Source organism: Ornithodoros turicata, unplaced genomic scaffold (assembly GCF_037126465.1).
Source record: "Ornithodoros turicata isolate Travis unplaced genomic scaffold, ASM3712646v1 ctg00001099.1, whole genome shotgun sequence".
Classification (NCBI taxonomy): domain Eukaryota; kingdom Metazoa; phylum Arthropoda; class Arachnida; order Ixodida; family Argasidae; genus Ornithodoros; species Ornithodoros turicata.
This window is the reverse complement of record NW_026999465.1, coordinates 1-233,999: the sequence shown is the minus strand read 5'-3', so window position 1 is coordinate 233,999 and position 233,999 is coordinate 1. Positions and strand designations below refer to the sequence as shown.

The 233,999-nt window shown below is 46.0% G+C and overlaps 10 protein-coding genes, 3 long non-coding RNA genes and 1 other non-coding gene across 34 annotated transcripts; 7 read left to right on the top strand and 7 right to left on the bottom strand.

Moving 5' to 3' along the window:
* Nucleotides 1–17,384: 17,384 nt before the first annotated feature.
* LOC135376444 (ankyrin repeat domain-containing protein 17-like) lies at nucleotides 17,385–80,719 on the bottom strand. Of its 9 annotated transcripts, none has more exons than XM_064608943.1 (30): nucleotides 80,392–80,719; nucleotides 73,891–74,050; nucleotides 71,898–72,096; nucleotides 71,695–71,839; nucleotides 69,137–69,281; nucleotides 65,990–66,223; nucleotides 63,480–63,622; nucleotides 62,360–62,549; nucleotides 59,524–59,825; nucleotides 58,647–58,973; nucleotides 58,457–58,574; nucleotides 57,543–57,889; nucleotides 56,523–56,771; nucleotides 53,799–54,090; nucleotides 50,296–50,468; nucleotides 48,768–49,043; nucleotides 46,365–46,507; nucleotides 44,586–44,799; nucleotides 43,112–43,287; nucleotides 41,823–41,884; nucleotides 39,133–39,533; nucleotides 36,909–37,122; nucleotides 34,284–34,836; nucleotides 31,843–32,217; nucleotides 31,590–31,767; nucleotides 30,220–31,498; nucleotides 27,902–28,120; nucleotides 23,868–24,019; nucleotides 20,999–21,226; nucleotides 17,385–17,787 (listed from the first exon to the last, which is right to left on the bottom strand). In XM_064608943.1, exons 1-30 carry the CDS (start codon nucleotides 80,578–80,580, stop codon nucleotides 17,755–17,757), a joined length of 7,716 nt encoding a protein of 2,571 aa, XP_064465013.1. In that variant the 5' UTR covers nucleotides 80,581–80,719; the 3' UTR covers nucleotides 17,385–17,754. The 9 variants fall into 9 exon arrangements, with proteins under 9 accessions (XP_064465013.1, XP_064465014.1, XP_064465015.1 ...); XM_064608944.1 differs by having other exon boundaries at nucleotides 20,999–21,223; XM_064608945.1 differs by having other exon boundaries at nucleotides 36,921–37,122.
* Trnav-gac (transfer RNA valine (anticodon GAC)) lies at nucleotides 77,364–77,436 on the bottom strand. The gene has a single exon. It is a non-coding gene; the product is annotated as a tRNA-Val (tRNA).
* A 238-nt stretch (nucleotides 80,720–80,957) lies between the features above and the next one.
* Nucleotides 80,958–81,386, top strand: LOC135376447 (uncharacterized). Its single transcript, XR_010417693.1, has 2 exons — nucleotides 80,958–81,131; nucleotides 81,220–81,386. It is a non-coding gene; the product is annotated as an uncharacterized LOC135376447 (long non-coding RNA).
* A 24,826-nt stretch (nucleotides 81,387–106,212) lies between these two features.
* Nucleotides 106,213–108,121, top strand: LOC135376459 (uncharacterized). The gene is made up of 3 exons (XR_010417695.1): nucleotides 106,213–106,376; nucleotides 106,934–106,994; nucleotides 107,403–108,121. It is a non-coding gene; the product is annotated as an uncharacterized LOC135376459 (long non-coding RNA).
* Nucleotides 108,122–110,153: 2,032 nt separating this feature from the next.
* LOC135376457 (eukaryotic translation initiation factor 4E-binding protein 1-like) lies at nucleotides 110,154–114,652 on the top strand. The gene is made up of 4 exons (XM_064608971.1): nucleotides 110,154–110,263; nucleotides 110,335–110,492; nucleotides 113,344–113,547; nucleotides 114,048–114,652. The coding sequence occupies exons 2-4, from the start codon at nucleotides 110,351–110,353 to the stop codon at nucleotides 114,086–114,088; spliced, it is 387 nt and encodes a 128-aa protein (XP_064465041.1). The 5' UTR covers nucleotides 110,154–110,263; nucleotides 110,335–110,350; the 3' UTR covers nucleotides 114,089–114,652.
* A 3,046-nt stretch (nucleotides 114,653–117,698) lies between these two features.
* On the bottom strand, nucleotides 117,699–140,723 carry LOC135376458 (uncharacterized). Of its 3 annotated transcripts, none has more exons than XM_064608974.1 (9): nucleotides 140,662–140,723; nucleotides 139,109–139,198; nucleotides 133,114–133,329; nucleotides 131,035–131,197; nucleotides 127,348–127,479; nucleotides 127,163–127,282; nucleotides 124,765–124,815; nucleotides 123,866–124,046; nucleotides 117,699–121,038 (listed from the first exon to the last, which is right to left on the bottom strand). In XM_064608974.1, exons 2-9 carry the CDS (start codon nucleotides 139,141–139,143, stop codon nucleotides 120,869–120,871), a joined length of 1,068 nt encoding a protein of 355 aa, XP_064465044.1. In that variant the 5' UTR covers nucleotides 139,144–139,198; nucleotides 140,662–140,723; the 3' UTR covers nucleotides 117,699–120,868. The 3 variants fall into 3 exon arrangements, with proteins under 3 accessions (XP_064465044.1, XP_064465042.1, XP_064465043.1); XM_064608972.1 differs by having other exon boundaries at nucleotides 140,425–140,715; XM_064608973.1 differs by having other exon boundaries at nucleotides 140,528–140,715.
* A 100-nt stretch (nucleotides 140,724–140,823) lies between these two features.
* Nucleotides 140,824–162,140, top strand: LOC135376446 (zinc finger protein 845-like). The gene is made up of 11 exons (XM_064608953.1): nucleotides 140,824–141,382; nucleotides 141,478–141,603; nucleotides 142,306–142,410; nucleotides 143,886–144,002; nucleotides 147,260–147,364; nucleotides 147,442–147,558; nucleotides 148,882–150,184; nucleotides 153,863–154,060; nucleotides 157,574–157,758; nucleotides 157,825–157,941; nucleotides 160,844–162,140. Exons 1-11 carry the CDS (start codon nucleotides 141,181–141,183, stop codon nucleotides 162,121–162,123), a joined length of 3,855 nt encoding a protein of 1,284 aa, XP_064465023.1. The 5' UTR covers nucleotides 140,824–141,180; the 3' UTR covers nucleotides 162,124–162,140.
* Nucleotides 153,477–155,271, bottom strand: LOC135376449 (uncharacterized). Of its 2 annotated transcripts, XM_064608955.1 has the most exons (4): nucleotides 155,103–155,271; nucleotides 154,937–155,026; nucleotides 154,689–154,811; nucleotides 153,477–154,575 (listed from the first exon to the last, which is right to left on the bottom strand). In XM_064608955.1, the coding sequence occupies exons 2-4, from the start codon at nucleotides 155,010–155,012 to the stop codon at nucleotides 153,557–153,559; spliced, it is 1,218 nt and encodes a 405-aa protein (XP_064465025.1). In that variant the 5' UTR covers nucleotides 155,013–155,026; nucleotides 155,103–155,271; the 3' UTR covers nucleotides 153,477–153,556. The 2 variants fall into 2 exon arrangements, with proteins under 2 accessions (XP_064465025.1, XP_064465026.1); XM_064608956.1 differs by lacking the exon at nucleotides 154,937–155,026.
* Nucleotides 162,141–166,580: 4,440 nt separating the features above from the next.
* LOC135376450 (STING ER exit protein-like) lies at nucleotides 166,581–171,752 on the bottom strand. The gene is made up of 7 exons (XM_064608957.1): nucleotides 171,385–171,752; nucleotides 171,214–171,328; nucleotides 168,627–168,668; nucleotides 168,416–168,551; nucleotides 166,928–167,017; nucleotides 166,763–166,855; nucleotides 166,581–166,693 (listed from the first exon to the last, which is right to left on the bottom strand). Exons 1-7 carry the CDS (start codon nucleotides 171,503–171,505, stop codon nucleotides 166,631–166,633), a joined length of 660 nt encoding a protein of 219 aa, XP_064465027.1. The 5' UTR covers nucleotides 171,506–171,752; the 3' UTR covers nucleotides 166,581–166,630.
* Nucleotides 171,753–171,911: 159 nt separating this feature from the next.
* Nucleotides 171,912–185,678, top strand: LOC135376448 (general transcription factor IIH subunit 4-like). The gene is made up of 14 exons (XM_064608954.1): nucleotides 171,912–172,239; nucleotides 172,419–172,523; nucleotides 172,600–172,731; nucleotides 175,183–175,276; nucleotides 175,344–175,435; nucleotides 175,502–175,616; nucleotides 175,682–175,750; nucleotides 176,555–176,638; nucleotides 176,709–176,841; nucleotides 176,926–176,977; nucleotides 179,315–179,393; nucleotides 180,638–180,685; nucleotides 182,147–182,287; nucleotides 185,501–185,678. The coding sequence occupies exons 1-14, from the start codon at nucleotides 172,091–172,093 to the stop codon at nucleotides 185,609–185,611; spliced, it is 1,404 nt and encodes a 467-aa protein (XP_064465024.1). The 5' UTR covers nucleotides 171,912–172,090; the 3' UTR covers nucleotides 185,612–185,678.
* Nucleotides 185,679–188,026: 2,348 nt separating this feature from the next.
* LOC135376455 (endothelin-converting enzyme 2-like) lies at nucleotides 188,027–192,635 on the top strand. Of its 6 annotated transcripts, none has more exons than XM_064608967.1 (4): nucleotides 188,027–189,075; nucleotides 189,692–189,829; nucleotides 190,255–190,329; nucleotides 190,397–192,635. In XM_064608967.1, the coding sequence occupies exons 3-4, from the start codon at nucleotides 190,306–190,308 to the stop codon at nucleotides 192,452–192,454; spliced, it is 2,082 nt and encodes a 693-aa protein (XP_064465037.1). In that variant the 5' UTR covers nucleotides 188,027–189,075; nucleotides 189,692–189,829; nucleotides 190,255–190,305; the 3' UTR covers nucleotides 192,455–192,635. The 6 variants fall into 6 exon arrangements, with proteins under 6 accessions (XP_064465037.1, XP_064465036.1, XP_064465040.1 ...); XM_064608966.1 differs by having other exon boundaries at nucleotides 190,076–190,329; XM_064608970.1 differs by lacking the exon at nucleotides 189,692–189,829 and having other exon boundaries at nucleotides 188,027–188,640.
* Nucleotides 192,636–202,537: 9,902 nt separating this feature from the next.
* LOC135376453 (uncharacterized) lies at nucleotides 202,538–207,822 on the top strand. Of its 4 annotated transcripts, none has more exons than XM_064608961.1 (7): nucleotides 202,538–202,862; nucleotides 202,936–203,034; nucleotides 203,103–203,183; nucleotides 203,241–203,318; nucleotides 206,383–206,451; nucleotides 206,513–206,617; nucleotides 207,162–207,822. In XM_064608961.1, the coding sequence occupies exons 1-7, from the start codon at nucleotides 202,661–202,663 to the stop codon at nucleotides 207,380–207,382; spliced, it is 855 nt and encodes a 284-aa protein (XP_064465031.1). In that variant the 5' UTR covers nucleotides 202,538–202,660; the 3' UTR covers nucleotides 207,383–207,822. The 4 variants fall into 4 exon arrangements, with proteins under 4 accessions (XP_064465031.1, XP_064465033.1, XP_064465030.1 ...); XM_064608963.1 differs by having other exon boundaries at nucleotides 203,100–203,183; nucleotides 206,516–206,617; XM_064608960.1 differs by having other exon boundaries at nucleotides 203,100–203,183.
* A 3,991-nt stretch (nucleotides 207,823–211,813) lies between these two features.
* Nucleotides 211,814–224,435, bottom strand: LOC135376452 (pre-mRNA-splicing factor 38B-like). 2 transcript variants are annotated; one of them, XM_064608958.1, is made up of 8 exons: nucleotides 224,295–224,435; nucleotides 223,948–224,132; nucleotides 223,800–223,868; nucleotides 221,757–221,908; nucleotides 220,409–220,469; nucleotides 213,353–213,603; nucleotides 213,167–213,295; nucleotides 211,814–212,161 (listed from the first exon to the last, which is right to left on the bottom strand). In XM_064608958.1, exons 2-8 carry the CDS (start codon nucleotides 224,122–224,124, stop codon nucleotides 211,984–211,986), a joined length of 1,017 nt encoding a protein of 338 aa, XP_064465028.1. In that variant the 5' UTR covers nucleotides 224,125–224,132; nucleotides 224,295–224,435; the 3' UTR covers nucleotides 211,814–211,983. The 2 variants fall into 2 exon arrangements, with proteins under 2 accessions (XP_064465028.1, XP_064465029.1); XM_064608959.1 differs by having other exon boundaries at nucleotides 211,814–212,158.
* Nucleotides 224,436–227,628: 3,193 nt separating this feature from the next.
* LOC135376454 (uncharacterized) lies at nucleotides 227,629–228,935 on the bottom strand. The gene is made up of 2 exons (XR_010417694.1): nucleotides 228,848–228,935; nucleotides 227,629–227,973 (listed from the first exon to the last, which is right to left on the bottom strand). It is a non-coding gene; the product is annotated as an uncharacterized LOC135376454 (long non-coding RNA).
* Between the last annotated feature and the right edge of the window lie 5,064 nt (nucleotides 228,936–233,999).

Below are 233,999 nucleotides of genomic sequence, written 5' to 3'. Positions count from 1 at the left end.
AACAATCATAGCACAACACGTGCCCCTCCATGCAATACTGATGTAGTGATATGTCATGCAATGACACAGTCATGGCCTCCAATCTCACAACGGAGGGAATCTAAGCTTTTTGAATGTGTGTCGATCGTTATACGTACCCTAATTAACACAACATATACATACTTGCTGCTCGTCTATCACAGCATTCCTGTACGGAAACTTGACAACGAATGTCTCCATTCCGCGTCTAACATGTCTAATTCAACCTATTTGACCTATGCTTCGACAGCTGACGGTCCTGTTGCAACACGTTGGATACTGTAGAAGTGGTTTTTTTCGCGCGGAATTATTTTTCGCGTTTTTCGCGCACTCCTCCAAAATCGCGAATTTAAGTTCCCGCGAATAACTCTGGCCATATGAGGGCGAAAATCGTTCGGCGTTCGACGCTATACCGCGACTACCTGATACTTTCTACTCCATGTAGCGTAGGCAGTAGATTGTTTTATCCCATCAGGCAAGATGAAAAGAAATGAAAATTCGTCATGCTTTTGTTACTCCTATAAACCCTTTGCACTATACATGCAATATACGACTGTACCACGAAGCCAGAACATGCCTTTCCCCGCATTCTCAAAACCGGCTTGAAGTACCACATCTCAACCGAACTGGTCAGTGCCCCGAGTGATAATTAATAAGAACTGCTAAAATAAACTGGCTAACTTGCACACGGCCAGTACTATGGCCTCCTACAGGGTCCCTAAAAGCCATTTGACAGGACCTTTCCTCCTATCTCTGTGAGGAACAACAACAACAACTTTATTTTCGGCCTTGGAGAGTCGTCCACGTGAACAACGGATGTCTTATTACGTGCCGGAATATGCCCGAGTATTGACGGCGGCACGATATACAAGAGCAAAGCACTCCCGGAAACCTGTGTCGCGAATTTAAGTTCTCGCGAATCAATCCTCAAAGCAGCTCTGCTCGAAAACGCGAAAATATTTTCCACGCGAAAAAAAACCACTTCTACAGTACTCTCCCGACTCGCCGTCGAAACCCATTCTCGACCAACGCGCTTCGCGCGCGTGTGCAAGGCAACACATGCACGTGCACCTGCGCTGGGCATTGCAGTGCGTTATGCAATGCTTTCCCTGAATAACAATGCTGAATGAGCTTTTGCTGCCTGCGTCAGGTGCGCAGTGTGTGTTATTCGCAAGATGAAGAAATTCTCAGAATTAGTCAGCTAAAAAAATACGTTTAACTAGTAATCGTAACTACCATTTATGCAAGTAGCTTCTAACTACTTTTTAACTATCATGCAGTAGTTTCACTACAAGTAGTTAACTACTGCACATCCCAAGCATGGGCGTTTTTAGTGGTCAGGTACTCCCTTTAGCGAGAGAAAGGAGAAATGGACGAACACTTGCAAATGCGGTGTGTCCTCTTACTTTCTGTTCTCCAAATATCTTTTTTCACACGCACAGAGCGTGAATCGATCTGAAACGGTACTGAAGCATGTGAAAAATAAGGCTACCAGCCTTGCTCAGTCCAAGCTCACTGCAGTGTACCAGTTGATCCACAACACAAAGGCAATATGGGTCACGACACAATTGCACTACTAGTAAGCAGAACTACATTTACTTTTCAAACAACGACCAATCAAACAGGCACCGTTCTGCGTGCGCTCTTTCTCCACTTATGTTGCTGACTAGTTTACTTTTTACTGCTCACGTGTAAAAAAGAAATGTTGGGCGTTTGCTTAATCACATATTCGTCCTATAGAGCTACACAACTGGCCTGCTCCATTCCTGCTTCACAGGGTTGGCTGCCGGAAACGGAAACAAGAAACGGTAATTACCGAAATTCAACAGGAAACGAAAATGGAAACGGACACAAAATTGTTTTAGTTTCCACTACCAGAAACCGAAAGTGAAACTAAATTCAAGAGTTGTAACGTTAACGCGGTAACCAAATTCGCAGGACGTTTCCCTCAGTGTTTTCGCGTTAATATGAAAATTATACATATCCGCACTATTCTTCCAATCATCATTCATTCATTCATTCGTTTACTTTCGGGACTTTTCGTGTTGAGCCCACTGCGCAGCAAGATGGACGCGAAAGTTTTGGATGACGTGTTATTTTCGCGCACGAGCGGAGACTTTTGAAACTTAAAAGCATGTATTTCTGCAACCTATAGGCCCAGTTTCACCAACGGCGATTAACATTTGAACCGAGATCAACGATCAACTTGAATTTAACGCTTAACTCTGCTTCGCTAAAGGGAGTTATTGGCACTGGATCATTCATCACGTCACCAACCCATGTTTGTAAAAATGATTTGAGTGTTAACTTCAAGTTTTAGCAACCCCCGATCTCAGTTCAAAGTTGGTGAAACCGGGCCTTATAGAAGAATCTACTTGCGGTGTATAAGATTCGTGGCGAACTTTGCATTAAAGTCTTTAGTGCTTGTGTTTGGTTTGGCTCTCCTTTTGCATCCATTATGTAGCTAGAATATCTGACATGAAAAAGCCAAAACCAGACAGTACGAGTTCCGGACGAGAAACTGAAACCAGTACCGAAATTACTTCGGAAATGGAATTCTTAAAAGGAAACGGAAATAGAAACCGCTACCGAAAATCGTCCAGAAACGAAAACAGAGACGGAAACGAAAAGCCGACTTTTTCAGTTACCGAAAACGGAACCGGAAACAATAATATTTTCGGTAACCAACCCTGCTGCTTCATTCGTCCGCGTGGCCCTCCTCCCAGACGCCGCAGCGCGTGCGTGGGGTGCTAGCCGCGGCGCTCATAAGGACAACTGCGCTTCAACGTGTTAAAAAAGATGCTGAAATCATACTTACTATACGTCCTGCTACATCCTGCTTTGACTGCTAGGTGAAAATTTGTGAAATCCATGATATGGAGACCAAAGTGTCTTCGTTCGGGGTTTGAGAGGCACTCGAACTCTTATGCTGACTTATTTCATGTCCGAACCGTTTTGTTGCAAACCGGTTACCGCTATTATTATTTTTTCGGTTTTGCTCCGGTTCGGGTTCAACAGTGTCATGAAAATTACGGTTCGGGTTCGGGTTCGGTTCCGGCAAAAATAGCGGTTCGGTTCGGCACCCTGCTATTTTGTACAAATCACGGCAGGAATTTGCGCAGGATTTACATCTCATGGGGTGTTGGAATTCTGAAGGGGGTGGGGGTGACACCCGTATCTGCTGGCGTTTTGAAGGACAGCCGTTCCTTGATCGGATCATCAGGTGCGACGAAACGTGGGTGCACCATTTCACTCCTGAGTCTAAACGCGCATCAAAACAGTGGAAGCATCCGGGCTCGCCAGCTCCCAAGAAGTTCAGAACCACCCCGTCTGCGGGTAAGGTCATGGCCGCGGTTTTCTGGGACAAGGCCTGCGTTGTTCATGTTGATTTTCTGTCCAGTGGAACACCACCTCCTCTACAAGTGCTTATTACTGCCAGGTTCTCAGGAATGTGCGTAAGGCACTGAAGCAAAAGCGGCCGGGCCTCATCACCAAAGGAGTCCTCCTCCTACAGGACAATGCACGCCCGCATACCGCGCAGCTCACGACACGCACCTTACAGGAACTTGACTGCGGGAGTTTCTGCCACATCCCCCTTACGGTCCAGACCTCGCCCCCAGCGATTTCCATCTCTTCGGGCCACTGAAGGCGTTCCTTGGGGGCCGCCACTTCAGCTGCGACGACGAGGTCAAGAATGCGGTCCGATCATGGCTGCTACGCTGCTGGCATACAAGCCCTCGTGAAACGCTGGGACAAGCGCACAAGAAGAAAATAAAGACTATCTCTTTGACCGCGTTCAAATGTGTCACCACTGTATTATGTTTTTACAGAATAAATACTGTCCTAGTGAACATAATGCGCAAGCAGCAGACGTTTGTTCAGGGAAAGGTAACGGAATCTTTTTCGTTTCCGTTACCACCTCCGTTAATGGCCCCTATTTGTTTATGTTTCAGTTTCGGTTACCGCCATTGTTGCTTTCGTTTCCGTTACGTTTCCGTTTCGGCTTTCGGTACCGCACCGCCCTCCAGCCCTTTTTGTTTTCCTTCTTTCTTTTCTTTCCTTCATTTATTATTATTATTTTTTAAGAGCATTGAGACAGTGACAAAACTTCATCCCTCTACGTTCTGAAGTCTATTTTGAGGACGCCAGAGATACATGCATATAAGAGGCAATGTTCATTCGAAATACACATACGTATAGGTACGTGATTTCTGTGAGCAGCTAATATGAACATGGTTTCCAGGAATGTTACTCACGCTTGCAACTTCCAGGTCACCATAAGCGTATAAGACCTATATGCTCCTTCTATTTACTGTGTACTACGCTTATATATGCACCAGTTTGATAGTTCATTTTATTTGTAGTTCTTCAGTTAATTTTAGTTTGCTTCATTGAGGTTTATTTCATAAATTTATCTATATGATATGGTGAAGAACTGCGATAATTCGGGTCCTGCGGTACCCGAATTATTACCGTAAATTATTGTGGTTTCCGTTTCTGTTTCGGGTATTCTAACTGTGCGATATCCGTTTCTGATTCTGTTACCGTTACCCGCTATATTTCCGGTATAATACCGTTTCCGTTACCTTTCCCTGCGTTTGATTCCCCCGCTCGCGTGAAGCCCTCCGCCTTTCTGCGGAGGCCACGTGACAAGCCACGAGAACGCGTGTCACGATGTAACGAAGAGCCTGCATCCACTCAGAGGAGGGATCGCGGTGTGACGTCAGCCGGGATCGGTCACCAACACGGCAGGTCGGAGCGTCGTTTGCCATGTATTTTCTCTCAGTGGGCGTTTATGTTTATTCGCTCGGAGGCACTCCGACTCAATGGATGCGTTGAGTCGCGACTCTTGCGCTCCAAAGGGAATTACTCTATCTATAGGCCCACAAGGCCTCTGCTTAACGCTCCAAATCCTCGCCTGCCTGGCGAGGATCCACACTTCCGCTCTCACCTATTTCAGCTTCGGAGTTTTGACAGCCATTGCAGGCACGTGACTTTTAAAAGCGTATCATTGAATAAATTGACCTTGCGAAAGGATGAGTCGTTGCGTTCTTACGCCACCGATAACGCAGGTGGTTAGTTTCTCGACGTGCACCGACCACGCTAGTACTTGTAGCGCAGCACAAAATACACGGACGAAGACAACAATACGTGACAACTGCGTACTCTCAACTGAACAACTTTAATGGGTATTTACCAATTATCCCGCCTTTACCGTGTAGTGGATCGATCAGTCGATAGATCAATTGATTCTTGATCGATTCTTTTGAGCATCATTCGTCGTTGCAAATTCGTGCAGGTCAAACGAGGCATCCATGCACCAACACAAGTCTCCTAGCTGGCCAAACTGCGTCACTTAGCTTCCGTCCCCGTCTCTTTGGCCCCGTGGCTCCGCTTTTAAGAAAGTGTCGGAAATTTTGACTGGAGTTACGAGCAGCGGAAATGCGCTGGGCCGTTTATCGGAGAGAGCCATGACTCTCTTGACTCTGGGGCCGCCACTCAACGCACCCATAGCGAATACATGGCTCGGAGCGCCTCCGAGCGAATAAACATAAACACCCAGTTTAATCTGTCAGACGCTTCTCCCGATAAGGTCACATGGAGTTCGAACCGGTCGATCTGTCTTGCACAGCAGCTCGGGTTTTTATGCAGGTGCTCATTCTTTGTCGTTTGCATTGCTCACTCGCGTCAGGTAAATTTAGCGACAGAGCAACACATCGCTTCAGGCAGATACGGATGTCGGCGCCGACAGATTTTACGACGACGTGAAGACCCGAGACAGGGAGGAAATAACAGAGAACAATTTCTGATAAATTGTCCGTTATTTCCTCCCTGTCTCGGGTCTTCACGTCGTCAGTATGAACCATCTAGTCTGCGCCCTTTCAGTATTATCGATTTCACGACGGTCGGTGGTGACTCATAATCAATCTCAGTGAAATATGTAGACTGCATATTCGGAGTTCAGTGCCAGGTTGAGCATCCTCACGTTGAATCAAGACAACCCAAACAGTACAATGTACTGAAACTCGAGTGCAATAGGGGTGGACGGTATGTCTCTTATCAATGTTCTTCAGTTTCACGAGTCTCTTCAAGGCCTTCCACCTACCCGTCCACCCCTATTGCACTCGACTTTCGGTACATTCCCAAGCAGCACAATGTACTGAAAGTCGAGTGCAATAGGGGTGGACGGGTAGGTGGAAGACCTTGAACACATTCTTGAAACTATGGAACAGTGATAAGACACATACCGTCCACCCCTATTGCACTCGACTTTCAGTACATTATGCTGCTTGGGTTGTGCTGCTTGGGAAGTCACCTACTTCTTGCTGGCTCATTTGTCAGAACCTGATATGCGTGCGAAAACCGCGCGTCCTTTTGATTGTTTGTTTTTTCGTTTGCGCAGCCTCGAACTCCACGCTGCATCAACGTGTATAGGTCTCCTCAATGAAGCACACACTTGCGCAACACGCACGTACGGGTAGTTATACAGGCTCTATCTCGATTAAATGGAACGAAAACGGGAGGCGCATCAAACCGCAGAGAGCCATATTGAACACCGCCACATATGAAACGCCGGTGGCGACGTACGTACCGTACGTACTCCCTACTCGTAGACTCAAGCAATGGTGATAAAGGAACCATAAACCAACAACCACTTTAGCGTGCCATCGGTAACCAGATGCCATTTTCAAAACGTTTCTTCTCCGGTTTCATATCCGAGAATGAATAGCAGTGAACATGTGTAACACGTCGCTCTGTCGAGAGCAGACGAATTTTTCGCAGCGAATGAGGCACATTCCGTGTATTCACACGAGCGACATTCCCCCAGAAGCGGAAGATGCGAAAAGCGTCGTAGATTTCTGCTGTCACGTGAGCCCGAGCGCTCAATTCGTGTCTTCACGTGCACTGCTAACCGTGGGGAATATCCTGCTACACAGCCACGAGATCTTCCGTAGCAGACGACAGGAAAACACGGTGTCGTCTGCTAAACGCGCAGTATGCCGCTCCCTATATTCCGCACCGTGTGCATGCTCAACATAACATGGGAGGGAACTTCGGCTTTGTGAGCGGTGTTTCCGCTTTTTCTTCCACTAGAATACTTATTCCTTGAGGATGTCGCTCGTGTGAAAACACGGATTGCCGGTACGACGTCACAGAACTGGACGAGTGGCCAGGAGATGGAGTTCGGAAACCTCCCGCTGCGGCAGCGTTTTTTAGAATTCAATTGCGCGTCGTGGTGGTACTTTCTCGAGCCGAAATATTTTCCGTGTACGCTTTTCATGGGCCATTTCACGAAATACGAGAGCTATTTATTCGCAACTCCAGCGAAGCCGTAGCCACCTAGATGTGGAAGTGGCAACCCTCGAGTCCAGCAGAGCCGTATATTAAAAGGGAGTCTGGCCATTGGGAGGAGTCACAAAAAGAGGCTCGACCTGTCAATCACAGTTTCGCTCCTCTGATTGGTTTGCTTTTTACCAAGGGGGCCGCCAGGGCGTCAGTCGTGACGTTGCCCACATACGTGAGGCCGACAACGGCAAGCCCTTTCAACATCACCACCACCACCATGACACCATACTGCCACCCAAAATGGCGACGAAAACAAACACAGTGAAGCGGGGATTTCGTGACAAAAAATTTTCATAGGCTAACCTGATTTTACGCTGCAAATGTACATCCTAATATAAATTTCTCGGAAATCAGTTTTAACTTATGCTCATCCATCGATATCTAACTGAAAATAATACGTTTTGTCGCCGGTGTTAGGCCTAGTGAACACGGCGATCATAATGAAATCATAACAAAAACGGCAGTGTGCTGTACAACCTTATATTTAATAGCTGGATTTCATGGATATAAACATTCTTGCCTCTTATATTCCAACTATTCATGTAGATTTGTATAAAAATCATACCGACAGCAGAATGTGTCCCAGCAGGTGGTTCTGCCGGCAGCGGTACAACCAACGACGGAAGCAGACGACAATTCCCAACGTGTCTTACGCTCCCTATGTGGCGCTCATCAAATTTGCACCAACATTCCACTACTTTTGCAGATTGCGAGAGGTATCCATTTCAATTCCATCCAATCCACTTGCCACCCAAAATGGCGCTGCCCATGTTGGATAGGGGGGCAAATAGCGAGGATAGGCTGATTGATAGCGCCCCATATTTCAAGACTTCATTGGTCGGAAAGCTGAAAAAGTGGGAGGAGCTTCAGGTATAGGCATGACCCATTAATGGCCAGACTCCCTTTTAATATATATACGGCTCTGGAGTCCAGCAGAGCCGTATATTAAAAGGGAGCCTGGCCATTGGGAGGAGTCACAAAAAGAGGCTCGACCTGTCAATCACAGTTTCGGTCCTCCGATTGGTTTCCTTTTTATCAAGGGGGTCGCCATAACACCTTACTGCCACCCAAAATGGCGACGAAAACAAACGCAGTGAAGCGGGGATTTCGTGACAAAAAAATTTTCACAGACTACTCTGATTTCACGCCGCAAATGTACATCCTCATATACGTTTCTCGGAAATCAGTTTCAACTTACGCTCATCCACCGATATCTAACTGAAAATAATACGTTTTGTCGCCGGTGTTAGGCCTAGTGAACACGGCGATCATAATGAAATCATAACAAAAACGGCAGTGTGCTGTACAACCTTATATTTAATAGCTGGATTTCATGGATATAAACATTCTTGCCTCTTATATTCCAACTATTCATGTAGATTTGTATAAAAATCATACCGACAGCAGAATGTGTCCCAGCAGGTGGTTCTGCCGGCAGCGGTACAACCAACGACGGAAGCAGACGACAATTCCCAACGTGTCTTACGCTCCCTATGTGGCGCTCATCAAATTTGCACCAACATTCCACTACTTTTGCAGATTGCGAGAGGTATCCATTTCAATTCCATCCAATCCACTTGCCACCCAAAATGGCGCTGCCCATGTTGGATAGGGGGGCAAATAGCGAGGATAGGCTGATTGATAGCGCCCCATATTTCAAGACTTCATTGGTCGGAAAGCTGAAAAAGTGGGAGGAGCTTCAGGTATAGGCATGACCCATTAATGGCCAGACTCCCTTTTAATATATATACGGCTCTGGAGTCCAGCAGAGCCGTATATTAAAAGGGAGCCTGGCCATTGGGAGGAGTCACAAAAAGAGGCTCGACCTGTCAATCACAGTTTCGGTCCTCCGATTGGTTTCCTTTTTATCAAGGGGGTCGCCATAACACCTTACTGCCACCCAAAATGGCGACGAAAACAAACGCAGTGAAGCGGGGATTTCGTGACAAAAAAATTTTCACAGACTACTCTGATTTCACGCCGCAAATGTACATCCTCATATACGTTTCTCGGAAATCAGTTTCAACTTACGCTCATCCACCGATATCTAACTGAAAATAATACGTTTTGTCGCCGGTGTTAGGCCTAGTGAACACGGCGATCATAATGAAATCATAACAAAAACGGCAGTGTGCTGTACAACCTTATATTTAATAGCTGGATTTCATGGATATAAACATTCTTGCCTCTTATATTCCAACTATTCATGTAGATTTGTATAAAAATCATACCGACAGCAGAATGTGTCCCAGCAGGTGGTTCTGCCGGCAGCGGTACAACCAACGACGGAAGCAGACGACAATTCCCAACGTGTCTTACGCTCCCTATGTGGCGCTCATCAAATTTGCACCAACATTCCACTACTTTTGCAGATTGCGAGAGGTATCCATTTCAATCCCATCCAATCCACTTGCCACCCAAAATGGCGCTGCCTATGTTGGATATGGGGACAAATAGTGAGGGTATGTTGATTGATAGCGCCCCATATTTCAGAACTCTATTGGTCGCAAAGCTGAAAAAGTGGGTGGAGCTTCTGGTATAGGCATGACCCATTAATGGCCAGACTACCTTTTAATATACGGCTCTGGAGTCCAGGTTCGGCGTGCGCCACCTATAGTTCGCTGGAGTCGCGAATACAGCTTGAATACCCTTTCCCTCACGTGGGAAAAATTAATCCACAGACCCGACCACTGTGGCGTCGCTCATGATCACAGTTGTCTCGCGACGCAAAGCCCCGAATCATTATTAACATTATTTCTTCGTTGTTTCGCTCTCAACTATTGGCTCACTGGCGTCACACGAACCTTCGCATTCAAACGTATTACAAGCTCACGCGGCCCAGTGGTTAGCGAGCTGACCATGTCACGTTGAAACTGGTAGGCACCTGGGTTCGAATCCCGCTGCCGACTATGCTCTGTAGGGTTTTCCTTTTTGCCCTCAAGCTGTTCTCCCTCGCCTTGGTACCTTAGTCCTTTCGTTGTGTTCCTTTTGGATCGTGTGCCATCATCTTTCATCAACTACAGACTATGTCGGCACTGCTCCCTTAAGTCGGCCCAGGACACACATTCCTCCAGAGCGTTAGTTGTGACGTTGCCCAAGGCCAATAACGGCGAGTTGTCTCAGCAGTATACCACCACCACGAAAGGGATCACGACCCTTTCCTCGATCGTTTTCACACCAGCGTTGCAAAAACGTTCAGCCCTTCCGAACTTCACTAGGTCTCGTTTTTCAGGGCTCTTTCCAGTGCGCAAACAAAATTACCCTTAACTCACACGATTCGCTTTCGTCTTTCGCTTCTTCTCATCCGGGCAGTACGTGGCGTTAGGCAGCGACGGGTTTTCCAGTAGTTGAGGTAATCAGCTAGAGTTTTACCCTCGAAAACAGCTGTGTAGCCACAGGAGTTGGGACGTAGCTTTTGGTAGCACGTTTGAGAAGAAACGGGGTGGAATGCCACCTCATGTAGATTTCTTTTTTTTTTTTTGCCATACCACGGCGGGAAGATGTTGCAAAACCTTACGCGAACCTTCTGTGAATACCGGCTTCAGTTCTATCCGCACCGTCCTAGCGTCAGTCTACGATCATCTGCCCACTTAGGCATTCCATCATCGCCGGTCAGGGCTCGTGTAGGGGAGCACCACCTCCTGTTCATTTGGTGACCCGAACAAAGAAACCATGTTCGGCATAATTCGGCTTTTTCGTCGACCAGCGAATCTCTCCGGAAGCCATCACTGAAGGTACTGTGCGTCATTCCTCCGAGGACTCGCTACAGGCGGTGACGCTCCACGCACATTCAACGACCAGGTATTCCACGACGCCACACTCAACTCGCAACACGTCACGGTCATCACGACAGCGTCACTCCGCCCCACGCTTCGCAACGGTACTCCACGGTCATTCACCAGCGGCACCTTCCTGAGCCACACACTCCTGTACCGGTCGCGGTACGCCGCTGTCGACCGCACCACATGCATCTACTACGTTAGCGGTCCAAGAACCCAGCCCGCGCTGCCTTCCCACCTACCTGTCCCCATTTATTCTTCCCTTGGCAAAGCCAGCAGCCGACCACCTCCTTGCAGACAAGCGGCACCAGGACCAGAGTTCCACCGGGGACACGCACGGAGGCCACAGTGAGTTTTACTCCCGGTCCCTCCGAGCCTCACGACGGCCGTCCTCGGCAATTACCAGGCGACAACCCTTCGAGCTCACCCCTGAGCGGTTGCGGTACCGTCGTCCACTCGCCCACACCACTTCAGCCCTTCACTGGAACCCGCCCGGCTTACACCGCGCACGCCCACGCCATTATGCAGCTGCTGTACAGACTGCCATAAACACAAGCCGTATGCCCAGTCGTTCCTCGTTCTCCTCTTCCTGGTATCGACGCGAACCTCAACTGCATGCACCACTCTGCGTCGAAGGGAGGGAGTGATGTGGCGGCCCGTGGACGACGACGGTGTGACCCTGCTGCCGCGCGCTACCGCGTCAGTTCTGCCGGCACCGTCCTAATGTGAGGCCACGCATATCTGCCCGCTGGGACATCCCATCACCGTCGGTCAGGACACGTGTAGGGAACACCACCTCCTCTACAGAGGAAGCCAGTGGTGAAGACAGAGTGGAGCTCAAATCCACGAAAGCGCGCGGTTAGTAGCGCATTCGGAGGAGAAAAAAAGAAAGAAAACGAGGGCTAATCCTATCCCCCATTGTAAAGTTCCTACAAAACCCCTTTAGAAATGTTTTTCTGGGTACGCTACTGGAGAAAGTCATGGTTTGAGGTGCCGAACAGTGACGGCGTCTACGGGGGATGAGGCTCTCACTCCTTCGCTACGTCGGCACATAAAGTCGATTTCAGAAAATCCAAGCGCTTCTTGGGTACGCGTTGCATCCGGGGAGATTACTGGAATGAACTGCCTTCACATTTCGTTTTCGCTGAACTTGACTCTTCGCGAACAATCAGTCGAGGGAGAAGGAACCGAAACAGCTTGGTGACCTTCTGCTCCTTTGTTACCAGCAAGTTCCCATAGTTGCAAAGCGCCGCTAAGTTCTCTGGGCGTTTCTTAAATTGCCCATTCGTCTGCTACAGCACTTCGCCGTTTTGCGAATTCAAGAACTCGCAAATGATTGCAGTTAACTTCGCAAATTTGAATCTGTAGACTAAAAGTGTAACACGCTTTCCAGAAAATTCCTCTTGAGAAAAATATGGGGCCGTTTTGCGCTTTATTTTGTTTCCCATCTAGTGCGCGGGGACGTTCATAACTCACAGACATGCTCGCAGACGACAGTGGCTGCCTATGCGGTTGACGGGGGCTCGTCTCGCTACGACCACTGAAAGCACGTTCGTGATTGGCTACGCCCGCTGATAACGCGACCCTCATTGGCTGACTCTCAGTTGTTACGTCACGTCCAGTAAGCAGGCTTTCTGTCTGGGATATGTTGGTTGAGCCCGCTGGAGGGGTGTCAAAAGCTGCGTTAACATGAATGCGACAAAAGCGTATCGTATCGACTTATCGCAACAAATCCTCTCTGATAGTGCCACGTCCTCACTGCCGGTACACGTGGAAAGTGGAAAGCTACTCTGGTCGCTGTCTCTCTCTTTTCGTCACGATATGTCGTAAAATGCTCAAGACTACGACGTGTGATCACTACTTTCACTCGCTTTAAAGGGGTTGCGAAAACCATATCTAAACATTTGAAGAAATAATTAACGATATAAATATTGATTCATGTGCAGAGGATCATTCACTGTACCTGCCGAGCACACTGCTGTGATCCTGGGCTTGTATGGTCAGTATATGTATCCGGCAGACTTCGTAGAATACTTTGCACATATGCACATGAAAACGCCGTTTGTGCGTACGAAGCTATTGCACTCCGAAGGTCATGCACTGGGCTAGCTCCTAAGAATGGTACCGCGATGTTACACGTAGGTTTGCCTGCGCAGTGTGGCGACGTGTTGCACGAGCCGCAGGGTAGGACTGCGGATAATTTCGACCACCCGGGGAACTCTTGACGTGCGCCGGAAATCTCCTACACACGACGCAAGCGGTTGTAAAGAGGGAGTTTGGCCACTGAAGGACCGCTTTCGGCATGGTGACCTTCAGATACTGCGGGCAAGCGTGCACGGATAAAACGTCACTTCTCGTTTCTCTGCAGACTTCCGCCGCCGCCGGTCAGGCACTTCAAATGCGGAATGTGGGATTTCGGGATGGGAATGGGGAGCGGAGCCATACATTTTGTGGATGTATCTCAACACTGTTTCAGCGCCACTTCGGATTGAATCCCGCGTCTTCAGAACACACCAAACTTTGTGCCACTACAATCCGCGTGACTCGGACCGTATTCTTATTGCGGTAGTCTTCCCCAATTTTTCTTCATCTCCATGTGGTGCGAGATTAAATTATTTTTTAGCTTTGACAAGCATGATTCCATTGGTTGCGCGATCTTGCACGCGTCTAGCAACATTGCTCCTCGGATGTCAATTTCCGTCTCCCGGTAAGTCTTTCAATGGCCTTCCAGCGCTTCCAACGTGAGGTGGAAAGTGGAAAGCAAAGGGTGCACGTACTGTTGGCAGGAGACAAACCCCAAGATGACGTCACCCAATCTTCCAGAATCCGAAACTATGAGTTGTGCGAGTTGCTTCGAAATGTTCACCTTCGGCATTCGCATCCTTCAGAGGTTGATTTTTGTATATGAAGTAAATAATTTATTACTAAAATGACGAGCTCTTAGTTTTCGGGTTGGGTTCTATGGGAACTTTACATGGGGGAAGAGTTTCACATCCTCGTATTCGGCATCCCAAATCTACAACCAAGGGTATGGCTACAACCAAGGGTATGGTTTTAGGTGATGTTTGAAATTCTCCCCCCCCCCCCACTTTTGGCTACCCAACTAATCTTCAATAGTACTGCATTAGGTATGTCACTTTTGTCCTTCAGCAAGTCACTAATGTAACAATGAAGGGGGGGGGGAGAGTCTGAAGGCAAGGAGGAACACGATGAGTCACATCCGACACCACCTAGATACAGAAGGCCTGCGTAATGGCTCCTTTCACTCCTTCATACGTAGCAGCCAGCCACGATGACAGCCAATCGCCAGAGACGATTTTGGCTACAAGTGGCCGCCCATGCGGCTTATGGCAAATCGTTTCCATAGAGCACGATTGTGATTGGCTAACTCTTGTTACGTCACGTCGCGATCAGGCTTTGTATATAGGTGGTGTTGCCACATCTCCATCTACATCCAGGGAAGGCGGTGATAGTAATATTGTGTACATATTGGTAATGCTATTCCTGATATATGCTTAGATTTGTATGGTACTGGAGCATTTGTAGTATACAGTCAAACTCCTTTATAGCGAACACCTTTTTAACGAAAATACCACTACAGCGAATTTTTTTACAGTCCCGTTGGAGCCCTATAGGTCCAATAATGGACATCCTTTTTAACGAAAATACCTTTACTGCGAATTTTTTTCGCTGTCCCCTGAGTTTCGTTGTAAAGGAGTTTGACTGTAATACTCATTTGTTTCACATATTTGTATCAACATTATGATACACAAAATTGAAGTTTCACACGCATTACAATACTCTAGAAAATGTAACAAGTACTTACTGAGAGGTCCTAAGTCCCACCTGCAGAGTGTTACAAAAACACTTATGTGCTTTAAAACTAATTTTCCAGAAACTCGTGTTCGAGAAGTGTGTGGTCACACACGCTACACTACAGGGCTACTATGAACTGATATTCGTATAAAACAAAACCATAGCGAAAACTAACAAATGGCTCAAGAATGGCTGTCTCGAGCAGCACACCAATGGTGTGCATTTAAACTTTTTTTTTTTTTTTCATAACCTGCAGGTTGAGAAGCAATGCATTTCTAGTGCTGCTATGCCGCGATAAAAGTATTACTTATTAGTACCATAATACGGATCACTTGCAATTATGTATTTGTATCGTAATACCAAAATACAATACCTGCCCCGCTGTACAGTAAGGAGAGGTGGACAACTGCACTCACTGTTTTTGCCCTCACCTTAATTTTTTGCCACCTCACCAGAAATTCGTTTCTAAGAAATTTCCACGTCTCATTTTCTTCGTTCTGGAGAGGACCCTCCTGTGCTACACATTATTACAGAGCAGTTCATACACTGCAGCAAGAATTGAGCAGATCATACTTTACCCAGTTGTTTGAGGGAATAGGAGTGGAGGGGATGATAAAGCAACAGGTTCACACCTTAACAAAAACACAATGAACTTCTGTAATTTGGTTATTTCAATTGTAGAGATAGAGCACAATGCCTGAGAAAACAGGAACTGCTTCTTTCTTGAATATCTACGGCGTTCAAGAAAAGTTGGCGATTTAAGTAAAATCCTTCTAGAGTCTCGTTCAACTGAAGGAGGAGTAGTAGTCTGGTCTGTCAACTCTCAAATATTGCTGCGCCACAGATAAAATGGCTGGGCACAGAGATGCCACTCTCCCTCACTAGCCAGATAAGATAACCCATTATACTCACTCTGCTTTCGTATTGGCTGTTAAGACTGGCCGCACGACAGTATGCCAGCCCTCCCCCCATGGTGGCGCTGCTGTAGCTCTGCTGGCGCACTATTGAGTCTCCTTATCGCCAACGGCATATATAGATGGCGGACTAGATTTCTTTTCCTTCTTAAGTTGAACATGAGTATAGTACTGGTTAATCCAACACCAATCCCAGTATTTCTGTTTTGAGATCAGCTTATTGGCGCTTCCTGGCATCATGCCCACCTCTGCCAGCCCACTTTCTGCCCACGCATTCCTGCACTGTTGTAAAGGCCTGCTTTACCTGCTGGCCTTTATCTTAGGCTGGAGGATACAGCTAGCAATGCACTAGTCTGGGATCGACAGCTTGCAGCTTATTCACACTGGAACCTCAGGGCGTTGGAAGATTGTTTGTTTCGACTCGTAAACATATACTGGGTAGCACGATGTACGTGTCTATTAGTGGGAAGAAACATTCTCGCAACAACCGTAGACAGGATAGCCTGCAAGCTGTTGATTCCAGACAAGTATGTTGCAAGCTGTACGAGTTTCCCCAAGCATTTCCACAAGGGCATATAGGGAACCGTTTTGTGAGGTACAAGACAGAGGAGGACAGAGGTAGGGAGAACTTCATATCCTCTACTTCCATATGTCGGGGTACTGCCCGTTCCGTTCTGGAATGCATTCGATGGTATCTTTATTGTGTATTCATATGAGCAATATTCTTGAGAATACTTTTGGGGATAATTATTGAAAAATGTCACAGCATACGCTACGACAGTACGTCTCTCCGCATGAGAGAAAGAAAAGGCTGGAGAAAGCACGTGACAAAGCGTCCTTCCACTCAGAGAGCAAAAATAAGGGGGTATTTGCAGATGGGCAACATGGACTGCAGTTGTTTGGTACCTTATTTGAGAGCGATCCAATGAGACTGTTCTAGGTGCACGACGGGAAAACCTGAGGGACTGCGCAAAAGGCTCACCTACTTTCATGGCGTATTCTACTGCCATGCAAGTGCAAGTAGTACGAGTGTCTCTTGTGCACTGCTAGCCAGGAGGAACGTCCTCCCGAACAGCCACAAGATGTTCTGTAGCAGACGACAGGAAAAGATGCAGACGTCACGCATAAAGCGCGTCACTTCAAATACTCCAACATTACGCCAACGTGGCGGAACTTTGGTTAGCCTGTTAGCTTTATTTTTTGCCTTTTTTTCTACTAGAATATTCTGCACAAAATGTGACTCATCTGAATACACCATTATATTATGCCAAATAGCGATGCATTTACACCATTAGGCCTACCTGGGAATGGTGAACAAAATTCTCACTAGAAAGAAAGAGAGAACTGGCTCAATCTTTGGTCATTGTGCCAAAAGCAATCAAATGCTTATAGGACCATCAGCCATCACACGGTGGTTAACGCTTCAAAAGTCACTTGGTGACTCGTTTGAAAGCCCCACAGTAATTGTACCACAACAAGAGTAGAAGTAAGACACACTTGGAGACAACTGTGCACGTGAAGAGAAAACATTTACTGACCATGAGACTGCCTCTTTCTGTATCCCATGTTATATTACACTCTCTTTTCTGGCAACCCCGCCGTGTTTCGTGTTGTGTGTGTAGTGTGTATTTTTTTGTGTGTAAACTTTTACAATGCCTCTCTTGGTTGCTTCCACCATTTGCGCTTCGTTTTATTTATAACAGCACCCTCTCTTGAAACAGACTCCCAGCAGCAAGACATCCAGCCACTTCGCTCTATCTCTGCTATGTAATTGTTTCCTTGTATATATATATATTTATATATATTTATATATGTATAAGCTCCGAGCACGCTTTGCCCATTTACTGTGGCTGCTGGCAGGCTACTCGGAAGGAGGAAGTTCATGTCTGGTGGTGGGCCCAGCCTTGCCATGGCTGGAAAAGGAGAGGGGAGGAAAAACCTTAGCTGCTGTCCAACCCCTTTCTTTGCCAGTGTTGCCAACAAAATCACTCCTCTCAGTCTGAGCCAAGCACAAAGCCAGTAAATATAGCAGCTCTTGAAGCAAGATCACCGGGAAGCACACTTCAAGCATAGGGTGTTGTGACAGTTTAACGGACGTGTCACACTGTGGGCATACAAGGAAATTTGATGCCCCAAGTGTGGCACACAACATACAGAGACGGTCTAGACTTACACCAGGGCTAGGCTAACGGTACCACGCTTAGAGTCAGTTTGGATGTCCCTTTAAGGTTAATGGCGAGAATTCAAGTAACTCAGGGAAAAGAACAGCATTCATATAAGCACTAGCAGCACATGCAATTCTTTTCCCGATGAATTAAAGGTTCTAATTGACTGATTGTTGATACCATACAGAAAGCATGCCCGCAACCAAAGCAGTTTTGCGTACAAGTTCCAGTGTGCTGACACATGCCGTTTAATTTGGAGGACCTTTAAAGGGGTTGAGACACTTTCACAGATGTTGTTCATTACATCATGGACGGATTGTACTGCACAGCGGAATGGTGAGGAAAAAATAATTATTTTTCTACGCGTCGTACTTGGCGAGATACAAGCCCTCGAACGCACTCCCGAGCAAAGCGCAGACGTCACAGAGGCCAGAGTTGCGCCCGCTCCCATGGGCAAAGCCTAAGAACGTGACTTCTCGTGCGCTGCCTCGCTTGCGGTGGCGAGGGTTGTGATGTCAGAGCCGTACGCGTTTCAGTATTCGCCGTGTCCATTTTCTCAGCGTCTATTACTCTAATGGCTGTGAAACTTTCAATGCAGGTTCGCACCAATGCATAGAACTGTCATTTATGTCGCAACCCCTTTAAGCAGCCTGATAGCCAGGTACACATCACAAACAGCTTATGCAAGTATTAGCTTATACACTAGACCCCCCTATATAGTGAAGATATGGTTACAGTGAAGTAAATCTGTCGTCCCAACCTATTGAGAAGAATATGTGAGAACCTGAATATTTGAAGCCGAATCGAATCTAATGTAGGAAAAAATGTCGTATACCGAATGGAATGGTTGTGCAAAGTTTACGATACGTGCGTTTTTTAACGAAGGTTTGAAATTTCTAGCCCATGCCTTTAGTGTAATTTTTCTGGTATTAACTGCCACAAAAGAAACTTTTAATTCTTCTGCAAGAAGACCCTACTCTTTTGATGTTACATGCTAGTGTTTCCTGTTTTTCAGGAGAGTACATACTGGGGTAATTATCTTGATTACAAAATTTGATGTAAAGCAGTAGCATGTTACACAGATGAGGCTGCAATTGTTTCTGAACATCCATAGGGCACTTGTGAAACAAAGAAATTGGTGTCCTGCCTCAGCTTTGTCATGAATGTCTTTTAGCTTCTTTGCTGAAGTGTGTATGCCTCACGTGGGGAAGTTACATTACTTAAATTTTGAATGTAAGAGACACCCCTAAGACACCCTTTTAAGTTCCTGGGCTGTAGGCATTATTTCAGTCTTAACTTTTTAAAGAAATCCCCCACTGGCACTGCTAAACTGCACGAAACTGAGGGACACCGCCCCTTCCTCAGGTGAAGTATGCACAATAAACTTGGGCTAATGTTATCCTAGGCTACACTACAATCCGTCCGTGTTGGTTCTGCAGCACTGGCAATTTCGTGAAGCAGGCTTCACCTCAGGCAGGGAAGCATCAGGTGAAGCACACTTTCGGGAGATGTCGTTCATATCCGGCGAATAGTGGAACATTCGGAAAGCCAAATATTGGGCACTCTATTCGAGAATCGAATACGTCGAGTGATTGATATTCGATCCCAATTCCAGAACCTCAATATTCACACACCCCTAATTGAAACCGGATCCATGAACTACTGGTGTATTGAAGATACTGATACAGTGAAGTTTTTTTGTGGCCAGACCACACTTACTACAAAGAAGTTCTACTGCCGATAATTTGACGAGTTTCGTGTCATGGTTCACGCGAGGATGAATTCGCCAGCTACTGTACCATCTCACAAACTAAGCTTGGAATGTCAACTTATTGATGCAAACATACACTTTGCCATGAACTACAAGGTCACTGAACAGGGCAAATGATATATGGCACATCCAGGTGTGAGAAGACCTCTTGAGTTTTGTTCACTTTCACTTCAATTCCTCGGCACAACTATGAAACCTAGCGATGAACTCCCAGTAAAATAGGGAGAAATATCTCGACAACACACCACGTTGTTGTCATGCAGAAATGTGGTGTTCACGGCAGAGCACTTATCAACTTTCCTGCAATTCGGTACACTAGTAGCACCCATCCGTACAGTACAACGTCACAAACTGTCACAACCCCTGCAAGGCTACGTTCAGGTACAGTGAAACCTACACGTTCATACACAATGCAATGTATGAATAGGGCCTGACTTTTTAGGGTTAAACCCGTATCCGCCCGATATTTACCCCCCGAACGAAATCTGTAAAATTCGGGTTTAACCCGAATCTACCCGAAAACATCCGGGTCGCGTGGCGCACTCATAAGCATGCATTAAAATAAAGTTTGATAACATTGCTAAACATTAGTTCCATGTCAAGACAAAATTTTATTAAACAAAAAAAATCACCCGAATACACCCGAATTCCTGACGACAGAATATGCCATAACGGGATTTAACCCGAATACACCCGAATTTTCAAATGAAAAATATCACCCGATATTTACCCCCCGAATTTGGCCAAAAATAAAACCCGAAAAAGTCAGGCCCTATGTATGAAGAAACTACGCAGTTGCTTAGTACAATTTATGCCTTCCCCCCCCCCCCCCCCACCTTCCTTTCTTCTCAAAAGATATAACATGGTGAATATGTGAATAGGTTTCACTGTAGAGGAAATCCTACAAGAAAAAGAGAGAGAGAGAAACAACAGGTGGCAACACCGTCATTCACAACCATGGGCGCCGCGAGGGCAAGGTAAGATTGCCTCCTCCTAAACCGTTTCCCCCCCCCTCGTTTTCCCGGTCCTGCCGCTAATTTACGCTTATCACTCCAAATTGAGTTGCCACTCCTCGTTCAAGGTCCGTGCGGCGCCCATGTAAGCAAACACTACAACGACTGAGCTTGTGTACACTATTTATTTGGGTCAGGAAGAAGAACTTGTCCGAAATGCCAGCGTTGAGCTCACCAGTTTGCCCGCGGCGGAGTGGGGAGGCTGGTGGTGATGCATAGCATCCATCTGCAACAACTTGTGGGGCGACCATGGGGCCTCTTGGGGGTGGGGCGGGTCCCTCGAGGAGGGAAACAGCTGGGAGCCGGCGCAACCACCCAGTACCTGAGGGGCAGCCGTGGGGGCCGTCGGTGGAAAGCCGTTCAGGAACGTGGGACAGGTGCCGAGGTTGGAATTCAGCTGCTGCTGCGAACAGAGGGGTGCGGTGCTCTCAGTGGCACGAAACAATGAATGGGGCATGCCCTAAGATTACGTGGCAAATTGTACTGGTGGATCTGCAGCCCACTCGTCTACAGGATGCTCTGCATCGGCTTTATGCGGTTCATGTCGGATCACCCTGTTGCATGATGGAGCATCGTTTTCTGCTCTGTCGAGAAAGCTCGGACACAACTTGTGCTGCCTCTACAGGCTTGTCTTAGTTATTGTTAGGGCCTGACTTTTTCGGGTTTTATTTTTGGCCAAATTCGGGGGGTAAATATCGGGTGATATTTTTCATTTGAGAATTCGGGTGTATTCGGGTGATTTTTTTTTTGTTTAATAAAAATTTGTCTTAACATGGAACTAATGTTTAGCAATGTTATCAAACTTTATTTTAATGCACGCTTATGAGTGTGCCACGCAACCCGGATGTTTTCGGGTAGATTCGGGTTAAACACGAATTTTACAGATTTCGTTCGGGGGGTAAATATCGGGCGGATACGGGTTTAACCCTAAAAAGTCAGGCCCTATGTATATTTAGTAGCGCCCCTTCGCAAATTTGTACGCAGCACCGTTCTTCGTTTTCATTTTGGAACGGGGACTGTTGTGCTGATGCATGGAGCGAAGCCCGGCGTGGCTCCCGTCCCGCTTATGAAGACTGTCTTTTTACCGTACTTTGAGTTACGTATGGTTCAGACTTCTGATTAAATGTGTGCAACTAAGGAACGTCCTCACTGAGATCAGAAAACAACTGGAACTCCGACGAAACACTCCCATCAGTTCCGGATCTTGAGAGCTGGAGCAGGAGCGGCTACATATAAAGTTGCTGGCCACCCACGTAAATTAGGTCCCGTGCATATTTACTGATCCTCGTGTTTATGGATCGCGCTTTTGAGAATTGGGTAGACAAAATCAGGTTTAATTTCGGGAGCTGTATAATCGGGTAAAAAGTGGACAATTCCGGGTGGAAAAGAGATTGTCTTACAAAGAAGGAAAGATAAAAAAAAAGAACAAGAAGAAGAAGAAGAAAAAAAAAAAAACTTGTCACATTTCGCAAGGGCATGTGATGCAACATGACTCAAAGTGATGAGGATGAACATCTGGAGTTAAAATTAGCTTTACCAGGTTTTATCCCATGAGGGAGAACAACAGCGGAACTAATCTACGCTCTCATGAGGCTCGGGAGAGAGGACACATGACCATGACACTGGGTTTTGGGGAGCAGAGAGAAGGAGGAGGAGGTGTGACAGACTGCCATGTGGTGCAGCGAAGGATAGCATGTTGTACGACGAGTAGGACAATACGGTTGACAATCCGTAAAACACGGGGCTCTGAACGCGCACCATGGTAGTCGATGCTCTGGGGCAAAACAGACACTCTAAGGCTAACGTAATTCGCTCAGTAGAAACAACAGCATCAATGTGTCGATGTACAATGTCAATGTACTGCTTGCAACACACTTGTCTCAAATCTCCATCCTGTGGCCCCAACTGTCCCCCCTCGATCTGTCCCCCATGGTCGCACACAGAGGGGCTCTACCATTATCACCTCCAAGAAGATGCAGTGTAGGTAGGGCCTGACTTTTTAGGGTTAAACCCGTATCCGCCCGATATTTACCCCCCGAACGAAATCTGTAAAATTCAGGTTTAACCCGAATCTACCCGAAAACATCCCGGTCGCATGGCACACTCATAAGCGTGCATTAAAATAAAGTTTGATAACATTGCTAAACATTAGTTCCATGTTAAGACACATTTTTATTTTTTTTAAAAATCACCCGAGTACACCCGAATTCCTGATGACAGAATATGGCATAACGGGATTTAACCCGAGTACACCCGAATTTTCAAATGAAAAATATCACCCGATATTTACCCCTCGAATTTGGCCAAAAATAAAAACCGAAAAAGTCAGGTCCTAAGTGTAGGGATGCCTGTTTCACACAGCACCAACAATCAGGAGAGATCATCCGCGATACTCTGGCGTCGTCTGCTAGCTAGCACGGAGGAAACGATGCTAGCAGACGCCGCCCAAGTACCACAGGTTATCTCCCAATATTCGTAGACCCTGAAGTTTTCGGGTTTTATTTTTTTCCAAATTCGGAGGTAAAATTCAGGTCAACCCCTTGATGTCGAAAATTCATGCAAATTCGGGCAGAAATTTACCATCAGACGGAATTTGGGGATAAGTCGGGCTCTATTGTCGAACAAACGTTCGTTGTACAGCCTATCCAGAGTATCAGACGTTGAGATCAACCGTGTATTTTGTGAAAAATTAGTATGTCATTGCCGTGAGGTGCCTAGCTTAGGTGCAGTTTTGCGGGTAGAAATCGGGTTTAACCCTAAACCGGTGAACCTCGATTCGGGGTGCAAATTCGGGGAAAAATCGGGGTTAACCCTAAAACTTCAGGGTCTAAATATTTGTGGCGTTCTGCGAAACACGCACCTTACACTGCCTTCCTTGTCTCGGAGGCTATAATGGTACAGCTCCTCAGCGCTCGACGCCGTCAATAGGGGACACCTGAGCCATAGGCTGCAGATTTCAGACAGGTATGTCTCAGGCAGTACAATTGGGGGGAGATTTGTTACGGTAACGCAAACGAAATTGTTCCACGACACGGGACACTCACGTGGTAGGTGTGTTCGAGGACTGTGTCCGAGTGTCCTTCACCAAAGCGTCCGTGTAGGAGCGGTGGAGGTAGGCAGTCACCCTGCGGCCCAGCTGCATGTTGATACTGCACCCATGCCGCCATCTGACTCATCTCGGATGATCCACTGTTCCCTGTGCAACAGGAAAAAAAGAAAAAATCAATGCATATTTATAACATTAGTGTCCTATTTCCGTTGTCGGGAATTATGAGATGACAAAAAGAAGTACCAATGTACACAACGGGAATTAGCCGAGGCATGTCACAAATTTTGCATATTTTGTGCACTCCTAGTCCGGCACAAAAAATGCGAAGCATTTTATAATAAAAAATATATAAAAAATGCGAAGCATTTTTTATATATTTTTTTTCTAAACCACGTATTTTGTGCACCCGCATATTGGACGGGCTGAATTCCTAGGTCCAGGCACAGCACAGACTTCCCCTGGCGCCCAGCTTAGCCCCGGAAAAAGCAGGGTTTCAAAGGCCCGGCCCGTGCTCCAATCTGGTTACGCGTTTAAAACCCTTTGAAGGGCACTACATTTAGAATACATTTTTTTGTCACAATACTTTGTCCTGTGCCTCATGACAGCTCCCTGAAATCCGCCAGACATTTTTTTTCACGAATATTTTGTTTACCTTTCAAGATATAGGGTGGTACTACACGTATGAAACCAGCGCACATTTGGTGTCAAAACATTACCTCGTATGATGGTCTAGGAAACAGTTGCGCTCCTGCGTCATGCAAAGCCCGACATTGCACATTTGATGTCAAAACATTACCTCGTATGATAGTCTAGAAAATCCGATCAACAAAGATGTTGACCAACACACGCTTCTTTGTCTTCACTTTGATTTTCCCACACGTGCCTTGGCGCGAAACGAGCGTGTTTGCACCGACATTCCCAGGATGGCGCTCCCTGAGCCGTCAGCTGACGTGGTTTCAATGCCACACCACTGCCCGCTTGAGGTACAGAAGGCGAAACGCAGGTGGTATCAGCATGAAACCACTGCGGTGTGCAGTCATCACAATGACGACCACCAGTGCTACCAAAGTTAGTGAGGTGCTTTTGTTTGATTTGCACCCACATTCAGATGATAGATAGACTGATGCGATGGTCGATATTGTCACTCAAACCAAAAAAGCATACACGGGAAAAAAATACTGGGTAAACACGCTATGAACTTGCAGCACAACATGACAAAGTTGGCAAACATAGCGCGCTTTCGGTGGTCAGTGTGACTAGGGGTAGAGCCCTGCGCGGATGACATTTTTGGCATCCGCATCCAACCCGCATCCGCGCAACCGTTACCGCATCCGATCCGCATCCGCAGCACACACAACAGTTTACATCTGCATCCGATCCGCTGACCAAAGCGCACCATCCGCATCCGATCCGCAAAATCCGCACGTTTCGAAGACGCGTAAAGACCGCCGGAAGCATATGTTGGTATAATTTCGGATGCCTCCATGCTGTCACGGAACGACTCACGACGACCAGCAAAGGTAGACATTTCGACAAACGCGTTACGGAGAGCCTTCTGTAACGCGTGGAACGCTACCTCGTCGGTGCTAGCGCGGTTCGAGACGCCAGAATGCCTTCTCTACCGTCTTGGCCGTGCATGGTCAAATGTGAACCCGAGCATTCGCTCGTAGTCGCAGCGCAATACAAATAAATTGCTGGTGGAAAAATTACAGCACGCGGTATATCCTCATCCGATCCGCTACCGATCCGCTGCCTTCGTATCCGCATCCGACCTCGCGCCATCCGCATCCAATCCGCACACCGCAGAAAGTTCGGAATTTTCATCTGAATCCACAAGTATCTTGCGGATATCCGCGGATATCCGCTTCCATCCGCGGATGGTGCAGGGCTCTAACTAGGGGTGTTTTAGCAGCGGTGCCTCGCTCTATTTCACCGGTAGGATGAACGGCAGTGGGCCTGTTATTTTTCCTCCGGACCTTCGCCGTTTGTGCAGTAGGTGAGTACTTCTTTCGCACTGCAGCGATAACGCTAATATCGGGCTCTATCGGCAGCCTATGTGACCGGCATATTTCAGACTCCAAAAGTTCGGACTTTCCAATTTTTCGGACAAAACTCTTGGCACCGTCAAACGCCCCACAGATCCAACGTATTTGCGCTTCCAATATTTCGGACCGTGTTTCGGACAGACAGCCCGGTTCTTTGTACTCATTTCGCTCCCAGCATGCCTACTTCTTTTTAGCTTTCGTCTTTCAAGAGCCAAAACAGACGCACTACAGTGCATCTTGGGGCTCGATATTTTGGCGAACCGCTCCGACCTGGTGCATGCGTAGAAGTCGTAGAAGCGCGGCACACACATGTGAGGCGGGGCTTAGTAGAGCATGCGGTGCCTCTCCGTTTCAGAGGCGTTCCAAAACTTCAGGATAGCTGACGGAATGTCGTCATGTAAAGAGGATCAGAATTTGTTACAGAAAGAGGCACTTGCAGCATCTACATTTGATCATTCAAAGTGCTGTACCGTTCCAGTCTCCTCTCGCCTGTTATGTTATGTTATGAAAACCAAAGTAAGTACTACATGATACTGCTGGCTGCAATACATATATTTGCAAACTCGTGGGAAGCAGCGAAGGCGAAGACTACAGAAAATAGTTTCAGTCACGCTGGATTTATGAAGAAAAGCGTGGCAGAGGGGTGATGACTTTACGACTCAGGCATTGACGTACCCAATAGTGTAACATGTGTAGTGTTACTACGCTCATGGAAGTGTATACGACAAGGCTGCACTAGCAGAAATTCACCGTTGCGCATTATGCAGTGTCCGCATGGCGAAGCAGACTCGTGTCAACAGTTATTTCAACACAGTGTGACTGCTCAAATAAAGTTTTTTGGAAACATTGCAGATGTAAGCCTTCGTCTAAAAGTTCGAACTGATTTGGTGGCTCCCTCAAGTGCAGGGGCGTTGGAAGTTCCTCACTGCAAGGGAGGGGGGCAACCCAACCCGACCCGACCCGACCCGACCCAGAGGAGAGCAATACAGTGCATATTTAGAGCCTGAAGCTTTCGGGAAACATTTTTTCCTACATTCGGGGGGTAAAAATCGGGTAAATAAACATGTGCACTAAATTCATGCGAATTCGGGTGAAAGAACTTCCAGTACGCTAAAATTTTAGAGAAATCGGGCTCAGTTATTCGAACTAATTGTAGCGGTTTGGTACAAATGGTGATGTAACTGCATTTTTCTGCCAAACAATGAAGTTAGCGCATTCCTACAGACATCCGAGTGAGGGCAATTTGCCGGGTAAAAATCGGGTTTCACCCTAAAGAGGCAACCTTCAATTCGGGGTGCAAATTCGAGGAAGAATCGGGTAAAACCCTAAAACTTCAGGCTCTATAGCATATTACTGTGTCAAGGAGCGTTGCTAGTACAAAAATGGAGGCAACTGATGTGCTGATTAGAAACGACTCATAATTAGGGCCTGACTTTTTAGGGTTAAACCCGTATCCGCCCGATATTTACCCCCCGAACGAAATCTGTAAAATTCGGGTTTAACCCGAATCTACCCGAAAACATCCGGGTCGCGTGGCACACTCGTAAGCGTGCATTAAAATAAAGTTTGATAACATTGCTAAACATTAGTTCCATGTTAAGACAAATTTTCATTAAACGAAAAAAAATCACCCGAATACACCCGAATTCCTGACGACAGAATATGCCGTAACGGGATTTAACCCGAATACACCCGAATTTTCGAATGAAAAATATCACCCGATATTTACCCCCCGAATTTGGCCAAAAATAAAACCCGAAAAAGTCAGGCCCTACTCATAATTTGAAAGTCCGTATTTCGCTTCTGAGCACATACTTCGAGGGTCATCCCGACGCCGCTCAACAGGAGGTATCCCATGGAAAATCCCAAGCACCCGGGTGCTTGTTGCCTGCTTCCATGCGCACAAATGAAACGTGACTCAAGAGTCTCGCTCTCAGGCCCCGGGGCACCTATGCACCCATTGGACACAGTGTGTGTCAATTACCTGCTGCGTTAGGATAAGACCAAATCCCTGGTGCTGAAGGAGGAGGGTAGGAAGAGTGATGCATTCCCACGGGCACGTTTTTCTTCTGCGCCCGCTCCGTGCCTATCGGCCTCGGTAATTTCCGGTCGTCCAGCATTCCACTTTGGTGGGGACCAAGGCCACCTCCTGTTGTAGGTGACATGGCGCCTTGAGGGGACACTGATGACGGTGAGCTGTCATCTGCGAACAAAATGAGTTGAGTAATTCAGGAGGCCTGAGCTAAAGCTAATAGAAGCTCGTAAGTTAATTGACTGTTGGGAATTGATGAAGTACTGACGCTACCACTGTCACACACAGACATTTGCATGATCACTGAAGACAATAGACATTAATCATTTTGACTGTGAGGCAGGATAGACCGGGCAAAGAGGGTGTAGATGAAGTCAATCGTCAGTGACAGACCAGACGCCCTTTCCTATCCGCCTAACTCGATAGATTCATGAATACGACAGTTGGAAAAAACAGAAGACATTTTACTGAACACTCATGGACGATACATACAATGAAATCAATGAAAGAAACGATTACCTAACAACTTGGGCATTCAAGGAACGAATCAGCTAAAACAAGGATCCAAACTTCTAAATGCGCTGACGTTAAGACAGATGAAGAACGCAGATGAACGCATGGTGCATGCTTATATACAGTAGCAGTGCCACCGCTCGCTTATGACAATGGCAATGAGGCTGAATAAGCAGTCTGACGCTCACATGATTGCAAATTACACCTTCCCACTGCCACACGGTCCCATCCAATGTCCCTCAATAGGCTGACATATGAATGCTCAATGGTGCTACACATATTCGTCTGCTTTTGTTTTAGCAGACAAAGAGGCACCCATAGTGATGCAGAAAGCGAGGCAAAAGCAGTATTCGAAATTTGAGTGTGTTTGAATTCATTGTCACACATACGTATCTATTTTGATACCCATTTTTGCGAGACTTTGCGCGATGTCCAGAGTAGAACAACAAATTTGCGAACGCCAGCCTGATGTGATGAACCGTAACTGCGATATTGGAGTTTCAGCTCTTTTCATCCCACTTACTGCAGGTTTATTAGAGCCCGTTTAGCACTTGCTAATTCACTGATCACGAAGCTGCCAGTGGCAGTCTCTGAGTATCCTCGACAGCTTCAACGGTGTTTCAGGGGCCTGCACCGAGTCAAGGGCCACCCGAATCGATGGTAATTCAAAGCGTCTGATCACCGTTCAGCCAGCCCGTGTGACAGCAATACAAGACATGCTGCAATCCAGTGGCTTACGTGCAATTTCGTCCTTGGGGGGAGGGGGTATTCTTTACATGCTTTTGAAGAAATATTGCATAATCTCACAAATTTAAAGGTACGTAAAGCGGCACCGATCAAATGTCATTTAGTGTGGCTATTCGATAGTCCAAGCCATCAGGACAAAAACTGCGCAAGTTTCATTCCAATCGACGGTGCAATTAATTAGAAAATTACAATTGAAGATTACGGGCAACACTGTACTAGGTATTCGAAATGAATCCGTACTCCTGACACATACGGCGGCGGCCACATTGCATGCGTATAACACTGGGCCCGACATAACAATCCACCATAAAATCCGCCCCTGCAATCCACACAACGATCCACATCTTAGGATAAACGGATAAGCGAACTGAAATGAAATGAAATGCTGAGCCGTCGAAAAAAAATGTGTCAGACGTTGAAGAAGCCAGACAGCGTCGGGACTTGTTTGTTCATAGAGGTTCACCGAGAATTTGTTCGTTCGAAAGAAGCCGCGAACAGAAGGAGCGCGCAGGCGCAGCAGAGAAGTAGGGAGAGCCTCCATCGAACAGCGGCCAGTCCTGGGTTACTTCGCAAAAACAGGGGTTAACAGGTTAAACTGTTAACAGGGGCTTCAGAATGCATAGGTAAACAGGAAAACTAATAATATTGTTACTAAAATAACGGAGTTCCGACGTAATAGTGTGTAACACCAATTTTCAGTGTTGCCCGCTGTACAGGGGGTTGTTTGACACCAGGCGTCGCACTGCTCCACTATGCCGCATCTTTCATGGCAAATTAAAAATATTTATAGCGCGTTGTCGGTCGTATGGTTCTGCATATCGTATTTAGAAGCAACAAAGTCTCTAGTCACATCACCGGCATATCATGCTTGTCTACTGCTTTACAGTAGCTTTAAGGGGGTCTCCTGCAGATTTTGAGGGCGGGTGTTAGGGGGGTGTAAGGGGGGTAGGGTCAGGATAAATCGCTGCTGCAATGAGTCAGCACGTAGCGGGGCAATAAAAACACCCTACCTTTCCCAACCTGATGCTGGGCCACCTGCGCAACCAGCCCAGAGTACTGTTGCTGCAGGTGAGACATCATCTGGAGCTGGAACATGGGCGCATGGTGTGGCTGATGCTGCTGAGCCATCTGCTGGTGTTGCACATGGTGGGGCTGCTGGGAAGGGTGATGGGGCATGTAGTCCTGCGGCGGAAACTGCACCCTGAGGTCGTGCGCTGAGGGAGGGGGACCCACAAACGGTGGCATCATCGTGGGCGCTGCTCTGCTCGAGAAGTCTGGCGCATTGGGGTTTAGCGTGCTCTGAATGGGAGACTGCGAAAGCTCCGGGCAGTAGCGGCCTCCTGGGAACACCAGCCGCGACGCGGGCGACGCGACCGCCTGCTGCGGCTGCGCCTGCTGGGGGGCGTCGTAATACTCCTGCTGCTGCGGAGGCGGAGACGGCGATGCGGAAGGCGGAGCAGGGGCGGAGATGGGCGGCGTGCAGGGCGCGCTACGAGGCCCGCTGCCGATGGGCCCAAAGTTTGGAGGGGACACGTGCAGGTTACCCCTGTAGCCCGGTGCCTTGGCAGCGTCGATGATCGGCTCTGGGCTCGGAGCAGGCAGTGGGTTCCCAGTACTACTCGTGCTACTGCTCGCACTACTGCAGCATACCCCTGAAGCAGCTACGGATGCAAAGTTTGGCTTCAGAGCCTCTCGCTGTCCCCAGACGCTAGGTTGTGTCTCCTTGCTGAACACATTGTTGAAAGGGGAGAAAGTTTGCGGAATGCTAATGGGTGGTGCTGCCATGGCTGCAGGCGGAGTGGAGGCAGCACTGTGGGAGTGCATGGGGGGCTGGGGAGGTGCAGGGGAGGGACTTCCCGTGGGCGAAGACAAGGGCAGAGCATCCGCGGACGCCGCTCGACTCGTGCTCTTTGCCGGGGAAATGACGGCCTGCGTGTAGGTCGTGGACGCCGCGGAAGCAGGCTGGGGGTTCGCGGACGACGCTGTACAGCCGGAGTTCATGGAGACCGGTGTAGCTGGCTGGGAGGCCGAGGATATTGGTGCGGGAATTCCTTTTGTACCAGGAGGAGTAGGGCTGCTCCAGCTGGAAGGAGTGAAAGGGGGATTGGTGGCAGCAGGCGTGGGCACCACATTTGAACTGCCAGTCGGGATCCCGGGACGCGGCGCTGGCCTCGTCTGGCCGAAGGGTGGAAGGGAGGGCGCCGGTGCCGCCGCTTTCACGGACATGACCTTTGTGGAACTGGGCTGTCGGATTGGCTTTGCACCGCCAGCGACTACCACCGAAGATTGCTACAAAGAGAGAGAGAGAGAGAGAGAAAAAAAAAGCGACAGTTTTCACTTCCAGATCGGTGTCGGCTACCCGGCCGCCGAGGAAACTCACCACGTGGTTGGAAGAAACTGCCGTGGTCCCCGACCCACCCCTCTTCGCTGTTGACGTGGGCTCACTGGGTTTCACGCCGACTCCGTACTGCAGCATAATCTCGGACAGGTCCCGCTCTGGCTCTTGGACGAGACCCGTAATCAGCAACTGCGCCTGTTTCGTCGCATCCGCAGAGCCCCTAAAAAGTGTCGCGGCAAAGAGCGGCAGCAGTCAGCAAAAGTACACGTTTTCACATTTTTTTTTTTAGCCGTACCTTATGAGTATGGTACGATCGCCTTGTCCCTTGTGTTTTTCTACCTCGATGTGTGCACCGGATACCTCGCGGATGGTGTTGATGTTGCAACCGCAGCGACCAATCACCCGACTGATGGCGGTCGAGGGCACAGTCACCTTTTTGGAGCGGCGTACAACCTCCTTCCAGCCCTCCTCGCCCCTGTGGTGCATCTTGTTTGACATGAGGCCGCTGTTCAGGGAGTTGTTCAGGCTGTTCACCAAGGAGTTCCCCTGTTTCTTGGGAGACGAGGAAGGGTTGGAATTGGGGGAAGGCCTGTCCAATCCTCGGTTGAGATTTGGGCTGCGAAGTCCTCCACCGGGGACTTCATTCATTTCTAAGACCAGTTCATCCAGCCTGCAAGAGATAAGGACACAGCACATTACAGCGAGAACGGACTGGATTGGATATGGATAACACGGGCACTTGAATGGACACGGGAGGCAACAATGTCGTGCATAAGCTTATGTGTGCTGCTCGGTGGCAGCTTTGGTCCCTTAGTACCTGATCCTATCCCGAGCCTGCAGCAACTACTAGTGGTGCCAGCAGGGCACACTGAAGCATTACCTGCAACTTTTTTTTAGCACTATGGAGGCGCATCAAGGTCTGCGATCAACCTGCGGTCCGTTGCTAAAGATTCGAACAAGTACTACAGGGTTCACCAAGATAAACTTCAGGGTTTCTAACGGAGATTAAAACAAATAGGAACAGGGTCGGGAAGCTAAAGTTGATGTTAGGAGATGTATTAATGCCCCAAAATCTTATGTCGATACTGCCACTTGGTCAGTTTCTCTGCGGATCAATCCTGAAAATTAGAGAACAGCCGCTGACGTGGCAGGTGGTGTTGGCTTCAGTGGCTCAGAACAGACTCTCGCCGGAGCCTCCGGATACTGGATAGCTGGGAGAATCGCATCGTTCATCGCAAGTGGGATGCATTCGTGCAGCGTTGTGTACAAACCAGGATTTTACTGTCCCCGACTGTGTCATCCTGAATACAACGTTCCATTACGCGCGACTTTTTCGAGGTCTGTCACGCAAGGGATGTTTGAAAAGCGAAAGACACGTGTGGAGGATGAACGGCTTGCGATTTTTAAAGGACCTTCGTGCTGCTACAGAATCACGACAGATAGCTGGGCTTCAGGAACTGGTGAGAGCTACGTGCCACCAACTCTTCATGTGCTGGACAACAATTGGATAGCGCCTCTGGATAATGACGCCTGTGGGCCACGAGGACGTTCTCGAGGACCTCGATGTGGACAGGCACGATGAAACTACAATATACACGCAGCCATACACACTAACACACCACAATATACGTGCAGCCATTACCGATGAAGGCGTAGTTGATATTGTTGGTTGTAAGGATGACGGTGGCGAATCAGATGACGGCAGTGAGGAACCACCAGTAGTGACACTCCCAGAGGCCCGAAACACGCTTAGAACCGCTTTGGCGTTTTTCGAGCAAAATAACAACTTTGACCAGGTTTGTGCAATAAGTAAGAGCTTAGGAGGACGTGGTACATACTGTAACCTTGTGCAAACGAGCATGGACACTTTCTTACGCATTATGCATAAGGCCTGATTTTTTTCGGGTTTTATTTTTGGCCAAATTCGGGGGGTAAATATCGGGTGATATTTTTCATTCGAAAATTCGGGTGTATTCGGGTTAAATCCCGTTACGGCATATTCTGTCGTCAGGAATTCGGGTGTATTCGGGCGATTTTTTTTTTGTTTAATAAAAATTTGTATTAACATGGAACTAATGTTTAGCAATGTTATCAAACTTTATTTTAATGCGCGCTTACGAGTGTGCCACGCGACCCGGATGTTTTCGGGTAGATTCGGGTTAAACCCAAATTTTACAGATTTCGTTCGGGGGGTAAATATCGGGCGGATACGGGTTTAACCCTAAAAAGTCAGGCCCTAATTATGCAATAAGTAAAAGTGCCGCTGACAGCTCGCAATACCGCGTTTCACTTATCCGAATGCCGCGCTATCTGGACATTTTCCCCGGGAACGGAGACGTCTGGATAAACGGGGGTTGACTGTACTTGTGTTTTGTGAAGTCAATACATTAATACATGTTCCTTTTTAGCTTCTTTCGAGAGAATGTCTTGGGCCATTCTTTTAAGGATGAGCAACACACAAGCCTTTACAAGCCTTTATCCTACGACGTGATATTCCATTCAACGTTCGGAGGGCAACCTCGCAGTTACAGTAACCAATCAATTTTCCGGATTCGAAGGTGACCAGGATAAAGTCGAATAATAACAGCAGCCTGAGAAATCCGACGATCACTAAACTAAACATCATTTCACCTCAACTGCACTAATAGAAGTCAGTAACTGTACTCTGCCGCACGTGGCACAAGCACGCGATGATATCCGTCTGGCAAATGTGGCAAAAGGTAACAAAATACTCACGCATTCAATTTTCCCAAGTCATTCCCCGCATGATACAACGATCGATGCTTCGACCCCTTTGGAACTCCGCTCGACTCTTCACCTTCCGATGACAATCCATTCATTAACACTTCACCACCCTTCTTTCCGCCTGACTGACGATGATTCGACGACACCACCGTAGATATCGTGGGGGAGGACGCCGCTGCTGGGTTGTTGCGAGGCTGCTGCTGCTGCGTCTTCTCGCCAGAGCTCTTTCCCTTGCTCGTCGGAGCCGTTGATGCCGTCAGCATGGGGTTTGTTCTCGTAGACGCCTCGTGGTTTGTTGTCCGGTCCGGTTGCTGTTTCTTTTTGTTGCGGCTAGCGGACTTCTCCACCTTGGGCGGCGAAGAGGAGGAGGAGGAGGATTCGTTGTGGTTACTGTACTGATGTAGGCTGGTGTCGTGGGAGTCGTCGTCTGCTATTTTTAACCTGGTCTTGTTGTTCGTGGCACCATTCACGTGACTGTTCTTCGGCTTCCCCATAGAGTTCGACGTTGAAACAGAGTTGGAATTGCCATTGCGATGCGCAGACGCTGTAACAGAGACAGTTGTATTTCTTTAGTAAAGTTTAATTGCGGTGGCTTTACTTCTGCTTGCAGACGAACAAGAGAATATTAAGTACGATCTGCAGGCCAAAATTATTTGTGTATGGTTCGCCTGCACTTGCACTTTAGTGGTGCCAGTGAGGGATACTGACTCGATGCCTGGGAGGTTGCCTTTAAAAGCTTAAGACTCTCGAATAATGCCTGCAGCCCAGGAACAAAAAACTGCGCCTTAAAGACGACCCTTTCATTCGAAATTCCAGCAACGCAACTTACCCAGGCGAGACACACACAATCCAGCGAAGAAGCTTAATGGTGTTCATCGTAAAGCTGAGGCAGTACACCAATCTCTTTGTTTCACAAGTGAAATGCGGATGTTCAGAAACAACTACAGTGGTATTTGTGTATCATGCCACTGCCCGACATCAAATTTTGTAATCGAGATGATTACCCCCCAAGTAAGCATAGTCACCTGAAAAGCAGGAACCAAAACTAAAAATAGGTGGTTCCCACGGAAGAATTGCGCGTCTGTCCAGTGATAAAAACACCGAAGCAACTGTTTATTAACGTACAAGCTTTCCTGCAGTAGTCTGCATTTTGTAAGGTTGGTTTCGGAAGAAAAATTATACTAAAGCCGTGGGCTACAAATTGCACAAAGCACGTACTGTAATATTTGCACGAACATTCGATATTTGATTGAGTGTACAGTGAACTCCCGTTAAGACGAACACGAGGGGACCGCGGAAATTTGTTCGTCTTATCAGAAGTTCATCTTAACAGAAGGACCCAAAAGTGTCATAGAAAATGTCAAAGACAGGGTAGCAATTGTGAAACGGCATATTGGCAACATGGCAGCATACAATAGCTTACTTCCTGCCAGTTTGGCCACCTACTGAAGCGTTATTAAGCCGCTGGTTGCCCACTGCTGCGCACGCGGATAGAATGGGCCCTAACAGCACGCGAACGGCAGTTCCCCCGGAGACTGCACGCGAATTGCGCAATCGCACGTGCGCATGTCAACGTATTCCGAATGATTGCACATCAAAAGACACCACAAAGTTTGGGTTTCATGTTATGGTGCACTTGCTTGCTAAACGCTCGTGCTCCCCGGATGACGGCCAATGCGCGTGACGGAATGAGCGCGCAAATTTTGAAAAATAGCTATAACGATCGCTATGTGCAGATCAAGATTGAGCCCCAAACGACCAGAGTGTTTCTGCGTGGCGGGGGATGGTGGAAGCTAAGCCCCAAAGGTGCCGTGTGCACTGCATCACGTGCCTTCCTCGCTTCCGTGCGTGCGGCGAAGCCCGTTTACAGGCGCCGCGGGCGCCGGAAAAGTTTGGGTTATCCGAAGTGCCCGCGGTGTCTGTTCGTGTTAAGTGGATTTTTTTTACATGGCGTCTATGGGAAAACAAACAAATGTCCATAATTTGTTCGGCATAACCGGAAATTCGGCTTAAGCGAGTTCGGCTTAACGGGAGCCCACTGTATTTCTCCCCATTCCATTAGACTTCAAATATTTTCCGGTGTGCACACAACTAAATATATATAGTTACAGCCAGGCATCAAAGGGCACAAAATAATCTATACACACTTGCTTTCTTCAGTCGCAACTAAACCAGCATTGTTTAGGATGCCGAGTTTAACCCAATCGTGAACATCTTGTACGCGGCTGTCATCCACGCCTTTTTTTGTTGGCTGTGCTGCTAAAAGGAGGGGCTGAAGCTAACCGTGTATTCACATGAGGGTAATGTGGTCTTATAGACCACTTTACTGTTTACAGACGACACCGTTGGTCCTGTTGTGTGCACCGCAATATCTTGTCACTGAGCTGCAGGATATTCCGCACGGTTAGAAGAGCACTAAACGGCGTGACACACATAGCAGACGACACCATTGGTCCTGTCGTCTGCTACGTAATATCTTTCATTAAGGTTTCCACACGATTCGATGCACTTATCTTATGAGATGCTCAAAATGTCTTGAGATGCTTGCTGGCTTCAGATTATTATCCGGTGCTGATGCTTGCAGTTTCAGTGCACTTTGTTCTACACAATGCTTACCAGGGGCCCCACCTGGATGTAGAAGACGCTCATCTTCTTCCTCCAGGTCTTCCTCCTCCTCCTCTTCATCTTCATCCTCGGACTGGGAGCTTCCCTGCTTGTCCCCACCATTCTTGGAGTCCTTATCAGAATCCTTGCTGTTCCCTTCCTTGTTATCCTTGCTGGCTGCATCACTGTCACCGCCTCCTTCTGCTGCCAACTTAGCTAGTCTTATCTGGAATGAAGTGTCAATATTTGTCGTGTGACGTCAAATGACATGCTCTGAAACAGGCTCCTCCCGGAAAGATTTGGGGAATAGCAAGGCTATGCCCCTGACCGCATTTAACCCTAAAACACAGGGCCCTATACACGACGCAGTTTTCTTTGCATAATCAACACACACAGATCTCTGGAGCTACCTTTCTGGGGTTAAAATATGTTGCACTTAAAAGAGTCACAAAGAAAAAGGCGCCAGAAGGGTAAAAAACCTCAATAGTCAAAACCTGGTATACCCAAAACCTCTGTGTCTTTGTTGTATTCCTGGGCATTAATACATTCTCCACGTAGAGTATGAAATGAACATTCGGATCAAATAACCAAATAACAGGGACATTAACTAACAACAACGCCCAAGGAAGCAGCTGCTACCACACAATTGCTGCAGTTGAGAAACTACAGTTGCATTCAACCTATGAATGGCACCTCTGGCACTGAAGAACTTTATAATTGGGGCTTGATAATTCAGGTTATATTTTTATTTTTTAGTAATAAAAGGGGGAGGGGGGGTTAAACGTGAGGACATACTTTGCTTAATAATTCGGATTTCATCTGGTTCAACTCAATCTGATTCGACCCAGTTTTGGTTGAATTGGATTGAATCAGGTGCAAATCATAACCCAGGTTAAGTAAGGTCAAACGTAAATTAGGTTTACTCGGCATAATCAATATGACAGGGTCTGAATATTTTGCAGAGCTGTGCGGATATTCGTAATTTCGAAGACAAAACGTATACCTGATGCTGTTCGAATGCTATTCGCAATCTATTTTCAGTATTCAAAATTTTCCAATATGTGCCAAATAGTACTGAAGCGAGATACTGCTATTGCCATTCAGCAAGTGGGCTTTGCCTCATTACATCCAAGAGTCGGGTGAAGCCCATTTCACGTCACCCCCCCACTGTTCTCTCGCTGTACAGCGCCACCCTGCAAGTCGGCTTCACCTTATTACACTGGAGTATTAGGTGAAGCCCACTTTACACTGTTCACAGTATTCTTAGGGCCTGACTTTTTAGGGTTAAACCCGTATCTGCCCGATATTTACCCCCCGAACGAAATCTGTAAAATTCGGGTTTAACCCGAATCTACCCGAAAACATCCGGGTCGCGTGGCACGCTCATAAGCGTGCATTAAAATAAAGTTTGATAACATTGCTAAACATTAGTTCCATGTTAAGAAAAATTTTTATTAAACAAAAAAAATCACCCGAATACACCCGAATTCCTGACGACAGAATATGCCGTAACGGGATTTAACCCGAATACACCCGAATTTTCGAATGAAAAATATCACCCGATATTTACCCCCCGAATTTGGCCAAAAATAAAACCCGAAAAAGTCAGGCCCTAAGTATTCTGTTACTAAAGTTTACATCTTCTGTGAGCTCATTGCCAACACTGTACTCTGGGCACCGCATGTTCCAGTAAATGTACTCCCAACTTTCGGAGTTATGTGCAGTAACAGATGGAAATGTGCGCAGTTTGTAAAAAGTACTGGGAAATGTGCGCAGTTTGTAAAAAGTACTGGGAAATGCACGACGTAAATATAGAAACGTATACGAAGAGGGGAGTCAAGTCCTGTAGATCACATAAACACAATACAGAAACCGACACTGAAGATTTTTGTTTAAGTTTAATTTGTACAAGCTTTCACGTGGAGGTCCACGCTTCCTCAGGTAGCCTCCGTACCTGAGGAAGCGTGGACCTCCACGCGAAAGCTTGTACAAATTGAACTTAAACAAAAATCTTCAGTGTCGGTTTCCGTATTTTGTTGACGTAAATATAGAAATGAGGAGATGCACACAAGGCAGGCTGCATGGAACACGTCGACTAACTCTCAATGCAGTTCATCCCACTAATGCAGTCTACCATACACAACACACGGGGGCCCTTCTCTTACGATACGTTACGCTGGGTGAAAAAAAAAAAAAGCTCCCAAGTTTGGAGCAGACCATCGTGAACGAAACGCACCTGTTCCTGCTTCTCCTTCTTCCTTCTCCGCTTTCTCTCGCGCCTGCGGGCGGCGGCGGCTTTACGGCTCTCCTCGCGCGATCGCTCCTGGTCCAGCTCCTCGAGCAGGATGGAAGCGCATTTGTTGGCTTCGGCAGCCTGGCGCTCCTTGGCGGCGTGGATCACCTCCGTACACTGGTGGCACTTGCGCAGCAGGTCCTTGCTGTCCCCGCTCAGGGTGGCCATGAAACGGGCCATCTCCTGATCCGAGGGAAACTGGGCCACGTGCTTCACCAACCACTTGGCTGCCTTCACGTGACCCCTCCGGAATGCCGCCATCAAGCAGGACACGCGCCGGTTGTCCATGCTGTCGATGTCCGCTTGAGCCGCCACCAGCAGCTGCACCACGTCCAAGTGTCCTCCTGTTGTAGAATTGAAGAACAAAATATGGACACAGAGGTCTCAAGGGTGGTTTAATACTCCGAGCGCAATGAGGATGAAGGTGGAGACAGAGAGGTAGAGGACAGAGAAATTTTTTTTTTTTTTTTAATTGGGTGTTAGCGCCGCGAAGCAACTGTGGCTATGAGCGACGTACAGATGTGGACAGACGGAGAGAGGATAGCAGGAAGGAGTGGGGGACAGGGGGTTAGTATGCGTCCTGGGCCGACTTCAGGGGGAACTGTGCCGACATTCGTCTGGAAAGTCTTCGGAAATCCCAGGGAAAACCTCAGACAGCACAGCCGGCGGTAGGATTCGAACCCACCACCTCCCAGTCTTCAGCACGACCTTGGTTACCACCAACGAGCGGACGCCTTAGCCCACTCGGCCATGCCGCTGGTGGAGGACAGAGAACGTACAGAGTCAATCAGCTTGCTCTTGCACAAGCACAACATTGGTTGACGCTGCACGAGTTACGCTGTTTGCCGTTGGAGTATAAACAGCCCTTCACATTCTTGGAACACAGAAAACAAAATAATAAGAATCGTTAGGCTAGAAGAAAAGCTGGGAGAGAGAGAGAGAGAGAAAGGAATGGGAGAAAGCAATGGATTTGTAAGGTGGCGATGACCACTATTTTTTGGGGTGCAAGTTATCGAGAGAGAGAAAAAAGGTCTAAATAAAAACAGTGAACAGTTTAAATAAAAACAGAAAACAGCGATTGAAGCGAGGTTCGATGTACCGCGACGGTGTAAAATTGCATCCTGTGTGCTTCGGCAGTAGACTCTGTGCGTTGAGACGGGTGCGCATATTCTCAAAGTGAAGCAACCGAAGCACAAAGTCCATGAAGCGCTTTCTACCGGAAAAAAAAGGGGGGGGGAATTCTGATGCATTCTTGTTACATGTGTCTTGTTTGGGGGCATGATACAGTCGCCGTCCGATTTTTCGGACTCGGCGGGGATCGCGCAAGAGTCCGAATAATCGAGCAGTCCGAAAAAACGAATTTCGCTTCAAAATAAACTTTACTAAGCCCTAGTAGGCGGGAAAAATTTGTCGATGCTTTCCTAACGCGCTTCCAGCTCTGCCTGATAACATCAGCTTCTATTTCCCGAAGCGACATTTCATCACTGTAAGTACACTGACAGAGGCACCGCCGTCATCAAGTCCGCAAGTCGGCTTCACCTAACACATGCGTGCTTTAGGTGAAGCTCGCTTTACAGCGCTGTCGCGCGACTCGCGGGCGGACAGGCCGTTGGCCAAAAACGAAGACGCACGACAGACCTCTTCTACTCAGAGGAATGGAAAATCAATAATCAGCACTGCGTATTTTTTTTCTTTAATATTCTAGTTGGTTGATTTCTTTTGATACGAATTTCAGATGATACCAATGTTTTCCGTCACCCCATGAGAGAAATTCGCGGGTTGGGCAAACAGCGTCCGAAATATCGAGCGACGGAGCTGCACGACGTCCGAAATTTTGGACGTTCTTATACATCATCTCTATGGGACCCGTGGCCGTTCCGCGAACGAGTCCGAATAATCGAGCATGTCCGAAAAATCGGGGTCCGAAAAATCGGTCGGCGACTGTACTCGTTTTGCCCCGGGCACTTGGGTGAAGTACGAGATTCTGACGATGAAAGAAGAAGTGTCGATCATTGCAGCCGCGAGATCTGCAACGTGGTGTAAGCTCCTGCCAGTGATGCAAGCTCCGAGGAGGGCTCCCGTCTTTCGAAGAGTACGCCAGGACAGCAAACACAGCACACACGGTTGCCGCCACTCTCACTGAGTACATAGTTCGGAACATGGCGCGAGCAAATGAACAGAGTGACGACGGCAACGATGAATCTACACACGCGCAGTAGTTTTCGGAAGTTTGTTAAGCCAACAGCGAGCTCTGCGATATGATGGACTTCATAGCCCATCTTGAAGGAATGGTGACATGCGATGTCGTTTTCGGAAAGCGGCAGACAAAGATCTGCAAGTTATTTGGCAAATAAATATATTTTCCTTTACCATGTGCCCAGGTTCGCTTAGTTCAAACGTCTGCTTGATTCAAACATTTTTTGCTGTGCAGACGACTTCGAATTAACGAGGTTCTACTGTACTTCGCATAGTTCATTTACGTTTTTTTTTTCTTTTTTTTTCAGACCTTTGACACTACAAAAGTTAGTGGGAGAAAAAAAAGGTGGATGCAAGAGCCATGCTGAAATTGTGATATCACACACAAGAGAAGAAAGAGCAAACAAAATTATCATTCTTACTAAATGCTTACTTACCATTACACGCAAGCCAAAGAGGCGAGCTGCCTTTCTTATTTTTGACATCAATTTGAGCCCCCCTGAAAAAACGAAACGTGCTACGCATTAGAAACACACTGGAATCTTCGGCACTGCAAAGACAAATGCATAGTGAAATATCACATGAACAGAAAGAGTTTTTAGAAAGAATATCCAAGTGTAGGTGCCGATCATAAACTCCCTACATCACAGAGGTGTGGGATACTGCATATGTAGTTTTACCTATCAGCTCATTTCAAAATACAGCCAGCTCCCATTAGCATACATGGGAGAGATACAAGAATATGCACTAGTGATGCAAAACTACTGCTGGTACCATCGATAGTTGTACGCGAATCGAACCATCGATAGTAATTATCGATAGCATCGTTAACAGTTGACTTTCGATACTGCTATCGACAGTCGGCTATCAGAAAACCACCGGGGAGCAGACAAAAATAGAAAAAGTAAAGGCCTAACTACTGTAAGTTTTACAATACAACTCAGAGCAGCTTTCACTTTGACACTGACCTTGGACTTCTGTACGACATTGTACAGCCACCAACAGATTTTTCGGACATGCTCGATTACTCGGAAGAGTTCGCGGAACGGCCACGGGCCCCATAGAGTTAATTTATAACAAGAGTGGGTGGAGTGGAGGTGTGCCGCTTTGGCTCAAAAGCAGGAATGCGACTGAAGTTTTCATTTTTGCAATGGGGGTCCCTTTCGAATGAGAAATGTTGTCGGCGACGCAATAGTTCCTTTCTAATGTCTTACCCGTGCCCAACCCGTTACTTGAGCTGCTATAAAACATTCAAATGGCACCCGACCCTCTACCCGCAACAATATTGCAAATCAGGAGCTACTGCCACAGAAAAGTGAGGGTGACTTGCAAGTCATGCAGGACTCTACCAACTGAATTATTAGAGTTTGAAGTTTTAGGGTGTGGCCCGATTCTTCCCCAAATTTGCACCCCAAATTGAAGGTTGCCTCTTTAAAGTGAAACCTGGTTTTTACCCGGGAAACTGCTCTCACTGAGACGTCCGTAGGAATGCACGCTAACTTGTTTGGCAGCGAATGCAGTTACATCACAGTTTGTAACAAACCAGTGTAGTTAGTTTGAGTAAGTGAGCCCAATTTCTCCCCGAATTTATCGTATTCCCCGAAAACTTCAGGTTCTATGAATTATCTCTCAAAGTCGCTCGACACCACACTTTTCAGCTTTTTAGCAACAGCTCGCTAATAACAACAACAACAACAACAACAAAGAAAGTACTGAAGGTGGTTACTTTTTGATGAGCAATTCGACGAAAGCATAGTGCCCCTTGTCTGCCGCGATAGTGAGAGCCGTGTCACGAGACGAGGGCACCGGGGGAGCATTGACGTCGGCCCCCTTGTCTAGCAGCACCCGGCCCACTTCCACATAGCCGCCCGATGCCGCTTCCATGAGGGGAGTTAGCCCCGTCTGGTAAAAAAGCAAGGATCAATATTATTGCGTCTCGTGTACTGGAACTGGCAGGGCTTAAAGTAGCACAGAAGTCATTTTTAACACCCGGTTTTCTTCCTATAAAACTGTTAAGTAGGCCAGTAAGATGCACCATGCGAAGTAATTTACACCACAGAGTCATAATTATCGCAGAAATTGAATTTAAAATACGCCGCAAAAAGCGACCGTGCGCAACGGTGGTGAAGAGCAGTACCAGCCTGTGATCTGCCTGGAACCTCGCGCTGACGCTATAAGGAGAACGCTCGCTGATTGGCCTAAAGAAATGTCTGCTACTCCGCTGTCGTCTGCTACTCGGCTGTTCGGAGTTCTGATAAAGCCTTTCTCCTTGCTCGGTAATGCTTCGGCCGCTCCTTCTGTCCCCAATTCTCCGGGAAAACTGGCAAAACAGGTTTACGGCGGCAAAGGGACAAGGCGCTGACCCCCACTGACCGGCAAACCAGAACGAGTCTCCTTATGCCGTCATTGGTGACATGCCATCATACCTCCTCATCCTCGTTATAGCTGGAGTGGCGAGTTAAGGGTGAAGGCGCGGAGCTATGTTTATGTGAGTTTTTTTCTGGGAAACAAATTGCACACATCAAAACCTTTCGCGCTATTCGGTATAATGACACACACACTTTCATCAGATGTCTTAATCTGAAATTTTTTTGGATGGCCCTTTGTACTCCTTTAAAGGTGGTGTCCGGACAAAAAAAACGCAGTTGAACTGAAGGTGGGATCGGAATAGTAGGTGCCTGAGATACACGTATACAGAATATATTTCGTTTTGAAACAGTTGGAAACATTAGAGAATGGATTTAATCGGATTTTGTAGCCGGCTGCGCGCTCCTAGCTGAATTCAGGCAACAATGTGCGGACTGACGTTACTGGAGCCTGTAATATAGGCAGGCTATCCACCACGAAAATTCGGTCTTCTGACTTGCAATCTGCTGCTGAACAGTCATTGGAAGCATCTGCGTGCATGCTCTCGGTAGTATCCCAATGCAACCAGCCTGGAGACACCGTCAGCCGAACTATTGGGAATCTCGCCGGCAATGCCCATTGGAAGAGACGAAGCAGGGAAGGGCCCTTTCAACCGGAAGCTGGCAGTTGGTTCCGAGTTCGGCGTTTTTGAGGTTTCACGAAAAAATACGAACCAATTCTGCAAAATTTTTTTGATTTTCTTGGAAGGCATCTCCAAGCGGATGTCACATTAACTTTATATAGTTCCAGATTCCTCGCTGACACCACCCTTTAAAAGTGGGGCCGTCACAAACCTTGGCACGGTGCTCGACATTGGCTTTCCGGTCCACCAGGAGAGCAACCACCTCTTGGCGGCCCTGGAAGCAGGCCAGGGTGAGGGCCGTGTTCTTGTTGGTTTCGATCTGGGCATTGATGTCGCTTCCATTGTCCAGTAAAAGCTTTACAGCCGCCGTATGACCATTCATGGCTGCCAGCATCAATGGAGAGATGCCCAACTTGCTGCCCGTCCTGGAAACAGACACGAAAGCTATCTTGACGGCTGTCACTGAACCGCACTTCAGGACATGTCAACTTCACCAATGCCACCCAGGTACAGATACGGTTCCAACCTCGCTAATGCGGCATCCCTGCTTTATGACCATTGTTCTTAAGAAACCGTTCCCTCTGAATGGCCTCCGCATGTAGCTTTATGACAAAAATCTGCGGGAACGGACGTGATTGTATTAATGAGTTTCGACTGTATCCCCTCTTTGTGTCTCCCTTTAGCCTCCTCATGCCAGACCTCATCTTGTATGCATCGAGTTCTAAAGCAAGAACTTGTAGTGAGTAAAGAGGAGTAATTAACATTAGTAAGTTAATTACAAAAGCAAACCAAAAGACTATCCAAAAAGCTGTTCTGCATTCGCCTAATGCTATTACTAGCGGGTCTTCTACACTGGCAATAGTGCAAGTGCAGTTGAACCTCTCAATAACAAACGTCAATTTAACTAAATCTTGTTTAATGAGGAATTTCCGTCCCTCGTACACGTCCCCGTAGACGCCAATGTATTTCTGCGCTCAATTTAACGTAATACATTCGTTTGGTTGAGTCTATTTAACGAAGTTTCTGGGTGACGAATCCCTTCTGCACGTGTCTTTCCCCTTCACCACAAAGGAGGAGGAGGAGAGAAGAGGAGAGAGGAGGAGAAAGCTTCCCCTCTCTGTTGCCCTCACACGAGTTTTCATTGGTTACTGCGGTTGTCACGTGCTGTAGGCACACCGTGAAAGGAGTGTGTAGACACGTGCCGCTGCCGCCGGTAATTTTCGGTAGCTAATGCCGTTATGCAACCAGTGCAAGGGCCTCTTCGTACCTCTTTGCCCAACACAAAAAAGCGTTTTGCTGGCCTCTCACGATGTCCAATTTGCGTGTGTTGATGGCGATGACAGTAGGTCGCGGTTTTGTGCAGTTTTTTTTATTGTTTCTACTCCGCCGACGGTGGTAAAAATGGGCATGACGCCGCCGCGGGCCGAATTTCCATCGGCGCAAACGTCCACGTGATTTGCACCCACTTCTAATTCTTTTTGGTATTCAACGGCGGTGAAGTCTCGTTCTTTCCGGATGTCATGAGCGCAAGTGAACCAACCAAGAAACGTCGATACGCGAGCGCTCAGGAGAACCACGAGAAAGAAGTAGAGGCTATCCAGAGTTACGCAATCTATGAACGCTTCAAGCGATATTGTGCATAAATTACGTATTACCTAGTGTTATCTGATGAATAAAGCTCGATATTTTTTGTGCCCTTCATGGCTGGATACCTGTCTTATGACAAATGGCGTTTTGTGTTACGTGAGTCATAGGTAGTGGCGGCCGCCATCTTTCTTTCACTTGCCGTGTTCCATTTAACGAATTTCTTTATTTAACAAAACAAAGAGCCAGCATTTACAAATTTGTTATTATAGAGGTTCAACTGGTATTAACAAACATGACATCCATTTTAAAGCCCGCTCGTGGTGCATACTATATTGTTCCTTCGGAAGTTTCTCTCTCTGAATCACCTTACTTGAAGAACAGACTGATTGATCACTGACGATACCTTGAGTTGATTTCAGCTCCATTTTGCAGGAGAAGCTTGATGATGTTGACATAGCCACCCGAAGCTGCCAAGCTGAGCGGTGTGTAGTCAGATACATTTCGGTGCTCCTTGTTGGCGTTCCGCTCGAGTAAAATTTCAACCACCTGGAACATTAAAGGGGCGAGGAGGTGACATTTAATGTGAGACAAAACCCCACTTCATTCATCAAGCGGTCTATCAGTAGACTTGTGAGACATAAGGCCCGCATAGGCAGCAGCCTTGGTTCTCATTGGCCATCAAAGCATTCATCCGGCCACTACCACGGAGTGATGGCCGCATCAGACCACGAGTCACACGAGTCACCTGGTTGGTCTCCCGTGGGAACATGCGGATTAGCCAGGTCTGCCCCGATTAACACACACTTGCACTGGCTAGAAACATGGGCATTTCAAGGACTTCGCCAGAACATTCCCGCAGCGTACAAGCGTGGTGACCACACCTAAATTCCTCAAGCCCAATGCCACCAACAATGCTGAAGGATGAAAGTCACTGAAAAGGTTAGCCAGCTGTAGGGATCAAACCCACATCTTCTGGATTATCGCTGGTTTGTCGTCCCTTCAGATGACGCATCCCAAAAGTCGCTGGAGAGGCGTGTTAGCTTAGCTCAATTGGTAGAGCCCTGGATCGGTAATCCAGAAGATGTGGGTTCGATCCCTACAGCTGGCTAACCTTTTCAGTGACTTTCATCCTTCATCGTTGATTTCTTAGGCATTTGAGGCTTTGTTTGTATCTGTCCCTTCTATGTTTGTTCCAGCCTCAGAACATCAGTTTCTCTCTCACCAACAATGCCTGTTACAATACCTAGAACCTCGCTATAGTGAACCCGCATGTAGTGAAGAAACGGATGTAGTGAAGGGAAATATCGGTCCCGATTGAATGCCCATAGACGCCCATGTATTTGCAATCCGTTTATAGTGAAGACTTTTCTGGGCGAGAACCGGATGTAGTGAAGAAAAGTCGGCCGAAACTTCGAGATTTCCCCGAAAAGATGACTCGTTCCGCCATCGCGGTCGAAAACGGAACTCACGTAGCGCCGCCATGTTCCGGAAGTTGGGCGGAGATCAATGACGTAGGATGAAAGGCGTGGTCATGAGTCATGACCAACCAGCCAGGCTCGCCATTTTGTTTTGTTTGGTGTTGTCAAAAGCACCGTCCATTGCGGTGCATTTTGAGCTTCATAAGCGTGGCAATGCAATGCATGTCGAAGAGAAAGGTGCTCACTGTCATCGAAAGACAGCAGCTGCTTCACGACGTGGACGCCGGAACACTAAAGCACAAGGATATTGCGAAGAAGTTTGGAGTTTCAGAAGCGGCAGGGTCCGGCATAGTCAAGAAGCGAGCAACTGTTGAAGACGCTGTTGCAGGTGGGTGCAGTGCAAAGAGACAAAGAATGAGGGCATCCCCTTACGAGGACATTGATACGGCGCTGTTCAAGTGGTTTGGTCAAGCTCGCGCAATGAACATCCCCATGTGTTACTGCACCACCTTAGTGCACCACTTGCACCAGTTCCAAATGTACTTGCTATCATATGTTTTCAAGTAAATAAAGTGTGTGTATTCCATTACAACCAATATCTGCCGCTTACAGGCATTCTGTGGGTCATACATGCCAGAAAAAAGTGAACTACTGATATAGTGAAGACCTTGATATAGTGAAGATTTTTCATGGTCCAGACGACTTCACTATAAAGGGGTTCTACTGTAATTGCAATAACTGATATCCTAAGTTTACTACGCAGATACTGATAGAATAGTTAGGAAGCAAGCGAGCTGGTGATATACAGGGTGTTCAAAATTAAGCTTTCACGAGCACTACGCAAACACAGCGATGACAGGAAACAGGATGATAACTTTACGCTACTTGTGTAAGAAACAGGTGCTGCTAATTATGTAGCACCTGTTTCTTACTCAAGGAACAGAAAAAGTAGCACCAGTTTTCTTTTCTTCGCCTATTTCTAAAGTGCTAGTGAAAGCTTAATTTTGAACACCCTGTAGATCCAATCTGAAGAAACCATTCTGAGACAATGGACACAGAATAAAGGGGACTGACGAGCACTGGAAAACTGGGGATTGAGACTTTGCTGTGTTTGTCCCCTTTTTTCTGTGTCCCTCATCTCAGGAAGTTTCTTCAATGTGGTTACTATGCAGTTTACTATATCCGAACATAAAGCCAGAGGGGACATGACAGTTCACTCCCATCAGCACCACTTGCATCTACACAACCCAGATTTTGACAAAAAGCAGAGTTACAATAAGTGGTTTCTGCTGTAGAACTTGGCTAAACTCGTCAGTGCCTCGAGCAGGTTTGTGCTTACAAGGGCCCGCATCCTTTTCTAGTCTGGAACGAAGTGAGGACCAACTCACCTCGTAACGTCCACCTGAGCAAGCAAGCGAGAGGGCAGTGTCCTTTGTGCGCTCGGATTGGGCTTCCACTTCAGCTCCGTGAGCCAGCAGGACATCAACGACGCCCGCGTGTCCAGCAGTGGCGGCCAGCATGAGGGGCGTGAAGCCCTTCTTGTCCCGATGTTCCAGGTGGGCTCCGCGTGTCAGTAGAAGGCTCACCAACTCCTCGTGGCCGCCTGCACAGGCCAGCGTCAAAGCGGTGTCGTGGTTGCTCTCTGTTTGCCAGTTGAGGTCCACCTGTTCAGAAGGGAAAATACAACAATACTTCTGTCACTGAGGTTGAGCAACCGCAAGAAAGAAAAAAAAAAGAGAGGAAATAGTAAATCCCAACAATGACCCCCCCCGTAACAGATATAAAATGCATTTCTGAATTTTTCAAATGTCAATTTTTGAACAAATTCATTTAATAATTTTTTAAATTGTAATAGAAATTGTGTTTAAAAGCTGATCACTGAAGTTGAGCAACCACAAGAAAAAACAAGATAGTAAAGCACAACAATGACCCCACGTAACAGATATAAAATGCATTCCTGAATTTTTCAAATGTCAATTTTTGAACAAATTCATTTAATAACCGAGTAATAATTTATAAGTAGTAATGAGTTATTTTTTTATATTTTAATAGGAATTGTGTTTAAAAGCCGAACTATACGTTGAAGGACACATTGAGCATCAATTTTTATATGAACATTGTCACTTGGTCCAGTTCCTGTCGAAAAATTGCGATAATTAAAAAAAATTGCCCTCTTAATATCGCTAATGGCCTACACTGTCTGTGAAGTCTTGTATTGATTCGGGTAGTTTCATAGCACAGACTTCTGTCGTTAGGTTTTAAATAAATGTGCTTTTCAGATTTTCAGAGGTTCAAAGCAGCACCGATGCCTTGAGAGCTCGAGAAGCTGGCAGAACAGAGCACTGGCAATGCATGGGGATGAGTTGCTTTAAATTTGTCAGTGTTTGCCGACACAAATTTAGAAGGTACAAAATCGGACACAATTTTTAAGCACACCATACATCTTTGATGAGAGCTTCGGTGTCCTGTTCCTGCACTTTCTCTTTTTTACGGAGCAACGGAATGGAACAAGAGGAATGGGTCAGGTCCATTACATCATTCGCAGTTTATACGCAAAAGAAATCTTAAGCTGCAATTTCTTTCTTCCTCCACCTCTCAAGAAGCATGACAATGCAGAGCGGCCTTCTACTGGTCTCCTCAAACAGCATGCACCAATCATTGCAGGAGATTGTTTAAGGAAACCAATAGGATGTGCTCCACATTGTCTGGATTCTTGAGAAGCACACAGGAAGAGGGAAGGGGGCCAAACTGAGATTTCGTTCGCGCACAAATCACAAATGACGTAACAGATGAGTTCTGTTCCTTTTGTGCCAGCTTCGAAGCGATGGAATCTTCCATTCTGCGTGCAGAAATTTTTGCGTTTCAGTACCCAGTGAAGGAGCAACGTGGGTTCATGTCATGATGTCAGAAACCCACCTGAGAGTGCACTGGGAAAGGGTGGAACGCAAGTGGTGGAGGAGGAGGCTGTTGTTGGGACAATGCTGGGTGGGTTGTGCCATGGTGGTGGTGGTGATGGTGGTGGTGGTCGGGGCACACCGACTGCTGCGCCGTGATGGAAACTTGAGCACCGGTAGAGGACGCCGAAGGCCCTGCAAGAGGCAACCAACTCTCGTGACAAGGTCTAGAAATGTTGCGAGAATGCAACCTATTTCACTGTAGGACTGCGAAGTCGTATAATGCAGGAGTGGGCGTATTTAAGCATTCTTCTGCGCCCCTATGTGGGGCCCAGTGTTTAAGGGTGAAACCCGTTTTTACCCCCGATTTGCACTGTCGTCACTTCTGGTAAACCCCCCACCCCAAAACCCCTAAAAAGTACCGTGTTTGCTTGATTCTACCACACACTTTTTTTTTTGTCAAAATATGCTCTCAAATCGTGCCCCATGCCTGTCAGCCCAGCGAAAGCTGGCTGCGCGGATTTGTACTTCATTTCTGCCATTCCCGTGCGCTTGTCTCCAGTATGGAAACACTTCTGGATGCTGCATAGTTTCCTTCGGTTTCGGTGCAGGCATATGTCCATCGAAGCAGGCCTCGTACGGTAGAACCTCGTTAATTCGAACTCGGATAATTCAAATTCCCGGTTAATACAAACAAATTTCGAAGTTTTGTTTGGCCCGCTATGTTTTCAATGCATTTGAAGCCCGCTTAATTCAAACCTCGACTCCGGTTAATTCGAATCTTTCAATCCCCCCCCCGCCGCCGCCATTTGAGATGCGCCCTTCGGTGCTCGCGCTCCGCCGCCGCTGTCACAGAGACTCCGAACGGCGAGCCGAACCCTCCCGCTCAGCGCCCCCGGTAACGAGGCTGCGTGGGCGAGTCGATTGCCCTGCGAGAGGGAGAGCTAAGAGCAGAGTGTGCCTCTCGGAAGGTGCACGTGCGAGCGTGGCCGGTAATTGCGTAGTTGCGTTTTGTCCGCTCAGAACAGCGTGTTGCGTGCGTCCTCTTCGCGAGAAGTGAAATCGACATAGCACAGCCTACACAGCCTACACATACGACATAGTGACTGTAAGCATTACAATACGACCAATGAATTCAAATTCAAATTCTTTGCGGTGAAGGGGAAAAACATGTGCAAAAGACTTTCATCGGCTGGAGACTACCGTATTTTCACGCGTATTAGCCGCACCGCAGATAAGCCGCAGAACTCGTTTTTAGATACATTTTGAAAATGTTTTTGCAGATAAGCCGCACTCGCAGATAAGCCGCGGGTAATACGACGCGACTGCTTTGTGCGCTAAACCAGTGATACACAAACAAAATCAATAGAGACGCTCAACGCTCGTCGACGCCGTACTTCGTTCCAGCTGCCCTGTTCCCGTACTGGTCCGCGACATCGACGACTTTTAGTTTGAAGCCGCTGTCGTAGCTGTGCCTCCGCGTTGGAGCCATGCCTCGCCTCTAACTGCCGTGCCCGTGTCCACGAATGCTGCTGCTCTGGTCAAATGAGAACTGACGCTTAGCTGACCACGTTTTATCCCGATGTCAGGTGTATTGAACCCTTCCTGTGGGTCTGCCGGCAAAGGAGACCGTAGGGAAGGTCATAAACCCTGTGGTTCACATTCCGGTGTCGGCGTAATGCATAACAAAGGAGGTCAGTTCTAGTGTTCTACTAAGATCGGATTGTGCCCTTGTTGCGTGTTTTTCGTGGATTGACGAGTTAGTGGTGTTCCAGGAGACATTAATCACTGTCACCCCTTTTGTTAAAGCTGCGTGGGGGAATGTATTCGGAAGGTCAGTCCACTCGAATGTGGACCCGCCCCTGTTCGGTATTGTTCGTGCACTGGCAGGGCGGTCCTGCTCCGAAAAACATGAGGCACTGTCGGCCCTTTCATTTAATCCGGGGTATCGGGAAAATACCAGGGAAAAATAGCCATCAGATAAGCCGCACCCACGGATAAGCCGCAGAGCGTCCACGAAAAAAAAAAATTCGCGCATAAGCCGCGGCTAATACGCGTGAAAATACGGTAAGTTAAATAGAGGCAATAGAGAATGTACAGTCAACCCTCGATTTATGAACCTTCGACTTATGAATTCCCTCGTTTTATGAACACGAGCACGGGGAACTAAACTTTTTCCATTCATTTTTCCCTCGTTCTATGAACCTCGATATTCGAATAATGAACGGAATTTCTGGGAACCAACTAGGAGTTGCCCAACGTTTTTGCCCTCAATTTATGAACGGATCGTTCCGAGGTCCACAGTAACCTTCAAAGGGATTATTCCGTGGACTTATGAATGACGCCTGAACGGAGAAAACGTTTTCCAGGTATTGCACCCTCGGTTCTTAACCCCTCAAAATCCGAAGAACAAACAGGTTTTCCGGGGTCGCACAAGGTGCGCCCAAGTGTTCCTGACCTCAGTTGATGAATAATGTGGTCGCTGTCACCCGGAGATTAATAAACGGAGGTTAAAAATCCCGGAGGAAATCCGAGACCAGTCCAGTGCGAATGTGGTGACATCTCTTCTTTCCAAGATTGACACAGCGGAAGGCATGGTCCAAAGCAAATTAGTATTGCATAATAAACAGAGTGTGAATGCGCTAACGTCTGTTCTTTGTGAGTTTGATACAGCAGAAGGCATGGTCAAAAGCAAAATTACACAATATATGGCATTATAAACACAATCCCAACTCGGAAATACTGTTCCATTTGCTCGATAGTACTCAGTTAACGGAATTTTCGAGTTATGAATCCCTCGATTTATGAACGATTTTTCGGGGAACCGAGGGTGTTCATAAATCGAGGGTCGACTGTATTTAGTTAAATTGAGCACATAAATACATTGCCGTCTACGGGGGCACGTACGAACGACGGAAATCCTTCGTTAAACAGATGATTTCATTAAGGGGGGATGTGGCAATTAAAGCTAACCTCCTTATTTATAGTTCAAACTTAACCAAATTTGGTGTGCTTATGTATTTCAGCACCAGTATCTCAATGCAACAATCAGTTTCTGAATATCTTTTACTTATTGAGTTACAGGAATAAGCATACTGTCTAACGAGCCTCTTGATTGATTGATTGATTAATTGTGTTGAAATTTCATGATATTTTTATGTCAAAACATTACTAAGGGCCTACCCTGTGCAATAAAGCTGTTCTAGTCTGAATTTGACTGAAGTACTTCATGACATGATAAGTGAAGAAGCGAGGAGCACAAAAATGCACACTTTGAAAAACCGACTTTTTGGACAAAATTCGACATTTTAATTGTCGCATCTCCCCTTAAATCGACGTTCGTTATTAACAGGTTCAACCGTGTCGCGAACTGTGTTGGATCATGTTTTGCTGTAACGAGGCTTGACAGTACCTCCATTCCTTATGACATTGTTCCTACTAAGATTTCCACAGGGATCAGACCTGGTCTGATCTGCACGTGCATATCGTAAAGGGAACTGGTTCCATTCCAGGAAATAAGCTCACCCGTGACGATGTCACCCAGCGTTTCGTGCAGGGTCCTAGCGGGCGCTGCCACCATCAATCCTTCATCTACGGCGGGAGGGGCAAACGTGGCTCCTGGCAACAATGAGGTTGTTGCTGTAGGAGGGTACACACTCGTGGTCCCACTCAGCCCAAGCACCGGTGGTTGCGTGTGCAAGTGGAGGGCTGTGGATGGTAGGGACGTGACTATTGACGCAGTCGCTGTCGTCACCACGGACGTGGCAGAGGTTGTCTCCTTCAGGATACTCGAGGGAGACGATTTTGTAGACTTTGCCTGCGGTGGGAAAAAAAAAGAAAAAAATGATGCGAGTGACATCATTAGCACTACATCGTTGCAATGGTTTAAGGAGTCACTATGAATAGAGCCTGAAGTTTTAGGGTTTTACCCGATTCTTCCCCGAATTTGCACCCCGAATCGAAGGTTGCCTCTTTAGGGTGAAACCCGATTTTTACCAGGCAAATTGCCCTCTCTGGGATGTCTGTAGGAATGTACCAACTTACTTGTTTGGCAGAAAAATGCAGTTTCATCACCGTTTGTACTAAACTGCTACAGTTAGTTTGAATAACTGAGCCCGATTTCTCCCCGATTGTAGCGTAATGGAAGTTTTTTCACCCGAATTCACATGAATTTAGTGCACATGTTCATTTACCCGATTTTTGCCCCCCGAATTTAGAAAAAAATATTTCCCGAAAACTTCAGGCTCTAACTATGAAGCAGTAGTCTGGTTTTGTGGTTGTTGTTGTACAGGTCCTGACAAAAGTTTACGGAACACGCGAGCTGTGTACTTTCACCTCGGCACGGCACCCTAGCGGCAAGCGGTAACTGGCGAAATCAGGCCAGTTCACTGCCTCAGAGGGGTGGACGACTGCGCTCTTAGCGACACACAGTGGTAGTTTCGGTATGATTACTCTTGGATGTACCCCCGCGAAGTGAGTTGGATTTGTGCTCGCCAACAACTCGCGACTCAACGTTAATTGTTTATCAATCAATCAATCATCAATGTCAGCGTCAATTGCTTACCAGCTGGTCACCACTGAGGTCCATAATAAAGCAACTGTTTACAAGATCTTTCTCTTGTCTACATATCACGGCTTTCCAATAAAAGCTATACACCGTGAAGTGTTGTTACCATGATTCATCGTTATCACGGTGATAGCGGCGAGCTCCCGGTCTTAACAATCTTTGAGTCACATGTTGTTGGTGAGCACAACAGTTAAATCCAACCCACTTCGCTGGCACCATACCGAAACTACCGCAGTGTGTCGCTAAGAGCGAAGTCGTCCACCCCTCTGACGCAGTGAACTGGCCTGATTTCGCCAGCTTCCGCTTGCCGCTAGGGTGCCGTACTGAGGTGTGAAAATACGCAGCTCGCGTGTTCCGTAAACTTTTGTGAGGACCTGTACTCGACTGTAAGCTCAGATGAAGAAGATAACATCACACCGATCTCAGACGCACATCTGCAGCGTAATATCAGTGTAGGCTGTGAAAATTTTTTGTCACGAAATTACCGCTTCACCGTGTTTGTTTTCGTTGCCATTATGGGTGGCAGAGTAAGGTGTGACGGCGACCCCCGTGGTAAAAAGCAAACCAATCAGAGGCCCGGAACTGTGATTGAGAGGTCAAGCCTCTTTTCTCCTCTCGATGGCCAGACTCCCGTTCCATATACGGCTCTCCATTACACCAGAGCCGTATATTAAAAGGGAGTCTGGCCATTAATGGGTCATGCCTATACCTGAAGCTCCACCCACTTTTTCAGCTTTCCGACCAATGAATTCTTGAAATATGGGGCGCTATCAATCAGCCTATCCTCACTATTTGCCCCCCTATCCAGCATGGGCAGCGCCATTTTGGGTGGCAAGTGGATTGGATGGGATTGAAATGGATACTTCTCGCAATCTGCAAAAGTAGTGGATTGTTGGTGCAAATTTGATGTGCCACCTAGGGAGCGTAAGGCACGTCGGGAATTGTCGTCTGCTTCCATTGTACCGCTGCCGACAGAACCACCTGCTAGGACACATTCTGGTAGTCAGTATGATTTTTAAACAAATCTACATGAATAGTTGGAATATAAGAGGCAAGAACGTTTCTATCCATGAAATCCAGCTGTTAAATATAAGATTGTTCAGCACAGCGCCGTTTTTGTTACGATTTCGTTGTGATCGCCGTGTTCACTAGGCCTAACACCGGCGACAAAACCTATTATTTTCAGTTAGACATCGATGGATGAGCATAACTTGAAACTGATTTCCGGGAAATTTATATTAGGATGTACATTTGCAGCGTAAAATCAGGTTAGTCTGTGAAAATTTTTTGTCACGAAATCCTCGCTTCACTGTGTTTGTTTTCGTCGCCATTTTGGGTGGCAGTATGGTGTCATGGCGACCCCCTTTGTAAAAAGCAAACCAATCAGAGGAGCGAAACTGTGATTGACAGGTCGAGCCTCTTTTTGTAACTCCTCCCAATGGCCAGACTCCCTTTTAATATACGGCTCTGCATTACACGAGACTGCGGCACCCTCTGTGAGGCGCGGGTGGAAGCGCATTACTGGGTGCTTCAGAATCCCCCCCTTTATACGCTCACTTTACAGCTATCACTGCAAAACAGACTGAAGACTCTACACGATAGGGATATTAAATGCGAAGGTTTCAGACATTCTAGCACAAACCCCTTTAGGCAGGCTACGCTCAGCGGAACAAGACACCAACCTTGTCTAGGTGCCGCTTTGCCACTGCAGGAGTGACTGGGGTGACTATTGTGGTGGTTGCAGTGGAGACAACAGCCGGACAGGTGGCAGAGTGGGGAGGAAGGGAAGCACATCCTGCATCCGCAGGAGACGCAGAAGAAGAGAGGGCAGCGTTGCGCAGGTTCAGCTCTTCCACGTCCTCGCAGGGTAGTGCAGGTGGGTGCTGGTGGTGGTGGTGGGCAGAGAGCACAATCTGTGCCTGGGCCTTTTCCTTTGAGAAGAAAATGAAAGGAGGGGGGGCAGCGTTATGAAAACAATGCGGTACGGCAGGCCGACAAGAGTCAGGCACAGGAAACCCTGCGCTTCATTGAGGTTACACAAACAAAAAGTGAAAGGGCATGCTGCAAGATTTGCTACCTATATGTAGGGCCTGACTTTTTAGGGTTAAACCCGTATCCGCCCGATATTTACCCCCCGAACGAAATCTGTAAAATTTGGGTTTAACCCGAATCTACCCGAAAACATCCGGGTCGCGTGGCACACTCATAAGCGTGCATTAAAATAAAGTTTTATAACATTGCTAAACATTAGTTCCATGTTAACACAAATTTTTATTAAACAAAAAAAATCACCCGAATACACCCGAATTACTGACGACAGAATATGCCGTAACGGGATTTAACCCGAATACACCCGAATTTTCGAATGAAAAATATCACCCGATATTTACCCCCCGAATTTGGCCAAAAATAAAACCCGAAAAAGTTAGGCCCTACCTATATGCGCCACAGAAATTTAAGAACCGCATACAATTAACTCGTTCGTTGAAGGGCCAGCTCCTTCTCAAAGCATCAATTCGTAGATATCCTCTTAATCATGTTTACACGAGTTACTTTAATAAAAAGTGGAAATTAGGTACAGTTACAAGTTACAATCTGTATAGGTGACGTATAGGTGTTACAATCCGTGACTGGTGAAAATTACCCCAGTAAATACAGTATCTACCAGATGAAATTTTTACCAATTTTGTTTGCAGACGTACCTGTAACTCTCGCTCCACCCGCTGAAGCTCCTCGAGGATTTGTTGCTTCTGCAGTATTTGTTCTTCCCTGCTCGGGTGGTTGAGTTCAGCACTCCTCATCATGCTGTTGATGCACGCCTCCAGTCGTTCACTCGGTCGTAGCGCTGCTGCCCCACCCTCCACCCCACTAGCAAGCCTCGACCCTGCCCCACTGCACACCACCATGGGGGGTCCGCCCCCATCGCTCGCCTTGCGTTTGCTGCCTCCCCCCGTGGTGGCTCCACAGGTCCACGTGGAATCGGTGTTTCCCGTGGATGAGCTCGCCCCAACCCTGGAGGTGAGTGCAACCGACGGTGCCGGAGCAGGAGCTGCATGCAATGAAGCTTGGTTAGTACGTGCGACATTTCAGGAGCTGAACCCTGGGGTATCATATTTCGACCAAGGACACAACCACAACAGACAGCATTACAGAATCGCATGTACACTTCAATTCTGTCCCCCTATCATTGCAAGCCAATAAAAGTAGTATACATAGGACATGACAATTTTGGCGGGGAGCTAAAATAGATAAATTGGGCTGTGCCAATATTCAAAGTATTTGACATCCCGAAGAAAATTAGTTCTGAGAAAGATTGGGACAGTTTTGCGCTTTATTCCCAAGTTTTCCCATTTAGTGCTTGGGGACATACAATCAACACTCGCAGACGACAGTGGTTCGTCTTCACAGTGACAACCGGTGAAAGCACGTTCGTGATTGGCTGCCGCCGTCGAAAACACGACCCCAATTGGCTGACTATTAGTTGTTACGTCACGTCGACGAGTAAGCGGGCTTTCTCTACCTAGATGGTGTTGGCCCTAGGCACACACGACAAATACAACCCGTCGCCACCGACAGCTTTTCAAGAGAGGGGGAGCAAAGTGAACACACTACTCACCGCTGGACACCTGGGGGAAATAGGGATGGCTAGCTGCGGCAGCCGCCAGGGCCGCTACCCTCTGCTCCTCCGTAAGGGGGACCACCTGGAGACCATGGGAGCCAAACTGTGACGACGCCTGTCACACCACAACGTACAATACAATGAGAGGGCCACGGCGTCTCCCACAACATGCGAAAAAGGGACTCACCTCCACCGAGGAAGCCACGGCGGATGGGCCCAGGTTGGGGTAGTCCAGCAGGAGCTGCACGACGGCCGTGTGACCGCCCTTGGCCGCCTCGATGAGCATGGTGGAGTTGTCCCGGAGGCGACGAGTGGGGTCCGCCCCGTGGGCCAGGAGCAGCTCCACTACGGCCAGGTGGCCACCCGCACAGGCCAGAGAGAGGGCCGTGTGGTCGTTGTTGGCGGTGGGCCGGTTCGGGTCTGCCCCGCGGGACAGCAGGAACTGCACCGTGCAGAGGTGACCCGCCCGTGCCGCCTTCATCAACGGTGTTCGGCCTCCTTCAGACTCGTGCTCCTATACATGATGTAATTACGGTTGAACGTCTGTATAACGAAATTCAAATTGCAATGATGTACAGTGACTGTCAAAACTAGGGGTGTGCAAATATTCCAATTCCCGAATTCGAATCGAATATCAATCACTCGAAGTATTCGCACGAGAGAGGTTCTCTGAATTTGAGTTAGTTTTTTTTTTGGTATGAAAAGGACAGGATCGCGGAGGAGGAGGAGCGACATTATTCGAGAGCGACAATGGTGAGGATTGTGATGACCCGGAATTCACCACAGTTGAAGAACTGAAGGATAGCGATGAGGTTTCGGATCCTGAATCTACACACTTCAGCAGTGTGCTGACTTCTAAGGCGCCAACATCAGGTGAATGGAAGTGGGAAAGTAAAGCTGCCGTTCATCGGATCCTCACACGTGAAAAGACTTATTCGGGCAATAGTATGCGGATTTCGTGGCGGATGTTATTAAGCTTTTCCTTCCATTATACCAACGCCGGTAGTTTGTCAGAAATCAAGCGTGAAGGCGTGACAAAATGGCAGAAGGCAAACCACACTCACCAAGTCAGCATTTGCTTGAAGGAGGAGGTCAGCCACGTCCGTGTGGCCGTTCTCACAGGCGTACGTGAGTGCTGTGTCTCCAGTGGCAGTCTTGGCATTCACGCAGGCCCCAGCATTGACTAGGTAACGCAGGAGCTCCACGTGCCCTTCTTGAGCAGCCTCCATGAGCGGAGTGCTCGCGCCCAGCTCCAGGTTGGCCCCGGCTTTGAGCAGGAAGTCCGCCACTTCTAGGAACCCGCCGCAGCACGCCAGAGTCAACGCGGTCTCCTGCGTCTCCTCCGTCTGGGCGTTGATGTCCGCTCCTGAGTGAACACACATTTTTCCCGAAGAGTCAGAACGGGCGTATTCGTAAGAAGGGCGCCACAATTTCAGCTTCAATATTTGAAAAAAATATTTATAAGCTACACGCATCACACGAGAGAATATACGGGGACTGCACAATAGTGATCCGTTCACAAACATGACTGACGACTCCCGGATGTCATAGGACAGAAAGGAAAGCGGATCAATATGATGGAGGGTGACGTTAATTTCGTACGCTGATTCCTATTGCAAAGTGTGCCTGTGGTTTCGAAATAATTGCTCCAACTCCTGATCAGCAGAATTTGCACAGGCAGCTCCATGAGAACAAGAAACTGATACAAAATTAAGGGTTTTCAAGGAATGTGAAACATTTCAGGGTATTCAAGCATTTCAAGGACCAGTTGGGAACCATGGGTACCCACGCAGCTTCCCTCGCATTTGCTGACCAATAGCAAGGAATGCTCCGCCCCCTGGATGCCTGCCAATAGGAGGACGCAAAGGGCACGCACTTCCCAAGCCTCTGCTCTCGCCTAAGATATGGCGCAGCGTAACTGTTGTTTCACGTGTCGCAAGGCTTCAGCCATGGCGCACCAATCTAACCAACGGCTGAACAAGGCTTAGACAGCAGTGTAGCTACCGTTATTTCGCCTGCCGCAAGGCCATGGCACACCAACCTAAACAACAGCTCGCCGTCTGTCAACATGGGAACGAGGCCAAGTGGGAGACGCGCATACGCCGGTTAACAGACGGCAAAGTTAGATTGCTGTGTCATGGCCAGGGATCGGAACCGGTATTTTTTTCGGTCCGGTTCGGGTTCGGGTTCAGGCATATTGGTTCGGTTCGGGTTTAGCTCCGCTGAACCGAAATTATCAGCTTGAACCGGTTCAGGTATATCGGTTCGGTTCGGGTTCGGGTCAGGGAGAACCCCCCCCCCCCGCACATACACAGACAAAAAAAAATCTGTCAGCGGTCGGGGCATTTACAGGGATTGGAACAGTTACTTTTTTCAGCCTCGGTTTAACCGGTCCACGGGCAGTAATTTTGCTACATGCAAGCAAGTTCACGCTCACCGTACACGATTGTAAGAGAAAGGTGTGAGATAACCGTATCAGGTGAGCAAAAAAAAGGTCGGTCAGCACATCTGAACCGATTCCCGAACCGGTAACCGTATCAATTTTTTCGGTTCAGTTCCGGTTCGGCTCAGGACAAGCAAAAAAATTGTTCCGGTTCGGTTCGGTTCGGGTTCGTCAGAAAATAACGGTTTTTTCCGGTTTTCGGTTCGGGTTCAGTTCCGGTTCCGATCCCTGGTCATGGCAGGAGCCTTGCGACACGGTAACGCTGCGCCACTTCTTAGGCGAGAGGTTAGGGAAGTGCCTGCCCTCCGCGTCCTCCTATTGGCCCGCATCCAGGAGGTGGAGCCTCCCTCACTCTTGGTCAGCAAATGCAAGGATAGTCCATGCGAGTCCACGCGATAGTCCAGGAGCGCGAAAAATGTCAAGCGACAAACATTTCTTACTTTTGAGTATAAAAGTTGCCTAGAAACATTATGCCATCCAGAGCTGTTCAATACTTAGGTGCATTGCAGAACAGATTGATGCACGATACTGCATTTGCATGGCACCTTCAATTGCGGGCACCTTCAATAGCACCTTCAATTCGAATGGGGAACGTCGTCAAAGACGCCAACGCCTACTTGCGGATGGTCGCGGACATGGTAGTTGCGAAACAAAATGATTGACGTTAATGAAACGTAGGTCACACATTGTCTCGACTTATCACCGGACAGGTGAAGGCAGTTGCTGGGCAAATTTCCTAGGAAACTGTTGTCCTCGGAAGCATGAAGGAAAGTTGCATGGACTGATACAGTCAAACTCCTTTACAACGAAACTCAGGGGACAGCAAAAAAAAATTCGCAGTAAAGGTATTTTCGTTAAAAAGGATGTCCATTATTGGACCTATAGGGCTCCAGCGGGACCGCAAAAAAATTTGTTGTAGTGGTATTTTCGTTAAAAAGGTGTTCGCTATAAAGGAGTTTGACTGTATTTGTCCTCATGTTTCTCTGGGAAACTCATTTCATGTTTCAAACAAGGATGATCACCTCAGATATGCCGAACTTCTCCTGGGTGATCAGGTGATTGCAACAGGAACAAATGAACACAAAGGAATGTTGGCATTTTAATGCAGTGAACCAGTTAAATAATTTCGATGCTTAAGGGTTAAAATTATACAACAACAAAAGTTTTCCACCTGTGTCGCTACTCGCTAAAATAATGCTAGACTTAAAAGACGTAAAAAGAAAAAAGACCTAAGACTTAAAAGACTTAAAAACTACTTAAAAAGACATATATTTCTTTTAATTTAGTTATCCCGGAATGATTAATTAGCCAGCATTATGCATGTGTAGTTCCCTGTTGTATATAGAGTATGTATTGCGTTTCGTGCACCACACTAAAGGCCACGGCTGTTTGAGGGCACATTAAATAAAACCAATCAATCGATCAATCAAGAGGGGTTAATAGGCAAGAGGATGCACCTTGCGAGAGAAGCAGGGCAACCATTTCCTCGTGTCCTTCTCGTGCAGCTTCCATCAGTGGAGTGTAACCCTCGTCGTTCACCTCTTCGATGTTGGCTCCTCTCTCAAGCAGCAACATGGCCAGTTCCACATGACCCCCACATGCTGCCAATGTCAATGGAGATTCAAAGCTGTCTGTGGGCATGTTTACCTAGGTAGTGATTCCCAAGAAGATTTTCGTTAGAAATTAACACTTTCGAGGTATAATATATAGAGCATAATATGTATAAGCATAATATATAGAGCCTGAAGTTTTAGGGGTTTGCCCGGTTCTTCCCCGAATTTGCACCCCAAACGAAGGTTGCCTCTTTAGGGTGAAACCCGATTTTTATCCCACAACTGCCCTCACACGGATGTCTGTAGGAACGGACTGACTTGCTTGTTTGGCAGCAAACGCAGTTACATCACCAGTTCAGTTAGTTTAAGTAACTATGCCCGATTTCTCCCTGAATTTAGCGTACTGGAACTTCTTTCCACCGGAACATGCGCGACTTTAGAGCGCATGTTTATTTATCCAAATCTTACTCCCCGAATTTGGAAGACAAAAAAAATCCCAAAAATGTCAGGCTTTAATAGTATACGTGGTTCCCACTGAAGATTAGAATAAAAATCCGAAGCCAAGGACCTTTCGTCTGGGATGTAAAATGCAGTTTATGGTCAGAGCTTCAATATTTTGCAGAAATATTTCTAAGCTACAGCCATCACACGAGAGAATACGCGGGGACTGCACAATATCAGTTCGCAGATTGACTGACAGTTACAAAATTTTACATGTCATAGTACAGAAAAAAAAAATTATTAATGGAATTGAGGGAGCCATTCATTTCTGGCTGCTGATTCCTACGGCAATAAAGAGTGGTTTCCCCCTCCTCCTCAATCCTGTGGTTTTGAAGCTACAGTCCTGACTCCGGAAGAGCGTAATTTGCACAAGCAGCTCCATGAGAACAAGAAAAGGAAAAGTAAAATCAAGAGTTTACGAGGATTGTAAAAAAAATCTTTCTTTTTTAGATTAGTGTATTCAAGGGTTTCAAGGACCAGTGGGAACCCCGAAAATAACTGGATTCCAATGAGCCAAACGTACCTGGGCGCCAGAGTCTAAAAGCAGCCGTGCCACTTCAACATGACCATCCATGGAAGCTTCCATGAGAGCCGTGTGCATCTCATCCGTCTTGTGCTCCTGGTCGGCACCCGCTTCCAGGAGGAACCGGACCATTTCTAGGTGACCTGATACAAGTCATGTCCATTACAACATAGCTCTTACAGAACACTGCTGTCGAGTTTCAGGCATCATGCCCCGCATGGCGACGGTAGTTTACGCCTTGGCATTTGGAAGAAATGAAGCGCAATCCTAATGGTCTGCAAACAAGGAAGCCACAACATCGTGGTGGCTCAACATCGCAAACCAAGTTAGTTCAGCTTTCTAGCCTGAGAGGCTTTGATGTTTGTCTGCGTACCCATCAACTTCGGAACATCCAAAATAGCGAGGTTTCAAAAGGAGGGGGAGGGAGGTACATTGTTGGCAAATGGGCTTGCTATTTTATATATGAGAATGCCGATGTTCGGAGGCTTTTATTTGCAAACGTATCAGGAACCCACTTGACACCGGCAGGCTCATAAGGCACAAGTGTTGCAGCAACAGACTATGCCCTGTCCAAGAAATTATCTGGGTGCCTGGCTGTGACAAGGCCATGACTAAGGCCCTCCGTTTTCTGCTGCAGCAAATTCAAAATTCCGCGGCACTGACTTGTAAATTGCGTGATTTTCCGCGGCGAGCAGTCAACAGCTGCATGAAATGGGAGACACTTTATTTTCTTGGATAGTGTGGGAACCAAAAAATATGTTATAAAGCACTGTTCTGACACAAAGCACTGTTCTGGCTCAGCATTACATATATGATATCTTGTGTTCTCATCTGATGCGGTCTGTCGCCTGAAATCATTCTACACTTGCTGAAAGATCTTTGAGCATCTACAGATTTTATAGGAATGAGTTTATAATACATGCCCTGGGGAAGTTACATTTTTAGTACACCCCTTTTTGTAGCCATTATTTAAAAGACCTAACTTCTTGAAGGCAACCTCCCAGATATCAAATCAAAATCCCCCACTGCTACCGCTAAACTGCATACGGGAGGGACGCCGCCCCTTCCTCAGGTGAAATATACACAATAAACTTGGGCTGTTATCCTAAGCTAAACTACAATCTGTCTGCTTTGTCTTGCATCATAAACAATCTCGTAAAGTTGAATTTTCAATTTTCGTTCAATTTTGTAGGGGCGGCTTCACCTCATGCAGGAAAGCGTCAGGTGAAGCCCACTTTCGGGAGGAGTCAAATTATCCGGAAGCCCGAATATTGGGTATTTCAATTCGCGAATCGGATATTTCGTGTGATTGATATTCGATTCGAATTTGAGAACTCTAATATCCACACACCCTTAAAAATAAAGGATTCCGTGAAACTATGTGCCAAACGAAGGATTCCACGATTAATTCTGAATTCCGCAAAATTTCGCGGAATCACGGAATCGCGGAAAACGAAGGGGACACTTTCTCCAAAGAACGTGAAGACAGGAAACTATGTCCCTGTTTCCTTCGCAATGCTGCGGGCCCTAAGAATGCGGCCAGTGCAGTGCTCTAAGACCTCCTGCCTGTTCACTCCCTTTCGTGTGTGCGGGCCCGCTGCCTGCTCTCACGACAAAACACGCACGACTCCGGAAATAAGTCGGATTTTGAGCGAAAATGCTCGTGGGGGGAGTTGCCTGGAGGTGGGCTCCCCTGCTAGACATTTATGAGTTACAGTGAAGAGCAAACTTTCCCTCTAAACGCCAGAGCATACTTCACTTTGAAATACTGTACAAGTGCTTAAATTCGCGGGCTCAATAATTCGCGAATTTGTGAGAAGCCAGGATCAGGCAATTATTCGCGGAACCTTAAATTCGCGGTACCGCGCTGCTTCCACCCTGCATCTTAAGGGCCATCCACCTTGAACTTCCTGGAAGAAGCTAATAAAAGGTATAACAAATCGGTAACTCGTTCAATTTGTCTTCCTTTTGAGCACTTCTGACTGCAAGGGATGCGATTAGGGGGTCCTACTCGGCTCGTATCTGTGCCATTGCCCAATTGCTCTGTCTCCCGTCATTCCTGTCATCGCATCGAGCAGGTGCGATTGGCACTTCGTAGTGATGCGACAACTTTTCCAAAGGTCTATACGCGTGGCAGAGTGCATACGCGCTTGCTGGATGACCCAGGTTTACAAGGAACCGGAATCACGGGAGGCATACATCCGCGCGGGATTCGTACGTGAAGGCTGGACTACAGTCTCCAGTTGCAGCGGCGAACTGAACACTTTGCGAGGCAATGCAGTGTAACAGCGTAAGAAACTCCATATACATACGTTACCTCAGCGTCCTGGGTCAAATTTCTTACATATTTCTTTCACGTATTTTTCTGTCATTGGTGTAGTGGTAGCTGTAGTGGTGGCTCGAATATTTCGCGGGACTTTAAATTCGCGAAAAAAGGGCGTTCGCGAATTTCGCGAAAAATAGGTCCTCGCGAAAATTACTACTTATACAGTAGTCCAATTATACGATACCTTTATAACAGGCAAGAGTGAGGGCAGACTCCTTGAATTCATTGGAGTGAGTGTTAATTGAGGCTCCTGCTTCAACTAGTACACGTGCCGTACTGACGTGGCCAGCAGACGCTGCCTCCATGAGGGGTGTGTGGCCATTCTCATTGTGGTCCTCCACGTTGGCTCCCGCGGCCACCAGTGCCCTGGCCACCTCTTCGTGGCCGCCCGAACACGCAAACATCAGTGGTGTGTGCCCTGCCAAAGGACGGATTGAGTTATTTATTGAAATATAGCCCAAAGGCCAGGAGGCATTACATGAGGAATACATTCAATTTTAACTCCTGCTAGAAAACACTGCCAGGTTTATTGTCCTACTCAACGTGCACAACGTGCTGTCCTACACTACGCCACGCGGCGATCCACCAACCCTCTCCTTGTTGTCCCTACTCCCCGAAACCCCATGATCTCCCTCCCGCTCTCGCAGGAGCATACATTAGTTCTGCAAGAGAAAACTGATGTTCTGAGGCTGGAACAACACACAAGGACAGATACAACAAAGGTGCCGCTTGCGTCGATAGGTGCGCCGACAGGTGCCGCTTGCGTCGATTTCCGTCGTATGAATGTGTGTATGAGTGAGCAAAAATGTAAGAGTGAAAGGAGGGTGAGTGAGAGTGAGTGGCTGGTTTGTCGTCCCTTCAGATGACGCACCCCGAAAGTCGCTGGAGAGGCGTGTTAGCTTAGCTCAATTGGTAGAGCCCTGGACCGGCAATCCAGAAGATGTGGGTTCGATCCCTACAGCTGGCTAACCTTTTCAGTGACTTTCATCTTTCACCATTAGTTCTGGTTTTCTTCTCCCTCACAACACAAGCAAATAGCAACAAAGAAACATGACACACATACGAGAGCTTAATTTGAGTTCTTTGGCAGACGATCATGCTGTGGGAAAATGAATTCAGCATTAGTAATGAGCGTTTGATTTATACACCAATTTGTACACGATTCCAAACATACGGGGAAATTTCTGGAAGAGTCCATTTCAAGATGGACCAGGTCACGTTCCCTATGTGGTTTACCAAACAGAGCGATGCTGTGTCGGCAGAAGGGAGAGAGCGCAGACTAGCAGATACATGATATGTACCTGCATACTCTAGCTTGTACTTACGACGCTGGAACAAAGAACACACACCAGACGGACATACGGGGAAACAACCATCACCATCGAGTTCCAACTTGTTTCTTGAAAAAAAAATTCGCCCTGCAGACCTACCCTGACGGCCAAATCAAATCAAATCGCTACAAACTCGAGATAAGCCATCTCTTCAGGCATTATAGCCAGAGACGGAGTTTTAATACATTTATCGGAACCAATAACGGTAATGTGGTACCCTCCAAAGGTTCCCTTTGTGTGCATTAACCCTATAACAACCCAAAATACCCGTTTTTTGCACCTGTGTGGGTGTTTTTGGCCACCAGGGTATGTCTGCAGGGGGAATTTTTTTCAAGATACCAGTTGGAGGTCGACGGTGATGGCTGTTTCCTTGTTTGTATGTCCGGTGTGTGGTGTATGTTCCAGCGTCGTAAAGTTCAGGTTAATATGCACCAACTACTCCAAGCGCTGACATTAGTCAAGCACATACTCTAGGTTTCATTGGAAAAATGGGGAGAGGGGCAACTTTCATCAAACCAGTGGGCTCTCGTTAATTCAAACTTCGGGCAGCCACAGATTTTTGTTTGCAATACCTGAATTTTTGTATTACCAGGAAGTCATCTAAATGCGTGTTCCGAGACAAAAATATACCTCATTACGTGGGCAGTGGCACATACAAAACACATTTGTTTAACCTCTCCTTTACAAAAGTCTGATTATAAGCAGACGACATACATAAAACGTTGGTAAAGGGTTTGTTACGTAATTAATTCAAGAACCTACAAATGGAGACGCATTGATGAGAGATTTATCCATAGATGGTTGCTCAGTCACTAGATGTGTTTTCAAAATGGAATTTTCAGGTAACAGGTAATGCTAATGCTTTTCTAATGCTAATGCCAATTGCTTTTCATGTAACAGGTTTCATGACAGGTAATGCTCGTGACACGCTCGTCTGAAATCAGCACCCTGTGGTTTATCCCATCTCTAATCTTTAGGTGTTGCAAGACTATTTCTTTCGGAAAATAAACATGCGCAGCATATGGTCTACTTTCAAATACAATATTGGCACAACGCTTTCATGCGCGCCATAGGTTATATGGGCTGTGGAACCACTGACAGGCGATTTCAGACAACCATGTCGCCAGCAGTACATCCAGGGGTGACCCCCCCCCCCCCCAATGTGTGCAAAAGTGGATATCTCAAAAGATGGCGCTAACGACGTGCAGATGCCATCCCCCCAGCAAGAAGTTTTTATGCAAGAACAAAAAAAACATCAATTACGCAAAAGTACTTCGAATTAAGCAACTTTCCAACACACTGAAAACAAAGTGACAAAAACAAAAAGTTAACGAGTATATGTCCATTAGGACCCTTGGGGCACTATGAAACAAATAAATAAACACAGTATCTAACATAGAGCCCACTTTTCGCTGAAATAGCTAGGATAACAGCTCCAAGATGCGCAATAAGTATCTCTGGAAGTGCATCTTTTTGAGCTCTTGGCGCAGGCATGCTCAGAGAACCTACACGGTACAGTTCAGAATGACATTTTCAGATGTTACACTATCATTAGGGCCTGACTTTTTAGGGTTAAACCCGTATCCGCCCGATATTTACCCCCCGAACGAAATCTGTAAAATTCGGGTTTAGCCCGAATCTACCCGAAAACATCCGGGTCGCGTGGCACACTCATAAGCGTGCATTCAAATAAAGTTTGATAACATTGCTAAACATTAGTTCCATGTTAAGACAAATTTTTGTTAAACAAAAAAAAATCACCCGAATGCACCCGAATTCCTGACGACAGAATATGCCATAACGGGATTTAACCCGAATACACCTGAATTTTCAAATGAAAAATATCACCCGATATTTACCCCCCGAATTTGGCCAAAAATAAAACCCGAAAAAGTCAGGCCCTAACTATCATCTGTATCTTCATTTCATGTGTTTTCTTCTTGGAAGCATATTACAATGTCCTCTTAAATTGTAAAAAGGAGCTGGGAGAGCCTGCTCACCTTGTGCAGTTTGTGCATTTACATCTGCACCGTGTTCTATTAACAAGCGAACAATAGCCACGTGGCCTGCATTTGCCGCCTCCATCAGCGGCGTCGTGTCCTTCAGACCACGATCCTCCACGTTAGCCCTCATGGCTAGCAGTAGCTGCGTAAAGAAACAGGGAGCACATGTTCAGTGAGGAAACAAGTCACTGGACTGGGAAACAACGACATAGTTGTTAACAGGACACAGGGTTCTACAGGGTGTGTGCAGAAAAACATGACCCGCATTTAGGCACATAGCTTGTTGCCTACCTAACTAACGAACTTCCGGTGGCGCACGATGGCGCATTTATGCGTGCGAAATTTGTAGAAAAATTGTGGAAGCCATACCCAGCTTAAAAAATAAACGGAACAACGAAAACGTCGGCTTCCGTGCATCAGAATAGGGCAGCATGGTGGACAACAGGGTGTATGTGAAAGGGCAACGTGGTGCACGTAGGAGAATTGTGTTCAAGTACCGCTAGGGGAGCTATCGGTGCATAAATCGAAACGATGTCCCACATGGATGCTCATCGGCAGTACCCCTAGCGGTGCCTGCACATAACTCTCATGAGACGGAAATGCACTACAATGCTCTGTCATGACCGCCCTATTCTAATGCATGGAGGCCCATATTTTCGCGCGCTGTTTATTTTTTTACACTGAGTATGGCTTCCAGGATTTTTTTGTAGCTTTCGCACGCATAAATACGCCGTCGTGCGCCACCGGAAGTTCCTCGGCTAAGTAGACAACGAGTTACATGTAAAAATGCGGGTCATGTTTTTCTGCACACACCCTGTACGTTTCACACCAGGTATGAAAACTCTGCAGAAAAAGATGTTTCCAATGGGTGTCCTGATCGGGAATGTCAATTATTCTGTTGCAACAAAGAATTTTGTTTATTTTTTGGTTTGGGGGGGGGAGGATGTGGCTCATAAAATGAGACAAAATGCCCAGAAGACTATTTTCAAATGCGCTTTTATTGGAAAGTTTGCAATCTGGACTATCGATGTACTTTGCAAAAATTTCACCCCAAAGTAATAAGAAAAACAATACTTGTACTTGGCTGGTTGCACCAAGCCACAACTTTGAGTGCAGATATCACAGTGTAATTGATTAAAGTATTTGGTATTATTACATTTGTAAATAAACCTGCTGGGGGAGACATTTTTACGATTCAGAATTTCTAGTGTGATTTTCTGCTCTTAGGAGAAGCACATAACTAGGTCACCAAATTTCTAACTTGTTTTGTGTGTACTTGTTCTTGCACTGTACTTGCCACTAAAAAACATTGTACATAAAAAAAAAAAGAAGAAATGAAACAGGTCCACTACCTGGGGTAAAGTTATGGCTACACAAAAATCATATTTTAAGAATGTTGTGATGATTATTATTATCGAAAAAGGAGCTGCAATGAGAACCGTTCCTCGTGTTTCAATATCTCGTAACTTTTTCCCCAATCAGGATACTCCAAAGATACTAAGCTTGATGCCAGATTTGACTGCAAAGTTTCAAGAGCAACATCCCCCTTTAACGAGGTACAACCATTATTTTTCAATACCACTTTGTCGGACATGCTATGGAATGGAATGGAAGCGAAAGGACTGTGCATCCCTCTAGCTTTCCCCTCACCCTTTTTGCGAAGGCAGCGTCCTCATTGGTTGGGGTACAAATAAAGTGGAAAGGGGGGAACACGTGTAAGATGGACTACATGGGTCCCAGCATAGACTCGGCACTGACAAAAATGATCGCAGAGTTGACCCTGCTACTCGGCCACTCACGTTAGACCACCGCTGTTCATCTCCTGTTACGTGCAGACACACACTGTCAGAGCATATTGTTGGGTTTTCAGGGTGAAACCCGTTTTTACCCCCCCACCCCCCAATTTGCATTATCCTCACTTAGAGCAAAAAGCAAAAAAAAAAAAAAAAAAAAGAACTTTGAATTCAGCTACCAATACAGGCACCGGAGTAGACTAAGCATTGGACATGCAGCTCAGCTGTTGAACATCCTATGTCAATCTAAAATACGAGAAGTGCTAAATTTTTTATTTTCCACCCGAAAATCTACGTACTTTTGTACCCGATATCATCCGATTTTACCCTGTTTTACGGATCCTAAAATAAAGCCAGATTTTTACTTCCCCCCCCATCCCCCAATTTCCGAAAAACATAAAACCCGAAAACACGGTGCCCAATATATTGTGACGCTGATCAACTGAAATTCTGCAGGCATGTCACGAAGGCACACTTGAGCTGAACCTTGATCGGCAAACCACACATCAAACGAGTGCAGAAAGTTGGGCTAGTCGGTGGGATAGCATACCGCAATATTTGGGGGACACGAAAGGCTGATGTCGGCACGTGCCACCTGTTACCGGCTCGCGTATTTCCGTCTCCCTTTTTTCCGCAAAACACTTCAGTTGTGAGTGACGCCTGTTCCGTGCGTACCGCATGTCCTCGTCTTCCGCGTCCCCAAATACTGCAGTAAACCGCGCATCTCTCATTTGGCAAACCTCTGACAGCAAGACCACTGACCTGCGCCAACTCCGTGTAGCCCGACGCGCACGCCAGTGACAGCAGGCTCTCCCCTTCTTCCGTCACTTCGTTTACGTCACGCCCCTCGTCAAGGAGCTGACGTACGGCCCGCACATCACCGTCACTGCACGCTTCCGCCAGTGTTCTGTAACGGTCAGTGGTTAATCCAACTGGGCAGCCACGCCGGGAGTCGTCCTGGTTACCTTGATGTCTGGTGCGTGCCCTGGGGTGGCATGGGCACCGCTGCGACAGAGGTGGTGTTGGCTGGTGGGGCGTGCTCAGCGCGCATGCGAGTGAGCGCCGCAGCTGCCTCATCCAGGGCGCAACTTACAGAAGTGGTTAGCCTCCTCAGCACCTCGGGGTCGCCCAGCTGCTTGCCCTCGAGGGATAGTTTGCTGAGCCCTGCACGAGCGAATGGACCGTGCCCGAGCATGAAATGTCGCCGCTGGCGGGCTGTGTCAAATTTTGTCACAGACAACACGATGCACACGACAGAGACATACCAATACCAGAAAATGGAGAGAAGAAAAAAATATGCCACCATACCACGTTGGCTGGAATTAAATGCTCGCAGGCACAGCAGTTTTGCAATGTACAGGGTGGGCTTATTGGTTGGTATGTCCTTTGGAAAAGCACGTGCAGCTACTGGTTGACAGATTGCCTAAAATACGTCATCTTCTTAATTACAGATATCTTGGGGGAAATGCGATACGGCAGAATAATTAGAGGCAATCACAGCCATAGCGACAGGGGGACAAGTGTGGCAGCCGCCACGGCCGCGAATGGCACGCCCCGCAGGTTGTTTGTACAGTATAAAGCGGGAATTAAGAGAATTTGAATTTACGGTATCTGCAGTGGGAATGAGCATTTTCTCTTCTTTGTTAACAGAGATTCTGATGGCAGAGAGAGAGAGAAAGAGAGAGAGAGAAAGAGAGAGGGGGGGGGGGGGGGGCACTTCACGTTTACCCTGCCCCGGGCGCAAGCTTGCCTTGCGACGGCTCTGGAGGCAATCATTATTTGAATCTACCCTTTTTTTTTTTTTAGAAATCCTGAAAGGAACACGTACCTTCAGATATATATATATATTATAGATATATTCAAACTTTGGTATGCAAAGGAGCAGAGACCAGAACTATGCACTTCTTGAGTGCAGAAACTGCATCACTTCTGCTTGTGCAGGCCGGTAAGCGGTCTATTAGATCAGCACCTACTCTAATCGGCTCCGTCGCTACAGAACATGTGGGCCACCGACACAAACGACCGTTGCTCCCGTAGAGTGCTTGCAAAGTGCGTGGCTTCGGTTTTGGGTCGATTGCATGCCATAAGTTGGAAGATTGGTATCTCAAAGTATGTGCTTATTTCAGAGTATTTAAAAAACAGGGAGGGCATAACTAGTGACTGGCTCCAATTCCGCTCCCTCCCACTTCCCCAAAAACATCTAGTCCCTTTCCGCTTTCCTACAAGATCTCCGCTTGGCTGCATAACCCAGCTCTGAAACCGGAATCCCGGCAGCTCTGTCTTATTATAAATATTCTAAAGATAAAAACGGATAATAATAATAATAATACGGGATCAAAACAATAAGAAAAAAAAAAGCACTGTAGTTTCCCTACATTTTCGCCGCACTAGTAAGGACTGCACCGATCTAAATCACAACAGAGTACAGAACGAAAAGAAATCTAGCCTGTCCACTATGTGCGCCATTGGAGATAAGGGGACGCAATGGTGCGCCAGGAGAAATGCTGCAGCGCCACCATGCGCCCTCGGTACGTCAGTGCACTTTTTGCCACAGCGTAGTGTCACATGGCCCGTCTTAACAGCAAATACAGAAGCAGAGTCAGTACGACGAATGACATTATCCGGCGGAGGAGGCGGCGTGACCTCTCTGTGTCCAGCCATCGTATCTGCGACGCAGTAATATTTTGAGAGCTGATGGACTAGATTTCTTTTGCTTCCTAAATTGAACACGACTATAGACATACATCAACAATCGTAACTCTTCCTCAACATATCGTGCAGATTATCTGCATCTGTCGATTTTAATCCGCAGTTGGAAGAGAGAAGGTATGTCACCATCGGCATGGCACTTCTGAGAGTGACCAACATGATCAGTCTATGTCCTGGGCTCACCAAGAGCGTTCCAACATGCACATGCCTTGCACTCCATACCCCTTGCAGAGAGCAACAGCAACATACCAGTGGCTTCAAGGAGTGCCTCAAGACGGGCTTGCGTGTCAGGATCAACAGCACCCACCTCAGGGGGGCTGTCTTCCCCACCAGATGATAAGAGAAACTTTGATGTGTCCAGCACGGGCTCTTCCTCAAGCTCTTCGGGGTCCAGAATGAATGACTCTGCCTGCAAGCAAAGACCCTGTCATCCCAACACGTCACAGACACAATGGAAGGACAGCGTGACATGAGAGTTTCATATTTTCGTGTCTGACACAGTCTACCACGACTGCACCAGACTGGCAAGAGCAAAAGCCCATAACAATTCTCCCGCGAATGAACACTGGTCCCTCTCTACGCTTCCCTGTGAGCACCGCGAAGCAACGTGGCTATGAGCAGTGTATAGGCATGGACAGATGGAGGGGACAGCAGGAAGCAGGAGGGGGGGTTAGTGCACATCCTGGGCCAACTTCAGGGAGAACTGTGACGACATTTGTCTGTGACGACAGCCGGAAGACCCAGGGAGAGCCTCAGACAGCTCGTCCAGTGATTAAAGCTCGCCGTCTCCCAGTCCAGGGAAACAACCTTGGCTACCACCAACGAGCAGGTGCTTTTAACCAATTGGCCATGCCGCTGGTCAAAGTGGAGATTGACAGTTAAAAGAGAAGGTATAACGTGTGTGACACCATGTCTCACAGACCTGTGCATGCTTTACTGCATGTTTTTTTAACAGACGAAACTCATTTTTTAGCCAACCCAGCCACGAGGCAGAGACATTGGATAACCCCAAGAAAGCAAGTGTGTGCCACCTATGGTATGCTATCTACTAATTTTGATTTGTTGTCTTTCTCTTTTATCTATAAATTTATCTACTAATCTTGGAGAGATAAACTGCTTTGTGCACCTGATAGATAATGTAGAGAAAGCAAATTATCCTGCTAACAGATAAGGTAATCTCTGTGAAGAGGTGCACAAAGATAAGGAGTCAGAAATTATATAAAGTACCAACTGCACAATAATTTACATACAATGTACATCTAAGTACATTGTATAATATAAAAAGGAATATAATAAGTGATGTACGATGACCAGGACCATCAAGAAATGGGCATGAGCGGACGCTGTAATGGGTCACACACCTTTAACTGATAACGTACAAGCTCACTGAGCTGTCCTAAACCATCCCCTGTGATGCTCGTGCATACAGCACAAAAGTAACGCAAAACGAGCGTGTGCCTATCACAGACCCAATAATATCAGAATTTTTAACAGTACTAGTTATAGATATCTAACAAATACTGGTAAACACTCATTGTAATATCAACCAAATAATATAAATACTTCATCGACATACATCGATATCCACAGAAGAAATACAGGTACTTTAGTGGCGTGTGTCGATGTCCGTAAGAAAATTATGATACTTTGCCGGTATATGTTTAGACAATACCGTGATCAACCTTTTACCGATATTTGTGGATGATATTCGTACCAGAGTTACGAGATGACAACCAGCATAGCATGACCTTGTGTTGCCTCACTCCAACACACGAGTCACCGTTCCACAAGAGGCTCCTCAATTTTCTTCCGCATAAACATTTAATGACGCACTAACGCGAACACAGACAGGCATCCTGACACGAGAAACTGATTGGCTTCAGTTCCCGAGTTCAACTGTTTCAAAGCGGACTGCAAACAGACACAGCAGGATGATGAAACAAAGGAATGGTGCAGCCCCGCACCTGTACGCAGACAGGACAAACACAGGTGGGAGGTATTGCCGTGCATGCTCCATTGTTTCAAACTGCACAGCACACAGTGCCACTCAGTTCACCAGGGTGCCAAACAAAGTGCATACAAATGCAGAAACATGAATGCCATAATTGAACCTCTGCATGCAATAAAGGGATAGGTAAAAAAGAAAAAAAATATCCCAAACCAGAAAGAAAGAAGTGAATATTCGGTAAAGTAACTGCAGCTGAGTTTCCTCGAATAATGCAAATGCAAAATTCGTGTTAGCACTATTTTTGGGTGTGTGACTTAGCAGAATTTGAATAAAACCCAGGAGCATGACATATCTCCTTTTTCCCATATAACACTGCACACACAGGGTTTTCATGCAGGAAAAAAACAGTTTTCACAAGCCGGACTTTGATGGTGATGCCAGGTAGTGTGAAGTTACCTTTGTTCAGTGAAGCAGTCTAGATAGGGCTTCTCGTGCTGCTAAACGAGCACAATCTTGAAAATAATGTCCATATGGCCAGCATAATTTGCCTTATTAACTTGGTGCACACGTTTTTCCCGATCACAACGCTCAGTAGCACTGCTGACATGGTCACGTGAGGTATGCAGAACACGTTTTTCGAGTGCAAGTCGAAGTTCACTTCTGCGTCGTACCAAAATTTAAGCTAAGCCATTTGTGTGCGTGTGTAGAAAAGGCGCCTAATCTGGTTGTCCATCCCACTGGCAATCATGCATTTCCCGTTTCTTACCTGCCTATAGCTGGTCAAAAAATTGCACTACGGTCCTAAACGTTCTTTGACAGGTACACGCTAGTACGGAGATGTCATTGCAACAACAACAAAAAAGTACTAAAAAGGGCTGTCTTTACCGCGTACAGAGGTTCAATTATCTGCTGATTATGCGCACCATCGTACACCAAGCACAAGCTCAACCGTAAGGGGGAAGTATCACATCCAGATGAATTATCACATAACTTGGGGTAGTTGGTACATAGGTCCAATCAACAACCAGAGCCGTTTTGTGGAATGCCAGATGATGGTGGTTTACACGATTCTCCTTAGCTGCACCAAAGTGTACATTGGCCAGAGGGAACGATGTGTTAACACTCGACTAAGGGAGCACCCAGCACCAGAATGGTATACAGACCGAAAGGGATAAGGGAAAGGATGTGATAAGTGTGTTAGCTCAGCCCTAGTTGCAATCATGTGAGATGAGACAGAGTATTTACAGTTAATGAGGGATTAGGGGCCAAGTCATTGTTGGGGGTAGGTAGGTAGGTAGGTAGTTATGTTGAAAACGAAGCAGAAACAAATTCCTTATGATTGACATCATTGTTGCGTCAGGTATATTAGCGGGCTCCTTTTGCAGGTAAACCAGGTGGAAGTTGAGCATTGCGTCGTCGTGTTTCTTTTGTACTTTGTTTTGGCACTGGTTGTTGATTGGATCTGTCATGGAAGGCTCTGTGTCCAAGCAACCTGTACCTTGCCACTGAGTTACAGGTGTTCTTCCCTGGGTTCTAACTCGCGGCTATGATTTGATACTTGCACATGCAACAAATCCCTCCGTATCACAATCGCGTTACGTGCCGGACGCTACGGTTTATCGTTTGTTTTGTGAGCAAATGACAAACTGTTACTTTTGATACTTTTTTCGTGACTATGGTCCTTTTTTGCAATCCATCTTGCAACATCAACCTTGATTAGGTAAGAAAACTGAGCCATTTTTTTTCATGAAAGAAGGAAGTCACTGAAAAGGTTAGCCAGCTGTAGGACTCGAACCCACACCATCTGGATTGTCGGTCCAGGGCTCTACCAATTGAGCTAAGCTAACACACCTCTCCAGCGACTTCCATTCTTTCTTCTGTGTCCTTTGTGTTCCAGCCTCAGAACATCAATTTCCACTATCCTTTTCATGCACTACCTGGGGGAGGCAGGATTGAGGAACCTAAAATGTGTACCCTACCACATTTATCCTGCCTTTATCCTACTTATTCACACAGTCAACACATAATGTTAATTAACTACATGAGTGCATTAACTATGTGAGGAGATTCTGCTAACCAATCGCATATTCAAACTTAGTTTGCCCATATATTACGCGTCTATGTCATTATTAAGCTAACACCGATGGTAAAGTATTTCAATTTTGCGGCCGCATTTGCGTGCCACTCTAGCTTAGGGGCTTGGTGAACAGGTGACAGGATTTTGAAGTGTTATATTTGGAACTTCGACTTATTCAATAATATGTAATAATTTCTAAGATGTGTTCTTTTCTTCCTCTTGTCAATCCGTTCCTCCCTACTGCAATGCCTCTGGTATCTCAAAGTAAATAAGCAAATGCCCTCATCTGTTGCCTGATGTTCCTAGAATGGCACAGAAAACCGCTACCTCTGGTGTTCTGTTATTGCTACATATATTATTTCCATAATATTCAATGGTCCTGCTATTATGTGTCTGTGGAGCAGCAAAGGCTCCCTCTCTCAGTGCACTCTAATTGGAGTATTTTTCAAACAAAAGAACAACGGTCTTCATGGCTATTGAATCCAGTGCTATACAAGGTGTGCGTTTACGTTTGTTTTTTTTTTGTAAAAAAGATACGAGAGCAGTATAGATTTTTTTTTCCCTTTTGCAGGTGTGTTTTAGGGACGAGCGGACATTCCGCCAAAGTGAGTGTAACTCCTCCCAAATTACCTATGTATCCTTAAATGTTGCTGTAGAATTTTTAAGGCATTCAGCAGACAGGGTTGTGTTCATACTCATTTTAAAGCAGAAGCAAATACGAAACGAACAGTCGCATATCCAAAGCAAATATGAAGCAAACAGGTATATAACCTAACCGAACACATACGCAGCATATGGAGGGATACACAGCACACGCAAGAAACCAGTGCATGCTGGCTTTCGTATGAAGTACCACTCATTTTGTTTTATATAGTCCCTCGTAACATTTCCGGGCTCACGTGTGTGCCTTGCGAACTATTTGAATGTATTCTTCTTAGAAGAGGCATCAATTTGATTGGGAATTGAAACACAGAATTCCATATTCAATTTGGGAATCGAAAATCAATCATTCGCTTCTGTGCTCAAAAGGTCCCATTATCTGCACAGTCCTAGAGTTAAGATCATCACAGGTCATCGTACTCCACTCACCCTTTCATTTGCTTTTGAATAAATATTTCCATATTAGTACTCCAGCACTCCGGAAAGAATAAAGCTATACACACGTTGAAATGAATTTAACTCAGTTTAACTCAATTACTTTTCAGAGTAACTATAATTGTAACCGCAATTCAACTGCAATTTTTTAAATTATAACTAACCAAATTATAAACTAGATTAAATGTAAGAGCATGCACTAGCTGTAATTGTAGCATGACTGCTTCTCAAACTCAACTTTTAGACATCAGACAAAGGTGGCACTGCGAAATGACCAGTAAACATCAGTCAGAAGTGTGCTCACCAGTGTACCTCAACTGCGGAAGACTGACATGCAACTTCTCCGAGCAGCGAGCGAGATGCACGAGCACCTGACCGGTGTCCTCACACCAAACGAAGTCACATTTGCAGACATGTCAGAGTAGTAAATCAAAACCTGGCACACATGCTGCCTTTTCTTCCCTTTGTGACTGCTGATTGCATGTGTATACCAAGATACCGTACTGAATTGGAACATACGCTGTGGAAGCTAAGTATAAAAACGTAGTTCGATTCAGTCTTTTCCGGGCGTTTTATGCAGTCAGCTGCTGCATGGTCATCTCCCCACCTATAGGCCCTAGCATGCTGCGGCCCAAACCGATATCTGGCGATCGGCGCTAATCGGCGCGTGTGCACGCTGTGAAAGCACACGGTGAGACAAGGCAACCACAGACGATGACTTACGCAGTGGCCGAGCAAGGCGAACGGGTTGAGCTATGCAGCGACGGCACAATACACGTAGTTGCAAATTTAGGCTTAGCCCCGCAGTGCTAAAATTCGATCGGTCAAAATCCTCTCTGGTGTGTCGTGTGCGGACCACGGCAATCCTGCAGACAACGTGCACCTCAAAATAACGCTGTCATTTCCACGCACAATGTTCCTCGTGGCTCTCGTTGTGCCAGAAATGCCCTCTTTGTGGTCGGACATCCCGCTGCATCAATTCACAAGAATGACCGAATAAACAAACAACAAAAAACAAGAAAAAAAAAAAGAAATGCTAGACACGTCGGCTGCAGAGAAGAAGGCGAATTGGAGTCTTTAACGCGCAAGAATATGCATCGAACAACGTTTCATATCGCATTGATTCGTTCCCAGAATGGGCACATTTGTCGAAATATATCGGGAGCTAGGGAGAAATGACTGAGAGTGCAACATCCTCAAACAAGAAAATGGATAGGCCTAGAAGAGTGGAAAAGATACCTTGACAGAGAGCAAAGTGTGCTGTGTTTTCCCTAATCACTTGCCCTTCATGAGGATGTTTTGTTCTTCTATGTTCGCGAACAATCCGATTTCTTTAACCAATGCGCTACAATTCGTCAGCTAGCATAAAAGTTCCTCGTGCAGATTCCCAAATACGTTGCTCACCACAAGAGGAACACTGCTCAGCACACATGGTTTCTCCGACCATCAAGCAGCACGGTGCAAGGATTGGCTAACTTGCAAAACCCGGGAGGTTTTGTGAAAATGTTCATCGACGCACACACATCAATTACGCGAGGAAATTCAATATCTAAAAAAAAAGGTCCTTTAGGCCTAACTATCTCTGCTTTCCCACGGCACACACATGGTCAAAACAAAATACAAAAATTACCTCTGATGCTTCGTCGTCGTCACTTTCAGTTAAATCTGCCATAAAATTGGAATGCAGGGAATTCAAGCTCTGTCTCTGGCCCGTTTCGAAATTATGGGCAGTTCCTGTACGTCCTCTACTAACCTCCTGTGGTTCCTCTTTCACAGCATCACACGCGTTTGCATGAACTACATTCTGCATCTTTTGCATAAATCCAAGTCACATAAGGGTATACTTTCACCGTGAACAAGGCAATAATATTATACAGATGATAAATCAGCACAATTTGAACGTAAGTTCACACCATTTACATGCCAGCAAGAGCCGCCATTAATGCTTTGGAAATTTTTTTTATCCTAAATCCCGGATGTAGACAGTTGCGCATACTAATTGCCACAAATGTATTGCGTGTACAGTGAGATGGAATGCCTTTAAATTTAAAAACGAAATTATACTTTGATCAGATAGTAACCTTTGAAGAAGAATTCGAAATATATACGACACTAGCAAATAAGATCGACGGCTAAATCCGCTTCCTGTTTTCTTTTTTCTTCTCTTTTTGTTGTTGTTTATTATGGGATGTGGGCTGCAAATTAAACCACTAAACCCGAAACAAGGAGTACGCCCGAGCACAAACCCGAGACAAGGAGTTCGCAGACAAGCACCAGCTTGTGAGCACCATTTCGCTTGTGCTGAGGTTGTGGGCGCCGGTAGCAGTGGTCCCAGCTTCGGTTATGTATGCGCACGTTGATTTGGTTCAGGTTTGGTTTTCGTGTTGTGTAGATTTACAGACGTTCTGGAAGTTGTCGAGACGTCCTCAGTTTTCCTAACAACGCATCTGTACTGTAGGGTGAAGACGGATGAAAAACAACAGCAGCCATCCGCGGCAGTCGAGATGGTTGTACACCATTCTCCTTTATTTGGACGGCAATGAGAACCAATTCGCACAACAACAGTGTTCGCTAAGATAAAGTTTGGAGTTTATAACGGAGATAAAGCAAACAAAACCAATTTTATATTAACGCCGCCACTTTTCCCAATTCTTCGTGCATAAACCGCGAAAATTAAATACTTTTCGGCCTTCCCAGTGGGCATATGTTCTGGGGAGATGGGTTCATGTCATTGAACCGTCGCAGTTTTCGATTTCCTCTGTCTTTGTCGCAAATCAGCACACTAGGTGACGGAAGATAACAAAGTATCCCGTCAGGAATCCTGCAGACACCCTTTGTGACCGTCTCAAGCTTGCCATGGGCGACCTGCTCAGGAAGCTGAATACCTAATTTTCGCTGTCTCTTCTATAGGTGGGGTGCATTTGCGTAAGCTGGATCACCAGAAAGAGTGAAAAGGAGCACGCGTTCAGGCAGGGTGCTCCAGTTCACCAGAGAGAGGGAAAAAGCACGGGTAAAGCTGTGACGTCGTATGCACGCCACCTATACACCATGGAAAGTCGCACCATTCTGAATGGTAAATTTTTTGTGGTGGTTCATGAGGTACCAGGCCACGACGTGCAGCGCCGCAAAGCTACTGTGGCTACGAACGGCGTACAGTCATGGACATATGGAGAGAGGACATCAGGAAAGAGTATGTTTCCTGGGCCAGGTCAGGGGGGAACTGTGTGAGGAACGTCTTCGGAAAACACTGGGAAAACCTCAGACGGCACAGCCGGTGTCGGAATTCGAACCCGCGTCACCTCCCAGTCTCGGCGTGGAATCCTAACCGTGAATGTAACCTATTGTAACCAACTATATGGCCACCATACCCGAACTGTAATGCCACTTGAGCTTGTAATGTGAAATATACCAAAAGAAAATATACCTGCCACTTAGGTGGAGCAGTAGGGTAGTGTAAATAAATAAATAAATAAAAAGACGTTCTTTTGCTTCGACCAGACAGACGAGCACTGGGGGATTCGATGTCTGAGAAAATATTAGGGCATTAGGGGAAAATATTTATGCGAAAAATTTTTCAAAATATGCAGCGCGACATGTCAAAATACGCACAAAATATGCAGAAATATTATGACGCCGGTGGTGTTGCTTCCGAAGCTTTTGCATACCTTGAGAGCTCTGCACGGGCCTTCCTGTTTTTATGCGACCTGACGACTCGGTGAAAACAGCCCGGCCTAGCATTTCCAGCCGTGACTTACGCGTTTCTATCGCTTATGAAACAAATTTATAAGTAGATATATACGAAGAGAAGACAGCGATGAAACATGTGTTCCATTCATTCCATGTGTTCAAACATTCGTTCCCGGGACCAGATAAAATCACCTATGCCGCACTGCGAAACCTTGACGAGCGGTCACTCCAAGCTCTCTTTCATGTTTGCAACACGTCATGCCTACAGAGATCCCTACCATCACCTGGAAGGAGGCATTAGTTGTTCCCATCCTGAAACCAGTCAAACCCCCAAATGCCCTATCCTCCTTTCGCCCTGTGAGCCTGACAAGCTGTATGGGAAAACTGATGGAGAGAATGGTTTTGCATCGCCTCGACTGGTGGCTCGAAAACCAAGGTGTGTTTCCTCAAGAAATGGCTTGCTTTCGTCGCCACCGAAGCTGCATGGATCCAGTTCTCGACCTAGTCTCTACAGTCCAACATGCTCGTGCGCTCATAGGCGGATCGTCGTATCGGTTTTCCTGGACATCAAGCGCGCATATGACACCGTCTCGCACATTTGTGTGCTGCACGCCTTGCGTTATTTTGGAGTATCTGGTCGACTCTTCAACGGGCTCCACGATTTCCTTACGGACCGAACGGTCGCTATCCGCACATCCCACGGCCAAAGCATCTTGTTCATCAAGGCGTACCCCAAGGAAGCATTCTGAGTCCTACACTCTTTAATGTGGTAATGGCAGACCTAAAATCGATAATTCCTCGCAAAGTAGCATTCTCTGTGCATGCCGATGATGTTGCCTTTTGGCAGTGGCGTATCTAGAGCTACCTGTGCCCATGGCAACATGATTAACATGATGTCCTTGGGTATTCGTTTTCGTGTGGTCCGCACTAGATTTCACACTACAACCTCCCTAATGGTGGTTGCTTTAGATCATTTATGAATGTGCCAGGTTGAGTGCCCGACCTGGCACATTCACACCCGACCACATAATGGCGCCCCTGTTCACCTGGCGCCCATGGCACCTGTCCACACCTGCCACACCCTAGATACGCCACTGCCTTTTGGACAGTGTAGGCAAGTCACGACTAGCCATTCAGCGCCGTTTGTAATAATGTCCATCTGTACCTCACGCGACTTGGGATGGACCTTTCGCCCGAAAAGTGCGTCGAGCTCCCTTTCACCTGCAAGGCTACGAGAAATTTCCCGCTTTGGGTTCGTGCAAAGAAGCTCGAGCCTGTGCGTTCCCACTTGTGCCCACTGTGCGTTTCTTGGTGTGGTCATGGAATCGGACCTGCGCTGGTCACGCCACATTAAGCACCTTGAAACCAAAGTGCAGCGATGGCTTCCAGCAATTCAACATTCTTTCTGGCTTAGGATGGGGCTGTGATCAGCGCTCCCTTCTAGCCGTTCACGAGGCTTTGGTGAGGGCGACTGTGCTTTACAGCATTCCAATCTTGCACAGGATTTCCACAACGTCGACGTTATTTAACGATCGTTAAATACCCTTCGGACCCTGTTTGCCCGAAGCCTTCGTCGCTGCCTTGGAGTTCCCAGAATGGCTAAAACACGGCAAGTCCTGGCTAAAGCTGGTGAACTCCCGGTGGAGGTTCTCCGTGAGCGTGGAAGGCTCGACACTTCCTACGTTTGCGTGCGCACACTCCCCGTCACCCACTTCTCAGGAAAATTCGATACCGTCCTGAGAGTGATTTCCATCGCGTAGCGCAGAGGACACGCCATGCTCTCACTTGCTTCATAGCTAAGGACGTCACACCGCCGGACGCCCCCTGGTCTCTGTCTATGCCACCCACCTTCGTACGTCCTCAGGAACGAAAAGGTCAGGTTCCCCCTCAAGTCCTTCGAGCACATTTTTATGCTCTGGTGGATGCGAAGTTTTCTACCTCTGCCGCAGCATACACTGATGGTGCACCTAGAAATGGTAAGTCCGCCTCGGCATTCGTCATCCCATCCGAAGGCGTAGTGGAAGGACGTCGCCTTTCGCATCAGACCTCATCCATAGCTGCGGAACTATATGCCATACTTTTCTTTCTGCAGCGCATCGTTGATTTTACCCCACGGGAATGGGTCGTGTTCACTCACTCAACATCAGCGTTGCAAGGAATTGAAAACTCTGGCATCCGAGGCTCATCCGCACCGTTGGTGATGGATGTGCTAATAGCTTACAACCTTGTCTACGAAGCAGGGCACAGGCTGGTTCTTCAATGGGTTCCAGCCCATTGCGGTGTCGAAGGGAAATGAACAGGCCGACAGCGCCGCAGAAGCAGCTCTCTCGTCTCGGAGACGGACGCGTATTTGCGCTGCTGAAAGCAGATCGTCGTTCCGTACTTCGACGCTTCGTGACTCCCCTGGCTACCCGCCAATGGACCGCTGACATTCTCCCCCCAGCCATGCTGAGCCGAGTTGATCCAGCGCTCGCTTTCCGCATGCCTCGACATGCCTCTCGTCAAGATGCCGCATTAGTTCATCGAATGCGCCTCGATGTGGCTTCTACAGCACAGTGGCATTACCGCTTCAGACAAGTTGACTCTCTCAAAAGCTCTCACTGCGGTGCTGTAGAAGATCTAGAGCACATTCTTCTCCATTGCCCACACTATCAACCTTCCCGAACCGTACTCTCTGGATCCCTGCTATACTCTCTCACCCCTCTCTCCCCCAAATTGCTTGGTCCCTGGCCACATCCAGCCCACCAACGCTCGGCCCTCAAAGCTCTCTTCACCTTTCTCGATACCGTAGGACTTCGATCTTTGCTGTGCAGGGGCTCACTATTTCATATTTCGCATCGCCACCAGGAATGGGGTAGAGTATCGCCCCTGGCGATGAAACTCTCCATTCATCATCTCGCAGTAAAGTTGTTGTTGTTGTTGTTGTTGGAATGACAAGGCCACAAACATAGAACTGGCAGTGGGTGAGACGAAATTCAAACCAGAACGCACGCGGCCAAGCGCGTTATCGCCACACTACGAGTTTTATTTCTATTTTTCCATATTTTTTTCTTTTCCTAGAAGGTGTTGTCGACAACCTCCTTCCCAAATCTCAACCCCTCTCACGAAGCTTTGCGAACGTGATTGAGGAATGTGCGAGGAGTAAGGGGCATTCAGGAAGTGCGTACCTGCAAAGTCGCGTGCGTATAACCTGCCATTTCGTTCATTCTCCCGATTGTACGGACGCGCCCTTCAATCGGGTGCTTCATCCGATTCCCCCGCCTTAGTGGAGCGACCCGCAAAGGTTGCAACAGAAGAATGGTTTGGCAGGCTAAACACTCGTTTCATCTTTTATTTTTAAATGGTGATGATAAAGCGTGTCGTGTCTATATGCCGCAAAAAAATGCTGGATTTTGTTGTGGAACTCATCAGATTCGGTGTTAGTGCCTGTTTTGATATAAATGCCCGTAACTAGCTTTATTCCTACTTTTGGGCAGCAAAAACAGATAAGGCTTGTGGAAGGCGTCGCTTTCCAATACCTGTATGACCGCCCCTTTTTGAACTCATTTATTGCTTGAACGGCCGCTTTTGACAAAACTGCTGATAAATAACGAGCTTGAGGTTTCATTGGAAATCAGTCATGGGTTCCTTCCTATCCGTATTGTCATCGGATCGAACGGGTTCGAGAATTTCTAGTTCCATGTATACAGACGTCATGTGACGAGCCATTTTGTGTAGGGTGCCTGAATATTAGCTCTCTATCTCTCTGCATACACAGAGGGAGCTAGTATTCAGGCACCCTACATTTATGTTGTTTCCGACAGCCCTGATAATAGAGAGTTTTAGCTGACCGTTACCGAGTCCCCGCTCCGCTCAGCCGGTGAGCGAGCCCGCAACTGCGCATGCGCGCGACATTTGGCCGTCAGCGGGGCTGTCTGAGCGGAGCGAGACGGTCCGAACCATGGTGTCGAACCGAAACCTTTTTCGTTTCGGTTTTCGTTCCGGTTCTATCATAAACGGTCCGGTACCGGTTCTGCTCCGGAGCAAAAAAATAACGGTTCATACCGGTTTTAACCGGTTCCGCTTCTGGTGGGCATATTCATTCCCAGAAAAAAAAATCAATGTTGCAAAATGTAAACCCGTTTATTCCGCATACATGGTATTTAATATTAATAGGCAGCTGCGAAATTGGTAGCTCCTGGTTCCTGTAGGTGACTGTCTGTTCAAATAGGCTTTCTCCTTTCTTGAAGCGTATGATACAGACGGACTTGTTTGTTTTGATGTCATACGTAAAGTACTTTCTTGCTGGATTGGTGCGATCGTGTCCCATCCAAATGTCTGTTGCTGCTTCCTAGCCAGCAAGCACCACCGCACGAGTACGACGCAAATCGAGGGACACCTTCACTCACAAACGCGCTCGACGGCTCCGTTTTCTCTTCTTCGTGTCCTGTCCACAAAAGAGGGGCCACTTCGCACGCGCCTGCCTCGCGGATACGTAAATGTATTCAACTTCGCTGCTCTCAAACAAGGGACACGTTGCGCGACATTACCGATAGAGAAGTCGTTTCGTAGCCCCCTTGGGTCGCTGTTTAGTTGAGGAGGGTTTGGGCAGATGAAATTAAAACGAGCATTACGGCACATTTGTAGAGAGTCACAACCGGTCACATGTACATCTAAGTCTATATGCGCGAACGATAAAACGTTACAAAGGGAGCCCAAGGGTCATAGTATACAGACATACATTGCACCGTAACCGTAACCCTCGTAAAGTACCCATGACATGACTTCAGAACACACGACGACAGTTTCATTCGGCTACTCACAGTTCAAACCGGCGAAGTCTTTGCTTGGACCGAAAACCGTTAAATAAATTTTTCGGTTTCCCTCCTGAGCGAAAAAAAAAAAACGTATACGGTTTCGATTCGGTTCTGGTTCGCAACAAAATAGCGGTTTTCTTCGGTTCCGGTTTTCGATTCGCTCCGACACCCTGGTCCGAACTACCGGGTGTCAAGATGGCTGCCGCCAGTAGTGAGCACACCGCTGCCTTCGTCGTCTTTTGCTGCTGCTGAGGGCGATGCGTCTCAGCAGCGGCTGCTGAAGCGTTTTATTTTCGGATCGACGAGGATCCTGTAGGGCACTCCAAAAGTTCACAAGTGAACCCGGGACAGACGACTTCAAGCGCAAATTTATTGTTTACAAAGAGCTTGCACCAAAGTCGACCCAGTCGTGGCTGTTGGAAAACCGACCGGCCTTTTCTATTATTTAGGTTTATTACGAAAGCAACATTCGTGGAATTATTTTCAAATATAATGAAAACTGTAATAGTAAACAGTACCGCCTTGCTTTCACTGGAAAAAGATTAGCTAATCACGTGCATCTGTTCTATCCCGTGTACAAAGAGGGAGAGCGCCGTTAGCGGTACGAAGCGGAAAACGGGATGACCGCCCCGCTAACACAAATTTTATCCCCCCCCCCCCCCCCCCCCCTGCTCGGCTCGGCTCGGCTCGGCTCAGCGGATCACCGTAAGCGGAGCGGAACGTCAGAACGGTCAGCTAAAACTCTGTAATAAAAGTGCGGCCGTAGTTGAACGGCTGATTTTTGTCTTTCATGCGTCATCGCGATCCACTCCTTTCTCTGCTTTCCGCGTTCGTAGAACTCGAAGCACTTCTTAGCCATCTTTTCATTGCCACGAAAAAATGGGCCTGCCTTTTATAGGCGCCTAAAGCCAAACATTTTCAATGCCAAAGCATCCAGGGCTCTATAGTCGTCATAGTGGCTGTACCCTCATATGATTGGTGGTTTTGTCAGATATTCCTAGGAAGGGTGCTCATGGAATGCTGAGTACCGCAAAAAAGGGGTCCGTATATAGCAGACCATTGATACCTTGACACTTGATTAGATGCCGACTGTTCAACCGGTAAATTGTCACAGTTGAAGACCTGCACAGCCTTCCTTTCTTTTTTGAAACGCAGCTTACACAGAAACTGTGACGGGGGAATAAACCTCTACCCGAGAAACGTCATCATGGCGTTGGTAGACACTGACTGAAACCGAAACAAATCGAAAGGGGAGGGCTGGGTTGGGTTCCACGAATGGGCACTGTGGGTACCTAGCAGATAATAAGGAACATAGGTCCGTGCTGTGCACCTGCCATGTGACAACTGGCCGGCGCGTTTATTGCGTCGTCATCATGATGGCGTCCACACAGAGCGCTACAGCACTTATTCGCTGCCTCCTGTTGAAAAACAAGTAGGACCGAAGGTCGCGTCCCATTCAGGGACCATCGTAATCCCCTCAAGACCGCGGCTTTCGGGCGCAAACCAGCTCCCGTGGCTCAGTGGTTAGCGTGCTGGCTATGCCACGCCGAGACTGGGAGGTAGCCGGGTTCGAATCCCGGTGGGGTTTTTCCTGGGTTTTCCTCAAACGCTTTCAGACATATGTCGGCACAGTTCCCTTAGAAGTAAGCCCAGGACGCACATTCCCCCGGGGCGTCAGTCGTGACGTTGCCCACCTCTGTGAGGCCGACAACGCGGCGAGCCCTTTCATCACTCGGGCGCAACTTTGTTCGCCTCTAGCTTCCAGCGTAGTTCAACTCCACCAAATTGGTGGCGCTGTCGAACACTATGACGCCATTTGTTTACAAACGGGGAGAGGTCTATTGGCACGCCGGGGAAACGGCGTGGGGGAAATGAGATGAGGGAGTTGGCCGGGGGGAGTAGTGCTACACCCCTTCAATCTTCCGGAAAATTGGGGCCTTCTTTTCTTCTTTTTTTTTCCTTTTTTTTTTTTAAGTTGCCCAAACGTATTCCTGAAGAATTAGACAGCCCGTAACTAGGTTGGAGAAATCCCAGCAAAGGGGTAAGGAGGTGAGCTGCGAACGACATATGGCTGATGTGGCACCATCGACATCGCGGCAGATCGCCTGTTTCACCGTGTCTGTGTTCAGGGGCGCCAAGGCGTCTGTTAATGCAGGTGTCAGGGGCGCCTGTCAAGGCAGGGGCAGAGGGGGCATTGGCTCCCCCCCCCCCCCCCCCCGAGTTTTCGCTGCGGGGGCCCTGCCCCCACCCCCTGAACTTTCGCTCAGGGAATCACGCCACCCCATTTTTCATCTGTAAGTGTCGACCCGAACAGACTGGCTTTCACCTCTGTTACAGGGCGGAGTAAATGCATGCGGTAGTGTACTATCCAGCCAATTACGCTATGTGATGTGCGGACCTGCTGCGCAAAGAGCAACGACAAGCCATTCAGTAGGCGACACAGGAAAACGCAGATTTCGCTCCAGCAAAGCACGTCGACTTGTTTTTGATCAACGCAGAGAAATCTTGAAGGCTGGGAATGGAAACTGGTGCCCTTGATGAGACGGTTAGCATCTGCTGCCTTTGCCTGAGCCATGGCCAGCACTCTCGGCAGAACCTTTTTAGTGCAACAATAATGACAGCCTTCGCAGACGACACATATTGCGCTTTTGACGAGAAGAAAAATACAAAAATAAAGAAACAGGACACCGCTCGCTTACATCTATTTGTCTTATCGCACTTAATGAAACAATCAAACAATATTTCAGTTTGTGCCCCAGCCCGCCTGCTCAAACGCCAATTTCCTTTCGTCCCAAGGCAAGGTCGCGGGTTCGATCCCGGCCCAGTGTGGGGGAGGTAAAGATTGCTTCCAGCACCCTGTGTCGGAGATTTCCGGCGCACGTCAAAAGAACCGCAGATGGTCCAGGTTTTCAGTCAGGGTATAGGTTTTGTGCTCGACTTCTGGTAGAAGCCTCGCCATAGCCTCTGGGACTAATTTTTCACCTCCTTCCGTCAGATGGCGACATGGTCGTATCCCTGATTCCTTAGGTGGTGCTGCTAATGAAAGAGATCGCAATTAAATTAATGCTCAGCTCGCCTTTGTCGACCTCACAGAGGTGGGCAACGTCACGGCTAACGCCCTTCGGGAACGTGCGTCCTGGGCCGACTTCTAAGGGAACTGTGCCGAGATATGTCTGAAGGCGTCTGAGGAAAACCCTAGACAGCACAGCCGGCACCGGGATTCGAACCCGTGTACCTCCCAGTCTTGACGTGACATGACCAGCACGCTAACCGCTCATGAAACAAGAAAACCACGCACAGACAAGATAGAAGCACACAAACCAAGCATCGACTTCACAACTGATTTATTGGAAGGGCGTAAAAGCAAAGCAGAAACATAGCGCATGCGCAGTCCCGTCCTTCCTCGGAAGATTCCTTCCCCCCCCCCTTCATAATCTTCTTTCTCTTGTCCCTTTATATCCCCCACACACTCAGCACAGATAGCAAACCTGAGAAACGAAGCTATGTCAATTATCAAGAAATGCGAGTTCTTTAGGCGACAACATGATGGCGCTCAAAGCTCTTCTGACATTTCTGGACACCATCGGACTTCGATCGTTATTGTGAAGGGGCTGGTTATTTTATTCCCCCCATTCCATCCAGCAATGGGGTAGAGTATCGCCTGTGGCGATGAAACTCCCCACTCTCCAAGGTCGAAAATAAAGTTGTTGTTTAACATGATGGAAGGCTGACTACTAAATCGAAGTCGGCCCAGGACGCATATTCCCCCAGGGCGTCAGTCGTGAGGTTGCCCACCTCTGTGAGGCCGACAATGGCGAGTCTCTTTGTCTTCACAACCACCACCACCAAGGCTGACTCAGTGGCGGATCCAAGGGGTGAGGGAGTGATCGCCCCCCCCCCCCCAAACGTCAGTTTATACATTGGATTTCCCTCTCCCCCCTCCCCCACTACGCGCTCCGACAGAGAAACCGCCCTCCCCCCCAAACCGAGGGTCTGGATCCGATGTTTCATTCCGTTTACCGATGTCATGATGACGTTTCTCGGGAAGAGGTCTATTGTTCAGCTAACCACTCAGCCACGCGAGCTGGTCCCCGAGTAGACCTCGTTAGACCTCGACGTGTGCTCCGCGAAGGGTGACGCACCTTCTCAGCCTGCGCTGGTACTCATTGAACGCATGCCGTCACCAGTAGAACGGATTCTTCCCTTCATTTCCTGTTTTCTCCTGATGTTGACGCGATATACCTATACCCTTTACTTCACGTACCCCCATAAGAGAAGGTCACATGAGGTCAAGTCAGGTGAACGAGCTGGCCACCCAAGTGACATACCGAGATTGGCAAGAGCTTGACAAGTGCTTCGACAACGTGCTCGTTCCTTTGTACAGATCTGCCTCCTGGCTGATGGCTTGCCAACCATCTGCCAGCCTGTGTATTGCCAATCTGATGCCAAGCATGGCCAACCATTCTCTTGCCTAAAGGCGTGTGGGCGACATTTTCGTTTTCTTTATTCATTATAATCGGAGCATGCAGAGAATCACGTGACATCACTGCGGAGCTGCAGCGACAGCCCACGACTGCCAACATTGCGACTGCAGCGTCCATGCAATGTCTTCACCTGATGAAGGGCATGTTCTGCACGAAAGCTTGCGAATGTTAAAGTTTTATTCCGAAGAGTGCTTCATTTCCTGGACTTCCTTCTACCTACCAGAGTGGACTCTATATTTTTTTCCTTCATCGCCCAATGACAACACATAACATGAAAGAACTGATGTTCTGAGGCTCAAACAAGGGACAAATACATACAAGTACATACAAGATGAGTGAGAGAGAGTGGCTGGTTTGTCCCTTCAGATGACGCACCCTGGAAGTCGCTGAGAAGGCGTGTTAGCTTAGCTGAATTGGTAGAGCCCTGGACCGGCAATCCAGAAGATGTGGGTTCGAGTCCTACAGCTGGCTAACCTTTTCAGTGACTTCCTTCTTTCATCACAACACATAAGATGTGAAGCCGGTCTCCTCAGCAGCCTGTGACATCGTGTTTAACGATGAATAAAAAGCCGTCCTTTCTGGGTTACTTTTGATGTGAAAATAAATAGAACCCCCCCCCCCCCCCCCCGACGACTACAGAGCCATTTATAGGGAGAGTTTGGCCATTCTTTGATCTTTTGCCGCCTCATGGGAGGAGCTTATTTTGACGTCAGAGTCGTCGTTGCGCCGCCCAAAAAGCCTGAATCCGAGCGGAATCCGCTTATCAGGCATCTAGTCCGCGCCATATTGATGCTGTCCGCTAGCTGGTCGACACCTTCGTGGCCGTGTTGAATGTAATCTACAGGAATAACCGGCTTATGACCCACTGGCGCAAGTGAAAGGGGGGCTTTGTTGCCGAACAGAAAGAGTTCAAGGACGAAATGCTTTCGAAGCAAGAAGTACGCACGTGTCTTCTCTCCTTGGATTGTAAACAACGATCAGCATCAATATGGCGTCTGCGACCGGTTGATGACTGGATAACAATTGAGCTCGACGAGGGAGGTCGTTCGGCCGTGACGCGCTTTAAGTTAGGCTCCTCCCAATGGCCAAACTCTCTCTATAAACGGCTCTGGACGACTATATACACTGGCGCCAAGTGCCTTTTGGTTTCTGATTCAAGTGGCCGGTAAACAAACGGGTGTACGCAATAAATTACTCGTTGGTCACCAGGCTTGTCCCAGGCATCTTGGTGCCAACTCTCGTTCTGCCTTGTACTATGCAACATTGCGTCAAAGTTGGCTGGCCGAATAGCCGTTGGTTAGCTGGCCTCTGACATTTCGCCAACCGTCGGCCATTGCTTGCTCGGGCAATCCATGTTGGGTGGGCCGCGCTGCCCATCCACCGTTCCGGAAATGTCCTGTCACTTGTCTGCTCCAGTGATGTGGTACTACTACTCAGAGGCGTGGAGGAGGGGGGGGGGGGGGCTTTAAGGGGCTCGGATCCCTTCCCCACACAAATCGTGCAAATCCGACGAGAAACAAGTATATACATTTGTATCCTTATTGAAGAAAACGTCAGACCGGGATCTCATGGGACATCAGGATTGGAACGCCGCTGTTTTTGATCGTCAATCAAGGACCCTGACCCCAACAACACCGAATATCCTCTGGATGTACGAATAATGTCCTAACGGATTCGTACGTCCGATGGATGTCACTCAGATATCCATAGGACCTGCGCATCCGTTAGGACATTATTCGTACATCCAGAGGACATTCGGTGTTGTTGGGGGACGGACGCACCAAACAATTCTGACGTATCGGGCTGGTCATTTGTATAACTACAATTCATTTGACCTTCTGAGGTTAGTGTAATACAGCAAGGACTACGGTTCGCGGCATCGAATTCAAGTAAGTAAGAACTACATCGCGGAGTATGGGAGCAAGTCGGAGCGGCGCGTCTCAAACTAAAAGTGGATACGCTACATCTTTGCTGTGGGGTAAGTGTTGTCGATATATTTTCGCAATATATTGCGAAATACTTCCACGAAAATAAATGCATAATACAAGCTAAACCAACCTCTTTCGTTACGTATCTGCGTAACGACGACATATGGCGTAATGTTCACCGACCTAATCCGTGCACTAAAATTGAAATATAGTCTCACACACCCGCTTCAATGGCGCACTTCAGTCAGCAATAAAGGATAAAATAGGAGTCTGAATACGCCTCTCCCTGTTTGTAAACAAAATGACGTCATAGTGTTAGACAGCGCCACCAATTTGGTAGAGTTGAACTACGCTCGAAGCTAGGGGCGAGCAAGGTCGCGCGGGAAAGCCACGATCTTGAGAGGATTACGATGGTCCCTGACAGAGTCACTAAATAGGGAGAGGTCTATAGACCTCTACCCGAGAAACGTCATCAGGACGTTGGTATAGACAGACTGGAACCGAAACAAATCGGAAGGAGAGGGCTGGGTTCCACGAATGGGGCTCTTGTTCGCTGCCTCGTATGAAAAGAAAAGTAGAGCCGAAGGTCGCGTCCCTAGGGGTGCAGAGTATCGCATTCCTTTTCCGCGCCGGAGCCGCCGTTCGGTGTCCTCGATTGGGCGGATCGTGTCACGTGGTTTTTTCCTTCCAAGAACGCGCCGTCCATGTTGAGTCCCCTCCATTCAAAACCGGTTTCCTCGGTCGCGAGCTGTTCTCCGGCGGAGAAGGGGGAGATTGGCGTCCCGTTGCTAGGCGACGCAGCCGCGCCGGATCCAAGATGGCGGCCTCGCTCGCCGGCGTGACTCAGTGTCGCTACTCTGCTCCCTATTTGGTGACTCTATCTGGGACCATCGTAATCCTCTCAAGATCGCGGGCGCGACCTTGTTCGCCCCTAGCTTCGAGTGTAGTTCAACTCTACCAAATTGGTGGCGCTGTCGAACACTATGACGTCATTTCTTTACAAACAGGGAGAGGTGTATTCAGACTTATTTTCGTCGTTATACAGACCCAACCCTCCCTGTTTGTAACGCCTGCATATTCGTCGCCCTGTTGGTTAACACAGTAGCCGATTAAAATTCGCTTTGGGCAACTTTCTCTCTTTTCACCTATTGATGCTCTAGACTTTCTTCCGCTTAATAATACGCAAACGACTTCCGTGTTAGTAACTGACATGCTTGTTGACAAAAATATATCCTCGGGTACTCTTCAATTTTAATAGTTTTTGGTATTATTTTCTACGATTAATGTTGGACTATATGGTATGTGATGGGACGTACGTGACTTATCACGCCTATTATAGTGATTCCTCTGACTCTGCAGATCATTGTTGGGACAAATATCTTCAAACAAAATTCTGTTGCAGCACCAATATATGTCGAAGTCCAGTTATGAGTGGTTGAGTTACGTTTGTGGATGCATTAGTACCGGAGACACGGAACAGAAACAAAAAACAACAAACAACAACAACAAAAAAAAACACGGCACGTTCTCGCCTGCACCTTGCCTCGCCTGCAGCTCGCCTGCACCCTTGCACTTCTAGCATTAGTACATTTACGACTCTGGTATATCTCGTCGCTTCTTAGCAGTGTTCTTCGAAAAGTTTATCATTTCAGATCATTTTTTTAAAATTAGGTATAACTACACCACTCATATGGTTTGGTGGTCCCATAGACCCATCAAGGTTTTGATCAAACCATCACACATTCTGGTGGAGCCGTCAAACCACTAGACGTTTTGATGATTCATCAATCCATCACACTTGATGGCCTGGTTGGTCCCAAATTACCATTACAGGCTCTAATGGACCATCAGAAAATCTCTGATGGGGTCCTTCAATAGGAATATATATATCTTGAAAAGTTGGAGTTGGGTCGGACGGCTACGTAATTATAGTTGAAATAAATGGGAGACAGAAGACGAAAGTAGGGGAAGTAACAAAAAAGGGTTTATTAAAACTTAAAAATTATAAAACTTTTATATAAATCGATTTATATAAGTAGTAGGAGGGCTTGCCGAGACTCAAACAAGGCGAAACTCAGACATGGACCCCTGGGCCCTGCCCTGAGCCCTGCGCGTATTTTTTCCTGCGCGGCGCGTGTGCGGAGGGTTGTCCGCGCGCTTATCGGGGGGGAGGGCTGCATGCGCGCTTACCCTCTCACATTTTTCAGCCTGGGCCGACTTCTTTCGACATTTTTTCACCCTGGGCCGATTTCAATCGCAAATTTTTTCCCGCTAAAGCAGGTGTGCAGTAAGCGGTTTACATGCAAAGGATAGCCATACACAAAAGTACAAGTGAAAATATATTTATTAAAGTCATTAGTGTCGGGAATTATGTTATGACTCTATGTGAAAGAGAAAAACCAAGCCCAAAAAACCTGAAGCAGAAGAAACACAATACTCGTAACAAAAGTTATACTTATTATAGGCATGATGCAATAGCATTGCAAGGGTATCACACATCATACACAATATTTTTTATGAATGGAAGTTTTCAATGGATCAGAAGGGTAACACATTTTAATTAAAGAAGATATTTTTAATCAATACGAGTACAATTAAAATTACAAGTTTTATTATAAAAAGCCTAACATTATTATACGTGAGCACCATAGTGGAGTTTTAATTACAAAGTTCTGATAGGATGTATGTAACTTCAAGAACAATAGCTGGGCCGACTTCTCTAGCGATTTTTTTTTACAGCGCGTGGTGGGTGGCGCACAGGTGAGGGGCTCTCCGTGTGCTTACCAGCGGGCCGATGAGCTTAGCGTACACTTATGGTTGTGCACCCTGGGCCGACTTCTTTGGCTATTTTTCAGCGCGACATGGAGAATTCACATTACGTTATAGAGTATATAGAAAATATCAATACATTCGATTAAATTCTCTGTCGTCGTGAAAGAGTTCTTAAAACCTTCGCGTATCAAAGTGAGCCAGCTAAAGCTGTGAAATTACACTTTCTACAACTCAGTTCGTAAATTGCGGCAGCAGTTCAAATTTTAATTAAACACTTACTGATGTGTGATAGCCACCACTGCTCCGGAATATGATCTGATAAATTTTAGCTATTAATGTACAAACAAATATCTTGTATACAATGTGTGACTATATAGACAGCTTTTTAATCTATATCTTAAAAAATTGTAAGAAAGAGTGTACAGTTTTGATTTTGGAATTTTAAACAAGAACCTTTGGTGGTGGAGTTTGTGCTTTGTTTCATTATGAGCTAAAATCTTCTAAAATTAAAGTATGTCCTTCCCATTTGTAGTGCCTCATATGCCGTGACATAATGAATAGACTCATAGTTTTTCAGTATGGCTAATGAAAAAACCTCGGGTACATTCTGTGAATTGGAGCTACGTTTATGTGTGCTGCTTTGGTTAAGTTTGCAAAAGGAATATTCACTTATTATAATTACGTATCTTCCATTGTGTTTATGCATAGTGCTCATCTTCATTGTATAGTGGTTAAACATTTCTGATGACAGTTGTGTGATTCGATTCTCCCAAAATCTTATTGGAACTGTGTGCCGTATGTTATGATGATTAAAATTGTAGACTTCGCCTGCGCATCATGCTTGTCCATCACTTGCATCGCGTCATTTGATAATAGATTCCTATCAATATAGTATTGTCAACTGTCCAATCATTTGAGAAAATATATACACTGTGCAATTTAATTCATAAAATATGCTTTCGCAAAATATTAGTGATCCTCTTTGTAAACAAAGATTGATGTAACATGCCTCCAAATTTCAATTCTTCTACAATTCTTTCCTTCGGGTGTCGGTGTTGTATAGAGTGTGGTCGTGTAAAATCTCTTTGATTGCCAGCGCTGATTCCATGCGAAGATCCTTGTGCATAGTGTGGAATAAACGTCTCCTTAGCAAACTTCAATCTAATCATAAGCAGTTTTCGTTGCGACGTGTAGAATACATTACATTGATGACGAATATTAGAACTATTATTTCAGTTATATACACTTGTTTATCTCGATAAATTACAGTTCTATTCCAAACACTGAAGTTTTCGTTTGTTGCCTTGATTGATGAATTCCGAAGACATCAAATAGTTTATTCTGAATATTGGGCGCTTGAATCCAGCGTTGATTAACGCAGGCGATATGTTGTCGCTGTGTTTGTATTGCTTCAACAACTTGCACTTTGTCGCGATGAACTTGCACAGTCTCTTATTGATGTTTCCTTTCTTTGTATAAAGATTCTTGAATGGCGTACAAGAGAGTATTAGATGAAAATCGTCCGGTGGTCCACCGCAATTGATATGTTTGTTGAGTTTCAATAAGTGATGATACATCAGACCTTGCACGACAATATTGAACTGCTGTTCATTCGACATCATTGACTGATAGAGGAAAATAAATGTGTAGAGGCTCTAGTGGAATATATCACGTGATAAGATTTTTATGTACTTTCCATTTCAGCCGTTAGGTGTAATTTCAACAAATCCGTAATGAATCGTGCGATATAGACTGCTTGTATATGATAATTTGATCTGATTGCTTTCTTGATTAATGCAATGCCCATTGCAATGGTTACAATTACGTTTGGTCTAGTGTATTTCAATTATTCGTTAGCAAACCTCAAAAACTCCACCATCAATCCCAGTGGTCCTTCCGATGTTGACGTGCAAATATTTTTATAACTATTGTAGAATTGGCATATAAGTTCTCGCGTCTTGAATTCCATAATGTACACCATATCTCCGAATACGACCTACTAGGACATACTAGGACGTACGACATACTAGGACGTATTGAAATGCAGCGATAATTGAATCGTTTCGAGGCTCCTCCTTTTCGAAGCAGCTTTTTATCACGTCCTCCCATGACCTATGGTAACGAGTACAAAATCCGTCCATATCTTCAATGTACAGCAATTGTCTGTTCTGTTTTGTAGTGTGCCTCGACACTTAATTAAATCATATCGGTGCTAATTTTATTTATTAAGAAATTATTATGTTATCGTGTTTAGAATGTTACTAATATCCACCTGTCGTGAGAATTATGAAAGTCAATTTGCAAAAACGATGTGATGAGCGAGAAAAACGCGAGCTTTAAACGCGCTAGAACCCTCAATTCCCGGCTTGAGTTGTTGGAGTCGGCTTATGACTTTCACCACGACCATTGTGGGACTGGGATCCCCCTACTCCCTGCGGGCGTAACCTTGGCGAAGGACATGGGAGCTCAGCTTCCCTCTCTCACTGTTTTTTTTTAGTGGGCTCTGAATGAAAAAGATGTGTTCCTGTGACATCGACCTCCTTGTTCAGAAAGTGTTTCCCTAATTAATTACTGCTTTGAGTGTGCTTCAGATGATCGCTCGATTGATATTAATAAAAATATTCTACTAGTTGGGAAAGTATTTTTAAGTTGTGTGCGTTGATTTTCACTGTAGCAAACTTTTACATTAATTTGCATTTCAGATGAGTTGTTTGTTTGTGGCTTTTGCGTGTAGAAATTACTATTGCAAAGTTATCATAAAACGATGTAATTAAATTTGATTTTCGTTTCCGAATGAGTATTGTTTCTACCATTGAATAAATTTGACTTTCTCTCTTTGCTTCAGATATTCACTCGATTGATATTTTGTGAGTTGAGAATAATGTATGCATAATAGTTGTGTCAGATCTGAAATACATTAAATGCAGCGTTTCTTGTTTTTGTTTGCGCCGATAATATTTCTCGTTTGCTTAGATAATGTTTCTCTAAAACCAGTTTGCACTGACATAAAAGTATATTCTTTGCTTTTTTGCGTGCTATTGTTTGTTTGTTGATAGAATTCTTATTGTATTCTTGAGAATCGAATAATTCCAATGTCTATTTGCGATCAATAAAAAATTTCGCGTCTGTACACCGGTTCAAAGAATATTTCCTTTTGGAGGAAAGAATGTGAAAAAGAGAGGGGGTTTCCCCACCCCGTAGATTGACAAAGGATTTGCGGTTTCTTTGCTTTTGGGGTGTATAGAGGGTGAGAGTGACCCCACCGGGCTCAAGGCTCAAGTAGCATAGATTGGCGTTACTGTGTAAAGCTTAGCTGTGCTCCGTGTTTGGATACCTCTGTCAAGGTAATGTCTATAGTGCCTGAGTAGGATGAAAATTCTATATTGGTAGGTCGCAAGGATGATTTTATGATAGTTCAAAGGATAGATTACTTCCATTTCAATATATTAATGATTGATAGTTTGTTTCAATAATATTTTCCTGTCTGTTGTTTACACGTTGGCAGATGCGTCATTTAGAGTGTTTCTCTGCTATTCAGTGCTAGCTCCGTGCATGTTTCTCGTTTTGGTAGATTCTTTTTCAGTTATTTTCCTGCATGTGTCTGTTGTTTACACGTTGGCAGATGCGCCGTTTAGAGTGTTTCTCTGCTATTCATCCGTGCATGTTTCTCGTTCTAGATTGTTCTTCAACTATTTATCCTTTGTGTACACTCTAAGAAAAAAAAGAGTACTTTTACTCCTTTTGGGGAGTATTTGCATTGCCACAAAAAATAGTCCCTTTCGGGAGTAAATGCACGGGAGTAAATGAATGTCACAGAGTGTAGACTGCATTTCACGCGCTGTTGTAAGGGTCCCAGGTACATAATTGGTGCGCATGCATGAAAATACTTTGAAGCAAACCGTCAACCGCGATATATCGAGTGATATAAAATATTGCGCCATACTACGGCACAATTTGCGAAGAAAGATGCGCTAACTGTTTCTTACTCTGTGTGGCTGGAAAATTGCTACGTTGTCTGAGTTATGCAGCCTTATGTCGTTCAAATTGAGCAAGTGCACATATTTACGTAGACTGTTGCATTCAGGAGACCATTCGCGAAGTTTAGTGACAATTTGCAGTCCTGGGGAGTAAATGTCGGGACTAAATGTTGGGTTAGGGGACTAAAATGGGGAGTAATTAATTGCAGACTAGGGGAGTAGAAGCTGCAATTACTCCTCGTTTTACTCCTTTTTTTCTTAGAGTGCACCTCTTGTTTTGGATTGTGCATTGTTTTGGCTCTCTATTAGCTGTTGATCTTGTTTCTCATTATTTCCTTGCATGTGTCTATTGTTTACGTGTGGATGATGCACCGTTCAAAGTGTTTGTCTGCTATTCAGCGTTAGCTCTGTGCTGTATTAAATTCCTCACGTTTCTCGTTTTGATAGATTCTTTTTCAATTATGTATCCTTTGTGTACCTCTTGTTTACGTGATGGGTTTTGGTCCTCTATTAGCTGTTGATCGTGTTTCTCATTATATCCTTGCTTGTGTGCTATTCGCGTCATAAGAAATTGATTAATTGTGTCGCGTTTGAATATTCAACTTAGCTTCCCATAGTCTTTATTATGTGTATTGCGATTCTTCTGCTTTTTTAATAGTTTTTCGCGTTCACGCAGAATCACAACATAATTCCTGCCACTATTTGGCTTTAATAAGTTTCATCTTGTACTTTTGTGTATGGTTATCCTTTGCATGTAAACCGCCCACCGCGCAGCTATTGTAGCGGAAAAAGTCGGCCCAGGGTGAAAAAATATGAATGAATTCGGCCCAGATGTTGTCAGTGTGCATGCCCCTACTCGCGTGCGAATTGCCTACCGTACCACTGTTGTAGCGAAAAAAATATGAAAGAAGTCAGCCCAGGAGGAAGAATTGCCAAAGAAGTCCACCCAGGTGTGATGGTATCATCGCCTGGCTGGGATGACAGTGTACATGTTCCCTACTTGCATGTAAACCACTCACGCGCCGCTTGAAAAAGATTGCGAACGAAGTCGGCCCAGACGAAAAAATCGCCAAAGAAGTCGGCCCAGGTGAAAAACTACTGAATGATAAGGGCACGCGCGGCTCTCCGGCTCGCTGGTAGGCACTCGGACAGCCCCTCACCCGCCTACTTGCATGTAAAGTGCCCACGCGCCACTTGAAACAAATGCGAACGAAGTCGGTCCAGGCTGAAAAATCGCCGAAGAAGTCGGCCCAGGGTGCACAACGATAAGGGCACGCCCAGCCCGTCGGCCCGCTGGTAAGCACACGGACAGCCCCTCACCAGCGCGCCACCCACCACGCGCTGAAAAATAAAAATTAAAAAAATCGCTAGAGAAGTCGGCCCAGCTAATGTTCTTGAAGTTACATACATCTATCAGAACTTTGTAATTAAAACTCCACTATGGTGCTCACGTATAATAATGTGAGATTTTTATAATCAAACTTGTAATTTTGATTATAATCATATTGATTAAAAATATATTCTTTGATTAAATGTGCTACCCTTCTGCTTAATTGAAAAATATTGTGTATGATGTATGATACCCCTTCTATTATAATTCTTAATACATTTTCAGCTTACACGCCGGTGTCTGACGATAGCGGTAAGTTTTTGCTTCGCAACGTAGTTCTTTTTTCCTCATGACTGTTGTCTCTTTCAGTATTTAGCTCAAGCCCAATATTTTTTGAAAATGGCAAGGAATCATAATGGATATGAAAAAGGTGTTTAAATTTGATTTCTTGTTTCAGCTCCAGAGTCGCCACCGTCGTTATGTATGTATTATTGGAATATAGATGTGTATAGTTGTGTGGTTGTGTATGTGTACAGTTGTTTTGTTGTGTTGTGTATAGTTGTATTGTTATGTAATATGTATGTATTATTGAAATATAGTTGTGTTGTGTATGTTGTGTGTGTGTTGTGTATTATTAATTGATAATATCTTTTTCAGCTTACACGCCTGTACCGCAGCCAACCCCTGAAGTTATAGATGGCTTGCACCGGCCCTCCAGAAAGAGGGAAAAGAAGCACGCGTATAGGCGGGGTGCGCCAGACCACCAGAAAGAGGGAAAAAGCACTGGTAAAGCTATGGTGTGACGTCACGTGCAAGCCATGTATAGGACACGATTACAATAATAAACGAGATTCTCTTGCAGATCATTGGAGTCCGCCACCGCAATGTATGTATTATTATAAAACGAGTATGGATGTTGACAATGTGACTATCTTTTGAGATGACCCAACGTTGGATCCAGTGAACTGTATGCATTATTGAAATGAATACGTTGATACTAATTTAGATTCACTTACAGATTACTGGAGTCCGCCGCCACCACATTGTATGTATTATTGAAATATAAGTGTGGTTTCATATAATAACAATAACCGCTTTTTTCAGGTCAGTGTTGTGTCCAACGTGAGTTATCGTGTGGTAAGCAATGTGACGACGTTAATTTTATGTTTTCTTTCAGGGTCTGAAATGAAAGACTTTATAAAAAGTGTTATTGTAAATACATTGAATGAAATATTAACAAATGAATAAATGTATGTTTCCTTTACATGTAGTGTCTTGTGTTTCTTCTGTTACAGGTCGTGAAGGTTTTTCGGCTGGGTTTTTCTCCTTCACCTGATTGGCATCACAATTGGCACAATTCCCAGCACAATTGGCTTTAATAAATATATCTAAACTTGATTGGCATTACAATTGGCATTAATAAATATATTTTCGCTTGTACTTTTTGTGTATGACCCTTCTTTGCATGTCTATGCATGTTATAAGCGCGCGTACAACCCTCCGCACACGCGCCGCGCGGGAAAAAATACGCGCAGGGCTCAGGGCAGGACCCATGGGTCCATGTCTGAGTTTCGCCTTGTTTGAGTCTCGGCATGCCCTCTTACTAGTTATATAAAACTAACTTTTATAATTTTTAAGTTTTAATAAACCCTTTTTGGTATACATATATATATATATATGTGTGTGTCTGTAGTATACATACAGTGTGATGATCGCGAAAGTTCTCGCAGTTCCTGTGTCCATCTAAGCAGCATTCTTGGATAGTTTTGAAACTGTGAGCTTTTCATAATACCTATACTTCCAATCTTGTGTGCTCAAATTAATCAATACATCAATACAAAATCGTCTGCTTCTCAGTTTTGTGCATTCCCTGACTCCGTCGCAGGCCTATTCTGGGAAGCTGAAACCGAAACCACTGCGACAGGGAGGCATAAAAGTGCGCAGCGCCGCCTTGTGGCCTTGTGAAGTGGGAAGTGGTATTCCCAAGGTATGTGCCCTGATTCAAAAGGGACGAGGCGAACCTGATTCTGAACCTGAACCCGGGAGCCCAGTCATCCAAGGATAGAGATGGTCTGGTCCACCCAGGGGCGGATCTGGAGGGGGGTCAGGATGTCCTAGATCGCGTATCTATATACCATGCTGACCAAGGCCAGAGCCCCCTCTCAGAAAAATCCTCCATCCGCCCCTGGGTCCACCTATTCCTTTCGGAAAGCCCGGTCGAAAACAAATTTCTTACGGAGATTGATCCATAAATCAAGTGACACACTGATCACTCCTATCTTCCGATCCATCAGTTAGTGAGGCCTACGCACAGGTCACCATGACGATGGTAGACAGACTGAAACCGAAACAAATCGGAAGGGGAGGGCTGGGTTCCACGAATGGGCACTTGTTCGCTGCCTCCTATAGACCTCTACCTGTTTGTAAACAAATGACGTCATAATGTCCGACAGCGCCACGAGTTTGGTAGAGTTGAACTACGTTCAAAGCTAGTGGCGAACAAGGTCGCGCCCGAAAGCCACGGTCTTGAGGGGATTACGATGGTCTCTGAAAAGGACACGACCTTCGGTCCTACTTTTCTTTCAATAGGAGGCAGGGAACAATTGCCCATTCGTGGAACCCAGCTCTCGATCCCCTTTCGATCTGTTTTGGTTTCGGTGTGTCTACCAACGTCATGATGACGTTTCTCGGGTAGAGGTTTATTGAAAGAAAAATAGAAGCGGAGGTCGCGTCACCTTTCAGGGACCATGGTACGTAATCCCCTCAAGACCATGGCTTTCGGGCGCGACCTTGTTCGCCACTAGCTTTGAACGCAGTTCAACATTACCAAACTCGTGGCGCTGTCGAACATTATGACGTCATTTGTTTACAAACAGGTAGAGGTCTATTAGATCGCGAATCAACAACAGGACCAAACGACACAAAGCCAAAAAACTAATTTCATAGGAATTCCATGGCAATAATAAGCCACATGGGGTTGAGAGGCAAGTTTGCGCCCAGGGCAGGGTGAATCTGAAGCGCCTCTCCCCCACTGCCGTCAGAAGCCATGTAAACAAAGAAATGAAAACGCTTATTTGCTCTGCCGATATCGTAAATTCAACTTTTCTTCGTTCCCGCTTTATCCTGTCCAACCAACCTGCCAGAGCCAGCCGTTCGGCGCCCTCTCTGGCGAGGACGCCCCGGGCGGCTGCCCCTCTCGCCCCCCGTCGCTACGGCTCTGAAGAGGACATCTATAGTATACCTCAACTATGAAAACGTACAGCACATCGCTCTTATACGAAACGATCCCTCTGATCCCAAGAAAACGATCCCTCTGAGCTATATGAGAAAGGCACGGTCACCTGCATCCTATGCGAATCTGGATGAGGTCGAATACATCGGCCATGTATTACTCTCTTGCCCAGCACTACACGAAACTCCATCATCCAAATCACTTGAATTGTGCCTCAGATTCGGACCGTCAAGTACAGAAGACATCCTCGCAACGAAAATGCTTCTATTGACCCGGGAAGCAGCCACCCAAAAGAACATCAGAAGTTACAGATAGGAAGCGGGCCAACGTCGCAACCATTCCTTGCCCAGGCACTGAAACCGAAACCGGAACAACGTGAAGCAAGCCAAGCAAGCCAAACCAAGCCTTACAGCAAGGCTGGCCAGGCTGGCAGCGCCCCACTAGCCTTTCTTGATCCTGCCCCCTGCCTCAGCTGGATAACCCGGATAACCTTACCTTGTGTTGTTGTTATTATAATCATTTTTTTGTTGTTAAATCTGAACGCGTCTGGATTTTGCTTGTGGGACCTTTGGTACCAGTCCTGTTTCAAAAGAGACAAGGCGAAGCTGAACCAACAAAGAACTGAAGATGTCTATGATGGCTTTTGTCTGTCTACGCTTTGTGCGTGTTCTATTTATATTGTTTTATTATTTTTCGCACCTGTGACCCTATTTGGGATCTGCCCTGCATCGAAAAAGATGTGGTGCACAGAACTCTACTCTATATAGAAAGCCCAGGTCTTGCCCATTGAAAAAAGAGGGCAGGTTTTTAATTTTCACGATTTATCCGGGATGAATTACGCGAAGGTTTATCTTCATTACAAACCTTGATCTTGGCTTGGCGAACCCTGCAGCTGTATAGTTTTAGAACTTCAAGACGACAACCATACATCCTTGAACACCTTGCACAAATCGGAACTTCGAACAAACTTTATTGCACATAAAGAGAACATACAGTCTATACACTGGTAGCATGTTGCAACGGTGTTGTCGTGCACTTGAGAGCTCTGCAGTCTGAAGATGATGTTCTATATATCTCATAATAAAATTTGACCCATCCGTGGCATTGAACTTTTGCCAAAAAGCAATGCAGATATATGGGGGGGGGGGGGGGGTAGTTTAGTGACGTGAAGGTGTGTAGACATATCAGGTCCTCCAAACTCACCTCGGAAAAGCGTGCAACGAAGAAGGCCGCCACTAGCACTGATCTCGATTGTAAAAGGCTGGATCGCGGATAGGGAGCGCGAGCGTGAAGAAACCGGCCGCCATCTTACGGTGCTCACAACAGTCGCCGCAGCGATCATGGCAACTTCTTGCAATTACGGTCGTACCAACCGTACTGGCAAGGTTACAGGGCCTAAATTTATACAGGTGAGTCACTCTTTATCGAGGAATAAATAGGCGTTCATTCTGTATATTTAGTTGACCATTATGAAGTGTTTTTTTGTCCAAAACGAGCACTGGATGCAGGTTGCTTGATCGCTCTTCCGACGTTCAATCGAGCACACTTGCATTTTACCCGGCGGCAAATACAGTTTGAGTGCATAATATGCTTGAAAGAACATGTTACACTACACAGGTAGTGTTGTCATCAATATGTGCGAACACTCGAGCGCTTTTTTGCATGCATTGCTAGCATGGTACGCGGTGTTCTCTGCGGAAGCAAGTGCCACATTCATTTCTTTGAATTACCTTCGCGCACAAGTTCGGTATTACGTCATAATAAGACCACGACTGTCACATTTTTTCATGTATTGTTTTGGGCCATGGTTTGATTTGTGACAAAGAATCCTACGTAACGGTGGTGTGGCGCGACTTGAATAACGCCTTTGTCTGAGCTGTATCGTCAGCTTGTTACGATAGTAATAATTTGTAGCGTGTCGTGCTATTTGTAGCAGTTTTAAGGCAAAAGTGGTCTCTCAATACAGGTTTCGTCATGAGGGCTGCCCAGTGAATAATCTGTGCAGTGTGATACGGCTGGGTGTACAGGTAAGTATCACGTTCCTCATCCACTGGTTTCTACTTTACAGTTAGGAACAACCTCAGTGCACGCACTGTGGTTAGCCTCTCTCAGTTTTGCATATTTTCTTACATGTTCACATCAGAAACACACCTTACACTTTAGGCTCCTTAACCCAGCAATATAATAATTAGAGATTATAATTCTTTTTAGAAGAGTTCCCCATATTCTTTTTAGAATAGTTTTTAATCTTTTTAATTATTAGAAGATACAGGGATTGTAAACCATGTTTTAAACCGATGTTTTAACATTTGTCCAATGCATTTATTAAACAACATATTCATTTTTAACTGGTTGCACCCAAACCAATGTTCTGATGTATTATTTCCTTTGTTGTCGATGCACCATAAAAATTGGAATAATCGTCATCAATGCAGGTTACTTCACAGCTGCCTCGACATACTCAAGAAATGGGTGCAGAACCTGCGTAATGCCCACAAACTTTGACTACCACAGCATCTCCAGAAAGTAAAGGAATATGTGTCACATGGGATTTTTAAAGGCATTCACAGTATATAATACCTTGTATGAACTGTTGTAGATCTAAGCAGCTTCTACAGTACACTCTCAGAAATTAAAACTTGTCAGGGAACTGTGATAATTGTTTCAGTTAATAGGCATGCACATATACGCTATAAGAAGACAATTATTTATTGAGAATGCACTTCTCTGGCTACTCATGTTGTTTACATCTACTGTTGATCACATTCATTTATCACATATTATATTCTTATATACTATTATTATATTATCACATATTCGATCACATTAAATTTAAAATTTAGCATATATGAGAAAATATCAGTGGGGAAGTTGCTATTCATTGCTCATTCCAACCTAAAATTGAGTGCTACAAAGACAGCGTACCTGACCATTGTCATTCCTAAAATATATATTGCCATTGTAGCAAGGTCACAAAACAATAAATGTAGCCTTTTGCGACCTCCCTGCACGTTCATTGCATTCTGAAATGCATAAGTGCAAGAAATAAATCTTGAACTTGAATAAACTTGATGTTGTATAAACTTGACATAAAATGTTGAATAATATAATGAATGATGTAAAATATTGAATAAACTTGAACTCGTATATTCTCTTTACTCATCATCAGTGATCTTCATTACAAAAGCATATCGTGTTAGACTTTTTTGTTTGCGTTTCACAGACTGGGTACACGAGGGCCAAAATGACAAAATCACAACTGTTTCAACCTCCAAATAGTCCTGTTGCAATTTGAAGACCATACGTGGAGCTGCATTGTTTGGAACATGCTCCACATAACAAGCATGACAAAGTCAGCACTGGATAGCAGGACCCCGTCCCCAAGCAGCTTTTCTCACGCTGCAGTTGTATTCAACAAAAGCATGTGAGTGCTGGAGAAGGACATTCAGTTTGGCACAACCGCGCCTGCAAATAATCAGAACAAATAAAGGAAGAAGCAAACAAACATAGAAGGGCTGTATTTAAAAAAGAGATAAGTCCTGTGTCTCAAGGAGGTGTTACCACTTTCTAAGTAACTTAATTGATTAAGCTTACATCACTACCTGATTAACTGTCCTAACGAGTGTGATCTAATTGCGTGAAGTATTTAGGGCTGCTTCGGTGTGTCCATATTTGCGAGGCAAAGCACCGCTGTCGTTTACTAAAAGACTGTTTCTGCGGCAATGCTTGATATAAATCATACTAAACCCATACACGACTAAGACAACGGCTGTGATTCTACAGTACGATCTCTTTCTGCCATGCGAGTATATATCATCCCGGACCGTTCTTTATGGAACAATTTTTGTCCAGAACGCAGCACGGGATATTACATACATGGTTGTTGTTAACCTCACATCGTTTCTTATTGAAATATTGGCTGGGAAACGTACTGTAGTACAATCCCCAGCGCTGCACTGCCGTGACGGTCTAGTTTCGGAATGCAAAACATAACGTAATTAAGAATCGAACGACAGGACACCCGTGAAACACTGTTAGGATACATCAGTATACTGGCACCTTACAAAATTGTGTGATGACAAACAACGACCAACGCCTGCAGCGCAATAAATACTCACAATCTCCGTTGCCTCCCATTGTTTTCTATGGGCGCACACTGCGTTTTAGGGCCTCCCAACATGGCGGCCCGAATGCACGCCTCTCCCCCACGAGCCCCTCTCCCATGCGCGATCCACCCTTTATACATAGAGATCAGTGGATGGATGGATGGATGGTTTGGCACCCCTGGCGGGCCTCTTTGTAACGAGGGTCCAGCTCCGGCGGAGCGGACATGCAGTAAGAAATAAAAAGTTCACAAGACTACAAAGAATACACTGTTTCTTCCACTCAGTCTGCCTCTGTTGTCACAGTCTCTTGTCCGGTAGATCGTCGTGTCTTTTGAAACCAACTTCTTAGTCTTCTTTTCGTTTCCCTGACTTCCGTTTCCGGTTCGTCGCCGTCGTCTGCGGTGAAACCCAGTGCATTTTCGAGCGAGCACAATCGTCGAGTTCCCAACCCCTCACATTCGAGAATTACATGCCTAATATTTTCCGGTGCTTTATCCTTGCAGAGCTGACATCGTTCCTCTATGTCTTCGTACTTACTCCTCAGTGGCCACTAGATACCCCACTGTTGCCGTTCCGGATCACTTCAGCGCGCTAAGTTTAGCGGCAAAATGTTTTTGTTGTTTCTGCGAATGAATCTAGCCTTTATATGTCCAAATAAAACGCGTATAACAACTTTCTGTGTCGTGTTTCACTTTTTGGTCCCGTTTTTAACCGTGTTGAGCGATCGGAAGGATCTAGTGCACGGCTGCGTGCATCACATAGCGTACCTGTCGTACCAGGCGCCGCCACTGGCGCCACAGGCGCAGTCGTCCATTTCTCCTTCGGTGACTTGGCCTGGCTTGGACTGTGCTTCAACTGGATCTTTAGCGCGCTACAATCAAACGCAAGCCAACGTCTGTTAACAATGGGGTATCTAGGGCGGCCTCCGGCATTGCACGCATCGTGATAGGAACAAATACATGGGAAAATGGCGACCTTGGGGGACCTGAGACATATCACATATCACGGACACATACACAACACAGAAGAAGATAGGTAAAAGGAAGGCACAACGGGGGAGAGCCGCGCTGTCTGGTTGGCGAGAGCGAAAACCATGCGGGAGCGGCACGTGGTCAGAGGCGTCACCGATCTTTTCGCCATCTGGGGTCAGCGCAACGAAGCAATTGCTTTGAGAGTTTGCAAGCACAAAGGTAGCGTGTGGCGCATTACTTTCCCCGCTGAAGGGTACTATTTACAATTGTCATCTATTCTTTCGCAACAGTAAGACAGAAGACAGCATGTCCGCACATTCTCCAGAGCGCAAAATGAGTGACAGCTGTGCCATCCCAACGAGGCGCGTACTAGTAAATGATGCAAGTCAGCTGCCCATCGACTACAGCTCAACGCCCGGGGGTACCATTTTCTCCACAACTCCTGGAGGTACTGTAATACTGCACGATAAAGAGTACTTTGGGCTGTATCAGCGGTACCATTTCGTCTCATCGCATCCGTAGTGCTCAGCTGTTGTGTGACCACTTCGCCAAATATAGCTCACCCATGTTTGTGTTTTTCTCAGAATCCATTCAACACATTCTCCTGGGAACAACGTTTACGAAAATGCTTAAGGAACGTTTACACGTATCTCTGAATATGAAAGTGACGGGGTGACGTTCACAAGGGCGGCGTTGTCATGTTATTTTGTAGCACGACGACCACGTGGTTGCTCGTGCAATCCCCAAACGTTGAAGGTCAACCTATAAAGGGGGTTCCACGAGGAACCGCATTGAAGTGAACATTGTTTAGTGAAGGCTTGCTGTCGTCTGCGTTGTTGTTCTAGTTGCTGAGCATTTCTGCTAATAAAAATCCGACGCGTGGCTTGAGCCTTGTAGTGTGAGTCACGATCACCTGCGATTGCTTTCCTTTTTTTTTTTTTTTTTCTTTGCAGCAACTCATTTCGTAACCGCATCATGTGGTCGGTGTTCCCAGGGAGTTTTCCGCTTGTGTGTTGATGATTACGTCACTGTACTACGTGCGCTTACTGGCGTGCTCCAGGAACTTCAGCGAAGTCGGAGCAAAGCAGGATAGACGGTCTTGTTGTTTTTTTTTTTCCCCTCTTCGTTGTTTTGGCTCGTTCCGTTTCATATATCACGTGATACAGCAAACAATATGTAGGGTGTTGAAAAGAAATAAGCGAACCTGTCCATTGCGCAACGTTGTTACTTTAAATTGGAACAGAGCTTGAACAGTGTCATGACAGATGGTGTTTGCATTTATCACTGAAATTTCACAATAGCCCAAAAGTTGCTCCTTTTTTAGTTTTGCATAATATTCTGCAATAATATGGGAAATGAAACCCTTTGTAGGCTTTAACACCTAATGAAAAAGGCAAATTCAGCCCCCACTGTGCTTGCACTGCCTTGCGATGTGCTGTACTAAGACCGTGCCATTACTGTACACGGGTATGCATCATGCACAACACCCGGTTTGCTCTATTATGTAACCATATGATTATGCAGCAAGAAAAATGTACCCGTTCATACTACATTTGAGGGTGTTAGTACACCGCAGTGCACTGAAGTCCCGGTACCACATTTGTTACGTGGTATTTTAAAAACTTTGTACAAAATTTTTTTTGTTGGAGCCCGCAAGAAAGAACCACATAGTAACCATTGGATTACAAGGAACAGAGCCTGGGTTTCTGTGCTGCTCCGTGGCTTGCCTGTGTCAGTTGATCTCTGTCAATTATGGGTAAAACAAAGATATCAGACTTGCACAATATGACTGTCAACCACATCCTTGTAGGTGTGGCACCCTTCAGCTTCTATGGGATTTCCCATAGATTTTATAAAATTGAAAACTTGAAAAAAAAAATGCATTTCCTATCTAATCCCATGAAGGCGCTAGAAAAAATATATCTAAAATTGATATGTCTAATAATGTTTAGTCTACTTTGAACCATGTACCTCCTGCACAATCTTTTGTCAGCTATAATTAGCTAAGAAGACTAGCTAATATGCAAGCTAGGTGCAAGGTGTTACGTGATGACATAACAGGTAGCTAGGGTTCTTTTTCGGGTCGAAACTGCAATGCTTTCAACCCTGTGCATATGCTCTCAAATTTGGGGAGAACCTGATTTCTACGAGGAATTCCCGAGGTTCTGAAACTTGGGATGCCGCAGTAAGTGCCCAAAGGGGTGAATTATGGTATTAGCGAGGATCGCAGGAGACCTGCGTATCCTTTCGTGATGACACTCTGTCAACTCTAAAGAAGGGCTTTCATGCAGCTGGGACGCATTAGAATTCCCCTGTTCGTTCAGTGTGCCAGTTCAAAGTGCTTCCTGTCTGATGAACTGCTTTTAAAAGTGTGTCTGCCACACGATGTCACAGGACACAGTAAGGACATATAGATATGTAGCATCTGAGTTTTCGTACATTGGGGCCAAAGTGTGTTCTAGTTACAGAACAATAAAGATTCTGCCTTCTGCACTCATCACAGTGGTGTCTTGAATCAGACTAATTGGATTTCACTCAAAAGCCCCCGATGACCTATGAAATGGGCAACAACAAAAATACAGAATTTTTGTGTGAAAATCCCCCCCCCCCCCCATTACGAAAATTGCAAAACCCGAAAACCGGGAACCCTACGCATATCCAGGTTGTAATAAAATCAATAGGAAGAGTAGGGCCAGTTGGTACAACTCCATTTTTAGTGACAAGAGAGCATCGAAACAAGGTGGACAAAAAAGATGAAGAGGGATCTCGGCTTGCAGGACACATCATTTATTGTCGGTGTCCACCCCAGTACAACCAGACAAAAGTCTTATACAGATCTAAAGACGTTCATGTGCGGCATGTGTTAGAGACAAAAACGATAATGCAACTTAAAGATAAGTGCATCAGTGCAGCGACGGCGACCGTGACAGAGAAACAACGACATCTTATCAACTCCGAATGGGTGTTCTGAAGGGCGGCATCGTCGATGATTGGCTGTTGATGCAGTGTGTGGCGCTCAGGTATGGAAGAAGAGGGGGAGGGTACGGATGAGGGGCTCGTATTTGGTTTCACGTTCGGCTCATTCCAGCAAAAGTGGTTGAAAGTTGCGACCTGTTCTTTCCTATTCAGTGTCTGACCGTGCGTCCTTATTCTTGTCGCTAAGAATGGGGTGGCGTAATAGAATCCTCCAGTCGTGCGTGATTGGAGGAACAAGAATCGAGGTGCATCCCCCACCTTCGAAGAACCAGGTTTGGGTCATGTGAACCGCCCCCGTACGGGCATCCGAACTCTATTTGCAGGTTCCAGAATTATTTACGACAGAGGCTTCCTGATGCAAATGCGCAACTCTCCAGTGGCGCGCACTCCCCCGAAGAACCTGCCAGTCATCCCGGGGGTGACTGTACCCGGTAGCAGTCCCAACGCAAAGCACACCACATCACCCGTCAAGCAAGTCGTCGAGAATGGTGTCGTGCAGACGGATGCCAAGCCTACACCAAAGCCAGGTAACTGTCCAACTTTGCAGCACGGATTGACATCTCAGGGGGGGGAAAAAACGACCCTACTCTACTTTCGCACACATTGAGTAGCCCGCACGTGGGTCGTGTCTCTGGGAGTAGGTCTCTGATGAGCTAAGATTGGGTAAGGGTTCTGCATGTTGGCTTGCACAGTTAAGCGTTTTATTAAGGAGGCGCACCGTACTTAACGTACCTGGTGGAAGGCCACGTGCCTAAGCAACTTGTACCCGACCACAAATCTGGAGGCTGGCACTCTTTGGCACTATTTCTCAGCACCTATTCTATACCAAGTATACGATACCTATTCTATTCTATACCAAGCAGACGGAATACAGAGCTTTATCTTGGCTAACCCTGTACTTTGTGAGTCCGAGGTGTCATGCACCTGTCTCAAGCCAGTCACAGATCTAGAGATTAGCTGTCCTGTAGAGGTTGACTCCTCCCGAAGCGCAGTCAATTTAGGTGTGCGTTTGACTGCCTCTTTCTAGATGGTTCCAGCGACGAGCCCATGTTTGCCATGGACATCTAGTGAAGCAAGTGCCAAGGATCCACCATATTGCTTGCCCCTCCTGCAAAGGTTTTGCCACAACCCCATGCGAGCTGGCACATTTTGCCAAAAGCAGTCAATCTTCACCACCACCACCACCACCAGCAGCGGGATGCACAGTCAGAAGTCGCTGCCAGCAAGTGCAAATGGGACTGGCAGATAGTCTTATCTTTCTTCCGCATTTATCTCTTTGTTTATGTTATGTCAGCAGCACTGGCAGACACAGTTGAAGCAGTATTTTTATCCTTCAAGAGGGAGCAGCAGTTGTTTGAGTCTTTTTTTACCTGGTGACATCCGTTATCGTCATGCTCGAATTGGTTGAGAACGGGAAGCTGTCCAGTTTTTATTTGTTGCTCAGTAAGGTGCTAGAATTTGGGGTACTGTGGCAGAGATTTTTATACGTTTTTTTAAGTCTTTCGCGATTGAATTGAATTGAATTGAGGGCCGAGAAACAGTTTGTTGCTCAGCGAGATTGTAGAAGGGTGCTGCACTTTGTGTGTGGCTTGCTTCAGTGTTGCAATAATAAAAGAACTGGATCTGTGTTGACTTCCTTGCAGGAAAGTGCTTGATAAGCAAATTACACCTTCAAGTTCACAGGTCACAACGGCGGTTTGTTCCACCCACATCTTCCAATCAATGTAGCAAAATGTGTGGAGCCTGTGATGTACAGCTAGCATCACAGTTAACTTGAATGCCATTCCGGACTCTGGCACAGAAAAAAAAAAAAAAAAAAAAACTGCTGTCTCCAAACTTTGTCGGCACGGGCGACTTCCTGTCCCTCTTGTTCTGACAGTGAAAACACCGGAGTGGCATAGCTCTTGTAGCGAGGACAGGTCCTGAGTGTCCTGGCACCACCAAAGGACACACGACAGCAAGCCCAGATTTGGAACAAACTGCCTGCTGAATGCTGCCACAACAAAACTGTTTGTCATCTTTTCTCACAAACTGTCCCTTCGACTGCACGCAGCAAATATTAGAGGTAGTGTGTAATAAAACTAATACGTAACACAATAATCGATAACAGTGGTGTCACTAAGGTGCGTGTAACCCTGCCGGTTGTAATGCAACCCTTACTCAATGAGTAACAATGTCATACTACTGGCAAAAAAAAATCACTTGCTCGCAAAGGACTCATGTTGCCACAGAGAGAGAGATGGGTATTGGTGCGTCACCCTCTCCTGTCGTGTCGCCCAGTGTGGACCGTACCCTCCTAGTGACGCCACTAATGGACAAACAAGCAGTACACAAATCTGTTACTATCCCTGTAATGGGTAATGCAAATGCCATTGCATTTTGGCTGTGTAATGGGTAATGACATTACCCATTACTTGGGTTGAAAGTGAAACCTCATGCATTGTGCCAGTAATGCATTGTGCTTCTGTAGTACAGGCAAGGAGAATCTGGAAGTCTGTTTTCCCGACATCTTTGGCCTGCTCACCAACGGGAAGGATAAAGTCAGGGTGGAGTCTATCAACACCCAAGTCCTCTTGCGTTGCAAATAATCTTATCTATGATTGCCCGTTTAGATTATGCACACTGCTTTCACCTCTCAATTAACTCATTTACACTAATCGACTTCCCATAAACTCTGATCACGATCACCTGCAAAGTGTAACAAAGTAAAATCCTAGTCAAGTGTCTGTATAACATGCGCTTGGAACACTAAGAAGGGCTGACAGAATCGTCCGAGGAAATGCAATGCAAAAAAAAGAGAAAAAGTCTACCTTGATGAACGAATGGCATTAATAATGAACAGAGCACGGATAAATATGCACTAAAACCAACAAAATATGCATGCAGCTGTGCATTTAAAATATTTGGAATATGCAGTAAGAAAAACAATGTTTCTCCTTGTTGTTGGTATGAAACATGGCACTGAGTACATATTTGACAAAATTTGAGCATTTTATAGCCGACCCTCCGTTTACAAACATACGACGTCACGAGAAGACTGGTTCGAGATTACATTTTGCTGTGGTGGGCAAGAACAGGGGAAAATGTGTCGGCTGATAAAGCTGATAATGCCCACCAGCATGCCTTGCGCGGCGGCAAAACATAATTGATGACGTAGGGGGTTTATGTCGTCTGTTAGGAATCATGCAGTAAAACAAAGCTGCCTTCATGAGGAGCACACAAGAAAGACGACTTGCACAACAGATGTAAATCAAGCAACTGAAGGCTTTGCTTTCAGCACTGTGCCACAGGTTAACATGCAAATGCTGCCAATCGTAAGAGTGAAGAAAGTTGTGAAGGCGAAGTACAGCCTACTGACCACGCACACGCGATCAATGTGGTACTCCGATGCCCGGCGTGGCTGTGAGCCTTGAGCGCCAACTTGTGATGATTATGATTGGAGTTTTAATGGCGCATCGACAACAATGGTCATAATGCGCTAACACAGTGATGACGCTGTTAATGCCGGATTTTAGTGCATCACGCACGCATCTCGGAAACAAAATATTAGATTCTGACCAGAATTTTTGCGAAAAAGGACCCAAAACCTTTCATGAAGGAAAAGCAGCAGCAAAGAAAGAACACCTGCGCATATGAAAATATGCGCCATGCATACATTTTAGTTATAAATATGCCACAATGTGCCAAACATGCATTTATATGCAGCCTTCTAATCGGACCCCCAAACCAAGTCAAAAGGCTTTTGGCATCGTTTAGACACGAAACCATATAGAGAAAAAAGCATGTGCTTGCACGAAAATCCGTGCTCTAGTCATGAATTAGTAAGCATGAAAAACTACTAAGTAATATAATGCATCGTGATCGCTTTCCAAAGCTGTAGTGGTAGTGCATCACAGACATTTCCTACCTCTAGTCAACATCATCTTATTGTCTCCTAACGATGCCTGCAACCTGCCAGTGTACAAATGAACTGGCACGCAGCTCACAGTGGTGACCGGAGTCCAACGACGCCAATACTTAAAGGTAGAACTTGCTTTCTGGATGCAGCTTGTACCCTGATCTCAGCACCTGTGTGCAGGGTGTCGAACCGAAACGTTTTTCGTTCCGGTTTTCGTTCCGGTTACATCATAAACGATCCGGTACCGGTTCTGCTCCGGAGCAAAAAAATAACGGTTCATACCGGTTTTTAACCGGTTCCGCTTCTGCTGGGAATATTCATAAAAAAAATCGATGTTACAAAATGTAAACCCGTTTATTCCGCATACATGGTATTTAATATTAATAGACAGCTGTGAAATTGGTTGCTCCTGGTTCCTGTAGGTTACTGTCTGTTCAAATGGGCTTTCTCCTTGAAGGCTTTAGGGCTCCTTGAAGGGCTTTATCCACGACATGACTTCAGAGCACACGACGTCTGTTTCATTCGCCTATCCGTAGTCCAAACCGGTGAAGTTTTTTCTTGGACCGAAAACCGTGAAATATATTTTTCAGTTTCCCTCCTGAGCGAAAAAAACGCATACGGTTTCGATTCCGTTCCGGTTCGCACCAAAATAGCGGTTTTTTTCGGTTTTCGGTTCCGGTTTTCGGTTCGCTCCGACACCCTGCCTGTGTGCCACCCACACCAGTGTAGGTTGTGCATGAATTGTCACAGATTTTGAAGAATGCACACACATACACAGTCTCCAAGATACAACGCTAATTTATTTCAAAAGAAGGCTTTGCAACAAAACAGTGAAGAGAGACTCAAGCCACTGGGACTTAACATCTTAGAACCCAGCAGCATAGCCAGAGAAACATTTTGTGATGGGTTCTACGGGGATGGGTTCACGGGGGGAGGATTTCACCCCCTTTCCCAAATGCAGTACAAAAGGTTAACATGTATAAAGGCAAGATGCGAGAGTAGACTATTATTCCCGTGGCACGCAAAGACCGAAATATTCGTGGTGGACCTGTACGCTCGGTTGAGATTGTAAAACTACTCTGCAGTTTGTCGATAAATGCCTCGCATACATCGTACAAGGAGGCCAGCGACAATCGCCTTTTCCGTAACATGACAACCGTTGTAAATGCAGGGCATAACATGGACATTACACGTGAAGCACTTGATGCGTGCATGTCCTTCTGTCTTACATATCTGATATTAGGCACGCTTACGAGCAAAGAACTTGGCCACGTTCAGTTTACTTGCATCACTGTACGTCCAAAATGCAGGGTTATCTGCAAGAATATGAGATTCTCCTCACAAATAACAAGCAGGAAATGGTGGTGGAACACCGTGCCTGAAATACTTGTGATGAAAGCACTCGAGTAGGACTAGTTCCGATCTAAGAGCGAAACACCGCAAGACGAGATTCAGCGAAACACCGTAAGATGAGATTCAGCGAAACACTAAGATTAGGGCCTGACTTTTTAGGGTTAAACCCGTATCCGCCCGATATTTACCCCCCGAACGAAATCTGTAAAATTCGGGTTTAACCCGAATCTACCCGAAAACATCCGGGTCGCGTGGCACACTCGTAAGCGTGCATTAAAATAAAGTTTGATAACACTGCTAAACATTAGTTCCATGTTAAGACAAATTTTTATTAAACAAAAAAAAATCACCCGAATACGCCCGAATTCCTGACGACAGAATATGCCGTAACGGGATTTAACCCGAATACACCCGAATTTTCAAATGAAAAATATCACCCGATATTTACCCCCCGAATTTGGCCAAAAATAAAACCCGAAAAAGTCAGGCCCTACTTATGGTCTTGTCGTAGTAAGTGTATTACAAATGTGCATGAAGGCAATTTTGTGAAATGCAACATGACAAGAACGTCAGAACGGACTAATTGAGAGCAACGAGAATACAAAAGCAATAAGTCGCGTAAATATGTCTATCCCAATTGCTGATGAGCAAAATGGGAACAGGTAATAAGATTGTCTCATCCATTTGTGTCTGTCAGCATGCATGTCTCAAACATATCTCAAACACTGAGAAAGGTTACCAACAAGTGGTCTAAAGTATTGCGCCGAAGATACACGAAGTAGACTCGCGTTAATGTAAACTCGGATATTCTATACGTTTGGTGACAGGAGCAGGTTTCAAATTTTTGTTTAGCCCACTACGTTTTGCAATGCTTTGAAAAAGCTGCTTAATTCAAAAGGCAGTTTTTTATAGTTCATACTTTTCGCTCGCACGTAAAATGTTCCTACGGCGGATAGTGGCTTCCACGTGATGGTGAGACATTCCCCTAAGACAGTGGTTCTCAAACTGGGTTCCGCGGAACACAGGGGTTCCGCGAGCTGCCTTCCCGGGTTCCGCAAGAAGGCTGCCGCCTCGGCCCCTATCCATTCACAGAACTTCAATTCCCCCACCCAAGCTCGCTCGGCAGGCCAGAAGCACGCGCACCGCGGCTGCGGAGTTCGTTCGCGGCCTCTTTCCGTTGTTCTTCTTCTTCTTCTTATGGGTTAATGGGCGCTTTGACCCGTTGACAGACCCCTTACTAGGCAAAGGAGTAGGCCTGGAACGTGCCAGCGAGAAGCTCCGTGACCTCTTCGTGGAGGCCTGATGTACGTGATATCTGATGTACTGCTCATGTTTAGGAACAGGGGTTCCCTCGTCCTTTTGGCTAGGTCCAAAGGGTTCCCCGGGCCAAAAAAGTTTGAGAACCACTGCCCTAAGACACCAGCGCTCGAACACATTGCACACCTCTGCAGAGTTCGAAGGAACTCGTTACTGTAACTAAGTTCCTTTTTTTTGGTAACTTGTAACTTAACTCGGTACTTTTGCGTCGTGGTAACTTTCAGAGGAACTCGTTCCTTTTTCAAGTAACTTTGCCAAGGTAACTGAAGTTAAGTTCCAAGTTACTTTTAACACGCTTTTCACTCGCGTCCACATGTTTTCTTTTTTTCTCTCCGGTTCCTTTATGGCATCTTTTGCCATAAAACGTGATTGATTGCCAAAAAAAACGGAGGTTCAAGTAAGGAATGTGGGACTTTGCATGCCGGCTCCACAAACTACGACATATGAAACGATGCCGTTCAATTCTATAGTGAAACAGATCAGGAACTTGAAGAATTCAGGATCTGTGCGCGTGTTTATCATTTTCGTCCTTGCCTCTCAGTTTTCCTCCATGTTAGTAAAAAAGGGAATGCTGTCATTAGGTCACACTCTGCCCACCATTATGCGTAAAAAAAGAAAGAAAGGTAGGTTGTGGTAGTGGGCCGCGATGCCTGACAAAGAAGTTCACTTTAGTGAATAAAAGAAGAAATTCCTGCTTGATGTTTTTCTTGTTTTGTTTTGTTTTTTTGCTTTTTGTGATTCTAGATGCAATCTATATTAACTCAAACTAACTTTTTAGTGTCGGTTTTGTGTAATACAAGCAGTGGAATCGAAAAGCTCCTGGCACTGCAAAAAGCCCGGAGGTGTGGGAGGCGGGGAGAGGCGTTTCTGAAGGGTCGCCGTGTAGCAATCTCATCCCTCTCATAATCAAAATACGGCCTCCCAGCTCCCATGCTAGTCGCGCATGTCTTACGGTGATCTGGCTATCCAAACCTTTTCTTATCCTGCCATTAAAAAGAGTACGACAGTTAATTATGGACAAACGTGTAACGCGTGTACAAATACGTCTTGGCTGGACCCTTGTAATGCATAACGACTTACTCAGTGACCGGAACAGTAAACAGAGATCCTGGCCCTAAATGCTGATGTCTAATCAAACTGTGTCATTTGTGCACTTCTCATTTGACTGAACATGTGATCACCATTGAGCTGTGCAGGGAAGGGAGCCACGTAATCACCCTGCAAGATGACTCGGCAAATAATGAAAATATCACCTCTCTGACTAGGGGGTAAGCTTGCACTCAAGTATGTTTTCTGCAGAACATGATCTTCAAGTAGAGCACACTCTGTGGTGAAGTGACTGCCACAAGCACAAGCAGCAGGCTGATAGTCAACACTACAAGGTAGCCAAAAAGATGGGCAAGACGCTGCGGCGACCAGAGCACTCCGTAAGTCACGATACGGTCCGGATCTGCGAGAGAAAATGTGCTACTGTAAGGTTCACTTCCATTGAAAGATGGTGTTATGTAGTCCCGAAAACGGTACACATTCTGATCACATCGCAAAAATAGAAAACAGTTTAATCCCGTCCCAGACCTTGCCCGTTTGTCTGACTCTATTGGATTTTTTCTTGCGAACATTACGATCCTGTAAAATAAGACTTCAGAGGAATGGCTATTGGTCTGCTAAGTTTGGGGCGGGATAAGCACAGACTTCTACTGTTATTATGCGATCGAAATGTGTAATGATTGCAAGACTAACCCTGTACTTCACATGGGTGAGTTGACTGCAGAAACAAATGAGGACACTGAGCAGGTATTGCCTCGTGACATTTTAGTGGCCAATCACGAGGCAGGCTCTTCATGTTCAGCTAAACAGATCTTTATTGCCCTTTTCCTTCCGACAGTATTTGTCAAAAGCAGAGTAGCTATTTTTTGGATAAACAAAGACATGCACAGAGGAGCCCCAGTGATACAGTAGAGTCAGTGTTGTTAAGTAACTCGGTAAAGGTATCTGAGTACCTGTATCTAGATATATTTTACGTGTGGTAAGGGTACAATAATATAGGAGGTACGATAATAAAATGCCAGCAATCCATGACACCTGATATCCTGCAACGTCAGGTCCGCAGTGGTACTCAAAGATGCCAAAACTGCGGACGGATGCGAGGATCATACAGCAGGGGCTCTGGACACTGGGCACAGGGGATCTGGTGATATGGGCACAAAGGTCCAACAGTACCAACACGGTGTGGAAGCGGCTCCATTATTACTAACAGACTAGGATTGAGGGTGGGATGTTATGGGCACGTAAGGCAGTGTTAGTGTTCACCACTTCCAATACAACGGCAAGGCCCAGTCCCAACAGTGGACACAGCCCTCACTGCAAAAGACGACTCGTTTCGTTCTGTCAACCGACAGACTGGTGGCCATGATTGCTGGGATCTGAAGGGTGTGCCGTGTGCTGAACATTGATTACCGTAAAGAGCAGACCATCACCTGGGACCGCTATGCAGCCCTGGTGCATTGCTCACACGGCAGCCTCAAGGCCAACTGACATGGCATGCTTCAGAGGGAGATCCTGTTGTATCAGGGCAATGCAGCCCACACTGTGCCGCTGTAGCAACTGCTACCGTCCACTTTTAACGCCAACCTCCACGGAGCAAATTCTTTGCAACGAAGTTCTGCCACGTGCGTCCTGCCGCAAGTTGTTCGCCGGCACCAGCTCCGCCAGCTCCATAGGACAAAAAAAACAGTGGACGGCTTCGGAAAGTCTTGCTCTGATGTTGCTGTTGCGAGAGCACAAGGTGAAAGCTCAGTGACATCAGTTGCTAAAAAAATTTACATAATATCACAAATTTTGCAACCAAATCTGCAACAACTGTCTAAAAAAAGTGTGTCCAGCAATGTACTGAAAGGCATATTCGATACTGCGAAAGTAAAACATGTTTCTGGCAGAGAATGCCTTGCGTTGTGGCGGTGCAATATTTGAGACAGAGAGCAGACGACATCACCCCATAGGAAGAAGACCACGACCCACGAGAGCAGACGACAACGCAGTGTAGCTGGTGCAGATTCGTGGCGGAAGAGTGCTTTGATTGGCCGGCCTCGTGTTTATCAGCAGTTGACACTTCCGGAATCATGGACACTGGGCGAAAATATCTAGCATGGGCAGATCGCCAGCGGACGCTCACATTTTTCATGCCTTGCGCAGGGCGTCCCTCGCTGCGCGAAGTTCGGAGCTTTCTCGCTGTACATTCGCTCCATGGAGGTTGGCCTTTATGGATTTTCTCTGGTGAGGCATCCACCGTACTTGCCAGATCTAATGTCACAGGACATCCATCTATTCCCCAAGATGAAAAGTATGCGACCTGATCGGGTGCCTACTTCCCCAGCGCTGACTTTTGTTTCCCATTACGTGTCAGTGCTGAGAGGCAACTGTATCTACCAGAGGCGTACGCATGTGAACGGACGGAGAGGAGACAGCAGGAAGGTTAGTGTGTGTCCTGGGCAGACTTCGGGTGGAACTGTGTTGCAAAAAAGCCAGGGAAAATTTGAGACAGCACACCGATTGGTAGGCCCTTATCCACTCGGCCATGCCACTGGCCTCTAGTGACGATGACATCATTGACGCTGTGACCTGAGTTTTGAAGGACTTAACTCTATTTTTTCACCGGTGAGGCAATAATAGGAGTACCTCTGGTTGAAGCGCGTAGATACTGGCAGGGCCTATGGTGAAAACTATACTGGCAGGGCCTATGGTGAAAACTAACACGTCACATTCGTTCATTTACCTTGGTCACCTTCTTCTGGGTCATGCCCAGAATACATGTAACGCCCTTTACATCGACAAAAAGTATGCCTTTCCACGTACGCAACAGAGGTGTGCAAACATTTAAAAAATAAATAAAAATAAAATAAATATTAGAGTAAATTAAAATTAATATTTCAAATAATGAATAATTCAAAGTGCTTTTTGCATCGTGTAGCAAGGTTCGAATACTAATTTCTTTGAATGCCTTGCGCCGAAGCCTGTCTAGGCTAAGTAGTGAAAAACTGCGGTGGAATACGTATTCTCGTAGCTCACACCATTATCGGGGCATTTTTCAAAATCGGGACACGTCCCGAAAACCGAGCTCTAGCCATGAACGTGCCACCGCAACTGTATCTGCAACATTTTGCGATCCCACAGCAAGTGGTAAGATGCCTTACTTTCTACAGGGTGATGATTTGATTGCTACTTCTTGCCTAGGTTTGCATGCATGTAGTATTGCAGTTGTGTTATACAGCGCAACGTACCAATTATGGCAGCTCCGTAGCCAACATTGTACGTGCCCATGCGGTAGGAACAGGTTGGGACCTGAATCTCGTGGACGTGCCCATCTGAGAGGTTGAGCCGGGCCGCAACCAGATCCATGGTGAAACGAAGTGCCATTTTCTCCACCATTTTATTCGCTCTTCCAGTCGCTATGTACTCGGACTGCACATGGAGAGGAACATCAGGTTTTGCAGGTCAGTTCCGTTACTGTTTGATCGTGAAATGCAGTGCCAATTGTGGTACACACTGGTAACTGTACATAAAGTGTGCACAAAACACGACAAAAACGACATTGATGTACTGTAGAGGCAGCACACCTGACTGGCAATCACAGAGGTGTTTGGTTTGATTTCCACCAACAACACTCCCTGACTCTTCACCAGCTGCCGCCCATCCCAAGTCTTATGGCAAGCTGGGTAATACAGTCAAACTTTGTTCGTTTGACGGTCATTCATGACGGGAATGTTAAAGTGTTAATGTTAAAATGTTATGTTAAAGTGTTTCTATCTTGCTCAAAAAATAATTACCTTTTCTCCAATAGCCTGGCATGCTGTACAATGTGCGCACGATTGAGAGAACCATATCTACCAAACATTGTGACCCCTTTAATTACGCAAGCGTGCTAGCTATGTGAGTAAATATGACATGAAGAAGTCTGCACGAAGAGTCTCATATAATGAAAATTTACATGCTCTCAGCTGTCTACTTCCTGTTGGAAAGTTCAACCCCTGATATGACAGCAGGTATGTATTCGGTTTGGCTCCCATCGTCCCCATGTCTGTCCAGGAAGGTTTGATCGGGTAGAGGTAGGTACGGACGTAGCAAGATATTCCCGTTTTGAGTAATACGTGCAAACGTTCTGTAGGAATTGTGGGCTTACCAAGTGGTCGTGTCCAGAAAATATAAGATCGGGCTCTATCTCTCGTACTATCTGAAAAAAAGGTTGAATAGAAATGAGATTTCTTTATAAGCCACACTTATTCTTTGACCCCTCCGCAGCCACGAAGTCGCGACAATGCAACAGCAAACAGGTTCTCCCCCCGTGGCTGACCTTGTGGGAGTCCAAGATTGGTTGACGATGCAAAACGTCATTCGGGATGGGTCTGCCCCGTTTGCTGACGCATTAGACGAAGGGGACAGTTGCATTGGTTTCGCTCTTTGATCTGCTCTTTAAATAGTTAAAGCGCTTGAGCTACACAGTCTTCCACATATTTAGGTAGAGTGAAAGCCCTGCTGTGAAGTTTTTTTAGACAAAGTACGTCCATCAGCTTAGTGCCCCTCTAATCTAACTAATAAAAATGTGCAAGTGATTTCAATTATTAAAATGCAGATAAAAAACCCAACGTCTCCAATCTGTAAAAGCAGAAACAACTGTGAGCTCGAGGAGACCAGTAAGAGAGGTGATGTGATGGTACAGACAAGATGCCGATTTCAGATTATCCCAAGTGAACATGATGTAAAGTAATTGTTCTGAGGCTCAGAATAGCCCCACGATGTTCACCAGATGCCATGGCTCGTACTTGTGTTGTATGTATGTGTGCGTGAATGAGAAGAAACGTCGGAGAGAGAGTGTGAATGTGTGCCCTGTCAGTCAAATGAGGCCCCCGGCAAGTCATCAGAAAAGCAGGCGTCAGTGTGGTCGAATTGGTGAAGACACTGGACCGGTAATCGAGAGCTGCATCATTCAAATCCTGCCCAGCTGTCTGACTTTTTTTCCACGACTGCCATATTTCGACTAATCCGCGTGACATAACTAACCCAATTATGCAAACTGGGGGTGTAGAAATGGGTTCTTGGGATTTAGCCAAAAGCACGAGGCTCCGGTTACGCTTAAAGTAGCACAGAAGTCATTTTTAACACCCTGTTTTCTTCCTATAAAACTGTTAAGTAGGCCAGTAAGAGGCACCATGAGAAGTAATTCACACCACAGAGTCATAATTATCGCAGAAATTGAATTTAAAGTACGCCGCAGAAAGCGACCGTGCGCAACGGTGGTGAAGAGCAGTACCAGCCTGTGATCTGCCTGGAACCTCGCTCTGACGCTATAAGGAGAACGCTCGCAGATTGGTCTAGAGAAATGTTGTCTGCTACTCCGCTGTTGTGTGCTACTCGGCTGTTCAGGGTTCCGAAAAAGCCTTTCTCCTGGCTCGGTAAGAATTCAGTCGCTCCTTCTAGCCCCAATTCTCCGGGAAAACTGGCAAAACAGGTTTACGGTGGCAAAAGGGACAAGGCGCTGACCCCCACTGACCGGCGAACCAGAACGCGTTCTCCTTATAACATCATCGGTGAAGTCGCATCATACGTTCTCATCCTCGTTATACCTAGAGTGGCGAGTTAAGGGCGAATGTGCGGAGCCATGTTTATGTGAGTTTTTTTCTGGGAAACAAAGGCACACATCAAAACCTTTCGCGCAATTCGGTAAAATGACACACACACTTTCATCAGACGTCTTAGTCTTAATTTTTTTTTTATGGCCCTCTGTACTCCTTTAATGGAGGTGACAGGTGCGGCTCCATTATCGAGACACTAACTTCAGCTGACGTCCACCTCAATTTCATCCTAATATGTCATTCTTAGAACCTACCGTAATTTCACTCGTGTAAGCTGCAGGATCCGTTTTTAGGAAGGTTTTGAAAATTTTTGGGCAGATAAGCCGCACTCACAGACAAGCCGCGGGCAATATGACGTGACTGATTTGTGCAACAAAGGAGACCACAGAGAAGGAAATAAACCCTGTGCTCCATACTCAGGGGTTGGCATGGTGTACAACAAAGGAGGTCAGTTCTAGTGTTCTACCAAGATCGTACTGTGCCCTTGTTGCGTGTTCTTCATGGAACGACGGGTCAGTGGCCTTCCAGAAGACGTGAATGACTGTCACCCGTTTCGTTAAAGCTGCTTGGAGGAAGGCACCTGGAAGCTCAGTCTACTCGAACGTGGACGCGCCCCTGTTACGCATTGTTCGTGCATTGGCAGGGCGGTGCTGTTCCAGAGACACTGTCGACCCTTTCGTTAAAACTGCTGTGGAAAATACCAGGGAAAAATAGTCACGAGATAAGCCGCACCGGTGGATAAGCTGTAGAGCTTCCGTGAGAAAAAAAACGTGCATAAGCCACAGCTAATACGCGTGAAATTACGGTACTTCCTTTCACGATCATATGGCTGCAACTTAATTGCATTTCTGACACAGCTTGCACACACTCGAAACAGCATCACAAAAGGCATGCATAGGTGGAGATTGCCTGAACCTCATTACGGAGCAACATAGCTTACGCGCTTACATCTTTCACGTAGCTGCCGTACGTGGGAGTCAACGGCAGATGCGACACTACCACTCTGACGTGGTCGGCCTTGTCTCTCAAGAACGCACGGTAAGCGTACGACCTTGTCACGTAGCACACCTGGGGAGACACGAGTTTAGGGTTAGTGCCACTTCCAACAGTGCATCCACCGGACACTGGCATACCTTGACAAAATCAATCTTGTCGTGAGAGACGACTGGATCGCTACGAAAGTATCTGTTGAACCTCCGGATCATGCGCTTCTTGGGAGGAGTGACCTCTCCGCCTATGTCGTTATCACCCGGGATGATGATCGCCTTTGAGGGAAATCGAAGATTGATTCAGTTCCCGTACGTGCCACATATAGGGTGTTCGAGCAACCAAGTAAAAGAATAAAAATTAATAAAAAAATTAATCCATGCCACAGAAAAAGATGGGGGATATGAGAAATATGCCCCGCTTCCCTCACAGAAAACATATAACAGTGAATGTAGGATGAGTGAGAGAGTGCTTGGTTTCTCCTTTCAGATGACGCACCCTTTTGAAGTTGTTGGGGAGGTCTGTCAGTTTAGCTCAATTGGTAATCCAGAAGACGTGGGTTCAAGTACTACAGCTGGCTAACCTTTTCAGTGACTTCCTTCTTTCATCAAGAGGGTTACGTTTGGCTGCCTCGATCATGTCCGTTCTTGATGTAGAACAAAGGGTAGCCGACAATTAGCGTGTCTCAAAATGACATTTTATTTTTCAGACCTTTTTTTTCTTTTCAGATCATACAGTTGCAGTAGGGAATGTGGTTTCTTATACTAGAGTCTGACCTCTTGCGCTGTGCGGATTTCCGTATTACGTTTCTCTGCTTGCTTTTGATTGATTTTAGATTCCGAAATGTAGCCACTAAAGGTTAGGCACTACAGCCTAGGCTCCAGTATTTGTCTAACAGATAATGGTAACAGATAAGATAATGGTATCATGAACGCCAATATGAATGGAGGGATGTAAGCGGGTGGTTAAATCCCCGAGTCCTCCCAATTATGCTGTAGGTTCTCCTGGAATTCCAATCATATGTCACACGCACTATCCAGCAGCAATCTCACTTGTGTATGCTGTAAGCATTATTTATGTGCAAGAATAAGCTAAGCAAACCACACTTGATGGTGGAGCTTGCCACTATAAATGGCGAGGTATTTATGTTCAGTAGCTGGTCGCTATGGCCAATATCTGGACAGAAATAAAAAAATAATATCCCGATAACACTTGCATGTATTAGTAGCCTTTCATCCCAGTTACAGAATTAGAAATAGCACCAAAACCTCCCCCCCCCCCCCCCCCCACAGAATCTGCCAAAGGCATTTAACCCGAAAAAGTCAGTCCCTAAATGAGATACAACGCCTCTGAGGAGGACCAAATGAAGAACACGGTGAAGGAGCAAGAACAGACCCTTTCCATTTCTTTTCCGAGGTGTCATAAAAATTTGTCCAAAATTTCCAATCCTGGGAATAAAGAACATGAAGTCGTCGCGAAATATAATTAGACCCTGAAGTTTTCGGGTTTTATTTTTTTTCCAAATTCGGGGGGTAAAATTCGGGTCAATCACTTGATGCCGAAAATTCGTGCAAATTCGGGCGGAAAAATTACCATCAAACTGAATTTGGGGATAAATCGGGCTCTATTGTCGAACAAACGTTCGTTGTACAGCCTATCCAGAGTATCAGACGTTGAGATCAACCGTGTATTTTGTGAAAAATTAGTATGTCATTGCCGTGAGGTGCCGAGCTTAGGTGCAGTTTTGCGGGTAGAAATCGGGTTTAACCCTAAACCGGTGAACCTCGATTTGGGGTGCAAATTCGGGGGAAAATCGGGTTTAACCCTAAAACTTCTGGGTCTAAATATAATGCATAAACGAAGATAAAACATTAACGCAACGCGTATGTGCTTCGCTAAGTCAGATCCAATAACTGACAACACACTTTTTATTTATGTGGTAAATGTGATATATTCTTACCAAACTTAGTCACTGCACAATTGAAACTTAGGGTCGATTCACCCAATGGGTTGCACTGTGTGAATGAGTCGCACAACCTAGTTGCAAGAGTTTATGTCTGCGGAATTTATGTCTTGGAAGTGACGCCCCAATAGGCGATTTCGGATATTGCCCTTGTGCTCCGCACGGGGGCCCTCCGTCGTCCAAGTCACGCGCATCGCGCAATGCGTCGTGGGAAATGGTTTGCATTCGTGCTTGCCTGCCTGTTGCTCGTAGGAAGGAGGGAAAACCGAAACCGTTTGTGCTCTTCTTCGTCTGTCTGACTCATGAAAACTAAATCCCAAGGTGCAGTGGGGCATTCGCAACACGGCGATCTCTGGCGGGCCATCCACGCAATTTCTGAAATCGTCTATTGCGATTGGACATCTTCAGAGGAGGAGCCATGTGACTGACAGGTTGAACCAGAAGATTGCCAGAAAAATTGCTCGTAGGGCGATTCATCCTGCAACTCTTGCAGCCAGGTTGCGAATTCGTTCAGACTGCCACATAATTGTGCAACCCAGTTGTGCACCACTAAAGTTGCGTCGTGTGAAGTGAAAAAAATCGAACACATTTTTTTCCCAGCAGTTCAAAATGTCTTTTGGCACATATCGCATTTACTCGTATAAGCGACGCACCTTTTAAACCCAGGAATGTGGCACCACAGATGGGTGCCTGAATTACGTGAGGGTATATAACGCGAGGCTAAATTCTGCTTGCAGAGAGCTGCTGCAGCCGTAGGGCGATTCATCCTGCAACTCTTGCAGCCAGGTTGCGAATTCGTTCAGATTGCCACATACTAATTGTGCAACCCAGTTGTGCACCACTAAAGTTGCGTCGTGCGAAGTGAAAAAATCGAACACATTTTTTTTTCCCAGCAGTTCAAAATGTCTCTTGGCACATATCGCATTTACTCGTATAAGTGACGCACCTTTTAAACCCGGGAATGTGGAACCGCAGATGGGTGCCTGAATTACGTGAGGAAGGCGACCCCTGGGCATATGTGGCGGGTATATAACGCGAGGCTAAATTCTGCTTGCAGAGAGCTGCTGCAGCCGTTTGCTACCACAAGTCCACGTGCGTATCCTCAGAGCCATTTATGGGGAGAGTTTGGTCATTCTCTGACCTTTTGCCAGCTCATGGGTGGAGCCTGTTTTGACGTCAGAGTCGTCGTTGAACTGCCCAGAAAGCCTGAATCCAAGCCGAATCCGCTGATCAGCCATCTGGTGCGCGCCATTTTGATGCTGTCCGCCAGCTGGACAATAGCTTTGAGGTCATGCTGAATGTAACCTACAGGAATAACCGGCTTATGTCCCACAGCTGCATGTGATTAGACGTGTTTTGTTGCCAGACTGAAAGAGTTCAAGGACGAAGGGTGCAGTACGCACGCGTCGTTCCCGCCTTGCACGATAAACAATGCTCCGCATCAAAATGGCTGCTGGTTGACGACGGGGCAATAATAGAGCATGTCGAGGGAGGTCCTCCAGCTGTGACATCACAGGACGTGCTTGAAGTTAGGCTCCTCCTAATGGCCAAGCTCTCTCTATAAACGGCTCTGCGTATCCTAGGGATTTGGCGCCGCCTCACGGAGGCCCCCCGTACTAATGCGGACATACGCGAAGGACGGGGGGCCCCGCTGACTTGACAGGCATAGAGATGTCGGGAGCATTGGTTAACCTTGTCGACCAGTGGGCTGTTTAACACGTGCAAAAATTTTAGCACGCAACACACTGCATTTAAAGGTCTCGCGGAATACGGCTTGTAAAGCAACTTGTATAATTAAATTGCCAGAGTAACGACTGCTGTGAATACTCCCGAGACTGTTGCGAACAACTGTCTGAAAATGGCGCATTACCTGTGCCATGTTGAGGTCCGAGAACACGCTGAGGAACCTCTTAAAGTATATGTCAAAGTGTGCATCTGTCGCAAACTCGGCTTCGTCGAACACGTCTCCAAGAAAGAGGACGACGTGGGGTTTGAAGAAACGATGTACCCTCCTGAATGTTTTCCTGAGGTACCTGAGAAGGGTAACAAGGAAATAAGGAAGTTCCTCCTCAGCTTTTCTTCTGAGATTTGCACAGTATAACCTGAGGATCAATTATTGCAAACAACAAGTCGTAAACACAGCTCTATAAGATCAATAACAAAGGCACGATTTTTCTAATTTTGATGAATACTATTTCCAGGGCTCTGTGTTTTTGGATTTACACGAAAAGAAAGTGTGAAAACCTACGTCGGTACAGTTTAAAAGATCTCGGATTTATCCGAAAAGCTCCACTTTTGGTGGTTTCAAGCAACCGAGAGCTCAGCAAGAAGTGTCATGCCCTCACGATTCTTTTGTGTTGAGATTGTTTCACGTCGGATTTCCCTCTGAATATGCAAAGAAACGAACTCGGGGAAACCAGGAATCCTAGTTAGTATTTCTCACTGTAGCACAGTCCTCAGTCACGGATGAGCAACTATGCCATACACTTTTTCGTGCAAACATCCACGTTCATGATACTTTCTCAAAACACAACTGAATGTAAAAGTGTGCCACTGTGACACTGCTATTAAGTGTCACCTGATGTGTTTTCATTTGTCGTTAACAGTTTGTATGGGCATTTCAGCTGTTCCTGAGTACGTGGACCTTATTCCAATACGGTAGGACAGCAGGACAGCCTTTCGCACAGCTTTTCCCTTTCCCCTCGTGCATGGTCTCATTGAATCGCTCTCAAATAATGTACCACAACAACCGCACGTGACGTTGCTTCATCTTTTTCGCTGCAGTGCTGCAGCCAAGTCTGCGAATGCCTCTTATGACTGTTTTCCGAGTGGACAGATGCTTTGTCACACGCTTTCTCCAACCTTTTCTCTCTCATACACAGAGATGTACTGTCGTATAGTTAGGGCCTGACTTTTTCGGGTTTTATTTTTGGCCAAATTCGGGGGGGTAAATATCGGGTGATATTTTTCGTTCGAAAATTCGGGTGTATTCGGGTTAAATCCCGTTACGGCATATTCTGTCGTCAGGAATTCGGGTGCATTCGGGTGATTTTTTTTTTGTTTAATAAAAATTTGTCTTAACATGGAACTAATGTTTAGCAATGTTATCAAACTTTATTTTAATGCACGCTTATGAGTGTGCCATGCGACCCGGATGTTTTCGGGTAGATTCGGGTTAAACCCGAATTTTACAGATTTTGCTCGGGGGGTAAATATTGGGCGGATACGGGTTTAACCCTAAAAAGTCAGGCCCTACGTATAGTGTATTCCCATGGATATAACTGAGTAATCAACCTAACACATATACAGTGTGTTTGCTCAAACGTGCCCAGAAATTATATATATATATTATATAATTAAAGTGAGAAATATATTTAAAGTGAGCGACAAAAGAAAAGTAAGTGATATTTTTTCTGCTACTTGAGTAAGAAACAGGTACTGCTTCACTAGTAGCACCTGTTTCTTAGTCAAGTAGCTGAAAAGTAGCGTTCATTTCTCTTTTATCGCTCGCTTTAAATAAAATTTCTGGACACGTTAGAGCAAACACCATGTGTATACCTAGGACGTGACAAACTACATTACACATTGGTAACAGTGGCATTAGTCACTGCAGTTGCATTAGCCCCATTCTTGTACAGTGCTGGACAAAAGTGTACGGAACACGCTCTGTCGCATTCCTGTGTCACTCTGAGCAAGGAATGCACCGGAGCGTGTTTTTCGTACGCTTTTGTCCAGCACTGTACAAGCCGTTCTCATTTAGATAATAGCACGGAAGAGTTGCCGTCCCAAGAAAGCAGGCATATCATTGGCTAAGAACGGTTTACACACGTGACATAGGCTGGGGGAGGGTTTCTCCTCATTCTTCATCGCCGAATAAGTCCTGGTACCACTCAGACTGCACTGGAGAACGTTCTCTTTTTGGTTCTCCATTTTGACCCTCTGATCTTACCTGTCAGCATCCCATAGCTCAACAGCACCGAAGAATCCTGGCGCAGTATTCACCAATCCAAGCAACTGTGGATCACCGACAACGAGCACACGAGTGTTTATTTCATTTTGCAGCGGTAGTGTTGGCCAACTCCACCAGGGACTGAGGAAGTACACTGCCCACTCCACTATCACGGCGTATGCAAGCAGTAGAAAGAAAGCAGCACCTAAACACCTCCTGAAATAGATTGATTGATTGATTGATTATGTGTTTAATGGCACAAAGGCAACAAAGGCCATAGAGCGCCAAAACTATGCTGAGTGTGTCGGAGACGATTATGGGAAAGATGATGTGAGAGAGAGTGTGGTAGTTAAAACCTATCTACAGGTATGAGCGATGAGCGATGATTGATTGACCAGGATAAGAGAGAGGGGGATGACGATAGCAAGCGAGCATGGCAGTTAAAAGCTATCTACAAGTGTGACAATGAGATATTTACATGAGGAGTTCGGCGATAATGGATAAAAGCGGAGCAATGGTTATCATCTACATCTGACTAAGAAACCCACACGTGGTCAAAAATTTGATTACGTTATCAAACGGCACAAGAGGGGTGTCACCCAGTAGAAGGGCTGGGTGGAGTGGGACATGGTATCTGTAGAATGCGGTGAAATACTGTTGGCGTTGGTGTTCGAAGTGAGGGCAGGATGCCAGTACGTGCAAGACAGTCAAGCTGTCACCGCAGTGCGCACAAGCTGGCGGATCCTGACCTCTGAGTAGGTGGTGATGCGTGAGCCATGTGTGTCCAATCCTCAATCTCGAGAGAGAGTTGCGACTGAAACCCACAGTATCTACTAACACGAAAAACCACTCTGTTTATACACGGATACATGAAGGGGCAACTTCATCAGCACATATGTTTCAATCATCAAACACTGATAAGAGATCGCAAACACATGAACACTTCAACCGATCTCCCAGAAGTCCTTGCAAGAATTTGCACGACAAGAAGGTGCAGCTATGAAGCGCATGCCACTGAAGCTACTGTTGGGCGTGCGCGCGTTTTATTCGTTTATTTATTTTTATTATCTGTATCCTCATCAGGGACGAGTTCATTGGCTCCTTGGACATGAAACACATGCCTTCATGGCCTGTGGCTGTCCTTCCCTCACTGCCCTGATTACAGGATGCATTCCTAGGGTTCTTCGTTTTCCGCGCTATTTCCCCCCCTCAAACATGTTTTCAAGAATTTGGGTAAAACCCTGATAGCTACCCGAAATCCTCGCGGTCCTTCAACTTGTCATTGTATGTAAACTGTGGGAAAAGTGAATCATAATGTCAGCGTAGAGATCTATTTGTGACTGCATATTTGTCCTCCTTTTATAATTCCCCTCCTGCAGGAGAGAAAAGATGAGCTTTTGTGGAGCTCGGACAAGTCTTTGAATACCGTGGTCATTCACTGCCCCAGTTCCGAGCGGAAAAATAAAAATTCTCGTGCCTCGTCCCAGAGTCGCAGCAGTGGCTCGTTTCATATGAGATAAACTGATGTTCTGAGGCTGGAACAACATAGAAGGGACAGATACAAACAAAGCCTCAAATTGCCAAAGAAATCAACGATGAAAGATGATGAATGTAACCTACCTATGAACCGTTTATATAGGATATACCGTTTATATAGGATATACCGTTTATATAGGATTCATCTTTCATCGTTGATTTCTTAGGCAATTTGAGGCTTTGTTTGTATCTGTCCCTTCTATGTTGTTCCAGCCTCAGAACATCAGTTTATCTCTTGTTCAACAGGTGCCACTTGCGTCGATTTCCGTCGTATGAATGTGTGTATGAGTGAGCAAAAATGTAAGAGTGAAAGGAGGGTGAGTGAGAGTGAGTGGCTGGTTTGTCGTCCCTTCAGATGACGCACCCCAAAAGTCGCTGGTGAGGCGTGTTAGCTTAGCTCAATTGGTAGAGCCCTGGACCGGCAATCCAGAAGATGTGGGTTCGATCCCTACAGCTGGCTAACCTTTTCAGTGACTTCCATCTTTCATCGTCGTTTCATATGTCTTTCATTTCACCCAAAAATTCCCAGATGACATACCAAACAGAGATCGTAGCGCCAGATTTCTCCCCCCCCCCCCCCCCCGAGTTCTTGTGTGTAAATAGCAACCAATCCCCCCCCCCCCCCCCCAAATTTGAAAACTCATAAAACTCGAAAACGAAGAACCCTACGCATCCCACAAGGTGGCCCAGCTTCAGCAAATATAGGTGAGTCATGCTAATGCAATTTATATAATATATATATATATATACAATTATGGGCTTTACGTCACGAGACAACCTAATGCAATGATACTTCGGTGAAATATGGTATTAAGCTTTTAAGAAGAATCCTGATTAATTTCAAAGGCCTGTGACTAGTTTAAGTAAATGGCCAGCAACTTGCAGAAAGCAAGGGCACCCAACTAGAAATGTGGAAACCTTGACACTAGACCTTGCGCTGGAGCAGCTTAAAGAATGTACCGCTTCTCAGAACGCAGAGTTTAGAAGTGTTCTTGGCTATGTATTTTGGCACAAAGATTGCACCGAGGGCTGGAAAAGGGCTACACGTCTGATGCGGAGAGAAACATTCATCTTGCTAGCAGACGATTCCCACGATTTAACATCACAACATGCCAGAAAAAGAAGAGAGAGGTCACCACTGCTGCACGCACTCTTGAAAGCTAATGTTCTAACAATACACATGCAAGGGTGCTTCACTTCAAGGGTACATACTGGGGTACTTCCCAAGGGAAATATTTTGTATGACAGTTCCTGAAGGTAGTGTGCTCTATGTTCGAGGCATGTCATGTGTTCATTTAACTGCGACTTCCGTACACACCACACAAATATTTGTCAGTAGATGGGTAGAAATCCAGCGAACCGGTAGAGATGTAGGAAAATATTTGTCCTAAATATTTGTCAGTGTTTCCCGCGGTTTGCTCCTCCAGCACCAGGACTTCAGTCACCCCTTGTTATTCGAAACACGTGCCATACACTAGAGCCCTGCACCATCCGCGGGTGGAAGCGGATATCCGCGGATATCCACAAGATACTTGCGGATTCGGATGAAGATTTAGCACTTTCTGCGGTGTGCGGATCGGATGCGGATGGCGCGAGGTCGGATGCGGATACGAAGGCAGCGGATCGGTAGCGGATCGGATGCGGATATACCGCGTGCTGTCATTTTTCCACCAGCAATTTATTTGTATTGCGCGCCGACAGCCGACAGCGAGCGCATGTTCGGGTTCACCTTTGACCATGCACGGCGGCAAGACGGGAGAGGAGGCATTCTGGCGTCTCGAACCGCGCGAGCACCGACGAGGTAGCGTTCCACGCGTTCCAGAAGTCTCTCCATATCGCGTTTGTTGAAAGGTTTACCTTTGCTTGTCGTCATGACTGAGTCTTTCCGTGACAGCATGGAGGCATCCGAAATTATACCAACATGATTCCGGTGGTCTTTACGCGTCTTTCGAAACGTGCGGATTTTGCGGATCGGATGCGGATGATGCGTTTTGCTCAGCGGATCGGATGCGGATGTAAACTGTTGTGTATGGTGCAGATGCGGATCGGATAACGTGTGCGCGGATGCGGGTCGGATGCGGATGCCAAAAATCCCATCCGCGCAGGGCTCTACCATACACAACCACCAGTTTCATGAACAGCGACAGTGGGGCTACCTGGAAGACGGTAAAATTGCGTACACGTACGCGGTAGACGACGACCTATAAAATTCAATTTTTTCCGTCATGATTCTGGACTGAGAAACAGTGTAGTACATAATTTTCTGAGCAGCCTCGCGACGTACACCTGTGACCGGACCGGTACGCCAACAGCAAAGTCTGCACCGCAAACTGGTGTACTGGTTGAATGTTCACCACAACGAGATTTCCTTCTTGGGACGTCTTGAAATGCTTCCCATAGGGATGGTCTTCCCATTTAGAACAAAAGCTTTGGAAAAGGGAATTCTTGTACATAGCGCTCTTGTTCCTTAAGCACTGCTCGATGTTCACAAACAAGTTTCTTGTAATTTGCTGGTTTGCGAGCCGTCCGTATGTGTCCCTTTGTCTGTCGTTGTGCTCAGACTCACAGTCATGTCACCCGTGTAAAATTTCTAGCAATTTCATACGCACGTACATGCATGTGTGGCCCAACAACAGGCCCACTTGCACGGGTACCGGGAAGATTCCAATTTGTGTTCCTAAGTACTGGCAGTACTCTTCTGAAAATGAGCAGTGTTGAGCACTACAGCGCGTGTCCAAATTGCTACTGAGGACACCACTGAGGAATTTCCTCAACATTTGTTCCCTCGGCATGCCCAGACCACATACTCAGTTGGCAGCATCATGCATTGACATTAAAGGAGCAGTCTAGAGGCCCACAACTTTGTTTCTGTTTTTGGTCGGTATGGAATGTTAGGCGGCCGAAAACAGTTTTCCCACAATTAGTGCAACCGTAGCGAAATTGGGACGCCTGCAATAGCACCCTGAACCCCCCCGTGCGCGAAACACCCTCCTTCGCCTTCACGATAGACACGTAATGAGCGCCGCAGTGGTAGGGACGCTCCTCATTGGACCTGGGATCACATGATCGAGGTGAGCAACACTGCGCAGGCCGGAACGTCTGCTACCGCTTCGGAGACGCCATGCGTTCTCCGGCTGCTTGATGTCCGAAACGGAGGTTTTGAAGGCTGTCCACGACACAACCGCGATTTTTTGGGACCGCAGACACTACGGGAAGAACGAGTGGTGCAGCCCGAAATTAACTGCGGCTTGTACAGCGAAACCCCAGTGTTTCCCGACAGCGTGCAGCCTCTCTGACCGTTTTCACCGCACAGCTAGTTGCACAGTTGGTTCAGTGGCTAACAGGTGGCGCCACAATACCGCCGTCATCGCTTGCTTTCTGCTACTGTGAACAGAAGCCACGGATATATTACACTTGTGATTGCAACCTTATTGTGCCAGGCTGCATATATGCTTTGTTTTTTTACTAGAAAACGTGATATAAATCATATAAAGGATAGAAGTCGACAAGAAACCGCTCGCAATGTTCGTAGCAGACGGCTCTCTACCACAAACGTCACACTTAGCGTGGGTGATTTGAGAGAGTGGGTGGGCGATTTTGCAAATTAATTGCGCCGCGGTGAAACAACTTTGGACAAAAATATTTGGGGGGAACGCTTTTCACATACTGCTTTACAAGATGACACCAGTTTTTTGCCAGGTTAGATACCACTTTAATGCTCCTCTAAGTAAGGAGATGAAGTGGGCTGGCTGGTCCAACACAGAGAATACAACACAAGTGCTGTTGAACATGAGAGAACTGATGTTCTGAGGCTGAAACAACGTAGAAAGAACAAGTACATACAAAGCCACCTTTCATCGTCAAGTGCTATGTTTGTGTTGTCTTTTCTGTGTTCTCCGGTACCGGTATTTATCTGTATGGACTATTCTTTTGTTAAGCATTCTAGGACTGTAGTAACCTCGTAACAGAACTTTCGTCATCCGATCATCATGCAAAAATGTTTCCTACAAAAATCGTGACTCAACAACTATCACAGATAGGAGGCGACACACAAGGCCAACAACACACGTACAATAGACCTCTACCTGTTTGTAAACAAATGACGTCATAATGTTCGACAGCGCCACGAGTTTGGTAGAGTTGAACTACGTTCAAAGCTAGTGGCGAACGAGGTCGCGTCCGAAAGCCTGAGGGGATTACGATGGTCTCTGAAAGGGACGCGACCTTCGGTCCTACTTTTCCTTCAGCGAACAAGTGCCCATTCGTGGAACCCAGCTCTCCCCTTCCGATCTGTTTTGGTTTCGGTCTGTCTACCAACGTCATGATGACGTTTGTCAGGTAGAGGTTTATACAACCGTTATACAAATACAACTGTTTGCACTTGCTGGACATTTATCTGAGGTTTGCGAGCAGTGCCAGAGTTTAAAAAGGCTACATCTCCCACAAAGCTTTTAGATACCTTTGGTAGAAGTCTCTGCGTGACACATAGTCCATGGCCCGTCTCGCATTGATGCATGTTAGGCAGCTGCCATAGTCAAGTCTTCTTTACCTGCATATGGTAGAAAAAAGCATGGGTACAAAAGGATTAGTATATGCACCCTGGTCAACTTCAGAGGGGAACAACAACAACAAAAAACAACTTTATTTTAAGATGATGAATGGGGATGACTGAAAAATTTGTCACGCAATATCCTCTGGGAGCTCCGTAGAGCATTATATTCGGCTATTTTTTCCAGTGGAATAGCTCCTATCAATTATCATTAATTTGAGTAAATTCAGCACGCTCTTCACATTGGTGGGGTAAAAAAAACTTGACCTTTAATTGGCAAATTTGCGAGTTCAGTTTGCCAAAAGCTTATGTAATTAAACTTACATTACATGACATTCACATCAGGAGGTGTCAAAAACCTAGTAAGAACAAATGCCGTTGGCTGCATAATTCGAGGTGGGGTACTTTTTTTATTATAATTCAGTGACACGTTTTCTGGGACACCCCGTATATTGGACATTTTTTAGAATATCATGAACTTATGGCAGTACATTCTGTACACACAAAAAAATATGAGATTATATATTGTTCAACAAAAAGACCCTGTATTCGTTTATGTTAGGTCTAGGAAACATGACATCTCTTCCTGGTGTGCCATAAGGATGATGTGACGTCCTTGTGGTACGTCAATGATCAATCATACAAGCCCTCAAGGTGTCACGCACAACTGTAGGATAACTGTGCACAATGAGTTTCAGAAATAGACAGGTTGCAAGCAGAGGTCGCAAGCATCTTCGCTCTATGTATGTTTTAGCTTTGAAATTTGTACTGGGTGCCGCATACTAATTCGGGTGTACAGAAGAAATTTCTCACTTGACTAAGACACACAACTTCTCACAATGGTGTCACCCTCGACACCTCTGGAATTCGTAGCTTTCAAAGGCACCAAAAGAGTCGCAGTAGACATCTTGCAGGGTATGTGACTCAGGGAGGCAGGTTATCGTAACTACAGCGTACCACAACGAATTGAAGCTACTTACACTATTTGAGGAATTACGAACCACGAGATGCCTGATACCATTCGCAGGTGAGTACGCAAAGAGTCATAATAAGAAATACAGGTACCGATGCCTCATGCTACAAGCGCTTCATACTACTGCATTAGTACACCGCGGACCTTCGGCAGACTTGGGTGCACACAACCAGAAACATTACGATGTGAGCGCTCACACCTGCATCACTGCAAGGAAACTAAACCATGCTATCGAGAAAATACTGACACTTACATTCGCGCAGACTGCTTATAAAATCATTAGTTGCCAATAAATGGCAAGGACATTCCCTGAATGACTGCGTTTCGACCTCCGAAGTGTCTCATAACGTCATCACCTCGTAACTAGGAGCAGCAGCAGCAGCTTTTCGCATGTCTTTCTCTGCGTTGCTCACAGTCAGAGACGCAGTGTACAGTACAGGCACAGATGTGCGTGGGAAAGTACACAAGCCTTCTTATATTGAGCTTGTACCTTGTACTTCAGCCCTTCAGCTTCCAGCCACCAAAATCAAAAACAATGGAGGCCGCCATGACACTTTGATTGGATTGGATTGGATTCGTAGCGGCGGCTCCCCTGCGTTTTCTAGACAAGTTGTCTGAATCTATGTCTGAATCACGTGGTCTGAATCTTCACTCTTCACATCATCACTCACTTGTATCGCGTATTCGCTTCTTTTCGGCCCGTTTCGGTCCTGTTGGGACGAGCCAAGCGATGAGAGATAAATTGCCATCATGTCTGAACCTGTCTCAGTCTTGGGAAATCTCGCATATCAACAATGCGATGCGGTGAACTTCGAAGTGAACTGGTGAACGAGTATTTTTGTTGGTGGTGAACGAGTCCTCAGTTAAAACAAGTGAGTCGTTCAGTTTGAACGGTGGATGAATGGAGCGTGACTCCCCCAGCCCAGCGTCAGCAAAGCCAAAGCTCACAAACAGCTGCCGCTGTAAATCACAACACTTCCCTTGATCGACTGACAATTTCTTTATAAAGATGGTAGTAGCATGTTCGTTCAGTAGTTGCAAAGCAAAGTACAGCAAGAGGGAGAAGTTTGGCTTTTTTCGATTCCCGTGCAGACGCCTGAACCCACAGCAGCGATTCTCATGGATAAGTGCATTGAAAAAGAAAGGTGCAGACGGCAGCTCTTGGCAGCCCACCAAACACGATAGGATATGCGGACGACATTTCACGACAGGTATGTTAACCTCAAAATTCCACCAAGTTTTCGATAGGAACATTAAGGAAGTGTCGTACGCCATTAAGATTTCACTTCTTTTTGGTTCGACAAAGGCAGGCCTTCGAAGTCACCCAGACATCCAGACTTCGTACCTGTGGAAAGTTTGGAAGAAGCTGCATCGGAGCCTGCCGTAGAGGTCAGATCAACAAAGGATCAAGCTCTGTACGAAACTCCGCAAGGCAAGTAGAGTGTTGGTTGTGGTCGTAAAATTGACGTTTTAAATTGGATCTAGTAGATGCGTAACACTCGTACTCCGTCATTGATTATTCCACCAATACAACAGCTGTAGCTTAATATCTGCTGTATAGATGGCATAGGGGTGACATCATATGGAACAGCACCTTCTTCTTCCGTGAACCTCTTTCGCTTTCAGAGAAGTCGAGGGTCTAGGCTAGATCGCGGTTCCTCGCTTCTCTGGTCAGATTTTCTACTCAAAGTTCTTCGAGATAGCAGCAATCGGCGCAGATTCTATGAGCACTCATGATGGATTTTCAGTGATCCGATAGAGACCGATGCCGGTACAGATGTTAGGGAAACCTCGAGCAGAACTGCCCCGAAAAACCTGACACACCATATCAATGAAACGAAAAACAACTGACGAAGAAGGTGCTAACGCCAAGATTCGAATCTGGGCCTTCTGATTTCCAGTCAGGATCGCAGCCGCTGCATCACGACAGCAGGACTTTCTCTGAGATAATGTGCTGCAAGTACAAGGGGGACAGACAACCTTCTAATTAACTCTGTGACATGTAGAACTTGTTGCACTGGGCTTATCATTGACAATCTTTTAAGCCATGCTGCCAACGTAGACTGCCTGTCCTCTGCTTTGTAGTGCCTATAACATTTGGATATAAAAGGAGGGATTTCCGGTCTCTTCATAGAAGTTACGATGGCTGATGCTGGTTCCATCTGTGTCAAGACTGAACCCTACAACGTCACCTGTCCTGCCGTACCAGGAGACAGTCACGCAACTTATGCATTCCAAGGTAACGCGTTGTTCCGATGATGAAAGATTCTGGGTCCAGTGTGACATTGGAAATTTGCGGTGCTTGTAAGGTACCACGGACAACAAAATGATCTGTGGAGGACGTCATCCGGATATATACGTTTCGGAGATGTGGGACCTCCACAGGATGTCTGGGCATACGCAGCTACGTCTCGTGACCCTTCCTTGAGACATTGTGTGGGACGCGACAGTGATACTTATTTGTTTGTTTATTTGTTCGTAAAACCCCAAATGTCCTTGTGGGCATTACGAGGAGGAATGGAGGAAAACAGGCGCAAGAAAAAAACAAAATATGTATTAGGAAGTGTACCATTTGAAATACCAAGAAAACAGACTAGTCTAATGAAACACACTACTTGAACAGGCAGATCGTAACCTATGCAATTTAGTGCACTTATCGGAATAAGATAAGTATTTAAAGAGATTGAAACATTCAGATAATTAATTTTACTGAAAAACAAGCTTTCGGATGGAGTCGGTCCCTCTTCAGGTGCTTGTTTTTTTTTTAGCAAAATAAATTATTTGAATGTTTCGATCTCTTTAAATATTTTTAAACCAGTTTGAACTTGTTCGAACTAGTTCAGGAAAGTGAATTTTGACCACATTGCATTAGGTTAATCGCAAGATCATCCTTACGATTCTCAAACAACACAAACATACTTTTGTTGTTGCCAACACAGCAGCAATTCACAGCAACACTGTGCGTTAGAGATCTACATTTCAGGTGCAACGCTACGGTACCATATGTACTCCCAATGTTAACTAATCATAAACACCCTGTTACATCCTGATGAGGGACTGGCGGTTATTTTCACAGCCCAAAATGAAAACTTGGGGTTGCTAGACGACAAAAATCGCATACAAGGAAACCTACAACTGCCAAAAGGATGACCTCGAAACTGAAACAACTGAATAGCTGCGAGGAGCAAATACCTTGTGCATTTGGGTTGTAGTTTTGTCTTGTTCAGTTTTGGTTTCGAATTTTGTTTGGCAACGAAGTTCAATCCGCTGTGTAAATCCTAGTCCCCATCTCTCACAACACACATTACGTCTGAACCGTTTCGCGAACTGGTAACCGCCTGAATTTATTTCGGTCGAGTTCCGGTCTGGTTCAACACGAGAAAAAACAACGTTTCGGTTCGGTTCAGTTTGGGTTCCGATCCCTGTTTTTGACTGTGTGTTTTTTCAACGGTATATTCTTAATGGTGGATTTCGGGTAGCCCCCCTGCAGGGGGTATTCCAGATTGAGTCCCATTGGCACTTCCATATGACATCCACACAAAGTTTCAATGATTCCAGGTTCCGTGATTTCAGGCATAACGGGATAGCAACCATATCCTGAGAACGATATACGTTGTCTGGAGCGTTCGGGCAGGCACGCTTTGGAAGATTATGTGGACTTCTGACATTATCCACATATTACAATGCAAACAATTTCTTTGTCTCTGTCCATAGAAGTGGTTACTGCGAGCCCGTCAATCCGAATTAAGGAAGAGCCTCTAGACACAAGCACCTCTTCTTTGCAAGGAGACCATGGAAACGGGGAAGACTGCATTACAGGTAATTGTTTAGGTGAGATATTCCGACATCCCCCATTCATATTTCCTTCAAGAAGTCAGGGATTTCTCTCTGCTTTCTGTGTATCTTCCCACAAGACCTTCAGCAATGCGACCCTTCCCTGGGACATTGCGTGGGACGCAACAGCGATGTTTATTTATAAAACCTCAAATGTCCTTGTGGGTATTACAAGGAGGAGTGGGGGAAAAAACAGGTAACAGAGAAAAACAGAACAACAAACTATGTGTCTAAGAAGTGCCATTTGAAATACCAAGAAGAGTGACTATAGTTTAATGACAAGCAATAAATAAGATCTACTATAATCATAAGACAATCTGGCACATTTCAGGCAGTAAGGGAATTAAGGAAATTAGATGGCATCGCACATGACCCTGATGAAGTCATGCTGGTTTATAATATCTGTTATTTGTGAGGGGAGAAAAAAAGATTTAGAATAGGCATTAGTGCGGCAATCAAAATGCGTGATACGATATCGAGCTGCTGAGATATTGCTTGCCGTGCTGTCGGGGAATTCACATAGCTTCGAAATCTGATTTGGTGTCCTGATTATAGGAAATAATAAGGTATTTTCACATGAGAGGTTAAGTTTCATCGCTGTTGAGTAAAAGGGACATGATTTAGGGTATCACCACTGCATTATTCCTGGGAACTTAAAATGATGCATTACAGTTTAATGGAACAAGGTAATTCCAGTTGGAATAAACAAAGGAAAGAAGCACACATTACACATGTAGATATGTAGCACACATGTAGGCTACAGAGGCCAGCAGTACCAACCGCAAACTGTGCTCAGATAATTCTCACCCGCGTAGGACTATACGTGGAAGCATCATCTGAACTCGTCACAATCCCGAAATCGCGTCCCGGGATCTCGCGATTGATAGCAGAAAAATCCCGAAATCCTGGGACTGCAAAAATTGCTCGGGATTGACAACCCTACTATAGATACAAAAAAAAATTATTTGAGTATACAAAGCCATAACCATAATGCATGATCACATGGCTGACAGAGATGCCTGCACCACTCAGTGTTGATGTTAGTAAAAAGAACTCCATAAAAGTTCCGTCTTTTTTTTGTTCGAAATTACAACGTGCTTGCATTTGCACCTGCTGTGACACACAGCCTGAACAGGCAGATCATAGCTTATGTAATTCAGCGCACTTATTGAGACGTGCGAAAACATTGCTGGTTCGGAACAGAATATTATAAAATCTGCAAAGCTGAAGATCGTATGCCGCCTATGCCTCCTCCGCATATGGAGCCCAGAACATATCCCAAGTCAGACGTGTCATAGAAATGTAGCCTATTTGAAGACGTTAAAAATAAATGCTCGAGAATAAACACATTCGTATCCCCCATTAAAAATAAAATGTCCAGAATATATGTTGAAAAAAATCCATGATAAAAATAAACTGTGTAATTATGCACAGTTAATAATAAATCCCAGGAACCTGCACTTAAAAATATCTTTAAAAGTGAGGCGAAGTCAGCTCTCATCTTATGCCAGCACTGCCCAAAGCATGGTGAACTGCAAGCAAGGAACTTAAACTAACCTCACAAGACCAAACTAGCCCAAAACTAATCCAAACTAAACTAACCTAACATAACCTGATCCAACCCGACGAAGTATCCAATCAATCCGCCTCCGTGCTAGATGACGGGGGATTTTGAAACTGTTTATTTTTAATGGTGGATTCTAAATAAAGCGGCCATCTTTATGCCGAGATTTTAAGCGCTTTCGTTTCGGAGACTTCAAAGGGTGAATGATAGGGCCTATTGGTACGTAGTATCGGAGAAAGGTAACCAGCGGTAAAAAACAGGACAAAGAAGTAGGAGGAGACACACAGACGATGGACTAGCAACTAGTTTAATGAAGAGATTAGAAACACAAAAGCGCCACGCCTGCGTAGTGTGGTACACACACGTGAAAGGTAATACAAGGCACGTGAAAATCGAAAACTCCTGATGACATATCTCGGGGAGCAGCACTCCGAAATCTATCGAGAAAGTTATATTCTTTTTCCATAAGCGATAAAGGCGGGACACTGACACAGCAGTCAAGACCATGTTTTTCTTCCTTTTTTTTTTCCATTTGAAAGGCTTCCACCAGTTCATGTTCACATTTAGACGCTCCCCTGCCAATGATCGTCACACCATCAAACGACAGATAGCAACCGCACGCCCCCACAATGCATAGTTTGCACTGCCTCCAGACCTGATAGAATACGTGTGTTCCTTGAGTCTTGCATTTATACAACGTCCGTTCTAACCAATATACACCTTGCTGCGTGGCAAGGGCATATGGTAGATGACATTGGAAGCACATTCCATGAATCTAATCGAGTGTTTGATGTCACAAGAACCCCTCAGTTTTCGCGGAAATACTCCAAAAGCCGGGAGATGACATAACGAAAGAAAGAGAGGAGTCCGACTTAACGTAACAAACAAACAAACTTTAAGCAGACGTTTCGCCTGTCATACGACGGGCACCATCAGTGCAAGACTGAGCGGGAGAGCCGACAGCCAGTCGCTGCTTAAGGAGATGACAGTATTGTTCGGGAAGGGGGCCACAATTTTTGTTACAATGCAAGAGATCAGCGCGTATGTGCCACAATTCCAGGGGCTTCCTCGGTCCCAGTCTTTGCTTGCATGCCAAGGTCACCGCGTTATCGTAGTCGAAACAATGTTCCGTGTTCCAAGAATGCTTGCTGAGTTCGGTCTTGAGTCGTGTGGCACGTGTTGTGTGTGTGTGTGTCCCTCAGTTTTGCAGCCTACAAGGCCACACCTTGCAACTTGCAAGGTTGCAACTTACAAGGGGCAGAGAATAGAACCCATACCCCATGCCTGTTGACCACCTTCTTAATGGAATGAGAAAGCTTAGGATTATAGGGAATGACTTCCAGTTTGCCTAGCTCCAACCCATCACTATCTATATTCCTTTCTATCCCTTGGAGATTTATTTTTAACCACGTATTTTTAGGCGGTTTATTATTAACGGTGGATTTTGGGTACCCCCCTTTTCCCCGAAAACCCTGGAAGTTTTTCCACCTAAATTTGCGTGAGTCTAGCGCACGTTTATTTACCCGATTTTTACTCCCCGAATTTACAACAAAAAAAATATTTCCCGAAAACTACAGGCTCTGTTGGTATTGTGTTGAACGCTGGGGTGGACATGCTGAAAAATTATTTGGACTTGTGAAATTGTCCACATGTTACAATGAAAATGAATTTTTTTTGTCTCTGTTCATAGAAATGATTACTGCGAGCCCTTCAATCCGAATTAAGGAAGAGCCTTCAGACACAAGCACTTCTTCTTTGCAAGGAGACCGTGGAAACAGGGAGGAATGCATAACAGGTAACTGTTTAGATCAGATATTCCCACACCCTGTATTTATATTCCCTCGATGACATTGGAGATATCTTTGTCCATAGAAATGATCACTGCGGGCCCTTCAATCCGAATTAAGGAAGAGACTCCAGTCACAAGCACTTCTTCTTTGCAAGGAGACCATGGAAACAGGGAAGAGCACATAACGGATAATTGTTTAGGTGAGATATTCCCACGTCCCATATTCATACTTCCTCAACTATGTTGGCGATCCCTCTGTCTCTTTGTTTTTTGCATATTTGGAGGGGAAGTTTTTTGGAGTTTATTATTTTATTTTTTAGTATTTTTTTGTCCTTCATTTATCATATCTTCGTTAATATCCGAGGGTTGGAGAAAAAGCTACAGCTGTGAAATGACGTATTCACACACACACACAAAAAAAAGAATGGGATCCTACCCCAACCCCCAAGATGCTCACCGCTATGCTGCTGAGCCATGCAGGAGACAACATCTATGCCACGATCACCTGGACACATCGGAATGCTGGTGTTCCCCTACATAATCGTTGGGCGGAAGCACTTTGAGGCACTTTGCATTGTTGGACTACTTTGAGGTGAAACCACAATTTACAGAAGCAGAAAGAGCTCTGGATCTTTTTTTCAAACGGACCTGGGAAATGGTTCAAAATGACCTCAAAACAACCTCATGTTGAACAGTGTCATTCAACAAGGTACCCTATTCATAGCATTCTTCGTTTTTGGGTCAAACCCGATTTCTCAAGTGCCACGCCAGCTTAGACACGCCGTCTTCCGCGAGGGACGTTAAATACGGGGTGCCGTGTGATGAGCTTTCATCGCACGTTAAAGAACCCTCAGGTGGGCAAAAGCAATCCACAGACCGACCACTGTGGCGTCGCTCATGATCTCAGTTGTCTCGCGACGTAAGCCTCATTAATATGACTCCGATAATATGACATACTCACTTTATGACCGTTTTTCTTGGGAACCGTTCCGACGCCACGTAAATCCATCTCGTTAATATGACAATCTGCTTAATCGACTATGACTGAGATTTTTGTCACAAGTGGGGTCAAACACAGGTAGAATCTTCTCGCTATTATGACCACGTCACATGACCCGCAGAGTATCCCCAGTGAGGGGCTACACACATACCTCAGGCAGAGGGTGATACTTGTTGAAGTAGGGCGCCAAGGTTTGGGATGACTCCTGACGTTGTTGACCTCGGAATTACTCGTAGCGCTTTTCAGACTGCCAAAGCACTGTAGTGCTTAAAACAGCAGTGACCACGAGGTCGGGTCACACTGTGCTGCTGCTGCTGCTGTTGTACACCTAAGAATGGCCGGAACGAAGCGGTCTCTGAGGTCAGCGGATTGCGCGTTTCTCGTTAGTATGACAATTCGCTTTATGACCGAAATCTGCGGGAACGGAGTGAAAGTGAGATGACAGTAGATATTGCAACTGAGTTAATTTTCCAGCCCATTAAACAAAGTTGTTTCTTCCAAAGAGTTTGCTTTGTTATTCCAGGAGCAGTTGCAGTCAGAGGTGTGCTTCAACTTAAAGAAGAACCTCAGGACTCCTCGGAACCTAACCTGACTTCAAGTCACAGTTGCTCAGCTGCACAGTTCACAAACAGTCCTCTCGACCATGGTTCCTGGGACGCAGCGAACAGTGGCCTCTCAGAAGTGGACTCGGAGCCGGACAAAAGCGCATCTTCGAGGGAAGAGGGTCAACAGCAAGGACAGTCGGAGCAGGATGCACGTCTGAAAAGTCGTACACGAACATGCACCGGACAGAAATCGTACGGATGTGAACTCTGTCCCGCCACATTCACTCGACCTGGCAGCTTGAAACGTCACATGAGAGCACATACGGGAGAGAAGCCGTTCGACTGTAAACAGTGTGGAGCAAAATTCACTCTCTCTTCAAGTCTGAGACGCCACGTGCGAATACACAGCGGAGAGAAGCCCTACAAGTGCGAACTGTGCCCCGCAGCATTCAGTCAGTCCAAGTGCCAAAAACGTCACATGCGGACACACACGGGAGAGAAGCCGTACGAGTGCGAACTCTGTCCCGCAGCGTTCAAACAGTCCTGCGACCTGAAGTGTCACATGCGGACGCATACCGGAGAGAAGCCATTCAACTGCGGAGAGTGTGGCGCAGGATTCACTCAGTCCTCGAACCTGAGGATTCACACGCGAACGCACACGGTAGAGAAGCGGTACAAGTGCGAACTCTGCCCCGCGGCGTTCCACGTGTCCGAAAACCTGAGGTATCACGTGAGGACGCATACGGGAGAGAAGCCGTTCAAGTGCAAGCGCTGCGGAGCGGAATTCGCCCAGTCTGCACACCTGAGCCGCCACGTGCGAACGCACACCGGAGAGAAACCGTACAGCTGCGAACTCTGCCCCCTGGCGTTCAGTCAGTCCTACAGCTTGAAGCGTCACATGCTCACGCATACGGGAGAGAAGCCGTTCAAGTGCGAGCAGTGTGGCGCGCGGTTCACTCAGTCTTCGAAGCTGGTGAGCCACACGCGAACGCACACCGGAGAGAGGCCGTACAAGTGCGAACTTTGCCCCGCGGCCTTCAGTGTGTCCGAAAGAGTGAAATCTCACATGCGAGCTCACACCGGGGAGAGGCCGTACACGTGTAAACTCTGTCCCGCAGCATTCAGACGGTCTTACAACCTGAAGTGTCACGTGCGAAAACATACTGGAGAGAAGTCATTCGACTCCGAGCAGTCTGGAGCACATCTGAAAGGTCACGTGCAGACGTGCACGGAACACACTGAACTTCCGGTAGCCTTGCTTGCCGTTGAGTGTAACGAGAAGTAATACGTGCATAATAATGTCGCGACCAAAAGAAAACGTGCTGGGGCTGAGTTCGGTGCATTCGTTTCCAATGGCTCGCGACTTAGTATGGTCAGATTGTCCAACAACACCGAGTTCCTCCTTGGTCCTCTGACGAGGGCGACCTAGTCGCCACAGATAGCAGAAGACAGGAGGTCGGAATAACAGCTAACAGTGGTCAGGGCAAGGTCAAGACGCTGCTGTCGGGCACTCGAGTCTCCTGCCTCCGCTAGCGCTCTTAAAACCCGCTAGTGGGGGAGGATTCGTCCCCATCTCCCGCCAGGGGCAAGGGGCAGGGTAAGGTAAGCCAGGGGCAAGGTATGCCAGGGGCAAGGTAATCAAGACGGGAGGTGGTTTGAGCGCCACCTTGTAGGGGGTGGGGTTCCATACTGGTGGACACTCCGATGCGCCACCTTGCGAGCCACCTACAACCGTTTTATTTTCGGTTTTGGTTTCAGGCATTACATTCCTCGCTGCAGTAATGTACATATTCACAGCATAATTGAATGCACATTGCTATGTGGTTTCTCTACGTCTCAGGGACTCTGTCGTACATGAATTGACGTTGTGCTTCAATAAATACTGCAGAATATTGCGGTTCACTTCAGCCATTGCTACATTTTACTTACACAGCAGTCTACACTCTTATCAATACGTTAATGTTTTTATTTTTGTTATTTAATTTTTAGTTATAATACTGTTAGTCCCTGCATAGGGACTCTTATAGGAGGTTATACGGGGGGAAAGTAAAATAACACTTCCCAAACAAAACAACTAAAGAAGAAAAAAAACGTTTTGGTAGTCATATACACATCTATAAATATGCAACAACGAGGAGATCAGTGTCGCACGCCATGGACGCTTCTAGGCAAACATACAAGACAGTGCTTCAGCGAACGCATCCACATGATCTATGTTAGTGACTGACCGGAGCAACCTGTTCCATAGATCACTTGCGTTCAGGAAATAGGAGTACTTGAATGTACCTATGTGCAGCGTGTGTACAGCTTAATGTATTTACTATGGCAGACTCTTTGATTATGGCGTTCTGAATGGGTGATGTGCTTGTTAGTGTCGATAATTGGCTTTCTGTGGTAAACGAGAAAAAGAAATTTTAGTTTAGCAACCTTACGCTGCATTGCAAAGGTTTGTGGTTGTAAACGCTTCCTCATTTCTGACACTGGTACGGTCCGTCTGTAATTAGACACGATAAATCTTGCAGCTGTCCTTTGTATTTCTTCTGTTTTGTTTTCCAGTATTGAAGGGTCCCAAACAATACTCGCATATTCTAAGATTGGATGCACTTTTGTGATGTAGGCTGCCAGCTCAGTTTATCCTGTGCTAAGTTTCAATTTCCCTTTTATCATCCAAAGCCAAATTTTTTGCTGTATTACACATTTCACTTATGTGATCGTCATGTTAACTAATATGTTAATGCCATATTAATGTTTTTTTCTGTCTTCTCCTCCTGTATGAACACGAATTGTACAATGACTATCCGCATGCTTGGTTTCAAATGTAGAACATAACCAGAGAAAGATTGTCATCTGAACAATCTACAATGTCGTGAGCACAAAGAGCGGAGAAAAAATGGAACGAGAAGCGTCATCCCGGTAAGGAAGTTGACATACAACCACATCTATGACTAGGCAGACATTGCCAGAGGGGGCTCATCAGGACAGTAATTGTGAAACGCTCCACCATGAATGAGATATGTACTTGAGGCAGACTCGCTTCTTAAGAACGTCTACGGGGAACTTCCGTTCACACGTATTTCGTAAACCACCCTATATTACTATATGAAATATGTACTCCTGTGTCCATCTCGAGTTTATCTAGGCGATGACACATTTTTGAAGGCCTGAAGCAAACCAAGACAAATTAAAGTTTGTCAAATCTCAAACGCACAGCTGTCTATGGAGATGCAACCAAATCGCTTTTCACGACATGCACGACTGTATAAACGGGCCAAAATGTGTGATTTCCTACAGTAACAGTCTGGGAACCGATTTCAATCAAGAAATTCAACAAACTTGCTGTAGCTTTCAAGGTTCCTGCGCATAAAAATAGTGGTTCTGTCGTCTGCTTCTATTCTCTGCACTGTGGCGCCATCACGTTTTCACTCGATAGGAAACGTCCGAAAAGAAACGAAAGGATGGTGAAAGGTGTGGATGCAGCACCGTGTTGTTGTAGTGACAGTGTACATTAGGGTCAAAACACTAAGGGTGACATGGAACCCCATAACATACAGCCACTGGTCAAAAAAGTTCTGCAGGAACCTAACATGTGCACACTTGCAATGAATGTGGCAGAATCAGTCTATGGTAGCTCTTGGGTCCATGTGAACTGCACAATTCAAACATGCGGGCTTTGCGTAATGGAAAAACTAGCCTCGTCCTGGTGCAAGCCCCGACGTAGTTGTTAACTCTGCGATCACAGCAGTTGTAGAGTGCTGAAATGAAGTGCACTGTGTGTCTTGAGGGCTTCATCAGCAAAGAAGTCGTAAAAGGATGCATTGCTTTGAAACAACCCCTGTTACTACTACTGTCAGGTTCAAATGCAGGCGAGCATACTTAGTGTCAGACAATAAGATATATTTGTGTACATAAATGACCACACATATTTAACGATTCCGTAGAGTTTAATGTATCGTACCCCATCAATGTTGTTGAACGTTCGGTATCTTTCCTCAAGGAATCTCCTCCTTGTTACCTATTGGAGCAGTATCGCTTGTAAAGATGTTCCGTATCAGTTAAGGTGCTGAGTGAAATATCAACGCAGAAGGCACTTGTTGCATACCAGGTCAGGTTACAATGTGAGCTAGGTGATTGCCAGCACGTGCTTCAGATTATTTTATGTATTGTTTAACAGAGCTATGAGACATTCTACTGGTGCATTGCAGACTTTTGCGTAACATGTTACTAGTATAATTGGGTTACTTGGTAATCAATTACTTCTTGGAATAATCGATTACTCCTCCGGTATGATAGTACCTGAAGCTCTGTAGATTTAGTGAGTCATGGGGAAGTTCCATGCAATGAGGTTACTTTTCTACTCGTAACTCAGTTACATTTGAAGTAGAGTAATTGGTAACAGCAATCAACTACTTTTCGTGCAGAAGTAACGGTAGCATTAATCAATTACTTTTTTCGAGTAATGGGCACAAGTCTGGTGCATCGTCTACATTATGTGGATAAATGCTGCCACAGCTAGAACCTAACATCCCTTGTGTAATAAAACAATTTCTACCGATGTTATTGGACGCGTTTAAACGCGTTGCAGAGATCGCTTGTGTACAACCACAAACTTTATTGAAATTATTTACACAGCCAGATGCGGAATCAAAGCAGAGATCACTCAGGCGTGACAGGGACATTGCTCGTGTCACATTGGGGTTGTTGGATAAACTCGTCATCACTGAAAATTGACGGAGATAGGTTAACGATGCCGGCAATGATCCGTACTACATCGTCAACTTGGCCAAGCAGTTCCAAACTCAAGTTCTGTCTCAGAATTTTGAACGCCTTCATACGCCGTACCGCGTGCTTCACACGAACGCGGTCAGACGCGGCGCTGCCGTTTCTCTGTGCATCTCCGCGACCTAGCTGTTCCTGCTTTCTCAGAAAAGGTGGGCAGATAAGCTCTACGCCGCGTTGAAGGCAGAGCTCATCTATGAGGAGGCCTTCGGCGGCCATTACGCTGTCGTTGCACGGCTCGCACTTCTCGAGAACTCTGCTGGCTCTCGTGACAACAGAATCTGAGACGCCCCCACCGTACGCGGAGCTGACGAACGAGATCAGCCCACCTGGGGTCTCTCCGACGAGGACTTTTGCGGTGCAAGCGCCCCTGCGTCTGCTGTAAGTTTGTACCAGACATTCCAGGTCCCTTGGCTTCTGGATCGGAATCTCTACACAGTCCAAGATGACTCGTGTCTTCCCGTAATTCTTAAAATGCTTAGGCATGCACTGCAGGATTTCCTCCTTCTCGGGCCAGAATATTGCCGTGCCCAGAATGGCAGATAGGATGGCTAGCGACTCCTTGAAAATTTTCAGCGCCGTCGTGCGCTGAACGCCGAACAAGACACCGAGCAACGAGAACGATACGTTGTGGTACAACTTGAGAAACGTTAATAGGATCGCGTCTTCGTTGGGGATGCCGTAGCTTTTTGCTTGCTGCAACTCCGTGTAGAGCTTGCAGACGGTATTGAAGAGTTTGAACCCAGGGATACAGGTCAAGGCGAGCAAGGCGTCGTCGTCTTTCACACTTGAGATGCTGAAAAGCTGGGACCTCTCGGGGAGAACGGTGTTAACTTGAATTCCTGTCTCCTTGGTAAGGGTCTCAAGCTCTGCCATTGTGGAAGCCGCATCGCCTCCTGAAACGGTCCAAATGTGTATGCCAAGTCAGATAGAAGTACTTAAAGAGAACAGTACGGAGCTTTGAAATTACATAAGTAATACAGGTATTGTACAAGGCATCCTCTCCTACCTGGACCATGTTTACCTTCGTCGTCACCCCTATCAGCTGCAGCGCTATTACTGACCATGTCCCGTGTTGTCATATCTTGGATCCCAGAGTTCGCAGCCACGTTGTGGTGGGCTGTAGTAGCACCTGTGTGAGAACGTCTAAAATTGATCCCGTGTGATAGTTACGTATGGCGCGTATAAGTAAGAAAAGTATGGGCTGGAGACAGATTGCGTATCATTACAAGTATCAAGTACATTGCGTTATCTCACTTGGCATCTCCATATGGTTTCTGTCGAGGAGACGTACAGGCAGGTTCAATGACGGTACAGCGTCTTTCTTTAGCATACGTTTTTCTTATCCTAAATAAGATTTAAGAGCGATGTCCGATTCCGCACAAAACTAAATAGGGGAACGAAAGCCACGAACAATTCTTACCATGCAACTTGGGTCCAACACCATAGATAAAGTCATCCTCGCTGAAATGCTGATGTCATTTTGCAGGGGACAACTACTGATTCGCGCGCGAAAAACCCAACCGGCAGCAACTCAATGAACTCAATAATGGCAAACTTCGCGCCAGAGCTGGCCAGCACCCGACCGCAGCGCCGACCGTGGTGGCCCGGTGAAACAAACGTGAAAAACGACCCGAGTCTGAATCTGAATTCAGCGTTGGTCTCTGTGCATTTGACAGAAATCATGATTTCTCTTGGATTTCAGTGGTCCAATCCAATATTGAGTGTGCCAGTCTGCCCCGGTGATGTCTGCTCCTGTATGATGGGCGTCTTTTGTTTTCTGTGAAGTCGAAGAACATGAACATTATATTTGACTCGCTGCAAATGTCTTGATTCTTCCGAGTTAGCATGGACTCAGTTCGACCTTGAAACAGCAGGATGCTGCTCTGGTCCACTTCTCTTTGAATACTTTGTATGTATGTAATCTTGATTGCTCTGTCCTATTCTTTTCCAGTCGTCGCCTGTTGTCTTGCGACGTTGTTTGTACTGTCTGTCGCAGTTAAAGTTAACTTGTGTGTTTTAGGCATCGATGCATACGTCGAGAAATTTGTGTCATTTTTATTTATCTGTCGATGTCATGCGCCACTGTGAGGTATTTAACGAGTGGGACACGTTTGCTATCCCATGGCTATCCCATCTCTATCCCCTACACGCGACTGCCACAATTTGCTGTTCCAGCATACAGTTAAGTCCCATGGTAACCCTACCGAAATTGCAAGGTGAAGCGCCGACAGAATGAATCTAAACATGTTGACAATGTCTGTTAGCCATACTTGGTTGCATAAATGTCCACCAATTTCGGCAGGGTCACCATTAGACAACTGTACACTGGAACAGCAACTTGTGACAGTTTTAACCATGTACGTAGGGGATAGCCATGGGATAGCAAACATGTCCCACGCGTTAAACCTCAGCTGAAAAATGTTTGCAGTTACAAGTGGTTTATGAAACAATTTCTATATGAAGCCACTTTGTACATAAATGGTTTAAAGTGGAAAATGTTTTATAAACCATTTGGAATTGCAGACATTTGACGCATTGACATTTGCAGACGCAAGGTATGCTGCCTTTTTATTTTATTTTTTTTACAAAGAAACAATTTGTCTTCTTCGGATTCCTAGGCAAATGTCTATTTTTTGTTGTCTAATAGTGCTATTTTCGATACAGGTGCACGAACTAGGTGCTGAGGAGCCTCCTGTATCGTTTTGCTAGTGCCTAGAAATGTTTATTCTGGCTTTAGTGCCTAAAACTCTGGTTAAACATCGAAAAATGCCTATAAGGACCCTTAAGAAGTGGCAGTGCCCCGTTGTGCAGGCAAAATTGACAGCGCTCACCTTGCGCGTCACTTCGAAAACATCGATATCGCTTCCAAGAGCCAAGTATCTCAAAGGTACTGGAATTGCTATGAGCTGGGAATTGAAAATCGGTCACTCGGTACAGTCTCCTACACATTCTTTCTCCCCCTTCCAGAATTGTGTTGTTGTTGTTGTTGTTGTTGTGTGGGTCGCCATTATAAAACATAGGCACGTTTTGTAAAGGTTTCGTCGAAATCTAGAACTCTCAGTGCTATTGCGTGTTTACATCTAAAAGAGCCTTTTAGTTTCCTTCTGTTTTCTTTTTATATGACACTAATATACTATAACCAGGTGCGGTCCGAGCGAAGTACTTTGGGTGGGGAGCGGGTGGGCGATGTCTGCGAGCCTTTAGCCAATAGCTATCCGTTTCGGTGCGGGGGGGGGGGGGGGGGTTCTGAACACGGGCTCAACCTTTTCTCGCATGAAATTCTATCACTGGTAACTAATTTTAGGTCTTATGAGTAACAAGTTTGGGGGTGTGCCCTCTTAGCTCTCCTTGAGAGTGTCGCAGGGAAAGAGACGAAAACGAAAAAAAGAGCGCATGCTCTTTAGGTCACCTGTGCTTATCGTTCTTTTCGCGGGAGCTCATTTTATTCGTTGCAGAAGATGCCGCAGCAAAAAAAAACAAATATTTTGGGGGTGACTTCCATGCTCCTTTAAGGCACCTTAATGTCTCTGCAGCTGGGTTATTTCGTGGATCTCCTCTGCCTCCTCACTGTGCAGGAAAGCGAGTAACCCGCTCACATGACATGTGATCCCGACGCTGTCTGGTTTTCTCAACATGTGCCATAATTTCTACTAATATGATGTTTGCTGTGAAGCTGGTCCTATTTGGCTCTAGCTGCAGCTGGAGGCAACCTCCCTTGTTGGGAGTGTAAGCCACTGTTGCTCGATGTAATGGGGGTAATTTCTCACCAGAAATGACCCTGAGCTTTTTTACCACAATTTTTGTGAGCAAACTAAGACATGCATTTATAACCTGTTACATGAGGCATTACAAACAACAAACTCGTAAACTAAATGCCACCAATATCAATAGCCCATCTTCAGCACTGTGGTACCTTTACAATTTGGATATCGAGGTGAAGATTTTTCTTTCTATCTTAGAAGTTGCAATGGCTGACACCGGCTCCATCTGTGTCAAGACTGAGCCCTACAACATCACCTGTCGTGCCTTACCTGGAAATTCTCACGAAAATAAAGCTACAACAGACGATAGTCGAGGTAAGATATATGAAATTGACAACACATTACGACGGAAAATAAATAACGCTTTCTCTCTGTCCATAGAAAGGATTACTGCGAGCCCTTCGATCCAAGTTAAAGAAGAGCCTCCGGAAACAAGCCCCTCTTCCTTGCAGGGAAACCTAGCAAACAGTGAGGAACACGTAACAGGTAACTGTTTAGGTGAGATATTTCCCTGCATTCACACTTCCCGATGCTGCTGGAAATCTCTCACTGCTTTCTGTGTGCCTTCTCACAAAGTCTTCACCAATGGGTAGGAGGGAACTGATACACATGTATGGATACGGATGAAGGTGAGAACATCGCAAATGAAAACAGTGTGTTGTGGACCATTTGGCCCTTCGTCCCAGCCTTCGGTAGTAACTAGATAAGAAGTTACATTTGTGGTACAGTAACTATAGCTACCATCGGCATGGCCAAGTGGGTTAAGGTGTCTTGCTCGTGCAGAAGACTGGAATGTGGTGGGTTCGAACCCTACCACCATCTCTACTGTCTGAGGTTTTCCCTGGGTTTTGCGAAGACTTTCCAGACGAACGTCGGCACAGCTCCCTGTGAAGTCGGCCCAGGATGCTTACTAATCCCCCCGTCCCCCACTCCTTCCTTCAGTCCTCTCTCCATCTGTCCTCATCTGTACGCTGCTCATAGCCGCAGGTGCTTCGCGGCGCTAACACGAAAGTAAAAAAAAAAAAAAAAGTAACTATAGCTATACTGCGAGACATCATAGGCGTTTGTCACGGAATGTATGCTTCTGCCAGCAGAGAACGTAGGGAATATCGGGTAGGGGATATCATGGGTAGAGAATGCGTTGAGGATGACGTTCAGATGAGAAGATGGCACACTCTAAAAAAACAGAGCTTCGTTGCATAGCGGTCTCCTAGCCAACCATCTTCCCAAAAGACTTCGAAGATGTGTCTCTGCTGCTGCGCACCAGTGTGCCTGCCAGCCAGTCCCACTGGCACAGTCCATCTGCCCGCTGGGACAAGCCATCACTGTCGTCAGGACCTGTGTAGAGGAACACACCTCCACTATGTTTGGTGACCCGAACAGTGAACACCGTATTTGGCACAAGTTGGCCACCGTTGAGGGTCTGGTGCATTCTTCTCTAAAGGAACCGCTAGGAGATTATATCAATTCACTGCGCTTCACTCAGCGCACTTCATTGCAATGCCCACCTGCTCAACACCATGGTTCACACAACTTGTGGTTGACGTTGCCACACACTTCGTGATGGCAGTCTTCGCACCCTCCAGCGCAACATGCTCCCATACCGGTTGCGTACGCTGCTGGCGATGGCACAGTCCCAAGAAGCAAGCCTTGCCTTCCCACCAGGCTTCTATCCAAGATACTGGCAGCTCAACCAGTTGCGGTCAAGAGGCACCGGGATCAAAGATCCACCGAGGAGACTCACAGAGGCCACGGCGAGTTCTCCCGGTCTCCTTGTGCTCCGCGATGGTTCTTCCTGGTACTTTCCTTGGCGACAGCACTACGAGCTCACCGGTCATGAACTGGTCGCTGTTCTGTCGCCCTACTCTCTGAATCAGGCCTACGTGCCTGTACTCAGCTTTGGCCTGCCCCTGGAACCCGCCTGGTCAACGCTTGTTCGCACCATTTATTCCGCGGCTACTGCCTGTTCAGCATGAGACGCAAGCCTGGCCGTCTCTCTTCCACGTGCCTCCCTTCTTTCTCTTTATCACATACAGACACAGACCTCAACTTCTAGCTCTGTGCTGCTTTGCATCTGAGGGGAGTGATGTGCCGCCCCGTGGATGACGATGAAGACGTGCACTGCTTTGCCTGCGGGCCAGTTCTACTGGCACCATCCTAGCGTGAGACCACAAACACCTGTCCTCTTGGACATTCCATCACAGCAGATCACGACTCGTGTAGAAGAATACCACCCCCCCACAGTTCTCTACCTTGATTTGATGGGGAAAAAAGGGGTGTACGCCATTTTTGTAACAATTATGAACTACATAATGCCACAAAAAAAAAGGCGTGTGCCCCCCATTATCAGCAAATCTGGGCAGAACGGTGTCACTAGGAGTGATGGTGAGCTTGCCATGTTGTGAAGTTCATGTTTAAGAGTGCTGTTGGAAGCATCAACAAACCCTTTGCTTCTGCAGAGGCCGTCAAAACGTGCCGTCCTTATATTTGGAAGTGCTCTTATTGCTCTTTTTTTCTGCACACACCTTGTGTGTTGAGTTTCATCTAACATGTCCCAAAATTCCATTTAAAGATTACCAGGAAGGCACTGTCGGGTCAAGGACACGTCTGCTAAGAAGAATATGTCATAGTCATTCTGGGGCTCGTTGTGTGCAAGAACAAGAAAATCGTTAGCAGTAATTTCTTGCAAACCTGTTCTCTTTCTTTTTTCTTCTTTTTTTTTTTACAATTTACTCGCAGTAGTATGTGATAGCAGAAGTAGGCTACATATCTGGGATGTAACTTGCAGAAGTAACTATACTCCGACACACACAGCAGTCACGTTCAGAGAAGTATGCCTCCGCCATCTGAGAACATAGTCCTTATCTTGAGGATGGGATGCACGAGAAGATGGCAGTTAGGGGCACTGACATGCTCGTTTAGTTTCTGCAGAAAACGATCACCTAATGTGTCTCAAAATTCCATTTAATATATAGGGGGAGGACAGCATCGGGAACGCATCTGCTAAATAAAATGTGTCACTGTCGTTTTGTGACTGTTTGTGTGTAGGAATGAAGAAATGGTTAGCTATCATGGGGTTGCCGTGCTGTATCAAATGTTTTAGATGGCTCGCAGAGCAGTTTGGGAAGCACTGGTGCAGTGTGCTAATCACAACTGGCAAAGTGTGTCTGTTTGTAAGAATGGTGGTGTCTCACAAAAGAACACAACTTCGTATTGGGTTAACCCCATACTTATAATATGAGCAGCCCAACTCAAGTGTTCGAAACGAGGCTACTCCTGGAAAACCAGGAGTTAAGCCAAAGATAGTAATTATCTTCTAACGAACATGCTCTGCATCATTTTGCACATCAGTCTCTAAACAAAGTGGTTTCTCTCAAAGAGTTTTACTTTGTCGTTTCAGGAGCAGTTGGTGCCAGTGGTGCGCTTCAAATCGAAAAAGAACCTCAAGACTCTAGTAGCAACCTGGCTTCAAGTTGTAGTTCCCCAGCTCCACAGTTCAATGACGGTTCTCCCGATCATGGTACATTGGGCAGAGCGAACGATAACCTTTCACAAGTATGTGTAGAACCCAACAACATTGCATTCCTGATGGAACAGGGTCGACTTCAAGGGGGACACCCGGAGCAAGAAGCACATCTGACAGGACATATGCAAACAGATTCCGTAAAGAGGCCGTACAAGTGCGAACTCTGTCCCGCAGCATTTACTAGGTCCGACGGCTTGAAACGTCACGTGCGAACGCATACGGGAGAAAAGCCATTCAACTGTAAACTGTGCGGAGCAGAATTCACCCTCTCCTCAAGTCTGAGGCGTCACACACGAACGCACACCGGGGAGAAGCCGTACAAGTGCGAACTGTGTCCCGCGGCATTCAGTGTGTCCGAAAAAATGAAGTGCCACATGCGGACCCACACCGGAGAGAAGCCGTACAAGTGCGAGCTGTGTCCCGCAGCGTTTAGCAACGGCAATGGCCTCAAGTGCCACGTGAGAACGCACACGGGGGAGAAGCCGTACAAGTGCGAACTCTGTTCCGCAGCGTTCAACGTCCCGGAAAACCTGAAATATCACGTGAGGACGCACACCGGAGAGAAGCCGTTCAAGTGCCAACACTGCGGAGCGGAATTCACCCAGTCTGCACACCTGAGCCGCCACGTGCGGACGCACACGGGAGAGAAGCCGTACAAGTGCGAACTCTGCTCCGCGGCATTCAGTCAGTCTTACAGCCTGAAACGTCACATGCAAACGCATACCGGAGAGAAGCCGTTCAACTGCGAGCAGTGCGGCGCGGAGTTTGCTCAATCTTCGCACCTGATAAGTCACATGCGGACCCATACGGGAGAGAAGCCGTACAAGTGCGAACTTTGTCCCGCGGCGTTCGGCGCGGCGGAAAAAATGAAGAATCACATGCGGACTCACACCGGAGAGAAGCCGTACACGTGCGAACTGTGTCCCGCGGCGTTCAGTCAGCCTTACAACCTGAAGTGTCACGTGCGAACGCACACCGGGGAGAAGCCGTTCAGCTGCGAGCAGTGTGGCGCGGAATTCGCTCAGTCCTCGAACCTGAGAAACCATAAGCGGACTCATACGGGAGAGAAGCCATACGAGTGTGAACTCTGTCCCGCAGCGTTTAGTCGGTCCAAAAACCTGAAATGTCACATGCGAACACATACTGGAGAGTAGCCATTTGAATGCAGACACGCAAATGTGGAGAATTCATTCGGACTACCGTAATTTCACACGTATAAGCCGCAGGACCCGTTTTTAGGAACGTTTTGAAAATTTTCGGGCAGATAAGCCGCGGGCAATTCGACACGACTGATTTGTGCGACAAAGGAGACCATAGAAAGGCGATAACCCCTGTGGTCCATACTCTGGGGTTGGCATGGTGTACAACAAAGGAGGTCACTTCTAGTGTTCTACCAAGATTGGATTGTGGTCTTGTTGGGAGTTTCTCATGGATCGATGGGTCAGTGGCCTTCCAGAACACCAGGAAGGTCAGTCTACTCGAATGTGGACGCTCCCTGTTATGCATTGTTCGTGCATTGGCAGGGCGGTGCTGTTCCAGAGACACTGTCGGCACTTTCTTTAAAACCAGCGTATGGGGAGAACACCAGGGAAAAATAGTCACGAGATAAGCCGCAGAGCGCCCGTGAGAAAAAATTGTGCATAAGCCGCGGCTAATACGCGTGAAATTACGGTACACATCTGAAAAGACACATTTAAACATGCACGGGACAGCTTCTGGGAGCCTTGCTCCTCACCGAGTAATACACATTCACAGCATAATTTAGAGCATCCTATCAGCATGGCTGCTCCACATCACAGACCTCTGTCTTGGTATTGTGAAATTGCAATTCACTTCAGCCATATTGATGATGTTTGTCCTATCTTCTCCTGTATGTACATGAACTGCGCAATAACTGACCACACGCTTGGCTTGGAATTCAAAACATAGCTAGAGATTTTTCGAAGAATTTTTCCTAAGGAGATTTTTTGTACGAACACGGTCATAAAGACAATCTTCAAGGATGTGAGCACAAAGAACAGAGCAAATGAAACAAAAGGTGTCAACCTCAAAGGACTGTGATGTCTACAACTGTGTAAATGCAACCACGAGGGTACTTCAGGGCAGCCATCATGAAACACTCCCTAATTAATATATGTCACTGTGTACTCATGGTCCACAGTTGTCTTGCGATGTCAAGCCATCAGTATAAAATTATCATTATTAATACAACTTCATTGTGCAAATAACTTTGTTTCATGTAACCCATTGGTAAGGCCCCAGGTCTTCCGCGATCCCGCGAAATATCGCGGAATCCTTGGCTTGGCACAGAGTTTCACTGAATCCCTTATTTTTAGGGGTGTGCGCTTATTCGAGTTCTTGAATTCGAGTCAAATATTAATCACTCGAAGTATTTCATTCGCGAATTGAATAAAAATATTCGGATTAACGAATATCAGACTTCGCAGAATATGAACGATACCTCTCGAAAGTGGGCTTCACCTGACGCTTCCCTGCATGAGGTGAAGCATGCTTTACAAAATTGTCCATGCTGCAGGACAGACAGACAGATTGTAGTCAAGCTTAAGGTAACGTTAGCCCAAGTTTATTGCGCGTACTCCGCATGAAGAAGTGGCGGCGTCCCTCATTTGGGCAGTTTAGCGGTGGCAGTGGGGTATTTTGATTTGATGTCTGCAAGATTGCCTTTATAGACAATCTTAACACCTGCAGCCCAGAAAAAAAAAGTGGTGTCCTAAAGACGTAACTTCCGCAGGGCACGTATTGTAAGCTCCTTCCCATGATCTTCCTGTAAAGTTCCTATAAACTCTGTAGATGCCAAAAGATCTTTCAGCAGGTGTAAAATGATTGCAGGCGACAGACGGCATTCTTTGTCAGAGAAGAACACAATACATATCATTATGTAATGCTGAGCCACAACGGTGCTTTGAATCAGTAATTTTATCAAATATTTTTTGTTCCCACATTATCCAAGAAAATAAAGCGTTTCCCATATCGAACAGCCGTTGACTGCTTGCCGCAGAAAATCGCGGAATTTACAAGTTGGTGCCGCAGAATTTTGAATTTGTCGCAGCGGAAAGCCAAGGGCCTTACCCATTGGTTTCTCCAAGACGATTGGCCTTTTGCTAATGGCTATTTCTGTCATACGCTTTTCTCTTTTGCCATTATGTGTCTGATGTAATTAATCGACACTTAAAGTAGCACAGAAGTCATTTTTAACACCCAGTTTTCTTCCTATAAAACTGTTAAGTAGGCCAGTAAGATGCACCATGCGAAGTAATTTACACCACAGAGTCATAATTATCGCAGAAATTGAATTTAAAATACGCCGCAAAAAGCAACCGTGCGCAACGGTGGTGAAGAGCAGTACCAGCCTGTGATCTGCCTAGAACCTCGCGCTGACGCTATAAGGGACGCTCGCTGATTGGCCTAGAGAAATGTTGTCTGCTACTCCGCTGTCGTCTGCTACTCGGCTGTTCGGAGTTCTGATAAAGCCTTTCTCCTTGCTCGGTAATGCTTCGGCCGCTCCTTCTATCCCCAATTCTCCGGGAAAACTGGCAAAACAGGTTTACGGCGGCAAAGGGACAAGGCGCTGACCCCCACTGACCGGCAAACCAGAACGAGTCTCCTTATGCCGTCATCGGTGACGTCGCATCATACATCCTCATCCTCGTTATAGCTGGAGTGGCGAGTTAAGGGTGAAGGCGCGGAGCTACGTTTATGTGAGTTATTTTCTGGGAAACAAATTGCACACATCAAAACCTTTCGCGCTATTCGGTATAATGACACACACGCTTTCATCAGATGTCTTAATCTGAAATTTTTTTGGATGGCCCTCTGTACTCCTTTAACGATGTTTCCAAGAACCGGACATTTACAACATGTCAACATATTGTCAGTCACGTCTCGATTATCCGGACACCTTGGGAGTCGTCCCTTTTTATCCATATAAGGAATTTCTGGATAACCAAACCAAGCGTACTTCCAGGGGTACCGGAAAAATTCGGGATAGGGAAAAACGAGGAAAAGATAGTTACTTCAAAAATTCATGCAAGTGTCTAAATAGTAGGCACGAGTGTGACGGAATTTTTGTCACAGCCACGGCACCCGCTGCACTGTTCAAAGAAAGGTAACGTCTCGGAAAGTTTGTCTTGCGCGCATGTTTTTGTCTTTCTGCCACCATCTTTCGTATGCACCAAAAGATAGCCAATGCTTCCAGACGTTGTGGCCATTGATGTTCACACATGGATTTCTTTCGCCCTGTGGATGCAGGACACCTCTCGTCTACCGTCTGTACTGTGTGCCTGCTCACACCGAAAGTGAGTAACTTCTGAAGAAAGGAGAGTCAAACAGTGCAGAATGCCATGGTGAGATGTGACCCTTTTCCGGATAAGCAAATCGGAACGACCTACGTCCTGGAAGATTGATCGCATATTTAAACGTAAGCAAATTCCGCATAACTGAGAGAATCTAATGGTAGCAGGATCATTCCCGGTAATGTGGTCCGGGTTACGAGTTTTCCAGATATCTGAACTCTGTACAAGCAAGACGTGAACGTATTCCGATCTGCTGGAGAGTTGACAGCACTAACACCTTAGAAATTAACACCTCGCAGGCTTTGAGAGAGCCCAAAGCATGGTTGTTGCCCCACTGCACAGTAGCGCCTTGTTCGCAAAGCCCGACAATGTGCTCCCATCCAGACTGCACGCACGCACGGCTCAGTGTAGTACATCGAACGCAAAAAAAAAAAAATTATCACAGTCATAAAAAAGCACCTTTTTGCTTTTTTGACACATTTTATTTTGAGCTCCGACCCCACAATCTCTTGGCTGTTCTCAGTCGCCCGCATCATTTCGGGAACTGGCCTGGAAAACGTTTAACAAACGTGCCGTGCCTTGCATTTCATGTTGCAAAATCTACTGGCTGCATCCCCTTCAAAACACGTTTTTTTCTCTTCAGGTTCTCGTTCTTGCTTGCATATGATTCTGGCTGGTGGGTTAACTGTGGGAGATCACTTCCCTCCTTACCCCATACCCGTGGCAGTTACCCTCTAAACTGGGACACCGCAACAAAACCACCACAAAGATTGTGACATAGCAGTAACCCTTGGGGTGTCAGGGACATACATACGAAATATCGCGTTCCCAAAGTGCTCAGATTTTACTTGAGCGAATTATTACGAAGTGAGCGCTTCGCCTCTGTGAAGCATGAGGGCGCGGAAAGCAACACTGCCGTCGTCATCCTGCATGGAATAATGCAAGCTTCATAGCAGACGACAATGCTGGGTGACGTCACAGTATCTTCCTCCGGGCGAACCACTGTGCGTTTCGCATTCTGGTTTCGGTTTGGTATTGTCATCATTTACGAATTAATTACTCGCACAAAATGAATGCAAATTCGCTGTATTCGGTGTCAAGGGAGGGGTCCGTGTTCGGTATGATACTCACATAATTTTTTTCGAATCCTCGCGAAGTCTCCCTTTAATGCTGCCTTGTGAGTAGACAGACGTTTGGTCACGTCAAACTTCCCTCCCCAGCGCAGGGACAAACCGTCAGCACTCTGTGTTGGAAGCATGTCCTTCACAGTGTATCCTCTTTACAAAATACTCCTTAGCAGAGATGAGAAATGAAACATTATTATGTACAAGCATACAAATGTTGCCAATTATTTGTCTATAAGCGTGCCCCTGATGATCTTCTTCTTCGCTTCTTGTTCGGCATGGGCAGCCTAGAAAGAAAAGAAAAAGACACATTTCAGGGAAGGTTCTAGCTACCTTTCACCCCACATTATCACCACCTGTTCCATAAGCTTGCGTTTGTTCATCCCTTTCCGTTCCAGCTGCTTCTCGATGATTCTCGCATTGTTCGCGTACGAGTCTGCAACTTCTCGCTGTGTTGGGAAAGCGGAAAGTGTTCAGTCACACGCTCAACAGGATGCAACGAGTCTAAAGTGATTACTCACGGCCTCAATCTCTTCCTCCTCTTCATCGATGGTGGAAACAGTGACAGAACTGAATTTTCCCATGTTCTTTGTGTGCTTTGTAACCATAATCTATAATAAGCAGAAAACATTTTATGAGACGCCATACTTCTGGTTCTTCGTGAAAGCTGTCACTATCTCTATTCTTTTCTTTGTCAACTTCTCCTGCTCTATTTAGCAAATCATGCATGAAAGCGCAACAATCAGTCTTAGACCTGCCGTTGTAAGCTAGAAGCACTGCACCTGCCTTAACCCTATTTGCCATGCTAACAAATGGAGAACATCTTTGTTTCACACTTTGTACAGTTCACAATCTCTCATGCCATCGCTTTCGCTGCTACGCAGTAAGCTCCTCAGTGTTCCATATTTGCTCGATACAAGTTGTCAATGTGCGAGCATCTGCTTTCTATCATAAAACATTTCCAGCCTGCAGAGGGAGACTGGGATATAAAAAAAAAGCCAGCCGTTGATGCTGGCAAGTCTGTTCTGCGGGAGAAGTGGCTTTACGGTGGCCTTTCGTGATCATGAGAGAAACGTGCTGATATGTGTGTCCTTGGGATTCGAAGAAATGCTTTTTGCTTATATTTATTTTTATTTATTTGGCAATATAGGAAGACATAGAAGTCGGAATGCTGACGCAAGGTCTCAACCAGATCATAGCCTTCTAATTCTCTGACTTTTTCAGGTTTTCGCTGACAATTTCATGTTTAATAAATTCAGCGCACCGGCAAGCAACACAGTAAACAACATAAGTCTTGACGTTTCGGGTCCCATACGGGCCCCATCACTTCTGATGATGGGACCCGTATGGTACCCGAAACGTCAAGACTTATGTTGTTTACTGTGTTGCTCGCCGGTGCGCTGAATTTATTAAACATGACAATTTCAAGCAAGCTGTCTGACCAAAACAAAAGGGAACTTGGTGTCTGCTCCTACACTTCCATACAGATCATTCATAAAACACACAGTCTATTTGGGTAATTTAGTAATAGAAATAATTTAATGGATTCAAACAAACAAAATACATCTTTCTCCTTAGTGTCTAAGAGAGAGAATTTTTTTTTCCTGCAGTAAGGAGACCTCGTACTATGTCTCATGTTGGTGAAGCTGCTCTACTTTTCTCCCTCTGAGCTTGTCGTATTAATGAACTGCTACTCGCGTGTTACTGCAGCGTGGCCACTCGAATGCACCGATTGGCACTCGCAATTCGCTGCGTATGATCATGGCACTTGTCTGCGATTTTCCTTGACTTCACCTACTTTTTCACCTACCCTAACAATCTCCTGACAATTCCCAGTTTTACAAGTTGATAGACACCAAGCTGACGCTATAACCAGCTTGCACCTTAAGTTCGCTCGCGTGGAGACTCGCCGTACGTACGGAATGTGGAAGCGGAAGAGTCCGTTATATGCGGGACATGATCGCATCAACGCGAAGGAAATCGGACAAATTAAAAAAATATGACACCACCTTCTTGGGTTCAACTGCAGCTTGTAGCACCACACCTCCCTTGAGTGGTCCTTCTCCCGCCCTGAACACCGAGCCTTTCACCACAAAGGTCACGGTGCTTTTGGTATCGTGTTGATAGAAGAGCAACATGCCGCATCTGCAAAATGGTTGGCACAGTTGATATATTACTACAGCATGGACACAACTCCGATGGCGACCATGAGTAACTCACTTCTTGCATTTCTTCCTATACTGGCGCTCAATGCCTTCTTGCCTGGGAAGAGAAATGCTCAGTGAGAATGGGATGCCCGAAGGCTGCATGAAAGTAACCGTGTTTACATGGACGGATATGTCGGCTGAAGGCCCCAGTCCAGTGACCATTTAAGGGGTTGGGACTAGGGTTCCACCTTTCGTAGTGAAAAATACCGGCCGTGGGAGAGGTGGCGGAATAGAGGGAAAGGAGGAAAGATTGGAAGGAGAGTGGGTGAGGGGTGGACAAGTAGAGGGAGAGAGAAAGAGCGCGCGTGCTAGCTCAAGATAATACGAGGAAACATGTTCCTGTGTGTGGCTGGATCATTGATTGCTATAAACAGGCATTGCTATATATAGGCAGGAAATTGCTATAAACAGGCATGAACGCTGATAACAACAATTAAGAACAACGGAAGCGAAATTTGTCCATTGCAAAAAACGGACCGAACAAGGTGTAAATATTATGTAAAATTATGGTGCCACTAGTATTTTGCAAGTACGCTGTACGGATGGGCATATTTTTGACGATTACGAGCGCGCTGGACCGCCCACCCGACACGATCGCCCATGGAGCGCGCCAAGCATTGCGGGAAAATCTGAGGAGCGCGTGACGTCAAATATCTCTCGCGCTCCATGTGCGGCTGCCCGGTAAACGGCACAAACACGGCGAATTCTGAATAACGCCTGAAGATGTTCGATACGGAGATCTCGTGAAAGTCGATATATCCTATGAGAGATGGGTTCGTACATGCTTCTTCGTCTCCGTTCTTTCCCCGTAGCGGGAATTAGACGTACGCCGAAACGCCAAATGAAAGTCAGGAACTCCAACAGGAGAGCCAACGTGCGTCACTTCCGTGGTCTGCTACGGCGGCGCGGCGACGCTCACCAGGGGCTCAGAGTGCTCCACGGCCGAATGTTATATCGCGATTGTGGCGGCATTTCAACTAATATACGCAAATCTAAGTCGAATTCCGGATTGTTTTGGTACACATCGCAATATGAGGCAAATAGCTTTGCAGCCTATTTTCGCTTCCGTCGTCCTTTAATAATAACTTGTGAACCGTTTTCTCTTTACTTGTGAATCATTATCGCCGGAAACTTGGCATTGTTTTTTCACGTTCTAATAATATCAGTAATAAATAACTAAGAAAACGAGTGGTAGCTGCGGAGTTGGGTCTGTGCTCCAGATTTATTGAAGTTGTAGGGGAATGTTGAAGGGAAAACCCTGCCAAAGCCCCCGTGAAAGATCCTGAGCCAGAAATACCGGCAGAAGGCTGCCGGTATCACCTTCCTACCTAGCAAACGGCAGAGCTAGCAAATTACCGGCCGTGCCGCTATAATACCGGCCTGGTGGCAACCCTAGTTGGGACATTTTCACTGTGTATTCACGCGAGCGACATCCTTTTGGAAGATTCTAGTGGAAGAAAAAGCAAACGCACTGCTTACAGAGACGAGGTTCCGTCCCGTATTATGTGAGCATTCACACGGTGCGGAACACTGGGAGTGGCGTTCTGCGCACTTAGCAGACGACACCGTCAGTGTCGTTCTTGTCGTCTGCTACTGAATATCTTGCGACTGCGTTGCAGGATATTCCCCAGAGTTAGCACTGGCCGTGAACACTGTATGCTGAGTGCTCGCGCTGAGAAAGCTATCACGTTTTTCGCGTCTTCCGCTTCTGTGGCTCATGTGAATACACGGTCAATACACAGTAGTGAAATACAAGCCCCCAAACACACGCTGCATAAGCTTCGGTTTTGCAGTGCGCAGTTCCTCTAACGGCTGTGAAACATTCAATGCAGGTTCACAATGGTGCAAAGAACCGTACTTTACGTTTATCTGGGATAATGTGGGATGACCTGTCGCAACCCCTTTAAGGTCAACTGGCGACAGTTTACATAAATGTCGACTAAAGCACTGCACTCGCCTTTCAATTGTAACCTTGAAATTTAGATAACGTTACACACGATTTTGTCATCGCATAAGTTGTTTTACTTTTCGAATACTTTTGGTGCCTTTCTGTAAGCCGTTCTTTTTGTAAACAGCTATTCCACTTCTCCCGCCGGCTGTTTCAGCATCCCACTTTTTACCTAATCGTGCTTGTAATCTTTTGGACATACTGCTGCCTTCTGCCAGCTATTCCTCCTCTTCCACCTGTTCTATTTTGAATCTGAGGCAAAGGCACCCGACAGCGGCGGATGGCAAGTGGCTGGGATCCATCGCGGCAACCATGTTTCAGCATCGTTGAGGCGTCATACCGGGTACTCTCTATTATTTGAATCCACACTCTTTTTTAAATTTGTTTTGAAAGGCACGGACACAGAAGACGTCACACGTGTGTCGCCTTCTGTGTCCGCGTCTCTCGGTCTTCTTTGTGGATCTATCCCAGCTAGCCTGCACCCTTTCCCTTGTAACAAGCAAGTACTGTGTAATATAAATCACTGAATTTGATTAATTAAAGACCAACAAGTTTGTCACTCTAGCATATGTTATGGTCCGTACGGATCCGTAGGATCGGCCGTATATCCGTTCCGTTACGTACGGATATACGGAAACTGTCACAAGCTTACCGTTTGATGTAAGTGGTCTCATCTGCATTATATGAAAGCTTGTGAGCGTGCTTTGCTCCGTCTATCACGCGTGCCCCATCTCTTGGACGCAGAGGTAGCTTCTCGATGGCACAATCTACAAATCGGAAACTAATTAAACTTACGCTCAGCAGTTCATGGCACTATACTAACCTAAAATCATAGCCATACTACCGCACAAGCAATAGTACACGTTCAGAGGTTTTTCCTCACTGTATTCTTCTTGGTCTTTTGTGTCGGAGCATACGATGCTTCTAGACACAACTTTTGGCATGGTGATACCTGTCTATCAAGTCACAACCGCAGTAAACTGTAAGCAGTAAATGGTGCACCGTTGTCTTTCTCCAATGAAAGCAAGCGATCCTGTGTTGACAGGACAGCAGGGTGTCAGTTGGATCATAGGATTTCTCACGAGTGTGTGGTGTGACCACTGACCAGTCACTGTTTTTATATTCGACAACACAACATCGGGAGTCACTCCAATTTACGCATTCACGAAGTCTGCACTGATGCGCATGCGCAGGGTTGTTGGGGTTGCCAGAGGCAAATGTCGGACGTACCCAAAAGCAGCCAAAAGTTCATGATACTTATCCTTTCTTATCTCCCCTTCCGCAACAGAGGTCACGAAGACGCCGCAGAGAAAAGAAAGACGTAAATGCACACTCTCGACAGACAGGACTTGGACAAGATTCCCGACGCTTTTCCGCCTACTTGTGTACTTGTGCTGTTGTCATCTATCACTTGTCTAAAAGCCACACATATCCTTCAAAGCGGCGCGCGCGCGTGTGTGTGCGTGTGTCTGTGTCGTTCAGTGGTTCAGTTCAGATCCAGGGTCCAGTGATGGCGGTTTGAAACCGAAATGACAGCAATGACAGCGGCAACGAGCGCGAGTTTTACTGTTTCTAAAACATTACGATGTCAAGATCTGCACAGTTATTTGAAAACCTTACCTCCCGCGACGTTAGAGAAGCTCTATGCTCATCCTGCAACATGCTTAGCAGTGTTTCGGTGAGATTATCCACAGTGTTCAGTTACATACATTGGTGATTGCCACAAATTCGGCTCGCGCAAATATACGTTTAAAAGGAGTGTATAGCTCGTTGCTTCCTTGTGCCCTTCCGAGCCTCTTTCGAAAATGCGTCGGCCGAGAGAGTTAGCTATTTTTTCAGAGACTGTTCTTCCGACAGGGAAGTTCCAGCCATGGGCCGGCACTACATCATGCGTCTGTTATTCGTAGAGCAAGCCGTACCGCAAGCAGTTGTGTCCTCCTGGAACGAGCAGAAATACGTCAAGTACGTGTCATTGATCCGTACTGTGGATTCGTGGGAAGTCATTTTCTAATGTAAGGTGTTCACGACAAATTTATAGGGAACACCTGGAGTGCTTGGATTCGTTGTCAGCTCTCCACCTGTGGAGTGAGACGAGCCTACCAGGCGGCCTACCTGGATGGACGCTAAGCCCAACATTCAGAGCCAACATCCGCATTGCACTACTTGGAGGGTAAAAAAGTGTTCTTTGCTCGTGACCAATCCTAACCAATCCTCCACTACCGTGGCCTCGCTCAGCAAGCGCTCGACTGGCATGCAATGAGGAAATCAGTGTCGAGCTCTTCGGGGTGGTCAAGTGTTTGCCCACTTGTTGCCACACACACGCACAAAAAAATGCTCCTCTGAGCCTTTCCTGAATGAGAACCTCGTGCCACACCCGTATCAATGCTTACTTAGAAAGGAAGAGTGGTGCTCACTAAGGCAACTGGACGACCTCCTGTCCTTCGAATGCACTGCACGGTAGATGACGTCCATTGTTGCGGCTCATGGAGGATGGACAAATTATGCATGCAGCCTAGCCGAAAGAATAATTAAATAAAAGCTCGTAGCGGCTTGAAACATGCTTTACGACTATCGCTCTTCCGTAACTTCAAGGACTGAAAGAACAAAAGCCAATCAAAAGAGTGAAAGGAGGAGCTGTTTGGTTAGTGTGCATGTTGCCGTGAAATGTTTGTTGACAGCATACGCTTTTTCTTGGCCCACTCAACAGGCTCTTGAAATCACATACAAACACAGGAGTTTTAAAATTTTTGCCAACATCAACAAGCACAGGAACAGTAAGCGAGCGAGCTGATGTGTAACTGAACAGGGTAGCATAATTCCTTGAGCCTGAGGAGTGGGACGGAAAAAAAAAAAAAGGCCGACACAGACTGTGGCCCTGTTTTGTGTAGTCCTTAGCCTTGTCACGCTGCTCAGACTCGAGGAATCGCGCTACTTTCTTGAACAATATTAGAGCTAAATCAAAGTTCCCTAGCAACCTGAAGCATCAAAGTATCATCATCATTGTATGCGTGGCAAAATACTTGGCGACAAGTGATTGTTTGCGAGCCTCCACAGTGATTTTCTACGATAAGTGCTGATATATGATATGATATATGGATGATATGATATCTAATATGATATATGGATGACACGAGGCTGCCATTCAGAAAAGTCCCAGCATAGCATTTTCTTGTGTCTGTGAGCTTGGCACTTGCTGTAGTATCTCAAAGCATTGCTATAATAAATGAAACTGCTTTGGGAAAAGTTACTCAAAAAAGCACTGTTAGCGGTAACTCGTTACTGTAAATAAGCTACTTCTTGGTAGCTTTTAACTTAACGTGTTGCTTTGGAGCCACAATATCAAGATTCGAAATAAGGAGAAACAGGTGAAGAACCGCAGAATATATATTTGGTAACATGTAACTTGAAAGTAACTAGTCACTTTACCAAAGTAGCTTAGGAACCTCAGGTTTATTTTCATAATGTGTAACTTTGTTAGGGACTTAGTTTTGCACAGTAACTCAACTGGTAATGAGCAACTTTCTTCAAGTAAGTTTTCCATCCCTGATAAAAAGTAGCTAAGTTACAAATACTGTTTCTACACAAAAAAAAGTAACTAAGTAGCAGATACAGTTACTCCAAGCAAATAGTAGGTAGTTAAGTTACAAAGTAACATGGTTGCTTCAAAGTTACTTTCTGCATGGTCAAGCACTCAAGTCCAGCAACTTCTATTCCAAGTTCTGCACTAAATGTACATGTATGGTACCTGAGCAATTGCTCTTGCACAAAAGTTTGCACCAGTAAGTTTGTTCTACAATATTGCAAAAAAATGTCCCTACCTGTGCTGACCAACCACTTAACTGCTGCAGAATACCAGATGCCCTGACTTGCAAAGCCGTAAAAACAAAAAAACAACAAATTTTTACCGCAGAAAAAGTTACTTACGGCCCTGGTATAAAAAGTAATAAAAGCAAAGTACTGTAGGTGCTTTGCTTCCACTTTTTAAATTGTTCAGTTACCGAAGCCACATCGAGACTTTCGAAGACGAAGTAGTCATTGTCGGGACACGCAGTTGTCTCTCAATAGTGGTGATTTTTTTCCAAGTACGTATTCGTTCCTTCGCACCTACAGCTAGTTATGTGAGCCAGAAATACTGATCATCAACGGGTAGTGAGAGGAAATGGAAAATAGTTTCTGAAAGTATCGAGAAAAACGTGCGATTTTAAAGGAAATTTGTTGTATTTAGCTAGTTACTTAAAAATTACTGTCTGAGGGAGAGGAATTAGCTACTACTTACATGTAACTAAGTTACTTTCTAAGACTGGATATAAATAAAAATAACACAGTAGAAGGGTGCAAGCTAGCTGATGTAAGGAGATAAGCAATTCCTCGAGTCCAAGAGGGAATGGGATGGGAAAGATGAGAAATGCATAAACTCCAAAACCAGCAATAACGCTGTTTGGAGCAAACTGCACTACACCAGGGGGAGAATAGTTCTATAAGAACAAATATAGGACAGAATACTAGACACCCTGCCCGATCTCCGTGCACGATGGCGCCGAGGCCCCCCGCAGCCCAAGTTCACGATAGACGGCCACCTTCCAATGCCCCTGCCATGAAGTACGGTCTCTTTGCAATGCAGTGGCCAACCCTGGTCTGTGTACAGTGCCCTCGAGAAAGATAAACACGTCAGGGATGCCAACTTCTTGGACCAGTACGCCCTGGAGCGTTGGGAGGTAACGATCTTAACATATGACTCCGTTAGGATCGGTGAAGAAGTGCGATTTACGTGTTTTTTTTTAGTGTGTCCTGCACTTCATGGTGGGTTGCCACTCGAAAGAAGGCATCAGCGCGGACGCGGTGCGCATCCTTCTACACGCCGGTCTCATGAAATTGTAAGACGTTCTCCGCCGAAGCCTGAGCGCAGGTCTCTGCATCTCTTTCTGGTCGCTATCCAACAGGGACGACACAGAAGGGAGCTCCCCGCTGATAACTACGGAAGGCTTTCAGTTTCTCCTCATGGATACGGCGTCCCAGGTCTGGTATTTCGTACTCCAGTATCTAGGCACCATACAGGTGAGTTTGCACCAGTTGCAAAGAGAGAGCAAAGAGATAGAATACGTGTTTTGTGTGGATTTCAGTCTCGTGGCATGGACCTGGTGGAGTGCCTTACTTTCCTCTTCCAGCTCAGTTTCCTCACCCTGGGAAGGGTGAGTCACTTATGTTTTTCAGGCTTTATATTATATTTTATTTTACTTCTTATTATTTTACTTTTACAGTAGGGGGTAGAAATCATCTTTCATTTCCGGAGCCGTAAAACAGAGTAAAACGGGGTGATATGGGGCACGAAAGCAGATTTTTTGCGTGGAAAATGAAAGAGGAGCGCTTTCCTATTTCGGATGAATACGAGACACCGAGCAGCTTTTGCGAATGCGTAATGTTCCATCGGTCTCCTGGGCCTGCATTCATCACTGAATTTGCACTGTGGCAACTTCTTCTTTTTTTTTTGTACCTTAAAGGGGCACTAAAATGCAAAAACAAGTTACCGTAACTTCAAACTACGTTTGCTTTAATTTTGTACTTGTTATCATAATTCAAAACTTTGATTCCGTCATGGAACTACAACCAAAATTATACTGGGCTCTTTCTTGCTTCGGCGCTAAGCAGTGAACGTTGTTTCAGCTTGTGCATAATTGTTTTTAGTCCATGCTGCGCGTGCACGCACGTGCCACACCACGGAGCAGTCCCGGTGAAAAACATAGAGCACGTTGTGAAGCGAACTCGCGTCGCTGTCCGAAGGACGTGAAGCTGAATGTTGTCAGTGGAACATTCGCGAGAACTGTTGTGGGCTACAATTCAGAGAACTTGTATTGAAAAATGCAGCAGTACGCATGGATACGCAGGACGCAACGAAATAGTATGCTTGAGGTACGAGACAGGGCAACAAAAAGACAAGACCTTCGGTACATTTTATACCTGCTTTGCACGTGATTGGCGGAACGTTTCTCCTACAGGATTACAGCACAGAAGGCATGTCAGAGTCTCTGCTGCTGTTTCTTCAACATCTGAGGGAGTTTGGTCTCGTCTACCAGCGAAAAGTGAGCGAGGATTGTCTTTTCTGTCCTCAGGTGTTTGCCCACGACGACTAAATCCGTCTGTTTGTTCCAGCGCCGTTCGGGCAGGTTTTATCCAACGCGTTTGGCCATTAACCTCGCATCCGGTTTGAAAAATGCGAGACTTAACACCGCCGATTCAGGATACATCGTGGTCGAAACAAATTACCGCGTATATGCTTATACTTGTGAGTAGCCCATGCTTTTTGTAGATACTGGTTATGAAGTCATGGTGTATAAGTCTGTTGAATGGGGGATACCATACTATGTAGGTTCACAGCTGCAAGTTGCTCTCCTTGGACTCTTCTGTGAAATGATGTACAGGTTAGTAAAAAATATATTTTATCTTAATTCACGCGCAAATAAGAAAGTATTTTCCGTGTTGCCACGTCCGAATGGCTGCTCTGTTGCTTTGAAGCCTTCTACAAGATATCCTGAACTGGTCAGCATTAGGTTGCCTTGCCACCTGTTCGGGGTTTCAGTTATGTTATAATGATTTGTGAACCTGTGCCATATACAGGGTGGTCTACCAACCATGATAGAAATTCATAGTAAAAAACGTAGGCCCCAGAGAGACATGCGGTCGAGGGATCTTTTTCTGCCAATAACTTTTGCCACATATTGGTAACATTTTTATTTCATTTCAGTTGACGGAAAGTTAATTTCTTGAATTGAACTCAGAAGTTTCCCAAGACAACCTAACGTCTGTGGTAAAAAAGACAAATGGAGTAAATTGAGTGTGGAAGGAGAGCACCCTTTTCTAGATGCTGTTCCAGTGCTTATTATCTATACAGTCAACCCTCGATTTATGAACCTTCGATTTATGAATTCCCTCGTTTTATGAACACTAGCACGAGGAACCAAGCTTTTTACATGCGTTTTTCCCTCGTTTTATGAACCTCGATATTCGAATAATGAATGGAATTTCTGGGAACCAACTAGGAGTTGCCCAGCGTTTTTGCCCTCAATTTATGAACGGATCGTTCCGAGGCCAACAAAAACCTTCAAAGGGATTATTCGTGGTCTTATGAATGACGCCTGAACAGACAAAACGTTTTCCAGGTATTGCACCCTCGGTTCTTAACCCCTCGAAATCCGAACAACAAACGGGTTTTTGCAGAAGTGTTCCTGACCTCAATTCATGAATAAGGTGTCCGCTGTCACCTGGAGATTAATAAACATAGGTTAAAAACCCCAGAGGAAATCCAAGACCAGTTGAGTGCGAATGTGCTGACATCCCCTCTTTCCAAGATTGACACAGCGGAAGGCATCGTCCAAAGCAAAATTAAACTATTTAGTATTGCATAATAAACAGAGTGTGAATGTGCTAACATCTGTGCTTTGTGAGATTGGTACAGCAGAAGGCATGGTCGAAAGCAAAATTACACAATATATTGCATTATAAACACAATACCAACTCGGAAATACTGTTCCATTTGCTCGATAGTACTCACTTAAAGGAATTTTCGATTTATGAATGATTTTTCGGGGAACCGAGGGTGTTCATAAATCGAGGGTTGACTGTATACCACCATATCACAAGATAACCCTCTCCCCAGACCTTTCCTCCTTTTTTTTTAAATAAACATATCCCCCCCCCCCCTTCCCCAGCCACATCGCATTCAGGGCTGTTAAGTAACTGCGTAAGAGTAACATAGTACTTGTACTTAGATACTACTTCTGTGTCTCGCGTGAAATATCACATACATTTTCATTGACGTTCTTTTACCTGTGCCTCAGTTACCTTTTTCCGTATTTTTTGCACTTTGCCAGAGTACTTTTCCTAATTAAAAACACGTGATTGACAAAGGTCATCAACAGGTGGCGCAGTTGAGCTAGGCAACCTGACCTGAATGATTTTCAGTTATTCCCAATACTGAAGTCTGTATTTCTCAGATATTACACAATGCTGTCAAGCTGTGCCATGGTGGAACGGTTATTTAGCGGAGTGCCTCATCAGGATGAATCCTCGAATCCGTGTGTCGAAGAAGAATTTTTAAATGACTGTGGTCAATGTCCCATCAGTTTTTTGGTATGAAGATCTGGAATGGTTCATATCTGGGGTGCATGCAGAATCCACAAGAAAGAAGGAATAAAAAACATTATGTTGGTTATCACATCGTGACCCACGGTAATCTGCTTTTTTAATTGTAATGCAACTAATAACAGCTCGCTAAATCGACCCAGTCAATTCATTGGAAAAAGAAACTAAAAGTACTGAGTACGTTTTTGCAATATCTGTAACTGTATCAGTGTATTTTCTCCCACATCGTATACGTAGCTGTAGCTCTGATAAACTCATTTGCTTGTAACGGTAACTCAAATACTTTTTAAAAGTGACTAACGACCCTGATTGGCATTACAAACAAATCCGAGGAATGCGTATGAAGCGGCGCATGTTTATATTTTATTATTCTGGGAAGGTTGTGTCAAAATTACAAGTTACACCCAACATACCCACTGGAGTTGTTGCAATACAATATTGCACGCTCAATATGGGCATGCACCTCTGGGCAAAACAATCCCTTCTGTAAAACTTCATTGTCATTATTGTTTTCTTTATTGAAAGAACAAATTTTTACTTCTTACAGATGCTTGGGATTTTCTTGTGTCTTATACACCACCTGGCTTGCATTCTCTAAATACATCTCATATTTGCAGGTTTCCAAACCTCGTGGTTGGCGTGATCACCCGCGAAAGTGTTCGGCAGGCGCTACGGAGTGGCATCACAGCGCAACAGGTATTTGAACACGGTGTTGCTGGATTAGACTTAGACTGCAGATCTGGGACCCTATTCTTGTCAAAGTGATCAGCCTGGATTACTCTGGGTTTTGCCTGTCGTTAGGTCGTTTTAGGTCGTTACGTAAAGAAGGTGTGAAGAACAGAACAACCAGTGGTCAAGCACTTGATGCTCTATTCTTCTTGTTTTTATCTTGAAGATTGCAGGATCAAGAGTCTGATTATTGGTGGTGGTGAAGATGAAACCTGCTCGCCGTGGCCACACTGAAAGTGGGCAGTGTCACGACTAAAACACAGGGGAAAAAAAGGGTTGAGGGTGCGTGACATTCATTCCTGTTCTTCATACCTTCTTCACGTAATGGCCAATGATAGGTGAGACACAAAGTAATTGACGAGGGCCCCTGTGAGTTTTGGAGGATGCATTTTGAAGTACTAAGGCCCAGTTTCTCCAACAACAATTAACATTCGAACCCAACAACAGCGGGCCCTTGCCTTGAATTAAATGCTTGGTTCTACTTTACTAAAGGAAGTTATTGTCACTGAAACATTCATCACGTCGCCAACCCGTCCATTTGTAAGAAAGAGGAGAGTGTTAAATTTTAACAACCCTAGATCTCCGTCCAAAGTTAACCAGCATTGGAAAAACTGGGCCAGCGCAAACAAGTGCTGTTCAGTCTTAGTCCCACAACTAAAATCGTTTTACTAGTGCAGTCTTTCAAGGGGATTGTGTCACTAGTTGCAGGTATTGCTCTAGTTGTTTACTTGCTTACAGCGTTCTGTCATTGCCCTTGGGTCCTGTAGCCTGTCAAATAAATAATATGCTCTAATGCGAGACATGCATGGTAGAATTCCTAGTAGAAAATAAGGACCACAAAGCATTTTTGAACCCAGAAAACCAACTGACTATCTAACTGAATTGTTTTGGGGAACTTTCCCATGTCAGATTGGGTGGGCAGTGCCACCTTGATGTGTTCCACTCTAATCCGAGCTGTAGTTTTTGCACAGTGTTGCTGGCTTCCACAAAGTAGTAACAACAACAACAACAACTTTATTTTCGACCTTGGAGAGTGGGGAGTTTCATCGCCACAGGCGATACTCTACCCCATTGCTGGATGGAATGGGGGGAATAAAATAACGAGCCCCTTCACAATAACGATCGAAGTCCGATGGTGTCCAGAAATGTCAGAAGTGTTAATTCTACATATAATAGAATACTGATTGCGTAGCACATTGATCCTGTTGCAGATCATCAACTTCTTGCAAATGCATGCACATCCTGTGGCAAGGAAAGAGGTAAGAGCTTTTACTAGTCACCACCAGAGGTCGCCACTTGTGGCACTGCTTAGGGTGCCTCGATAGTTGCGCCCTCTAAAGGGCGCAACTGTTGAGGCACCCTACTCAGTGCTGTGCATGCCAAAGGGAGTCTGGCCAGTTATGGAACCTGCTTATACCTGAGGTTCCACCCACTTTTTGAGGTATCTAGCCAGCCACAGGTCGAAATACAGTTGTCTATTATTACATCTATCCTGTACTTCTACCCTTATCTACTGGGTACCACCATATTGGAGAAACTCGATTGATTCAGATTGAAAGCGATATCGCTGGCGACAGACCAAAACAACGGATTTTGCGGACACTTTTATCAACGCCATCTGCATGGAGAGAGGCATGTTGGGAAGGCTCGGAATTGCAGAAATGGTTGCTGGCAGAAGTGATTGGCCAGGAGAGCGGTACAACCACTCCTTCATAGCAGGTGACTGCCGTTATGAAGTTTTCAATCAGGCAGTGTAAGTAGATCGAATCAAAAAGGAGCAGACATGTATGTATAAATAAAATGCAATTATATAATGCAAAATCCTACGTTCCCATATATAAGGGTCGTCGTCCTTGCTATTTTCTTGGTATCACCGTCTTAACTAGGCCTAATGGTAGCGACGAAACATCCCATTTTTGCATAAATGAAGCTGATTCTGCAGATGCGTACATGAGGATATATACTCCCGCTATGAAATTAAAGTAGTCTGAAAAATTTTTTATCATGAAATCTGTGCTTCGCCGTTCCAAACACCATCCTCCATCTTGGAGAAAATTTGGTGTCATGGCAGCTCGCATGGAAAATGGTAACCAATGAACCTAAGTTTGATTGACAGGTCGAGCCTCCTTTTTAGGCTCCTCCTAATGGCCAGACTCCCTTTGGCATACACGGCACTGCTCATGCTCACTCACGCTCACTTGAGTGTCCCCGCCCAATTCTCGGATTGCTCACTCATGGATTGTTCCTACTGCCACATACATGTTTTTTGTTTGTGTGTGTTTACAGTGGTTTCTAGCCCGGCTGAATCATTCTGACTACTTTTGATAGGTCACAGAGTATATGAGTTTTTGAAGCACTGCCTTACCCCCATCTTATTTTCTGGAATTTTCACCTCGCCTCAGTGTCTGAAGTGAGAACATCCTTGCCCTTGTCTGCCTAACTCTGGTAGCTATTAGTATACGACATATATTACTACTAAACTGCTTTCCAGCACAGGAGTAAAAAGGTTCGGCATGTGATATCTTACACTGATACAGACCCTTTCCTGTGAACGTAACGTTTGCGGATGTGCGGATGTACTCAATACCCTCGCGGATGTGGATGTTGCCCATGGACGTGGAGACGATGCCCGCCTTTTATCTATACTTACGTCTAATATAACCATGGTGACGAGCGTGTGAGGTGTACAGCATGAACACCAGCATGATGGTGTATTTCAGGACCCCGTTGTGCCTCCAACAATCCTGGACCAGCTTCGATTGTGGGAATTGGAGAGGGACCGTTTCACGTTTACGGGAGGAGTCCTCTACAGCCAATTCATATCACAAGGGGACTTCCAAATGCTCCGAAACTACGCATCCGTAAGTTGTGCAACTCCTCACTCTGAAGTCTACACCCCCTGAATGTCATCCGTAATAATTTCGGCCACCCTCGAGGTGAAGAGTTAAATGGGTTGCGACACATGCGATAGATTGCACACTCAAACAGTCAGTCAGTACAGTCAAACCTCGATTTGTGAACAGCGAAATTCATAAATCGAGGCCTTAAAGGGGTTGAGAAACCACATGCAACCCACTAAATGTATGGTGTCGTTTTACACGCTGTAGTCCATGGATCTGACGCGCAAAGTCCGACAATCCTCACTTGAACGTTTTTTGTTTTTATGTTTTACTATTGGGTTCTTAAAATGACGGTTATTTCGAGCCACCATCAATGATGACACTGAACAGCGCCGAGAGACCTTGGCAGACAAACGGGAAATGTTCCCGAAAGTCTCCATACTGAAGCCAGTTTGCTGGCTGTCTCCCACCTTACAACCTCTTACGTCGTCATGGAAACAGAAAATAATGCGCTTCCTTTCTCCAACATGAAGCGTCATCCCAAAAATGGTCGTGGAGGTCAAGAGCTGAGAGTGATGGAGGAGCTCACCGAACACCACCTAGATAGAGAAGGCCTGCGCATTGATTGCCTCCTCTCCCTCCTTCCCTACATGGACATTAAGTGTCAGAATTCGTCTGCTACTGCGATTCACCATTCTGCGAATTCAAGACCCCGCAAACGATTGCGGCTCACCTGGAACCTGCAGACGTAAATATTTAGACAAAAAAGTGCAAGTCTCTTTTCAGAAAATCAGTTTTCCCATTTAGTATGCGTCCAATCACAACTTGCAGACGACGGTGGTTTCAACAGCTGAAAGCCTGTTCGTGATTGACTATGGCTGTTGAAAACACGATCTTGATTGGCCGACTCTTCATTGTTAGGTCAAGTCTACGAGCATGCAGACTTTGTTTATCTAGGTGGTGTTGGCTCACCCAGCGCGTGGCCTTCGAAATTCCACAGCTTCCTAACACAGGATCGCAGAGACATAGCATTTTGATGTACATGTTCAGTACACGTAGATCAATATTTACCAGGTGATTTGTTCAAATGTTTGAAAATGGTTCCTGAACCCCTTGAAATTGCTATAGAAGGGTCCAGTTGGTTTCTCAGCAAACTGTTCATAAAGCGAGGGAATTCACAGATCGAGTGTTCATAGAAAGAGGGTTGACTGTACTGTGGGAAGAAGAAATAGTTTTCTATGTGTCGTACTCGGCAAGATATGAACCCTTGAACGTGCGTGCTCGTGAAGCTCTCCCACGAATCAGTGCCTTGTCCGTTCCCATTGCTAGTTGTGAGCACATGACCTCACTGGTGGAGATGCTTGCCGTATGAGTTTCCATATTTGCGGTGGAGGTTAGTTTCTGTTACTAGGGTCTTGTGTTTTATTCCCAATTTACCGGAAAACGTGGTTCGGCACGAAGAAATAAAATAATGTGTTACGGTGACCGCTGGGCCCATTACGTACATTTAATAGACAGCCTGATGTTCAACGTTACACATTTTCTGGGAGAGAAGGCACTGCACTTTCACACGTTAATAGATGGGTGCATGTTTGTAAAGCTTAGGCTGAGGGCAGGCGTCTTCAACGTAGGGTTGTCACCTTTCACCATGAAAGGCCCCGGCCGAGTGGGTGAGGCCAAAAAGGAGAGGAGGTTGGGCAGGGGAAAGAGGGAGGACAGGAGAGCATACAGAGAAGCACATTAGGAAAGAAAGCACTCGTTAAACAGTGTGTACGAGGAGACACCACTTTATTTGTTTGTTTGTTACATACAGGAGCCTTAAAAAGGTTATAGCAGGAGTTTGCATACATTGCTGGTGAAGAGATAAGTTAGGATTATTGATTATCGCTAACCAATAGGAAATATAGTTCCCTAACCGTAGCAGCAATAGAGTTCCACTGAACATTCAAGAGAGGAAAGAAACTATGCTTGAACACATCAATGAGCGAAGAGAAAGGCACCATGTCCGACGGATGTGTACTACATAGTGACGAAGGCTGTACAAAACTAAAACAGGGGAATACGGAGTGTTGATATGGTGAGCTGTGCAAATATTCGAAATTCCGAATATGAAACGAATGTCCGAGGCTATTCGAATGCTATTCAGAGCCATTCTGCAAGTCGACTTCACCTCATTACACCCTAGTCTTAGGCGAAGCCCACTTTACACTGTTTACAATAGTCTGTCACTAAAGTTTACAACCTTCTGTTACTCTACCTGCTACTACTAAAGTCATTCAGAGTTATGTTCAGTAATACATGGAAATACGTGCAGCTTCTAAAAAAAGGACAGGAAATTCACAATGCAAACATAGAAATTATGAGATTCATTGCAGCTTGGCCTCTAAATAGCCACGCAGCAAATGTGAACCAGTAACTTGCAATCACACAAAGCAGGCTGCATGGCACATGTTGACTAACTCTCAATGCAGTTCATCTTACTAATGCAGTCTACCATACACAACACACTGAGGGACCCTTCTCTCACAATACATTAGGCTGGATGAAAAGGCCTACAAGTTTGGAGCAGAACATCATCCAATAAGCGCAACACCACAAAATATTTCACCACGAGATATTCGAAATTATTTCAATTGGAGCCTTTTCTGATTATTCGAATTCGATTTGCCGTCTCAAGAAATTATTCGGATTCTATTCGCAGTGCAAGTAAAATATTCGTAAACTATTCGCAATGGAAATTTTGCTATTCGCGCAGCTCTGTTTATATGCTCATGAACTATTAGGTGCAGATACAGCGCACAAAAGAGAACGAGACTCGGAAACTAGTGAAGTACCACTATCACAGCGTGCAGTGTTGGATCCATTCGATATTCCTTCGAGGGGCTTAGGGAATTTGTTGAAACTTCTCCATGAAAGACCTTACGCAATTAAGTACTACCTAAATGCTGCGAGTGTTGTTATGGGGGAAGGGGTTTGTGATTCCAGCTCGCCATTGCGCTACAAGCAACCTCAGGCTTATCACAAAGCGAGCCAATTAAGCCACAAATGTTAGCGCCCACAGTTCGCAACTGTAGCAAATGTGTGCCCTGTTCTATGGGAAATTTATGTCTCGATGTTGAAGGGCTTCATGGTACTCATGGTTGTGCCACAGCAGAATAGTATTTTGAAAAGCACTTCAATACTTTGATATCTCTTGTTCTTACAAATATTTTATAAGACTCGCAAATTCTCTAGGACCTTGGAGTGCTGATATGGGACAACCCCAGCAAGAGAGTCATGGTCGTCAGTCGCAACGGACATGATGACGTGAAGCGCTTCTGGAAGAGGCATCGTCAGGACCATTGAACTTTGGTTGTGTAACTTATTTATGTGTAATGTATAATATGTAATATAGTATGTATATGACATTGTACGAGACTCGTAATGCCTTTATGACGCACGCAGTTTAGTCGCCTGCTCATAAAGTTTGCCACCATTTGCTGCCGTTAGTGTATACTTAAAGGGATGGTCGTGTCCGTTCCAGTCGATTTCGAGACTATATCGTCATTTAATTCCTCGTGGACCATTGACCACATTATCAAAAATCCACAGTAATAAAAAAAATGTGGTAAATACTGGTGTAGTTTCACTGTTATTCGACGGAATAAGTTGACAAGAGCAGACGCAGAGCATGCTGGAATTCCCTCTCTGGGAAAACGAGAAAACGTCATTCTGTAACCGGCTGGTGACGGCGCGCCTTTCAGAAAAGGGACACTGCAACCGTGCAGGCGTCTCATGGAGTTACAGGGGGGGGGGAGGTCTGGACGGAGTCTTTCCTCCTCAGCGCACCACCCTCTCACTCCTTTGCTTACGGAGTGACGTCACGCCACTCGAGCTTCTGCAGCCACGGGGCTTTAAAATTCGTTACAGTGCCACTCCGGACTCGGAAAACAGCTCTTATTTTATTGAGTCCATGAAAAGAAGGTGCCTCAAGGATTCTATACGCAAAATTTCAGTCCTGCTTACGAACGCTGTGCATTTCTGTCCATTTTTGAAGATCTTGTGAGCCTCCACAAGTTTCGATGACGCGAGGTGCGAGTGACATAATCATTAGCCCACAAATTGCAATGATGTCATGTTCTGGAGAGGGCACTCGTCTCCTAGCAACGACACCTTTGTTAGGATTCTGAAGACCCGAGATTTAGTCCGTAGTAGTAAGTTAATATCTAAGCATTTTTCAGACCAAAAAATTAGCCAGCTAGACTGTTGGCCGATGTCAAATAAAGATTTCATAGATGTGTTTCCTGATGCGACCATCCGCTTAAGATGTGCAAATGACCTTGGATCGATTTTTCTGCTGCTAAGTGAGTCACCTTTGCAGTTTCAGTAGAACTGTTCATGACCATCTTGTCCACCATGCTATTGTAATGAGAAGTGTTAATGCAACTATCGTTAATTTGCCAGAAATTCAGCTAAAGTTCACTAACATGACCTGCCATGTCATACAGACAGCATATTAGTGTGTAGTACTGTGAAGTTTACTTGTGTCCGAGTGAATGGCTGTAAATTCCAGGGGCACAATGAAGAGAACGTCATTGACTCGAAGTAATAACGGTACTCCGACTCTGCATTTTTGCTACACTACAAGTGAGATAATTCGTACAACTTGGCATTTATAGCCACACTGCAAATTTAAGACAGAACAGAACGAATTCGCGCTCCGAACTTAATCAACCTCGTGCACACGACAATACATGCTAGGAATGTTACCAGGTCGGCCGCTTCAGAAAGCTCGGACCCATTTTCCCACGACCATGGTGATCTGCCTGCACTACAGATGTTGCACCGTATCGGTCATCTTGGTCTCACATAATCATCGCGTCAACAAACAGCTGCGCAATTGTACTTTCTAAAACTGATACTGCGCCGTGGCTCACAGGGAGCAATGAGGCTAGGCTCACGCTGCTTTTACTGCTGCGTACGTAATTATTTCTCTTGTCAGCTTAACACGCAGCCCCACTTGCATCGTGCAATTCGATGCCAAAATAAAAATATCTAACGAGAGTGTCCTGCAAGGGGGGGTGCCGGATGAGGAATGATGATTAAATTATCCACTCTACTGTCTTACACATTACATGAAAGAGTGTGCATGTTCTGTGTTCTATTCCCTCCCATCTGGTTGCGATGCCTACTTTGTAGGTGTCGTGCCAGCCGAATTTGTGTTGGACGCTCATCTTGGAGCAGCAACGAGTACACGGGAAGACGATTGCACGGGAGTACCGCTTTTAAGGGTTTATCATCTTAAACTGAGACTTGGCAACCAAATGGACCTCAAGCTTGCGGTATTAACCACAATAATTTACACAAACTGAACACAGTTGTGAAACATCTCACTCGAAAACGAAGGTGGAATCGTAAAAACAACTTTTGAAATTTGAAAAAGTCTGGCTCCCACCGAGCGTCGATGGAAGTATTTCCTTCTTTCTTTCTGCGATCGGCCAACATCACAGTCATAGTCATAGTCACAGTCAGTTAGTCATATCGTCCCTGCGTTGTTTCCCGACTCTCAGGAAAACAGCTGTTTCTTTCCATCAGTGTGTGAGTAACCTGATGCCAAATTTTGGTCCATTGTTTTGTTTCGTTCCATTGAATGTAACACAGCGGCTATGACTGGCGTGGTATACTACTTGTCCGCTCCATGCAGGGCGACGTAACGCGTTGTCCTTCGGAGGGGAAGGTTCCTGCGACTCCTCTCCACATTCCTGTTTCGGTTTAATTACAGTGGGCTCCCGTTAAGCCGAACTCGCTTAAGCCGAATTTCCGGTTATGCCGAACAAATTACGGACATTTGTTTGTTTTCCCATAGACGCCATGTAAAAAAAATCCGCTTAACACGAACAGACACCGCGGGCACTTCGGATAACCCAAACTTTTCCGGCGCCCGCGGCGCCTGTAAACGGGCTTCGCCGCACGCACGGAAGCGAGGAAGGCACGTGATGCTGTGCACACGGCACCTTTGGGGCTCAGCTTCCACCACCCCCGCCACGCAGAAACACTCTGTGGTCGTTTCGGGCTCAATCTTGATCTGCACATAGCGATCGTTATAGCTATTTTTCAAAATTTGCGCGCTCATTCCGTCACGCGCATTGGCCGTCAACCGGGGAGCACGAGCGTTTAGCAAGCAAGTGCACCATAACATGAAACCCAAACTTTGTGGTGTCTTTTGATGTGCAGGCATTCGGAATACGTTGACATGCGCACGTGCGATTGCGCAATTCGCGTGCAGTCTCCGGGGGAACTGCCGTTCGCGTGCTGTTAGGGCCCATTCTATCCGCGTGCGCAGCAGTGGGCAACCAGCGGCTTAACGCTTCAGTAGGTGGCCAAACTGGCAGGAAGTAAGCTATTGTATGCTGCCATGTTGCCAATATGCCGTTTCACAATTGCTACCCTGTCTTTGACATTTTCTATGACACTTTTGGGTCCTTCTGTTAAGATGAACTTCTGATAAGACGAACAAATTTCCGCGGTCCCCTCGTGTTCGTCTTAACGGGAGTTCACTGTACTCGCTTATTTGAGGCATAATTCGTCAAATGAGAACGAAACAAAGTTGATGGCAGGTAAACTGTGGATGTTATGCCCAAACTACGATGTGCAGCAATTTTTTTCAGCGATCGTTCCAAAGTATCCCTTTAAAGGTTATTGCGACACTAACCTACGTAGATTTTGCACCGGTGAAGACATTACGAATGACATCAGCATGGTCATTGATGTTCTTGATGGAGTCAAGGTTTTACACTACACTTTTGAAACCTGGGTCTTAACCACATTCGGTAAGCAACATCACTTCACCTTGAAAAGAAGATGGCTAAGAAGCAAGCGAGCTGGTTGAAGTTGATGCATAATGTAAAACCCCGAGACTAGGGAACAGAAAGGGACAGACACAACACAAAGTCTCAAACACAGCTGAAAACTTTACTTCGCAGACCACAAATATATACACAACAGAGCGAAAGAAAAACACGCAGTTGAGGACAAAATAAGAGGTCAATTCGGGAGAACGAGCAGTCTGCTCAAGGCCGGGTCAAGGATTACGAACGGGTTGCTGACACAGTTCCCACAAGAGGTTATGCAAAGGGTGTCTCTCTCAAAAGTCTTCTGTGAGGGTCCACTTCAGAAGTCTTTACAATTGTTCATCCTATAGAGGGAAGGAATCTGAACATTCCTCCAAATGCTTAGCAGTTTCGAAATTTGAAGCTTTATTTCTTACTTTTAAGGAATGCTCTCTCAAACGATCATTTAAGCAGCGTTTTGTCTGACCAATATAACAGAAGCCGCAACTTAGGGGCACCTGATAAATGACGTGAGACTTCGTGTTGTGCCTGTCCCTTCGTGTTCCCTAGTCTCTGGGTTTTACATTACGCATCACTTCACCCTGACTTCTTTTAGGACCTAGGGCTACATATAGCTTGCTGGTGCCTGTCACAGCACATGTTCACCATTCTTGCCTGCAACTTCTCATTTGACTCGTTCAGCCATGCTTCAGCTTCAAGCCTTTCTTTTTCGACTCTGCGTGAACGCTGTGGTGTGAGCAAAACTTTTTCCTACTTTCTGCTGCATACAAATGTGTAGTGTTAAGACATCCCCCTTTGCCAGTTACGGGACAGCTGAAATACAAGCAAGCTAGTGAGTAGAATTGATGAGAGAGACCCCTGAGGCTAGGACCGTTGTCGTCTGTGTGTGTCCCTTTGCCATTATGGAAGGGACGCCGAGACACAACAGGCGCTTACATTCAACATTTCAGTGCATTTCAGAGCAGCTTTCATATTTTAGATCCCCATCCACCCACTGCAGATCAAACAAGCTGCAAGTCATAATCTGATCCAGGCATAAAAGCCCAATTTGTGGCACTCTGTTTAGTCCCTTGAAGCCACATGTCCCTTAGCCACATGTCTATCAGCATCATTGTCCTATGGTCAGGGTATGGCCAACAGGAACTTCATCTCATTCAGGGAGGAAGAAGAAGAAGAATGTTCCTTTGTGCTAGCACTGCCAGTCTGTGAATGTCCCAGGCCACAGATCTTGATGTAAGACATGCCAATACTTTTGCTATACACGTGATACATGCTCAGCGTGACTCTCCTTGCATTTCAGCTGTTTGCGATCAACACAGACCGCTCCCTACACGACCAGACACCCAATGAGGACTTTGGTAACATTATCGCCTCGTGCTTGTTACTGGCATCCGTGTTTAGTGTCCTTCTGGCGGGATCCCTGCTGTTCTACAAGCTGCTGTCATCCGAGCCATCCGACACCTCCGACAGCCAGTACTGCCGTACTGAAGACTGTAAGCTGATTGGGTGGATGTACTCCAAATACATTGGCCGCGGGGACAATCCGTGTAATAATTTCTACCAGTACGTTTGCCAGGGATTCGAAGTAAGTGTCCTTGGCGCCATGGCAACCAACTTGTCGCGCAATATTTACGAGGCGTTCATCGAGCTAAAGACTCCTCGCAAGAACCAGACTGCACCGCAGAAAGCTGCTTCGTTTTACCAGCAATGCTTGGTTGCCGCAAGAGTCGCAAAGAAAGAAAATGGCAACCTCCTCGCTACATTTTTCCGTGACCTCAAGCTGTCCTTCGACGTGTTGCAGACGACGGACCCGATAGATACGTTGGTCCTGCTAGGGATGCGTTACGACCTTCACATCTTCTTCTCTTTTGCTTTGAAGAAACTGACGCTGATAGCTGATGACTACTTGTTTTTGGTGAAGGAGAGTGCCCTCTTCGACGCTTGGCGAAAGAGACGCGCATCCTATCTTAGAGTACAGGGCCGATACAGTGAATACGTACAAAACGTATTAGATGGAATCGACATCACGGAGAAGACTGAGCTTGACAACGTGACGAGTCGAATCCGCTCAGTGGAAGATGAGGTTATCAAAGTCAGGAGTCAGAATGACGGGAAACATAATTACATCACAGTTCGACTCTCAAGCTTTCTGACAGACCCGGCACTGCTGCCTCGGTGGGACGCTGCTCTCGAGAAACACACAACGTACGTGTTACCTTCAAACTACTCAGTCTCCAGCGAAGAGCAGATGTACACATTCCTTAACAACATATTTGCGATTGACACGAGTCGACTGAGCACTTACATCACCTGGGAGGCAGCTAGGCAACTGTCCGTTTTGTCCGGTATGGTCGCGGATCCAGATGTGGTTTTCAACAGCAACTACTGCTACGCGATGACGTTACGGCTCTTCAAACACGCCGTAGTATCGCCTTACCTCATCTCGGTCATAGATAACCCAAAACTGGATGCCGTTTCAAACATCATCACAGATATCTGGGACAGCGCCTCTCAACGCATGGCAGAGTCGAGCTGGTTGGACAACTCGACAAAGACTGCCCTGTTACGGAAGCTCCACAGGTTGAAATTTGTCGTGGGCTATCCGACCGGCATGAGCACCGCCCTGGGTCTGGAGCTCCTGTACTCCGACTACCCCGACATGACAGGTCCTTATCTTTCAGCACTGCTGAAAGCCTCGCGCGCCTACAGCAGGAGCCTTCTGAAGCACATCCACGCCTTTCCCGACGATCTAGTGGCAGCGGATTTTAACTACGACTCCGTCGGCGCCTATTACATCAGGGGCAACTACGTCTACATTCAAGCTGGACTCCTGCTACCACCCGCGTACGTTCACGGGGCACCACCCGAAATTAACTACGGCGGACTCGGTCACGCCATAGCCCACGAAATGATGCGCGCGTTCGACGACTCGTCCAGGAAAGTTGACGAGTACGGTAATGAAATCGCCTGGTCAGCGGAAAGCGACAAAACATTTAAGGACAAGATGGAGTGTCTCAACAGCAGCAGCATCATCGCGACCCCGAGAAGGCAGCGCGTATTGCGCGACGACTACGAGCCCGACGCGCTGGCAGTGAAGTCACTTTATGAGGCCTACAGGATGGCTGCCGACGATTCTTCCCTCAGGATCGAGGGCCTGGAACGTTACACGAGCGACCAGCTGTTCTTTATTAGCAGCTGTTACTTTTACTGCTTGGGCAGGGCGGAGAGGAGAATTTCTCGTCCTGCGCGCCCGCATCGCTGCAATGTTCCCTTGGCCAACAGCGCACAGTTTGCCACGGCGTTCAACTGTGCACCTGGAACTCCCATGAACCCTACAACGAAATGTGAAATCTGGTAGACGTGGAAGTGTGTATTGAAAAGACCCACAAGTATGTGGAAAGGTGTCTCATCTTCACCTTGCTGACAATTTTGTGCAACTGTGAATATTGGAAGATATATATAAGACAGCTTCAACTCAATTACAATACTGCACAACTTTCAGTCCCATTAATGGTGCGCAATAAACCATATCAAATACAGTGCGAGTCTCAAATTACATTACTGGTTGCTGAACGCCGTTTTATGCCGCGCGCCTCAACTACACGGAGGAAGATTTAAAAAGTAGAGCATCCGTATAACCTATATGGAAATTGAATGAACCAAATGTTGATAGCACACGCTTGATCGTGTATTGTACTAATATTTCTCTCAAGAAACTCTGCGAGACAAGACTGCGTTGAACAGCAGAGGCTCTCGAACCAAGGCTCGTGCATCGTTGTCCACTTCTTCGTGGTCCACGGGGTGTTGGATTCTTTCACCCTGGGATGGTATCTGTAAACGCCAGTAATTGATTGATTGATTGTCATGCGTGTGGTGTTCAATGCTCTTGGATGCACCTTGCTTGGCAGCAGTCTTACAACAGAATAAGGGGACTTGCAGCGATTGCCTCACACCATGCGCCATTTTGAGCTGGGTTGCGCACCACTGTGTCTAGGATGTGATGGCTGTGACTTTGAGATTGGACTTTGAGATTGAACTGACGATAGCTGCACCAAATGTGCAAGAAGACAAAGGGGCCGGTGCAAGCTGTGCTATAGTTTGACTGAACGAGAATGTGAAAGGAGCGAAGTGAAGTGAAGTGACGCACCTCATCCCTTTTGAATCAGAGCAGTCGTTAAAAGAACGCCATCCAGGGGCCATCCAGGAGCTTGTCCACCATCACTAGGGGTCACTGGAGTTGCAGTGCCAGGATATCGCTTTGCGAGCACCCAATTGCGCGATACTTTTATTTCGTGGTTTGCTGGTTTTCATTTTATGCTAAGACTGAAAACACAGATGAAAGTTTGCTTGCTGGAAGACCGGTTAGCCGTTTAAATATTGAGTGTAGTGGTTCCATGTCAAAGGGGAAGATTACCAGGACACTTGATCCTATTTACATATAGTCTATTTTTGAACACGTAAAGCAGAGTAAACTAGATTTTGACACATTTACTTTTCCAGCCTCAAAATTTACTGCCTTTTATTTTTTGCAAATTAGCCAGTGCTCTAATTGCACAAGATGTTGTTTGAATGGCTAAGTCTAGTCCGTGATAGACCAAACTGCACCGAAAAAAATTGCTTCCTCCGGAACACAATATTTTGCGTCTCAATTGTGTGTTCTACGTAGAAACAGATTGAAGAAAATAAAAATTTGATTCAAATGAAAACAAAATAAAATTTTGATCTCCCGAGACTGCGTACCAGACGCTTGAAACATGCAAATTTTTGAGTTTTTCAGTGATGACCGTGAATGTGACCACGGAGCAACAGCATGTACGGGACACAGCCGGCGTGTATTCTGCGGCATGCAGGAGGCCACCTGCGGGCGATTGTCATTGGACTGTTCCTATTCCATTCTGCCGCTTAGCATAGTATAGCATAGTATAGCACCACACCTATGGCATATATGCAACATTTTGGCCGGTAGAATTTTTAGTTTTCACGTTTTCTGATCCCTGTTCTGGTATTTATTGCTCAGGTATCAACTAGGTGCTGCTGAACTCATATCTGCTTCAGAAAAGCATCTGCATGGATGCAGTAGAATGGATAAGCCACACTGAGTGGTTGGAACATCGTCTTTCGGCTTAGCGCTGCACAGGGACTGGGAGGTACCCGGGTTCGAATCCCGGTGCCGGCTGTGCTGTCTGGGGTTTTTCCTGGGTTTTCCTCAGACGCTTTCAGACATATGCCGGCACAGTTCCCCTAGAAGTCGGCCCAGGACGCACATTTCCCCAGGGCGTCAGTCGTGACGTTGCCCACATACGTGAGGCCGACAACGGCAAGCCCTTTCACCATCACCACCACCACCGCTGCACAGGTTCCTTTGTGATGGGTCAGTCTTGACAGATGACACTACACAAGCAGCAATAAGGGATATGGACATGCTTTCTGTCATGCTGGATGTGTGAAGTGTGTGAAGTGTGTGAACAGGCACACACATATGTGTGCCTGTGTAGTGAATCTACTGATCTACTATGAAATCTTCCACGTGAGACATCAGCTAACAGTGAATGCGAAGTTGCTTCGCTATATTACTCGAACTTCAGAAACAATGTTCATGTCAAGTTCGTGTTTGGCGCAGATACAGAAGACTGCATTATGTGTGATTTGGAAATACCAATCCCGAAAAATAAAGCACCTTATGCAACAGAAACAACACACTCTTAGCTCTTACTCTACCAAGGCCCAACGATTGGCCCGACGTCAGAGGTCACGTGAGTTTTTCCCAACAATAAAAATATACAATATACTACCAGCGCTGATACTCATACCTCATACTGATACCGCTGATACCACACGTTCATTCCCCCGACAGTCATATACTGTTTTCAGGCATCTGAAATCCAAAGTAACGTTACATTTCCAAGAACGGCTACAGGAGGTGAGTTGACACTCCTTGGTTGAAAGTCAAAAGTGCCGCGCGAAAAGTAATCGGAAACATATATGTAGTTGCTTTGTGTCGTGATCAAACCTGGCGAAAATTTTGAACTATACCAGTTATCGAACAGGGATTAGTTCCATCAACTAGTACCAGTTGGCCCAACCTGTTTCTGGCCAGTGTCAGTCCCAACGTCCCAGGGCACCAGCGGCTGTAAAAAAAAAAAAAGTAAAAATAGTAAAATGTAAACTGGTACCTGTTAGCCCATCTGGTTTCCAATTTCAAACAAGCGGGCACGCTTCATTGTTGAGCTAGGACAGTTTGTAGTGGTTCGACTTAGGGTGGTCCCTGTTCGAACAGCAAATGATATGAGCGATAACGATAACTGGTGCCCCTTTGCAGGATCGCCGTTCCCAAGAAAGGCAGATCCAAGTGCTAACTGCAATACGAAAATCATTTTTTTTTTAGTCAGATATTGTACATATTAATGTACATACATGGCTATGATAACACTATAAAATGACAGCAGTTCAGGAACTACAAAGCTATATGGAATAGATAATATTTCATGTTTGGTTGGTTCCTTGCTTGACCGCCTTGTGGACATCTTTGGCCATCCAACAGAGTTTTCGAGATGTTATTAACAGCACCCAATGGATCAATATTTTTCTTTGAGCCCTGGAAGGTTCAAATGGCACGAGGAAATATGCATAGAGCTGCAAGTGCAACATGTACTGCTTGCGACATCATCGCACCATGGTTTATTCCATCTCAAATCTCCAGGTGTTGCAAGATAATTTATTTAGAGTAAGAAGCACCAGTACTACCCAAAAGGGGTAGCACCCATTTTAAAGCCAGCAGCACCCTGCTTTAGAAGTTATGTTTGTTTACAAAACTCGTCTAAATTTTTATTTAAATAATGAGCGCCTACCACTCATTGACACGGTGCACATCTTTTAGGTGGTGTAGGACAGATACTTGTAAAAGAGAAAGTTATTCAAATGGTGCACCCGTTAGCAAATTATTTAGCGTGGGGATTTAACTGAAACACCCAGTATAGCAATGTAACATTGCGCCAACATTCACAGAAGAATACGATGTTACTTTTTAAGGAAACTTTTTTAAAAGACAGATACGATGTTAGTTTATGTGCTGTGTATCACATGTGCATATACAGGGTATTTATTTTGATTTGTTACACAGGGTTTTAATTTAAAAAAGAAAAGAACTAGCAGAGCAAATGAGATGTTTTAGCAGTTGGGTTTTATGGTCTGGCTGAGACACCCTCTCAAATAAAGCATGTAACTACAAGATGAGTAATTACGAAAAGTTCATTAATGAATTCTTTAATTAGGGGATTGGTGGTAGTCAAGGTCATGCTGAAGACTGGTATGTGCTGGGTTTGAATCCTATCCAGGACCAGTGGCGTAGGGGGTAGGGGGGCTGGATACGAAAATGCCCCCCCCGCTGATCCTGTGTCGACAACACACACATACTTGTGCACACTGCAAACGGTAACATCTCATTACGGCCAAAAGTCTCATTACGGCCGAAAATCCTTTAATCTCCAAGTGTCTCATTACGGCCAAAGTCTCAATACGGCCGATGGTAGTCTCATTTTGGCTGAAGATGTTTCATTACGGCCAAAAAAGGAACGAAAATAGTTGATTTGGACGTTCACAGTGCGATTACATGTATAGGCTGTCATGACCAATGAGGTGGTGTCACGAGATTGGAAGTATTTTGAAAAGCTCATATACTTTGAAAACCATTAAAGAGTGCTTCTTAGATAGACGCCAGGAACTGCAAGAACTTTTGCGATCGTCACACTTGTCCCCCCCCCCCCCCCCCCCAACATATATTATGTTCTCGGATTTGCATGATTTGTGTGGGTCGGTCCGTGGCAGGTAGGGGGGCTCCCCCCCCTCCAGGACGCCACTGTCCAGGACACATACTAGCCCCATCCCACCCCCCTGTCCCCCACTCCTTCCTGCTGGCCTCTGTCCATCTGGAGATCACGATGAGGGACTATCCTAGTTGAGAGCCATTCCACATATTAAAAAAATCCTGAAACATGCACATGCATGAGAATATCCACCCCCGAATTTGGCTTCGCAAATGAGCTAAAAACTGAAAATGTGTCGACTTGGAATGCAGGGGGCACATGTCTCGTTTCGCTTGAGATGGCCGTGTGATTTGGGGCAATGGAAATGCTTGGAGCGGGTGCCAACCTCCGGGCCAGATAAGCATCTGTGATAAGCCAGATAAGCGAAGGTGGTGTGCTTCTCAGCCGTGCTTTTTCGGTTTCAGCTCGTTTGCATGTCAAACATTTAGGGGTGGACACCTTCACGCACGCGGATGTTTCAGGACTTTTAAAATGTGGAATGACTTTCATCTAGGACAGTCTCTCATTCTGATCTCCCGCTTTTGCCTGAAAGCCCCTAATTAACGAGTTCACTAATCACTATTGAATTTTAGGCAATTACTCGTCCTGAAGCCGCGTATTTCATTCGATGGGATGTCAGTCTGGCCATAGAACTCAGCCGCAAAAATGGCACGTAATTTGCTTTGCTAGTTTTTTTTTTTATACAACTTCTGCAACAAATTCAAATAAAGTAGCTGTACATGACTTAGCAACGTACAAAAGCTTGGTTGACAGTGAAAGTCACGTGGATTCCAAATCCATGCTCACGACATTTTTATGTGCCATGCTGGGGAACATACACAGCAAAACACCAGAATAAAGCACATTCCTTTATTAGTAGTACGCGTCACTTTTAACTTTCAAGAGGGCTTTAGTTGCACTCATTTTCTTAAAGGGCTTAGGGAGGGAGGTCATGTTTTTGCAAATGAAGCATGCTGCATCCGATTTAAACCCCCCTGATTCCTCTTCTTTTTGCAGGTAGCACCAGCTTCCGAGAAGCAAAAGAAACTTGGAGAAGGAGGAAATATTTGAAACAAACTAGAATAAACTGGCACTCTCTGAGTACTTTGATACAGATCCATTGCTGCCTCCTCTTCTACGCACACACAGCAGTAAGCTGGAATAGAGCACTGAGGTACCAAGTATGGTATCATTCATATGTCTGAGCTGCCAATGCAGGTTTGCTTCTAAGCGCAACCTTCAGAGACACGCGAGGATATGTGGAACTCAAAATACCTGCAGCAGAAGGTACAATTGGCAATGCCCAGTACCAAAATGCAACCTTGCATTTTACCATGCAACTAACCTAGCAGAACATACGGTGCATTGTCATGATGGGCTGCAGGTTCAAACAGAGACACACCATTTCGACTCTTATGCCAGCTTTCAACAATGGAAGGAAGGTGTGCAAGATGCGTGTGGCTATGGTTATATTATGCAGTCTGTCAAAAAGCATGCTGCTTCCCTGAAGCCAGAAGCTTCGGAAGGGCCTATCGCTTCCCTGAAGCCAGAAGCTTCGGAAGGGCCTATCGCTTCCGTGAAGCCAGAAGCTTCGGAAGGGCCTATCGCTTCCCTGAAGCCACAAGCTTCAGAAGGCCAGATCGTTTCCCTGAAGCCACAAGCTTCAGAAGGGCTTCTCATTCAGCAGCGCCATGAGCATCATATTTGCCAAACACAAGCTTATGTCCGAGAGCGAAAAACCATGCGGAGGAATACCAAGGGAATCGTCGCCACCGGTATTCCCTGCACGTCTAGGATGAATGTGACGGTGAAGAGAAATGGGCAAGTCAGCGTAAACTACATTGCGACACATAGTCACGAGCTGCAGGAAAACACCCCTCGTTGCCGCAAATCACATGCAGTGTAGAGATGGGTGAAGACCCAACTTGCTCTGGGTACTTTGCCAGTGTCGTCACTCGGGGTGAGACAAGCAGTGTCACGCCGTGACAAACGTGTGTACAAAGGAGCAGCAAACAACCCTGATGAATTGTGCCAATTCGGTTTGTGTGCGTGGACTACATTCACGGGACTGACAGGTACCAGTATCCCCTACTGAACATTGTTGTACTCGATGAGAGGGGAAAAGGGTACCCTGTAGCGCGCTTCATTTACAATAAAATGTCAACAGATACTATGAGTATGTTCTTTGCATCTGTGAAAGGGAAGTGCCCAGACCTTGTCTTCAATGCAGTAATGGCTGACGATGAGGCCAGCTACATGAAGACACTAACGAGCGTTTTTAAAGGTCAAGAAATAAAGCACATCCTGTGCCACTTTCACGTGAAGAATGCGTGGCACTGAAAGCTTAATGTTACAGCAAGAAAGTTTTTTTTTTTTCCTTTGATTGGGTGTTAGCGCCGCGAAGCAACTGTGGCTATGAGCGACGTACAGATGTGGACAGACGGAGAGAGGATAGCAGGAAGGAGTGGGGGGACAGGGGGGTTAGTATGCGTCCTGGGCCGACTTCAGGGGGAACTGTGCCGACATTCGTCTGGAAAGTCTTCGGAAAACCCAGGGAAAACCTCAGACAGCACAGCCGGCGGTAGGATTCGAACCCACCACCTCCCAGTCTTCAGCACGACCTTGGTTACCACCAACGAGCGGACGCCTTAGCCCACTCGGCCATGCCGCTGGTATCGGCAAGAAAGTGCAAAAGCACAAAAGCTGAAATTGTGAGGCTACTTGATGCCATCCTTAGAGAGGAAAATGAGACAAAGTGTGCTGACCTTTGCAAATCTTTTGTCAGCTACACGAGTGAAGTAGACAAAGAATTTGCTGATTACTTTGTGAAGCAGTATATCAGTAGGGTGGAAGAGTGTCTCATATGTCTCATAGAATGTTCCCACATGGCTGTACAGACACAAATAACCACGCAGAAAGCTTTCACGGCATTCTATAAAGCGAAAGTACCTGCAGAGAAAGAGCAACATCAGAACTGAAGGGCTGGTTGCAGCACTACTAGATGTTGAGCGCGACTGGTACCATGACCGGAGGAGGCATTTGTTGTCCGAGCTCCAACAGAAAGTTGGAATGACAGGAAAGAAAGAGGAGGATACGCCACAGTCGAGGAATGAAAATTCCTGATGAGGATGTCGTAAGAGTAGGAGAGTCTGCGTGGACAGCGAAATCACAGTCAAGCAGAAACCACTATGGTGTAGTGGCACACCAATCGGACGCAGCACCGTGTACGCAAGACTTTTGCTACAACTGCTGCTTGCCTGCAATGCCTGTGTGCAGGCCTCTCTGCCGCCACATGTACTCGTGCAGCTGTAATGAAGTTAACTCTGTGCAAACACATTCACAAGGTTCACAGTAATAACAGTGCTCAGTCGCTACACACACAACAGGAAGTATTGAACTACGGTAGAAGTGTTTTTTTCCGTGTGGAAAATATTTTAGAGTTTTCGAGCAGAGCTGCTTTGAGGATCGATTCGCGAGAACCTAAATTCGCGACACAGGTTTCCGGGAGTGCTTTGCTCTCGCATATCGTGCCGCCGTCAATACTCTGGCATATTTCGGCACGTACTAAGACATCCGTTGTTCACGTGGATTGCGCATTCTAGGGCTGTTCCTTTCTTCTCCTCACAGAGATGGGAGGAAAGGCCCTTTCAAATGGCCTTTAGGGACCCTGTAGGAGGCCATAGTACTGACCGTGTGCAAGTTAGCCAGTTTATTTTAGCAGTTCTTATTAATTATCACTCGGGGCACTGACCAGTTCGGTTGAGATGTGGTACTGTCATTCAAGCTGGTTTTGAGAATGCGGGGAAAGGCATGTTCTGGCTTCGTGGTATATTGCATGTATAGTGCAAAGCGTTTATAGGAGTAAAAAAAGCATGATGAATTTTCATTTCTTTTCATCTTGCCTGATGGGATAAAACATTCTTCTGCGCTTGCTTAAACTGCCTACACTACATGGAGTAGAAAGGGCCAGGTAGTCGCGGTATAGCGTCGAACGCCGAACAATTTTCCCCCTCATATGGCCAGAGTTATTCGCGGGAACTTAAATTCGCGATTCTGGAGGTGTGCGCGAAAAATACTTCCGCGCGAAGAAAACCACTTCTACAGCACGCAATTCGTCGGTGAGCATCACATATACCTACTGCAACCCAGACAAGGACAGCACAAATGCGGACAGATATGACTGGCAGTCGAGTGTAAGGGACAAATTCGAGAAACTCGAATCCTACATGAGCAATGCAACTGTTTCTGAGACACTGGGGCAGAACATTCCGTAGGTCCATACATACAATGCTGGCAGAGTGCGAGGTGTTGATGACAGAGGGGGCCCTACACAATGTACCTGAAACGAAGTGCTGGTTGCTTCCTGCTGCAAAAAAGATGGAAAAGCAGGTGACATTCAATGATGCCTGTAAAAGTAAACTAAAATGAAAGCTTGAAGCAGGAGTACTGGAGCTGAGAGAACTCGAGTAAAAGTAATGAGAGTACTGATAACTTTCCAATAAGCTCTAGTTATACAAATACAGGTAGTGAAGTGATGCTTGTGTTCAGAGAGCCTGAAAACATATTCATTAGGCTTGTGGAACTCGTGTCTCTGTGGATACTTCAACTGATGAGTCCGAGGAAGCCATGCTGCAGATGGATGACAGGCTCTTTCGAAAAGGTCACCTCTTTGATTCGATAACTGAAGCATTCTTAATGAAACTGAGCATAAAGTTTCCACATCATACTTGGTACCTCTCCTCAGTGAAGAGAATGAGGCACATTTGCTTGAAGAGTGTGTGCTTGTAACTGCATCAATGGAAGGAAGGAATATGCTCTTCATTCCATATTGCAGACAAGATGGAACATCGGCAATGTTTACTGTTCTGCCAGATATTCACAAAGTTCTGATTTTTGACCCCCAGGGTGACAAAATGTCAGAGGAGGAGATGACGAGCATAGTGTTCTCCCACTTGAAGAGTTTTCTTGTGCACTTGTTCTTTAGAGATATCTGGAAGCTTGAGAAAGTACATCAAATTGGGACCGAACAAGGCAATGATGGAGTTACAGTGTGCTGGTCTGCCGAACAGATGGCGCAATGTCAAACAGACAAACACGCTCTGGGCAAGTGGGCAAGTGTGACACCACAAGAATGCGTCACCACATATTCCAGAGGGTTCCTTTGAAAGCGAAACTTTCTGAATTTGCATTTTGCTCCTGCAATAGTTTCGGAAATCTTCTGAATTCTCTTTTTCGCGTGCAGCTCGACGATCGCGTTTCGCTCGTTATTGATAGTTACCTCTCGGGGAAACAACAAAAAAAGAAATATGAGCATGTAAAATATGAAGTTCATGATGTCTGAAAAACATCCGAGTATGCATACATTGCTATAAAGTTGGCATTTTTGAGCAGGAATTATATATTGATTTCCTGTGAATCTTCTTTATCACAACACCTGTTAGAGCGCTGAAACATGGAGAGCTAGCTTTCCCTCAACACTTCTCATTACTTCTGTCACTTCAGTGATGATTTCCATGACCTACTACTATACTAGTATAGAGTAGGTCGTGATGATTTCTATGCTTCTGTGGAAAAGGCACGTGGGAAAAGGAAAAGGGTTGGTGATGTTGCCAATGTTGCCAAGACGCGCATGCGCGCAACCCAAGGGCGGCCGCCATTTTAGTTGGGAGGAAAACATTGTACTGTTTTGAACTGCTCGTGTATTTTGTGGTTCTCGTACTGTAGGCTGCTGTAGGCTTTGTTGTTGCGGCTTGACACTCAGAATGCCTGAGCAATGTTGCGTCGTCCGTTGCCGGAACATGAAAGGCATAAGTGCCGGTGTGCGGTTCTTCAGGTTCCCACTAGAGAAGCGTCACCGAAGGAAGCGTGAGTTGTGGATTGCAGCTATTGGGCGCAAGAAGAAAGACGGTTCGGCGTGGATGCCGACAAAGAGTTCACGTGTGTGCGGAGTTCATTTTCTGAAAGGTATGTTACGGATTTTGGCGTAACGGCTAGCATTTTACCGACGTTGCTGACTGTAAACGCATACTGGTTTCAGGTGAGCCGTCTTCCGTACCGTCAGACCCGGACTACGTGCCAAACGTGTTCGGAGTTCCACCGACGCCTTACGGCCCTGGGAAACGTGTAGTGAATGACAGTAAGTTAGTTCTACGCCAGAAACTTCTTCCGGTACCGACTTTTTTCCGATTTGAACTTCCAAAGCAGACACGGCGGAAGTCCCAATTCTCGCAAGTAACGTGCCTGCGATTCACGTGGAAGAACCGAAAAGACAACCATTATGTAGAGGTGTGTGCTGCAAAACAAGCAGATGGTTGCGTCATCAATTGCTTTTCTTTTTTTTAGTGACAAACGGAGAGAACAGGGAGGGCCACCAGTGCTCTGACCAAGACGGGCTCTGCAATAATGATCACTCTTACACAAGTATGTAACCATTTATTTGGTATTAGTCTCGTATATATGGGGCTATTTAACCATAGAAATGTATGCATACCATAATTTCATACGTATTAGGCACGGCTTATGCGAGATTTTTTATTCTTCTTTCTCACGGGCACTCTGCTGCTTATCCACCGGTGCGACATGTCTCATGATTATTTTTCCCTGGTATTTTCCCCATACGCTGGTTTTACCGAGAGGGCCAACTGTGTCTCCGGAACAGTACCACCAGCTCTCACCAACTGCCTATAGAGCACATAGTACAGGCAAATTCACACAACTCTGGGCACACGACCAATGAGAATGCAGCGATTGCTCAGTGAATCCTCCAGTTGGAAATCTTTCCGTCCGGCTTGCAGCCCGACAGTACTGGCTGTTGCTGACTTCTGCTTTCCATACTCGTCTGTACCGGCTACCCCTGACCTCTAAGTCTACCAGCTTTTATGCACGCCATAAAGTTATTTCGTGATTCCCAAACAACTGTGAAGAACTCTGAACAAAAGTGTCGTAATGAACAGAGATTTATTTGAATCATTATACTGACACAATCGGCAGGTTGACGTATATACACGCACTGAGCATACTGAGTCCATTGCGTAGCGCTTCCTAGCACACTGGAATAAAGTTCAAACTTGCAAAGCACACATATCGGCACAGCATATTCCCAGCAGCAATGAACAACAGTCACTTGATCATCTTGTCCTTGCCTGCCACAGGTCAAACATAAAATGCTGCTGCTTCATGAATCCTATTTTCTTGTCACCGCTATGCAGATCTGACGGCGCTCGAACACGTTCATCGAGCCAGAATTCACGACAACACTTCAGTTTGAAATCCGATTGCCTGTTCGTAGACCGATGCTTGTGCCGAGAAACAGAAGGACACGATCAAAAACACCATAACACACGGATAAGACAGCGAGCGCACTTGCCTCCCAACGAGAGACACCGCCAACCCGGCATCCGCCGTTTAAATTTCGAATGGAGCCGCCGAGGGAGTACGTAACACGCAGACGAGAAAGCGTGAAATGACCTTTTCAAATTCCGGCAACCAACCCGGACACGCTTGTGGCGTCTGACCAATAAAAAGGCACGGATTGTTCCATGCGCAGTAACACGCATTTTGATGCAGATGCTGCGAGGGCTGTGGGGGGCTGGTACCGCTCCTGCAATGCACGAACAATGCGTAAGAGGGGTGCGTCCACATTCGAGTGGACTGACCTTCCTGGTGCCTTCCCTCAAGCAGTTTTTATGAAAGTGGTGACAGTGATTCATGTCTTCAGCAAAGCCACTGACGCCGTCGATCCATGAGAAACACCCAGCAAGAGCACAATCCGATCTTGGTAGAACACCAGAACTGACCTCCTTTGTTGTACACCATGTCGACTCCTGTGTATGGACCAGAGGGTCTATGGCCTTTCATGACCTCCTTTCACCACAGATCAGTTGCCTCATATTGACCGCGGCTTATCTGCCCCAAAATTTTCTTAACGTTCCTAAAAACGGGCCCTGCGGCTTATACACATACTTTGTTATACAGGGTGTCCCAGAAAACGTGTCATTGCATTATAATAAAAAAACTAAGCCACCTAGAATCATGCGGTTAACAGCATTTGTTCTTATTAGGAGTTTGCCACCTCCTGATGTGAATGTCATCTATCGTAAGTTTACTTATGTAAATATTTGCGAACTGAACTCGTAAATGTGTTAAGTGAAGGTCGCTTTTTTACCCCACCAATATGAAGCGCGTGTCGAATTCACCCAAATTCCCGATAAGTGACAGTGATATTCATGAAGTATCCCATGCAAAAAATAGCCGAACATTATGCTTTTCTGAGCACCGGACCATAACACACGATGACTTTTTGAGCGCAATCGCTCGCAGTCCGACGAAAGGAGGCTCCAAAGCCAGCCCACAGAGTGATAGTAGAAAAAGTAGCAGTTCCTAAAATTGGGAGAGGGAAAGCATTATCCCAGCGAAAGTCGGACGCGATAAGCCACGCCTGTGTTATCTCTTTCTGCGATGCTGGGGTGGGCTGGGTTTTCAACCTCCTTTCGTCGGACTGACAAAGACTACGCCGAAAAGTTCACCGTGCGTTATCCTGTGGGAGCTCCGTAGAGCACGATGTTCGGCTATTTTTTCCGATGGGATAGCTCCTGAATATCCCTGTCAATTATCATTAATTTACATAAATTAGACACACTTTTCACATTGGTGGGGCAAAAAGTCACCTTTACTTGGCAAATTTCCGACTTAAGCAATCCGCTTGCATTGAACGAGTTCAGAAAAGGTTTATTAGATTTGTATATGACAAGTTCCATTTTCCAAATGTTTAATTTTTGTATGAGACAAAGCTATTCCAGCTAAAAATTCACAACCTGCAATGCAGAAGACAGCATCGCGACTTGATGTTCTTACACAGAATTATTCACGGAAACGTTGACTCTGAGTTTTTAATCGTTTTAGTAAATGTTCACGTTCCGTCAGGCGAACTCGTGTGGCCTTTCTATCCCCATGCTCCATGCGAATGCTGCCTATTGACTAGGATGCAAGGCACATACAATGAATTCTTTTCACGGAATGATGATGTTGACATTTTCCGGTCAACTGCTAAGTTTAAGAGTGTATTAATGTCTATGTAACCATAACTGTTGTTATAGCACTTTGAATCTTGGGCTTTGTTGGAGGTTTTATTACTTTTATGTGTTTTTTGTGTTTGGTGCACCACCACGTTAGGCTCAACCGCCATTGGTGGGCACCAAAGTACAAATAAATAAATAAAAATAAATAAGCTCGCAAAAATTTGCATAATTAAACTTACGTTACGCGACATTCACACGAGGAGGTGGCAAAAACCCAGTAAGAACAACTGCCGTTGACAGCATGACTCAGGGTGGTGTAGTTTGTTTATTATAATTCAATCACACGTTTTCTGGGACACCTTGTACATTACTGTACTTGATGCGATGCCTAGCTCGTGGTGCCAGGTATCGCTTCTGCTTGTGATGATAGTGTCTCAGTGCTGTGTGTAAACAGTAAAGTATTACAGGAACGTCTCGTGGCAGGCCCGAAATATTGCGGCATATACTGTGTCCAGAAGAGGAAGTATGCAGTGATGGCAAGTTTTTTTATAGAATGTTGCGAAAGAATCCTTTTTTATTGTGCACACCCTCTTACAGCAGTGATTCATTCTTCACCAAATGACTCGGAAGAACCGCTCTCCCTTGTGACCACGGTCTCACCACAGATTACGTCACACTCGCAAGGGGATGTACGTAGTCGAGGTGAGTTCTATCTTAAATAACGAAAGACGTTGCTTTTCAGCGAACCTTTTTTTTACGGTCATGGTGCATTCTCCTTCACAACATTCTGCTGCTGGAATTGATGGTATGGCTTAGCAGGGAGGATGGGGAGCCATCTGTTTTGAGTCCTTATGGCTTTGGCTTAAGGCACTCAGACTGGGCAACTTCCTCTCGCCTGCCCATTAGCACCAAATGCTCGCAACCAGCAAAAATATTCCTATGGATGTCAAAATGGTATAGATGAAGGCAAGCCAGGGGATGAACTCCACACTGAAAATGTCCGAGCAATGGGAGAAAGGCAAGAGCACACGAAAATGGTTAAAAATTAAATTAAAGCAAGAGCACACACCCTGAAGCACTCAAACCAGCAGAAGTTTGTTGTACGAGTATAATTTTATTGTAGACGTAAAACCAAGGTGACTGTATAAGGCGAATATGACAGCTTGTAAGAGGTTGCTATAATGTGGACTTTCACTTTCACGCTGTGAAATTATGCTGTGCATCTACATTCTTCTGTTTCTTGCAGATGTGTCGAGTCATTGTGTTCGGGACCAGCTGTTACAACTCGAGCGAAGGCTTTCTGCAGCAAATGCACGAGAGGAGGAACTGCAGAGACAGGTGCAGTACTGGAAATCGGAATACGACAGACTGAAGAGCTCTTTGTCAACTCTGGAGAACATGGGCAGGGAAGGTTTTCAGTACTACTCGGTACAGTATCGGTGGGGCTCGCCAGCACCCTGTAAATAGAACCGTCACGTAGCAGTGGGAACATTTCTAACCTGATGACATTTTAGATAACGAGAGCTTCAAACATTCCCCCTCTATAGGCATATGATACTGCATCTTGGTATGGCACCACCTATAGTATTTGCAGGAGGGCATATCTGCACATGAGGTCTTGGAGAGGGCAGCAATGTGTTGACACATTTCGCTTAAGTTTTAAAAGAGAATAACACACATACACACAGAAATTCAGTGCTATTGGAAGTATCGATTTGCGCAGATTGCTCAGGAACCATTTGCAATGAAGTGATCCTTATGATAGTGATGACACAGTGGAGTGTGAAGGCGGAATAATCATGCTGGGCATGCTGACGTCTAGTTTTTTTTACGTTACCCTCGCTGTACATAACTAGTAATGTCGTGCCAGGCAGTGCATGATAATAAAGCTACGATACAACACAGTATTCTGGAAGTTTGGTTACTCCTTCAGTGTTTCCTTCGACTCTTTACAAGGCAATTGGTCTTATTTGTGCATTAACGCTTTGCTAGTATGATAAGAGGTGCCTCAACAGTCTTGACTGTTTCCTCTCACATTACGGGTGACATACAGCTCCTGTCAAAGTTAACAATAACACTGGAAAAAATTCTCATTTCCCAGTGTGGTAACTGGGGCTCTGGGGAAATGTTAAGTGAATAAAATCCTTGCGTTCAACTAACGGAATAATTTTGTTCAGTTAAGATTTCCTCATGGCCCAAGAGGGTTGCTGTAATCGCGCTCGGAAATGATGCCACATTTTTTTCTGGTGTTATTGTTAACTTTGTAGGGGGCTGTACCAGTGGTATAGCCCGGGGGTTTGGAGTTGAGCCCCTCAAATTTCATTTTTCTAGCTACACCTCTGGACTGTAGTACAACATACTCCTTGGTTTTAGTATGCCCCTACACGTTTTTTTTTAACTCTCCCTGCTGTGCGTTCGCAGTACGCGTGCAACACTATCTTGTTCTCTATAAATCCCGGTATCCATGGAGGGAACACAGCAGCTCCTCAGGACGTTCGTTGTACCTTCACCTTTCAATTATTCTTCTTGTCACACGTCTTTGAATGAAGTGTAGTGATGCCTGTCTTTTCAAAAGCTATCCGTCACAAGGAATGCAAATCGCGGATGTCGGAATGTAATCGTTGGTTGGAATGATTGTAAGTCGGTGTGCAAATCGCGTCGAGCAAAAGTGTTATGCTCCTAACTATAATTCTAGATACATAGTATTCTCTCTTCCAAGTGCCTTGCTTGACTGGAATTTCAGTCAAAAAGATCTACTATCTGACAGCATGCTACGACTAACTGCTGCCTTTGTTATGTTGCTGGCTTCGTGACGACGCAATTTAATTTAATATGTAAGCTTGTGCAGCTTGCAGAGCTGCCTCCATTACACCTTGTGACGAAGCTCTGGTGAAAGCTTCAAGAAATATAGAAAACAGAGGGTGACTTTATCATATTCTGTGCTTGGCAGAAGCATATTATTGTAAGAACACCATTTCATTTAAACGTGTATGGAAACACGACTGACTACCATAATTTTCTGTGTATAACACGTGTGAAGAAGGTATGGCATGCGTAAGGCCCGGCGTTTTCCACGCGGAATCCTTCGTTTGGCACGGAATTTCACTGAATCCCATATGTTTAGGGGTGTGTGGATATTAGAGTTCTCGAGTTTGAGTTGAATGTCAGTCTCTCGAAGCATTCAATTCGCAGATCGAATACACACTATTCAAGTTTTCCAAATATTTGACTAAGTGACAATAAAATTCACAGTTCAATTTGCTGAATGTGAAAGTTATATTATAAAATGTTTTTTTGTTCCCACATTATCCAAGCAAATGAAGTGCTTCCCCCTCGAAGCAGCCTTGGACTCCTTGCCATCGGTGCCGCAGAATTTTGAATTTGCCGCAGCAGAAAACAAGGAGCCTTAGCCACGCGTGTTATCTGGCCGTGCTATATGTTGATACATTTCCGTATAGGACCGTGAGCGTCCTTGTATAACACGTAGGGTGGTGACGCCAGCATTCAAGAGGGCACTTGACTTGACCTTCAACTTAGTCCTTCAAGCCTGCTCATGAACAATAGGGTGTCATGATACATAGAGCTCTGTATTATAACTCCAGTTCAGAACGATCAGGCTTGGATGGATTCATGTTTTAATAACGTTTTTAAAGTGTTCATGGTGTGTCTTCTGCTTCTGTTATTGAGTTTATAAGCGTTTGACAATAAAGATCTCAAACTATGCCGGAGCCTAACTTAGTTTGTGAATTTAATTGTATGGGCTACTGGTATGCATTTGTACCTCCCTACTGTACAAGGAAAGATCAGCTAGACTTCACGTGCAGTAGATTGGCTGGACGAAAAAGAAAAGCCAGCAGTTAAGAACACTGAAAACCCATTTTTTAGCCCTTTTCTTTCTCTGCATTATTTAGATGCTTTCCCAGATTTGTCAATTTTGGGGAGTGTTGACTTTGTAACTTATCCTTGTTGGAGCTGCAATGGCCTACTCTGTAGTTTGTCGAGGTCGGCACATACTCCTTGCCCGCATAAAGGCGTATAGCTTTGGAAACTGTTGGGCCAACTGTATTTTGGCGATGCAAAATTGGAAATTTATTTCGACCATCAACGTTTTCAACGTGGAGCAATCAGACACACAACAGCAGCCACGACAAATGGTGCATTTCAGGCCGCTTCGCCAGTTCCACTGATGCAATGCATGCTCAGAAGCCTGCACGAACCAGAGCAGCACAACACCTTGGACCAATATTGGACCGATATTGGCAATGCCAGCCCAATATTGGGCTGGCATTGCCAATATCGGTCTAATGTTGGAGCAATATGGGCAATGCCAGCCTAATCTTGGGCCAATATTGCCAATATCGGTCCAATATTGGGCCAAGGTGTTGTGCTGCTTGGGTGGGCAAACACACAAATGCTGAAACCTACTACACTTCAGTGACATACTGCTGGTTTCCAAATGCAGCCAATATAAACACTCCACGAGGAGTTTATCACCGCTGCTGGTATGCCTCAGCGACACAGACCACGACGGAAGTGCGATTCAGGGTAGCAGGATGTAGACATTCACCACTTCTACAGCATCAGAGCTAACACAATTTCCGAACAGGATGAAAAAACAGCGAATTAAACTCCGATATGGTACAGGGCTTGTAGAAGCACCTGGCATCACGAGGGAGCGTGCCCCTCTCAACCATTATGACAGTTGCCAATATGCTTGTTATACGTGCTTGTTATGTATACTGCAAAGCACACACTTGGAAGTCACTTTGGCTCTTTGAATAATAGCTATGCAAGTCAATATTTGCCTCAGACCTTAAGCTTGGGCTGCTCTGTACTTCAGACCAGTTTCATGGCTCTTTGGTGTCCTCAAACTACTCAGTTTATTAGGCCAGTGGCATCAATGGTTAGCGCTGACTGCAACACTATGTGCTGTGAAGTAACCTGTAGAAGTGAGATGCTTTTTTTTTTTCTTTCACAATTCCAACTATAGAAACCACATGAGGAACCCCATAATCGTGCAAATAACGCCACCAACCTCAAGTTTAAGCCCAGTTCCAATAATTATCTAGGAAATTGCACTACCTTTTAAAAAGCATTTTTACCGGACAGCAGTCGACGGACTATGTTCACACCATAAATATCTCATTACTTGTAAAGTTACAGAAAATAGAGGCAGTGAAGGTGCATTGCAGCGCACCGCTCAAACCACACTTAACAATGACAGTTTCGTCAGCTGGAGCTGATCCAGTGTCACCCTGCCAGCACATGGGAAAGATAAGTGGAGAGGGGTATGGAAGTAGGATACCCCTTAGAGCAGAGAGTCGTGGTCAGGCAGAGTGGGTCACCACTCAGATCACAATCGAATTTCACTGAACAGGAGTGGCGCAGCCCAAAGCCTGCTTGCACAAACATTAAGGAGATTCCTCAGTAGTGTCCGTAGCAGTTTCAGTAGTGCATCGGGCATGCACTACAGTCCTCAATGCCGTTTGAATGTAAAGCACTGCAAAGCTATCGAGGCTGCAACTGAGGAATGTCTTCACTGTTCATACAAGCAGGCCCAAATCATCTCAACTTTCCTAATGACCACTAGGATCTCAACCAATGAAACTGCGTTTCTGTTGAGCATGCTTCAAACTGTGCACGTAACAAAGTGACGCTAGACATCTTCCCTGCTATAAAAATAGTACATGTGACAGCATGATTTCACTAACTGATGCTACATATTAGAGTGTACCTACACAGCACTTTGTGCACACCACCAGTTCTGCATGTCTACACATACTTTGTGCTTCCTTCACACACCGAGGTAGAAGTAAAACGTAAATCTTATCTCGGCGCGCTGCATGAGAACTGAAGACTGCAACAAATGAAACAATCAACCAATGGCAGATGCACAAACCAGAGTTACAACCACCGGGGCTTATGCCGGTGCGATGGTTTATTTCCAAAATTCCCACGTAATTATGAAAGCCTAAGTACTGCCGTCTCTTTCTGCGTGCAGCTCAGTTCTTGACAATGATGTGATGAGAACAGACGACACCCATGACACACACAAACCGCCGCTGCGTTCACCGACGGCGATCTCTCGGAGAGCGGTCCCTCCTGGGATTTCTGTCCCTGGATCGGTCACGTGATCTGTGCCTGCGCTCGGAGCTGCTGCGTCGATGGCGCTTCTCGTGGTAACGGTCTCCGTCCCTGCCACCCCTGTGTGCATCAGAGCGGTGCGTGCGGTCCTCTCGACTTCTGCTGCAATGACAAACATTGTACGCACGTATTATTGCAGAACTAGTACAAAAAATGGGTAGGGCAATGAGGGAGTTTTCCTTTTTTTTTTTTTTTTTGCAGCGTGTTCTGCAATGAATAAACTGTGCTCCTGCATAAGACAAGTGCAGGAGACCTACAGAGTGCACACAAGGCCTCTGTTCCCCACACCTTTAAATGATCCTCAACCCGTGAAAAGAGGGGGTCGCTGAACAAACAACTGTTGAGAAGTCGCTTGTCCTCGCATGGTCCCTGACGTACGGCAGCACAGCTCAAGCATGTATAAGTGGGGAGTGTACCGACAAGAAAGAAAAAGAGAAAAAAGCCAAGGGGACGCTTCCAAATTATGCAAGGACCATGTCGGCCATCTGCAGCTGCTTTCTCAAGCGTGAACCGCATGGCCCGAAAAGCGTCCGAATTCTTTCCGAACCGAATTGGGGACCGAACTTTTTTCGGAGAACAGAATTCCGTGCCGAATTCGGCCCGATCTGGCCAGGCCAGATTTCTCCTCCGAAATGGGAAGTGACGACAACCGAAAAAGTAGAAGCATCCAATGGCTATCCAGCCGGAAGGAGAACCATAGCAACGATGACGTAGCAATGGGGTTGACTGTTGTCGTGTGTGCAACTTCTACCCCTATGAATACAGGGATTATCTCATTGACCTGGATGGTTGAAAGGCGATGTTCCCCAAGGTCAGAAGTCTTCGGCCGAAATTCGGGGTGCATTTCGGTAGCATGCGGTGATGCACAGAAAAAAGTTCGGTCCCGATTTCGGTTCGGCCAGTTTTCAGCCAGTTTTTCGTGCCATGCGGTTCACCCTTTAGACTGTTTTTTGGAAATTTGATTGCACAGCTTGAATTCACCCCAGTGCAAAGACATTTTCCACTGTGACTTCTGATGGACAGTGACAGATAAGGCGGGATTTCGAGCTGCATTAAAGCCCTAAGTATACTTATACACCGACCTACGTCGACAAAGAATTGACAGACCTATGCTGACTGTGGCCGGAGTGACGGTCCCTACTTCGGCTCCTCCTCCTCTCCCTGTGGCGGCTGCGTTCCCTGTCGACGTCCTCGTGCACGTCCCTGGTTCCGTTGCTGTCACGCGCCGCTGGGCTCCTGAAAAAGCCGACGGGTAGTACGAGTGCCGCGAAGTTAACCTGGAAGAGAGGCTACCTATTCCTCCTGCTGCCACCATGCTCATCCGCAGTCGCAGCAACGTCTCCGCCAGCTTCGGCTTCCTGTACGTCCTCGGTGGCCACCATCCGCTTCGGCGGATGAGCGAGCATGCGCTGCTCGATCTCTTTCTGAATGGGGACGGGGATTCGGGGAAACAAGGTGGAGAACCACTCTAGCTTGGTGAGGAAGTGGCGAAGCATCTCTCCGATGGTCATTGTCTGTCCCCCGCCAGCCTTGACGTCCAGTTCCTGAGTCCAAAACGCGGGGGAGAAACGGGCGTGAGATTAAATTTGTAAATACAGGGTGTGTCGGGTATAAATTCTCGCAGAATGCAAAAGAGGCGCGAAGCATTCTACCGACTGAATAGAGACATTTTCATTTAGAGCTACAAGCATTTCCCCTATCTTTTTCCTCGTTGCTCGCGGGCCAACTCGGCGTAATTCAGTTGTGCAGTTTGCATTCCGAGTGGGTTGCTATGCTGCTGGGGTGACTATGTTACTCGAGGCAGAAAACGGGACGTAAGAGTGGAAGGGAAAGAGAAAATGAAATTATTTTTTGCTTTGTGCAAAAAACATAGTGCAATCATGAGCCAATCACTGTGGCTTCCGTGCGCAATTGTAAAACACTCTCACCACGGGCTTGACATCAAGAATTCTGCAACCTGATCCAGATGAACCATTTCTAGAGAATTCTGTTTCAAATGCACGGACCTTTCTTTTTCCTTTTTTGACGTTCCTGAACTTCTGAATGATGACAGTAGGTTGCCATAATGAGGTTCAGCAAAACAAAAGCTTCCGCGCAAATAGTGCATGTGGGAAGAGATACCTCATTTGATACTGATCCGTAAAAAAAGGGACACAGGGCTCCAGCAAGTTAAAAAAAAATTAAGCAGGACAGCAGGACTGAACTTGGTCACCTATATGCTGCTGACTACATCTTGGACGTGAACACTGTTTCTACTGTGCCCGAGCTTGTCACAACACAACTACGCAACATAAAAAATACAGGGCATCTGCGCTAACTGTGGTCACATTTTTTTAAAAGGCTTTCTTTTTTAAATTTAAATTAAGGAAAACGGCTTTCTTTTTTAAATTACAGTAACTGACTATATATTAACCACCTCCTGGAGTGTTATCCTCGTTGATTTTCACTAGTGAACTGCCTGATCACAAAGTATAGAAGCCGAGCCGAATGACGACATCTATTCCCTGTGATGCACATCTGGTGTGGTGTAGTTGGCATGGTGTACCTGGTGCTGGTCACCACTTTAATCCAGGTATGCAACTGGATGTCGTGATGCTTAGGTGTTTACGCCCATCATTCTACCATATTTCCCCGCGTAATTTGCGTACTTTTTCTATGGGAGAAAAGCGTGTGAAAGCTGCGATTTGCACAGATCGTGCGAGAATATTTGTCAAAACGGTCTTCAAAGGACGCGATATCACCAAATTTTGTACTTCCACTGCATTGCGTAAGCGTGCGCGCGCACACACACACACACAAAAAGAAGAAAATGCTACATCAGTTTCTCTCTGCACATGGGAGAGAGTACAGCCTGAACACACCACATGGCAGTGTCTCCCCACTCACAAGGAAATCATTCTACGGGCAATGGGGAAGAAGGGGGGAAGCTAGAGAGCTGCACAGACAGCTGACCTGTACTTGCAAAGCATATACCGGCCTACAGTGCCAACTGAGTAACTGGAGGTTGTCGGGAGCCAGAGTACTGTGTCGTGCTTCAGCTACGGTGGCTCCTTTCTAGGCACACCAGCACACGAGAGTATAGTATGTTTGGCACAGGTGTGACACAAACCCACCATTGTGGTAACTACTCTCAAGTGGGTGCTTTTCGCAAAACTGCCCATCTTGTCGCGGTCACACGTCATAGGAAAGGTTATCTTGAGGTCATGTGACGTTGTTTACATGTCTTAGCACTTGCTGACATATTCCCGTTGCCATAACGTCGAGAGGTGAAAGTCTTCTGCTATCGTAAACTGTACAGCGCTTCTTCCGCGAAACAGTTTCTCATTCACCTTAGTTTAAGTACATCAAATCGGCTCAGTGTCTCTTAACCACGAACTACTAGATTATAACGACCATGTCGTACGCACCCCTTCCCAGCGCCGCATTTTTGGAAGCTAGCGGTGGCGCTACTCATCGGCCCGGTTATTGCCTCCTCAACTTCTACGATACTTTGAACTTCAAATTACCTTAGTATTTTTGGACAAGCCATGGATGTCCCACGGAAGATGTCTCATTCTAAAATTGCTCATCATTCTATGCGTTTTCATAAGAGCTGTTGCTGTCGTCTCCTACAGTAATCGTACGTCCGCTTCTGCACGTTCAAAAGCCCAATTTCCATTGCCCAATCATGATATAGATCTCGCGGGCCGATGAGTAGCGCCCCTAGTGGATCGTGCGGACGGCCTCCTCATAGGGGTTGCCGATTATGAGATGGTCGTCGTAATATAGTAGGTCGTGGTCTTAACGCAGGTTCGTCATCGCATATTTGGAACTTGTCAACAGTACGAGCCCTCATGTACAAAACTGCATGTTTCACTGAGAGAGTATGGGATGAAAATATGTTCCGGGATCAAAAAACCTAATTGCTCGCAAACTGTTTAACCGCCAATCAAGGCGCAGCCATCTTTAAGGTCACGCGTGCGGTGATGTGCGACCATGACCTGTCCAGAATGCATGGCGTTCGCCCGGCAGGCTCTCCTCTATGAAGCAATACGTTGGATGGCACCCCTGTTAATGTTTGGCGACAGCAACACAGCAACGTCATAAAGTGTAAGGAAAAGCTACTCCTTGTTATTTAGCGACGTAAAGTCTCGTCACTCCGTCCCTATGGGCCAAACTGGACTTCTGTTACAGATTAAAAACGACAACGAGCTCTGGATGGGTTTGTGTGAGGGGGCATGCGCGGTGACTCGTCAGTGACTTGTGCTTCACACAGGGTTGTTTACTTTTGCAAAGAACTCGTACCATCGAAGCACAACAATAAATCCGCGACTTTCAACCCTAATAATGATCAAGCCTTCTCCCAGATTACTTCCCTAAATTCTTTGCCCCCTACAATAGGTTCAAAAAAAAAAAAAAAAAAGCCAAAAGGATGCAGGGAAGCTAACCTCCCAGGAGGCAAAAAAGAGGGGAAACCCTTGCAGGTCACTCACTATCTATGCCTGCAACAAACACCACTGCACACGACTTCGTAAGGACCTCTCCCCCGTTCCGGGTGACTAGATGTACTTGCCCGATCTCTAGCGCAAGGCTGAACATGGAGGAACATTGGAACAACCGCCTCCAGGCTGGTACGAGAGGGAGCTCTGGAAAAAGAGGCAGGCCACGTCAGGGCGGAGATTGGCACCTGCGGCTTTATCACAGGCTATGCACAGCACACCTGCATTCTTGTCACGGCCGAGAGAAAGAGAGCAACCACAAGCTTCTTCTCAAGTTCAGATGCTGCTCTGTAGGAGGCAAAGAGGGCAACTGGTAATCACACGGTAGGCACTCTTCTAGGGGTGGGGTGGGGGCATCTCAGAACCATGAAAGACCCCCGTTCGTTTACTCTCAGTGCCTAACACCCCTGACACACGGGCTTGCTAGAACCCCTTTTGAGGTGGGGGTCCTCTACTGGAGATGCAAAATTTCCGGAAATTATGAATCGGTCAGGGGAAAACAAAAAAAAAAACTGTTTTTATCGAGGTTTTTTCCCTAAAACTTTGAAAATTTGAAACAAATGTGGTTATTGCGGAGTTGAAGCATTGCCGGCCAAACCACAGCATACAATGTTCTACAAGCTTTAGTAGTGTTCATTACCTAGGCATAAATGCAGAGCAGAGCCTCCCATGAGACTGCTGTCTACTGAGCGATAGGTAATTCGAACAACCCGTCCACTCCGACCAGAACTCCAACGCTACGTGAATGCGATGGCAGTCGCTTGGAGCGGCCAGATTGAGCACTAAGTTGGTGGATCCGAGGCACCTAAGGCACTGCTGGCGGGTTGGAACGCGTCAAAGGCACGAAAATTTACATTTTTCAATTTTGTCGCCTGGAAATTTTGGGCTATTTTTCTGAAGATAAGGAAAAAAAATGAAAACAGGAAACTGGTTTTCCCCGAAGAATTTCTACTTTTTTTTTCGGGGCTTTCCATCTCTATCCTTTATTCCCACTTGAAATGACACGTTGAATGACACACTGCTGAAAGGAGGTCGAACTGGTGACACATGACAACATCCATCTCCCCTTCGCTCAGTAGCGCCATCTGAAATGTGGGTCCGGTACTGTAAAGTACTGCACTCAAAAACTTTCGCGGGGTCTTTAGAGACTGCAATTACTAGATTAGCTGGTGTTCTAACTTTACCCGCTAAATAATTAGAACCCGCAAGAAGAACATTTTTTATCTAAATTGCCGCGGTCTAATAATCGTCATCTGATACTGCGTTTGAACGTACGGTGAAGGTTCATCCGTAAAGGAGATAAGCAATCTCCTCTTCCACGAAGACCCCCTTATGAGAGCTCCGCTGCTTTATCGAGTGTCACGGGAAAGGCCCAGTGTTTTCCGCGAAATATCGTGGAACCCGGAATTCATCACGGAATAGTTCGTTTGGCACGGAATTTCACGGAAATCCCTTACTTTTAGGAGTGTGCGGATATTCGAGTTCTTGAATTCGAGTCAAATACTAATCACTCGAAGTATTTCATTCGCGAATCGAGTACCCAATATTCGGATTTCCGAATATCCGGCTGCTCACAGAATATGAACGACACCTCCCAAAAGCGGCCTTCCCCTGACGCTTCCCTGCATGAGGTCAAGCTTGCTTTACAAAATTGTCCATGCTGCAGGACCAACACAGACAGATTGTAGTCTAGCTTAGGGTAATGTTATCCCAAGTTTATTGCGCATACTGAGGAAGGTGTGGCGTCCCTTCTGTGTGCAGTTTAGTGGTGGCAGTGGGGGATTTGATGCCTGAGAGTTTGCCTTACACTCATTGCATACAGCCCAGAAACAAAATGGGCGTCCTAGAGATGTAACTTCCACAGGGCATGCATTGTCGGCTCCTTCCCATAATCTTACTGTCAAGTTCCTATAAACTCTGTAGATGTCGGAAGATCTTTCAGCAGGTATAAAATGATTGCAGGCGACAGACGGCATTCTTTGTCAGAGGAGAACACAAGATATCACGTACAGTAATCCCTAGTTACAACAAAGTCGCTTTATTCGAAGTTCCCCGGTGACCCGTATAAAGCAGGCCCAGGCCATCCTGGAGCAGGCCCTCCTGGCGCCCAACAAGGCCGCGCGTTAGACGCAGCTCAACTCTATTTTTGTAATGAAATGAAAATGCTGCCATGCTGGTAACGTCCCAAAGTACGTGTCTTTTGGGGTACCGTTGTTTGCACGCAGTTCGGGCACCACTGGCAGCATTTTTAGTAGGGGTGTGCGAATCCGAATATTTTAAGTCGAATCGAATATCGAATCGAATGGGGGGAAAATTCCGAATACCGAATCGAATATCGAATATTCGTGCAAAATTTACAATATGTGACTTTCGCACTAAAAGTTCCCATTTTGTAGCCCATGGCTTTATGTAATTTTTCTGGCATTAACTGTCACAAGAGAGACATGCAATTCTTCCGTTTAAAGACCCTACTCTTTAATTTTACATGAGAGTGCTTCCTGCTTTTCAGGTGAGCCTACACTTACTGGAGTACTGGAGTGGTTTCCTTCATTTCAAAATTTTATGAAAGGCAGTAGCATGTTATACGGATGAGGCTGTAATTGTTTCAGACAACCACAGGTCATTTCTGAAACAAATGAATTGGCTTCCTGCCTGAGCTTTGCCATGAACACCTTTTAGTTTCTTTGCACTACTAGGAAGTTGCACTACTGAAATTTTAGACGTAAAGGACATCTTTAAGGCACCCTTCTTGTTCGTGGGCTGTAGTCATTATTCGAGAGTCCTAACTTTTTAAAGGCAACCTCACAGATATCAAATCTAAGTCCCTCGTCGGTACTAAAACATGCTAAACTGCATGTAGGAGGGGCGCCACCCCTTCCACAGACGATGTCTACAAAACTAACTTTGGATAACGTTATCTTAAACTAAACACCGTCCGGCCTGTGTTGGTCCTGCAGCAAGGGCAATTTTGTAAAGGAGGCTTCACCTCATGCATGGAAGCGTCAGGTGAAGCCCACTTTCGGGTTGTGCCGTTCATATTCATGGAATAGTCGAATATTGGATATTCGATTCGCGAATCGAATAGTTCGAGCATTTGATATTCGATTCGAATTCGAGAATTCGAATATTCGCACACCCTTAATTTTTAGCCATTCCCGCATTCATCGAAACACCGCTTATAACAAATTTTTTTCCGGTCTCGACGACTTCATTATAACGTGGGATTACTGTATGTAATGCTGAGCCACAACAGTGCTTTGAATCTGTAATTTTTTAAGAATATTTTTGTTGTCACATTATTAGAGAAAAATAAAGCGATTCCCATTTCAAGCAGCCGTTGACTGCTTGCCGCAGAAAATTGCGGAATTTACGAGTGGGTGCCTCAGAATTTTGGATTTGCCATAGCAGAAAACCAGGGCATTAGATACAAACACCGTTCGGAAGGGTGTCCTTCTCTGGAAAGGCCTTTGGGTTGCCTGTGTGTCAGAGGTACAACAGATAAAGAGCCGCATAACGCAACCGCGTCCAGCTATGCATCAAAACATCTCAAGGGTGGCTCACTCTGGAATAAATCCATCACACACTGCGAGCACCAAAGCATTACCGAGGAAAAAACAGGTTTCGCGCAACTTTCCCGAGGACTGCTACGACGTGTAGCAGGAGGAACTGCCCCACGAAGCCCTGAGATAGGATTCTTCCAACGAGTGTCTCTCTGGTGGATAATGCAAATGTGACTCAATTAGTCCTTCGTATTGCTCGGAGTCATCCTATCACAGATGGTAGCAGGGGTGTTTTGTTGTTGATGCCATCCTTCGTACCAGAAGAACAAAACTTATTCTAATACTTATCAAATACTTCCATCGTCACATACCTCTTCGTCGTCAAAGTACGGTTCGTACCAATCTATCAAGTCTCCAGGTGGCTGAGTAAACCTACGAAAGAATATAAATACGCGTATCATTAAAATTATACTCCTCAAGCAGAGTTCTTTAAGCATCCCAGAAAAAAGTATCTGAGTAACCTGTATCTACAGGGTTGGTTTAGCGATCACGAATTTTAATAGTGCTGTAAAAAGAGAGGACTGTTTATCCTGCCCCAAACTTAGCAGACAGCCATTTGTTTGCAGTTTTATGTGAATTTTTTTTTTGTGAGTGATATAGTCCTGTATAAAAGCGATTAAAAAAACGAGGAAAATCTCAACATGTGCACTTTCAATGGCCTACCTCACTCAAACACAGCCATTTTTTGTTGTGTCTGCTTCGCGTTCACATCACCACACACAGGTGGCACTGCCTACAACAATGCGGTAAAACAGTGCAACCTTGTCATTGATCGCCCTCTCTAGGGTGCCTGAATAGTAGCTCCCTCTGTGTAGGGTGAGGTAATTGTAATAAAAAAACTACGCCACCTAGAATCATGAAGTCAAAAGCATTTGTGGGAGCCCCGTAGAACATGATGTTTGACAATTTTTTCTGATGGGATAGCTCCTGAAGATCCCTGTCAATTATCATTAACTTTAATAAATTAGACACGCTCTTCACATTGGTGGGGTGAAAAAGTGACCTTTATTTTCCAAATTTCAAACTTCAGTTTGTAAAAATTTACATAATGAAACTTATGTTACACGATATTCACATCAGAAGGGGACAAAAACATAGTAAGAACAAATGCCGTTGACCGCATGATTCGAGGTGGTGTAGCTTTTTAATTATAATTCACTGACACGTTTTCTGGTACACCCTGCAGATACTTTATGTATCTTGACAAAAATATTAGGTACATTTTCATATGTGCATTTGTATCTGTAACTAACTACTCTTTTCTAAAACTGCTACCTTTGTTTTGGTTTTTTGTAAGACAGGCAATCAATTCAACGGAAGTATGACTACAATGACATAGAGGCCACACTATTATAAAAAAATGGGATAAGGGGACAGAATGCCAGTTTATGGCCCCGATAGGTGAGAGGCATCCGCGATTTAGTCGTACAGTTAATTAGAATATTTTTAGAATTTGTTACTGAGATGTGTCCAGAACATTAAAAAAATTACAAAAATTAAGTTACCAATTTTCAACTGTATCAGTGTATTTTTTAGCATGGCGTACTTGTCAGTGCAATTTACATACTTTTGAACTAATTTATCTGCAACTATATAACTAAGATATTTTTTTAAAAACCCTCTCTTCGAACACATGTAATGGAAAGAAGAAAAACTTACCTGAGGTACATAAAGCCCAAGGCTCGAATGTACGGTGAATCACAATGGGTCATCAGGCCATTAACCTGCTTTCGGGTCAACTTCAACGTGAAAAGTTTGTACAGAATGCAGAATGCTGTCGACACGATCCCGCCAGCACCGACACCGCGCACCTGTCGAATTAAACGCAACATGGTTTACCTGGACGGCTACATACATCAGACAAGCAACAATTTACGAAGCAGCAGCACTCTTATCAAGCTTGCACACTTTATGAACACGCACGATTTAAGCTCAAATAATAAATTGTTAAGGGACTCCGACCCCCTCCACATTGCAATTTGCCCGAAGTTGAATAGGAAAAATGTCCGAGACAGGCATCGGCACTGATGTGAACCTTCAGTTGGAGCTTAAAGGGCAACCTCCATGGAGCTAATTTTTTGGAACGAAGTTCGCGCAGCAGACTGTCACGCGCGTTCCGCCGCCAGTTGTTCGCAGTCACCAGCTCCATGGAGCGAAAAACCAGCGGACGGCGTCGGGAAGTTATGCTGTTATGTCACTGTTGCCAGGGTATAAGGTGAAAGTTTAGTGAAATCAGTTGCTCGAAATAGTGCATTCATTGTCACAAATTTTGCAACTAAATGCAACGACTGTCTGAAACGGTGCGCCCAGTAACGTATCGAAAGGCATATTCACTACTGCGAAAGGAAAACATGTTTCTTGGCAGAGAATGTCTCACGTTCTAACGATGCAGTTGGCGAAACAGCGAGCAGACGACAGCACCCAGTTGCAAGAAGAGAACGACGACGATGATTCACGAGAGCAGACGACCACGTGCAGCCGATCTGGTGTAGATTCGTAGCGGAAGACCACTTTGATTGGTTCATCTGCAGTTGACGCTTCCGGAATCGCGGACGCTGGGCGAAAATATCTGGCATGGGCAGATCGGCGGCGGACGCTCACATTTTTGACGCCTCGCGCAGGGCGTCCGACGCTGAGCGAAGTTCGCAGCTTTTTCGCTGTACATTCGCTCCATGGAGGTTGCCCTTTACACTGATGTGCATGAAACGTTGCATAACAGATGCGCAGGAAATGAGATTAGGAAACTGTGACTAGTGAAAAAATAACGGAAAACTGAAATTTGTTGCTGCGAAATCATTGTGGCTCTACCTGTTAGGTTGCTCACTCCCATAGAAAGCAGGCTTGGGCAGGGTACGATTAAGGCACGGGCTCACCTCATGTCACATATCTCAGGATCGCAGTATACTCGAAAGTTTGCATCTTGTTAATCAAGTTGGGTAGGATAATTCCCCTTCGCTTCACTGTGCCGTGCAATGTTTATATTATGTAAAAGACACTCAATACCCAGCCATTACAACCCTTTCAATATCGAGATATCAAAGGTTGGCACACTATGTCAGAGAGACAAAAAAAAAAAACTGTGCTAAAGTTGTGCATCATGATGATGACGATGATGTTGGCTCTGCCCTTTGTGTCGGGCGGACAACGCCAAGGTTAAGTGCATCATTCTCGAAACCTAAGGCAACCGCGATAGAGCTCGTTCCTGGTACGGGCAACAATTTCGTGCATCGTAAAACGATGTCGTCAATTGTCTCCTCAGTCTCCCCACAGATGGCGCAGTCTACGTCCCTTGTGTTGCCGTCTGCTGGCTGTGGCTCGTTGTGTCGAATTTTGGCCCACCATAGTTTTGTTCGTGGGACTCCCGCTCGTGCTTCGAACAGCAGGGTGCTTACTGTAGAGTTGTCATACATGGTTTCGGATCTAATTCTTTACTTTCCTGCTCTGAAGTTTTTCAATGCCGGTTTGGTGTCCATACTCTTTAGCCAAATTCTCCGTTTCCCACGTTCGGACGTAGTCTCGTATTGTACGTATTCCCAGCATGCTATTGTCTGTCAAAGTTCTCAGTTAAGCCTACGTCTCTAAGGAGGGATCTTATTTTTCTTCTCCAGGTCGTGTAACACCTACCATACCAGGTTGTAATGCGCACTCACTCATTAACACAAAGGTACTGTATCCTACAATAAATAAATAGTCAATACGTACGCCACCACACATGCCTGTCTGCCCAGATGTCTTCCGACTTCCTTTTTCCCATGGTTCCAAATGCTGAACCTGTAACAAATATTTATGAAGAGATCCCATCATTCCAAGTCATAATGTGCGATATTGACATTAGAAAACTGAGCCTTACATTGTAATATATTTCATCCACGACCTCGTGGTAAGTCTTCAGTTTATACAGGTTCACTTTGAAATAAGGCGACGACAGAATGTTTGTCAAGATAAGATTATTCAGGTTCATGGTCTTCTCGTTCCCCCATACCGGCAGGTTGTTGTTTTTCTTATCGGCTGGTCCTACCGGGGCCATGACTGCGCCTAAGAAATGCGATGAAGCGAGAAAAATTACGGCACGGTCGAACAAAAAGTTTTGACCTAACGCACGTTAGGCCTAGCAATACAGACACACAGCAACGAAAAACCGCAAAGGATGTCGAACGTCAATGGTGTTATGCCGTGCGAAACATCGTTAGACCTTACCTCAGAAAGCTGTACAGAGGGACACAGGCCCACGTTCTAACAGATAAAAACGGTACCCGTGCGATAAAACACAAATAGAAGTCCTCGCAGTGCTCACTGTGCAACCCGGATGTTGACAAAGTTTCTGCGTGCTGTGCGGCTGTGCTGTTGCAGGCGATCACACGCAATATCCGTCTCGCAACAAAAGAGAAGCCTCGAGAGCGATATCGAAACCGTAGTGCTGCGCTTGCTGTGCGATTTCGCATTTCACGAGGGCAAATGAGGGTGAGGGTGCCCTCACACCTCACATCACCCTCACCTCACGCACACTGAGGGGAGGTGAGGGAAAATTCTCAAAAGAGAGATTGAGGTGAGGTGAGGAAAATTTTTTGACAAGGACGTTGAGGTGAGGTGACGAAAATTTTTTTAGAAAGATGTGGAGCGGCTATTTTCGATTGCGTGATCGCTTAAAAGGGCAATAAGAGTCAGCTATGGTTTTGTACTGTGAGGCACAGGAGGTCTGTGTCCATATAAAGTAATAGTAATAGTAGTCACTATAGTAATCCGTACAGCACGTCTACTTCATTGTTTCAAAACAAGGGTCTTGAAGAAAAGGTCCCCGAATTACAAATGAATACGTTTGCTATTTAAATAATATTGATCAAAAAGTCATAACAGACAAAAATGTAAAATGTACAAGTAATTGGAAGTACAGCTGCATATACCATACCCGTATTTGTCGTGTTTGCCCACCGCCCCGCACACTGTTACAGCCACGGGCGTACCGAGAGGGGGCAAGGGGGGGGGGGGGGGGGGGGGGCTCTGAACTCTAAGGTCGCTCGTTAAAATAGAGCACTCTTTAATCATATATCGTAATGATTATTGTCAGATGTCATAAGAACCTTTGTACACCCACACAATGCTCAGTGTCTGCCCCCAGAAAAAAAAATTGGTAGGGGGAAGGGGTTTGCACGCTTGCCCCCCTCCCCCTCCCCGGAAGCGCTTTACCCCCCTTTAAAAAAATCCTGGGAACGCCCATGGTCACAGCCGGCAGGTGGCGGGCTCGAGAAATAATCGAAGCCTATCGGGGAAGGAAAAAAAAGTAGTTATAGGCGTCTGTCAGTCTCTGTGATAAAGAAGTTGAATTTCTTGAAAGGTACATATGGTTTTATCGTGTGCATTCATATGTTTGTCCATCTGTCCCCTGGCTGCGTACAATATAAAAGCCTGTTTGGGCACACAGAGGGATGACACCAAGACACGACTCAAGTCGTGTGTTGTGTGTCGTCCCTGTGTGTGCCTATAGTCTCGGGCTTTATACATTATGGAGTTCATCCAGCAGCTGGCCTGCATCAATGCCATTTTGTCAGTGCCCGCGTGTTGTCTTCTTCCAGTTGTGTCGTACCAGCTATAGCAACTCTACACCATTGTCAGAGGATACCGTTTTATGCGTCTGATCCGACCCTCTAGAACAGGGGTGCCCGCCTGGGATTGCAGTGCAGCCCGCGTAGCCGCTGAGGAACCAATAAAAAAAATATTATAGCCCAACCCTATAGCAACACAGGACTCGATGTTGCAGCAACGTTGCGAATGTTGTGGAGCAACGTTAATCAACTTTTCACAACATTCCCGCAACATTATCAAAAGTGGACCAACATTACTTGACATTCAGCAATGTTTCAACAACAAGGCTCAAGTGGAAATTGCCGACTACCAACCATCGGCCAGTGGTCGGTTTTTGGTCGGCAAGCGACTTAGGCCACAGGCAGAGATCGATGATGCCTGTATTATGTTTGTCGTTTTTATCAGTGTGCCTCGGCGGCAGAACTTGGCCAGTGAGTTCCAGAGGCCGGAAGACACAGGAAGAAACAATATAAAGATACTGGTAGCCATGCATAAGGCGTGAAGGAGCGTGAGGATACAGTCGCGTCGATTTCATGCAAGATGCCGGCTAATTATATGGCGAGTAACATGGATGTTTTTTTTTTTTTTTTGTTCTTGCTTACATAACGTGGCGATATTGTGATCACGACCTGTATGAACGGGAATGATCTGGATATGGCACCTTGTCACGTTCTTTCATTATTTGACCTGCTGATGTGCCGGCAGGCATGTACGAATGTCCATGTAAATGAAGTCCACATAGAAATAAAGTTTTTTGGGTGCATACTTGCGTCCTTGTGTTCATCTCGCGATTAAAATTACCATATTTCCATAGGCGCGCGATACCTATAGGACCTGAATAGGGATCCTCCACAGGTCCCTCGAAGATCCGCATCGGCGGCCCTACGACGTCCATTTCACATAATTTTCTCTTGATTAGCACGGTAGTACTGGCGTATAGTTAAAACGTTGCCGGGAGCAAATGTGTATGTTCGTGAGACGTACCCAGCATCCACAACCCGACTTTCGCTGGATGTTTATGGGCGGTTAATGGTTCTCCGGGAAGTAATACGTTTTATGTGGTTTTAAGTTCTGCGTTGTGTCATCTATATCAGAAACAGGCTGCCCCAAAGCCGTGGTATGCGGCCCGCGCAGTTCCCCCATTATGGAATGAGTTCGGCACCCCTGTTCTAGAACCTTCTCAAAGCCACTTCACGTTGCCCCTGGCTCCTCACACATCTTTCACAATCACGTTCGCAAAGCTTCGTGAGAAGGACCGGTGCTTGCAACAGTCGGGCATTGGGTCGGGCGGGACCCTTGGCTCCATCCCGGGCTGCCCACTCTCCACATACACCTCCCCCCCTTCCCTACCTCCATAAAAACGTGTAGTGCAACGATAACGCGTTTCAATGGCGTAGTCAGAGCGGGGTTCACACCCCCGCCGAAACGGTATCTTTGGTAGTGCACTTGGGAGAGTGAAACGAGGGTCAAATCCTCTCCCACCCTCCATTTAAAGTTCCCATAGAACTACTCCCTATGAACTACCCATAGAACTACTACTTGTATGTCTGTAACCTGGTGTTCTCTTCTCATAAATTTACTTATAAATCTGTTTGATGAGCGCTAGCAAGGCGTAAGTCACGGCTGGAAATGCGAGGCAGAGGGCTCGGCTGCGTGGTCGGCTAGGCTACTCACTGAGCCGGGCCATTTTTCGATGCCCCTGGGTCGGACCGGGGAAATTTTGCCCGTGCAGAGGCATATACTGTGGCAAATTGTGGCATACTGTAATAACGAACGAAGAATGCCTGAGTATGCACGCGTGAAACACACGTTCCAACTGCGAATAGGGGACGTGCATTTTCATTTATAGAACTTTTTAAGACTATTTTGGGGGTATTTATATACAGTTCCAAAATACACTCCCTCTCGCATTCCGTCTTTATCCTCTAATCTAAAGGAAAAAATACTCATGTTTTAAATACTAACACTTTTAATGCTCCCGTTATAGCGCAAGCAACAACAATACACAGTGATATACACAACGCAGCAACAGATGCAGTGATAGGGTGACATAAAAGTAAGGGTTATGAATTAAGTGATCGGGCTTCACCGGGAACTACGGTATGTCGCGGTATGTCGCGGTATGTCGTGGCTTCTCTAATTATTGACGATGGACTAGGCGAATGAAGAGCTGCTGATCGGTCTCAGTAACAGATGCAGACTATTCCATAGGGTCCGCTGCAGTACCCGCCGGTATGACTGTGATCCGCACGACATTTCTGCGAGCACGCGAGATGAGACTTCGGGCAGCCGTAACCTGTAGAAGAAAACATCTCGTAATTAAAACGAGTATATAAACTTGATATACAGGGTTATTAAAGTTACTTTTAAAAAGTATGTGAGTTCCAGTTACAGATACGCAATTAAAAAAATACAGTGATACAGTTACAGATACACCCCAAAAATATACTCAGTACTTTTACAGTTATACTCTCTACATTTTACCAATTGAACTTCCTTTTTTTTTTTAATGGAATAGCATGCCCATAGCATGCACCTTGCTATGGCATGACCTTTCCTTTTGGCAGACCTTTCCTTTTAATAAATGTATATCCCCCCCCCCCCAATTGAACTAATTTACCCGGCTGCTATCACTTTCTATTGATCTTTCTTTGAGTAACAGATTTGGCTAGCACCGACTGATAGCACGTGACTAATACTGTAGCGTGACTGATAGCACGTACTGGCAAGCAATGCCGCATTGGAAAGCTATGATAAGCAGAGAGAGAGAGAAATACATGATGACGATGATATGGGGATGACTTCCGCTCATTGAGCAGGTATGATAAGCAGGTAGCTCGTTGTGAAATGAATTTTTGCTTTTTTTGTTTGCTGGAAGGAACACAGAGGAGCACAGCCATTTAAAAAATTTTGTTATCCATGCGGGGTCAGAGATTTGTACTCACAAGATGCCCCAGCTATAAACAGTCTCTCAGCTCTGGCACGTACTGCTTAGCAGTCCGGCCTTGTACTTCAAAAATACGGACTTGAGTACTGGGAAGGAAAGGCACTAACGTCTTTCAATGTCGGTATGGCTGTGCACTTTACAAACTCCCGTTCCCACTCGGGAACCAATATTCTTGTTGGACTGAATGAAAAAGTGTGTCACAACCTTCATCGTCACTATATACCTGCGTGCAGCGTAGCTCCCTTTCTCCATTTCTCGCTTCAACAACTGCCCCCGTTTACTGTCTCCTAACCAGTGCGTTTGAAATCGTGAGTGTGACGTGGCAGCCACAATTAATCTTTCATCGGACATCAACCGCTCTCTTATCTCTGCATTGATATTTGATGCATTCACGTGACAGTCCTGTGAGTTTATGGTCGGAAGAAAGTATCCTTTATAGCTATATATACTCCGCAATAAAGTCATCTGCGGCTTCGTAAGACCAGGAATGCTAAACTCATCCCAAATCTGTTTCATTTCTGCATTCTTCTGTGTGAAGAGTGTTCAAGGCATCGGGTGCACCAGAGCACACACTTCAATTCAAAGTTACCGTTGCCCCTTTTGGAAACAAGTGGAGCGAGTAAGAAGGCACTGGACGCGCTGATTATGGGTGGGTTCGACGAGCTGTATTGTCTACCGTCATAGCTCGATCGGGCGTCGAAACTCACGATCACAATCATCTGATCTGATCGTGAGTTCATCCCCGGCTACGAACTCACGTGAAAGTCGACATGGCGTATTGGTGAGCTCACAATCATGCCGCACGTTAGCGGACTCACCAGATAACAGTGAGTTTTAGTATACCGTTGATAAAGTTATCGTCTCTATCGGAACCAATCGCACTCGTGCGTGACTCAGAATCTTGTCCACTGATTGGTTCTGGTTGATGCGGTGAGACGCTAGCCACGTTATCAACGGTCTGCTAAAACTCTCTAAGATTACATCTGCTCTGTTTACAGGTTTACGCAATGTCATATCAGATTATCGGAGGTGCATGCATGTGTTCTACGCAGGGAAGGGTAACGGACGTATTTTCTTTACCGTTTCTATCTTCGTTACTGCTATATTTTAGTTTCCGTTATCCGTTTCTGATACCAGCCGTTCAATTTCGTTTCCGTTACGCTTCCGTTACTGTTTCCGGTAATGGAAAGGCTGTTACAGAGATGCGGAAGGACAGCCAGTCCAGGCTCTGTCAGCACCTTGTTTTGCCACATTGCTGCTTCGGTGTCGCGCGTACACACTACACAGGTAATTTTACGTCGTTGGGATGCGCACGTCTTGCAAGATTCTTTAAAAAATGTTGGAACATGTCTTCAGTCTTCACTCACTGACTCTGAGTCCAGCTACTCAACGTGGGCATAACCTTCATCCAATGTCGCATTCATAAGCGGACGCTCTCAGCAGTAAATAACACTGCCATAGCCACGATGAAATGAAAACAAGTAAAAAATAAATAACTGAAAATCGTAGGCTGTCATCCTCGTGCTATGATGGAGTAAAGTGACGTGTTGATGTCATGGAGGTATAAGGACTGGGACGGGGTAAACGAGGAATGCACCCTCGAGATCCAATATTGCGCTTTGCTTCCATGCTCACGTGTAGTATTTAGAGCATTACAGGAAATGGAGTCGCCGACTCCATTTCGGCAAAATACAAAAATAAGATGAAAAGTCACTCAAATGTCATCGCACAACAGGAATAGCCATTACCCGAATTCAATATAGGACGATAGTTTTCGTTTCCGTTTCTGTTTGCGGTAATGGTAGACCTTGGATGGTATGTGTTTCTGCTTCCGTTATCGTTAACATCTCAAATTTCGGTAATGTACTGTTTCTGTTTCCGTTTCCGTTAGACTCCCCTAGTCTACGCAGGACCGGACTTAAAGGGCGGTGGGAGCGACCGCCCTTCCCAGAGGAGCAGAGGTCAAGGGGACCAGTCATGTATGTCCTTCATAAGAGCGAAATATTTCTGCGTCTTCCGAACTTTGGCATAATTATCCTCTATGAGCCTCAATTGGCGTATAGTGTCACAAAAGCCACAAAAGTAACTGTGGGTTATCTTTCTCCCACTTTTTCTTTCTCCCACTAGAAAGACAGCTGTCTTTCTAGAAATAAAGTAGCGCAATCTCGCTGCCATTACAGACGTCCGCCGAAGACCCGGTGCGCTCGCAACAAAAGGGCAGGAGAGAGCGTGGACGCCCACGCTCTCTCCGTTTCTCGTCCGTTTCGTAAGTTTATCTCGTCCGCTCTCTCTCATAGACGTTAAGTTAAAGCAGGTCGGAGGCAATCATTCCCGATCGTATTCGCTCATGACAACTATCATTGGCTCATGATGGCACAGGTGCCCCCAAGGGGCGGGGGGGGGGGGTCAGGACGGTCGCAGCGTAAAAGCATTCCTCACAGCTACAGGCCATGAAATTGCACTTTGTGCGTGTGTTTGTGTGTTTTTAAATTATATTTTGTTATCTGGGATATCGCGACCTCGTCCTCTCTTTCAGGATGCTAAGCACCAAGCTAAAACGAAAAAAAGAAAAAAGAAACTCATTATATATAGTTCCGTGCACCATGTATGGTTAGATCCTCCCAAGCTTGCTGTGTGGTTCAAATTTCATAATTTTTTCTTGAAATAAGGACATGCGTCCAGGTTTGGAACACTTATGTAACAAAATAGAATAAGCTGCAGTGATGCAGAAGATCTATAGACCACGTCCTTCGCCACTTCACGCAGTACGCAACCTTCAGTGGCGTAGCCAGACCTCCAAGGTAGGGGGGGCTCGATACGAAAACTCACCCTACTTCCCCCCCCCCCCGCCGCTGATCCTGGGCGCGACAACATACACATACTCGTGCACGCCGCACAATGCGGTTAAAAAAAACAGAACGAAAATAATTGATTTGGACGTGCACAATACGATTACATGAATAGGCTGTCATGTCCAATGAGGTGGCGTCACGAGATTGGAAGGATTTTGAAAAGCTCATACTTTGAAAACCATTCAAGAGTGCTGCTTAGACGCCATGAACTGTAAGAACTTTCGCGATCGTCACACTGTCACCCCCCCCCCATATATATATTATTTTCTCCTCGGATTTGCACGATTTCCGTGGGTCGGTCCGTGGCAGGTAGGGGGGGCTCGAGCCCCCCCTAGCCCCCCCGTGGCTACGCCACTGGCAACCTTCCAGAACCACACTTTCAGTCTCTCTCAGTCAGCTGGACTCTCTCCCTCTAGTCACAATGCGAAAATTGCTTAGCCCATGGCCGAATACTGCCCACCAACGCTGTCCCCTATACAAGCACTTCTGACCTTTTTTGGACACCGTAGGAGTTCGATCCCCATGTGTCAGACAATATTCCATTTCAACACATTATAGCCAGTTTTGGGGTGGAACATCGTTCCTGGCGATGAAACTCCCCAGTCATTATCATTAAAATAAAGTTGTTGTTTTTAGACTAATTGTTTGTCTGTTCACATATGCAGGGTGTTTCACGAAGATCTCCCGGTTGAATAATTCGTGAACGCGTGCGCCGTCGAAGAAATGTCCTTTGGTAAAGATCCTTGGGACATGGGACATGAACTGAGTAGTAAGCGGCTCATTTGCATACGCTCACTAATTAAATAAACATCCCAACTTTTAAATTTTACTTCGCACGCTTACGGAACCTCTGTTTTACGCATCGGGACCTTCAGCGAAAAATATTGCAAGTAAAGAAAAAAAAAACGCGTCGACACTCAGTTTCGGTTTCGGTTTACATATCGGTTTCAATCGGTTTCGGTTTACATATTTCTTGAGCGGAGCAGTGCACCAACGCGCTCTTTGGATCAGCTATCCGGCTGTCAATTCCGTGTTCAGTTCTCCCGTTTTCAACGAATCAGGGGAGAGAACGATGTCACTCGGGATGAAGATTGGCTAGGAGCCACCCCGACCGCCCACCAGCTCCGGTGGCGCAGCGGTAACGCGTGCGCTTGGAGACTGGGAGGTCCGCAGTTCGAATCCGCGGGCCGGCTGTGCCGTCTGGGGTTTTTCCTGGGTTTCCCTCAGATGTGTAATAGGCGTATGCCGGCACAGTTCCCCTGAAGTCGGCCCATGGACGCAGCTATCCTCCCCCCGAGCGGATTCCGCTCGGTCTTCCACTTCACCCTTTCCTCTCCTCCTCTCCACCACCTTTCCCTTCCCGAGAAACATGCCGCCTAATCAGGCAGGCAGACCTCTCGGGTTCCTCCCAACGACACTCCTCCTCCTCCTCCTCCTCCACCCCGACCGCCCCTGACTGATTCCTTCTCTCTCTCTTTCTCTTTCCCTCCCCCCTCTCCCACCCCTTTCCCAGCGGGTGAAACTTGCCGTCGGTTTGGACAGGCAGCCCTCCCCGTTTTCTCTCTACGCCACCTCCTCCTCCTCCTCCTCCTGCTATGTTTCTCCACATTGGTAAACATGTGTCAGATTTTTATGAAATTATGCACTGTGTTGGTTTTCTATTGTCGTTATATTGACTGAAGAGTTCATGCATTTTCTATCAGCTATTCACAGAGTGGAACGAGGGACGCCGCGTATGACTTCCACAAATGTTCACGTTTGTGTAGTGTTCAGTCATATCAAGATACCAGCACCGTCTCACTGGCTGAAGGATGCTACCGCCGCGAGGACCGGGACTGGGGAAACTGTCTTTCGTTTTTGTTATTGTAACTGCTTGTGAACGAAGGCTTCTTGAAATCTACGAGGCATGCAAGGCTGTGACCATTTCTCTGTGAGGCATCCAACGTGTATGTCTAAAACAGTGGTCATGGAACGCGTTATGTCTGTGGCCACTGCTGGGCGTATGAGAGCGCACTCATCGTGCATCATCGTCGTCGAGCTCTGGACTCCACTGCCCCTCTCAGCTAAGAGAAATTCATCGCATCTTTTGTTGAATGATTCGGCGTGATTAATTTAGAGATGATTCTGCGTCATTCTGCGTGACTCGTGAAAAGTTTGAAACTATAGTTGAAACTCATGAAATATAGTCAGTTGTAGCTTCATCTGCTGAGTTTACGTAGCAGTTCCATTTAGTAAGTTCGCCATTTGCACATGAGTAACACTGTAACATTTAGTAAGCTCACCGTAAGTTTGTGGTACACTGGTTCACCGTCCCAACTTCGGAAAAAAAGTCCAAATATTGGGAGGGGAGGATAGAGTTGGGACTCTAGTATGTCTCCGAAAGCAACACTTTCAAGGAACCAGTTTTTCGTTATTGATTTACGTACTTATATATCTTTAGCCAACGGCAGCGCAACCATTTTCGAGACTTATCAAAATTCAAATTTAAAAGTCTTCAGAAAGCAGCATGGCTGTTTTCTGAAG

Excerpts from the sequence above, each read along its gene's own strand:
- LOC135376444 (XM_064608943.1), bottom strand. The coding sequence starts at position 80,580 with ATGCAAAAGATGCAGAATGTAGTTCATGCAAACGCGTGTGATGCTGTG. Across the intron at positions 69,282-71,694 it reads GCTACACGGAGTTGGCGCAG|CTACTGCTAGCCATGAGGGC; the intron begins GTCAGTGGTCTT and ends TTCTTTACGCAG. Across the intron at positions 17,788-20,998 it reads ACTCCGCCGCGGGCAAACTG|CCATGGCAAGGCTGGGCCCA; the intron begins GTGAGCTCAACG and ends CTCCTTTTCCAG.
- LOC135376457 (XM_064608971.1), top strand. The coding sequence starts at position 110,351 with ATGTCCGCACATTCTCCAGAGCGCAAAATGAGTGACAGCTGTGCCATC. Across the intron at positions 110,493-113,343 it reads TTTCTCCACAACTCCTGGAG|GTTCCAGAATTATTTACGAC; the intron begins GTACTGTAATAC and ends CTCTATTTGCAG. Across the intron at positions 113,548-114,047 it reads CAAGCCTACACCAAAGCCAG|ATGGTTCCAGCGACGAGCCC; the intron begins GTAACTGTCCAA and ends GCCTCTTTCTAG.
- LOC135376458 (XM_064608974.1), bottom strand. The coding sequence starts at position 139,143 with ATGGACTATGTGTCACGCAGAGACTTCTACCAAAG. Across the intron at positions 131,198-133,113 it reads GAGCTATGGGATGCTGACAG|GTACCTCAGGAAAACATTCA; the intron begins GTAAGATCAGAG and ends TACCCTTCTCAG. Across the intron at positions 124,047-124,764 it reads TTTCTGGACACGACCACTTG|TCCGAGTACATAGCGACTGG; the intron begins GTAAGCCCACAA and ends CTCCATGTGCAG.
- LOC135376446 (XM_064608953.1), top strand. The coding sequence starts at position 141,181 with ATGGTAGTAGCATGTTCGTTCAGTAGTTGCAAAGCAAAGTACAGCAAG. Across the intron at positions 144,003-147,259 it reads CATTACAGGTAATTGTTTAG|AAATGATTACTGCGAGCCCT; the intron begins GTGAGATATTCC and ends CTCTGTTCATAG. Across the intron at positions 147,559-148,881 it reads CATAACGGATAATTGTTTAG|GAGCAGTTGCAGTCAGAGGT; the intron begins GTGAGATATTCC and ends TTGTTATTCCAG.
- LOC135376449 (XM_064608955.1), bottom strand. The coding sequence starts at position 155,012 with ATGCTAAAGAAAGACGCTGTACCGTCATTGAACCTGCCTGTACGTCTC. Across the intron at positions 154,812-154,936 it reads AAACCATATGGAGATGCCAA|GTGCTACTACAGCCCACCAC; the intron begins GTGAGATAACGC and ends GTTCTCACACAG. Across the intron at positions 154,576-154,688 it reads CGAAGGTAAACATGGTCCAG|GAGGCGATGCGGCTTCCACA; the intron begins GTAGGAGAGGAT and ends GGACCGTTTCAG.
- LOC135376450 (XM_064608957.1), bottom strand. The coding sequence starts at position 171,505 with ATGCCAAAAGTTGTGTCTAGAAGCATCGTATGCTCCGACACAAAAGAC. Across the intron at positions 168,669-171,213 it reads GAGACCACTTACATCAAACG|GCAAGAAGGCATTGAGCGCC; the intron begins GTAAGCTTGTGA and ends TTCTCTTCCCAG. Across the intron at positions 167,018-168,415 it reads CTGCAGTTGAACCCAAGAAG|ATTATGGTTACAAAGCACAC; the intron begins GTGGTGTCATAT and ends TGCTTATTATAG.
- LOC135376448 (XM_064608954.1), top strand. The coding sequence starts at position 172,091 with ATGACAGCAATGACAGCGGCAACGAGCGCGAGTTTTACTGTTTCTAAA. Across the intron at positions 175,617-175,681 it reads AGTATCTAGGCACCATACAG|TCTCGTGGCATGGACCTGGT; the intron begins GTGAGTTTGCAC and ends TGTGGATTTCAG. Across the intron at positions 175,751-176,554 it reads GTTTCCTCACCCTGGGAAGG|GATTACAGCACAGAAGGCAT; the intron begins GTGAGTCACTTA and ends TTTCTCCTACAG.
- LOC135376455 (XM_064608970.1), top strand. The coding sequence starts at position 190,306 with ATGTCCCAGGCCACAGATCTTGAT. Across the intron at positions 190,330-190,396 it reads CCCAGGCCACAGATCTTGAT|CTGTTTGCGATCAACACAGA; the intron begins GTAAGACATGCC and ends CTTGCATTTCAG.
- LOC135376453 (XM_064608960.1), top strand. The coding sequence starts at position 202,661 with ATGCCTGAGCAATGTTGCGTCGTCCGTTGCCGGAACATGAAAGGCATA. Across the intron at positions 206,452-206,512 it reads AGAGGAAGTATGCAGTGATG|CAGTGATTCATTCTTCACCA; the intron begins GCAAGTTTTTTT and ends ACCCTCTTACAG. Across the intron at positions 206,618-207,161 it reads AGGGGATGTACGTAGTCGAG|ATGTGTCGAGTCATTGTGTT; the intron begins GTGAGTTCTATC and ends TGTTTCTTGCAG.
- LOC135376452 (XM_064608958.1), bottom strand. The coding sequence starts at position 224,124 with ATGGCCCCGGTAGGACCAGCCGATAAGAAAAACAACAACCTGCCGGTA. Across the intron at positions 223,869-223,947 it reads TGGATGAAATATATTACAAT|GTTCAGCATTTGGAACCATG; the intron begins GTAAGGCTCAGT and ends TATTTGTTACAG. Across the intron at positions 213,296-213,352 it reads GGTGGCAGCAGGAGGAATAG|GAGCCCAGCGGCGCGTGACA; the intron begins GTAGCCTCTCTT and ends CGGCTTTTTCAG.